Source organism: Rousettus aegyptiacus, unplaced genomic scaffold, assembly GCF_014176215.1.
Source record: "Rousettus aegyptiacus isolate mRouAeg1 unplaced genomic scaffold, mRouAeg1.p scaffold_m13_p_8, whole genome shotgun sequence".
Taxonomy (NCBI): domain Eukaryota; kingdom Metazoa; phylum Chordata; class Mammalia; order Chiroptera; family Pteropodidae; genus Rousettus; species Rousettus aegyptiacus.
The window spans coordinates 32735354-33001093 of NW_023416311.1; the positions used below are offsets into that span (position 1 = coordinate 32735354).

Sequence of the window (265740 nt, forward strand, 5' to 3'; positions counted from 1 at the left end):
TAGGATTAAGTTTCACCAAGAAATTTATTTTCTTTGATGCGGAAGCAGTCTATTTACATTTCGCCATAGGAATACAAAGTAAAACAAATTGAGCTGATTTATCATCTGGGGTATGAGAGGCTCCCCATTCAAGGAGCCACTGACATGGTGATTTCAACAATTTCTACCTCTGGTTTTGGAACACAAAACAAATAATTTCTTATCTCCAGAGATGCTCTCAGTTTACGATCTGCTTTAGACATGCACCTCTGAATTTACATCAATGGCATCCATCAATGAACATATTTTTTCATGCTCTGTATTGATGATGGTTTAGACTTATTCTTGCCATTAATAAATCTAGAATAGGCATAACCAGTATATTGTGTAACCATGAAGACCAGTCCCAGGTCACTTCCTCAGGACTAAAAAGAAATCTGGGATGGCCTTAAGCAGGGGTCTCCAAACTTTTTGGCACCAGGGACCAGTAATGCCTGATGATCTGAAGTGGAGCTGAGGTGGTGATGCTAATGTTGGGGAGCAGCTGCAAATACAGATGAAGCTTCGCTTGTTGCCCACTGCTCACCTCCCGCTGTGTGGCCCGGTTCCTAACAGGCCACGGACTGGTACCTGTCTGCAGCCCAGGGGTTGGGGACCCCTGGCCTAAAGGATTCAGGACCTGTCTTAAGCTGAATGCAACATTGACTTCTTCCTTCTGATTCTCATAGCACATGGACTCAGATTTTGCTCACAATGAGAATTCCTTCATATTCCTAAAGAACCTCGTGGATTTAAGCATTTCACTCTGGTATGAGAGGCACTAGATTCCCAAACCCATCACCAGAGATTTTAATTCAGGAGATCTGATGGGGGTCTCAGAATCTGTTTTGACAAACATCCATCTCCCTAGGCTTCCGTGGCAGGCATTCCTTGGGCCACGCCGTTTTGGTGGGAGGGCCAATGCCTTTCATTCCATTGGGATATGATCCCTAGGGAAGCACAGAGTTGTTGAAGGGAAGGCCCAGGCAAGGAATTCCCTGGCTTGGAAATCCCCTCAGACTTGGTCCATGGTCTCAGATTTGGTCTATGGTCTCATCAGCAAGAGGGGCAGATGGTAGCAATTTTGTTGCAGTGGACCTGTGTTTCCTCAAGGGCTAGGGTAACTAGCAGAGCGGTGTGCTTGTGACAACTTGAAAGGTGGGTGAAGCTTAAATACCTAGGAAAATGAGCTGCTAAAGCTTCAAGTATTTCAATCTTGAGCAGTGCCTATGTCTCAGCTGATTAAATTAGGGTCTCATCAGGGAACCGCAGGTGTCTACTTACACTGTTTGGTGCTGTATTCATTACTGGTGCCCGGCACCAAAGAAATTAAACAGTATTATGAAATATGAAAAAAAGGAAGTGTTTATGGGATCCTAAATACTTAATGAAAACCAAATTCCTGGGTGGAAAAACTAAGTTCCATGCTTGTTCATTTCCTCACAACAGGGTCTGGGTAGCACAGGTGCGTATGAATAAAACATCCACGTGGCGAGCTCCCAGGTTTGAAAGGAAGCGGAATCATCTAAAGCAAGTCCCCTTTCTTCAGTCCTGGCTGCTTAAACTCCAGAAAATAATTTAACCTCACTGTCTCAAGTGCTGTTTGTGAAGTTGGAAGCAGGGGATGGGAGTGACATATTTTGTCCTTTATAAACGTCATGGGTTGATCTATTATTTACTCAAATGTCAGGAAGTGTTCATATGTAAGAACCCTGACAGTACCAGAACGAGACTATAAAAATATTGATTTAGAAACAGATACACCTCCTGTTTTTCCTGAAACACCGTGTTCCTGGTTCTATGCATCTATCTCAGTAGCAGGTGTGGTCATGTAGGAATATTTACTCGGAGCAGAACCAAATAGAAAGCTGGTGGCCTTTCACACAAATCTATTCAAGCCATTACGGTTATTCATCACAGAGGACAAGCGGCTTTCTTAGTGCCATCATCATTTTGTAGTTTTATAGCTTCGAGGGCTTTACAGGTGTCCTCATTTCATATTCATTACCACTTCTCCAGACAACATTTAGCAAACTTTTAACCTTCATTTAAGATCCATGTAAAAATGGAAGAATCCAGCTTTGATTGGACTTGGTTCATTTTTACCCTGGCTAAATCAGGGGAGGGTGGATTTCCAAGATCCTTCTACTAGAGACTGTAACTTAATGTCAAGTATGAATTCCCATCTGATTTAATACTTTGCCCCTCAAAAGGAGAAATGAATCAATAGCTCAGGAAGGTTTACAATTGTTCCAGATAATCGCCAAATTCATCTCACCTTCAGAGACCTATTTTTTGTATCATTTGTTCTTTGAAATTAATCATTATTCTCGACATTGAAAGTATAAGGGTAAAGATCAGGAGCCTTGATTGAGTTGGCTCAGGCCCCTCGAAGAGTCCATATATAATGTTATTTTCTTATAAAACTTTATTCAAAAATCTATTTGGGCAGTAGGATTGATACCATCACAAGCCTGCAAGACAGGCCTGCCTGAAGTTGTATTTCATGTTGCAGCATTAGAAAAAATAGTGTTGGAGGAAAACATCAACATCATGCACTACTCACCGGTCATATAGAAGATGTAAAATACTATTGAAAATCTCTCTTATGGTTTCCCAAGAGTTAAGAAATAAAGACAGCAAAAGGATGGTATGTGGGAGTCAAAGCTTACTCACTTCTTTTACCAAGATTGCCAGTAGGATTCTTTCTGCTCAGAGGGAGGCATTTAACCCGGATAGAGACTAATTTACTGGGATTTAGCCCACTAGGTGAGTGTTGGGCAGGGAGACGCAGGTAGAAATCACCTTGTGTTTTATTGTAAATTAATCCCTCTTTCTTCTTGTTATTTAATTTTCTTTACTCCAGGATGACTTCAGGATTTACACAGCATTTTATTCAGTTCAGCAGCCACTCGGCTTTGATTGTGCAATCAGTACTCTGCCTTCAATTTTCTTCTGTCAGTAAACTACCTTTCTGGAACAACTGCCTGGCAGACAAATTGGGTCACAATATGCTTGTCTGTAAAGCCGACAGCACATCACATCCTCCATGCAATGTTACACAGATCAGCCGTGTCAGAGCCCCAGTATTATCATGTGACTGTTGTTCTTATTTCTTAGCAAGAAATGGCTTTATTTCCCGAGGGTGACTTTACCTCTTGAATAGAAATTTGCCGCATTTTTAAAAAAATGAGGGAAAGTGCAGTGGAGGAAATGTAGATTGCTCATTCACACTGTTGTCTCCTGAAATAGTCGGCAGAATGATTTAATGCCAAGCAATCTAGAAATTTTTTTCACCCCCCCCCCACCCACACACACAGCTGACTGGCTCTCTCAGTGAGCATTTACTAAATAAATAGCATTTTAACAAGTCCAGTGCTGATGGGGAAGCAGACTAGAACCTGTGAGTATCTCTTTATTTTTTGAAAGTGCAGCTGTAAAGACAAGTCTTTGCTCTGCATCCAATCTAAAATAACCCATTAAAATTTTAATCTTTACATAGAGAATAAGTGTCAATTATCATGATTCGTTCTGGGTTCAACCACACAAACTTCCCTCACCAAAGCTGCCCCAGCCAACTGCCTAACCTGGCAGCAGCAGAGATAGTCAGAGCCTTTGATAGATCGTCACTCCCCTGCGGACCAGCTAGCCATTTGGTGGCAAGACTATTATACTGGACCTCTTCCAGCTTGGAGGGGCAAGATTTGTTTTCTTTGGAATAGATATGTTCTTGATATTAATCTGCCTTCCTTGCCCATAATGTTTCCACCTTATTCACTATCATGGTGACTTCACACTCCACACCATCTTGTTTCTGATCAAGAAGCTCATGTCACAGCAAAAAAATGTCAGCAGAGGGCTAGTGCCCATGGAGTCCACTGGTTTTTACCAGACTCCTTCACTGAGAAGTTGCTGCCTTAATAGGACAGAGGCATGGCTTATTGAAGACCCTGTTAGGCTGCCAGTTAGAGACACCTGCAAGCATGGGGTTGTGTCTTACAGGATGCAGTAGATGCTATGAAGGAGAAATCAGTACATGCATGTGTGCCTCTCCTATAGCTGTGGGTCCAAGGGTCAATGTAAGAAGTAGGACTGGCTCCTTTTACTATTATAACTATCAACCCAATTGCAGAATTCTTGCTTCCCATCCTTGCAGTTTTGACCTCTGCTGGTTTGGCGGTTTTGGTTCCTAACAAGACATATATTTTCATTGAATTGGAAACTAAGACTGCCAAATATTCATTTTGTTCTACTAATGCCATTGAACCATAGGCAACTGAAACCAGCAGCAGCAGCAGCAGCAGCAGCAGCAGCAGCAGCAGCAAGAACGATACCCCTCCCCCCACCCCCCAAGAAAAGGAAAGAGGGAAAGGAAGAAAAAGGCTCTGAGAATTCAGGCTCTTCAAGAATACTTGGGTCACCTCTCCAGGTGAAGACTCATTACCAGTTCATTTTTCTTCTGAGGGCAAAGGAAAGAAAATGGGTAGTGGAAGAAGGTTCTAAATATATCTCTGTGATTAATGACAGAAATGAAGACTAGAGCAGCTATGCACATTTACTTTGTGTACATGCATATATGTGCATGTTTTAGTGTGGTGCGGACATTATAGATGTGTGTATAGTAACAGTCTTCTTTCTTCCTTCAGTATTTTATACAAGTTTTGTTGGAGGCTAACTTTGCAATTTAGTCATTAAGGAACAGAATATTCAGATGGCGCTGTGACCAAATTTGAGAAATAATGAAAAAAAATCTTATTTTTTAAATTATTATTTTTTTAATTTAAAGGGAGCTTTGAAATCTTTTTCTCCATTTTTGGTCTAGTTCCATGTAGAGATGGTCCCTGGAGCTACAAGACCAGGAGATAAGAGCAGGCAGGAGGGAGAGGAGAAAGGAGTGGTGGGCAGGGCTGGAGCTAGAGTCCTGGGGAAGGGTCCCCTCCCTCCCAGGTGGGGGGCTGGGCCACGGGCAGGAGCCCGGATTGCATCTGCCCACTTCAGGTGCTCAGCTGCCTCCTTCTTCACACCCTCCCTGCAGGCAGGAGACACGGTGCTGGGATCCCCTGAAGCAGGTTTGCTGTAGTCCCCCTGGCCCTGCAGAGCCACAGGGTAGGCACCTGCCTTCTCCTCCTTCAGAGCCTGGGCGATGAGCTGTGTGGCGCGGCTCAGAGAGGCAGGGGCAAGCCTTCCATCCTCTTCCTCTACCTCCTCCTGTCTCCTCAACTTCCAAGGTTTCTGGTCCAGTCTTTAGGACTCTGCCTATGTGGGTGGGACAGGGCCTCCGCTTTCTTCCTTGGAGAAGGGATGAAGAGGGTAAACTCAGCCTCGGCGAGGGGGGTCTTGGGCAGGACCCCCTCCTGGTGCTTCCACAGTTTCAGAGGAGATCCAGGGCCTTCTGGCAGGGCTGGATGGTGAGGTCCGTGGCACTTCCAGCTCCTGAAGGCCTCTGCTTTCCACAGGGAGAGGCAAGTGAACCAGAGCTCATCAGGCGGTGGCTAGGGTTCATCTGGGGATGGTGCGGGGATCAGAGGGGTGGCACCTTGGAAGGCCGTGTCACCACCCCACCCCTGGAAGAACTCCTTGAGTTGGGGGGCTGTTGTTGAGCACGAGGATGTGCGCAGTGAAACAAACAAGTCCTCAGCCCTCTTTGATCGCTAAGGGCAAACACTTGCCAAGCACCTGGGCGCAGGGGATGCTGGGAACTCCTGAAGACGCTTGCGGTGGGTGCAGGCCAGGTCTCCAGGTAGCTTGCAGAGGTCGCGCCGTACGCATCGATAGATACAACGAATTTTGGGACTTTGCATCTCATCATTTTCAGGTAAGGGTGAGAATATCTTCATTTGTATGAAGTATAGTTGCGTCTCGTTAGAAACATATAGTTGCATTTCTTGTGTGAGAGTTCAAATATGTATAGAAGGGTGTGTATGGCAGCTGAGTAGCCAACAGAGTCGCTGGTAGCCAGTTATTAAGCTATTATCTTTTAGCTCAAAGCCCTTCCTCCTAGACTCCGCTTTGTGGTGCCGGTGTTGAGATTCTTCAAAACATATTTCTGTTTCGTCAGTGTCCCGCTGTTAGATTCTGCTAATAGCGGGCATGAGCAAGAGCCTGTGAGATTGGAAGGGGAAAAGGGATTGATTGCTCCTTCCTGTTTGCTCTCCGAGAACTTCTTGACTTTTTCCTGTTCTGAGTGGGTGTCACCATATTGTCACTTCACCTGGGCGATGGCAGTTTATTCAGATAGCAGCAGCTGAATCCAGTTTGTAGTTTCCCCAGCATTTGCATACCCAGCCTCATTATGCCCCCTCTGAGACATTAGCCCCACCTGGGGTGCCCCTTGCCCACAGCTCTGTTTCAGCTCCATTGAGCTCCAAGCTTTAATACTTTCAACCACTTCTCTCTCGTTCCCCAAACCTAGGTTTGCTACCCCTCCATGCTCTAATCTTAGTGTTGCCTTTCCCTTTTCTGTCACCGAGTTAACAACTTTTTCCACCTGGTTAGAGTCCAATTTTCTCTGGTGTGGGACTTGCTGTGTCAGAAGTCAGAAATAGCTGGAGAAAAACCAATGAATCACTGTAGTAATTCGTAAGAGTTTATTGCACATATACCACAAAGACAGTTCTCAACCCTGGAGCATTCACACCAAACATGGAATGAGTCTCAGGGGTTTATTGTTATAAAGCCCCTTAAATAATGAGAAGGCAGTGACTGTTTACTCCTCACAGTGATTGGTTATAGTATTAGAATCTCTCTTTTTTTAATGATACAGAATTAGTCAGTGGTTACCTTGTATCAATCTTGGGAAACAGGTTTTGCTTATGGTTTCCGGAGGCATAAACAAGAAATGACGCAGGTCAAGTTAGTCTTATAAGACAAACTTAAGCTTTCCTTCTTTGACTAAAGTAATTTTGTCTACTCAGGGAATTTTCAAGGCTGGTCTTCTTTTTTTTTTTTTTTTTTTTTTATATTAATACCTGATATGGCCAAAAACCCAGACAATATATGGTTTTCAAGACACTGGAAGTCAGGTAATGAAAAGCAGTTACACCTGAGAGAAGGGAAAATGGCGATGAGTCCTAGGATTGCCCGTGGCTCACTAGAGAGTTTTCAGGCTGTGGTTCCCGGCGGGGAACCCAGGCAGAAATGAGCTGCAGAAATGGAGCTGGGAGTAAGCCCCCGTGGCTAGAGTTTGCAGAGTAGAGCACTGGAGAGGACAGAATGAAAAGATAAGCCACAGTGTGGGAGAAAATGTTTGCAAGTCACATATCTGGTAAAGGACTTTTATCCAGAACGTATAATGAACACTCAAAGCTCAATAATAAGAAAATAGTCTCATAAAAATGGGCAAAGGCCTTGAACAGACCCTTCACCAAAGAAGATATATAGGTGATATCCAGTAGCATGTAAAAAGATGCTCAACATCAATAGTCAATTCAGAAAATGTAAGTTAGAACCACAGCGAGATACTACAACACAGCTGTTAGAAACACCCCCTGAAAATTTGCAAGAATGATCATATCAAGTGTTGATGAGGATGTACAGAGTGTCAGCACCGGGCTGATAGAGAAGGGAAGGTTTTGGCGGTGAGATGCCCAGTTGGAAGAATGAATGAGAGGCCAACATGAGAAACGGCAGGCACCAACTTTACTGTGCAGAGTGCAGTTCTATTGCAGGGAGTGCGCGTCTGCTCTTCTAGCTGCTCCCTTTCTTGTGCTCCCCTTTTGTTCCCCAGGGAGTCGCATGGGCTCCACACATAGTACAATAGTGATATTCAGCCACGCATGTGTGATACAATAAGCTGAAGTATGTTTACGTATATTAGGCGCAGGCGCCCTACTACACTAATGTAACATCCTAAATCTGGGGTCCTATTCCTAGCCACGAGCCTGGATCACAGCCAGACCTGGCACCCACACAGAGGAACTGTCACTCTCCTACACTGCTGGTGGGAATGTTAAATAGTACAGTTTGGAAAAGTAGTGTGGTAGTTTCTCAAACACATACACACCTGCCATGTGACCCAACCAGTCCACTCCTAGGTGTTTACACAAGAGAAATGAAAGTATATGTCCATACGGAGACTTGCACAGAAAGTTCATAGCAGCTTTATTTGTAATAAACAGAAACTAGAAACAACCCAAATGTCATCCACAGGCTGATAAATAAACAATTTGTAGTATATCTGTACACCGGAATACTATTCCACAATAAAAAGGAATGGATTATTGAAACATGCAAAAAGTAGCTAAATCTTAATTATTCTGAATGAAAGAATCCAGACCAAAAAAAAAAGTATATATTGTATGGTTCTATTTATGTAAAATTCTAGAAAATAAAAACTAATATATAGAAACAGAAAGCAGGTCTGTGGTTGCTTGGGGATGAGGGGCATAAGACAGGGATTGCAGAGGGATTACTTTTGGAAGTGGTGGATATGTTTATTGATTGTGGTGATGATTTCACAAGTATATACCTATGTCAAATTTAAATTGTGCACTATATATAAATTATACATCAATAAAGGTGTTAAGTATTAGAAATAAATTAGAATGTTGTTAGGATGGTGCTAGTTAGACCAAACTGCACAAACACTCCTTTCGGCAGCTAATAAATTGTTTCTCTCCTATTCTACTGCCTTGGACTGCACTCTTACTAGAGAAGCTGCACCCTGGGGCAAGCACCCCTCAACTTGGTCCTCGGCAAATTTTCTGTTACTCCCTACTGTGGCCCATATATTCACAGGGAAGAAGGAACAGCATTCATAGTCATAATCTTTAAATAGAAAAAGAGTTCAGGGGTAACGAGATCACTGCCTGCCCATGGCCCAAGAACGAGGGAGGGCAAGAGCCTATACTGCCAGGGCCCAGAGGTTACTGGCTATTCTATCACCCCAGGAACATATGGGGAGGGAGACTGAAAAAATAGATGGCCCAAATTATTTCTGCACGTATAGCCTAGGGACAGTCAGAAACGGAACAAGCAGCAATGTGAAAGTGCACTTGTGGCTCTCTGGGGACAGAAGGAGCCATGCTACCCCGCCCCGAACTGGTGCAGCGCTGGCGGGACAGAGGGCCGCGTGCTTCCTTCTGTGCCTCCCTCACTTCCGTGTATCAGAGGCTTTATGATCAAGGTCAATTTGAAAAACAACAGTGAAACTAAGACTTTCTGGAGGAATTTTTTTAAAGACCTAAGGGAAATAAGCTATATGGTTCACCAGACCCATTGTCTACGGGAAACGAGGACCATCTTTTCTTGCCTCTTTTTATTACCACGTACTGGGGGATGCTGCGTATATCTGTATGTGTGAAGAGAAACTATATAAAGTGGTTAGAAACATATAGAGAAGAAACTACAAGGAATAAAGTGACAACAGGACTCTCTTTTAAATTAGAGTCTTAGCATTTAAAAAAATTATTTGTCAAAAAATAGCAATATTAAAAAATCATTGTATAAATCATAATTTCTTCACCTTAACAAGTATTTTAATTACTTCGTAGTCTCTTCTAGGAATTTGTCCAAGTGGCTGAATATTTTTACCTAGAAATAGTCATATAATTTTGTACTCATATTTTTTTCACTGAACATGATAATGTCGAATATATCTTTGCTCCTTTTAAAAATATTCTTTGAGGAAATACATTTCCATAGAATAGACTTAGGTATACAACAGCCACTTAGGATATTACAAAGCAGACACTGAAAAGAATTTCACCTTAGCCAAGTGTAGCTAAAAACAAATTCTTTCTTTTTAAAAGTGAGATATAATTGACATATTAATTTCAATGGTACATCATAATGATTTGATATTTGTATATATTGCAAAATGATCACCACAGTAAGTCTAGTTAACATTTGTCACCATTCACAGTTACAAATTCTTTTTTCTTATAATGAGAACTTCTAAGATCTAGTCTCCTAACAACTTTCAAATTTGTAATACAGTATTACTAACTACAGTCACCACACTGTACATTACATCCCCAGGACTTGTTTATAACTGGAAGTTTCTACATTTTGACATGTTTTACTCATTTTGCCCACTCTGCCATCCCCTGCCTCTGGCAACTGCCAATCTGTTTTGTATATCTACGAGCTTGTTTTGTTTTTTTAAGATTCTGCATATAAGTGAGATCATTTGGTATTTGTCTTTCTCTGACTTATTTCATTTAGCATAATGTCCTCAAGGTCCATCCATGTTGTTGCCAGTGGCAAGATTTCATTCCTTTTTATGGCTGAATAATATACCATTGTGTGTGTGTATAAGTATATAATATATATTACATATATATCACATTTTTTAAAACCAGTCATCCATCGATAGACAATTAGGTTGTTTCCATATGTTGGCTGTTGTAAATAATGCTGCAATGTCTCATTAACATGGGGGTTTCATTTTCTTCAGCTACCTACCTGTAAATGGGATTGCTGGAATATATGGTAGTTCTATTTTTAATCTTTTGAAGAACCTCCACGCTATTTTTAATAGTAACTGCACAAATTTTTATTATTACCACCAAGAGCATATAAGGGTTCCCTTTTCTCCACATCCTTGCCAACACTTATTTCTTTTTGATAATAGCCATTCTAACAGGTGTGATGTGATAGCTTATTGTGGTTTTGATTAACATTTCTCTGATGTTTAGTGACGTCGAGCATCAATTCATGTACCTGTTGGCCATCCGTATATACTCTTTGGAAACATGTCCATTCAGATCCTCTGCCCATTTTTAAATCAGATTATTTCTTGCAGTTGAGTTGTATGAGTTCTTTATATATTTTGGATATTAACCTCTTATCATATATGATCTGTAAATATTTTCTCCCATTTAGTAGGTTGCTTTTTCAGTTATTGATCATTTCCTTTGCTGTGCAGAAATGTTTTAGTTTGGTGTAGTCCTGCTTTTTATTTTTGCTTTGATTGCCTTTGCTTTTTGTATCAGATCTTAAAAATTATTGTAAGACTGATGTCAAGGAGGTTACCATCCATGTTTTCTTCTAAGAGTTTTATGATTTCATTTAAGTCTTTAATCTGTGTTGAGTTCATTTTTTTTGTGTATAGTGTAAGGTAGTGGTCCAGTTTTATTCTTTTGCATGTGGCATCCAGTTCTCAACACCATTTATTAAAGAGACTATCCTTTCTCCATTGTATATCCTTGTCTCATTGGTTGTAAATTAATTTGCCTTGTACACACGAGTCTATTTGTTGGCTCTCTATTTCCATCGATCTATGTTTCTTTTCATACCAATACCATACTGTTTTGATTACTATAGCTTTGGAATATAGTTTGAACTCAGGGTGCCTTCTTTGTTCTTTTTCAAGATTGCTTTCTTTGGCTGTTAGGAGTCTTTTTTTTTGTTTCCATACAAATTTTAGGATTGTTCTATTTTTGTGAAAAATGGCTTTGGAATTTTGATTGTGATTGCATTGAATTTCTAGATTGCTTCAGGTAAGGCTTCACATTTGGACAAAATACAGAAGTGTTGGAATTTGGGTGATTAAAGGTAATTCATTTAATATCTCTGATTTTTTTTTAAAGTCAAGACTTGATAATGTCATTATTAGCAGGGATAGCCTTAAAAGAAGCACATGAAAAGAATGTTATGTCACTGCACACCTTCGTGAGATCAGGTTATGGATCTCAAATGATGGCAAAACTATTACTGATATGTAGAATTTTGATTTAAAAAAAAAATGCTTGAGAGTGATATCACCTGGGCTACCTATAATATGTGAGTGCCCATGACTCTGAGGTCACCAGAAACAGATTAACAGGGAAAGCATCACCTGAATTTCACTATTAGGATACATAAATCAAAACAGCATATGAGACAATTTGTATTTAAGTTGGCGATTTTTTCAGTATGACTCCATGAATTCATGAATTAAAATGAGCTGTGGAAGGCATGGAAAAGACATCCTAAAAAATGTGTCTGGGATGGTTTCAAAGAATTGCATAAATGAAACCTGGGAAATGCCTTGGAGTGTTGTGCAGGAAGGCGTCTTAAATATTCACGCAGCACCAGAGGTCAATAATAATAGCATTTCCAGTTTATGTGAGACTGTTAATTTCTATTTACCAAAATAGTATATATTTAATCATAGATTAAAATATCAGAATGTATAGAAACAGCATGACAATAATCTCTTTTTAAGTTTTTTTTTTTCTTCTGACATTTGTTATTATTTTGGCCACTCAGCATCTAAAATCTCCTCCTATGTTAGAATTCCCTACTTTTGTATCTAGGTGATAGAGGTTGAAAATCCCAGATGCTTGCTTTCCTATGCTTCATTGTAGTTAATATGCAGACATATGACCTGGGGGCCACCATTTAGATCCACTTATACTAGATTTTGGCTTAGGAACTAGTTATAAAAAATAAAACAAGCAGCAACAGCATCCCCAAAGCGTGTGTGTGTGTGTGTGTGTGTGTGTGTGTGTGTGTGTGTGTATGTATGTATGGGTATACACACACATATATAAAACTAAATCTAGAAATAATGAAGGTCTCTCTTTGGAAGAGTCAACTACAGTAGTTAAGAAAAAAACACTAAAAAAAGTGGCTCCTCGTGCAGAACTAGCAACAGTGTTGGGGGAGGGAGTGTGTGCACAGTTGTTAAGATCTATTTCCCTGAGAACCACTTAATATTATCTTTTTAAATTTATTTTTAATCAGTTTTTTTTCTTTTTGGTGACATTGATTAATGAAATCCAGTATATTTCAGATGTACAGTTTAACAGTAAGGCATATATACATATACACACACACGTGTGTGTGTGCGTGTGTGTGTATGTGTGTGTATTGCATTGTGTGTTCCTCTCTCATAGTTAGGTTTCTTTCTGTCACCACATATTTGACTCCTTTACAACATCTACCACTCCCCTCCCCTACACTCTGGTAACCACTGGTCTCTTGTCCATGTTGATGAGTCTCTGTTTGTCCTGTTTGTTGCTTTCAGGTTTATATCTCATATGTAAGTGATATGTGACTTTCAACTTTTTCTGCCTGGCTTATTTCACTTAGCATAATCCCGAAGTCCATCCATGTTGTTGCAAATGGCAGTATTTCATCTCTTATGGCTAATATTCCATTGTATATATGTACCACAGCTTCTTTAGCCAATCATCTATCATAGGACACTTCGGTTGCTTCCATGTCCTGGCCACTGAATAATGCTGCTATGAACATTATTGTGCAGATATCTTTTGGGATATGAGTTTTCAAGTCTTTGGGGTAAATACCCAGTAGAGGGATTGCTGGATCAAATGGTAAATCAATTCTCAGTTTTCTGAGGCACCTCCATACTGTTTTACATAGTGACTGCACCAATTTGCAGTCCCACCAGCAGTGTATGAGGGTTCTTTTGTCTTCACATCCTCTCCAACACTTGTTATTACTTGTCCTGTTATTTAACGAATGTGGTTTTGATTTGTATTTCCCTAATAGTGATAATGACCATCTTTTAATGTTCGTTGGCCATTTGTATGTCTTCTTGGGAGAAGTGTCTTTAGGTCCTCTGCCCATTTTTTGATTGGATTGTTTGTTATTGAGATGTACGACATTTTTTTCGTTTTCTTTTTTTGTATATTTTGGATATTAGGCCCTTATCAGAGGCGTTGCTTGCAAATATATTTTCCCAGTAGGATGGTTGTCTCTTTAATATTTTTAATCAACTTATCTGATTTAAAATATGTAGATATTTCTTTATAAATTAGAATCAAACCATATAGTTTTATGCCTGGCCTTTTAATACTGTTTTCCATGCCATTCTTTGATAATATTATTCTAAGTAACTACATCAATGAACTGTTCTGCAATTGAATATTTAGTGTCTAATATTTTGCTGCCATAAAGCTTCAAAGAATATTCTTGTATGTAGATCTTTGACTAGATCTCTGCTTATTGCTTTAGGATAAATTCCTAAATAGATTTCCTATTTTTAATCTTTTAGATTACTAGATAGATAGATTTACTAAGTAGATTACTAAATCAGTGAAATTTGAACCTTTTAAAGTCTCTTCATACAATTGTAAAATTTCTCTCCAGAGGTAGCTGACCCCCTTTTTTAATGGGTTTTGATTATAAAGCATTGACATAGGACTTTTATAAAACTAGAATGTCAGACATGAAAACATTTTTTAAAGTAATTTACCTGTTATGAAAGTATACCATGACCTGGCAATAGAGAGACATTATCATATTTGATCCTCACAGTGGCACTTTGTTTATACTTGTAGCCTCATCAAAAAAAAATGAGGGAAAATGGCCAAATATCTTGCTTAAGGTCACACAGCTCATAAAATGCGGACCCTAGAATCAAGCATTAGATTTTTGATTTCAAAGTTCTGTCATTTGATTTCATTTTGTCATTGCAACTCAAGATTTAAGTCATTTTTTGAAACGAATGCTCGGGAGAAAAGAAGTATGGGTGAGTTGGAAGTAGTAGAGAGGAAGGGAGAAGTATTGGAAAGCATATTGTCTTAGTTAAAAGAATTTACAAATTGACCAAATACAGTGTTAGCAGTATTTATTAAAAGCCAGGGGTGCACCAGGCACAATTCTTGTCCAGTAGGCTAAGAAATATAAATGATGTAAGAATTCACTTATTAGCTTATTCGATTAAACAAAATACATTTCATAGAAATGATTATAAAAATGCATTACAGATAGAAACAGAATACCTTTTTATTACAGATCTTACAGTATCTAAATAATTATAAGAAAAACCAGGCAACTCGTATGTAAATAGAAATTAGCAAACCACAAGTTATGTTAGTCAGCAAAAGTATATTATCATGCTGAAATGAGTTTCAGCATTCAATATAGACATCCCTTTTCAAAACGAACATAGTCCACCTATAACCTTGAAAAGTTGGTGTTTTTCATCCTGTATCAAATCACTATTATACTTTTTGGCGTAAAGATTAGTTTTGGTTTCAAAGTAAGTTTATTTAGTACTTTAGTCCCATGTTTCACAGATTCTTGACCTGGGTGGGTTAGAATCAGTCCAGTTAAGAATTATCTTAGAGGAACAAAACAAAACATGAATGGGCTAGTTTAATCTGCTTTGCCCAATATTCTTGCCAATTCTCAGTTGAGCAGTTAAGATACACAGATAATTTAAACCAGAACATACAAGCAGAAGGGAGAGAAAAAAGACAAAATGCTGGTGTTACTTCTTTGAAGCAAGTGTGCTCATTAGAGCTATTTATTGCCATTTGGAGACTCATTTCTAATTTTTTAAAGGGCCATATCAAGTTTGCTGGCACATGATATATCTCTTAGTTTGAAGGCTGGGGTGTAAAGGAGAGAAATGGAGGGTGGGAAGGACAGAAGAGGCTTGAAGGAGAGTGTGTTTGTTGACACAGTCACAATAACCACTGAACCACAGTCAACCAATAGATAGTCCACCAGGTCTTTCCTGAGACCTCCTGAGATGGGTCTGTTTTCTTCAGGCAGCAGCACTAAAAACTTCCTCAGAGAGTCAAGGTCAACTTTTATTGCACAGGAACCAAAATTATTCCCCCTCCCCTCTTTCCTGAGCTGGAGACCCCCCAAGTGCAAATGCAGCTGGGGATGCCCGTCTGGTTGCTCCTCTGGCCAGCAGGGAGCGCTCCACGACAATGCCTCTGGGAGCACCTTCTTCAAAGGGAAGCGCGAGGTATTACGTTGGCCCAGGCAATCTGGCCAGTCAGTCACCATTCTCAAGCAACTTCTGCAAGTTGTTCTGTATCTTGAAGTAATAAAAGAGAAGCTCTTGTTATTAAATAGAATGGAGTATATTAAGGGCATATTTGCTGTAGCCTGTATAACAAGTGAGATTATTCTCTCTCGAATAAAAAGCTACACATAGGCTAAACTTAGTTCAGACAAACAAATGCTTTCAATTGGAATAGAATTCTGCTTGACAATCCACTTTAAAATGAAGACAGATAGGGCTGGAAATGAAAGAGTGGCACAAAGATGACCATGTCAGTAGAGAGTAAGAAAAATCAGATGCAAGAAAAAGAGCAAAAACACCGGTGACACCAGGTGTGACCCAAATGCATTCAGAGACAATGGGAGATGTCTTCACAGAGTCCATTTGATGCTTTGAACCAAACACCATGTAATAATGTTCAACACTCCTATTCGGTCTTACACAACATTTCCCTGAAGACTGAATTTCACAGGGACAGTGACTGTGCCATATATTTGGATCTCAAGACTGTGGTATAGTCTCGATGTGCTCAGTAAATGTTTGCTGAGTAAATGAACTTTAAAGATCCAGAGAAATGAATTCTCAACAACTAGTACTGTGATGGGAGTGAGGGATCCTATGGAACAACAAAAATATAGCCTTCTTCTGTAAGGAGAGTCTGTGATGTCCTAGAGGCATATGAAGTGTTAGCGAAGAGGAAGGGACCCAACATGTGTATGTGCCAATGTGCCAGGAACTCCATGCATCCTCAACTTAACCATACATCACCACCAAAGAGGCAGGTTTTACAAATGAAACTGAGTGCCAGAGAGGCTACGGAACAAACCGGTTACACAGAGAGTTAGTGGCAGAGGGGTAAGAACAGGGGTCTGACTTCCAAATTTCTGTTTGTTCTACACTGCTCCACCATTAATGCCATATCCAGTACTAAGAAAATGTTTTACTACTTTATCCATGCAAGGCATTGCCTTCATCCCCCACATTCCTACTTCCTGTCTTTTCTACCTATCCCACAGGACCAAAGAGAAACACAGGAGTGGGAAGGTAGAAGAAGAAATGAAACCAAGGACTGATAGCCAAAATATGTAAAGCATAGCTGCAAAGACAAAAAACAAAAACAAACAAACAAAAAAACCTTAGCCCCCAAAAAACCCAAAAAACAAAAAACATCAAAAAACACCAAAAGTAAAATAACGGAGATAAATGAGCAAATTACAGAACAAAATCCAAAGGGCCGATAAATGTATGAAAAGATGTTCAGCTGTGGTAGTATTCAGGAAAATGCAAATAAAAACCATGATGAGATCTGATTTCACACTGTCAGACTGGTAGTAGGGGGCCAAAATGGATTAAGACAGCGTCAACAGAGGATTTTAGGAGACACTTGTAGATTGCACAGGACTTCTCAACTTGGTGGTCAGTCAGTGGCAAGGGAGAAAGAGGAAGGAGTTAAAATTCTTAGATTTTCCACAAGGACTACTGAAAGGGCGTTGGTGCCATGAACAGAAACTGGGAAGTTAGGAGCAGGGCAGATTAGGAGGCTTAGATGTGAGCAGACCCTGCAGCAGAGTCGAAAGGAACTGCGGGTACTGAGTAAAAGGAGCTGAGACTTGGCTCCAGCTTCCCCGCAGCATGCAGCTGCGATCTCACCAGCAGGCTGTGCTGCCAGACTGCCTCTCAGGAGAGGGGCAGAGCCATCAAGAAGAACATGTGCGTGCCTTGGGAACTTTGTATGCTTCGATTCCTTTGAGCCATGTGTTAAATTTTTAACTTTTTAGAACTTCAACATAAGCAGTTGGGCCCCAAGTCCACTTTGAGACAAAGGTTTCCACTGGTGTAGGCTTTCCTAGCTGAGTGGTGGGGCTCTATCTGAAGCCCCCGCACAAGACGTGGCCAGCTGACTGCCTTATGTGGACAAGTGCTCCTGTTTTTCTGCCCTTCATTCCAAAAAGTGGTGTCCTAGCCAGGTCTGGCAGGACAGTGGGAAGAAATGCAAAAGGGGACAGCAGGATTCCCATCTAAAGAATACCACTGTATGCCAGAGTGAGCCAAATAGAAAATTAAAACCACCCCCATTCGCTTCAGCATGGAAGCCAAACATCTGTAAACATTTCACTGCAAAACAAACAAACAAAAAACCTCACCACCTCACCAAAACTTCAGTTCTCAGCGACTAACATTTTAAAGAACAATTCTGGTTACTAACCTACACCTTTTCTAGGTTGATTTTGGATTTAAAAGAGAAAAACTTTCATTATAAATTTTTACTCTTTGTGATAGTAATAAAAAAAAATAGTATTCCTAAGGTTTACATATCACATTATTATCAATTTATTTTCCTATTTCATCTCTTTAAGAGAAATGTGTTACTTTAAAATGATTAATCAGTATTTTATATTGAAAGGACAATAAAGTTCCTTTTAATACAAGTAAGGGCTTTCTATTATAATGATAACTGTAAAATTGTTTTTTAATTCCTAACAGGGTGTGTGACACACACTTTTAATATAGCCAACGTCCCTAAGAAGTTGAAAATACAGTATTACAAAATCAGTGGAAAGCAAACAGCCAAACAGAAGCGTCTTTTTTTTTTCTTTGTATAACATGTTTGGGTATAAATACTGAAGAAGCGCTACAAGTTGCCTATTATGTGCGAAATGAATCAGCTCTGTTTAGCATATAAGCAGAGACTATGAAGTTACTTACCTGTCCCCCTCTGCAAAAAAAAGAGAAAAAGTTTCCAAGTTTGCCCATAGACACCATGATTCAGTAGGAATGATCTGGCATGCCATGGTTTAGAGAAGTTGGGAAAAACCTTTGCTCTCAATACTTTGGTGGTTAAATGCTAGGTAACATTTAGTATAGCAAAACAAACATAGTTTGACTCACTTGTATCTCATGTTTCTTTCCAAGTAAACACAACCTCTCTGTCATGGAACGCTACCAGGCATTTGTGGATTGGAATTGAACACTTAACTCTAAACAGTTCCTTAAGGATTAGGGTGAAAACAAAGTATCAGACGGGAAGGGACAGACATGTTGGAAGGAGTAAAAACGTGTTAATTAGGTTTAACTTTGTCATTTTCAGGCATGTCTACGTGCCTACATTTTTCGCCTACGTTTTTCTCCTGTTCACTCTCCTGAGTTCTAAGAATGCCATGAGGATAAGGACAGGTGTGCCCTAAAGTTGCCCTATAGGAAGAAACTTCTAGAGGTAGAGGTACATTGGTGGCCTTATTAGCAAGGCCTAAGGTTGGATTCTGAGGGGCAGTAAAGCAAAGGGCTTCTAAGCTCAACTCTGGAGGCAGTTACCCCTGTTCAAATTCCAGGCCTGCCAACTTTCTAAATGCGTCTCCTTGAGCAAGTTAGTAGAAACTTGGATTCTCCCTGTCACACAGGAACTACATTCATCTCCCCAGGTTACGGTAGGGAAAGAATGCAAAATTGTATGTATGGCAACAATTGGCCGGGGCGGAGGTGGGGCTGTGCTCTCTGGTTGGGACACTACCTCCTCCTGAGTCCCTCCCTGTGCCCTGTGTCAGTGGTCACTTACCACTGGACCCGATGATTTCTAACCAAGGAGGAAAACGAGAAGGTAGACCAACAAGGAAAATGACATTGAGACCTATTTCTTTGTGGAAAGAAAAAAATAGTCTTTCGCATTTATTGTGCAGTCCCCAGCTGGGTTTGGTCACTTACCCTGCCTGTGGCACACCGAAGGTGTTTTTATGTGTGACCCACAATCTATGGCAGCCGACACATACTACTGACACTGCCCCCAACCCAGGAAAGAAACCAGTCACCTTTTCTAATTTCATTATGTTAGCCGTAAGCTCTCGGCAGAGGACCTCAACATTTAATTGTACTTGGGACCCCAGGCTGGACGGTGCTGTCTGTCTGTAAGAACAAAGAAAAAATTTAGTGTGGGCAAGAATGGCAAAGAAAGAAGTGGAATGAACACATTTGACATTTATTTGAACAGAAAACTAGGTTATAATAGGAGAGAGCGAGCATTTAACTTGTTACGTCAGAAGAACCCTGCAGTCATCCACAACTCCAGACTAGATGTTCGGTGACTAATTCGTAACAGCTCAGCTGGAACTCTCTTAAGCTATTTTTGTTTAAGTGGCTGTGTTGTGCTGTGGCTTCCAAACAAAAATCAGAATATTATTCTCAAGCACTTGGTTTCTTATACTCTTTTATTAAACCCTAATATCTTCTCTATCCCCACTGCAGCATAAATTTACAAGAATTAGTGTTCTTCTCAGTCATATACTTATTTTTTATGGGAGCAGGAACCATTTACACTACAACTTTCAGAATGTTTAGCCATGTCTAATCGAATTTCCATTGAAGTGAGACCTTCGTGGTTCTTCTTTGAGATCTGCCATTTGTATGTACCTTGCCATTGCCTTCTAATCTAACAGGTGCGTTCATTATTTACCATTAGACAATGGCATGGGCTCTTACTCTGTGGTCCACTGGTGGTCCTGTACCAGCTAAAAGTGTAGAGAATTTGGAGATGTATGTATATTTTCCTGGAGAGATGGTCTAAAGCCATCCGATTTTCTCTTTAAGGTTAAATACCCTGGTCTGTGCTGTCTCTATTTCTTGGCTGTAATTCATTTGTAGCAATTAAGTTTTTAGATGGCAGTGACTGGCCTAACTTATTTTACATATGACCCATTTTTGAGATATAGGCGCTCAGTAAATCGAAATATTCAGAAAGCAATCAGATGTTTTTCATTTCTTGGTACTGACAGATTTTTCTTTATCATCGGTCCATACTATCGAAACCTTAGATGCCCCCCCAAAATCTGAATCTTAATCTTTCAGTTTCTAGATAAGGGATCTGAAACCCAGAGTACTGATTTATAAACATGAACTTCTACAGATCTATAGGCTGTTAATGTTTTAACAAAGCTGGCACAAAATACGGATTCAAAAGCATGGCTCTCTGGCAACTAAGCGATCAGATTATGAGTGTGGATTCACCTGGCAGCGTGGCTGGACTACCCTGGAGGAAGTGAGGTACTGGGGAAGCTCGGGTCCTGGAAAAGTGCTTTCATACCCCTGCCCATCACAGGTGTTCCCTGATCACATGTCATATGTGATCTTTGTGATTCTTCCTTTAAGTGATTATTTTTCATATTGTACCTCTTCCTTAGTTGATTAAATAGTAGAATATTTCATTTGCCTTTGTTAGTGGAATTTCCCTCTCTTCATCACCAAGTTAATTAAATTACAGGACATGAGGTTCATTTTCCTAAAGCAACCAAACCCTTAAGAGACAATGAACAGAAGTCTGCAATAATCTAAAGTTACCTTCTAACTATAAGTGTATTAACATTTCGAACAAGATGGAAGAGAGTAAGGGCAAGGTATGACTCTATACCAAACCATTCTTTAGGACTTTTTATTACTGGTTCCAATGTATTTATGGTTCAAAAATAACCTGTATGCCAGCATATTTGTAAACCACACAATAAGACTTTTAGGTACTTATTAGAGCATAAAGAAAGGCCCAGAAAGAGCATAATGGTTCTCGAAGTGTAGCTCCCAGGCTGGCATCATCACCATCACTCTGGAACTTGATAGAAATGCAAATTCTCAGGCCCAATCTCAGATCCACGACATGAGAAACTCTGGGGATGAGCTCTGTCATCTGTTTTAACGAACCCTCTAGATGGTTCTAAACATACTGAAAATAGCGTGACCCAGTTCAAGGCCGTTTCTCAAAATCAAGCCGTCACTGGTAGACTGGGAAGCCTGTAGTCTTTGTAATCACATAGACCTGCATTTGAGTCCTGATTCTATTACAAACTGTAAGACATTAAGCTAATTATTTCTGAGTCTCAGTTACCTCATCTATAAAATGGGAATAATAGTTATAAGGTTATGGTGAAGATACAGTGAGAGAAAACTATTCGTGCATGTATGTATCCTAATAGAGCCTCTAGCACATGGTATATGCTCTGTAGAGAGATAGATATCTTTACTTCTAAAACTTGAGCTAAAAGTATGTTTTCTAACATAGAATAACTTTATTTTTTAGGCACTGTGTCAACATCCTCATGTAAATGGGTTTAAAGGAAAGAGCTCTTTGTCTGAATAGGTTTAATTAGGTCAGGTGTGTACAAAGAACTGTGATGGAAAATCTTCACAGGCACATTCAACTAATTACTAGTCACATGGATCTTTATAGTGGTCAAGAGTTTTGTAAATAAGTGAGATAATGTAAAGAGTTATAGGTGATTAAATGTGCTGAGTTACTTGAAGTGCTTCTTCCCGACGAATGTCTTAACTCATTGCCATTTACTAAGATAAACATTTATATTTCAATAAGTAGACCAAAATCACAACGGACTCTTAGGATGATAGAATGAGATAATATAAAATTAGGTTTGTTTCGTGCCTTATTGCTGGCAACTCTATAGCAACTCAAGAGCGAGCACAGTCAGGTCTTTCATTTCTAGGACCCTCCCACCTCTTCACTTCCCATATATACACTTAACCAGATGCCTCATACAAAATGTATCCTCAATATTTGCTTAGAAGGATGCTAAGCTCAGGTCAAACATTCTACTAATCTGCAGAGCAAGCAAACGATAGCACTGGAGGGAAATGTCTTACTCAGTGTGATGGGTGTCCACAGTGGAGGTTAGTGACCCCAGCCGCTCCTCCAGAGTATTAATTCTATATCTCATGTAGAAGGTCGAGATGATTAGGGCACAGACACTGGAAAGAGAGAAAGGCAAAATCTCAGTGGTTAAAGCCAGAATCCGATGTTCATAAAACAATAACTCAGAACCAACGCACATTAGAGGCAATGTATTTTCCAAAATAACTTGGCCAAAGAGACTTTAAAAAGGGCTTTTTCCAACAGGCTGATGCTTGTCACAAAACTTTAGAGCTGGAAGGGGATTTAAAATCCCTTAGCCTAAGTTCCTTAATTTACAAGGAATTCTAATAGGATCTCTCAAGGCCACACCCCAGGCCAGGGCTCCTTGTTTCACACGGTGCCCTGTCCTTCCCCAGAAGGGCCCAGCAAGTAAGTGCCCAGTCTTGTTCTCCGGTGACTCACAAATCCCCTGCTTTATCCAAAAGGGGCACATCCTTCTTGGTTGTGAAGAACAGCCTAGAACTGGGTCAGGCTATTTTCAAATGAACAACTGGTCACAGTTTGGAAGCTAAGGAGGAAAAAAAGTCACTGCCTAAATTTTCAGTGAAGAGGATGACATTGTAAAGTTGTTTTGGCCTCTATCCAGAGAACATGGGATAGATGAAAAACTAAACAAGGATAAAGATGCTTTATAATCCACAGAACATTTCCCAACCAATAGTATCCACTCAGAACTTAGTCCTCTGCTGGAGTTGGCATAATCATTTTGCTTTTTCTCCTTTCTCACTATTTAAATGAGAAGGGAAGAATGTGAAAATGTGACCTAAGCCTAAGGGGAAAAAATGTTGAAGTAGGAGACAAAAATTGCCAAAAAGCTTTGGGTCACATTAGAGACAACTGAGATTTACAATGGCTCTTGGCAATGTGAAGAGATTATTCCTTTAGAGAATCGAATTATTTCAAGTCACTTATAGTAAATTCATTTACTTACACAATTGCATAGAATATAAGAATATGGTGGAGAGTTGGACATTTCTGAGACTTGTCTTTATTTAAGATCTCAACAGTTTCTGACTGACCTGTTGGGTGGAAAACAAAAAGTGACAGTTTTAAAGCACCAACACACCTCCTTCACCCAGCCATACTGCTATGGGGACAAGGTACTTGAACAAGATAATTATTCCCCATTAATATGAATCATAGAAAATGCTAACTGAAGCCTTCCAGGTATCATTTTAACCATTTACAATTTCTCCCAACGCATTTCATTCAATACATATATATTGAAAGCCTACTCTATGTCAAACATCGTGTTAGAGTGAATGGTGGACTTTATAGATATCATTTTCGTTCTCATACGAGTATAACTGGTAACTTGTTAGAAGAATACTTACTAAATAAGAAATAAATAATTTGAGTTTTAGTAGCAATTTTGACTCATTCTGAAAGTATTCAGAATAATGAAGGGACCTCCATGAAGGCTATGTGCCTTTGTATCACCCATAGTAAAGTGGAGGACTGGGTAGTTTGTTGAATGAATAAATGAATGAATAGGCAAAGACTTACAACAGGAAAGGAGAGGAAGGAACATGGAAGGCAGTCATAAAATGAAACATGAGGGTCCTTTAAAAGTGACAAACAGATGCCTATTCCCAGCCCTCCAATCGTCCATTCCTTACCATGTGTAGGGGGACTCTTGGCTTTTCCTTCAGGCACTCTGTTCACATGGGCATCTACCCTAGTTGGTGTTGCTTCTCCCTTGGAGACATTCAGAACTGTCTGAGATTCTGTCACATGGAAGTCTATCAAGCCAGAACAGAGCTGAGTAAGTTTTCCCCTCAGAGCACTTAAACATGTAGATCAACCACAAAAGGAAATACATCTCTTAACGTGCATACTAGCCAAGATCACAAATGGGTCTTTTCACAAATTGGTTGGGTGGTTGGGATTGAAATCCAATGATCAAGCAATAAGTAATAAATGGTATAAGACAGTCTGTCCTTACCCCACTGACTCATGAGGATGATTCAGCTATAACAATTCATAATATTGAAAAAAGAGGTAAGAAAACATTGTATGTGTCTCTCTTGCAACCAACTCAATATTATGTAGATTTGAGAGACGTTTATTACATGTGTGTAAATGGAAATAGATCTTTACCACATAGGCAATTCTGTTTTCTGGAACTTTCAAACTACCTATTTTCTAGATTCCCTTTCTAATTGTTAACTAGGAAGACAAGGAGTTTTGTTGTTGGTTCTGTTTTTTTTTTTTTTTTTTGTTTTGTTTTGTTTTTAATAAGTGGGATGAAGATGCATTCCAGAGAATTAAATTTTAGTCAAGACAAAAATATTTCCCAGACCTCTAGAGTTCTCAGATTCGGGAGTCTGAGAACCAGAACTGCTGTATCCTTCCATATCTTGCCTTCTTTGCTGAACCACTCCATCCAGATCTGAGAACTCGTCATTGAAATCCTGCAGGGAAATAATGAAGTGAAGAGAGGCCAATTTCCCCTTATTGAACAAGCAGGCCTTTGTCACCCCCAGACTTTTCACTTAGGCCTGACCTATAAAAGGTGGAAAAGAAGGAAAGATTACTCCACACTACTGGGATTTCCCCAACAAATCACTGAGTATCTGGTTACCGAAACTGAGATTTTTCTGGGCAGTTAGAATTCTATCAACAAACAGTGGCCAACTTGCTTGAAACAACAAAGATCTAGGGAAAAAAAAGGGGAACCATGTTGACTGACAAGTTTCCAGGGTAAAGCTAAGGAAGCCTCAATTAGCATGCTGGAATGAGAAAAAGTGACTGAAATATGTGAGAAAAAAGTAGCAAGTTCTAAATGCACGTTTGAATATATAGACACAGAGAAAGGTATCTTTTTATTATAGCTTTAAAAATGGTATTGGAAACAGAAAAGGGAAAAACGGCTTTAACATATTAGACCATGAAAGGAAAGTTTTAGCTTTTTTTTCTTCTCTCAACTAAATCAAAATAGAGTCAGTGATATGACATTTACATTCCAGAAGGATGACAGAGTGAGGAGTAAGAAAAAAACAGGGATGTTGTATCCCACTCATTCCCTCAAAGTGCTTAAGAACTAGAGAGAGAAGAGGTATCATTAAAATGTCCTGGCAAGGTACAATTAGGCTGAGCTCTTCACAATTTAGTTGGCTGTCAAAAGAAGAGACTCATAAGCACATTACCAGTCTTTCACCTTAAACTAGCTGTCTTTTGGTCATTTCAACACTCCTTTCAATTTCACGTAAGAATTTACAAGGGGAGGAAAACTGAAAAAATTCAAGTCTCTTCAATTTAATAATCACCTATTGAATGCCTGTCATGTATCAGGCAGTATGCAAAGCTCCTTACACACACGATTACACTTAATCTTCACAGCCACACTGTGAGTCTGGCATTTTACTAGATGAAGAAACGGAGTCAGCTGTTCAAGAGCTTGTGTGGCGGCACAGCTCAGCTGGGTGGGACCCAGATGTGACACCCGGTTTGCTGGATTCCAAAGCATATGTGTTCAATTCTATTTGGTACTGTTTCCCACTATTTCTAAAAGGCTTTAAAAATGGCTTTTAAAGTTTTTTTTTTTTTTAAGTGTATAATTCAGTCATTTTTAGAATATTCACAATGTTGTACAACCAAAAAGAAACTCTGCCCATTTGCAGTCACTCCCAATTTCTCCCTCCCCTACATGCCTTGACAACCACCAATCTATGTTCGGCCCCTATGGATTTGCCTTTTTGGGACATTTAGTATAAATGGAATCACACAATACTATGGCCTTTTGTGTCTGTCTGCTTTCACTTAGCATAATGTTTTCACCGTTCATCCGTGTTGTACTATGTAACAGTGATTCTTCACTCCTTTTTATCAGATAATATTCCATTGAAAGGCTAGATTATATGTCATTGATCCATTCACCAGTTAATGGACATGAGGGTTGTTCCCACTTTTTGGCTATTATAAATAAAGCAGCTATGAACATTCTTGTATTTTTGTGTGAATGTGTTTTCAAGCCCACTATTTTTTAACAACTCTCAGAAAAAGACTTACAGATGTTGAAACCATGGGCTCATACCATTTTGCCAACGGTATTTCAACATTTAACAATAATCAGTTTGAGAATACTCATTTGAATCATACGGCAAGGACTCTCCTGGGCCAACACGAGATTGTCATGGGTACAAATCTTGTACAAATGTGAGGCGGGGAGCTACTTCCCACCGAGGACTTCATTTTACAGTCAACAAAGTTTAAAGGAATCTAAGAAGCTATGCCTTTCACTTGGGCACTGTAGCTTTCTTTTCTTTTTCTTTTCTTTTTTTAATAATTATTTCTAGGTATCCCTTATCTTTTTCACTAAGCTGTCAAGTCTCTGAAGGCAAGAACTAGTCTTGCTTTTTCCTAGTGTCCTTATGGTAGACTCTAGCATGGTGCCTTGAACACAGAAGGCAGTTATCAATCTGTGGGATGAATCATGCCCTATCCCAGATAGATGGGTGAATCCCTCTAAAATAACATAATAAGCAAATGCAAAAAGGCTTTGTGAGTACATTCAGTAACCATTAGATCACAAGACAGCCCACTATCACGTTTCTTGGCAACACTTCAATTACTTGAAAAAAGTTTATGACCTCCCATGGTCCTCCTCCTCTTCAGGGCAGAAATACCCTGTTTCTTCAACTCTGCTTCAAATATCATGGTCCTAAGTTCCTCCTGCACCCTGGTCATGGTGTAAGAAGTGTAATTGCATGACAGATTCCCTTTTTTTCGCATTTATATATTTATGCAGGCAACTCACCAAAGGCAGAGATGAAGGGCGGTCTGCCCCGAAACTATTTTCAAGAGAAGATGGGTTGGGACTGTTACCAATGCTTGTGTTCTGAAATTATTGAAATAAAGTGAAACATCAGGTTAACTATGAAACTGTATGAAACAGAGAACACAGACAGCAACTGAGGCTCATGATGTCGTACTCACTTCTAAGTGTCCACACACAGATTTTAGTAGTTTGTAAGTTGAATCTCTGGAGAGTAAGGAGACAAATATGTACTGAAAAACAAAACAGTAATTAATAACAGATTCTGCCTGATGAGAAGCGAGAATTGAGAGTTCAAAAATTTATGTCTATATATTTTTCATCTTAAATGATGTAAACCATTCTCTGGTCTATATTCTCATTCTGTTCACTCACACATTCAGTTTTTACTCCATTCCCAAAATAAAGCAAATATAGACCCCACAACAACAAAACTGCCAAACCCAATTTAGGTAATAAAGATATGTAAAGCAAAATGAAGGCTCCAATACCCTGATAATGGTGCCCTAAATAAGCACAGGTAGGAAAAGGCCTGGACATGAAAAAAAAGGCTAGTGATATTTATTTGCTAGGTCCTCTTTAAAGGCTCTCTCCCTTCTTAAAAGGTATTTAACAATTCCTGAGGGTCAGCATTCTCTGCTCTGACCTAGATTTCCATCGAAAATTTCCCAGTAGCTCTAAGAGGCTTGTTCTTTTTCAAGCCACTTCCAGATTCTTTCTTGTACAAATATGGAGATTTTTGGAGTGTATGCTTATAAGTAAGTTATGGGAAAAGAGTACAATCAGAGCTAGACAAGTAATTTGGAGACCAATGACATCAGGGAAAATGATTTTACCATAAACAGTATGTTGAGAAGATATAAAAACTCACTCTTTAACCATCTATCTATTTGAGCGACAGAATCTTTGCAGACTCCCTTTTCCAAAGTCTGTGACCACTCCTCTGACTCACCGACAGAGAACTTGCTATGATTTCCAAGTGTTATATTCCAAAGTAGTTAACATTCCGGGTTCTGGCATTAGACGCATTCAGTTGCAAATCTTGGCTCTGACACTAAGTAGGTGACACTGGAGAATTGCTTACTTAATCCCTTATAGCTTCCATTTTCTTAACAATACTTACTACCTCTTATAGGGTAGTAGTGTGGAATAATGTGAAAACACGAAGTATTTAGCATATGCCTGGTGAGAAGTACTTGGTGTTTATTAGCCATCAGTATTTCTAAAAAAGTTTTCAAAAATAGGTATTAACTTATTTCCCAGCTCATCAAAATAGCCTCTTTTATCTCTCTTTTCCCCTTCTTCCCTCTTCAAGTTATCCAGTATGATTAGAAATGAAATGTGGCTTTTATGCCTTCATAGAAATAGGAGGTAAAATATTAAAAAAATAATTTCAAGTGAGATATGAGTCGCCAAACTATTACAACTCCCTCCCCAAGCTGAAATAACACTGCTCTCAGAGCAAACATTTCTGGCTGCACATATCTGGGGTCGCCTGGCAGTCAAGAGCAGTTTACGAGCTCCTGTATAGAAGACGAACAGTTAAGGCAACCCAGAAGCAGGCGGGGCAGGGTCCCGAAGCTGCGCCTGCATGGCAAGCATGGGCTGTATGTATAGATTTCAGATGGCTTTGGGAAGGTCCCAACTGCGGTTGTGGGGAGGCTAGCCACTCCCACCTCGGGGCCTCCCCGGTATCACCCTGCCTCACTTCAACAAAGTGGTGACAGTGGTGGTTTTAAATAATGTTAAAGAAATCGAACCTATTAGTTTAGCCTGACCCGACAGATGTTGGGGAAAGGGAAGCAGAGAAAGAATTTTACTTTTTTGACCTTGGTCAAGAAAGTATAATTAAGTTAGCAGGAAACATAAATTTAAAATTGGCAACAATTAGAATAAATCATCTTGTGAGGGGAAACAACACTACACAAATGTTTGGGTTAGGTTTTCAAAGTCGGTCTTAGAGCATATTTCCTGATTCCTTGTGGGACATAACATTTACGATTCAGGGTCTTAGTCCTCGGCGAGGGGCCCGTAAGGCGATGGAGACCAGAGCAGGACAAAGCAAGAAGTGCTGGCCATGCCGCGTACTCACCCTGTCTGTGACTGTCGCTATAATCAGGGCATTTGGCACGAGAAGGGCGGTTTTGGTTTTCTTTATGAGGGTTACCGAGAAAGCCGGAATCGAGATCTGAAACAGAATCACTGCGTTAACATGCTGCTTAAGGCTTCACAAAATGGCACTTCAAATCTTCATGTTAAAGGAAAAGTAAAATACAGTTTCGAAGAAATCAAACCGAGCAGCTGGGTCTCCAAGATCCACGAAGCAAAAGGAGTCTTAAAGAACAACATGGGTGCATCACCGAGCTCCTTCAGGGCCTGTTTACAAAGCCAGGGGGTAAACCTGGACCACCACTTCCACTGGCGGGATTGGTGGGGAACAGAACGAATGATTTACATTCATTTTAAAGATACGCCCACGTCTCTGAAGAGGCGCTGTGGTCATCCACTGCAGGCTGATCCCCATATACCCTCTCCCCTGGCTTTAGGCACATGTGGGTGGGAAAACCGCTCAAGAGCACCAGTGTAATAAAACCTTATTGGAAAGAAATCTGGGACGACTTAAATTCCCAGCTGAGTTAATTTACTATCTATATGATCTACTAAACCTTAAGAGCTATGCTTTCCAGGCCTCGGTTTCTTGATTTGTAAAATGGAGATAGTCTTACTGCCAGGGATTTTCTGTGGATTAAAGAGATACTATATGGAAAATGTCTAGTACTCAATAAAAGTGTCATCCCTCATTTGTCTCATATAAAGAGGATGAGTGAAATACAAGAACTCTAAATTCTTTACTTCTTTTCTGGGTCAAATAAAGAAAAATGATGAAGACAATTATAGCACTTACCATTATTAATACCTATTTACCAGATGAGAATGTCATTTAATTATGACAATCTTATAAAGCAGACTAAGAGATAAGGACATCTGTTTACAAAGGTAACATGACTTGCTCAAGGTCATAAGTATAATAAGTTACAAAGATGGAAAGTGAACCAGTCTGATCTAATATGTAGGTTCTTTTTCATACAGTGTACTACAAGATGCCACGAACAATAGTAGATGTTCCTGATACTTTTATATATCACTTCAACCAGGTTTAGTCTCAAAGAAAAATGGATCACATCACTCCCATGATAAAAAGAAAATGACCAGAATCCCTCCATGAGCACACACATTCACTTGAACATGTATTTTGTAAAAATACAGTATATATTCTGAAAAAGATCAACAAGGCCAGTGGAGAAGAGAAGGCCTTATGTTAGTACTGCCAGTTGAAGGAAGAAACATGGGCTTTTAATTTTGAATATCTGCATTCATATTTAGGTTTAGAAAATATAATTATTTTACTGCCCCTCAAAAGTTCCAGAAAGGAAGAAGGAGGGGCTGATTTAAATTAGACATTTTCTAAAAACTATTTTGCCAAAGAACTCTACCCATAAAAATTCTGAAGTGTGGGGGAGATTTTAGAAGTTTTAAGTTCAGATAACTTTGGGAAAAAAAGAATTTAAGATCTACCAAGACCGAGGATATAAAAATGAATCTAATTTTGTTTCTGAGCAGCAACACAAACAGTGAAAAGAGGCTATATATGTGGATTGTTTTTCATAATCTAAGGTATGGAACACCCTTCAGAGGTTTTTAATCAACTGCTTCCTGACTATAAAACGACAACTAGATAACATTTGAGAAATAAAGCAGAAGTCATTTTTCAGTTTGAGCCTAGATGGAATGTGATGCACACATATAATTTTACTAGCATCTGAAAATGCCAAGGGGATGACTAAAAGGTCCTGATTAAATTAAGGCTACACTTTATTAATATTTTTTCAGGGTAGAGTGCTTAGAAAATTCCCCTTCCTAGAGTAAACTGTTCAGCTGCCTTTAGTTCTTACTGGATCTTAGACCAAGGCCTGCTGGCAGTGAGGACATTCTGCCACAGAGCCGAAGCCCCAATCCCCTTGACACCATCCTTAGTGGGGAAGAAATGTACAAGTTGCTACCATGGCTCTTACGTTCCCATCCCTGCTGATTTTCAATCTCTTGTCTCTTAGATACAGCACATACAAAAGCAATCCCAGCGTGTTATGTCTTTAAAAACCAGGGTCACTCCTTTTACCTTTTTTTTTTTTTTTTTTTGTCAGTTCTCTCTTAGGTAGAAGTAGGATTTTGAAACCATGGCTAGAATCACATTAGCTGGTGCTGCACATACTGGCTTTGTGAATTCCCCCATCCCTTAACAAAGACCAACTCTTTGTTCACTAATGTCTTCAAACCCTGCTGCTTTGGTCAGAGGTGTTGACTCTGAATTCCTGAGAATTATCTTTATAATATTGAAATGAAGCTCAATACTTTCCAATCCCCTTTGCCACTCCATGAACAAGTTCTCATAATGCTAGAAATACAGTAGAACACTGCCTAATATTGCTTTGTACCATAGAGATAATACTGTGAATAAAAATGTTTTATATAAACATTATACAGTAAAGGAACAATATAAAAATAGCATGTTTGACCTAAAAATAGAATGCTAGTCTGCTGACTCAATAGCAACAAAATAAAGAATTTCCATTTTATTTGCTAAGAGGTCTTTATAAAATTGCCAGTGGCTTTAGGGAGAATATTTAAATATTTCAAGGAAACACCTACCACTCAAAACAAATAATTTTTAATTAACTACTTCATGAATACAAAAGCTGCTAACTTGTAATCATGAATCAGAATGCTTGAAAACAAACCCAAGAAGGTGTGTCTCTGACTCTTTATTCTGGCATCCTGAATGAACTGCCATGTGACAGCGCAGCTCAAAGGGGAAGAATGTCAATAGGACGAAATTATCTTTTCCCTTCTTAGGCCACAGTCCCAAGTGCTCTTTTAGAAGAACAGTGCTAATTCCTTTAGGCTATTCTTCTAATGGCTCAAGGTGTCTTGGGCCCCTGCTCCCCAAGATCTGTATTTCAGGAGAATGAAAGATGTTAATCAGTGTCCACTGGGGATTGTGGGTATATGGCTCTCCCCCACTTTTCCTGCTGGTGATGATACAAAGTAAGCTCTAAGAAGCAGCTTATCAATAGGCCTGTTTTTCTAGATGTCTGATGGTCACTGGTATGAACACTACAAAAATCAGTTTTCTTTAAAAAATCATTTTAGGTTTAATGTACATCTTTGAAACTATGACACATTTTTCATATGAGAACCTCAAGAGAGTTCTCTGGTGACGTCTGGGTAAAAAGGATTAGAGCAAGGTTGTGGGAGAAATATGTGTATATAAGGAAATTACCGAGAGTGCTATTTAGGGATAAAAGGGAAGTCAGAGTCATCTAGAGGTATTTAGAGTCTGTAATATTTAGAGCTACTGTAAAGGAAATTTGTTATAAGGGTATAATAATGATACAAATATTTATAAATATTACAGTTAAAATAATATGTAATAAAGTTCAGGGTTAGCTTTCTTTTTAAAAAATTAAAAAAAATACCAACCTTAGTATCTTTTCCAAAGACTTTGGAATGAAAACAAATCCAGTTTTCTGATACAAAGAGCTTCCCTTGGTATAATATCTCTTTCTGTAGAGCACAGGTGAAACCTGGAGAAGTATATACAGGTATAAATAACATCATTTAGAATTTACATTCAAAACGAAAATTCTGTACATATGTTGGTGACTGAGGGATGGGCAAAGATAACAAACTCACATACTCAAAAGATCTATCACCTCTTTTTCAGTCGTCTTTAGTGGAATAAAAGTATGGACACAAGCGGTTTTTTTTTTTTTTTTTTTCATTCAGTCTTACAAACTTTAGCATAAAAATCCAAAGAAAAAGGCCAAGTCTGTGATTGCAAATGAGAGTTCAAAAACAGTGTTTCAAAAGTCTCCTCTATTTAGGAAGGCGTGTCACCCTGCTAATGTTAGCACTCCAGCCCAGGCCTCCTTCCTTGGGACTGTCACTAATGACTCCTTTTGAAATAGATGGCCTGACTAAGGAAGAGCATGTGACCCACACCTTCCTGTTTGGAGGTCATGGCTGGAATCCAGCATCTCGCCTTAACCCTGTCTATGGAGAGAGGTTAGGACGGAATCCTGGGCCCCTGAAGAACCACACGGGGCAGAGCACGCACCTAAGTGGCGTGCTGGGCTACAGGTTTAGGTGTGCTCATCGCACACTGCATAGAGCAGGTGTCAACACAGGTCTGTCCACCTAGTCTGTGTTTCCTTTTAGCCTTCTTTTAGTGGCCTTTCTTGCTTCAGTCTTATTATCCTACATCTCAGGACAATTCAAACACCACACTTCAGTAGTGAATCTGGAAGGTGAGAATATCATTCTAGAATCATCTTGGAATCATCTAGAATCACTTGGATTCTACTACATGATATCATGTAGTAGAAAAATCCAGTTTCCCATTCTACCCAGGTAACTTCAAGGTGTTTGGTGAGAGCCGAGTGAAGCTGGCATTATTGTTACATCGTGACTCTTAGAAACCTGTACCCCTCAGTGATTCAGTCCCCAGACCATGCCTCCTTTCTTCCCACAAGACCTATGAGCATCTTTTCAAATATATAGCTTAAAAAGTCAAACAGGTCAGAACTTACTTTGCCTCAGTGGTTCCTCTGTCGGGACGTCAATAAACAACTTGTGAAAGTGCATATTTGCCTTGTACTGCAGTGAGAACAAAACACAAACATCACTGCTCTCAGGTTTTTTGAAACATCACAAATTTTAACTTCAAGTTAAGTTGCAGAACCCATTTTCCCTCCCTTAACACAGTATCTTCAAGAATTCCACCTCTCTGTTCTTATAGTCTTCAACACAGCCCTTCAGTGAAAACCAGCGGAAGGCAGGGCACAAAGGTTTCCTTTCCCAACGAGATCAGTGGCCTGCTGGCTGGATGTACATCTATGATCACGATGCAGCTGGTGGTCAGCCTTTCACTGAGGTGGCTGGACAAGGATGTCCCAAACTGGAAATGAGGTGAAACTCTAAGGAAGCTCACCAGGGAAGGTGCCAGGGCACTAAAGACATATGCTGAGTACTCTCAGAAGAGCACAGTGGTTAAAAACCCTGTAATCAGATAAACCTGAGTTTAAGTTTTGGCTACACCCCTTTGGTATGTGATTGTGGTCTAATCATTTATCCTCTCTGGGACTCAGTTTCTTCTTTTGTGCCAGAAGGCAAAAACGGTACCCGCCTCAGTGGGATGCCATAGGCTTACACGGGACATACAGCTGAAGGACCTACTACCTGGTACTGTCATAACACTATTATTGTTACGAGGGCATTTATTTCCTTAGCTTTCACAGGGAGAGATGGCTGTCAAGACAAGTAGGATTTCTCTCCAGGGTGGCAGAAGGTCTACAGTCTGAAATGCTACAAATCACTTTATCTTCAAGGCATCTATTCTGTAATGTGACAACAACAACAACATACAGACCTCACTTCACAGTTTATAAAATGTTTTCACAAACACCACCCCCACAATAACCTAGGATCTGATGTCCCCACTCCATGGATCAGGGCACTGTGCCTCAGGGACACTGAATGACTTAACTGGCACTACGCAGCTACTAAGAGGTAGAGCTAGGTCCCCCTTCCACAGGAACGCTCTGCCTGATAGGATGCTTTTGATGAAAGTCTTACGTGCAAAACAGGTACCACAAGTAGGCCCTTGATGTTTTATTATCCAAACTAGGTGTGGTCACAATGGCAAAAATGGTCCTAATATTGCCATAAACAAGAGCTTCAGACAGGTCGTGCAGATAACAGATGGTCCCCTCAAGTCAGCGATTTTACAGATAAACATCTCATATAAAGTAGGGTACCTCAGGCTGCTCCCTAAGAGTACACTTTGCATCCAGAGAGTTATCACGATTAAAGCAAAGTGTTCTATTGGGGCTTTGCTGAGATTTTGTTTGTAGTGGCTACAGTGAGCTTTGGTTGTACATTTGATTTTAAAATGGCCCAGGCCATGGACTCTTCAACAATGTCAATGCAATAAGAGGTTTAAAAAGAAGGTAGTGGGACTGACTGAAATTAAAAGCAATGTGACAAGTAAATAAGATACCCGGCTCTTGATTGGATGTCAGATGTTAGAGAGGGGGAAACTAAAAACCTTTATAAAGGACATGTGCTACTGGATAATTGTGAAAATTTGAAAATGGATTTTATATTAGTAATATAGTTTTATATTTACTATTTAGTTAAATTTCTTGGGTGTGCCAACAGTGTTTTGTAACAGTTCTTAGAAGACACATACTCAAGTATTTAGAGAAGTATCAAAAAGCCCCCAAACTGTTGGCCCAATAAGTTTGTCACACTTTATTAGGACACAGAACTGGGCTTTGTTAACTATCTGGGTATAGTTTCGAGCAGAACCAAAATTACTTCTGAAGGAGAATCACGACCCTGTTCCCTGGTTTTCCTCCTGTGAGCAGCTAAGTGGCTTTTTCTTCACTCAGGTGCCTTACTGGACTCCTTCATTTTGATGCAAGGATGTCACGCCTCTCCTGGTCTTGGCTCATTATCAGACGAGCACATGACTTTGGGCTGGTCTCTGCTAGGGGTGCCTCCGGGCACTCGTCAGAGTTAGGGGTCACAGTGTGGAGCTCACTACCACTCATGTGTTGAAAGGTCGGTTGTGAAATATAATATTGATGAAAAATTGACTGAAGGAGTTGCAGCCTGTCCTTTTTTCTAGATTCTCTAAAATCTATGCCTGTGTTAGTCCTGACCAGCAGGAAGCTGCGTACTTAGGTTCTTTCCTCCCGTTGGCTTTAAAGCTTCTGCCACCCTCTGAGACAATATACATCTCATTCCCACCTTACCTGGCTGGAAGACGAAGACTTTTTCCTTTCAGTCTTAGAGTCATTTTTGCTTTCTGTTTTAGAGTCATTCTTATCATTTCCTAAAGAGGCACCATCAAAACTGGATTTTGACCTGAGGAAAGAAAATCCAGGGAGTCTATAGAATAAATTTTTTATGCTACTCATTAATTTTACTGTAATAAATCTTGACTGTGATGCCATCTCACAAGGAAATTTGGCATTCGCTTTTCTCTTCTAGATCTCAATAATCACTCAATCCTCTACAGGCATTTACATAGTGCATGTTGTTGGACTAGGATGATTTCAGCAAGCTATCTCAAACTAAGCAATGGTAACCCACAGAAAAAAAAGTAAATCTAATGAATATAATGATATCATTTCAAAAGTATTTTAATCAGTATGAAGAGCACGGGAGGCAAATTATGAAACAAAATTGCAGCTATAGTTCAAAGAATATATTTATTTCAGAAATCTATTAAATTTAACTAGTGTTAATTCAGTGGGGGCATTGTGTTAAATGCCTTGGGACACACGAGATATATAGTCTTTGTCCTTAAGGAGCCTGTGCACATCAAACAACTTTTTAAGTCCCTATTGCAAGAAATAAATTTTGACAGCTATGTATGGGGACGGATGTTAACTAAAGACTTATTGTGGTGAGCATTTCGTAATGTAGACACATACTGAATAATACGGTACACCTGAAACTAACATAATGTTATATATTAATTATACCTCAATAAAAATAAAAACAAAACTTCTTAGAGAGGCAGTACATGATTTAGCACCAAAAACAATACATATTATAGGTGTTAGGAGGCAGTATAGAGACAATAAATTGAAGAGGAGGAAAGACAGGAGGAGACCAATGGCATAATGCGGGTTTAAGACATGGGTCTAACAGGATGAGAAGGAATTGGGTATGAGGAAAAGAGGTACAAAATAGCCCAGAGTAGGAAAATAGTATGAGTGAAACCAGGACAAAAAGAACACGTTTGGAAGCCGAGTCTTCCTTTGTTTTCTCAAGGGCAATTCCTTTCTGAGGTGATTCTAGTCCTGGTTATCCATTTTATTAGACTTGTGAGTTTGCACATACTTCAACCTGACAGCTCAACACAGTCCTTTCAAAGTGGAATGCATGTAGGAATTTTAGAGGTAGATATACGAACAAGTTAGATGATACAGTTATGTGTAGATGTTTTGTTTATTGGGGAAAATGGCACATGAAATCTACGATTTCACAACATGATTCCAAGTAGGCAGCTCAGTTAAAAAAAATTTGGCTCAAAGCCAATTTAAAAAGAACCAAGTAATTTAGGTAGTATATGGGTGTGACAGTGACAGAAATGACTTAAGTTAGACATTCGGCTCTGGCTTTCTCAGCTGTGAAAAGATGGCCTGTAACATGTCTTAGGCCCCTCTTAGCGCCAACGGTTCGAGTCTGTGATGCTCAAACCACAGGTGAAATATCTCTCAGCAATTCAACGTACATTGATCTGGATTCAGGCACTGGCTACTGAACCTATTCACAGACATAAATATTTTTAGAATTCTAGGGACTACTTTTAAAAAAAATTATGAGTAAACATTTGTGCTCTACCTGAAATAGAGTTATTTTTTCAAATGTGAAATTACCTATTATTTCTATTATCCACTAACTGGAATTTATCAACTCTACTGATTCAAATTAATAAATGTGAATGGAATTGTCAAGGCAATGATCAGACCCTTTGAAGAACTGCAAATGTGACCCGTAGGGCAGCTGTACCCTTGATAACCTCAAGAGGCACAGGCAGAAGGCGCTCGTCTGCAGAGCACTGGCCTTGGTGGTAGTGGGGGGTAGGGGTGCATATTTTCACGGCATCGATTTCTTCGTGTCTTTTCAACTGCATTATTCTCACTTCCCACGAGTGACTATGAGCAGGACCAGAAGCCCAGTGCAAAATGAAAATGTGAGTCCCCTTACTCAAAAATTAAGAATTTCCAGACAGCGAGAACAGAGCATTAAGCATTAAAACAAGTGCTGGGCTCTTTGCAACTATATAGATCATATGCCCTATAAAGTTTAACAAGCATGCCCTGACGATGAGTGTATTATTCTCATCTAAAGCCTGGGGAAGTTGGAGTCAAACCAACAGTGTTTTAAAAGTGCCTGAGGTAGCCAGTCAATGGTGGTGAAAGATATAAGAAACAACATGCTTTGTGCCTCTGCAGAGAGACTCATTTGGTGAGTGACACAGGATGCTATGACAGGAAACGGCTAGAGAAAACATGATTAAAAGTGAGATGTCAAAACAGGCATTCAGAAAAGATGAGATAATTGCAAGCGAGGCATATCTGGGAGAAGAGGGAAGACTTACGCTTGATCTTGCATGAAGTATAGATTTGGAGAGAAGGTGTGGGCTGGGTAGCCGGGAGGGAAGGGAAAGCAGGAGTTATTTGATCATCCTTTAGCAGAGGCCAAAAAGACACAGACAGCAGCTGTTCTGACAGCTCTAACAACGGAGAGGAGAGCAATCGCTCCTCCAGCCCTATACATCAATGGCCACGGTACCCCAATGTGACCCCTGGTTTAACCACCCTCTTTTAAGGGCAAAAAGGCCACTCTTAAGTTCCTACTTCTCCCTTCCATGTGGAAGAAAGCACATAATTGGTGCCATCAAGAGTGATGGGGACCGCAGCTCCGCATCTCAAAGCTGCCTGCCCCCTCCACAGCCCTGCAACCAAACTGTGGCCCCAGCACTGGCCCCAGGAAATGGGCGTCCCCCTGAGACATGCACACCCTGCCCAGGAATCCCAGACAGGGTTCCCTGCTGCTCTTTTTGGTGGCAGCCAGGAGAATGAGGCAGCAGGTGTGCACACCCAGAGGCTGAGCAGGCATTCCAACCTGGGCAGGCCTGGTCAGGAACCAGGCCAGCCTTTCTAGGTGTTTTATAAATCTAAGGCAAAGAGAGAGCCACCTTGGCTTTATCGGTTTGCAAAATCAGTGCTTTACGAAAGAGGAAGACATTTTGCAGAAGACTAAGGCGAAAAGGAGAAAAAGATGCTTCTAGGAAGAGAAGAGCGAGGAAGGCAAGCACCACCATTTGGATTTCAAGGAAAAACACTCCACTTCTTTCTCAGGGGTGTTATTTGCCTATAGCAGATCCTCCCTCTTTTAACAACTACCACAAAACTAGAAACACCAGATCCTCCCAGGAACCCCTTCTCCCCAAGAGGGCGAAATGAACAGAGTGAGTTGAGGACTCACCGCAGGCAGATGATTCTCTTCTGGTCTGGGGACTCAGCCTCACTGGATGGGGTCGGAGACTGGGCTGTTGGCGACCTGCAGGCCTTCCTTTTCTCCTCCACACCATTCTCAGCCTCTGAGCTGGAGAAGAAAGAAAAACGCTTCACCTTCGACATCCACAGGGAGGTGGACAGAAAAACAATGAGTCGCCTGGCTTTCTGGAGAGTGGAATGGTCTTCAATCCCCACAGACAGGCTGAGGTCCACTTGGACAGCTGTGCCTCTTCCAAATCTCCATTCTAACCCCTCTCAGCAGGCTTCAGCAGGTAAATATCCGACTTTGCCGGGACCTGCTGGCTCCCAGGTCTGCTCCCAGTGGGCTCTGTCCTGCCCTACTGAGCCCTGGAGGCTGGGAGGGCCCCCACGCATACTCACTCACGTGCCTTCAGCCAGGTGTGAGCCTTCGTGCTGGGAACCCCCACGCCCTTTGTTTGCACTTCTCTTATGTCACTTATCACCTTTTGTTGTAGTTGCCTAGGTCTCACTTTGGGTTGCTATTATTTTAACCAAGATCCACCTCTCTAAGCGGGTTACCTCTGTCATCTGCACAACCACCTGGCCTAGGTAGGCATTGTTATCCCTAGTTTATAGATGTGGAATCTGAGACTCTCAGATACTAAGTACCTTGGCAAAGTTTGCAGCACTAGCTGCATGACTTGGGATTCAAATTCAGGTCTGTCCATCTGTGAGCCTTTGTGTACACAAGTGTCTTCTCCCTCTCCCTCCTCTCCCCTCTCCCTCCCTCTTTCTCTCCCCCACTCCTTTTCTTGCCATCCCCCCACTCATCCATCACTCCCAACCACCTATCTATCCACTTAGCCCCCTTATTAGCAATTCAGTGAGAAAGCTCCAAGGTGGGGTGGGAATCTTACAGGTTTTTATACTGACCACAGGGTCTACAGGGTCTAGGATAGAGCTGGTATATAATCATGATCAATAAGCTTTTGGAAAACTAGGTCTGACCTTGGTAAAGAGGGAAGAGGGGAAAGTCAGTCAAGAGGGTCTGTACACTGAACCACCACGGATGGAGGTCGACCACTGTGGTGGACACGGGGGTTCCCTCAGCCTCAGGAACAGAGGAAACCACCTCCAATGGGGGAAGAGGGAGAGGAAGGGACAAGGTAAGGGAGAATACAGGTGTTACACATGTATCAGACCTTCCTTGGTCAGCCTGCATAGCAAAGAACTCATAAAACATGCTTCTGAGAATGTGAGAACTCCACAGTGGCCAAGCATAAAGGGAGATCATTGTAAGGCGTAGCATTGCTATGATAGCTTAGCTAATTTCAATTCTAATTTACCACACCTTCGGTACCTTCATCTGCAAATAAATGTGTAGGCAGGAAATATTATTGGTTAGTTTAAGCTTTGTGGTTGCTCACTTACCACTCTGAACAGCACATGAAAATTCCAGCCCACACTAGGAGTCCTATGGTGGTGTCAAGATCAAGACCAAGGATCTCTGACAAGGTATCCGTTAACAATCACTACGATCGCTGATGCTCTCATTTTGTAGTTAGCATTCCTCCTTTCCTAAGATAAATATTTGAAGACAGAGGTCCAACCCTCTACGTCTTCAGTTCTCAAAGTACTTAGAGCACTTCTGTATAATCAAAGGGCTCAGTTCATAACTGAACTGCATTGTGTGACGAAAGGTCCATGAAAAGCCTTGAAATATTAGTAGGAAAGCACTACTTTGGTTCCAAAGAATCAGGTTTAATTTTTGGACTCAAAAAATTATAGAACTGTTAAGCGGCCACTAGCATACCTCCGCTTTCCCCTCCTATCCACCCAAGATACACACAGCACTCCTGTTCTTCAAAAGCACCAAGCAGAAAACCACTCGTGTCCCTCTTTAAGTGTGTGCGAAACTTCACTAATTCAACTCAGCATTCATTCAAATATTTATTGCATTTTAGGCAGGGTCAGATTGAGACTCAGAGGCAGGGCAGTTGTCCTGCACGGCACCTTTGCGTGCTTAGAAAGGGCCACTCCCACGAAGAAGCATTCACCAAGAGGTGGCCCTCTGTGTGGATGTAGCCCCACTGACCCATGGCCTGGCAGGGATAAGGTAAGGTGCCCCTTGCTTTGCGCAGCAATAGCCCTGTGCCAAGATGCAAGGAAGTGAAGTTCGCCTGCATTTCAGCCCTCCTTGCCCCTCGCCGGCCTAGCGCTTTTACGCAGCGCAGGGTGCCGAGTACTTTAGCATGCGTGGCAGTCCCAATTCCAGGCCCCCAGCTTAGCACTGAAAAGATGCAGTGCACGCCTCTGTACCAACCCCCCCGGGCAAGGTCTCAATGACAGAACGCACGGGTCTGTTTAAAATGGCTTCTCTCTGGAGAGCTCCACGCCGCTTTCCCTTCCCCTAGCATCTGGCCTCCAGCACAGCTTCTCTCCCTGACGGCCCTCTCCAGGGGCACGGGCTCCACAGAGCCTCCGGACCCAGGAGTCCCGGCTCTGCTGCTGCTGGCTTTCCAACCCACTGGGCCCCGAATCAATGAACACCTTGTACAGTTACCTGTTCCTCCCAAATGGCTTACTTTTCCAACTATTAGACTAAATTCCTTAAAAGCAAGGAACCTCAGTTTTTTTCCACCTCACTTAGCTCAGCATTATGCTCACAGTGGTCATTTAAATGTGTTGAATGATGTGGGATTAATTCTGTAGTATCTCAAAGAGGAAGTGAAATTCATTTATGGGCCAATTCAACATTAGGTTTTTGTTTACTTAAAGATGCTACAGAAACTCAAGCAAGTTAGTTCCTACCACAGGAGAGATTACTCCACAAGCACCCTTAATTGGGGGTATTGTTAGCCGCAGATTGAAACTATGCAGGATTCCGAGGGCACTGGCCTGTGTTCCCGGAGCAGAGTGTGGGAGGGGAAATGGAAGGTCTCCTCAAGGCCTCTCAGTAACTTTAAAGTTACTGTCAGTGCAACTGACAAGACAGATGAAATAACAGGTCTCATTGAAATCATGAAAATGATTTTTTTTTTAAAGAAGACAAGGCCCTTTCTGGTGCACTGACTAAAAGAGTCAACAACAAAAAGCCAAAACAAAACAAAAAAGCAATCCCCCTCTTTCAATAAATGTTATTGTCCACCCTGAATGCGCCTGATCTCATCTGATCTCGGAAGCTAAGCAGGGTCAGGCCTGGTTAGTACTTGGATGGGAGACCACCTAGGAAAACCGGGTACTGTAAGCGTTTAAAAAAATTTTTTTTTTAAGTTATTGTAAACATCCTGTCAGAGCAGGATGCTCAGAGTTGGGTGAGAGAAATAAGTGAGTGATAGTTGAAAGTATTCACAGCAGCAGCAGAAGATCCTGGGAACACAGGACTGACCTTCACTTGGCCATCGTAGGTTATCTGTTCTCCCTCTCTGACCCAATTTAAGCATCAGTTGTGGGCCCTGAAAGCATTTCAGTAGGAATTTTGGAGCAATGGGCCACACAGTCATGTTTATACCAACCAAATGTGACTTTACCTATTAGGGGGCAGCATTTTTATTACCGGCTATGAAGTGCTGGTTTCAATAAGACACTGCCACACACTGTTATACAACTTAAGAAACGGGTAGGACAGTCCCCATCAACAGTGCAATATTTGTCAATTCCCAGACTCCATTAGTCTGCTAACAGCTTGATTCATGTTTCACAAGCATTCGGAATTAGAATTCTTATATGGGGTCAGAATGATGATTTCAAGTTGCACCTCACGTAAATGAAAACAAATGCCTCACTGTAGTTCAGTCTAGGAACTGTGTTCCTTTCTAATTACAGCGGCAAACCCTATGTTTGAGTCTACCTTTAAGTTAAATTAATTTAAGACATAAATGTCACTAACTCCCTTACGGTAGTATGGGGGAGGGTAGTTGTACACCTACTATATTAAAAAAAAAAAAATACCTGATCACCATTTCCTATAGCCACATCTTGACCAACAGAGGTTTAGAAGTGACTTGAAGATAGGATACGTTTCACCAGAGGCTCTCCATAGCATAAAATCTGGAAATGGGACTGCTGTGATTCAGGCCAGGTCTGTGAAAACAGTTTGCCGAAACCCTGTGCTGAAAGCTGGGCTGTGTGTGCACTCGCCCAGACCTGGGGCCGCACTGACCCTGTGTTGGGGGCGCTGCCTGCGGGGTGGCTCCATGGCTGGCAGGCAAGGGCAGCAGTGGTTGGGAAGCAAAGACGTGGGCTGCAGGGACAGAGGAGAGCCCTGGGGACTGCTGGGCAGCAGCCACAGTACAGACATCACGTTAACCAGAACAAGGAAGCAGAATGGGGTGCGGAAGGTGCAGGAGTTAGTGATGGAGACCAGGACCTCCTCAAGCCCCCATGGCCTCTCCTCCTGCAAAGCTCATTCTCCCACACTAGATTTTAAGTCAGGAAGAACAGCCTTTCATTTATGACTCTAATATATCTTTGTCTAGAAACTTTAAATTTTATTCTTTATCTACCTACACATTTATTTCTGAACAGGTGCTAGAAGCACAAATACACAATTCAAAAGTTGCAAATGGCAAAACAAATCTCCCATCTACCCCTGTTTCATAGGGGCCCCGTTTCTCTCCTGAGGTATCTACTGTTGTTCCCAGTTTCTGTGTGTCCTTTTAGGGAGAATCTGTGTTCATATGAGTGTACTTTGAAAGCATAAATGATAGCACACTAATCTATACTTTGGTCTTTTTTTTAAAACTTACTGTATCTTGGTATTCTTTCTCTATCAGTACACAGTTTCCTCATTTTTAATGACCATGTAGAGTTCCACTGCAATGGATGAATTATAACGTAGCAGTTACCTATTGAGGGGCATTTAGGCAGATTTCAGTCTTATTACAAATACGAGCAACACTGCAACAAATGTCCTTGTATGGTTATTTTGTGTGTGAATATATCCATAGGATATAGTCATAGGATAATTTCCTGGGAATGGAAATGCTGTGTCAAAATGTACATAATTTAAAAGTTTTACAGTTATTGCTAAATTGCCCTCAGTAGAAGGTTTGTGACCCACGCCCAAAATATCTAGCAGCGATTACTCATTCTCAATAACGTGTTAAACTTAAAAAAATTCAAAGTGCCTAGCAGAGTATAAATTCAAAGTGCCTAGTAGAGTATCTGGCACACAGGAAAACAATAATAATTTTAATGATGTCTATTATTAAACTTTTTGATCTTTGCAAATGTGAGGGGTAAAAAAAAAATCCCATGACAGTTTTGATATTTATATCTCTCTCCTTATGAATAAGGTTGAGTGTATTTTCATACATTGAAATTTTTTTTTTTCTTGCTTTTTGAATTAGCTGTCTGTACATTTTGCCAATTTTTCTAGTGGGTTGTTGATTGAAACATTTAGGGAAAACAGTTCTTATCATAACTGCATATCCAATTATTGGCAATATTCTAGAATTGACTTTTTAAAATAACTGATTTTAAACATTTATAAAAGTTGACCAGACATTAGGGGTTAGCGTGAGTTAAAATGTTAATGATGAATTGACTTTTTTTTCCTTGATAGGTTTACTGGTAGATAAAAAACAGAAATGCCAAAAACAGTATTCTTTGGTTTCAGAAAAACCTATAATGAAACACGACAGGCTTCTAGTTCAAGATGGAGCACAACTGTTTGCCTCTCCTTTCTGAGGCCAGTTAGAATGAGTATTTATAAAAGAAGTAATAATTCTGCTACAACAGTGGAGGGAAACCATTAACAGAAGAGTGACTTCCCAAAATTTCTGGAAAATGGAAACTAAAATGTAAAGTACAATATTAACTCATGTAGCAAAGTGGAGGAAGCCGTAGTTGAGAACATGACCATCAAAGGAAGAGTGGTCTCTTTGTCAGAGTCCAGTGAGGTGCTGTAAGAGGAGGATATGAGAAGTTGACGTAAACATCAGATTAAAGATATGTGGGTGAGAAATCTTAAAGTCCCCTGCCTACTCCTGCCCCCAACCCCTATCCTCAGACCCAAATGGCAGGCAGTCAGGCACTTAGTCCATGTGGGGAAAATATCAGAGGGGTTGTCAATTAAAAACTGAACAACTCAGGTGCATAAAATCAGGTATTTAGTACAGAAGGTAGAGCCCTACAGTAAATCCCTTCTCGTCCTTTCATTTTGAATGAGGAAGTGTCCAGACCAAGTGCCAACTCCCTATGCATGTTCCTCAAAGGCCACTCTAGTCCTTAATTTTTTGTTTCCCCACTCCATCCCTCATTCTTCAGTACAAATGACAAGAAAGGACTGACAAACCTTTGAGGAAAATCTGAAGTCTTAAAAGAGTAAGGAAAGAGTGACGAAAAAGAAAGTAAAATTCTTAGGAAACTGACTTCAGAGAACAGAAAACTCAAAACAAGAAAAACAAAACCCCAAAAGCTTCAATTGTTTTTTTAGAGAGAGAAGACAGGACTCATAAAACAGATTGCAATATCATGGAAAAGGAAACCTCCCTGGACTTCTCAGCTCTGAGACCAAACCCTTAACGGCCTATAAAGACCTGCCCTGTCCATCTCTCCTGATCTCTGATCTGTTTCTTGCACTCCATGCTCCCATGATAAAACCCGTGCACTGGCTGTTCCCTCTGTCTGGAATGCTCTACCTCAGGGGTCCCCAACCTCCAGGCTGTGGACCAATACTGTCTGTGGCCTGTTAGGAACTGGGCCACACAGCAGGGGGGTGAGCGGTGCAAAGTTCCATCTGTGTTTGCAGCCGCTCCCCAGCGCTAGCATCACCACCTCAGCTCCACCTCAGATCATCAGGCATTAGATTCTCATAGGAGCATCATTCCGTGGTGCCAAAATGGTTGGGGACTCCTGCTCTACTCTCCACATAGCCATGTGACTCTCTCCCTCTTCTTTTTTTTTGACTCAAATGTTACCTTCTCAATGAGACCTGAGTACTTAACCAAAGGGTTGGAAGATGGCATCAAGGTACAGTAATACGAAAAGAAAAAAATTGAGGAGGAAAATCAATACAGGTTTAAGCCAGGCATTTCTACATCAAACGAATAAGAGTTCTAAACCAAAAAAAAAAAAAAAAAAAAGCTATTATTCAAGGAAAAAAATATGAAAAGGGGAAAGAAGAGCACAGGCTACTAATTTCTTACCCAAAAAGTGGGGAGTCCGAATGATTTAACAAGATTTAGGTTGATGTATTTATTACTCAAAGATAGACATGTGTGGAAACAGTAACTGGAAAGAGTGATGTGCCTGTGTAAAACAGGGAGTGAGGAGAGCGGGAGGCGGGGAGTTAGTGTAAGCTGATGCTTACGTTCCATCAAAACAGGAGGTTGAGAGATAGGGTTAAAATTAGTAAGCAAGGAAAGCGGGATGCATACATTTTTACAGATGATGAAGTAACCACTACAACGAAAATCGGGTACAGTTAAAAACTACTCGGACAATGGGAGAGGTGGAATTGAGTTCATAATAAATTTCAATGCACTATATTATTTTGATAAACATAAAATATTAATATCCTCATAGAGAAGATATAAAATACAGAGTAGATCATAAAAATAGGTGGATTTACTGTCTTGAAATATTCGAGTTCCTACTATGTATAAAAGATAACTCCAGATGTCGTACTCTCAAGGGACTTAGCCTTTATTGGGAATTTTAGTTTATCACATGTATAAAGCATAAAAAAGGCTGTAAGGGATATCTGCCATAAAGGTAGTGCCTTGGAAATCCAGAAATCTCCTTTACTTGTAAAGAGCAGAATCAGGGAAGCTTTGTGGAGGAAATAAGCATGACCCTGTGAGGGTAGGATGGTATGTCCTTTCCAATTTAGCAGACAAGTGTAACTGTCAGAAATACATTTCAGTACCAGAAACCAGAAGTGTGAATGATATTTCCATTTGTCCTATAGAATAAAAACGAAACAGATCCTTTGGATGGAAAAAAAATCAAATGAATAAGAGTTCTAAACCCCACTGCAGTCACCTGTGCCACCTCTTTACCCAAAGAAACACTGCGTGTGTGCAAAGCTTACTGGGAAAGCACTGACATTTGTGCTGGGGACAAATAATGTGGACTTGTGCAGATACCAAGGAAGCGTGAAAAAAAAACAAGGAAAGGCAGAAGTGACAACATGCAGACGCACACATACAAGGAAATCCGGCACTTTTTTTTCCTGGAGCACAGCGAGCAGGAAAAAGCAGAAATTGGGTTGTTGAGAAGTTTGAGTCCTAACGACAGAGGGCTGCTTTTAGGCATCATTTGGTTGGCAGTAGGGACTAACTCAAGATTTTTAAACAGAAGTAATGAAAACAATGGGATATTAAAGTGCCCACCTTTTCCCACACATCCATCATGAGGGGCCTGATGCGATGTGTGCTTCTGGAGGATTACACTCGAATGCCTGTACAAGAATGGTGGGGGGGGGGATGTGGAGGCTGCAGGCAGAATGGGGGGGGGGTCGCGAGTATCAAGGCAGGAAACAGAGACTGCACTGGAGAGAGAATCCAGAGATAGAGGGGGATGTGGAGGCTGCAGGCAGAATGGGGGGGGGGGTCGCGAGTATCAAGGCAGGAAACAGAGACTGCACTGGAGAGAGAATCCAGAGATAGATAACCCAGGAGTGCGGAGGGCAAGCGATGGAGAGGAGTATCCAAGTCAGCCCCAAGGTTATCTGGGGGATGGAGAGAATAATTTGCCACCAGCAGTTACAGGGAACACAGGAGGAAATGTAGTTTGGTGGGAGGGATTTTACGAATCTAATTTTAGATAAGACAGGCACGTTGTCAGCAGGTGGAAAACTGTATCTAAAAAACCAAAAAGCCCAAAAGAACAACAAAAAGAATATCTGACTTTGCAGAGGAAGGGTTCTGCCCGATGGATACTATTTTTGCTGAGGCCTAAATATGTTGCCATAGCAAAGAGGAATACCTAGAGTTCAGCTGCAATGCCAGGGCTGGAGGAATGGCTTAGCATAGGCCACCAACTGGCCCCAGCACCTCCAACCTGGTCTTCCAGAGCTCCCCTCTGTGCTCGTAAAATGGACAGACAAGTCACTGTTCCATGAACAATCATGTGCTTCATTCTCACCTTTATATCTACTCCCAATTCTGTTGCCCTAAGTCACTGCTTTACTTTCAAAGCCTAATGCAACTCACATAACCCTCAAAAGTGTTTAAATGTCAGAATTCTAATGCTGAGAAACCCAACTCAAACTAACTTACGTTTTTGAAAACACACTCCACAAGGGCTTTTGTCACTGCTTTAAGATGAAGTCAACGGTGGAGAACAGCTTTCCCTTCAACCCCGGGAACACACGGCAATGAGCTCCAGGGTCTCCCTCTCCAAGTCTGCTGGAACATCATCAATGCCCGATTCATCCTCCCAAGACACCGCCTCCATTATGTCATGCCACTGCTCAAGGACCAACAATGGTTTTTTACTGAGCATCACAAGCATCTGGAGATGAGCCAAGACCCTCCAAGTCTGGCAGTTTCCTCTACTTTTCAACATGAATTCTCCATTCCAGCCTTGTTGGTCTCCTCACCACAGCCTCACTTACATCATGCTCCACCCTCCCTCTGTGCCTGGCTCGTGGATCTTCTAACCTGGAATATCCTCTCTGCTCCTTCCTAACTACCCACAACACCCACTGTTCCAGCCCAGGACATGTCCAGTTGTATATCCTTTTGATACTGGCTCCCATCTCTTTACTTCCAATGTTTGGATGTAAGAAATTGTGCAATTAACCCTTGTTGACCAGACAACTTTGAGAATATATGCGGCACAGGACAACAATCAGCATTTAAAAAAAGCTTTGGGCTTACATTCTGTCTCAACATGTGAAAGGCAGTAATTAACTCTTCTAGTTTCAAAGAAGGGTAGATTGATGCTGCTGATGTGAGTTCCTTTTTGTTATTTACAGCCTCAGTAGGCAAATAGCATTTGCTATGTTACATTGCTCAGTGTTAACAAAGTTTCTAAAAATATGTGTTTAATATATCTCCTTGAAACCTGAATATAATCTTCTCAGGGGCAGGGACTTTAAATATATTTTTTATATTTCTGTCTCCACTCATTTTTTTTTTTTAACAAGCAATTGCTCAATATCAGAATAAGCCGTTTTTCCTTTATCTAAGATAAATTAGAGGACATCTACTTGATTAAGGCTCTTGGCCTGAAGGATGTGTTTGAAGAAGAACTAGATTTTAAAAGTAGAATAAGAAACTTACCAAAACAGAAAGATAGGAATGCAAAAGAATAAAAAGGGCAGGAAATCCAGGAAAAAATATTTAGAGAAAGTATAATATTAACAAATCTTCAGTTATCATGGCACATATTCAAAATATCAAATACGACTGAAAAGTACCTCAGCTACTTTAGAAATAGCTATAAATTAAAACCTAGATTGTGAAGAGCAATCGGGTCACTGAGAACATATTTTTGGGGAGATACTATAGAAGAGGGAAATGCCACGTGATAAATCGAAACAGCCATATGGCATTAAAGACAACTCTGAATGATGAAGCAAAGCCGTTTGCATAAACTGGACTTGCAACTGGTCAAATTCACCACTGTGCCTATTGCCCACAGCAAGAACCCTAGAATTTAAGAATAATGAAGAAGTTCTTTCACCTAGCTTTGGGTAGCGCCACAACTAAAAATTTCAAATGGGAATCTGTTCTATTTTTAAGCACCTCTGCATGAAAGAGATCCCATACCCATGACAAATAGCCATACATATAGTTTTTGAACCTACTACCCCCTGAACATAGTAAGGAAGAAGGGAAGAACAAACATCTAAGGACTATTCCTGTTCTCCATAGGTTTACAGTTGAAATGAAGAAATTAAACGCATGAAAAACAAAACCCACTGTTATATCAACTCCATGGAAACCCAGAACAACGAAAAAATGTTAATGCCTGCATTTGGATTTTTCAGAATTAAGTGGGGGTCCATCACAGAGAATATCAATTTGGAACCCTATTTAAAAGGAATAGAAGACCAAAAATCGTAAGAAAATGGGAGGATGAGGACTTTAAGCAAAAGTCATAAAAAGTTACAATGTACAAAGAAGGAGGAAAAAAACAACCAATTTGTATATCTGGAATGCCAAAAAGGTGTTTGTAGTATAAGAACCTGAGAGGTTAAAAAAAAAAAAAAGAAAAGATAAAAAGAACCTGAATGGTGAGCAGAATTATAAGGATGGAGAAAGAAGGGTGTAGTTGAGCAGAGGATTCCGAATGTATCACAGAAAAACAGGGCGCTGCCATTGTTTTCTGAGACAAGGTACAGCTTTATGAAAATGATACTCCTGAGAAAAGAACTGTATGTGATCTGAGAGATGGGTACTGGAAGAGAATGTCAGAAGGACCCGATTTGGAGGTGCTCTTTCAGAAAAGAGAAGGAATGAGGACCAGGTACAAGTGAAAAGAGGAAAAGGGAGGAGACAGAGTCACCTTAGAGGCAGATATCACTAGTAAGTTTCATGGGCAGAACATTTCTTTGTATTAATACAAATTCCTCCTGAATTAAATTTCATTCCTTTTGTTACCAAACCTATGATAATAACTTTTATTTGAAGAGAGAGGGAATGTATCATGCCAGAAACGCACGTATTTAGCCTAAAGGGAATATTTTACCTATTAATAGCACAGTAACATTTAAGGCTTACACACACACACACACACACACCACCCCCCATCCCCCCACCCCCAGCCCTTTAGAAGCTGACTTGAGAGAATGTTTGCTTTTATTTTGAAGACCTCCCCCCACCTCCCACCCCCCCACCCCCGCCCCCATCCCTTTCCCCATGGAGACCAGCTGTGTTAATTTGGCCCTCAGCTGTTGGAAGAGGCATTTGAACTTGAAGCATGGGAGATACAGCTGCCTCCTGCCACCCTGGCTGTGATCTGTACTGACTAAAATGCTTTCTTTACTCTTATACCCTTCATTTCCTGGAACTCTGTTTTTCCCATCCATGTAGGGATGGGGGGGAAAAAAGATCAAAAGCCAGAGAGCTAAAAGACCAAGGTATGTGGGCACCACAGCAGAGTTAAAAGTTGCCACAAGAGTCCAAAATCGCACCAGAGAGCTGCAGAAACCTCTCTCCTTTGTCTCCCCACATTCAAACTCGCAGTACTACTTCCTCCGTCTCCTGTGTTCTGATCTCATTGCCTGTGTATAAGGGCGGCTCAAGCTCTTCTCTGGGCTGTGCCACCTGGGAATTTCTCAGAAGTCAGCTTCCAAACTCATGCCACATCTCTTGCAGTGGCCAAAATGGGCATGGGACGTTATGGGTCTCATTAGCACACATGAAACTTCTCTGCTTAAATGCTATTATTAAAACTCAGATTATTTTCTAATGAAAAAATTAATGGGACTCAACCCCTAGAGAATAAAATTACTGTCACTTTTTAAAAACAGAATATCTATATGCTAAATGGTTTTCCTGTAAAAGGCTTTGGTTTAAACAACACACTTCCATACTAGATACACTTATTTAAGAAAAGAACAGTTCATGCTTTCCTAAGGCAAAAAAATAAAAAAGTGTACATTTTTAGTTATTGTAAGTTGTAAGGGTGAAAAGTGTTAATGTAACCTACTAATGTAAGTAAATCTATTAACTGTCTCTTATCTATATTTGTTTCTCCCTGGAAACTATGCCTGTGTTTTGCATATATTGTCAACAATATGGAATTATTCAATATTTAGATCATGACATATCATATGCTAATATACCATATTATTTATATAATACAATCACATAATTATTATAGATATCAAAATATGGAACAATTGTAGAACTAATTACTCCTCACTGCTGTTGAAGAGAAATGTTCATCCAAGTATTTTAAAGACAACTAACTTGCACAGGACAGAAAAATCAGAATATAATTTATACACAATTAGTACCTCTTTCAAGGAAATAAGGAATATGTCTAAATAGATTTTAACAAATCTTACATCCTTACTTCCTGTCCTTAATTTCTCACACAACAAATATGTATTTTCTCTACCTGTGCTGGAAATACATTGCTTTGGAAAACATCTGTTCTTCGCTTCTTCCTTCTTCCTCGCCACTCGTTCCTACTGGATTTTCCAGGTGACATTTACCTTTGCTTTGCTGTTCTCAAAGAGCATTCACACCCACACGATACCGGCCCTCGTGCCAACTTTACAAGGCAAGTATACAAGAAAGGTGTTATCTGTTTTACAAATAAAGAAACTAAGATGAGCATCTGAGTGACGGAACCTCCATTATTCTCTCTTAGACTGTTCCCCACCAAATCCAATCAGACACCAGCACCTATGGATTTTAGCTCCTTCCTGTTCTTTCCCAGTTACTGGCTTAGCCAGGGTCCTCAGGGTCTCCTGCCTGGACCACTACACCTCCCTACCCTACCTCATTTGAGTTGTCTGTGACATCCTCCTTTCATCTCACCCCTCCTTCCATCTATATGGAAAATCGCTTTGCCCTGTGATCTTTGAAAAGCCCAAATATGACATGATATTCACATCATTGTCCCAACCCCACCCCTTAAAGTCCTTTTGGTTCTCCACTGCCTGCAGGATAAAGCTGAAGATGAGTACAAGAGGGCCTCTGCAGTCTGGAACTGTTTACTTGCCTTTCTCGTCCTGAGACCATGAGCCCCTGGAGGGCAGGGTCTGGGTCTTATCACGCCTCTGTATCCTGAGCGGAAGGTGCTCCCTTCATTTCCCTTAAGTATCTCATGTTCCTTAAACCAGCACCAGAGGCCAGTCATTCTGATTTCCAGCCCAGAGCCCTTTTTTGGCCACACCAGGCAGCATAGTATAAATAACAACAGGAAGGATGTACTTCACTTGGAATTCCTGGACTTGCAAAGACTGGCATGGGAAAGACCAGAGAAGTTTTCTACTGGGGGTTGGGTCATGCTCTAGCAAACTTAGACTAAACAATTCAGGGGCAGCTTTGGCAGAGCAGTGGCCTGCCCTTCCAATACTTCCAGAAAAAGACCAGACAGATCCATCCTGTAAAGGCTGTGGGTAAAGAAGAAACATTTCCACTGAGGAAGCTTTACTGTTTCTTTCCACAAAACTGGGTGAAAGGTAGTGGAGTCTGCCTTATTAGGGCCAGCTGAGCTCCTTGTTACTGCTGGGAGGGGCCATCATGCCATTGCTGGGCTTAGAGTGTAAAGGGCGATGCTTAGTGCAGATTCCAAGACACTGGAGGAAACAAGACTGCTTTTCCTCATTTCACACTTCTGAAATGACACAGGTAAGGCTCAAGAAGAATCTGTTCCACGATCTTGCTTCGTTAACAGTAGTCCAACGCGTGGTTTCTGGGAGTGGCATCTTCACAAGGGATGTTTATCATATTTCAGCATCTTAGTACGAGCCTGTCTTTCTCACCTCCCCACCAAGTCCTCTCTCCCACAGCAAGTGTTACAGAGCTGCAGTTAGAGAGCTGCTATCTGTCACACGAAACTAGAATTTAGAAAACACAGGCTTTTTTTTTTTTTTTTTTTTTTTTTTTTTCATTTAAGAAAATTCTGGGTAAAGGAGCTTGGGGCAGTGTATGTATTTTCTATTTGCCCAATGAAGCTAGGTGGTGTTGACAAGAGGAAGAGTGGCGGCGTTTGGAGGTCGGTCACGGATTCCAGCAGGAAAACTCAGACTGGTCTACTTTTCAGGGTTAATACTTAACTTACATCATATCTGACTGGGTAGTTAAAGGGACCCACATATTTTCACGAGTGATCAGAAAAATTTCTAGCCACTTACTATGGAAATTTTATGACATATACAAAGTAGATAGAAGAATGACTCACAGCCAGTTTTGTTACATTTATACCTCTGCCCACTCTTCCCACCTCTTACCTGTTTTGAAGCAGATCCCCACATTATCTTTGCATCTGTAACTATTACAGTATGTAACTCTAGGATCCTTTTCTTTTTTTAGGAAAAAAAAAAGGTAAACATAATAACAATCTCGAACCCAAAAGGAATTAACAAGGATAAAAAAAAATACATGAAATCTAGCCATTCTTTAGGGAAGGTACCAGCATTATGTATTATTGTTGAAGAGCAGCAGGACATGCCACCCCAAAAGATGCCGCTTCAGTATGTTGATTATTTTGAGCTGCGGGCACTTGAAGAACAGCAAAGGCAGGGAGAGGCTTTCTCTGAACTTCTCTTATCTGCTTAAGACAGAAAATCCAAAAGGAACTTAATAGTCATAAATCCCCTCCCTGGGAGTTTCTTCAGCTAGGAAGGATTTGACTCATCACAAGAGAGAAGTCAACCCCACACCCAGACAAACTTCATCACAAACTATCATACTTCTCATCTATTCCATGGGCCCTTCTATGGGTCTTTCCTAAAATCATTTACTCTCTCCTGAGAGACCTATATCCTCCCTCCCTGTTCTCTATCAGGATGGCACTTAATACTAAACGCTAAAGCCACCTGAGGAGTTACTGATTTTTCCCTGGGTATCTCCCACATATACATGAGGTATATACATTAAAAAATTTCTGCTTGTTTTGCTCATGTTAACTTGTCTTTTATTATAGGAGTCTCAGCTAAGAACTCAAAAGGGTAGAGGGAAAATGATTTCCCTCCTCTCCAGTATTTAAGATCAAAGTGGACTAAATAAATCATCTCTAGGCACATTGCTGGTATATTTGAGTATCTAGTGTGGGGTTTGGGAGAGGTCAGGCTCTCCACATTAGTTCACATGGCTGTCGCTGCTTGGCAACAGGAAGCACCCACCTTGATATCTCTCCTTCCTGGGGTCTCCTTTTGTTAGGGAGACTAGCTTCTTTGGTTACCTCTGAACATGGAAAGAAATAGACATGATATTTCCTAATCTCAGCACCTCGGCTGGATTAGGTTTTTTGGGGGGATGTAGAAGAAGAGATTCACAACATGAAGCTAGTTATAATTGTGAGCAGAATGAACCCGACTGGATGAGCTACCATGACTCTAGGTGGGATGAAGGAGCCACACCTGTATCCTGTCTGTGCCTCTCCAATCTCCCGGGCTCACACTCAAGTCTTGACAGAAACCTGAGCGGCAGCAGGCACAGGTGGTGATATGAGCTCAAATGCCCATTTCCTCCGGCCCATCAATAATACTATGTGTCATCGAAGTCTCCGGCTGTGCTGGGACTCGAGATTGTCTGGGCTTTCCCGAAGACATGCTCATTTGCCTTTGAGAATTCACAGAGTGAGGTCAGACTTCCTGAGCACAGAAAAGTGGCAATTCTGTGCCTATCTAAAAGGCAAGCAGTATGTGGGTTTGGAAAAAAAAATCAAGTTCTAGGTGCAAAGATCAGCTTACTCAAAAGACTAAATTCTCAGAATTTGTCAAGCACACATATATGCCACAAATGGTACCTGCCTCTTTATCTTTGCAAGAGGTTCTTGCCAATTCTGAGGGAAAAAAACTATAGAATTCTGTTCATAAAAAAAAAAAAAAGAAAAAAAAAACCAGCTCTTATGTAACAGTAATGCCTACCATCTCCTTGAATGGCTTCAGACACCAAATGGGAAGCTTACCTTAAAACAGCCGGTGAGGAAAGGCTTTTCTAAGCCGGAAGGCCAGCTTCTTTTTAAGGCAGCTATCTGCATGGTATGGTTTGCTTGATAGTGGGAGATAATGGGTACTAGGGCCCCTCTTCTGTGGTGTACCTGAAGTTCCTTATCACTAGCCACCTGCTCCCCCAGCCCCCAACCCAATGTGTTCCATCTATATTTCTTTGAAATAATTTTTGAAAAGGAAAGCCAGGATTGAGGAATGGGTGTGTTGGAACATCTGTCTTTTACCGATCTGAACATAACAACACAAATGAAGTTAGTGGTGACATCTTTCCATCATAGCTGAGAGACAGCCGGTTTTACAGAGAAAGACAGCAAGGGTGCTGTGCAGGGAAGTCATTAACTATGTCCACATGTCCGCTGGGACAGCAGTAGATGGCTGGGTAAAAGGTGTCTCTGGAAACAGGGGAAGACAGCCCTGAAAGACGTGGGAGGGCTCTATAGCCTCAGGTTTTGCGTGGAGGGGCCCTGTTTTCTTTTAACTAATTAACAAGACACTGGCTGACGACACAAATACACAGCTGAAACAACACTTGCAAAACCGGGACTGAGAATACAAATGCAGCTGAGGAACTTTCCTTCATGATGGCTCATTTTACATGTGTTTGAGCCACATGTTGTCTGGTAAGATCAGTCTGTGATCTCCATAAATTAGTGGTTCTCAAAATGGGGGCTAAGGACCTTCTAGGTCAGAACCACCTGGGGGTTGGGAGAGGGGGCTTATAAAAATGCACATTCTTAGTCCTACTTTAGACCCTTTTAAGATTTGATTCTTACACCCACTAAAATCTCAAAACTACTGAGCCAAATGTCAACCAGGCCAAGATTATTAGGCCAAGTGGGAAGCCAATCAATTACTTTCGTTTCTATCACCCGGCAATTTTATAATGGGCAGCTGGGAGAGAGTGGTAAATTTATCAGCATGAACCTGTGCTTCTGGAAAAATAATCCCCTTTAATGATGAATACGTAATGCTACCTTTAGGAAGTTTCTGTACTGATTAAATGCACTGTCCCAGATCAAAATAAACCATGTTTGAGTTTTCTTTGGGAAATACAATTACTGGTGATTTTTATTTTGTTTTTTTGCAATGATCTGTGGTTGTAAAGGTTACTACATTGGACTTCTTATAATCATAGATGTTAATGTGTTTAAAAGTTCTTTTTAAAAAAAAAGAAGGAAAAGATACATTGGATTTTGAGACACCAGTTATGCACAATATCTTAAACGAGAGCAGATTTCAAGTAAATATTTAGGGAGGGATTTTAAGCAGGAGGCTTACAGGAAAATCTAAAAGTTCTATAATGCATAAATTTGACTACAACTTAGAAAATGAATTTTAAGTAAGGTTTTGAATAAGTTTGCTTCATAATTATGACTGATGTAAATACGCAGGTAAAGAAGGTGGTTGAAGAGGAAATTAGGGGTTCATGTGCTAAATTTAAATCCTATAGTTTGAGAATATGAGTTTATCTTCTATCGTTTAGAGTTAGCCTGGATATTCTCATATGTTTATTCTTTCAAAAGAACTTTAGAATCATTCTGTAATATTTTCTTAGAGTCATTGTTTGGTTGCACCAAACTTGTGAATTTAAGGAACACAGCTAATTTTATGATGTTAAGTTGTCCTTTTAAAGAAGACATCTTCATTTAAGTTGTTTCCTTGAGCATGTGTATTGTTTTACTTTAAGTCCTATACAATTTATTTCTGGGTATTTTATATTTTTTGTTGCTTGTCTCTATCTTTTCCAATTAGTTTTCTAAAGTTTGCTATTGTTGGTTAAGAAAAGTAATTGATTTAAAATTTATTTCTAGGAATCAGTCAACTTAGTGAACATTCTTGTTTGTAATTGCTCTTGTGTTATTTCACTTGAGTTCAAAATATAAAATCAATTTTCACTCAGCATCCAGAAAGTCCAACGTCCTGTGGGTTACTGTTGACCGAGCTGCATTTAATGTTCCTTATTGCCTTAATCCACTCACCTACTGATCATGTTTCCTTTTGTGAGAACTCTGACACCTGGATCTTCCAACATACATATGGATGGCATCCAATAACCTGGCAGTAACTCCAGTGACCTTTACTTTCACTTCCCATAAGTCACGGACAATGCCTGGCTTTCATCATTGCTCAGATTGTTCCACATGGAAAGTCCCCATCAATAAAACACCTCTAACCTCTCACTGCCTGCCTCTAAATCTTCTATCTTTCCAATTCCTGCCCTCACCACTCCCGGCATGTGTGCTTTTGGCCTCAGAGACAGACAATAGTCCTTGATATTTCCATGTCCTCCTAGTCTATGGATCCCTTCTGGACTTGTTTCCTGAAGCAGCTCACACCACATATGTGATTGATCACCTTCGGTTTCCAGCTTCGTCAGTCCTTCTGCATTCAGCAGAAACACTAACAGGTCGGCTCAAAATTAGCCTTTTTAACTGCTAAGTCCCTGGATTCTGAGCACCGTTAAAGGAAAAATCAGACCTTATTGTGGATTGGTGCCTTTGCTGTCGGCTAGGCCCTCAGCATTTCTTGGACGTCTTCCTTTCCTATTCCCTTAATTTGTATTCCAAACACTCTCCATGCTCCTATTGGGAACTGGGGCAGACCAGCCCAAAATATGCTAAGGTGGCACACTGATTATTTTGGATTAAAGTTACTTGAGAAACAGCAAGTGTAAGAAGAACACTGAACTTCCTTTCCTTGATTTTCTCCTTTTAATCTGCCTCATGTCAATGTCATTCTTAGACCAGCTGGAAGAACCTCGGAGGGTAGAGGAAAAATTTTCCTTTCCAATATTCCTTGATCTCCTAACCAAACACAACTCCTCCCTCTGGATGAAAGGGGCCACGTCACAGCTTCGCTAAGGACATGGACATCTGAAGTATTCAGACAAGTGCAGCACCATGCCTTCCCCTGACCTGTAATTACCTATATCTGCATCTACTATATTTGTACATTCCTGTAGTTTCAAAAGACAAGGTCTCTCTCTTTTTGATGTTCAAGCTCATTTTCTGATTATTCAGTTATTCCATCCTTGTGTTACATCTTCATCTTTTCCCTTTCATCTGGGCCTTAGTCCTAGTTTATGTACAAGCTCACCAGGCTCTCATCTAAAAACAAAAACCTTCCTTCGACTTCACCTCCTCTTCCTCAACTTCACTCTTCAGCTGAGTCTCTTGAAGCCATAGTCTGTCTGCCCATATTGTCTGATTCTTCATTTCCTTTTAACCCAGTCCAGTCGTCTGGCCTACATTTCCATTGCTCCACTAAAATTTCTCTGACAAAGTTCGCCAGTGATTTCTATATTGCTAAATGCCAAGGGCATTTCAGGAGTTCCCTTAATGCTGCTACTGTTGACTATCTTTTGAGATTCTCCTTGCCTTGTTTGCTTTTTCATGTTTCTATTTCATTTTGTTTGATTTCAGTGTTTATTTTTGCTCTTATTTTCTGCAGTGCTATTTATCCTTCACCTTTGTGACCTCTTCTTTTGACCTTCACCCTAACACAGGATCATTCCTAGTTTCTCTCTTTGGTCCTCTGCTCTTCTCCATTGGAAAATTCCATCCACTCTCATGATTTTAATTATATGATTAACCTACATGCTGACAATTTCCAAATCTGTCTCCCAGCTCTGACCTTCTAGAGTATTTTCTGACACCAGCAACCAATTTTCTAATTCTCTAGACACCATTTAGGTATCCAATAATTCAATTCAATCCTGATACTACCTGGAGTTAGTACAAACCCCACAGGTTCAGGGCTCAGTCCCATAATACTTTCGATGCCAGCTGCAAGTCCTAGGCCAACTGGCTATAAATCAGGGGTTCCCATGACACCCCCCCCCCATCCAGTTTGATAATTTGCTAGAATGGCTCACAGATTTCAGGAAAATGCTTAACTTACGTTTACCAGTTTATCATAAAGAACACAACAAGAAGAGCCAGATGAAAGAGATGTGTAGGGCAAGATATGGAGATTTGCAGAGCTTTCATGCCCCCACTGGGTGCATTATCCTCCCAACACTTTGATGTGTTCAAAGAACTGGAAGCTCATCAAATCTTAAGAGTTTTTATAGTGCTTAATCTCTAGGCTCCCTCCCCTCCCAGGAATTTGAGGGTGGGGCACCAACCTCTAAACACTTGGCCTGAGAGAGCCTTTCTTCTTCTTTTCTTTTTTTAATTAAAATCATTGGGGTGACATTGGTTAATAAAATCAAATAGATTTCAAGTGTACAAAAATACATCATGTGTATGTTGCATTGTGTGTTCATCACCTGAAGTTAAATTTCCTTCTGTCACTAAATATTTGACCCTCTTTACCTCTACCTACTCCCACCCCTTCCCTCTGGTAACCACTAATCCAAGTCCATGTCCATGAGTTTCTGTCTCTTTGCCATGTTTGCCTGTAGCTTTCAGTTTTATATTCTACTTGTGAGTGAAATCATATGATTCTCAACTTTTTCTGTCTGACTTATTTCTCTTAGCATGATTATCTCAAGATCCATCCATGTTGTCACAAATGGCAGTATTTCATCTCTTCTTATGGCTGAGTAATATTCCATTGTATAAATGTACCACATCTTCTCTATCCAATAATCTATCGAAGGGCACTTCTGTTGTTTCCATGTCTTGGCCACTGTGAATAATGCTGCTATGAATATCAGGGTGCATATATCTTTGCAGATAAATGTTTTCAAGTTCTTTCAAATATCCAGAAGAGGGACTGCTGGGTCATATGGTAATTGTATTCTTAGTTTTTTGAGATGCCTCCATACTGTTTTCCATAGTGGCTATACCAATTTATATTCCCATCAGTGTATGAGGGTTCCTTTTTTGCTAGTAGAGCCTTTCTAGTTATTAGATGGGATGCTGCCAGATTCATGAATCATACAACAGAGTCAATTAGATCTTAAACAACAACAACGAAACCTCCCACAAAACAAAACAACAACAGAAAAATACTTCGCATTTCTGGTGACCAAACCCATCCTGAAGCTATCTAGAGGCCTAACCCTAAATCACCTCCTTATCTTAAGTTCAGGTATGATCAAAAGGAGCTATTTGTGAAAAACAAAACACAGTCCTATGACTCATGAAATTCCAATTTTAGGAGCTCCCCGACCAGAAGTGGGGACAAGGACCAAAAATATTTCTTCTTATAGCACAGATTTTCATACTAATCTCGACTTTTATAAAAGGGAATTCATCATTTAATACTCAAATCTCCTTTTCCTCTTATGTTTCATGGCTCAATGACATCACAATCTCTGTAGCCTTCCTAGAGAGAGAAGCAAAGTCATTCTAGCTTCCTCTGTCTATCAATCCAATCTACCACCTGGTTCTCCAATTTTATGCCCTTGACATTTGTCAAACACATTCTCCTCCCATTCCTCCTACAAAAACGATCTCACCTCCATTGTTTCACAGTCAGTTTATCCTTGCTTCTTGTTTTGTCCTCTATCAAATCTATTTTATAACCTTGCTACTGGAGTCATTTCTAAAAAACTCAAACGTTTTCTGTATCGCATCCCTGAGCAAACCTTTCAGTGGATCCCTATGTCTTCTAGGTTAAGTCCAAGTTCCTCATGGCACCAAAGGTCATCCTCTGTAATCTTCCTCCGATCTGCACCTCCTGCCTCCTGTATTGCCATTCAGCATCACACATTTTGTGTTCTAGCGATATTAGTTCTCCATAGTCAGCAGGCTGTTTCATACCACTGTGCCTTCGTTTGGGCTATTCTTTCTGGATAGAATGGGGTCTCTCTCTCCCTGCCCCCTCCCCCCACACTCTCTCTCGGGGGTGGGGCAGGCGGCAGGCGGTACTAACTTCTATTCCTCCTCTGAGATTTAGGTATCATTTCCTCTAAGGAGAGTTTACTCAATCCCCACACTAGGCTAGTTTCTTCTCCACTATTCTCTTATCCTATTTCCTGTTGAGAAAAATACTATGTAGCTCGCTGCCAGTATTAATTTAATTTTACATACACATGCTCTTTGAGGCTGAAGAAAATTTGACTGGTTTTCAACGTGAAAATAAAATATAAAAACTGTTCTTGGAGTTATTTCTAAACAGAACTGTGTCTAATCCTAATGTAACAGAAATGTATTATACATAAATCAAATTCATCAAATGAATTTCTGGCTGACAGCTATTTGAGAATGATGTTAGCCACTCATGTAGGAATGCTATGTTTTCTAGGATTTGACATTTTTAGTGATCAAAATTACTGTATTTTGTAAATGGAAATACCATTAACAACAGAATGCTATTAACAGAATGATGTCATTTGTTTCCAAAGATTATCGATATACTAGAGCGATGAGAAAATAATAATAACGGTGCAATATTTTGTGGCAAACTCTGGGGTTCACGTGAGGACTGTAATCCGCGGGTTATCTCGGGGTAAACGCTGCAGCTGCAAGCACTGCTGGCGAGAATCCTCGAAGCGAATGGGTTAAAATGCCCGTACATATTCTTATTTATCGCAGTAAGTTGAAATTCATATTTAATGTCATTAACATGTTGCTCAAATCACAGTGAAATCTGCTCTAATGTTCCTGAGGGCAGGGTCCATGTCTAATACATCCTAATGTGCTTATAACAGTACAGTGCTTAACAAAGCAGGTCCTCAAAAACTGTGTTAAATTAACAACTGATACAAATAAAAGCACTTTAAAGAATATAAAGTGCTTTGAAAATGCTATAATAAGTATCAAGTTGAAATGGTAAGTTAGTATCCTCTGATCTCATTTCTGAGAAAAAGGGCTTGTTAACCTTAAGTTGTGTTCTGTATTCATGTGCAAAATATGATTATTTTCAGACCTGAACTATATCAGAGAAATTCACAACTCTACTGTTAATGAATCTGGTCCCCATTTGTGTTCTAGTTTTCACATTAAGTTACCTGATTAGACATTTCTACTATGACTGGTCCAGAGGGCACTGTGGCCCTGTCACCTGCAGCCAAACGACAAAGAAGGGTTGTCTGAATGCAGTGAGAATAAACCCGTAAGAGGATAGTTTAGGTATGTCCCAGTGGCAGTCCTGCCTTAACCAGGTATAGGTTTACCTAGGGAAGGAAATACAAGGGAAAAAAAAAAAAAAAAGAGGACAAACCAAGTGAGAAAGCAAGGATTCTATTCATATTCAAAAGCTTTCCTCAGTTTGTTCGGTCTGATAGAATTCTTTACACAAAGGCTACAGAGGAGTGCAGAGAAGTAGGGCAGTTTCTTCAAAGACGGGTCCTCTTCAGGTTGGAACAGATCTAACAAATCAGGTCATTCAGCCCTCTCTCTTTACAGGGGAGGAAACTGAAGACCAGAAAGAATGATTTCCCTGAAGTTTCAAAGCAGCAGTAGTAGAGCCAAAGCAGGAAGTGAAGCAAAGAGAACAAAGCGAGGAGAATTCTAAATGGGGGCTCCGAGTCCTTCCCCATTCCACCCTTGAGGCTAGTCCTCCCACCCCAGCCAGTCCAGTCGGAAGACTCCCTCCCCCCCAGTCTTCATCAAAAACACGAATTTGAACTTTCAAGTGTCCTATCCTTGTTCTTCCCCCACCTGGAATAATTCTTTCCATCCAGCTGAGGACAAATTCTTTTCTTATCCACCAACCTCACTTCAAACATCACCTGCCTCAGCTCACTGCAAGAAAAACAAATTGCCTACATCACCTTTCCCATTAGCGGTTGCTAACTACCGTGGAATTTTCATCACACAGTGTTGGGGTGTGTGCATGTGTATGTCTGTGTGTGTGTGTCCCCCGCTCTCCTCTCCCCAGACTGGGAGCCTCTAAGGGGCATCGAACATATCTTGTCTTCCCAGCATAGAGTAAATGGCAGGGAAATGCTTGTTGAATCACACTGGATTAGAGAAGAATGGAGACATACCATATAAAGTTTGTGGAATGATACAATATTAAAATCAAATCTCAGATAAAACTGCTATACTAATAATCCATTCCGACTGAAAGTCAAGAACAGGGAACAAGAAAATATGCTTGCCTATAAGTATGCTCAGGGACTTACCAGGTACTAGACCAATCAATTCACCCACATTAACTGGCAGGTGACATTTAGAAATGGAAAGCTTCATGCTCATAATTGACAGTTCCCATGGGGAAAGTCTGGAGTAGTGCCTTGCATACAGTGAAAAAAGTCCATCTCGTGTAAAATTATATGGGGAGAGGATCTGAAAAAAATGTAATTTCGATACACATTCCCACATTGTGTAATGAATTAGAAGGTAGCACAAGAACATTGTGATAGCTGAATCTTCACTTTACTGTCTAAACTCGTGGAATTCTTTTCAGAAATTATGTTTTCCGTAATATACTGGGTGTACTCCACAAGAAAAAGACCTCACGTGTTACATCTGCATCCTCAAAGTATTTTTTCAATGCTTTTGATATGCTTAACACCTACCCAGGTGTATCATAAATACTAAAGAAATGATCTTAGGACAGAATAACAAGTAACATTTCACTGTTTTCATAATGAGGGTATAAAGTAATACACCTAAATATAAAAGTATAGAAACCGGTTTATAAGTATTGCCAGAAACTGTCTTTATTATTTTATGGTCATATCTTGTTTTTGATAAAAAATGATCCTATCCATAGAGTGGCTTAAAGATATTTAACTATTCTTATCCACCTTATTCACCAAATTTGACTTCAGGCTCTTTCCAAAATTGAATTTATTCTCAAAGGAAGAGGATTTGCCAACCTTATGACTATTCAAAGAATAGGCTCCAGGCTTTAAAAGTAACTCTGCAGGAAGAATTTAAACAAGATTTTGTGCAACTGCAGCATTTCTGGAAAGGTTCTTGGGTTCCTTCAGTGACTATTTAAGAGAAAACAGTCACATGTTTTTTGAAATAAATCAGTTACATTACTTTATTGAAACACTCCGTACTTGTGCAAAGAAGATTTTTAAAACCTGGCTAGGGTTTTTAGAAATTGGAATCTATGCATGACTGCTGTACAAATCACAGTGTAAAACTGCAAATGAAACAATTAGGTTCCCTAATGTCAGGTCTGAGCACAGATAACTACAGAAGTATCCAAAGAGGCGCATGGGTCTGATAATATACAAAGATACCAGCGCCCAAGTGATAGCTGAAGGTGCTCTTTGCCTTGTTCTCTACTTTAGAAAGCCTTCCAATGTTAGAACTGTAGAATGGAAATGAATAGTTAAGAAAACAGAACTACGTAAGTGAAAAAATCAAGCATGTATGACACTTAATAGAAGCCACCTTGCCTTCTGTTTCTTTCATCTTCCTAAATCGAGTGAGATTGTATATGAATGATTTTAGGAGGCTGATTCAGATTAGACTGCTTGCACTTGAATTTGGGGTCCAACACTTCAACTGCTGTTACGACCTTGGGCAAGTTACTATACCTCTGTTATGCATAAAATGTGATAACAGTACCTACCTCATCAAATGTATAAATGTAAAAGCACTTTGAATAATGTAGGTGCATAGCAATGATATGACCTCATCTCATCTAAACTTTGATATATTTTCTGGAGCCACCTACTCTCTTCTTTGAAGGGAGATCAAATCTTAAGATATTTCTTTCCTCTACTCTATTTTCCTATGGACAAAAGCCTTTTCATCTTCATCTTGGTGACTGCTATGATACTCAGCATGGTGCCCAACATGCAGAACTAGTCAGTACAGGTTGAGAACATGAGGAAATCTCTCTGGTCATTATTAATTGTTAAATATTTTCTTCCTCCTACCTCACATGCTATTTATTATTTCCTCATAAGTTCTGATGAAAGGTCTAATATTTTGTGGCAATCAACGGATCACAGATAAAAAATATTAGACAAAAGAAGTAATAATACCAAATCAGTAAGTAATATGTAAGTAAGCTGAGAGTTTACTTAGTAGTTATGGCATGAGATCCTTTTAGCATAAACTAAAAACCAAGATGCCATGTTGGATTCATGGAAATGCTCAAGAGCTGTCATAATATTTTGTCCTCAGGCTGAACTGATGGAACACAGGCTCACTGAACAGAACACTGGTGCACACTACTGCAAGAGGTTAGGCCTTTTGAATTTTGACTATGTAGTTTAACTACATTTTATGTCAGCCACCCATCTCCACCCAATAGCATGTCCCAGACCCTCACCACTGAGGACTCACATAGCTACAGTTTATGCAGAATTGACAATGTCAGACAGTAGGCGAAGCACATTTCTTATATTAACCATTCTAACTTTAGAGCAAGCCTAGACAGCTAAAATTTATTGGATTTCGTTAACCAATGTCACCATAAAAAAAAATTTAAAAAAAAAAAGCCTATATGAAACAGCTGACTTAAGTATTCCTCTTTATAGTCAATGAACTTGGGAATTAGAGACTAAACAACTTGCTAGGCTCACACTTCCAGGAGACAGGATAGTCAGATTTCAAATCCTAGTTTCCTAGAGCCTGTATTCTTAATTACTTTATTTACTACCGGTAAATCAGAAATTTCCTATGATATCAATCTCTAGACATAGAGCTGATTTGGTTCATTCAATTTCTTTTCAAAACATTTAAACCAGAACACCCTGTTTATTTCTCATCATCATTTCAAATTCCTCCATTGATTGTTTTACTTTAATATAATTTTCATATTTCCTAATATAATTTTTTTCTTCCTACCTCTAAGTTTATATTAAAAAGTGCACTGGGTAATCTGTAAAATTTAGTGACCTATAATTAAAATTTTTAAAAATTATGTTACATACAAATGGAAAGATAAATAATACATACGTAATATATATTATAGCGATTCTCATGCTAAATGGACACTTTCAAAGTCTGGAGTTAAGCAAGCACTGAAAAATTGAGCTATTTGTATTCAATAATTACTTGTCTTTGCTCTTCTTGCTTCTAATTCAAGATCCATTCCCAACTTCAACCCTTATTCTGCTAGTCAGGTACCCACAATATATCATGCACAAAGACAGGATAGCTGGATGATTAATGCTTTCACTGCAGGTAATTACACATGAATCCACATTTTAATGTCAAAGTGTGCCCTAAAATCATCATCGCTTCTTGATAATACCAGAGAACGTCTTTTCAAGGTAAATGTTTATGTAGCCCATATCTGCCCTCTCTTTCTCCATATGTATGGAGTTGAACAAATTTCCAAAATTCTTATGCCCAAGTTATTAAAGTTTAAATGTTAAAAAACTCAAGTTCCATTACAAATATGTTACATGTGATGTAATTCATTATTTGAAATAATGAATCAAGATAACTGTTGTCCAGAAATATATCAGCATTAGTTTTAGATATTTTTTTGAAATTCATTAAAAGTAACCTGGCCATTACTAAGTCAGATCCATGAGAGACTTTAAGAAATAAAAGTGTATCTCATAAAATGTGCGTCAGAAACGTTGGAACTATCTATGTTAGAATTACCTATGTACTGGGAACATAAAATTCAGGATAAAAAAAGGTTAGGAAAGTGGGGAAAAACAAGGATCTCAAAGGGAAGTATGGATCTAAATGATCAATTCTTGGTAAGAAAAGGGGTATTTTTTTTAATTGAATTGTATTTTATAATCAAATATGCACTTTGGTGATGAGTAAATCTGCAGCCTCACTTCTAACACAAAAATGAATAACTAAGCCACAGCTCCCAGGCAAGTAAACACACCTCAAAAATGCTAACTGCTACTGATAGGAAATTTTACTAAGAAATTTTGAGTGGAATTTCTCTGAGATAGTCAAGCTGAATGTCAGCTATAAGCATATTATATGCCATAATTAGGGGGAAAGGGGTCTCAGGCTCCCTAGCTCACCACAGACGGTTGCTGAAAGTGATTTTTTGCTGGGCCTCTGAGAAATTCGATAAGGAAAAATGTGATTGGCATTTGTGATCTATCTAAGAGAAAGTTAACTAATATTCCTTAGACTAGTATGTGAGTTAACAAACGTTAGCAACTCAAATCGGTACTTTGTACATACTAAACGTCTAATAAATGTTAATAGTAATAACAACAGTAGCTAAATTTTATAGGGCTGACCACATACATACAAGGTAAGCAGTGATAGGATGAGATGAGTATGGCCAGTGGTAAAAGAAGGTATTAAATGAAGGAAACTAGAGTTGATTTATAGAAGTATATTAAGAGAAAGGAGAGAGAGAACTACTTGTGCAAAGGAATAGAGGTGAGCAGAACAAAGAACCCTTTATTAAGTACTACATGTGGCACACCTGTTATTTATTCTTCTGTATTATTACTTCTTAAGTATAGGGCTGTTAGTATGACTGGGTAAAAAAAATGTACATACTGGTAGTATTAGGTCGAAATTTGGTTTATATATGCCAGATTATTAAGGGTCTTAAATTCTTGGTAGAGGAACCTGTTTTTTAGAGTAGGTCATGGAGGGCCATCATATATTTTAGAGTAGAGGAGTACAAATAAAGTATTCAAGTTCAGGTTCTAGAGTTAGTTGAATTTGAGGTGTTCTCTTATTAGTTAATGTCTCTGTCTAGTTGCTTAACTTCTCAGAGCTTCAATGTTCTTATTTGTAAAATATAGTTGTGTCTACCTCATTCTGTATGTATGTAAAGTGTTGAGCATACTGCCCATCATATAATAAGTATTCTCAATAAATACCAGCTGTTACTACCTAGGAGGCTGGGTTCTAGGTGGTGAGGCTGATGTGGGTATAGTTACAAACGCAGGGAAATGGGAAGAAGCAAGCCATTCTAACACTCTTAGAAGAAAATGTCTGCTGGGACGCTTGGATTACAACAACTTTGAACTTAAGTGACAGTTAATCTAAGTTATAAAGTTCAAAACGGAGAAGTTAGACTGGATTTCTAAGAATAAAAATTTGGCTACTCAAAATGATTTCAAATTTGGAAACAAACATCACACCAATATATCATGGGACATTGTATCTACCTCCCTCTTAAACTTACTCTTTTTCTGTTACCAAAGGAAGAGTTTAAGAGCTCAGAGGAAGAGAATGTCAAAAATCTCAGACTGAATCAGAGGCGACTTTCATAGCCCTGGAAATTACCACTATTTAGGGGAAAATAAATGAAAAACCAAGAGAAATTTAACAAAGACTGCCAAACAGATAAACATCCTAACAGTGGAGGAGGTTATGGGCCAAACTTTTTATAGTATCTTGTTTGTTTGATGTGACAATGACTACCAATGTCCCTAGAAGTACAGTGATAACATTTGTGACTCCCCTTAACCCCCATCAAAACTGCTCTTGGAGTTCCAGAAGAAAAGATATCATATACATTCTTATATTCCCCACATGATTGAACGAATAGTAGGTATTCCATTATTCGTTGAACTGAAATGAATTTCTAAAACTGGCTGCTCTAAATGAAGAGCTATTTTGGGGCCTTGAGCTTCGGTGCTTATTGTCTACATACAAAATTATTTTCGCGACATCTAAAGCATTTTGAGTTAAGAGAATGTCTAAATTGCTTTAGGAGACTATTTCAATCTTTCTAAACAGTCTCCTTAACGAACATCTAGATGACTAGGAATGTGGAAATTCTGAAACTCAGTAGGTGTTGGGTAGACTTGAACCATTCTACTTTGTATAACTGGAACAAATATTGCCTGTGGGTGAGTTCTGGACTACAAGTCTAAATTCCTGGGTTCCAGTCTAGCTTGTGCCACTTAACACTCCTGGTAACATCTATAAAATGGTGATAAGACTATCCACAATATTTCTTCTTCAGAGAAGTAACATATATGAGAGAATGATTAGATGCAAAGAAAATAAATATTTGAGAGTTCGTCTTTTTTTGAACTTGAATTATTAGAACTTGAATTATAGAGAGGTTTTTACTTGGCAAAGAGAAAACATTTTGTGATGGTTATGCTGATAGTACTTGTTTCTGAATCATCCATTTGTACATAAAGAGTAAAGAATATCAGCTTAAGTTGACAAGGCTGAGAAACAGCCAAGGAAACCAGACACTGCACAAGAATATGACCAAAGCCTTTGAAACAGTAAATCAGAGCAGCTAATGAAACTGCTCTTCCAAAACTTAAGCCCAAATGTCAACAGATACACAGATGAAATATACTTTTATAAACGCATGTCCTTATGTGGAACCAGGCTGTAAGTTTTAAAGATTAGTAAATGCTGAAATATTGAATAATGGAGATTGAATCTTGATTACCATCTTTTTATATTAGTATCAAGCATTTTTGGTATACCCCCCAACAGCTTGGTATCATAAAAAATTTGGCTTATTTAAATATTTATCTTACTATCTTATTCAGATATTTATCTTACTATTACTTAATGTTATAGTGATAGAAAATAAGCAAACACGGAATGATTCTTTTCCATTTTAAATGAATATTCGAGAATAACAATCATGTAAATAATCATGCTTCTGAAATAAAAAAAAAAAAAGTACCGGAAAACATAAATAAGTTTCATTACAGAAAGCTAATCCCTGTGACCAAAATATTTGAGTTTTCAGTTTCTTAAGCCAAAAGAGTGTATACGTCAAACAATGTGCAAATCCTATTATGCACGTTAATCTTTTAAGAAGATAGTCACGACCCAATATTTGAAATGCTTTATTACATTATTCATTGTGCTCCCCGACCCCATTCCTACACCCTTTCTCAAAAAAAGTATCTAAGTTTGTGTTACTACCCAACCAAAGGCAAGGAGTCTTTGAGGGGGAAAGATAAAGCCTATTTCATGTTTTCCCCTACTTTTCCACTCTCTTTAGGGGAAACAGTGTGGGGGATGGGGGAAAGACACCCACCCTCAAGGTCTGAATCAAATGAGGAATACGTATCATTGTGAAACCACTGACCAGATGACATCTACCAGACAATTGCATCTTCCCACACGTCATTGAGAAGGAGGACAACTGAAATAAATGTTAGCACTGTTTCTTGACAGCCTTAGAGATCTGAACGATTTCCCCAGCCCTCCCTTGGGAATTACCCCACTCGTGCTTTCGGCTCCAATAATTCACACCCTCGCCAGACTGCAACCCACAGTACGTTCCTGAAACGCTGCGGTGCCTTTTCTCTATTACAGAAACTGAGGGGGAGGAGAGAAGACCGGTGCTACAGAAAACGTTCAAGCCACCAGACTGTCCGCGTAAAAGTTCCAGAAAACTGCTTCCATCCCAAACCCGGCCCTGGCAGAGAAGTTTGGGCGGCGCGCCTTCTACCGCGGCGGACGGGTCCCTGCTGAGAGTACTCACTGGGCTGAGCCAACTTTGCCCTCTCTCTTCCCCAGCACTTTGGCAGGCTTTGCGTCTTCCACATCTTGCTGTAGTTCGGTCATCGGGGCCGCGTCTGCCGGGCACCTTCAGACCTCCGCGCGCCTGCCGCCGCCTCCCGCCCTGTGCCCCGCGCGTCCTCCTCCCCGCGCTGCCACCGTCCGGGGCGCCCTCCCCCGCGCGCGCCGCGGCTCGGCGCATCCAGGCCCGGGCCGCGCAGCCCGCCGCCAACCTGGACACGTTCGGGGGGCCGCGATTGGTCCGAGACAGCGTGGAAGAGCCGCGAGGGAGGGAAGGGGAGGGTCGAAGCGAAGTGACAGCCTCTTTCCCCAACCCTGGAGGGGGAGGAAGAGAAAAAGGAAACCTGTTGAACTAGTCTTTCTGGGAGAAGCAGCTAATTGGCCGAGCAGGTGAAACATTTGCCTAACAAGGCACCACACACTGTATTTAGCTTCCCAGTAAGAGGGGCGGTTTTTCCTTTCGGGGCTGTAACGAGGGGTTTAAAAGTGACCAGCCGGCTGTAGATACAGGAAGTGGATCCGACTGAGTGAGGCTGCCTCTCACACAGATGCGCTGTGTGGGCTGGCCTGTGCCCCAGCCTAAATTATTCAAACAGGATATGGTCTCACTGAGGAGTGCTTCGTGGGGCCTTAAATCTTAGGTTAGTTGAATAACAAAAGTAATGAGATGGTTGCCTTTAGTGGGTGCCTGATTAACCCTTCCTAGTTCTGTGGGGGAGAAGCATTCAAAACCTCACAGCTGCTTATTTACTATGCACCCAACTGATAAAATGAACGCCTCTTCTTCCCGCCTCTTGGCGAGGTTTTGATTTGATGGTGCTATGTCAAGTTTTGCATATGAAGCATCCATTTGTTCATGTAACAAATATTTGAGAGCTATCATGCCGCAGGAATTGTAAACATGCTTATTATAGCAAATAACTTATGTGTTGGTAGTTTTCTAATTTGCTACAGAGTGGTTGAGAATAAGAATAACTAATACAAGATCTTGTGGTCGGAAGCCTAACTTCAAAACAATTACAAGCGGCAATAGTAGAGCGTGACAGAGCTAGGAAAAATGACCAATTCTGAGGCTGCAAGTCCTTGATTTTTCATTTAAAATTAATTTTAGATTTAAGAATAATTAGACTATGCAACGATTGTGTGTGTGTGTGTGTGTGTGTGTGTGTAAAAGAAAACACCCTTCTAAAAAACCTCAAACATTTTGGAGGTGCAAGTCCTTTCCAAAGTTTTCTTATTTCCTTTCTGTTTACTAGTTTATATCATTAGACTGAGAGACAGTAAAAGCATCTTTTGCTCCATAATTGATTCTTGTGACACTTGAAAAATAGGTAAAAGAAAAAAGTTTATGTAAAATTCCATGAGCATTCTTCCTGTGTTCTGTTTGTTTTAATTTTTTTATTTTTATTTTTTGCCTCCTGGCTACTGACTCCTTCCCTTGTGAGCTGGGTGGGGAGGACTCTGGGTGCCTTGGAGGCCCGGAAGTGGTTCTCCAAACAGCTGGCTCTAACTGGGGACATGAGGCTTGCCCCTCCACGTCTCTTTTCTAGCTCCGCCCCCTACTCTGGGAGTGGCCTGGGGTTCTGGATGAGGTAGCCATCCTCCTAAACTCTGTAGTGACTCTCTCTTTAAATCTCCAAGCTGCCCCCAATACAGAACTCAGACCAGAACTGACTGTTACCCCTAAGTAATTTTTTAATCGCAGTAATATTTATCATTTTAACCATCAGTAAGGATGCAATTCAGTGACATTAAATACATTCACAACATGTATAAACATCACCACTATCTATACCCAAAATCTTTTTATTTTTTAATCATTCCCAACGCAAATTCTGTATCCATTAAACGATAACTCTTCCTTCCCTTCAACCTCCCAGCTCCTGGTAATCTCTATTCTACTTTTTGTCTCTATGAATTTGTCTGTTCTGGGTACCTCAAATAAGTGGAATCAAACAATATTTGTTCTTCTGTTTCTGGTTTATTTCACCAAACATAATGCCTTCAAGGTCCACCCAAGTCGTAGCATGCATCAGTACTTCATTCTTTTTGTACCTGATATTCCATTGTACATACATTTGTTTATCTAGTCATCTGTCTATGAACATTTCTACCTTTTGGCTTTTGTGGACAATGTTGCTGTGAACCTTGATGTGCAACTATCTGATGAGGTGCCTGCTTTCAATTCTTTTGGGCATATACCTGGAATAGAGTTGCTAGCTATATGGTAGCTCTACATATAACTTTTAAGAAACCATGGTCAGACCTCTTTTAATGCATGAAAGAGGGCAAGTATTCCCCAACATGGGCTCACAGTACAGCTCAGTCATCAAGCACTCAATTGTCCTGAAACTTCTTTAGAGTATGGGATGAGGGCTTCCAACAGTGTGGTCTTAAGTGAGAAAGGAGGTAGGGGGTCAGGTGTGTGGGAAAACAGCAGATAGTTCTTTCCTAGAGTGGGCACGAATTAGAAAGGAGCAAATACACTATGTTAAAACTATGTTATTTTACCTAGTGTCATTTGCCTAAGTTTAAAAGACATTGTCAAACAGCTTTCTAATTTGTTTATTCTTGGGGCCTATTATACAATAAAATGAAAAGCAATATTTAAAAAGCAACAGCAGCCAAGTGATAGGGAAAATTTTATCGTAGTGTGACAAAATAGAGACATCAAGTTATGTCTAAAATATATTTTTGATTTTGCTCCAATACAAGACTCTTTACTTTTCTTCCTCCAAGCTTCTGGGAACATAATTTTTCTTGTTTCTAATATCAGAGAGTAGTTCTAGCCAATACTTTTTCCAATTATTAAAGCAGGTTAAGTAGAAAATGCCTAACTCATTACCTTTCAGGAGGTAGGAGCTTCTCTTTAACAGCTTAGAATGTTGATCAAATGTTGCTCTCTTTGTAACATTGATCAGATACATTGTGTATCTGTCCACAGTCTCAGGGACAGAATTCGAATATGAATTTTAAGATTTGAGGGGAGATAAGGTTGTAATGTATGGTCAAGTAGTTACCTAATTTATGACACACGACAGGTCATGTATTTATTAGCCAATATAAGTACAGGTGAAGTATCTTCGCATGCCTGTGATTTCATGCGTATTTTCCAATGACATATTTTAGATGTTGATGCTCCTATCAAGATGGAAACTGCAAGCTCAGCAATAGCTTAACTATGCATAATATTTAATAGATTAAAGTCATAAGTCAGAATTCTAGGAACACTCATCAGACCATTCTTGTTTTCAATTCAAGGTCAATATCCAAAGGAGAAAATGGGGGGGGGGGCTGGAAATGAGAGAATTTAGAAGAGAGCCATATGGTGACACTGAAGAACTTAATTATAAGATTTTTTTTTTTTAAATTGAGTAGCATTACATGAAGGGGATCTGTATTCCGTGATTTCTGTCAAATATGAAGGAAAGTTTCCTGATGAATATAGCCATTAAATATTGGGATGAGATTCTAGAGTGGGCTATGGAATCTCTTCCTATAGAGGCCTTTAAAAATAATATTTAAAAAAATCAAATAGAATAGTTCTACACCATTATTTCCCAAGCCAAGTTATACCACAGATGGGGAAATTTGAAATATGCACTCTATTTTTCTTCCTAAGGATGAGGCAAGAACTAAGCTTCACACCTGTGTTGAGAAGAATAGGCGAGATGGTAAGTAAGGGCGTAGTTATCTAAGGGCAGATGGTAGTTGGGAAACACCAGTATAAATCTGGTTCTGCGAGAAAGCAAAAGCAATAAAAACTTTTTTTTTTAATTTTAAAAAATATTGAAACAAACGATGCCACACAAACAACAAATTAAGATCTACCCCCAAAGTTTAAAGATATATGTCTATTTTCTATATGGTGAATGTTGCAGATCACAACATGTGAAATGGGGAGGCCTCTGAGATCACCTAGTAGTGTGGTTTTCACACCATGTTCTGAGGGAGTCTGGGGCTCTTTGAACTAGCGAGGGGAGGAGCTGGTCTTCTGACTCCACTGCCTTCCTCTTACCGCTACTCCAATATGCAGCCTCTCCTGCTCAGTTAGAACTCTTCCACTTGTATGTATGTCTTTCCTATATTTCTGTTCCATGTTAATTTCTATTTAAGGGTAGAGGAAAGGGTTGCCTGCCACGCACTAAACAAAATTTAGAAATCAAATCTTTGCCATCATTTATCAGAGGAGAACCTGAGCTAAAGAGAGTTCAGTGACTTAGCTAAAATTATAGTGGTCCCATGAGGACACAGACCCAGCTTTTCTGACTTCAAGTGGGGTGCTTGTAGGAGTAGAGGAGAGTGAATAGAGCAAAACAAGGTTCATTAATGGCAGAGACACGTGCCTTATAGGAGAGCGTGTGGGGCGGGGAAAACCCAACGACCCTCAGACATATATAACATTTGTGGAGAAAGAAATGTTTGAACCTAGAGCTATCTCTGGTGTCTGCATTGGCTATTGCCAGATAACCACCTCGAGGCTTGGTGACTTAAAACAGTAATTTTTTTTTTCTTTTATGGTATGATGATGGCTTGAAGGGGCTTAGCCTGATGGTACTCACTTGGGGTTTCCCATGCAGTTGTGGTCAGATGGCACCCAGGGTTGAAATCATCTGAAGACTCAACTGTGCAATCTCATGCTTGGTCCTTCAGCTGGGATGACCAGAACAGCTGGGGACGACCTGAGCATTTTAGTTTCTCCACATGGCTAGTTTGGGCTTCCCTACAGCATGACAATCTCAGTATAGTTGGACTTTTTACTTGGTGGCTGGCTTCTTCCAGCCCATGTGTTCCATGATACCATGGTAGAATCGGTAAGGCTTCCTGTGAGACAGACTTGGACATCAGGCACCTTTACGTGCTGCATTCTATTGGTCAAAGGTGAGCCACAGGGCCAGCTCAGTTTCAAGGCAAGAGAACTACACAGGCTATGAACATAGGAGTGTTGTTCACTGGGGACCATCTTTGAAGACCAGCTACCACAGTGCAGACAATAGACTAGGTCCTGTCACTACAGATGCTTTGTCATTGGACATGTGAGTAAACGGGCATTTCTAACAAGACTGTTCTAATTGTACAAGAGTGAAACAAAACAAACAAAACCCATTCTGTCATGGCTCTTACATTCCAAGGGGAGAGACTGAAAATAAAAAAAGTAAGCACATAAATGACACGGTTTCAACAGATAAGCAATACAAAGATAATAAAACGGAAAGCCATGTGGAGTAAGGGAAGTCTGTTTTACACAGGAAGATGAAGGAAGCCTCTTTGAGAGATGACATCTCAGCTAAGACTTGAATGAGGGAAAGGAAAAAGCCATGTGAAAAGAGCCAGGGGAAAGAGCATGGGCAAAGGCCTGGAGGCAGGGCTGAGCTTGCCATACTTTAGAACAGTAAGCAGGCCCCTGTTTGCCACTGTGCCTGGACTTTAAGGAAGTAAGAGAAAGTAGATTAGAGATGGTCTCAAGAGAGATATTATCCTCACTGTCCATTTATGTATTATCTGTCCTCTCCACAAGAATTGACTCTTCTCAAAAACAAGGGACTTGTTTGTCATGTTGACCACTATATCCATAGTGCCTGGTTCATGTTAGATGCTCAGAAAATATTTGTGGAAGGAAGGAAGGAAGGAAGGAAGGAAGGAAGGAAGGAAGGAAGGAAGGAAGGAAGGAAGGAAGGAAGGATTCACTGGATGCTTATATCCAATCAGTATTTCTCAACCATATTTCCCTGGAACTCTAGTTGACTTGAGATGTTCTAATATTGAATAGGATTGGTCCTTTTTTTTTTTTGCAACGTGTAGCAGGGAAATAGTGAATGAAAAAGAAATATAACTTATATCACCCCTAACCCCAGCTAAAAAAGGAAATCTTAGGCTCATACTACTTAACACTTGTCTGCTAGCTGACTGCAAGTCTGCAAGTGCTTTGAACAGATCAGAAAGGTCCCGTGACTCCCAGATGGTCTAGCTCTGGAGCAGGTCCAAGAATCACTGTTTATAATCCACAGGCAGCAATTTGAAGTTATAGACTCTCTCATGCTTTTGTAGAGAAACAGTCATACAGCTGCTTCCTTTTCTTGTTTTGGGAACTAAGGATCATACCATGAATATGAGGACGGCCTTTCTCTTTCCTCACACCCTGGTTTGGTGCGTTCTGTTTTCCTCTCTGTGAAATGTTTAGACATTGCAGCCCATGCAATGTCATCAGTACATTGTTTTAAAACAGTTTATATTTAATTATTGTTGAAGGAGTTTCTGCATGTTACATTTTTTCTTTATGTCACTATCGCCTACTATTTATTGCTTTTTCTTGTTTTTCCTTCTTTTTTACATACTTTATTTATTCCTTCTTGACAATTCCTATTAGCATTTCAATTATCTTTTTTTTTTCCTTCTAATCTGCTCTCTATGTAGCACTATTTATTGTTTAAAATTATCCAATAAATATACTGGCAAAGAAGCAGCACAGGAGAAAGGAATGCAGATAACGCCTCAGGCAAATAAAGTTTTTCTAGTTCTCTCAAGTTAGCTGCAGAATCTTTTGGCTGCATCATAGACAGACTCCTCATTTGAGGCAAATTGAGCAGCCGGCCCATGCTTCTTTCTGTCCTATCTTCCTTCCTATCAACATTTATTGTGTGTTTGTTTGTTTTGTTGTCATTTGTTTTTTTGATGCCTTTGTATGCCAGGTTATGTTCTAGAAAATAGAACTGTAAAAATAAATAAGCACTTACTTGCTATAAGCGAGTGTTCAGTTCAGTGGGAGAGAGTTCAATAAACGAACACTCATAAAACATACACATACAGAATTTTAGTAAAAAAACTATGACATTTGGATCAAGTAACATCATAATGTCAAATGACAGGAAGGGGCAAAAGATGGCTATATGATGTTTCGTGTTCTTCTGTTTTGGCTCACACACAAGATACCCGCCACCCCCAACCCCCAATTCGCACAACTTGATGAAAAGGCCCTGGAAGTCAGGAGAACTGGGCTGTAGTCCAAGCACTGTGCTTTGTGCTGGAATGTGAATCTATTAATGGAATACATTTAAATAACAACGCTGGCCTCAAGGATAGGACCCTAGAGCTCATGGTTACAGCAATATCACTTTCTGCCTTACATAAACTAACTATAAGAACGAAGGGGGAAAAAACCTTTTTACACATAAATGTACATATATAAAAATTGCAAAGTGGCGATTTTAAATAAATTTCATTTGGAGAGAGTAATTATTGAGCTAAACTCACTTGGAAAGCTAAATACATTTGCCCCCTTTCTGTAGGGCTCTGTCCTTTTTTGCATTAGTTTCTACTTTTAAAAGGATGAAAACAGAATATTTCCCTGTGTGTTAAGATCATGGACTAATTAAAATCAGAATTCAATTTTTCTTTTTGGTAGTAGTCAATTAAAGCAATGAAATTAAAAATTCATCTTTCCTTCATGTCAAGAAATATATAATAAGCTCTTTAATAAGACACATTTTATATTAGAGGAAGATTCAGACATTAGAAATGCTTGGTCTTTGAGAATCCTAAGCCCTCAGATTTTGAGAAAATGTTGTATAAATTGGCAGTAGACTGTACAAAGGAACAGGAGATGAGAGCTGGCAGGAATGTTCTTGGTTCCTAGGTGGTCCTGCAGTATTTGCTTTTCTGTTTTTGTCCAAGGCATTGCCTACAGTATCCTTTCCATAAACAACTCTTGTCTGAGATTGTGGAGTGAGTTGTTCTGGAAATAAAAGAGCCCTGACTCCGGAGGGGTGGGAGGTGAGGAATAGAATAAGGGAATGGTTAAGAGTCAGACTGGCCTGAGAATCCTAGTAGGCATTTTATTACCTCTACTAAGCTTCAATTTCCTTATCTGAAGGGGGGGGGGAATGGGAATAGCAGCAGTATCTATTTTATAGAGTCATTGGGGGGAATTTAAAGGGCTAATGTATGTAAAGGATTAATACAGTATGTCACGTACATAGTAAGCACCCAATTCTTATAAACTGTCGACTATCCTCATCAAATTATTGACCAGAATAATATTATAACGAATTGAGCGTATTGCCCTCCCTTAGTTCATCAGCCCTCATTATTTAATGACAACGCACAGTATGTAGACCATTATGTGTCACATGCTAGAGGGGGTTTACTCTAGCTATAGGAGATGTAACCTCTGTTCCCCTCTGAGTCTTCAGTCCTTCAGGCCAATTGCCTTATGTCAGAAGCTAAGCCTGCATCCTCAGAACTGGTGCTTTGATACTTTTAACTTGCTGGATCCCAGCTAGAATCTTTCATGTGTCACTGAGGTTGTCCCTCTCAGATGTGTTTGTCACTGTGAGTGCCAGTAAAGGCATCACTGAATTAAGAGTTAATCAATATGAACTCTTATGGAATGGAAGCTTATGATAGCTAGGGTGACCGAATGTCCTGGTTTGTTTGAGACACTCCTGATTTAGTCCTGGGTTTTGACATAATTATAATAGTGTCCCATTTCAATCTCAAACGGTATCTCTATTTGGAAAATTTACTGATAACCAATCTATCTCATTGACTAAACTAAAATGTCATATTAACTCACTTGTTTAGACTAGGTATCTAATGAACCAAACTCTTGGATCTGATTGCCTTGCTGCTTAGTAGGTTTACCTTCTGTCACTACTCTACTCCCGACTTTTATTAGATGACCCGGAAGTTATCAGAATGGTGAGGTAAAGACAAATGCATGCAAGAATGTCAAATTGCCACAATTACTTGAAAAACAACTTAAAGCTCATGTTCCAGTAATCTCAAATCAGAGTCGATACCTTCATGACACAATCAAGAGTTTGGGTCTAATTGACACATTGTTGTTACTTATTATAACACGGATAACCACAAGGCACAGAATTTTTACTTAGACCGCATTGAGACACACTTATGTTGACACTGAGGTTGTAAACTGGTTTAATTCTCCAGATGCTTTCTTTAATGGGTCATTTGACTTTTCTACAGTAGAACTCGAAGGCTTCTTTTCTTAATCCCAGGCTCTGATTTCACCAGTGAGTTTATTCCTTAGAGCCTTGGGTGTCTTATGGTTACTAAATTGCCAGTGAGTAAACTTTGTAATGAAAAACTCTAGCACTTACCAAAAAACACAGAAAAAGTCAGGTTAAAGATTCCTTTATTTTTCCACTTTTTCTATTTTGTTACCTGTTCTATTTAAAAGTGTGGATAGTGGTTACCTGTAGGTATGGATTAACAAGGGGGCAGAGGACTGTAAACGGTGTTGGAAATATTCTATATATTGATCTGTGTGGTAGTTACATGGGTGTATGCATATATAAAAATTCATTGAGAGTACACTTAAAATTCATGCATTTTAATGTTTAAATTAAACCTCAACTTAAAAAAGTAAAAAGAAAAGAAACACCTCCAATCTCTTGAGCCAAAGCTGGAAAAATATATAGTGTATGTGCATGCGTGTGTGTGTGTGTGTGTGTGTGTATTTGATATATGTAAATAGATATATATGTATATATATTCTAAGTTAATAAAGTAAGAGAAAGAACAAAACACCTTACATAAAGTTTTCATCTTTTTTCTCTTGGATATCAATATGATATTTGTTTACTCTTTTCTATGGATAAATGTTTCATTATCTTTGTCTAAATTTTGGAGAATAAAACTTAAAATTACGACAAAAGAGTTTTTGAATAGGATTTTTTCTGTGACTTCCGTTCGCATATTTGTTTTAATATGTAACGTTATAAACTTTTTAACTCTTAACTATGTACTTTTTGCATAGCCTATGAAATATCTATCAAAAGCTTCCTAAACCATGTCAGTCATGGTTTATGAATAGTATGTATCTTCACCTTCTGGTTTCCAGTTTATCATGTGACTGTTTAATAAGGTAGTTGACTTGTATCATCAAAAGGATCAAGAGAAACAAACAGCATTTTAATATAACATAGATATATTACATATTAGCACCTTCTAGATATTTTAGAAAATATTCGATACCCTCAAATATCCTATCTTTTGTTTTTCCATCGACCTCCAAAGGGTACTCTACTAATATGTAGCCAGCCACACAATGATCTAAGATTTAGATGAATTCAAGAACTGAGATAATATACAATTAAAAAGAAAGGAAAAAGGAGGATGAGACTAAAATTGAGTGCCTATGTGCCAGGCACTGTGCCTAGCATAGATTTTTTACTCTTTACAACCCTGTGAAGGATTGTCTCATTGCACCAATGAAGAAACTAAGGTTCAGAAAAGGTAAAAAACTCTCCCAAGATCACACGGCTGATAATTCTATTGTGTTGTTTTCCAAAGCTTGCTCTTTTTTGTGTTATCTCTGGTGATGTCACAAGAGGCAAATTCCTAACTGATTAAAAGATAGAAGGTATTTTAGAGATAATCTCATCAATCTCACTTGTTTGGAGGTAAGGAAACTGGGTCCAGGGAGGTTATACTGTGTCCATCTGGGCAATGTACTTCCCAATTGCCATTCCTCCTAGAGGCATCCTTTCCTCCTCTCCCCACCTCATCCTGGTCCCCTGAACCCACTATAGTTACAATTAAAATACTTTAAATGCTATACTGTGTGGTGGGCAAGGGTGTGTAGCATTTGGAGACTGGGTTTAAATTTCTGATCTACCACGTATGAGCTGTGCGACCTTGGGTGAGTTCCTCAACCTCTCTGAGCTTCAGTTTCCACACTGTAAAAAAAGGAAAGACCACTCACTAGTACCTACCTTATAGAGTGGTTGTGATAATTAAATGAATTAAGACTTGGAAGCCCTTTAGAATGGGGTGTGACATGTTTAAGTGTCTCATGGCTATTAGCTCTGAGTTTTTCTGTGCTGCATAATACTTCTCTCTCAGTTTACAGTTACATGTGTACCGGCTTATCTCCCAGTGAGATGGAGATGGCATCTTGCACGTCTTTGTAGTTCTCCCCTCAGTGCCAGGATCAGTGCATTCTAGACACTGAACAAAGGCCACTTGGATGGATTTCATTTTCCTAGTTAATAACTTCCCACATTTTCCAAATTTCTCCAGTTAATCAAACAGAGAATCCAAGCCTTCCAGACCTCTTCCTTCTTCTCTTGAGGATCCTGATTATTGATTTCCAGACTGGCATTTTCCCCTTGGATTTCTCAGTGCTTTTAGGAATCTAAAAGTATAGGGGTATTAGTTATTTAATTCAGGAATTAGTTATTTTTTCGTTGTTCATTTATGGGATTAACATCAAGCATAGACTGACTTGCTATCCTTTGGTATTACATGGTTGACACAAACTGGTCTAAAAACATAACAAGTAGTTCTAATATGTGCCTTCTACCCACAGCTTCCCATCTCCACTGACACTGGGAACTTCAACTCCTTCTGTGAGCCTTCAGGAGGAGATGTCTTTTCTGTATCCCTTTACATTCCCCTCTCTATCAAATGTTAGTATCACAAAAAACCCTAGTGTAAAGCTTAATTTTGGGAGTTATGTTGAAACTGTAGACTCCAGAGATTTCCTGATTTCAGGGAAGGGAGCTATTGTGTTTTGACTTCCACTCAGAAAAATTTAACCTCAGCATTTCAATAGCACCAGACTATTGTTTTCAAAAATATGGTATGTAGAATGTTGTGACAAGCGTTCTAAAAATGTGGACTACAGCTATCAACATTAGCATTCCATCCTTCGGCAACATTGTGAATTTTTTCTAAATGACAAATTTCAGCTCTGGTGTTTCAAATGCTATTAAATGTCTAATTTTGGGGGAAATGATGCTATTATTCCACTGCGAACTTTGTGAATTTTTCTTTTCCAGATAGCCTCTTCCTTATTAGAAGAACTTGGGAAATAAATATATGTGTTTAGACAGTCTCTCTGACCTTTGCAAACATTTGGAGAGTTTAATGTTACTCAAGGTGAATCTTTTAGTGTGTTAAACTATGTCAGGAAATATAAAGCTGCTTTGAAATAAGATGAAACCCCTCATAGGAAAGTTTTGATGTATAAAATTACAACAATAAAAATGTAAATTTATTGAATGCTTACTTTATTTTATATTAAGATGTGTTTACTCTAACCTGTATTACATTTATTTTTCCTGTTGTCTTTCTCCCTAGTGTCTAAACTGTATGAAGTCTGGTCTATTGTCTTTTGTTGAGCCTCTGTTCCTAGTACCTATTCGGTGGTCAATAAATATTTCTTGAACAATAAATGATGACAGTTAGAAAAACACTACATATTACAGGCAACTTAGAAATGTGTTCTAAATGGCATTTTGTATTTCATTATTTGTAACACAGAATGTATTTTCTCATATAAAGACTAATGTGAAAAGAACTTAAATTCCTAGGTTTGCTCATAAAAGTGACTTTATCCTATATTGTAAATTCTGTTGTTTTAGCTACTCCAGAAGCAAACTTTTCTGGGTTAGCTTGGGAATCAAATCATCATTTTGAAACTTATTTATACAGTGAAGGTTCTTATCATACGGTGAACTCCCACTGAATTTAAAGGCAGATTTTCCTTGATGTAGTATTCTACCAGGGTGAATATTAGTCACAGTTACTGAAGGAGATGAGGAACTAGCCCCCATGGGGTAACTATTGTTTTCTCCAGGGCTTTGGGGGAGATTTGACCCTAACTCCTGGCTCTATCAAAATACTTTCTTCCCATTAAATGCCCCACTAAATTATGAGGACTCCAAAGTTTTCTATGTGACATTCTCCTTTTAGCTCCACATTCTGTATCATTACCTATTTTCCACAAGGAAAATAGTGAAGGAAAACTCTGGAGCAGATTTTGAAGCTACCACGGATCCACAGGGGCTTTATCCAAAAGCCATGGGACCAGATGTGTTTTGGAATTTAGAGATATTTTTGGATTTTAGAAAGGTAATATGACACATATGCTGCATGTTATAGACTATCCCCAGCTTGTATTTTAACAGAGTAATATTTCTTCAGCTAAATATGTGACTATTTCCACTGAGAGGTACATAGGTATTGCTTATAGCCTTACATCCCTTCTATTCAGCTTTCGCTAGCTAAGCTGTAAAAGCTGCTTGGTTTTCAGAGCTCTTTTTATCTCAGAGCTGCTGGTAGGGGACTGTGGACCTGTAATACTGAGAAGATTATGTCTCAGGAAGAAAATGATGAAGCTCGTCTTGGTCCCAGAACCCTGGACTGGGTTCTCAAGCAGCAGGGACCGCGGCCGAGACAAGAGAATAACCTTTGAGGAGAAGGCTGAGAATAGGCTTCCAGGTGGTATTTTACCAATACCTCCTCACTCAGCCAAACCTTGAGCTCCTTAGCTGGCAGTTTGTTACTAGTGGGTCTGTTGCTTAGGAGGCCAGGCTTTCTGAGCTGGTTGAAAGAACTGACAAGCTGGAAAAGTCTCTTTCCGCTTGGGGTGGGGTGACAGGAAGGCACAGGGAGGGCCCAGAGCTCCCGTGGGGAAGTTGGCAGAAACCCCACAGAGACAGGAAAAGGGGAGATGCTAAAGAAGATGCTGGAGAGGTGGGCCCACACTGAAACAGGATAGGGCCTGAAGTCTGATTCAGGGACCCGCCTCCTCTCCCCCAGGCTTTTTTTCCTCCCATGGCTGGTTCAGCAGTGACTAAATAGTGACCCTAGGCTAAATATGACCAAATAGCTGTGTTTCGTTAGAATTCTAAAGCCTAACAATGAACCAGAGACGTTCCAATTTATTGTTGGCTCCATGGTCCTTATTATGTTACTTCTATGATTTACACACTTGTGTCACTTGCTGGGATTGGAGTGTCTGACCACGGTGTATAACCTGGGGTCATAAGGGTTGCTTCAGTATTTAATTTTCTGAGCTTAACTAGCAACAGAGACATGGACTACTCAAGACATGTGCTTGGAAACTATATAATAATGTAAAGTATTTTTATTCTACTTGATAATAAACTTTTCAGTTTAAGCACTAGGTAAAGCAGATCTGTATCCAGAAGTTTCCATAAAACATGCCCTCTCATTCTGGACACTGAGGAGCACGTCCTCTCCTGCTGCTTTTGACTATTCATTCTCTGGGGTTGTTCTTTTCCTTCTAGTATTCCAAAATTGATTAATACGTAGTTTGCTAACAGATTTTTTTTTTTTGATTAGTCTAGGTAATTAAAAAAGGTTTAAAAAAATAAAATGAAAGGAGCTTTTGTTAATGCTAGTTGACTTTTAATGAAGAGCTGTTTGTGAATTCTGTGTTGCCTGGCGCTATGTAGGGAGGGAGTTCAGGGAGGCTCACTTCCTGGAATTTGCCCAGAGCTCTCTCTTCTGTCAAGCCAGGCAAACTCTAGAGGGGCCTTTTACCTGCAACAGGACATTTTTCCTAATCATCACGTGATCCGAGTCGAAGATGTTAAATTTAGATTGAGGTAAAGTGATCATATTTTGAAATGTGCTGATTAGGAAAGTGATTAGAAAATGAACTTCACTAATTATAATTAATAAGCAAGAATAGATTGTACTTCATCATAAGTTTTGTGCATTAGGAATTTAATTATGAGACTTAATGTTAACCATTTAGAAAAATCTCTTTTAGTATTTTAAATATATACCAGCCTTGTGTTTCTTTCCTAATTACAAAACACTATTATTCCATGTTTCTGAAGGAAAAGTATCTTTTAACCATAAAACATATATAACTCTAAGTTATAAGAGCTGCAACCACATGCAAAAGAATGGTTCTAAATAGCTCATTTTAGGAAAACTGGTTTGAGGCTTCTGCATTAATGTACTTTGCAGACAGACCTATGGTTATAATTCCAGTGCCTTGATTCCAGTAGTATCTCAAATATTTAAACTAGCCTTAAGCTGTTTCTTAGCTAAGGGTTATTAATTTAGCTGGCTCATTCTCCAAAAGGAAAGAAAACACATATTTGGGGCTTTTATCTCATGGAATTGGTTTCTTGAGATTAGAAAAAACTTCAAAGGTCCTCTCTGGATGTATGTTTGAGTCCCCTCTTATACACCTGACCAGATCACCCAACAGACCCTACGTTGGGGGACAGCAGGAACCATGACTATTTCATTCACTTATGTGTAGCCAGGGTGAAGCCTCCAGAGTAGATATTCGATCAAGGATTGCAGAATGTTGTAACAATCTATCAAGGACTTCACCAGCAATGGCTCCAGGGAACTCATTACCGTTCAAACAGGCCCCTTTCATTGCACAATTCCAGTCCAGAGTTTTTTGTTACAGTGGTGGGATTGTCTATCATTTCTTCCCACTCATTTGTTCCATTTTAGCCCTTCAGGCTGTGCAGAGTTGCTCTATGCATGACAAACCTTTAAATATCTGAGTCGACCCTCATGCCCTAATCTCCCCACCTGGCCTCTGACCTTTGTTCCTGCAGACTAATATCCCTCGTTTTCCCACAACTGACATAGATCTAGTGTTCTCTCATGCTCTCATATGCTCACTTCTGAGCATGCTCCAGATGATCACCTTTGCATAGTACCCAGGATGATTCAGGGAAGCCTAACCCAAATAGGAATGTTAACTTGTGCATTCTAGAGTCTATTTATGCTACTTGTTAGTAAAGTAACTTTACTTTTGGAAAGAATCAATTTTTTCAGCTTTTCAGAAAGAACTTCTATTTTAGTTTTACTAGAACCCTGCCTCGATAGAAGGCAAATTAAATGGGAGATAATTATTTTCTAGGATGTAGGTTTAGCCTGCCAATGGTTCATCTGTTGTGTCTTATTTCCAGGTTGACTTATTTGCATAAGTAGATTAACATAACTTTACACTTTGTGACTATTAAACCTGCAGACTTAGATGGAGGGTTCTTCCTGGATGGTCTCTGCCAGGAACATTTCCTCTCTGGCAGTCAAGCCCACCATTGGACTACCAAGTCTGATTCTGGGAACTCAGGTTGTATATATGGCTGCCTAGTAGTTTAGGCAAAACTTTGAAAGTTTTGAAAGGCTGTTTCTAAATAAGCATTTACTATATATTTTCTCAGAGGGTTAAATGTACAATTTAGCAAAAAGAGATTTGTTGATTTTTATAAACTTTGATATTTACTGAAGGTAGTTTTAAAATCGAAATGTTAACTGTGGAAGATGGGGGCACAGGTATATGCAAACATGTAGGAATTTTATTAGAAATAATCTGTTAGTGAGATAATATCTTACATTAGAGTAATTAGAGAAATAAAATTAGAAAACAATTCTTCAGTTATTTGAACCCTTCGAAATTATAGTCAGTTTCTAAATGGGGAAGTGGAAGTGATGGAGAGCGGAATTGAAGAGAAGGAAGCTGATGGGTGAAAGTAGGGAAGGGAAAAGAAGGAAGTGGGGAGGGAAAGGGTGAGGGGCAGGGAAAGTAGAATATCTCGGAAATTCTAAGTGGCCACAGTGTCCCTGACTGTTTCTTATATGCACTTTATGTCCTGTACTGTAATGACATACTTTGTAACTCACTGGTCAGAGTTAAGGAATTTTTATGTAACAGAACTTTATTGTTTTGGGGAGAAAAAAGACGTCCCTTCCACTCTATTTTTCAAATATATTCTAATTGATTTGTGGTGGTTACTAGTTTCGAAAAGAGCTGAGTCAGCAAACAAATCCTTCTACCATCCCAGGAGATAGATGGTCATTCTTACTAAGCATTTGTAGTAGAGAAAAGGACTAAAGTCTGGTCCTCCTGCTTAGGGTTTATTTCTCATGGTTACCTTTTGACCATCATTTCTGGGCTAATAACAGCCAGGCTAGTAAGTGTTGTTCAGGGGTGTGTCGTGAATTCCATTCTTGGTGATAACCATTTCAGTATCTGTACATCTGTGAAGGTTCTTTCTCAAATGCCAGGGGCAAAAGGTAAATGTCAAAGAAGCTTTGTACTTTATCTATCCTTCCTTTTACCTCTCCTCTAAAGGACATGTTGATCCCAGGAAAGCACCAAGGGTTTACTTTCACTTGGAGGGCTGGAGAGTTGAAGATCATGAGGGTAGCAGTTGATATGACAAGCTAAGAACTCATAGGACCACTTCAAAGAGATCAGGCCTAACTGGCTCTAAGGTTGTTCCTGAACCAGTGCAACTTGCCAGCATCCTGGCTACCACAGACTACTGACATGGGAACCAAACCTCCAAAGGTGTCCCCTTGGCCCTGAAATCCCACTGAACCTATTCCAGAGCCTCTCAGCCCTCTTCATCTTTCCCTTAAGGATCTATTTTCATCCCATGGTGGTTTTCAGATCTTCATTTTCCACCTCTGTGCAGAATAAAGTTAACGTAGTAGGCCTGAGACTATTACTCTTAGAAAGTCTTGTTTGCAAGGTTGACCCTTGGCATTTGGGAACCTGGATTTGGGAGTGTTCCCAGTATTCCCTGATAAAGGTGGCTCATTGGGCCTAGACTATGCAAACGATGTGATTTTTGCTGAACATCTGCTTTCTTTTGGGCAGTTTAAATTTGGGGTATGTGCAAAGCATAAGGTGCCTATGTGAGTGGTTTCCAAGTAAAACCTTGGGTTCAGAGCCCCTCCAGCGCTTCCTTGGCCAGAAACATGGTACACGCATTAGTACATTTTCGTTGTTGGGAAAGAGTATACTTTCTGTGACCCCTCTGGGAACGAGTGAGCATAAGGAAGTCTGTACAGTCATGCGTCACATAATGTTTAGGTCAACAATGGACTTCTTGTACTGTGGTGGTTGCAAAAGATTATAATATAGCTGAAAAATTCCTGTTGCCTAGCGACATTGTAGCTGTTGTAAAGTCCATCAATGCATTATTGATGTATTTGTGATGTTAGGACACAAAACAAGTCTCAATAAATTTAAGAAGATTGAAATCATGTCAACTGTCTTCTCTGATCACAATGGTACAAAACTAGAAATCAACTGCAAGAAAAAAACTGGAAAATACACAAACATATGGAAGCTAAATAACATGCTACTAAACAATGAATGGGTTATTAATGAGAGCAAGGAAGAAATCCAAAGATACCTAGAGACAAATGAAAATGAAAACACAACTCAAAATCTATGGGACACAGTGAAAGCAGTCATAAGAGGGAAATTCATAGGAATGCAGGCCTACTTCAAAAATCAAGAAAAAGCTCAAATAAACAATCTAACCTAATACTTAAAAGAACTAGAAAAAGAATAGCAAACAAAACCCAAAGTGAATAGAAGAAAAAAAGTAATCAAGATCAGAGCTAAAATAAACGAAATAGAGTCTAGAAAAACAATGCAAAAGATTTAATTTTTTGAAAGGATAAACAAAATTGACAAACCCTTAACCAGACTCATTGAAGGAAAAAAAGAGAGGACTTAAATAAATAAAATCAGAAACAAAAGAGGAGAAATGACTACGGACTCCACAAAAATACAAAGGATCATAAAAAAATACTATAAGCATGTATATGCCAACAAATTGGACAATCTGGAAAAAATGGATACATTCTTAGAAACATACAATTTCCCAAAACCGAGTCAAGAAGAAACAGAAAGTCTGAACTGAGTGATTACCACCAATGAAATAGAATCAGTAATCAGAAACCTCCCCCAAAACAAAAGTCCTGGACCAGATGGCTTCATAAGTGAATTTTACCAAACATTCAAAGAAAAATTGACACCTGTTCTTCTCAAACTGTTCCAAAAATTCAGGAAGATGGAAGGCTCCCTAACTCTTTTTATGAGGCCACCATTACCTTGATTCCAAAACCAGACAAAGACATTACAAAAAACAAACAAAAAAATAGGCTGATATCTCTTATGAACATTGATGTAAAAATCCTCAACAAAATATTGGCAAGCAAATTCAGCAATACATTAAAAATATCCTATACCATGATCAAGTTGGATTTATTCCTGGGATGCAAGGTTGGTACAATATCCCCAAATCAATTAATGTTCACCGCATTAACAAATTGAAAGATAAAAACCATATGATCATATCAATGGATGCAGAAAAGTGTTTGGCAAAATCCAGCACACATTTATGATAAAAACTCTCAATAAAGTGGGAATAGAGGAACATACCTCAACATTATAAAGGCCATATATGACAAACCTACAGCTAATATCATATTCAATGGGGAAAGGCTAAAAATGTTCTCCTTAAGAACAGGAACAAGAGAAAGATGCCTATTTTCACCACAACTCTTCAACATTGTATTGGAAGTCTTAGCCATAGCAATTAGACAAAAAAGAGAAATAAAAGGTATCTGAATTGGAAAGGAAGAAGTAAAACTCATGTTATTTGCCAATGACATGATACTACACAGAGAGAACCCTAAAGATTCCAACAAAAAACTGTTAGAACTGATCAATGAATTCAGTTAAGTAGTAAGATACAAAATTAATATTCAGAAGTCAGGGGCATTTTTATACACCCATGATGAACTTTCAGAAAGAGAAATTAAGAAAACAACCCCATTTACAATTGCATCAAAAACAATAAAATATCTGGTAATCAAATTAACAAAGGAAGTAAAAGACCTGTTCCCAGGAAAGTATAAATCATTGAAAAAACAAATTGAAGAAGATACATATAAATGGAAGCATATACCCTGTTCACGAGTAGGAAGAATCAACACCTTAAAAATGCCCATACTGCCCAAAGCAATCTATAGATTCAGTGCAATCCCCATCAAAATACCAATGGCATTTTTTTCAGAGAGCTAGAACAAAGAATCATAAAATTTATGTGGAACCATAAAAGACCTTGAATACCCACAGCAATCTTGAGAAAGAAGAACAAAGTTGGAAGTATCACACTACCTGATATCAAACAATATTACAAGGCTACAGTAATCAAAACAGCATGGTACTGGCATAAAAACAGATACATTGATCAATGGAAGAGAATAGAGAGCCCGGAAATAAATCCACACATAAATGCTCACTTAATATATGACAAAGGAGGCAAGAATATACAATGGGGTAAAGACAGTCTCTTCAATAAATGGTGTTGGGAAAATTAGACAGATATATGCAAAAAGTTGAAACTAGACCACCTTGTTACACTGTATACAAGAATAGACTCAAAATAGGTTAAAAATTTAAATGTAAGACCCAAAACCATAAGACTTCTGGAAGAAAACATAGGCAGTAAACTCTCTGATATTTCTAACAGTAATTTCTTTTCAGATATATCTCCTTGGGCAAGATAAACAAGAGAAAAAATAAACAAATGGGACTACATCAAACTAAAAAGTTTTTGTACAGCAAAAGAAAACCGTCAACAAAACATAAAGACAACCAACTGATTGGGAGAAGATATTCACCTATGATACATCTGATAAGAGGTTAATATCTAAAATATATAAAGAATCCATACAACTCAACAACAAGAACAAAAAATAAACAAACCAATTAAAAAATGGGCAGAAGATCTGAACAGAGATTTCTCCAAAGAGGAAATACAGATGGCCAATAAACATGAAAAGATGCTCAAGGTCACTAATTATCCGAGAAATGCAAGTTAAAACTACAATGAGATGTCACTTCACATCTGTCAGAGTAGCTATCATCAATAAATCAAAAAACAACAGGTATGGCGAGGATGTGGAGAAAGGGGAACCCTCATACACTGTTGGTGGGATTGCAAGTTGGTACAGCCACTATGGAAAACAGTCTGGAGGATTCTCAAAAAATTAAAAATGAATCTACTTTTTGACCCAGCAATTGCACTTCTGGGTATTTATCTAAAGAAAATCAAAACAATAATTCATAAGGATCTATGCACCTCTATGTTCATGGCAGCACAATTTACAATAGCCAAGATATGGAAGCAACCTAAATGCCCATCAACAGATGATTGGATAAAGAAGTTATGGTTCATATATACAATGGAATATTACTCAGCCATTAAAAAAAAAATGAAATCCTACTATTTGCAATGGCATGGATGGACCAAGAGGTCATTATGCTAGTGAAATAAGACAGAAAAAGATAAATACTATATGATTTCACTGATATATGGATCTAAGGCATGAAAAGAGCAAACTAATCGAAAACAGACTCACAGATACAGAGGACAATCTGGTAACTTCCAGATGAGGAGTGCTTTCGGGGCTGGGAGAATGGGATGAAGGGTTAAAGAAGTGCAAATTAGTAGTGGATAGATGATCATGGGGATGGGGAACATGGCATAGGGTAGTTAGTATTAATGTAATGGCTAGATGGAGAGCTAGAGGAGAGAAAGAGCAATTAGGGGATCATTTTATAAACTATATAAATGTGTAACCAATGCACTTTATACTTGAGAGTAATAAAATAAAATTTTTTAAAAAGTGACATTTATTAGATGTGTTCTGTGTGCCAGGTACTATACTAAGCCCTTTTCACAAATTAGCTAATTAGAACTTTACAATGATTTATGAAATAGAAACTATTATTACCCATTTTCCAGATAGGAAATTGAGATTTGGAAATATTAAGTACTTAATTTCCATAGTAGAAAAACAGTTCTCACCATAAGACTCTAAACCCCGTGTTTGTTCTACCTTACTATACTCTAACTCCTCTTACCCTTACTTTTCTTCCATAATGGAATAATCAATTGGGCTAGTAGAGGTAGACCTTCTAAAGTAAGCTGGGTGATTAAAATCTGACATGAGAATAGATTATATTAACAAAAGCATAAACTAAAAAAGAAATAATAAATAAATTGGACCTCATTAAAATTAAGTACAAAAGACACCATCGAGAAAGTGAAAGACAGGATAGGGGAAAAAATGGCATAGATGATAGAGGCTTTGTTCATCCCTCTTGCTACCACATCAGAGTTGTGACAGAAACATGGAGCAAACAGCAAGCAAAGTCACCTGCGATCTAGATGAACAGAAGCCCTACAACTAGGGAGAGAAATAAGAAATCACCCTGCAGTGGTAGAAGGTAGGAGGGGATGAAGATGTGAGGCTGCCCAGTCCCCAGTGGCTGAGTGGGACAGAGGCTGTGTCAGGTGCAGCGGCAGCTGTAGATACCTCTTAAAGGGGCCGTGTCCGCAAGCAGACTCATGGTGATGGATCTGCTCACTCTGAGCACCAGCACTGGGTTGGCTCATGGCGGGCACCAGGGACTTACAGGGGGACACTGAGTTGTCAGAGACAGGGCCAGAGGCGAGGCTCTCTCCTGGGCTGAAGTGCTGGCAGTATCCATTGTTCCTCTGTTGAGCTCTCCAGCTCCCAGTATGCAGACAGTTCAGCTATAGCTGGGACATAATTGAACTGGATAACAGAAGTTGCTCCACCCAGAGGATTCCCTGAAACTCTACCTCCCTCAACTCATTGCTCCACCCTTGTCACATCCAGTAGTGTCCTAGGTAAGTCAGTGGTCCTTGCTGAGCAGCACTAAGACTCATGCCAGGGCGGATGGACTCGTTTTCTGGCATGGCCTCTGGAGGCAACTATAAGCACAGCATCTGTGGATTGTTTGCTGACTCTTAACAGGTGGCTTCTGAGGGACACAGGCTGGAGCTAAACTTGGCCTGCAGCTGAACCCCTCTCGAGACTGTGCCACTGGACACCTACTACACAAAGCCATGCCAATAAGACTGGGAGACTTAGAAGCTTTGCTTAGGACATAGAAACATGCAGAAAGGCAGCCAAAATGGGAAGATAAAGAAGCAGAAACCATATTAGAGAATAGAACAGAGATCCAGGAATAATGGAGTCAAGCAATCTAACAGATGCAGAGTTCAAAACACTGTTTATAAAGATGCTCAATGAACTTAGGGGAAGAGTAAATGAACTCAATGAGAACTTGTAACAAAGACATAAAAAACACAAAAATGGAAATGGAATTATAAAAGGGAACAAGTCAGAAATGAAGAACACAATGTCTGAGATGAATAATATATTAGAAGGAATCAACAGAGTGGATAAAGAAGAGGATTGAACCACTGACATAGAGGATGGAGAAGGCAAGGACACTCAATCAGAACGGCAAGAAAAAGAAGCCAAGACTATAGTAATAATTTAAGGAGCCTATGGGACACAACAATTAAATGTAAAAATATCCATGTCATAGGGGTACCTGAAGGAAAAAAAAGAAGTAGAAGAACTATTTGAAGAAATAATGATAGAAAACTTCCTTAACCTGGTGGAGGAAATAGACAAGGAACCCCAGGAAGCTCAGAGAGTCCCCCAAAAAGATGAACTCAAAGAGGCCCACACCAAGCCAGTATTCCAGGAAATGTTGGAGGGGCTTCTTTAAGAAGAAAAAATAAGTATCAAAAGCATGAATAAAGAATGGTAATAACTACATTCCCATCAACAAGTTGCTCAAATGGAAAAGAATTAAGTGCTCTGACCAAAAGGTAGAATGGCTGAATGGATAAGAAAATAAGACCCCTATGTATGCTGCCCACAAGAGACTCATTTCAGATTAAAAGTCGCACACAGACTAAAAGGAAGGGGATGGAAAAAGATATTGCTTTGATGGACCTAGAAGGTATTATGCTGAATGAAATGTCAGATATCACATGATTTGATCTAAAGAACAAAATAAACAACAACAACAGAAACGGAAACAAACTCATAGATACAGAGAATATTTTGAGGGCTACAAGATGAAAGGGGAGCTGGGGCGATGGTGAAAAAGGGAAAAGGGATTAAGTATAAATGGATAGTTACAAAAAAGACACGGAGATATAGATTGTAGCATAAGGAAAATAGCTAATAATGTTGTAATAAATATGTAAAAAGGAAGAGAGGTACTAGGTTTAGTGGGGTGATCACTTTGTTAGTTATATAGATCTCTAATCACTATGCTGTACAAATACATTATTGCACTATAATTGGAAAAAACTCATTGAATGGTACAATATAAATACAAGCAACTAATTGTATATTATATTTCAATAAAGCTGGAAAAAATTTTCTTAGAATTGATTATAGAATGAAGTAAACAGATTCTGAGTAAGGGGCCAAGGGAATTAGTAATGAACTTTGTAATATCTATTTTGACTGTGTTATGGACTTTAATAGTGCCCATTCCCCCTCCCGCAATTCATATGTTGAAGCCTTAACTTCCAGTGGGACTATTTGGAGACAGGGCCTATAAGGAAGTGATAAAGGTTAAATGAGGTCATAGGGTGGAGACCTGATCCAAAAAAGGACTGTGATCTTATAAGAAGAGAAAAAAAATCAGAGCTTTCCCTCTCTCTACACCCCAGAGAAAAGGCTGTGTAAGGACACAGGGAGAAGGTGGAAATCTGCAAGCCAGAAAGATGCCTCACCAGAAACCACCTTGATCTTAAACTTCCAGTCTCCAGAACTGTGAGAAAATAAACTTAAACTTCTTGTTTCAGGCCAAAAAAATAAAAAAATAAAGAAAAGGAAAAAAGAAAAAGACAATCCACAGAATGGAAGAAAATATTTGCGAATCATGTATCTGATAAAGATCTAGTATCCAGAACATATAATAATTCTTATAACTCAATGATAAAAAGATAAGACATTTAAAAATGTAGAAAGTATATAAATAACCAATAAGATACAATATGATGCTAAACATGATAAGTTATTAGGAAAATGCAAATTAAAACCACAATGAGATACCACTTCATGTCTACTAGAATAACTATACTCAAAGATAGAAAATAACAAGTGTTGGTGAGCGTGTAGAAGATCTGGAACAAACCCTCATGTATTGTTGGCAGAAATGTAAAATGGTGTAACCACTGTGCTGGACTTATCGGGGCAATCAACTTGTAAGTTTATGAACGTCGAATCACTGTTTTGTAAACCTGAAACTAATATAATATTGATTGTTAACTGTAATTAAAAAATTTAAAGAATACCATAAGAATAAAATACGACATGAAAAAATTTCTTCATTTTTTTCCCCTTCTAGAAGGAGCTTGTCATTTTAAACTTTATGTATGTATCCCCTTGTTTGATTTATTTTCTTCTTTTTATTTCCCCACTGTCTGGAAAAATTCCGTTCACAGTAGATCTCTCCGTTTTGTAAGATGTGGAGAAGCGAGGGTCATTGATTTACTCCAGGTCACTGAAGCCTATCAGAACCAGGCCGGGCTTTTTCCATTATACTTTTAATATATGTATTTGGAGATATAATATTTTGAGTCAGATATGAAGAAGGCTCTTCTGTCTGCATTTTTATTCTTATTTTACCGGAGAAGAAACTAGAGTTGGAGAAACAACAAAGACAAAGCACAAACTCTCAAATTCCTGAGTAAAGAACATTGTTTAAGCTGATAAACCAGTAGCACTGTTTGGAAAATGTTTCATTTTGATGTGAGACAGAACTTGACCATTTGAACTTGTATTTTCTAGAGATAATCACATTTTTTTCCCCAGAAAAATGGTAATTTTGAGAAAACTACTTAGGTGGTTCCCCCTGCCCACTTCATTTTCATGCTTCTTTCCGGTCATCATAATATGAGATTCAACCACATAGGAGAGGCGAAATAGCTTGACAGCTATTTGGCTCTGCAGGTTTGGATCTGAAAGTCCTCATGTCTCCACACGTTTTCAAATATATAAAGGAAATATATTTTTAGCTTTATATACTCTTTTCCCCCTGTGTTTAGCTCTGAGTCATTTATGAGTTATAAAAGAATATATTTGTGTAATAAAACAAATAGGAAAAAAAAAACCCTACAGTTTGATGCAGGGTTGTATAGATTATGACTTCTGACTATGTTTCTGTAGTTAACACTTCACCTACCTTGTAACTATAATAACAGCTGGTAATTCTGGAGTGCTTCCACTTGTCAGCCACCATGTGTTATTTATACTTAATCTTCAAAACCGTCCTAAAAGGTAGGTGTGATTTGCCCATCTTACAAATGAGAAGACTGGAGTTTAGAAAGATTAGATAGCTAGACTAAGGCGACACAGTAAGTAAGTGCTGGAGTTGTGATTCAAATACAGGTCAGAGTAACTCCAAGGCTGCTGCCCTACCACCTTTCAGTTTAGGAATATGTAGTAATTTGGTGTCACCCACAGCTGTGGTAGTGGCCAGGTTCCAAGATGGCCCCATATGATCTCACCCTTCTATTGTCCCCTTCCACACTGAGCAACACAGGCTGACCTGTTTAACTAACAGGATATTGCAAAAATGTCAAAATACTGTTGATTAAGTAATGTTTGAGGGAAACATTATTCTGGGTAGAGAAAAACAAGCATGGAGGCGTGAAGACATGAAAGTGTGTGGTGTGTGTGAGGAATTGTTTATTAAATTAAAAATAGATGTTTTATTAAATTATATTCTTATTTCATATTTAGTTTAATTGAATTTTATCATAAGTCTATTTTTAAACTTAATTCTATGTGAAATTAAATGAAAATTAAATTTACACTTAAATTTATGGGAACAGAAATTTCAACCTATAGTGCTCCTCGTAGCCTTTTAGTTGTGTAATTTTTTCCTCCTCTCTTTTCTCTATTGCAAAGATAAAATATATAGGACCACAGTGAGGCAAATATCAGTTCAGATCTCAAAATAAATCACTGTGGAACAGTGAAAAGTTTATGTCCTATGAGTCAGTAGGTCTGAGATGTCATTTGACTTTGCTTTTAGCTGTTCTCCCCAAATTCAGCAGATTCCTGACTTAAGAGCCCTGACTGTTCTGTTGAGCTTCAGCCTTCCTGGGGTGAGGTCAACGTCACCCAGAAAGGGACAGCCTTGCTTGTCAACTCAGGCAAGCTCTTTATTTATCTATCACCCACCACCATTTGTCCATCTAACATTTATCACTGTGTACTTTGTGCCAGTAACTGTGCTGAGTGATAGATTAGAAACAAAAAGCAACAGGGTGAGGAACAAAGGCAAATGTAACAACACATGTAATTTAGTGTGTGCTAAATGCTGCAATGGAAGTAAAAGGTATAGCATGAGCACAAAGGAAGGGAGATTTGTGCCAAGGCAGGATTTCAGAAGGCAGTGATGCTCAGTCTTGTTCTGCAGGACAGCCCAGAATTTACTCTGCCAGAGTGTTGTAGGCAGAGAAGATGGTACAAAGGCTGAAACTAGTGTGCATGGCTGGAGTGTGATCTTTCTGGGGCATGAAGAGGGGAGGAAGTGGAACTCTGAAAGCCAACCAGGTCACAGAGTCCTCCTCAGAGTCCAAAGGACAGCTCTGTGAGATAAATGAACACATGTGTACAACGTCACTGTTCCTGCTCCCAGGTTTCTTTCCCCTTCAGCAGGAGCATGTTTGGAATAAGGCTTGTTCATGACACATTGTTCTGCCCCTACGAATCTATCGGAGGGGAAAATATAGTGGGTTGCTTTTTTTTCCAGTATCATCCTGGCAGCTGTTACTTTTTCGGGTTAGGCAAAGTTTATTTTGTTCCACTAAGTATTTGAAATATACTTTTTAGTTCTAGATCTAAGTATTACAACATGGGGATTGACAGGAAACATGCTGTGGGAAATTATAGTTTGAAGAGTTAGGTTAATAATTTAATCTTTAAAGTGCGTGCACATTGCCTCCCTTCTGTAATAGAAGCCTGGGTGTGTCTGTCACCAACAGAGACTCGAGCTCTTAGAAGCAGGAGCTAGGTCTGCAGCCATTTATTCGCTCCCCAAGAGTCTCTTTACATCATAGTTTCTTCTGTGTGCTCGCTGCTAGAGATAGAGAGGAAAGAATGTATGCCTAGCCTCTAAGAGCTCTGGGTGGTAAGTGAACATACCATTATTCCTCTATGGATCTCTCCCACTGCCTTGTAATAACCACAGCAAGCATTAGAGCATTTGCTGTGTGCCAAGCACTTTATATGTTATCTCATTTAATACTCTCCACTATTCAATAATTATGCCCATTTTACAATTGGGGAAAGTAAAGCACAGAGAGATTGCGTAGCTAATACGTGATGAAACCAGATGACACCAGACAGCCCTCCCTATACACAGAACATCCCTATATACAGATGCTAGAAAGAATTCTCTATTCTTTATTAAACGAAATTACCCATCATACTTGTTATTTCTCAAAAGTACATAGGGCAAATACCCTTGCCTTTTAACAGAGAAATTTAAATGAAACCCACGGAATCACATAATCAGTCAGGGTAGAATTGAGAGTCCCAGGTAGGACTCCTTAACCTTGCTCTTTCAAACAGAGTAGCTTGTCTTCTTCTGAAACCAGTGACCTCCCTGGGGTTGTAAAAGTCACCCTGGGTGAGATGAAGAAACTGAATTAAATGACCCTTGAAGATAGATTTGATTTTTGGAAATAACCCAAATAATTTGAAGTCAAGCCAGGTGAATAAATTGGTCAATAAAGTTGGGTAATGCTATTTCGGTCATGTCTCCGGCTGTGTATTCACCCCCTAAATTAATTTTGTTGGCTTAATTTTACCCTACAGCAACAACAGGAAATTTTTTTCCTTTTCGGTTACTTGCTTTCCTCATCTAAGCAGTGTAGAGACTAACCACCGCAATTCATCTACCACAGTGAAAAGTCACCAAGGTTTACAAGGTCATGTCTGTAAAACAGTCTCATGAGTAAGTGAGTGTAGAAATAGAAGAGGTTATTATTATTATTACTGCTGGGTTATATAGAAACACTCATTTGTTTCTCAAGTACTTATTGGCAGGGCTTCCAAATTTGCCCTCGTGTAGCTCCACATAGTTACACATGGAGGCAACTTATAGAATATCCAGTTCAATTACACTGGCTTGTTTTTTATTAAACACTGAAGGAGGGGGAGAGGGAGGGAGGAGGGAGGGAGGGAGGGAGGGAGGGGGAGAGAGAGAGAGAGAGAGAGAGGCCCATTGAACCTGACTGACTTTTTTTTATCTGTTCCCTTAAATAGTGTTCGAACTCATCTGAAATAGATTTCCATGAGGTTTTAAAATTTTGGTTAAGAAATGAGTCAAAGATTAAAGCGTAGGTTATTGAATTATGTTTTTTTTTAAGAACAATTTTAGGCGTTCTGAAAAATTTAATGATCAACACTGATCAAAAAACATTTTTGTAAAATTTGTTTTTCTATAAATATTTTCAAAGTTGCCAAAAACGAGGGACCGATAATAGGCAGCTGCTTACAAGCCGGCATGTGCTCTGCTTGGGATTTATTCCCCCAACTGGCAGGATCACCTCTGTTCCTTCATCGGCACTACAAAGTTCATAGCCTGTGTCAAGTTCAAAAAGCTCAGATTTGTTGGAGAACACAGGCATAAAAGCAATTAGAATCAGGGGGCAGATCCAGGTTTTGTGGGCCTGAAGCTCATACAACTTTAGGGTCTTCTTTAAGACAAATTATGAAAAATAAATTAGGTGCAAAAGTGAATATTTATGTAGAATGAGAAAATAAATCAAATTATTAATTTGAAAAAGCTGACAATGACAAATTTCATGAATATCTGCAAATCCAGAAAAGTAATATAACACTTTTATGAATTAACAGCCTGATGTACTCTACGATATTTTCTTATAAATTTTAGCTGATACTCATTGATCTCTTTATAGGGCAACAATTTTGTAATATTGTCTATAAAGAGAACAGAAAATAATTTAGTCTTTTCTCTAGAAAACAATTTACTTTTTATTGATAGAATAGACATTTTCTTTTAGATTTAAACCCCAACTCCACTGTACTGTCGTGCTAAGATGTGATTTGCTATGTTAGACGCACAAAGGCAATGACTGTTTTTAGCATTACCTTAATTTTGTGCCCCATAAACACAAGAATTCTGATAAATTGTACGATTAGTATAAAAATGTTGGTGTCTTACAATTATATCAGCTGCATTATTGGGTATATAGTCCTAACAGGACAGAACTTATGTTTTGATTTGCATTAATGCGAATGGAGTGCACCACTTACAATGATCGAGAGAATTTGCCAGAGACTGGCTTTTAGCTCCATACATTTCCAATCTTGTTTCTCTTCCATTGCACACATACTTCTGAAGCATGGCACCTGCAGGATTTGTTTATATCACGACGCCATCTCTGGCCCTGCACTTCTATGCCATTCACCAAGTAGGGTGAATCGGCTTACTGGGTACTGGGAGTATTCCTGGAAGCCAGGATGACCAGCAATAATTCATGTGCACATAGAGATGATGGTAAATCACATAAATATCTTCCACTAATCTCAAACTCATTGTCTCCAAACAACTTCTACTTAGTTAGCTCAGAATGTCAAAAATGTTCTTGGCTACAAGACTGGAGGGAAACTGTGACAGAGGGAAAGCGAGTGGAGAGAGAGAGCAATCATAATTTCAGCTAAAATCTTGTCTAGAAAGTTTATTAAAATGTATGACTCTGTGCACAGCTTACCAGGGACTTTTCCATGGCCTTGGAAGGGGCCTATAAAAGTGAGGGTGGAAGCTTAAGCTTTATTGGCTTTATAATAAATAGACCCATGACGGCAGTGCATTCTGATAAGTGGTTCGGATGAGATGGTATTGACAATTAAGAAAAGACTTCTGGTTCTGAGGAGTGGAAGTAGCAGCCCACTGGGAAGTCTCCCCAGACGTTATCTAGACCTTTCAGGAGGTCCATCTTGAAAGACTAATAGGAATTTTTCAGGTGGTCTAGGGGGACTTCCAGTATGTTCAAAAACCTGGCGACAGCATATGCATATTGAGAGAATGTTGCGTGCTTTGTGTCTGTGGACTGTGGGGAAGTGTCTGGTGGAGTTGGGGAAAGAGACTGCAGGTCTCTCCCCTCCTGGCCACAATACCTGCTGGGAAAAGTCTAACTCTCCTATCAGAGGCCTATTCCTCTGTACTTTGCCTCCGTATTTTTTTGCAGCTACAGCCCATTTCACTACATCCTGGTGCACTTCATTCTTCTGCCCCTCACTGTCCTCTCCAAGGCTCTGCAGAGTTCAAAGGTCCTGCCACCCCAATCTTACCCACTAAGAGTAGATTTACTCCATTCACTGAAGTATTCACTCCAAACTCACGACACTAATATAATTATATATTTCCTTAGGTCAGTCCTGCTGTCTTTGACTGCAACCTCCTCATTCCTGGAGGAGGAAGCCCATTTCTTAGCATTCAACCTCCCTCCTGCTTCCAAATATCACCCTTATTTCTACAACTCTTGTGAACAGGAGCTGAGGCCATTGGACTTAGTGAAATGGGTCATGGTATGACATCTACTGTATTCTTGGTCTTCGGGTATCAAATAATACCCCTGTCCTTTCCCTAATAACAGGAGAGGTAGGTTTGGCTAAGAAAAAGCAAGAAGTCTTGGGTGGGGAGAGTGGAAGAGAGGAAGAGCTAACATTTCTTCTTTCACTCACTGGTGGCAGCTGGAAATTAGAGGAGTAGAAGCAGAGTCACTGGAACCACTAAGTAGAGACATGGGAGTGTGACTGCAGGCTGCCGTGGCCCTGAGGAGGCCATTGTTGCCTATAGCCTGGAGTGGTTCTCAAACCAGAACACAGGATTCTGAGCAGGCCTGGGCTGGTCCCATCCTGGTCCCATACTCCAGCTTAGGGCTGCTTTACCTTTAACTTCTTTAGTTGCTATCTCAAACCTTGTTTGTGTCCCCAAAGCCCATAGCTCCCCATTCTTCGCATGAGTGCCACTGTGCAACTTTCACATTTGCCTACAATTGAAATAGACTGCTACTCTAAAAAAAGAAATATTTTGGGAAAAAGTTCATTAAAAGTAATAGATCTAATGACTAGTTTGCATGATAATTCTCCAAAAGCCAACTAGGTAATTCAATAGAAATTCCTGATTTTTGTTTGCTGAATGACGGTTTATGGAACAATTAATTCACCAGAGCCTTTTCCAATGTACTTATAAAGCTTATAGCAATTCGTGTTTTTCATGACTGCCCAATGTTCTGTATATTTCAGGAAATAATAATTTCTTGCAAATTTTGAGTGTTGAGATACTGTGCTCATTGTACATGTCAAAGATTTTCGAATTTGGATTATTTCAGAGAAGGTCAGGAAAGCACTCAATAGTTCTAACAACCTCAAAAAGAAAAAAAACACAAAAACAAATAGTTCCAACAATGTCTTATAAAATCTCAGTTAGAAGGGAACTTTTTAACCTGAGAAAGGTTGATAAAATCTGAAATGTTAAAAGCATTCCCTTAAAAATCAGCAACAAAACAAGAATGACTGGAATTACTACTTATACTCAACATTGCAATGGAATTCCTTGCTTGTGTAATAAATTAAAAAGATTTAAAAGGAGTAATGATTGGAAAAGTAAAAACAAATATTTTTAAAATTTCAAATAATAGTCTACAAAGGAAATCTCATAGAGTCTACAGATTAATTATTCAAATTAATCAAAAGATTTAGCAAGGATCTTGAATATAAGATCAATTCAGAATTTTAATTACGTTTCTATACAACATTAACAAAAGAAAATGCAATTAAAATATATTTCTAAGAGCAACAAAGTTGTAAAGTACCTAGGAATAAATCTAACAAACGATGTGCAAGATCTTTGTGTAGAATATCCCAAATTTTATCAACGTTATATTAAAGAAGACCTATATAAATGGAGGACATGCCATGTGCATGAATAGGTATATTTAACACCATAAAATGTCAAATTTTCTCAAATTGAGCAATAAATTGAATGCAATTACAAAATCTTTACTTTGTAAGCTGATTCTAAAATTTAAATGGAAGAGCAAAGAGTCAAGAGTAGCCACTCATTTCTGAAGTAGGTACGGAATTATGTCTTATTTGATAACAAAACTTTTATTATAAAGTGATAGTCATAAAGACAGTAATGTATGACAGAGTTGGCATTGCAGATTAATAAGGAAAAGAAAGACTTCAATAAGTAATGTGAAATAATTCATTATCCATTTAAAAATTAAAATGATGCCCTAATTCACACCAGAAGCAAAAATAAATTCCAAAATCTTTATAGGACCCTAGTTTAAAAGGAAAACATACTTTTAGAAAAAGTACATAAGAACAATCTTATGTCCTCAGTGTAGGGAAGAATATCTTAAAACAAGTCACAGAAAGTACAAGTCATTAAGAAAATAACTAATAAATTGAAAAATTAAAAATAAGAACTTGGACATGATAGAGAATGTGAACAGACAAGTCATATGCTGGAATAAATATTTGCAACACATATAACTAAAGATCAGTATCTGGAGTATTTTAAATAAGAAAAATAAGAAAAAGATAGTAACCCCTCTCCCCACTCTCCTGCCCCAAAAGGTCATAAGTCTATCAGCAGGCATTTTACAGAAGAGGAAATGAAAAAGACCAATATATATGTTGAGAAGATGCTCCTCCTGTATTAATAAGGGAAATGCCCATTGAAACCACCTCGAGATTCCAGTTCATACCTCCCAGACTGGGAAAAATTAAAAAGTTGGACTGCACCATTGTTGCTGAGGCAGTGGAATAACTGCTGGTAGTAGCGTAAATGGCAGGGAACTTTGGATCACAATTTGATATAATGAGTAAAGTTAATCATATTCATAATCTATGACCCAGCAGTTCCTCTCCTAGGTACATACCTGAGAGAGATGTATGAGGTGTAGTGCTGCTTGAATGAATAAAAACTGGAAAGAACCCAGAGGGCAGCCAGAATGCCCTTCTGAAGGGAACATCCCACCATGATACTTCCCTAAATCTTCCACTAACTTTCTATCACTAGTAGAATTCTAAACATCTTCAACCTCAGCTTTTCTCTCCAATTCCATTGAGTACCACTCACTCCAGGTTCCTCAAGACACAAGATCTTACCCATCTCAAGGCAACATGCTCCTTCCCAATCATTCCGTAGTTGGCTTTTTTTCATCCTCTAAGTTGACCTAAATATCACTTCCTTAGAGTGTCCTTTTCTTGCCACTACACCCAAATTAGTTTTCCCCATTTTATTCTCTACTCAGCCCTGTATTTGTTTCCTATAGTAACATACATTAATATTTGATTTAGGTATGTACACATGCATTCATAATTTTTTTTGCCTGTCTTCAACATTAAACTAATAACCTTCATGTGGGCAGAGACTAGCTCTAGCTTGTTTCTGCCTGTATTCCCTGTGCCCTCCACATATCTGGCATGTAATAGTTACTCAATCATCTTTGTTGAATTGAATGATTGAATAAAAACATTCCATAAATTGTTTCTGTGCCTATTTGAAGTAGTTTGTTAATCTGAGAGTGTATCTTACTGGCTCTAGTACACAGAAAAGATAATGGGATACCACAGCAGTCACATGTATTTTTAATAATTAGAAGGTAAAGGAAAGTGTTTGCATGGTATTATTTTTGACCTCAAATAATTAATCAACAAGTGCCTGCATGTTTCTACAAATTATTTTCAATGATTTTATACACAACATATTAAACCGATCTTTCAACTAGAATAAAAATCGTCCAATGCCCAAACTGTTAGATGATATACAGTGTTTTTAGGGTGGTTCTAATACATATTTAAAAACACTTATGGATATTAATATAGATATTTGATGTTGAATATATAAATATGCTAGTGAAATAGGTCTGGGCTCTTTTGGAAAGAGGCTTGAATTTAGGTTGATGCAGGTTTTATTCTATTTATTTATGTCTACTTATTTAGTCATGTGTATTATATTTATTGAAATTGCACTTTGTGTAATTAATCAGTTAATTCATTTATGCATTTTAATTTTTATTTTTGTTAGTGCTTGAGCTCCAAGAAGAATTTACATTACAATTTACAAAAAGGTGGATTAAGCAAAGTGATTCGAGAAAAACTTGAAGTTCAGCAAAATATGGGACTAATGCAAGAATTTTACATTTTCAGTCATAGAAATTGTGCTCTTGCTCAAACAACCATAGAGCAAGTTAGGTAAATTTGTTTTAGTGATGGATAGAACAACCTAGGCTAACTTTAAATATATTAAGCAACATTTTGCATAAATTCAGACACTTGGTCTCTAAAACTTTAAACACTTATTTAATTTGTATTCATAACCTGACGTCTGTTACATAACTGCCATTAAAACAAATTCCTTTGTTTTCTATTTAATTTTTAAAAGCTCAAGTTTTGAGTACTTTTCTTGTGTAAATGATATGAAATGATTAAAAAGTAAAACAAATGATCAGTTTTCTGGATATGGTGCTATGTAATAGGTGTAGAGGCCATTCCACTTGAGAAGATTACATGAAAGGTACATTCCAGTTCACATCAAAGTCGGATAAGAAATTTTTTCTGGTAATTGACTTCTCATTGCACTTGATTTCTACCTTTTATAAATTGCTAGAGAATTATTATGAGACAGAATGAATAAGCAGTCAATAAATTAATTTTCACTAAAAATACATAATTATCAGAGTGGTGTTGATGTAGATGTTAACATTCACAGCTAAAAAGGATATGTTCTGAATCTGGTCAAAGCTGTTGTAAATCAGAGGAATAGCTATTTGAACCAGAGGAATAGCTATTTAAATATTTAATTTAGAGAACTGAAAATAAATACAATTATTTTAATACTTTAATAATTACTATTTTAATAAAAATACAGGTAATTTTGACACCGAAGTAAGGTTTTTGGTGCTATTATGGCTTCACTTCCTATGAACCTGAGAGTGAGTCAGGAATTGGGAAACTATATGGCTGGCCAGTTATCCAGTGCTAAAAAGTCCTAAAGAAGGCATTAAAATTATTTTCCCTTAATAATGGTAAAGTTCTATTTGCTCAGCAGATCACACCCCTTGCAATGTGCCCCCTTCCAATCCACTGGCCCAGAGGCCTAGGCTGTGCTTTCTCTTTCCTTTTGGAACATCGCTACCTCAGTGAAGGAGGAAGGAGCTCTTTAAGGAATACCTGTCGGGTGGCAGAAGCCACCGGGGAAACAGACGGAATGCACCCACCTGAGAAACACTGAGCCGGGGCTGTTGGTGGAGCTGTGAGAGGCCTCCGTGTGGATCTTCCTTGGGCTGCCTGGAGTCTCAAACTGGAACACCGTGTCACTAGAAGATAACCTCTTCTTTACCATTGTGCGCTTTTCGCTCGCCAGGTCAAGAAATAAGGTGAAAGGCTCATTCCTGACTCTCCCCAATAATGTGAAAATCTGCGTTTTAGTTTTGCTCAGTTCCCACATTGCAGGAAGCTCTTTCTTCACATGACTCCTAATCTAGCTGAGGCTATTTTTTTGAAGTTAGTTAATGAGTAACATGTAAATATGACAGAGGGTGGTTTTCGTCCTACCCTCATTTGCTCTAAAGGAAATTCAGCTTTTGGTATACTAAAACGAGCACCACACAATTCTGGATTTAGGCAGAAAAGTCTATAGAAAAGTTGAGTTAAAACAATGACGTGCAGAGACCGGTAGTTTCTGAACATTAAAAGCAGAGATACTTTCCCTAATCCCCTGAGCCTAACAACAGGGTGAAGAATGTGGACGTACTTTATGCCTGTGCACATACAGGAAATAACCAGCCCACCTGTGTGTCACGTTTGGCAAGAAACACGGGAGCTGTAAAGCTTGGTCCTTGGGACCTGAAGAGTTTTGGAATTCTCATGGAAATAATACGTACGAAGTCAAGGGAACTGGAATGATATATATTTTGCTGCATCACAGGAGGCTATAACCTGTATCAGAACAACTACAGTTAAGGCAAACAAATGAAAAACACCGGAGGCGAGGGGTTCGGCGCCGTTGCTGTTGCTTGCTGGTTGTGTAACCATGGGTGACCCCAACCCTGCTGACTTTGGTATCTGCCATGTCTACCTCACAGGGTTGGTATTAGGATGTAATCATATAGAAGAACATGCTGTGGAAATTTGCAAATATGCTCTGTATTATTGCTCTTGTTATTTAGAACCTATTTAAAGAGAAAGTTCAGACAATGAATCCCTTCGTGTGTCCTTCTTCGACGACTTCATGTTCACGCACGAGGAAAGCATCGGTGTCCCTCCGCCAATGTTGACAGCAGCAGTGAAAGGTTTGGTCCGAAGTAGCCTTGCTCGCTCTCTCTTCTTGTTCATTTTGTGATTAGTCAGTGACATTGGAGAGTGCCTGGCTTCAGTGACGGACACAGATTCTGATTGTGGAAGAGAGCAAAGTTTCCTGGGAAATCAATCCTTTAGCCTTGGCCTGTTTGGCACTTTGCTCTAACCAGCTGGGACAGGTTTGTGCTGCTCTATGTGCGGTGGACTCTAAGCTCCCTTTAAAATGAGACAAAGTGTGTCTTTTGGTGGGATTTCACTGGTGCCTGATAGGGTGACCAACTTTTTCCAGTTTGTTTGGGATTTTTCTGCTCTTCGCACCGAATGCTCCACATCTTAGGAACCTCTTAATGCTGGGTAAACCGTGACAGGTGGTCGCCCTCGTTCCCATCACTATCTTGCTACAATTATGATGGCGCACTGCACTCGGCTTCCCTCCTTGTCCTTCCTTGATATTGCAATATCTGTATTTTTCTCTTCCTCCTTACTTCTGTTGCAATTATGTTGGAAAGACATTAAATAAATTATAATAAAGTCTTGGATTAAACAAATTCATCACTGTACCTCATATAAAAGAAATAACCTGCAAGGCAGTTTTTGCTTCTTGTAAACAAAAAAGTCTAATCAGCACAGATATTAATAATCAATGAAACTAATATGTCGCTATCTCCTAGGAAGGGTTGGATTTTAACTGGGGGCAATGCTTAACTTAGAACAAAATGTAAAAGAGGAAATTCCAGTGTCAGTTGCCAGTCTCTGGATATACTTTTCAATATAGAGGCTTTCTTAATAGATACTCAATCAAGAATATTTTATTGGCAAGGCTCCATACTAGCTGCAGTGAATGATACATACAAATCTTAAGAAATGGATTCCTGCTCCAATAATGTAGTTAGGAAGACTATATAAACAACCGGAAAGTTAACTGGCAATAAAAGAGGGAGGAAGACAGTAAATCAAGCTAGTATTTCTCGAGTCTCTGTAGACCTAATATCTTTTGAGTCTAGGTAGCAACTCCGCTTGATAATTTCATGATAACATCTCATTTGATTCTTGCCAAAACCACATTTTTACAGTTGATGAAGCTCTGTCTTAAAAAGGCTCAGTGAGCTGGTCATAATTAAGTGGTTATAAGAATGTGGTTGTGCCAGAATTCACTCATTCATTCAATAAATGTTTATTGATAATTTACATTTATTTTTTAATTTTTAAAAACTTTATTTATTTATTTTTTAAAATGATGACATTGGTTAATGAAATCCAGTAAGCTTCAAGTGTACAATTCAATAGTAAGGCATATATATATATATATTGCACTGTGTGTTCACCACTCATAGTTATATTTCTTTCTATTACCACATATTTGACTCCTTTGACCCCACCTACTTGCCCCTCGCCCCTCCCCACACCATCTGGTAACCACTAGTCCATTGTCCATGTCCAAAGTCCACGAGTCTCTGTTTGTTTGTGCTTTGTTGCTTTTAGGTTTATAGCCCATATATAAGTTATATCATGTGGGTTTCAACTTTTTCTATCTGGCTTATTTTGCTTAGCAAGATTATCTCAAGGTCTATCCATGTTGTCACAAATAGCAGTATTTCACATCTTCTTATGGCTGAGTAATATTCCATTGTATATATGTACCACAGCTTCTTTATCTAGTCATCTATTGTAGGACACTTGTTGTTCTCATGTCCTGGCCACTGTGAATAATGCTGCTATGAACATCAGTGTGCAAATATTTTTTTGGATATCAGTTTTGGGGTAAGTACCCCGTAGAGGGATTGCTGGATCCTATTGTAGAGCAATTCTTAGTTTTTTGAGGAACCTCCATACTGTTTTCCATAGTGGCTATACCAGTTTGCAGTCCCACCAGCAGTGTATGAGGGTTCCTTTTTCTCTGTATCCTCTCCAACATTTGTTATTACTTGTCCTGTTGATTATAGCTATTCTAACAGGTGTGAGATAGTATCTCATTGTGGTTTTGATTTGAATTTCTCTAATAGCTGGCAATGTTGAGCATCCTTTCATATGTTTGTTGGCCATTTGTGTCTTCTTGGGAGAAGTGTCTATTCAAGTCCTCTGCTCATTTTTTAACTGGATTTTTTTGATATCGTTATTGAGTTGTATAAGTTCTTTGTATATTTTTAGTATTAGGCCCTTTTCAGAGGTGTTGCTTGCAAATATATTTTTCCATTCGGATGGTTGTCTCTTTACCTTGTTGATGGTTTCTTTTGTTGTGCAGAAGCTTTTTAGTTTAATGAGGTCCCATTCATGTATTTTTGCTTTTTCTTCCTTTGCCTTTGAGGACAAATTTATAAAATTCTCTTTAAGTCCAAGGTCCTTGAGTTTAGTTCCTATGTTTTCTTCTATGCATTTTATTGTTTCAGGTCTTATGTTCAGGTCCTTAATCCATTGTGAGTTAATTTTGGTATGTGGTGATGGACAACAGTCTAGTTTCATTCTTTTGCAGGTGGCCTTCCAGTTTTCCCAGCACCATTTATTGAAGAGACTTTCCTTTCTCCACTGTATGTTTTTGGCTCTTTTGTTGAAAATTGTTTGCCCATATAAACATGGGTTTACTTTTGGACTCTTGATTCTGTTCTATTGGTCTGTGTATGTTTTCCTGCCAATACCATTCTGTTTTGATTATTGTTGCTTTGTAGTATAATCTGAAGTCAGCTGAGTGATGCCTCCAGCCTCGTTCTTTTTTCTCAAGATGGCTTTGGCAATTTGGGGTCTTTTGTGCTTCCATACATGTCTGATGATTTTTTGTTCTATTTCTTTACAAAATGCTGATGGGATTTTGATGAGGATTGCATTAAATCTGTATAATGCTTTAAGTAATAAGGTCATTTTAACTATGTTGATTCTTCTAATCCAAGAACATGGAATATCTTTCCATTTCTTTGTATCTTCTTCAATTTCTTTTAATAGGATCATATGGTTTTAATTATATAGGTCCTTCACATTATTCATTAGATTTATTCCTAAGTATTTTATTCTTTTCGGTGCAATTGTAAAAGGAATTATTTTTTTCCACTTCTATTTCTAACACTTCATTATTAGAGTATAGGAACACTATCGATTTTTGAACATTGACTTTGTATCCAGAAACTTTACTGTATTTGCTTATTGTTTCCACTAGTGTTCTTGTGGAGTCTTTAGGGTTTTCTATATAGAGAATCATGCCATCCACAAACAGTGACAGTTTAACTTCTTCACTTCCTATTTGGGTATCTTTTATATCTTTCTCTTGCCTGATTGCACTTGTTAGGACCTCCAATGATATATTAAATAACAGTGGTGATAGTGGACAGCCTTGTCTTGTTCCTGATCTTAGAGGAAAGGGTTTTAGTTTTTCACTGTTATGTTGGTTGAGGGTTTGTCATATGTGGCCTTTATTATTTTAAAGTACTTTCCTTCTATACCAATTTTGTTAAGTGTTTTGATCACAAATAGATGCTGTATCTTGTCAAAGGCTTTTTGTGCATCTATTGATATGATCATATGATTCTTATTTTTTAATTTATGTGGTGTATCACATTAATCGATTTGCATATATTGAACTATCCCTGTGGCCTTGGGATGAAGCCCACTTGATTGTGGTGTATAATCTTTTTAATATGTTGCTGTATTTGATTTGCTAGTATAATATTTAGGATTTTTACATCTGTGTTCATGAGAGATATTATTCTGTAGTTTTCTTTTTTTGTGTTATCTTTACTAGGTTTTGGTATCAGGGTAATATTGGCCTCCTAAAATGAGTTGGGAAGTATTGCCTTCTCTTCTATTTTTTAGAAGAGTTTGAGGAGAATAGTTATTAAATCTTCTTCTGGTAGAATTCACTGGTGAAGCCATCTGGTCCTGAACTTTGACTTTTGAGTAGGTTTTGGATGATTGTTTTCATTTCCATACTGCTGATGGGTCTATTTAGATTTTCCAGTTCTTCTTGATTTTGTCTAGGAGGATTGTATCTTTCTAAGTACTTGTCTGTTTCTTCTAGGTTATTAAATTGGTGTTATATACTTTTTCACAGTATTCTTGTATGATCCTTTGTATTTCTGTGATGTCAGTTGTAATTTCTTCCCCTCTTTCATCCCTGATTTTATTTGTGTCCTTTCTCTTTTTTCTTTAGTGAGTTTTGCCAGGGGTTTGTCAGTTTTATTAAACTTCTCAAAGAATCAGCTCTTCATTGCATTTATTTTTCTATCTTTTTCTGTTTTCAATTTCATTTAATCCTGCTCTAATTTTGATTATTTCTTTCTTTCTACTGACTTTAGGCTTCATTTGTTCTTCCTTTTCTAGTTTTTCAAGATGAAGCATTAGGTTGTTTATTTGGGCTCATTCTTGTTTTTTGCAATAGGCCTGTAATGATATGAACTTTTCTCTTATTACCACTTTTGCTGTGTCCCAAAAGTTTTTATGTTATACTGTCATTATCATTTGTTTCTATATATCTCTTGATCTCTCTTTTTTATTTCTTCTCTGACCTAGTCATTCTTCAGTAGCATGTTGTTTAATCTCCATGTATTTGTCATTCTTCCCACTTTCTTTTTACAGTTGATCTCTGGTTTCAAATCATTATGATCAGAGAATATGGTTAGTATGATTTCAACCCTATTATATTTTTTGAGGCTATCGCTGTGTCCCAGAATGTGGTCAATCCTTGAGAATGTTCCATGTACTAGAGATAAATATATAAGCAGCTGTTTTGGGATGAAAGGCTATGTAAATGTCAATTATGTACAGTTGGTCTAATGTGTCATATAAGGATTTTATTTCCTTATTGATTTTCTGTTTGGATGATCTGTCCATATCCAACAGTGGGGTATTTAGGTCCCCTACTATGATAGTGTTTTGGTCTGTTTCTTTCTTTAGTTCTGTTTGTAATTGCTCTATATATTTCAGGGCTCTCTAATTGGGAGCATAAATATTAATAAGTGTTATGTCCTCTTGGTGCATGATTTTTTTTATCATTATGAGGCGTCCCTCAGTATCTTTCCTTATCTATTTTATTTTGAAGTCTATTTCGTCCGGTATTAGTACCGCTACTCCCACTTTTCTTCGACTGCCATTTGCTCGAAATATCATTTTCCACGCTTTCACTTTGAGTCTGTATTTGTCTTTGGAGCTGAGATGTGTCTCCTGTAGGCAGCATCTGATTAGGGTTTTTTTTTTTTTTGGATCTAATCTGCAATTCTGTGCCTTTTATAGGTGAGTTCAGTCCATTTACATTTAGAGTGAGAATTGAAATATGAAGTATTCTTATAGCTGTTTTATCTTTTGCTTTCTGGTAGGTCGGTGTTTCCATTGCTTCCTGGTTCTTGTGCGCCTTTTTTTTTGTATTATGGTTGAGTTTTGTGGGTTTTACCTTTGGTCCTTCTTGTTTTATGTTATATACTTCAGTTCTGAATCTTTGGCTTATAGTTACCATTACGAATATGTAAAGGATGGTTATATACATATACAGTCCATTTTCTTCTGCATGTGCCTTATCACCATTCCCCTTTGCGAATTTGGATCTTTGACTCCTCCGCTTTTCAGTCATTATTGTTTCAATTTATCCCTATGTTTGCTGAATGTTCATTGCTATCTTGCTATAGCAAGTCTCTTTTTATTGTTTAAGCTTATAATGCCCTGTTGCTAGTAAGGGTTGCACTCCTCTGCTTCTATTTGCCTGATAGTCACTTTACTCCTAATAATGTTTTTTTTCTTTTTCTTCTGTCGTTTTGTTTTAGGCGAGCTGACCCCTTTCAGTATTTCCTGTGGTACAGGCCTTGTAGTGGAGAATTTCCTCAGTTTTTGTATGTCTGGAAAGGTCTTAATTTCTCCTTCATACTGAAAGGAGAGCTTAGCTGGATACATTATTTTAGGCTGGTAGTTCCTTTCATTTAATAGTTTAAATATTTGATTCCATTCCTTTCTGGCTTGTAAGGTTTGTGCTAAGAAGTCCAAAGATAATTTAATGGGTTTTCCTTTATAAGTTACCATTTTCTTCTCCCTGGCTGCCCTGAGAATTCTGTCTTTGTTGTTGATTTTTGATAATTTTAATACAGTGTATCTTGGTGAAGGCCTTTTTGGGTTGAGATAATTGGGTTTTCTGTTGACTTCTTGAACTTCAAGCTCCGGCTCAGTCCTTAGATTTAGGGAATTCTCATCAACTGTTTGTCTGAAAATGCTTTCTAGTCCCTGCTCCTTTTCCTTGCCTTTGATAATGCCCATTATTTTTATGTTTCTTCTCTTGATGTTTTCAGCTAGTTCTTGTATTTCTCTTTCATTATTTTTTATTCTTCAGTTTTTCTCTTCTTCATTCTGATTTATTTCTAGATTTCTGTTTTTGATATCACCGATCCTTTTCTCCATGTGGTCGACTCTATTTCCCAAGCTTGCTATTTCATTTTTCAACTCTTGCGGTGTGTTTTTTATCTCTAGATGACCTATTGTGCTCTTTTCCAGGGTTTCACTTTCCTTGCTAAAGAACTCATTCTGCTCATCTAGTTGTTTTTTTTTTTCTTCAGTTACCGAAATTATTGATATGATTCGTTTCAGATCTCACTGATTTTTTTCAGAAATACCATCCTGAATTCTCTGTCATTTAAGTTGTATATTTCTATATCTGTAAGCTTATTTTCTGGAGATTTTTCTCTTTATTTTTGAGGTGCCTTGTCACCTTGGTTGTTCATGGTGTTTAATGGACTAGTTCTCTGCCTGGGCATTAATGGAAGTGTATTCTGCTTTTTTCCCAGAAAAATTTGTTATATAAAAATCTCTCTTTAGCCTGTTGTCAAGAAGGCACTTTTCTTTTGGTTTCCCATAGGTGACATCTAAGCCTCTTGGATCCCTGCTTTATATAAAGTCTTAATTATGACTTTTTTTCTTATAGATATTTAATCACACTCGCTCCCGTCTGTCAGTGTTAGCAAAAGTTTCGGTAACATTTGCTCAGATTCACTTGAGGCTCTGCTGTGTTTGTTCTTGGAGGATATGGGGGAGGTGCCCTCTGGGTTAGGGGATGCGGGCTGCAGCTCAGCCTTGGTTTTGCTACCGCAGGTAGTAAAAATAAACTGTTGTTTCTCTGCCTTCCATGCTGCTCTGCCGTCCCCACTTCTCTGCTTTCTGCCCTGATGACTGGGCCCTGCCGCTAGCTGTGTGGAGCACATAGCTCTCCCAGGCAGGACTGTTCAAGGAACTTACTGCACTTTCTCCCTTCCCCCTCCTCCTGCAGGGAGCTCCTGCTGTGAGAGGGAGCTTCTTTGTTTCTCCCAGTCCACCGCCTGACACTTGAGGTTCTGACCTGTGGTAGCTCTTACGCGCAGATCCCATGCTCAGATGTGCTGGTGTGCAAGTTGGGTGTTTTTTGTTGAGTTTTAGATGTTTAGCTTATTGTTATTTCATGGGGAGAGATCTGGGGTCATCTCTTACTCCACCGTTCTTCTGACCTCACCCTGATCATTTATATTTAAAAGGAGGCACCATTATTTGAGGCTGCGATGATTTAGAAAAGCCTAATGGGGTTTGAGTTTAGCCTTGAGTAATGAGACTTTGGAAAGACAGAAAGGGAAGGGAGTAGGACTCATGAGGAAATAAATAAACGTGGGTCAGGTGTGTGCATGAAAGTGGAGAGGTTGTCTTGGTGAAGTAGGAGAATAAGTTTGATCATTTAGATGGAGGCTGAATTATGAAGGACTTTGAATGCCAGTGAGTAGTTCAAGCTTTATCTTGTCAGTAATGGGAATAAAATGATGAAAGATTAGTTTGATGGCCATGTGGATGATACTTTAAGGAAGCAGGAGGAGATGAGTTGGCTCATTACTGCAATCATCTGATGAAATAGTTATTTCATTTAGGCAGCAACTACCAATCCATGGGAAGTAGCTCTGAAGTAGTGGAAACAGTATTGATGCAACTCTTATGTAAGATGTTAACTCCTTATCATAAAAAATTGTGTTAAAGATAAGATTGCGGAACGTCTAGAGCAGGGGTCACAAATTCAGATGACTTCAAGGTACAGAAATTTATGTAAAACCACAAGATGGGGAGAGAAACCAGCAAGGAATGATAGAAAAGTGCAGTGCTCATGCCCTCCTTTGGAGCATTCAAGTTATAAACTATAGACGTTCATGGGAGAAGGAACCTAAGACTGTCAGAGGGCAGGATTTAGCTGTGGCTTGCCCACAGAATTTCACTTCTTGATAGGAATTGCCTAAACTGAACCTTTCAAAATTTGCTAATAGTTATTTTTTGGACTTTATGTTTGAATAGGAATAAGGTTCTGATTTGCACATGATCTTTGAAAGCAAATGTGAATTTTGTCTGATTGCTTTATTTTTAAGATGAATGACAGTTGGCTGCCCTGCAGCAATCTACGTCAGCACAGAGCTGACCCATTTGCCTCCCTCACCATTTAGACATGGCCTCTGCTCAAGGCTCTCCTGGCCTTTACCACAACTTTCATTTTTATATATAAAAATGAAAACAAAGGTGATCAAAGATAAACAACTAGAGTAGGATGTTTGTGTTACTATATCTATAAAAAGAGCATAAACACTGAAAAAAAAAAGAATAGTCTATGATGACAACTAAAATACAACTAAAATAAAGGTAGTGGAGACCATTTATATTCTTCCATGGAAACTGAAGTTAAAAGACAAAATTAGTTTCCAAATTGGAAAGGAAGAAGTAAAACAATCATTATTTGTAGGTGACATGATGTTATATATAGAGAACCCTAAAGATTCCACCAAAAAACTGTTAGAACTGATCAATGAATTCAGTAAAGTAGCAAGATACAAAATTAATATTCAGAAGTCAGGGGTATTTTTATATACTAATGATGAACTTTTAGATAGAGAAATTAAGAAAACAATTCTATTTACAACTGAATCAAAATAATAAAGTATGTAGAAATCAAATTAACTAAGGTAGTAAAAGATCTGTTCTCAGAAAATTACTAATCATTGAAAAAGACATTGAAGAGGATACAAATAAATGGAAACATCTACTGTATTGATGGGTAGGAAGAATCAACATCATTAAAATGTTTAAACTACCCAAAGCAATCTGTAGATTCAATGCAATCTCTATAAAAATACAAATGGCATTTTTCAGAGAGCTAAAACAAATAATCCTAAAATTTTTATGGAACTATAAAAAACCCTGAATAGCCACAACAATCCTGAGAAAGAAGAACAAAATTGGAGGTATCACATTACCTGATATCAAACTATATTACAAGACTACAGTAATCAAAACAGCATGGTACTGGCATAAAAACAGATACATTGATCAATGGAAGAGAATAGAGAGCCCGGAAATAAATCCACACATAAATGCTCACTTAATATATGACAAAGGAGGCAAGAATATACAATGGGGTAAAGATAGTCTCTTCAATAAATGGTGTTGGGAAAATTAGACAGATACATGCAAAAAGTTGAAACTGGACCACCTTGTTACACCGTATACAAGAATAGACTCAAAATGGATTAAAAATTTAAATGTAAGACCCAAAACCATAAGACTTCTGGAAGAAAACATAGGCAGTAATCTCTCTGATATTGCTACTAGTAATTTTGAATATATCTTTTTGGGTGAGGGAAATAAATGAAAAAATAAACACATGGAACTACATCAAACTAAAATGTTTTTGCACAGCAAAAGAAACCATCAACAAAACAACCTACTGAATGTGAGAAAATATTCACTTATGATACATTGGGTGAGGGATTAATATCTAAAATATATAAAGAATTCATACAACTCAACAACAATGAAAAACAAACAATCCAATTAAAAAACGGGCAGAAGACCTGAACAGAGATTTCTCCAAAGAAGAAATACAGATGGCCAATAGACATAAGTAAAGATGCTCAATGTCACTAATCATCAGAGAAATGCAAATTAAAATCACAATGAGATATCACCTCACATCTATCAGAGAGGCTATCATCAATAAATCAAAGAACAAAAGTGTTGGTGGGGATGTGGAGAAAAGGGAACCCTCGTACACTGTTGGTGAGATTGCAAATTGGTATAGCCACTATGGAAAACAGTCTGGAGATGTCTTAAAAAATTACAAATAGAGCTACCTTTTGACCCAGCAATTGCACTTCTGGGTATTTGTCCAAAGAAAACCAGAACAATAATTTGTAAAGATCTATGGATCCCTATGTTCATGGCAGCACAATTTACAATAGCTAAGATATAGAAGCAACCTAAATGCCCATCAACAGATGATTGGATAAAGAAGTTATGGTTCATATATATGATAGAATATTACTCAGCCATAAAAAATGAAATCCTGTCATTTACAATGACATAGATGGACCTAGAGGTGATTATGCTGAGTAAAATGTTAGACAGAGAAAGATAAATACTATATGATTTCAACTGATATTCAGAATCTAAGGAACAAAAAGAACAAATGAATTGAAAACAGACCCAAAATATAGAAGACAATTGAGTGATAGCCAGAGGGGAGTGGCGTTGGGGGCTGGGAGAAAGAGGTGAAGATTTAAAGAAGTACAAATTAGTAGTTGATAGAGGGTCACAGAGATGGGGATCATGACATAGGGAATGCAGTCAGCAGTAAGGCAATGGCTCTGTGTAGAGTCAGAGGGAAGATAATCAAGGGGATCATTTTATAAACTATATAAATGTCTTACTAATGTACTGTATACTTGAAACTAATAAAATAAATAAATAAAAGACAAAACCAAACAAGACAAAAACTGACAACTAACAAGTAAGACCACCATGATTGAAATATCTAATTTTTCTGATGCTCTCCAATAAGTCACAGTGTTATATCTTTATAAATAGAGGTTGTAAAAGAGAGTCTGGCACAGAAAAAAAGAATAACAAATTTGGGCTCCCCTACTTGGTAAGTTCAGTTAACACCTCTAGACATCTTTTGTCTTCTACCAAATGAAGAGATGTTAGGCTAGATTTGGCTTGCTGACATGTTCTGTTTGGCTTTTACTACGTTTTATAAGTAGAAATTTCTTAACGTTTTCTATAAAATATGGTCATCTGACTTTGTCTGAAAAATCAGATCTGGCGAGAATATGGCAATAGTTCGCTGGTACTTATCAGTGCCCCCTTCTGGTGAGGCTGAACCCTGCAGTTTGCCTCAATCTGCAGTCTTCCTCATTGCTCACTGCCTGCTTTGTTTCACTTGTTCTCATTACCTGCATTTGAGTTTAAAACCCATGGTCTAGGTGTAGTCAAAAGTGTTCTCTATCTCAGCCTAATCATTAAAGTTTTACTGTAAGATTTTCTTCTTCAATAAAACAAAGTCCATAGATAGTTCTAAGAATTTAGTCTTGTGCAGTGATGACTACCTTTGGTTATTATATCTGACTATTCTGAAGTTCACAAATCAGGAACTAATATGCCTATTGACGTCAGATAGGAGGTGAGGAATTCATGCCTGTATATTTTCCTTCTATTCCTGGAGGTTTGGGAATTGGATGTTGAGTCATAAGACTGAACTGAAAACAGCAGATAAACAGAGCTTCAAAATTGAGCTTTTCAGAGGCATGGAATACAAATTTCTATTTATAAATAAATTGTATTTCTCTACAATTAGGTAAAATTCTAAACATTTATGTTTTAAGATTTATCTGCTACATTTTGCTGTGTTCAGGCTAGTATTAATAAAGTTAGTTGGTATACTCTCAGCACATATTCCTGCCATTTGGGCAAAGAAACATAGGGTCTGGTGAAGTTACCTGGAGATTCAGACCTCATCACAGAATAGCCATATGTGGAAAACCAGGATTTAAGTGTAATGTGAATGTACCTGGATTCTTGGAGTAGGCCGTGTGATGTTGTGGTTTAGAGTGTGGGCTTGGGGGTCAGGTCGCCTGGATGGGGAGATTAGCTTCATTATTTCCTTGCTATGTTACTTTAGAAGGTACCTAACTTTTCTAAGGCTGTAAAAATGGTAGTGACAATAGTATCCATCTCAAAAGGCCATTGTGAGGACTTGATGATAATGTAAAATTCAAGCATGAAGCCTGCACAGAGTAAGCATTCAGAAAATACTATTGATGAGGAGGAGAAAGATTATGATTTGAGCTAGGTATATTTTCACTAAAGTTGAATCGAATCTTATACTATAATGTAGTTGAAAGATACAATTTCCTTTCTCAATGTGACATCAGCTGTATGTCTGCATGTGGCTTTGGAAAGGCCTAATTCCAGACGGAGAGCAAATCTAACAATTTGGGCCCATGGAATGTTGACATCGAGGTTAATGGCCCAGCCAAGAGTCTGGAATATGCGAGTCTAGCTAAGGAACTAGATCATATCTAAAGTCCTTTCCTCTTGCCTCAAGCTCCTTTATTCTGTGGTTTCTATGATAAAGATAAGAGAGGAGGTTACTTCCCCATTTAAAGTTGTGAGCCTTTCTCTGAGAGGATGCAGGGAGACTGCTATGTTGCCCTTGACAGAAAACCATTATTATCTGCAGCAGTTGGTGACTTTAGAGGGATTAATGCCTCCAGAAAGATTAGAAAGTTGATCTTGCAGTTTCAGTAAACATGCCATTATCAGACTTAGGGCAATCTTTCTTTTTGTGCATTTGGTCTTTGTGATATAAGGGAAAGAGATCTGAAAACTCAAGTTCTAGTTCTAGCCCTTCTACTCACTTGGGCAAGTCTTTTCACTGCTCTCAATTGCATTTATTTAAATTTATAAAATGATTTGAGACAGTTGATTTTAAACATTCGGTTAGTGTAAATTTCTGTCAGTTGATAGAGTTATTTAAACAGAAGTGTGCTGGTAAACTGGTTTATTGGGGGAAGGGGGTGACATTGCGAGCTCTGATTTATAGCATTTGACAATTTCCAGAGTATAAATACTCCCACCATGGCTGATTTTAAGCTACCAGTGTGATGCTACTGCACGAAGCTTTGGGAAGAGATGCTGATAATTAGCTCTTTTGAGCCAGTATGCGCAGACTTGCTCACACCACTATAAATATTTAAACATCCAACTTTAGTCTTTGGTAAAATGTATGAATTTGGCCCCAGAGTTACCAGATTTAAATAATTGTATTTGATTTAAACAGCATTATAATCTGACAAATTGTGTAGTGGTTGTTGTATGATCTGCCTCTGTTTGATTTTATACAAATTGGCGATTATGTCCAGAAAAGTATTTATAAGTATCATGTGATTTTAATGTCCCCATAAGGAAAAATATGTATAACATGAAATTTACCATCTTCATTGTTTTAAAATGCACAGTTTGGTGGCATTCATTACATTTAAAATGTAGTGTCATAAGGTTTTTAAAATATACTTTTTTTTTGTTTCTAAAACAAAATACATAAAATATATAGAAAAAATTACAAAATCATTTGTCAATCTCAGCCCCCAGAGATAATCACAACAAACATTTTAGCGTCATCAAAATTATGTTCTACTCTAAAGGACTGTCAAAAGAGTTTGGTAATCCTGGAAATACATCTAAATGGATTTTTATTATGTTCAAGGGGTCTTACCATTCAAAGTAAGGAACAAACAGACACATCTTTTCAGTTTTCTCTCCTCCTTCCCCAGCTGGAAATTTACAGGCCAGAGTAGTTGATAGAGAAGCAGAAAAGACATGTTTGGAGAATTCCATGAAATAGGTTAGAGGAAGATTTGTTTGGGAGCAAACATAACACTGGGCAAGATATTTTTGTAGAAACTAGTGATGGTAGATGATGAAATTTTAAAACAAATAGGGACCCTAGGAAGCATCTGATAAAGATACTTCACGTTATGGATCTAGCATATGCCCACAGGGGTTAGATGACTGACCCAAAGTCACATAAGTAATAATTGGCAGAGCTTGGTCTGCCTTCCTCTCTTTCTCTTCACTCCTGGCCCAGCAATCTGGCTGCTTTTCACATCGTGCTGCTCTGCAGAAGTCCTTCTGTAACTCACGGGAGAATGAAAACATACCAGGGACTCCCAGTAATAGCCCATCTGTGTTTAATACTGTCTTTATACAGGACAAGAGAGGGGCACAATCACATAATCTACATAGAGCCGTTCATCTTCCACTGGTATTGCATGAAGTAACAAATGTTCTTTTTCTTGGAGGCATTAACTTTTTTAGGCTCTGTCATTAATTATAGTATTTCAAAATTTTCCCAATTCTCTGAAATTCAGGGATTTCCTCCCCATATTTTGCTATTGGATTCCAGGGCGAGTACATGTTTTATTTGAAAACAGTGATTCTGTGTTTGAATTTTTACGATGCCACCTAATAGTTTTAGTTTTCTAATCTGTAAAATGGAAAAAATAGTAGTGTTTACCTACTACATTTGTTGGGAAAGTAAATTAGTTAATACTTGCAAAGGCTTTGAATATTGCCTGGTACGTAATAAGCACTCAGTAAGTTGTTAAATTATTATGACCACCATTTAGAATAAAATCGTAGCGACTTATCTAAAGTAAATTTTTAAAAGTTTTAAACACAGCTTAAGATATTTATATAACATAAAACCCACTGTTTAAAGTGTATGATTTAGTGGTTTTTAGTGTATTTACAGAGTTGTGCAACTGCCGCCATCATTCAATTTTGGAATATTTTCATAGCTACAAAAGGAAATCTTATACACTTGTTCTGAGTTACCCTTCATCCTCCTTCTTTCCCCCTTTTCTGCCCTGGGCAACCACTAATCCACTAATGTGCTTTTTTTTGTCTATATAGACAAGACATTTTATATCTCATCTATATATAGAGAATGTACCTATTCTGGACATTTCATATAAATAGAGTCATACTATATATGACCTTTCGTGACTGGCTTCTTTCAGTTAGCATAATGTTTTCAAGGGTCATCCATGTTGTAGCATGTATAGGTTCTTCATTCCTTTATATGATCAAATAATATTCTATTGTATGGGTATGCCACATTTTATTTATCCATTCTTTAGTTGATGGATATTTGGATTATTTCCATTTTTTTTTTTTTGGATATTGTGAATAAGGCTGCTATGGAAATTTGTGTGCAAGTTTTGTGTGGGCATATATTTTAAATTATCTTGATTTTATACATAGAAACAATGTTGCTATGTTAAACTTTTTGAAGAACTGTCAAATTGTTTTCCAAAGTTACTGCAACATTTTACCTTCCAACCAACAGTGGATGAGGGTTCCGGTTTCTCCATATGCTTACCAATACATTGTTTTATTTATTTTTTCTTATTGATTATAGCCATTTTAGTGGCTAACGAATGGTATTGCATTCTGTTTTAGATTTGCATTTTCTCAATACTAATTCTATTGATCATCTTTTTTGTGCTTATTGACCATTAATATACCACAAATCTATTCTAATCCTTCACCCATTTCCAAATAGGGTTATTTGACTTTTTATTATTGAGTTGTATCCTTTATTTATTTTGGATACAAGTTCCTTATGATATATGCTTTGCAAATATTTTCTTTCATTCTGTAGGTTGTTTCTTCACTTTCTTGATGATGTCTTTTGAAGTGCAAAAATTTTTAATTTTGATAATGTCCAATTCATCATCTTCTTTTTTTATCACATGTGCTCGTGGTATTTTACCTAAAAAATAATTGCCTAACCCAAGGTCATGAAGATTTTCTCCAGTGTTTCAAGAGTTTTATAGTTTTAGCATTTATAAAAATCTAAGGCCTTTGATCCGCGTTGAGTTAATTGTTCTGTGTGTTCGAGGCGGGGATCCAGCTTCATTCTTTTGCTTGTTGTCCTGGCACTTCACTCTTTTGCCAGTTTTTTCTGGCACTATTGTTGAATAGATTATTCTTTTCCTATTGAATTGCCTTGTTTCTTTTGTTGAAAGTGAATTGACAATAAACGTTAGGGTTTATTTCTGGCTAACTAATTATTTTTAACAATATAATTGGAAACGTGTTCACAATTTGGTGAATTTGATCATCGCTGTTACTTTGGAAGACATGTGCTTTTATCTTTTTTATAAATGTCTATATAAGTCCAGGGCCAGGATTTTTAGTATTTTCCCTTTATTCTTTTGATAATCCTGAAATTACATTTTTGAGTGGTAGTTTATTTCACCTGTTTGTAACAATGGTATTAACAAAAAAGACTAATGAGGATGATTCTCTACAAAATCTTCAGGCATTTAGAAGAGCATGAACTATCATCTCTTAAAGACAGGGAAAGAGAAAGATTCATATACTAATGTGTTTCTATGTTACTGTTGATTACATTTCTTCAATTTAACATTCATCGTTCAATTTTTGAAAACAGTGAGGAGCAGTGAGGCTGGGACAAATTCAGAATAGGCAGTTGAAGTGATGCCATCTGTGATAATTTAGTCTTGAGACTTTATCTCATAGGATCTTTTAAGATGTGAATCAGGTCATAAGCATAAAATTTGTGGAAGAAGAAATACACATGGCTAATAAACAAATGAATAATTCTTTACTAGTTAGCAAAAATTCGGGTGGTGACCCAACTGGGTACCAATTTGGCTGAGTTTTTTAAAGGTCAGCACATTAGTGGTGATGACGGTAGGTTTCTTAACCTGTTTGTGCAAAAGGCTGGAAACGATTCCATAAAGGAGTTATCATCTCATTTTGCAGAAGAGAAGCTGAGGCTCAGAGAGTTCAATGAACTCTTCCCATGTCTCACAGCTTGTGAGTGACAAAGCTGAGACTGAAACACAGATATGGATACTTACCAACTCTTCCACAGCCACAGTGAGCATTTAGGCCTGACAGGTCAGAAGTTATTTAGAAATTTTTAGTAAGCCAGGGTTTGAATTCTACATCTGTCCTGTGCACCTATGAAAACTCTGTAAGTTATGTGGGGTTTGGTGATTGGGTTGGGCCATCATGGGGGCTTTGGAGACAGAGGTTGTTTCTCTGAGAAACGGTATTCCAGTGTTTCTTGTTAGATTTTCAGGGGGGAAGAGAAAGAGTGGAAGGGAACTTATTTTTTTGTGTGTGTGTAATATCTCTATGCCTGGTACTTTACATATAGAAACTTGTTTAACCCTCTTAATAATGCTAGGAAAAGAAGTCTATTTTTCACCATTTTGGAGATAAGAAAACCCAACTCAAGAGAACTTGTCTCTTTTCCTGTCCACACTTTCAGCTAAACAGCTGCAGAGCTGGATTCAAAGGCAGCTCTGTGTCTTTCCATTATTATACACAGTCTCCCCAGAAGGAAAACGAAGTTCCTAATTCTTAGTTTCCTTAGCCCATTTACATTTTTTCTGTTTTCTGTTCCCATCACACCTCTCACACAGTGTTTGCCTTCACAGCGTTCATGTATACCTATGGTGATGCCTTCAAATGTCTTTCTGGAGGCCCTCTCTTCATTGCGCCTGGTCTTGGCTAAGTCTAATAACCTTCCAATAGAATTCTCTTTCCTTGGAAGATAAGATTCTTTGAGGGAGAGTTAAGCAATCATAGTTGTAATTCTAAAAGATTTTTTAAAAAATGCCTTTATATATACCTGGTACTCTGCTAGTAGTTTTACAATTTAAACCAGAAACAAAGCAAAAGCCTAACCCATAGTGTCTGTTTACAAGGAAGTCAAAGAAATTTAACCTGAACCCAAACCTATCTTTCTAGATTAAAAGGAACTTAAAACCAAAACTTAAAGAGTTGACATGGCAAGTGTGACAGTGAAAGTGTGTTATAATCCCATTTCCCCTTAACTGGGAAATACAGAATTCTCCTGAACAAATTGAGTCATAGATTGCAACCATGCTTTTCAAACCTTTGCCAGAATTATTCATTGTCTTTCTCTGCTTGAGTTCTTTTTCTTCAGCTTGAATTACATGAAAACCTAAAACTCTGCCTGTTCTTTTATGCAATGAATCTATAAGCAAAATGCACTCGTTTCAAGTTCCAGAGAACAAAAAAACATGTGGGATCACTCTTGTTTGTCATGCCCTTAATGATAGACAGTGAAAATGCCCCCATTGGACAACCAAAGACCTCCTCCATGTGGAGCCCTTCTATCCTTGAGATACAAAAAAGACCTTTTATATAGCAAAGAGGCAGCACTCTACTCTCAACTTTTTTCCTAGGTCTGAGACCTGTCACTTACGATTTCAGGTGTGGATCCGTTTTCACTCCTGTCCCCAGGAGCACATTCTTCCAGGGCAAGAGTTGTGCTTGGAATGTCTGCTGGATGCTCCCCTTTGCTGGCAGGGCCTTCTGTCTTCTCCACATCTTCTAGAGGCCAGCTGATCTTCCAGAAACTCTGGGGAGTACCAGGGAGGAACTTCAAGTTGACTCCTAATCTGGCCACTGATGGCCCTTTTAGCCAAATGGCCTGCTCTTCTGAAGGGTTCTCTTTCAACATCTGCTCGTAGGGATACCTGAAACCCACATCCGTGGGTCAGCAAGTGACCACGGAGGTATTCGATGGTCATTTTGAGTCCCAACATAATATTATCTCCTCACCTCAAGAGCTTCATCTTATCTTGATGTCAGTGTGGGGTCATTTTCAATGACCCCTCATTCATGATGACCTATGTCTCAGTCCAATCTTGATGTCTTTGTTCACTTTATAAGATAGTGAGTATGTGCTTCCCCGATTCTCCCTAAATGGTATTCAGTTTATTCTTATATATATATTTGACTATACATTATTTAAATTAAATATATCCAACACAACAATGTTGATATTCATTATTAAATGGTATTACAAATATTTTATCATCCATGTCTTATCTCTCTATAATCAAAATGTATTTTTTTAAAAAAACATTTTTTATACTATATTCATCATGGTTCTTTCCTCACTATGAAGGCTCAATAAATAGTGATTATAAACCTGTCATACTACAAGGTAAATTCAAGGGGAAATTGATCTTTTTTAATTCTTTCTTCATTTTAGTAGTTTTACCATGTCATTAATGCAAACATTAAAGTTGCACAGTAATTAGAAGAATAATAAAATGCATTAAAGTTTTTTTTTTTTTAACTCTGTATCAAACAAAAATCTAACTGGCTGAACTCAAATGATTAAATATTTTAAAGTATTTAATTAATTTTAATCTAAGACCATTGCAAAACAACTGTTTGTGGGATGATTTACTTGTAGAGGAAATACTAAGATGAAGAGTTACAAATGAGAAGGAAGCCTACAATTTACTTGAATTTAAGACTAGATTATAGAATAAGGGATTTCCATGTGTGAGATTATTAAGAATGCAAATAAATTTTATTTTCTATTTTCTGTTTCCTACTCTTTTAATAAAATGTGGCTCTTTTATCCTGTGTTAGGTTGAAGGCACCGATGCTTTCAATTACATTAATGGCCTCTATGTATCCTTTGCCAGATAACTTTGTAGTCCCTGCACACTCTAATTTGGGCTGGTCTTGTGACTTCCTTTGGCCAGTACAGTGTGGCAGAAGTGATGTGACAATTTTGAGTCTAGGCCTCAAGAAGCCTTGCATGTTTCTGCTCTCTCTCTGGCTTCTCTGTGGTCACCATAATGACATGTCTGAATTAGGGGTTGCTGTACATGAGACCACATGGAGCAGAGCTGTGTCATTCCATCAATCACAGATTACTCAGCTCCCAGGTGACCTGCCACCTGACTGTGGACACATGACTGAGTCTAGCCAAAATCTAATTATTCTGATCAGTAGGCTACCTGCCAACCTGTAGATTTATGAGAAATAATAAACAATTGTTTTAAACCCATATGTTTCAAAATGGTTTGTTATGCAGCAATAACTAATTGCTTCAGATCCTATATTTATATTACTAGTAGAGTAAGGTGCAATTATATTTGAGCTGATGTCAACTGCTTGAGCTAAATGAATGGAACTTTGAGAATATCTTTAGTTTTAGGAAGTGAGCAGGGGGAACATAGGGAGTGCAGTGGAATTTCTGAGCTAGTAGTCTAATATGCATCAAAGACCTAATTGTCATAAATTAAGGAAAAGTAGCTATAGGGTAGTGTAGATGACATCTATTAAAGATCTCAAAATCGTATTTGGTAGGCTTACAGACTGCTGCCGTCATATCCCCACATCCTCTCCCTCCCAGCCTCCCACTCCCCATCTTAGCCTCCCCACACAAAGCTTATAGCAGTACCCAGCACTTACTCTTCTCAGGTCTGTTATGGAAATCCGTCTTCTCACCGCTCTATTGACTGCACTCCAGGGTTTTGCACTGAAGGAGTAGCACATCTTCAGTGTAAGACAAAGCTGGCTTCTGATCCTGCCTCATGCCTAATGTGGTAGGAGCCCTCAGACACAGTAAGGGTCTAGTGTCCGTGTACTCCAGTTTTCTTCTCTGCAAAACGGTGATGAGAAAAGGCCCTCAGCGAAGCTCTGTTGTTTATCTTCACTGCTTAACCTTATAGTTGAAGAAGAAATTAGGAAAAGACAGAAGCTATTGTTTTTAAGAAAGTTAGCCTGAGGTTCTTGTGATCACCGGCTGCGAGGATCTTTTCTGCTGATTTAGAAACTTCGAGTTATGAGTGAAAGCTTTAGTAAATATTAACCCTCCTTTTACTGCCCTTATTATTAACAGCCAGAGAAATGCAAGTTCAGAGATTTTGCATGATATGAACAGATCAAAAGTCACCCATATGATTGGAGATGAAGTCATAAATACAGCTAGCAATGTAATTATCTAATTGGTGCATAATTCTTTTAAACCTACTTCTCACGTCATTTGTGTTACAGAATAGATATGTAACACAGTCAATGCCTAGGTAACTCCTCATAAACCACCTGAAGTGCTACTTCAGACAAGGAAAGGAACTAGAGTCCTCCTATAACCATCTCATCAACCTGAAAACCTGCTATGGGCACCTCATAAACTCAGCTTGTGTCTCGTCTACGATCGTGTTTCCTCCTGAAAACCTCTTGATGATTTCCCATTTCACTAAAAATAAATACTAAGTTTCATCTATGGCCCTGACTGGGTCTTTGCTCATGTTGACAACCTCATTTGGCTGATGCTTCCCTATGTTGGCTCTTTTTCTGGTTTGTGACATAGCAGGCTTATATCTACTCCTCGATCTTTGTACATTACCCCTGGACTGCCAGCTTTTCTTGTTATCATTTACTCTCAGCTCGAAATGCCACTTCCTCAGGGATGCCTTCCCTGACCACTTATCAAAAACAATCCCACCTTGTGCAGAAACTATCATATCGTTTTGCTTTATTTTTAAAAACGGTCGTCACTCTGTCATGATTTTGTTCATTTATTTGTTTTTTTTTTTCCTCCCCGTATGTTTTCCCAGCTAGAATGCAATCCATGAGAGCTTCTCTCTTGCCTGTTTTGCTCAACCCCGTATCTCTTTGGTAGTATGTATCACAGTGCCAGCTGTGTATAGTTGCTCAACAGATAGTTGTAAGATTAATAAAATAAATACATTACTTGTCTTGTTCAACTTTCCAGCCATTTCTGTTCAATGTATATTCAAAAATAATTAAACAGATGTAAGGCTACATACAATGTCCCTCAGCAGATTTTAAACAAATGCATGCTTCAGAAAAATTTTGAAATGAGATTATTATCCACATAGGATTTTTTAATGTGCAAAAAATCTGAGAAAAAGAAAAGATAAAATTGTTAAATAAGATGTCAATACTTTTGCACTGAGGCAGTGGGAATTAGGAAAAAATAAACCGATGATTCTGGTGTATTTTTGAAGTCATATTGCTTTTGGGAAAGGGCAGGGATCAAAACTACAAGTGGTTAAATATGGCTTTCAGGAAGGAACTCGTCGTGTCATTCTTATTCTTTCTTATGCAATCACTCATTGCTGACGAGGCCACTACTGCCAGTGGATTTCCTTCTTCCAAACATTTGCACTCTGAAAAGTAGATGTTAAAGGAAAGAGGAGTGGGAAACACTGTCCTAGAAGTCCCCCAGGACAAGCTTGTCTGTTATAACCAAAATAAACCCAAGGAGAAAACTGCCAGATGGATACTGAGTGACATGTTTATTTTGGTGGGGTATAATCCTTTCTAAAAGTTTCCGTAGATGTGGAGGAGAGAAAAGAGAAATGCATATTGTACCGGGAAGTTCCATCTTTGATAACCTAGCACCACCTAGTGGCTAATGAATCTTGTTTCAGAGATTAGTCATTTTCTTAAATGATGGTTCTCAAACTCTCTTGGTATGTCTTGGAATCACCCAGTGACCTTGTACAAATACTCTGCTCCTATGAATCCTGATTCTATAGGTTTGATGTGAACCTTGGGCATCAGTTTTTAAGAACGTTTCTCAGGTGATTCTGCTTTTGCTGATGGTTTTAAAACTCAGAACTACTGCTTGGAAGTTAGCCTCTTGTTGTTTGTATGATTTCCCCTCCCCTTGCTTTTCCCCTTTGTAAAAAGTATTTATACAGGACATTTTACACTATAAAATCAGAGCGAATTGTGACTAATACTACTGTGAATTTTTCTGAGGATTTCATGGCATTAAAATCAAAACAGAGACAAGGAAGTATTTGTGTATGATGAGCAGAGTAAGGTGGCCCCAAACCAGTGTTGAAAATCATTGCTCTAATCAGTCAGTAGCCAACTAAATATTGCAGATGTCATTTGTAATCTGCCTAACTTTAAAGGTCCTCTTCTATTGCCCATCATCTTCTATCCTATTGACTTTATAATGAAAACTTTTAAACTTTTATTTTGAAGACTTATAAAAGTCATTTTGAGTTTATAAAGTAGTTGCAAACAAACCAACAATTTTCATATATTTTTCATCCAGTTTACCCAAACAATAACACCTTATATAACCACAGTACAGTTATCAAAATCAGAAAACTAACATTGATACAATACTGTTACCTGATACATAGATTTTATTTGAATTTTCCCATTGTTCTACTAATGCTCTTTTATCGATCTGCAATTCAATTCACAATCTCATATTGTATTTAATTGACATGTTTTCTTAGTCTCCAATCTGTGACACCTCTTAGGCTTTCTTTGTTTTTAAATAAACTTGATTTGACTCTTTTCCAGAGTATTGAACACTATTAAAATGTATTAAATATAAAAGTATGAAAATGTCCTTTAATTTGGGTTTCCTCTTGATTAAATTCAGTTATATATTTTTAACGAGAAGTGATGTTTGTGTTCTTCTCAGCACATCGGATCAAGAAACACATGTCAATTTGTCCCATTACTGATGACATTAACTTTGATCACTGGGGGTTATGGACGCTCCTTTGGTTGTTCTTTTAAAATATAATCATACATCAGGTGGCTCTAGAGGAATTTCTGGTTGTCTTGTGGTAAGTTTGTCCTAGAAAGAACACTCTGGCCACAGATAAGTCTAACTGAAGTAATATAGTCTGAAATGAGAACATTTAGTATTTCACAGAGATCCAGGGTTCATGTAAGCGCCTTGGGAGCGCCTGGCATTTCCCCGGAGATCTTTTATATTTTCTTGAGGCTTCTTGAGGAAATGGATCTTCGGATATGACCTCAGACACAGCATCGCAGGTACAGCTGGCACACTGAGTCACACGTGCTTTGCTGCCCTCTGGTTTCGGCTGCGGCTGCACTGGAGGCTGTGCAGGCTTCCACTCACGTTACTTTGACACTGTCTCCCTTCCAGTGCTTCGCATAATGCTCCTTTGGTGCTCCTATGGTGGATGCTGTCAGGCATTTTCTAGGTCATGGCACATGCCCAGCTTGGTAGCACAGGGGAGGTCAACTCCAGTGAGGAAAGGAGGCCTCTGAGTAAACACTCCCGCCTCGCCTACCTCCCTCAGGCATGGCCTCGTTATAAAGGGTTATGATTGCTGGGCTCAGGCTTGTATCTCATGAGCAGAGTGTGTTTGAAGGGAAGAGTGGTGAGAGGGAGAATTTTAACTAGTGTTCTAGATGCTTTTGTGGTTAACACGGAAATTAGAATTGTATGGGAGGCAATGGGGGCAGAGACAGATATCAGCAGTTAATTACAATTGTCCCAATTAGAAATAAATTGGGCCTAAACTAGACAGAATAGTGCTGTAGAAATTGAAAGTTGGAGACTTGATGGGTAAAACCCCAACTATATTGCCCATTTTTCTTACTGAATTGGTATGTCAAATAATGAATGGGCTCTGGGTGCCCGTCCCTCAGTTATCTCTTGCTGTGTAACAAACCTCTCTCAGATTTAGTGGCTTAAATCAATAATTTATATGTTCATAAAGTTGGGATGAATTCACCTAGACCATTCTTTTGCTGCTCATACCTGGGGTCTAGTCAACACGTGTTGTCTTTTTTTTTTTTTTTTTTTTTAATTTCCCTCCCTACTACCACCTCTGACCTATGGATGTTGCTGTCTCCCCTTAAGAACTGGATCTCTGAAGGCGGGACATCTTCTCCTGCATGCTTATGGCACGCACATGGTGCACACATGGCACACACACAGCACGTACACAGCACGTACACGGCACGTACACGGCACGTACACGGGGCCCGTGCATCCAGGGTATGGGCCATGGCTCCGCTGGGCCTTGAACCCGGGACCTTCTGCATGTGAAGCAGATATGCTAACCACTGCTCTATGGAACCACCCTCATTTTGTGTCTTCTGGGAATTTGTTGGTCAGAATTTTAGTCAGGGTTCTCCAGAGACAAAGAGCCAAAAAAAAAAAAAAAAAAAAAAAAAAAGGAAGGACACACACACACACACACACACACACACACACACAGACATTAATTGTAGGAATTGGGTCATGCAGTTATGGAGGCCAAGATGTTCTACAATCTGCTATCTGCGAGCTGGAAAACCAGGAACACTGTGGTGTAATTCAGTCTGAGTATGAAGGCTGAGAACCAGGAGCTTTGATGTTTGAGGGCAGGAAAAGATGGACATTCCAGATCAAAAAGAGAGAGAGAATTTGCCCTTCCTTTGCCTTTTTGTTCCAGTGGTTTGGATGATGCCCATCCACCTGAGCTCAGGTCTTGTCAGTCTACAAAATCAAATGCTAATCTTTTCCAGAGACAGCCTCAAAGATACACCCAGAAATAATGTTTTACCAGCTATCTGGGTGTCTCTTAGGCCAGTCAAGTTGATACATAATATTAACTATCACAGTCAGAGACTTCAGCAGAGACAGCTTGTCTTTCCTTGATCCATGTAATGTCCTCCTCCAGAGTCTAGTTCAAGCTTTTACCAATGGAGGCAGCAGGCCCAGGAGTCTGAGAACAAAGTTGCAAGACCTCTGGAATCCTGAGCTCAGTCACACAATGTCACTTACTCCTTGTTCTCTTGGTCAAAGCAGTCACAAGGCAACTCACATAGGGGAAATAGACTCAATCTCTTGATGGAAGGAGCTAAAATAATTTCTGACCACTTTTAATTTGTAATAGTGTATTTTAGTGAAAAGAACTCTGGATGTCCTCTTTATCTGGATTTGGTTTTAAAACTGGAATTCATATTACTCATGAGCTGTCGACAGATTATTCCTACTCTCTCACTACTACCCTGGTAAATATTACAACACCTCGATTCTTGTTCCTGATAAATATTTTGAGCCCGACTCTTGAAATCTGTGATGGGTTTAGTGAACCTTCTATAGATATATATTTATTAGAAAGATGTAGGAGAAAATTTAGATTCTTAGAATAAATATTTTCCAATTTCATTGGAATCAGTTAATTAATATCTTTTTAAAAAATAGTAAATGTACTTTGAATGAATTTTTCTTTAAATTTGTGGAAGGGATGTGTGTGTGTGTGCGTGTGTGTGAATTTGTTTTTTTTTTTTTTTTAAGGGGGAAGAAAAAGATATTTTTATTTTTGGAATATGGCATCAGTATTTATGAGACCATTTTTTGATAATTGCGTGAATAAACACTTTCATAACAGAATAAAAATAATTTATGTTTTAAATGCAGGTAGTTTTATGAAGCACTAGTAAGAATTTCAGTATCTTAAGTATCGGAATTAGCTGGTAACAAGTTTAGTAAGTTATAAAACTTTCATAAAGTGATAGTTAATGGTAATGGAAATATCAAAAACTTACAAAGAAAGCTTTTGATAACCTGTGTTTGAAAAGGCAGAAAGAGAATGTAAATGTTTTTTTATGTGAGGAATGGATGATGTGCGAAGAGGCGTGGCAAGACCTGGTCCCTAACAGAGGTGCTGCCTTCAGACAACTGGGCTCTGAAGACAGAACTGCACAGGCAGAGAAAGAAAGCTTTTGCCAAAGAGAGCAAAGACAGCTTAAATCAAAACCTTTTCAGAAGGCCGAATTTTATTCTCTTTTGAACCAAGATGCCTGACTCAGTTCTAGGCATTTCTTTTCAAGATTGTTTTTCTGGCTTATCTCACAGCTTTTTTTACTATTCCATTTCTTTCCTCAAACAGCTGCTTCTTAACAATTGACTTAAGGCTATTTCAAAAGGTCATCTTATTCACTGTTTCCTCTTTTGACTAAAGCCTTTATGTTCTAACACTGAAATCTGAGTGTCTCAGACAGACAACAGTCTAGCGGTTACCAGAGGGAAAGTCAGGAGGAGAGGAGGTAGATAAGGGTAAAGAGAGTCAAATACATGGTGACAGAAAATTTGACTTTGGATGGTGAACACCCATGTAATATATGCATGATATATTATTGACTTGTATACTTGAAACCTATATAATTTTATTAACCAATGTCACCCAAGTAAATTGAATAAAAAAGGGAAAAAATGCTTTCCTCAGAATACTTGTTTGTCTAGATGCTCCTGAAACCAAAAAAAAAAAAAAAAAAAAAAAAAAGGCAATTTTATATGGCAATGACAATGAACAAACAGTTGCCACGTGCAAAAACAAAGATGAAAGGTGAATCTCACCAATATAATTTGGAGCAAAAGAAACCTGATACAAAAGAGTATACACTGCATGAGTCCATTACTGCAAGTTTGAAAACAGGTAAAGCTAACCTATAGTTCAACCAGAATAGCAGTTATTTAGGGGGACAGGTTGGGGAGTGGACACGCTTGAGGCTTTTGGGGTGCTGCATATGATCTGGGTACTAGTGACAATGCTGGGCTTGCTTTGTGAAAATTTATTGAGCTGTGCACTTATGATTTGTGTACTTTTCTATTTCTTTGGTTACAGTTCTTTAAAAAGTGGGACAATAAAGAAAAAGTTGTTCTTTTTGACTCAAGGGGAATCTGAGATTGGGTATCTTTCTTGGTTTCTTAAGGAAGGAATCGTTAACTTGGCCACATTCATTTGTTTTTTCAGACCCACTTCATTGCAGTGTTGATTTTGATTTTATTGGGTTTCAGTCTCCATATAAACAACAGTTAGGAGGTCAAATGTTCAATAAATCAGTGGCAGTCAGAAACAGAATGAAAACCAATACAAACAAAGCAAAACACAGCACAATTAGTATTGCAGTGCTAGAGGACTGTATGTTATTGAAAAAAGAATCATCGTCCTCCACTAAGTCAAAAAACCCTAAAAGGAAACTGTAAAACTCACATTGGTATTGTTATTGGAGAGTGGGGTTCCCCTCTCAGCGCATTGTCCAGGATCTTGATGTCTTGAACAAAGAACTGAGCAAGACACTGAAGTATAGCAGAAAAGAATAGCTTTATTAAAAGGGAAAGTAAGGCAGCAGTACTCTTCCAGTCACGCAAGCCAGCGAGCAGGAGAAGAACAGCTCAAAGGTCTCAAGGGCACACAAACAGAGCCTTGGGGTTTTTATTTCTATTTGCTGTGGATGTTACTTTTTTTAGAGGAGTGGGCTTTCTGGCTGACAACTAAGATGGACAGGATTCAGTGACTCATTGTTTGCTTTCTGCACATGTTTGTTCTCAGAATTCAGTCTGTTATAATGATATTAATGAACTTCCTGGCATATGCATCTTATTATAATGATGATATAATGAGGCTCAGGTGAATTGAAGGTCGTTGGGGGTCTTCTTTGCACAGGTGCGAGTGACTGGCTGAAACTAGTACCCAATTATCTGCTTATTTGTTTCCTGTATGAGTTACTTTTAGCCCAAAAATGCCTCCTGGCTTGGTTAATTGTGGGCAGACCTTTCTAGAATGGGATGACCTCAATGTTTTGCTGACAGCCGGAAATCCCCTATCTAATTTCCCTGCCTAACCCTTTTCTAAGAGCCATGAACCCCCTTTTTATTAGTATGGATGCTGAGGGTCGGGAGGTCTCTTTTTCTGTATCTGCTTCCTGCTGAGGAAGGTCATTGTCCCTGCCTACTGGGTTTTCATGAAGCTTTTTCTCTCCCTGCCTTAGGATGGAGTCTTGGGGATCTTGCTGAAATGTCTCCTCTGTCCCTAGACTAGGAAAAAGGTACAAATTTGTTATTTGAATCATATATCTAGTTACGTTTCTATTATTGGTTTGTCTATCAAGTGGGTAAAGGAAAACAGGCTTGGTTAATATATTTGGTAAAAAAAAGAAAACTTGGGTTAAAGGTCCTCTCCCTTCTTGGACTCTAAGGGCCCTGTTTTGGCCTAAAGCCATTCCTGCTTTACAATGGGCCAAGGAGAATAAGGAGAATGCTGAGTTTCGGTGATCCTTATCAGTAGCCAGAGGACCTGAGTCATCAGTTTCAAAGTAATTTTCTAAGTTTGAGAGAGAGGGTCTTTCTCCAAAGAAAGGAGGAAAGACAAGACTTAACTAGGTTTACTAAAAAGATTAAGAATTTTGCCAGTGATGGCTTGAAGCCAATGTTATCTAGACAACTTTCTCTCACTCTCTCTTCTATTTCCTGGAGATGCCTTCTAAGACAATATTATTTGATATTTCTTTCTTGATTCTGTTCAGCAGAAAGCTTTCATGGAAGGGGAAGGGGGAAAAAAAAGAAGTAAACTGGTAAAATTAATGAAATATTTCACATTTGCTGAAATTCATATCTAAATGTTACTTTTATGTTTTGGCAGACTTTTCTTGTTTTCTATAACAGTACTGACTGCTCTTACAGTTGCTGCCTCTTCCAGGAGGTTTGTAGACTGTAATAGAATGTTGTACATAATGTCTGAATCTATTATTTCCTCCTATCAGTAGGAAGAGTTGAAATAATATCAATGATATTATCCTTAAGACTCTATCCCCTGAAAATCTGGGGTGTTACCTTGAAGCTGGAAGTTAAAGAGGGAAAAATAGATTAGCATTTTCAATTGCTGCTGATGAATTAGGTATACAACCATCTTGGGTGGAAGTACAGTTTATCTTTGGGGCTCAGAATTTAAGTTGAACCCAATGCCTTGTCTCATCTTGTTGTAGGCCTGGTCTATGGATTGAGGAATTGAATTCACCTCAACAAACAGTTGTCGCGTGGCCATTACTGTATGAAACATTAGGGATACAGCTAGAATTGTGAGAGAGATAGATATGAACATAAAAAATTATAGCGCAATGTGATAAGTGCCATCGTATATCAACATAGAAATGTCTTCACACGGAGAGAAAAGTAAGCTACTAACTCCTGGTGGCATGGAAGGCCACCGAGGAGGATCAAAAATGAGGAGTGGGAATTTGCTAGGCAGATGAGGTGGGGAGGGATATTACAAATAGTATGGAAAGCGCAGAGAGTAAGCAGGAAATGGTGAGACGTCTGTTACATTACAGGCTGAGGGAGATGGAGGCTGAGGTGAAGTGGGGAACCTAGGATAGAGCCAGGTTTTGTGAGGGCCTGGGAAGGAGTCCGGATTTTACCTAAAGAACAGTAGAAAGATTATAAATAGGGGAATGGCCTGATCCTCCCTGTGTTTTAGGAAGGTAAGTTCAGCCATGATGTGGATAGTAGTTTACAGTGGGGCAAGCAGACAAGGAGGCCAGTTAGGAACTGTTGGAGTAATCGACACTCTGAACTGGTCTAAGGAAGTCAGAATTGATCCTAGGTTTAAATAAATTATTGTGTGCAGATGATGGAATGCTATAAGAGCTTGAAAACAATAATGTCGATCTATTTCAATGATATAGAAAGATGTCCAAAAGATATTGTTGAATAAAAAAGTTTACAAAAACATGAGCAATAATGTTCTGAATCTACCTGCCTGCCTGTCAGTCAGTCAATCAGTCTGTTTTGTCTGTCTGTCTGTCAGTCTGTCTATCTATCTATCTATCTATCTATCTATCTATCTATCTATCCATCCAGCCATCCAGCCATCTATCATCTTTCATTTCCTTATGCATATGTCTACATAGAAGAAACAGAGAAAATATAGTGCACTAAGATGTTAATAATATTTATTTGCTAGTAGGCTTTTGGATATTTTGGGGAAAATCACCTCATATGCCCAGTTAAGGATATAGTATGTGGGAGCTTAGAAAAATGTTCTTTTTGATATTCAGGCCCTTGTTGAAACCTAGTGGATAGTCTGGCATTTCAAGATGCAGAACCAAAAGGAATATAGAGAAAATTCAAAAGATAAACAGAAATAGAAAATAAAATTGTGAGAACAGAATGCAGAAATGTGATTATTGAACTGAAAAGAGAAGACAGAGGAACAATTTTATTTAAAATGTGTTTAAAGTTTATCTCTGGATGCTTTCAAATTGCTTTTTATTGTCATACTCTAAGGACGTCACTTTATGAAGGTGGTGGTGATGGTTTGAATGGCCTCGTAAGGACTCTTGCAGCTGTATGATTCCTTTTATCATCTGGTTCTACTGTTCCAATAGATAGGGGAAACTAACAGACTCATTATCTCATATTATTTTAAGTATTCTTTTATGAGATTTTCACAAAACAAAATTGGCCACAGATGCAAGATTGAATTGATGCTTCTGGAAAATAGAATTTACATGTAATTGCATGATACCAAATTGATTTTACTGATTCAGAATAAAACGTCATAGGAGGGTTGGGGTTTGAAGAGGTAGCCACGGAAAGGAGGAGGAGTTTGGAACTGAAAGAGAAGGAATGGAAAAGAATCAGTAAGATTAATTTGTAGGAAGGTAAATGTATTTATGATGAAAAAGATCAATGGTCATGCTGCCATTTTTTTTATTCTTTATTTTGTTTACAATTTTTGTCTTTAATTTTTTGCCATATTTTTTTAAAATTATTTTTTTACTTTTCAATTAGAGTTGACACTCAATATTATTTTATATTAGTTTCAGGTGTACAGAATAATGGTACAGCATGTTCCTTAGATTCCATATATAAGTGAAATCATATGGTATGTCTTTGTCTGACTTCATTTAGCATACTACCCTCTAGGTCCATCTATGTTGTTGCAAATGGTAAGATTTCATTTTTTTTTAATGACTGAGTAATATTCCATTGTATATATGTATTATTTCTTTATCCTATTGCCTATTAATGGGCACTTATGTTACTTCCATTTACTTCCATATCTTGGCTATTGCAAATAGCACTGCCATGAACATAGGTGTGCATAAATCTTTTCAAATTAGTGTCTTGATTTTCTTCTGATAAATACCCAGAAGTGGAATTTCTGGGTCATAAGGTAGTTCTACTTTTAATTTTTTGAGGAATCTCCAAGCTGTTTTCCATCGTGGCTATACCAATTTGCAATCTCACGAACAGTGTATGAAGGTTCTCTTTTCTTTACACCCTCACCAACACTTGTAATATAGCTTGATATCAGGTATTGTGATAGCTCCAACTTTGTTCTTTCTCAAGATGGCCGTGGCTATTTGGGGTCTTTTATGGTTCCATATGAATTTTAGGATTATTTGTTCTCGTTCTCTGAACAATTCCATTGGCATTTTGATAGGGATTGCATTGAATCTGTAGATAGTAAGGACATTTTAATGATGTTGATTTTTCCTACCCATGAGCACAGTATATGCTTCCATTTATTTGTATCTTCTTCAGTTTCTTTTTCCAATGACTTATACTTTTCTGAGACCAGGTCTTTTACCTCCTTGGTTAATTTGATTCCCAGGTATTTTATTGTTTTCAATGCAATTGTAAATAGGGTTGTTTTTTAAATTTCTCTTTCTGATAGCTCATTATTGGTGTATAAGAATGCAACCAATTTCTGATCACATCCTGCTTTACTGAATTCATTGATTAAGTCTAACAGTTTTTGGGTGGACTCTTGGGTTCTTTCTATATAGTATCATATTATCTATAGAAAAATTTGTGGTCATCTAGTATTTTGGCACCCAAGGTCAGTTCTTGTGTTGGATAAAATGAAACGTAGCCATCAGAATCAAGAGTACTGTTTTCCTTATCTGCCACTGTCTTGCTGAGTGGTCTTTTGAAAGTCTCTCAGCATCTCCATACTTCACTTCCCCCTCACTTTTCCATAAAGATGGTGCGAGGACCTCTGACTAGGATGTACACCACTGTGAGGTTCTGGAAGAAAAGAAGGAGCTGGTATCTACTCTTTAAAGTGGTGTCTTTGTACTTGATTGAGTAGAGGTTTGAGCTCTTCTGGACCTTGATGTCTCTCTAAGTATCTCCTTGTCTGGGAGAATACTCTTAGCCACTTGCCTTCGAAGGACTCAGATAAAGAGAATTATTATTCCAAATTTTGTGAAAAGCATTTTCTGCTGCCATTTTGGTCTTCCCCTCTGAACACAGTATTTGAAAGGCATGTAGAATTCTCCTTTGAGTAAAAAAAAAAAAAATCATGTCATTGTTCTGCTGTATCAGAGATGCTAGCCATTTCCACTGGATGGCCCTTCCTTGACCCTGCAAGGCTCCTGGTTAGCACAGACTGCAGAGAGCTTGGAGGAACACTTAAAGGGATTGATTCAAGGCAGTAGAAACCTCTTATGCCTTATAACCTAACTGACCTTTCTTAGGATTCACTCAAAAGGTGTATCTGGGATCTCTATTTTGTGGCTTTTGAAGTAATATATCTTCATTAGGACTTAGAAGTAAATATATTTTTTTAAAGCTCTAAGAAGGAAGCAATTTGTCTTGAACACAGTGGATTTGATCTTTAGAGAGAGGTGAACAGCTAAATTTTTTCAACAAAAGCTAAGGATGATAAATGAAATGCCTACGGCTCAGAAGGCCTCTTCACGGCAGACAGGGTTATCTTTGGGAGGATTTTAAATCAACACACACACATAGTTACCTGGCTAAGAAGCACTTGCTTGGCTCTGATTGGTAACTTTTTCATAGGAGGTTTCAGAAGAAAAAAACCCCAACATTGTATCTTGTAAACCTAAAAGAGTCAGTATCCAGAATATTAAAGGACTATATCATGCAAATTATAATTCATTAGGGTCTTTGTCAAAATGGTAAGCCTTCCTTATGTGCCAGTAAACGCTAGAGAAAATACATGAAGATTACCCTCTGGAGGTGTGCTGCTAAAAGAGGCATGCACCATTATTTGACTTTCTTCTATATGGGTCTTTTTATTTTTATATTTAGACACTCTTGTATATATCAGCATTGTCATCTAGTGAGAGTGAGTATTGGGGTAAGGTTTCTTAAGATGAAGCTTTAAGAAATAGAGGTTTGGTTGGTGTGGCAATATGGAATTTGAGTCACATTACTATTTTGATTAATTACAAATGTTTATATTTGCCTTATTTTTATTTCAATGGAATTTTGTTGGTCTAGCAACTAGTCATTTGATACCAGTCCTTGTACAAACAAACATAAAAAATCTCCTTTCCCCTAACCAAAAAAACATGATCAGTGTGTAGTACTCATATAGTATGAAAAAACATGATTCACTTTAGAATAGTCTGCTTTATGACCTGATTTAATTAAAATCTTAACAGTGGCCTATGTATGTGCCACGTACTTTTCTATGTGTTTTATGTCATTAATCCTTTAAACAACTCTATGTGACAGGAACTATTATTACCCCATTCTCCAAAAGAGGAAACTAAGGAATGAATAACATAGGTAATTTGCTCAAGATTACCCTGTCAGTATGAGGTAGTGCTGGTATTCAAATCCAGCACTCAGGATCCAGAGCCCACGCTCTTGATCGCATGCTCTACTGCTGCCATCATCACAAAGGAATTGCACAATGGGCCACTTACTGAACATCTACTGCCGAGTGGATTGACAAGAGAGAAGAAGCATGAAGATATACTATAAAGAGCGTAGTGTTAACCACATCCATTTGGGAAGATGGCATACATAGCAGTATGACTTAAAGCTGGATAAGTACATGCTAAATCTAAATTAGTTACACTGCATGGAATGTAATTTAAGAACACTAAAATATAAAAAGAAAAAAAGAATATATAAGAGAATTGAATAAAGATGAGTTATAACTAGCTTTTTTTTTTGTTACAAAAAGATATAGGTTAAATACTTGTATAAAGAAAATGATAGATACTAGTTGTGGAATCTATGGAATGTTTTCTTTTCCCATCTAGGGCAGAGATTCCCTCACTAAATTCATCAGACTTGGTTGGATAGGCCACTTACTGTTTGGTTTGAGACAGAATACCATTGACAAAAAGTTGGCGAACTTTTACCAACTTTGACGTACTAGGTGGTGTGTTCAACCCACAGAGATGTGGATCCTTCGCCCATTGGGGCAGCTGAGTGCAGCCTATGAGATACCTTCATGGATGATGAAAAAAAACATGGAGCTCACCTCTCGAGGCAATGGCTTTATACAAACTCCCCGGAACTTAAATACAACCAATGAAAATGAAGGAATTTCAAATTAATGAAAATTGAGTTTTTACCATCTTAGTAAAATGGGAACTTAAAATGTAAATCAGATTACTGTACCCATAACTTTGACTCAGATAATATTGTCATATGGGATGGTCTTTAAGTCATGCAAATGAAGAATGCTTACCTTTTTTTTTTATTATTATTAAAGAGTGTCATTTATAGGTTTGTGGATTGTCTCTGCAGAGATCTGTGCTTTGGATAGAGTTAGAGCACTGCAGCCCATTGTGGAAAGGCAGATAAGACTAGAAACATAGGTTTTAGGAGAAAAATCAATTGAGGCTCACAAATATAAGAAACCTATTCTAAAATATGAATGTGTCTGAGTTTAAAGTGCTCAAACTTACAAAGGAAGAAATTCAAATGGAACAAAGTCCCTTTTTAAAAAAACACCATTGACAGCAAAGCTGCAGCCTGTTATTAATATTGTTTATCTAGGAGAAGGCCGAGTTTTCTCCATACAAGTGGCAATTTTCTCTGGACTAGGGCAGGGATGTGGATGTGAAAATAAAACTTTTCTTTTCCCCGAGCTTTAAGACTTTTGGGGTTACTTCTTATAGATCTATACAAACTTGAATTTATTTCATTATCAGCTTTACATAAAGAGATTTCATATATCAAGAATCACTTTAGCAGAAAGAGAAAATGAAGGGATTGGGTGGGTGTCAATGTCACCTGACCTGTTTATCTGCAACATCTCTGGTCCTTGACATGACCTGTCGCTCATGAGAGTTCTCCTTTCTGAAGGTGGCCTCTGCCTTTCTCTGCTTGGATAGGTATTGCTTTGGTTTCAATCTCCGTGTTGATGCTCATGCTTGGCAGGTGCCTATCTCTCTGGGTTTCAAATTTTTCTGTCTCTTTTGACCTTTGACTTTAATAAATAAAGATCATCAGACTGTACTCATGTTTGGAACCTACTTATTAATTTTTCTTTATTACACAAGCAATGTATTTTTGTTGTAGAAAAATATAGATTAAAAAAACAAGAATCAAAGGGAAAAACGACAGAATCTAAAACCAACCATAATTTTATAATCCAGAGGCATCACTATTAGCTATTTTGGGTATTTCATTCTAAGAAATGTTATCAAAATAGATATTATCAAATAGAATCATATAGCATAGGTTATTTTAGAATTCACTTTTCCATATATCAAACATATTTCAGTATTATCACTAACCTTTATCAAACCAATATAAAAGGATGAATATTATTTTGTTAATGGATATACATTAATTGGCTTAATATTTCCAACATTATCAGACAATTTACTTCTAATTTCTAATGACTATCCATTTGGGTGTATCACCTGCCCAGTCACAGTTATTTCCTTAGGATAAATTTCTGCAAGTTGGGTTGCCGGGTCAAGGCATTACAGAATTCGAAGTCCCTTGCTATATTTCCAAATTACCCAGCAGAATGTGTGCGGAAATTTCTTCATCCACCAGCAAAATCTGAGAGCCTGGCATTTTGCCTTGACTTTCTTACTTACTCTCCTAAATATGATTTTCTGCTGTGGCTCGCAGATTGTGTCTGGTATTTTCACTGTAGCTTTTTTGCAGTAAGTATTTTCATCTCGTAATTAATTGGCCATGAGGCAATTTCGCCATAAAAAAGATGAAATAACAGTTGACAGTTTTTGTTGTTGTTGCTGTTTGGTTTCATTTCTCCATTGTTTGGTTTCATTTCTCCTGTGGCAGACTTATCTTATTTAAACTAAGTTGTCAGTTTGGTTTCATTTTTCCATTGACGAAGTTCTCACATTATATAAAAAAAGACTTTTTATAATGTGTACAAATCTTAGCCCTCGTAATAGTTTATACAGCGATTACTAGACGTGGTGGTGGAGGTCTTAAAATAGTTAACATTTCTTCCAGATAACAATGATTTGCCATAAGATCTTGTTCCTGGTCTTGAAACATACTGCATTGGGTGGAGAAAGAGAGGCTCAGGGACCTCTCTGAGTGCACAGAGTTGAACCCACATTTCCCATAGAATGAAGACAAATGCTTAAGTACAATCCATAAAATAGCATCAGTTATTTGCATAGTATTGCTATGAATCTACACACATTTCAAATGTATTCAAATATTTTGTATTTTGCAATGAAGTCTTTTTAAATTTTGTTGTCCTTTTTAATATCCCTCTTTCATTTTGTATTTTTACAGCAAAACGGCCTTGTGGTCTATTAGTTATTTAGTGAAAATGCTTGTGGCAAATACTTGTGGCAAAGATGTTACAGTAAAGTACCTTGAACCCTCTCAGGCACACCATGAATCCCCTATAGGACAACAAAATTTAAAAACACTTTATTGCAAAATACAATTAATATGACAAACAAACAACAAACAAACCTCCCAAGAAATGCGTATTAGGTTGAGCTGAGAGATTGTCGGTTACATTCTGATGTAATTGTGGAGGGGCAGGGGCCAGGAATAGTGAAAGGTATGAATTTTTTTTTTTTTAATTAAGGACATTTGTGAGACAATCGAAAATTAGAACCCTTTCTGAATATTTGATAATATTAAAGAAGTATTGTTACTTTTTAGGTAGATAAAGGCATTATGGATATATACATACATATATATGTATACATACACACATAAATATGCACATTTTACACACATGTACACACACATATAACTTTTTTTATTCTGGTAAAATAATATGTTTTGTTTTGTTTTGAATTGTGAGGAGATGGCGGTTTCCCATGGCAGGCTGAAAACAAAGCTGAGGATCAGTGGGTGAAAGCAGGGGATGGGAGAAGAAATTCTGATTGCCAGTTGCTGGGGACCAGTTTTTTAAGCCCCGCAGTTGAGATCTGAATTTGGGGTTTATTTCCAGAGTACACATAGGTGCAATTCCTGGATTTTAAGAGATTGTTTGCTTATCTAGATCATCTCCTGAGTTACTTACTGTGTAATTCTTCTGGGATTCCAGAACATGAATCTTAACCATCCGGATTTCTCTTACAAAATGCAGCATTCATCACTCCCAGGAGCCTATAATACAAATAGGTCAATAGTAAACAAGGACACTACTTCTTAAAAATGTCATTAAAAAATTCTCCTTATGCAATTTTACACCATTTAACCCAAAGATATTGGCAACTGAACATTCTGAAATTTCAAGTCCTATCTCAGGTTGAATGGTTTAAACCACAATACTAATAGATTAATAATAATAATAATAATAATAATAATAGATTAAAAATAAATTTAAAGACTTCAGCTAAAAAGAAATCTGGAAGGGATGTAGATTTATTTAACACTATGCCAAGACGATTTTTATAAACATACCTCAATTTCAAATTTCGAGCATCTTTAATGATATAATGCTGCCACCTGGTGTTTATGCTCTTTTACTACAATAAGATTTGTAGAGTTGACAAGTACTGTCTCAGTGACGGATTAGAACTTCCTAGGCGGTAATTATTTGCAATTTTATCTGAGAATAAATTGAATGTATTTCCTGTAAAATACAAATTTTAATGAATCACAGGGGCCTTGAATTCCTATTATAGTTGAATTCTTTTCATAGCATCACGAATGATACATGAGAGGGGAGGCATCTGTCAATGATCATTGGCACATTATGATAACTCCCCTCACTGTCCCAGTTATTAGAAACAAAGCCACCTTCACAATCATGGCTTGATCTAACAATCAGCATTTTAATGTAGATCATGTTTGGATCCCAGAAGGGGAATTTAGAAATATAAATTTAAACTGAGAACAGTATAGGAGTTTGGAGGAAGCCATAAATCCTGGAGGTGGGTGGGGTGATGTCACTTGAAGAGACAGAGTTTGAGTGCTCCAGGTTTTTAGCTATACTCTAGCAGAAGCAATCTGTGTCACACACTACATAGATAAATTTTGCCTAGCCCACAGAGATTTTCTTAAAAATCTTGTTAGAGTCCAACAGTATAAAAGGATTTCTGAAGTTTCTTTGAAAATCAGAATCTCCAGATGATGGGCTAACATTTCCAATTGTATGATTAGCTGGAACATTGTCCCATTTGCTTCAGGCCACCCCCCTCCCCAAACACCATTTATGTTTGCAATCCCTGTACTATAGCTTCTAGATTTTAGTGAAGAAAAATAAAAAGTAAGCCTTTAGAGTTGGAAGAGATACCTGAGAGCATCTAGTCTAGCACCTTTCTTTTCAAGAAATGAAAGAGAAAGCTAGGCTCACCCAAGGCCACATGCCTGGGGAGAGATACAGCTCTGGGACTTCCTGGAGCTTCCTGTATTTACCTGTGGACAGATTAGATTTTGGGCCCCCTGATGCAAGTTATCCAGCTACAAGCTGCCTTATTTGCCATACTTATACAATGGGTATAAAGTTGCTTTTAACTTTCTCAGAAAAATATTTAATTTAGCTTTTAATATCTGTATTCATGAAACATAGGAGTATGCCGCAGGACATGTGAACAATACAGATTCTATATAAAATAAATTTCTTGGAGATTATGTATGTATTCTGTATTGTCCAATGTGGTATCTGCTACCTGCATTTGGATATTTAGATTTAAGTTTAAATTAAATGCAATTCAGATAGTCTCATTAGTCACATTTCAAGTGCTCAATGGCCACATGTGGTCGGCAGCTACCATATTGGACAGCCCACATATAGAACATTTCCATCATTGTAGAATGTTCTATTCGGCAGCATTGATATGGTTGAAAAAATGCCTCTTTTGTTTGTTTGCAACCTTTTCTATAGACTTATCTTGGTTTTTCATTATGATAAGCAAATAACCAGAATTACTTAATGGGCAAGAGTATGACATTAAAGCCAGGTGAATGTTCAGTGCAAAAGTTAGGTATTGAAATGAGAAATATCCATGTTAAATGAAGGAATAAAGTGCACCAAATGCAAGTGGTGGAGCAGAATGTATTTAGCCATAAAATGAAGAGCAGTTGGATGGACCTGGTGTTTAAGAACTGAGTCTAACATGTCATTTCTCTGAGCTTTCTGCCACTGTTTCATATACAAGGACACCCGTGTATATGCATGGCTGTGGTGGACAGCCAGTGGTAATGCCTGCTCAGTGTCCAGTCTCCCTCCCTTTGGTACCAGCATTGGGGACCTTCCCCTCCCCCACTCCACATAGTCTCCAGGGGAATCTCAATTTAGGAAATTCCACGCTGAGCAGAATGACATAAGATGGAAAAGAGTTGGTTTTGACTCATCCTTTCTGTGATTCTGAAGAGACTGTCCATTATTTGCCCAGCATTACCCTGGTTTTCATCCTTCCTGAGCTCTGGTTACTCATCTTGCCCTTCTATTTGATGTACTACTCCATTTCCTTCCAGAAAGTTTTTTTTTTCCCCTCTAAAGTTAGTCAGAACCCGTTTTTGTTGCATTTGACCAAATAATCCAAACCAATATGATATTACTTTCATGAGAGATGGGAACGAGTATGTAATTTGGAAGAGAAAGGAGGGATATTCTTCCTTCCAGGAGCGAAACAAAAGGAAAAGAGAATCATAATAACAGTGATATTGAGAGGGATGTACAAAATTTGTACTTGGTGAACTGTTGTGAGAGAGGAAAAGGCTTTATCTCAATCCATAGTGTTCATATTTGGTCCCATGTCAGGAGGCAAATAACTGCAGTATACTTTGCACCCTGTAGTCAGTACAGTCTCCCCACCATTGGGGTCATTCTTTCCATTTTTATTGATCTCATTTTAGTTCTGGACCTTATCCTCTCATACCCAGAAAGGTCCTGCAATGGTCTGGTTGTCTTCCTTTCGGTAACTTTACCTGTGCACAATGCCAACTTAACGTTCTCTTGATGTTTGCTTGTGATTTTAAACCACAGCTTCTCCCATGCGCTTTGGGAAGCTCGGTTTTTATAAGGGTGCTTTGGAACATTAAGTAAACTAGGTAGTAGAAATGTACATTACTACCCTTGGGGTTGCAGTAGGTAGATGAAAAGGGTGGAGTCTGGGCCTAGAGTTTTAAACCAAACCTGGATATAGAAAATAGGAAGTTCAGGGTTCGTTAATGGCCAATCCCACTACTTGGCTGAGAATGTTTTATTTATTCTCCCACAGGCCTTCATGGTCTTTTCTTGATTCCTTAAGCTCTCCAAGTTTTATTGTATTTTTGTTGACTGCCGGCGTATTTTCTAATGAGGGCAGAGGTGGTCTACAGCAGCCTTGGCTGCACATTTCCAAGAAGCTTTTCAGTGGCTGCAGCAGATGTTTGTGCATTTATACCAAGTGCAGTTGAAATTTCCATTAAGAAGAGCCAGCTTACCGAGAGAGGAAACTTTCAGATTCATAGCATACCAGGGCTAGAGAAGGATATTGATAGTTTACTCGAAATGCTGCTCAAACTGCAGTTAGTTTTTTAGGGGGTATTGACAAGCATGAGTGCATTCCCAAGGAGTTTTTGTGGGTTAAAAATATTAGATTGTACAGTGGAATCTCATGCTTAATGCCCCTCAAATTTTTAAATAGTAGCACTTCCTCATCATGAGTCTTATCAATCACACACACACACACACACACACACACACACACAATTGGAACAATAAAAACTAAGCAAAAATCCTTCAGGTGGAGAAAGAGCCTCACCATTTTGAGCATTATTTTATAAGCTTAAGCCATACTATTATGCTTTTAATTCTGTATTCCTACTAAATTGTGACTTTCTGTTGCTTTACTAATTTTGAAGACTAAACCAGGCAATGTGTTTTAACTGAATGCTTTATGGATTAGCAGCCGACCTCAAATCAAGGTCATGACCATCAGTAAATATATAAATCAATAAAAATGGGAGAATTATTGTTCAGGGCCACTTTATGATGAGGAAAGTTGCTCATCATTATTTGAGATTTCCAAAATGAGAGGCGAGGCTCCCCCAAATAATCTACGTGGAAATATAATATTATTTTGAGACCCTAGTTTCAATATGTGTGATTCAGCTCTAATTGCTACTTGAGTAAAAGGGGAAATAAAATTGGTAAACAGTATAGGCCAGAAGCCATTAGAGAACCACCCCATAGGACAGTATTGTTCATGTTATCACGTGAAGACGGTGGGCTTTCAAGGCCCAAGTCTTTACCTCTATGGGCTGTATTTCTCAGATGTCAAATCTGCGACTAGCAGACAGCTGATCATAGACTGTAGTTATATTAATTCTTGGTGCTGAGAACATCTAATGGCATTGGACAAGGACAGCTGCAATATAATGTAATGTTCCTGTCCTCCATTTCATGCTGTACCTGATTTTTTTTCTCTCCCTGTAACATTGATTGATTTGGTAACGTAGAATGTTTGCTTTCCAGCTGGCAGATCTAATTGTAAATAAACAGCTGCTAGCTGCATTTAGACAGTGGATGATGTTGGCAGGTACAAGAGCAGGGTGTGCAGGATGATTTAAGGCCTGTGCAGTGGAGTGTGTGGGAGGTTGGGAAAGAGATGCAGGCAGGAGGACCTCAGGTACAAAGTCCTCCATGGCTCAGTATTATCTCGGGGCTACATATTTTTATTTTAATGCAAAATGAAGACCGGTATGTGGATTGGGAGGGCCTGTGATGCCCATTGTTATGGCCTAAATATGAGAAACATATAGGTCCTTTATTATCCAAGAGTCTTTTTTGTTGTTGTTGTTTTTGAACAATAGTATCAGATATTAGACTAAATCTTGAGGACGGTTTTCTTGGAGAGGTAGATTTGAAAATTCTGAATGAAAACAGCAAGAAGATGAATGTGTGGAGGGAGATTCTTTCTGGTCTATGAGAGATGTGAAAACAGTAATGATAGGAATAAGGAGAACACTAGGAGCTCATTACATGTCATCGACCATGTCATTGTCTATCTCCACCCCCACGTCCTCAGATATGGGACATTTAGCACAGGGAACAGGTGTTTACACAGACACTTAATGTTTTAGAATTTGAACAATGCCCCTTGAAAGCCTGTGGAGGAACATGACCATTATCATTGGTGTTAGCCGAGGCTGTGGCATTGCACGTCACCTGAACCAAAGATCTGCTGTGACGTCCTTTCCTTTGCTTTTATGTGAAGACCTCATGTGGCCAGGGCTTGCCCATCACTGTTGAGGTCAAACAATGTTTCATCTTCTTTGAGTGGAGATGTCCTTTCCTGTGGCTCAGAATAGTCTTAAGCATGCCTCATTTTACCTCCCCTTGTAACCAAAATGGGAGCTAAAAATGGATATTGGTGTGGAAGGGAAATTTCTCATGCTTGTCGAAGATGGACCAAGGAGCAACTGGATGGAGCCAGGTCAAGGTGTCCCTCTGACCAGGACAGTGATGCAACATTCTTCCCCATTACAGACTTAAGGATGTAAAATGTGCTGAAAATAAAGAAAATCTTGGCTATGCAACTAGACCAGCTGCAAGAATGAGTGAATGAGTAAACAGGCATGTAGGCGCAAAGTACCTGGTGGCATCAGAAAGGTTTACAGTGTCTCCCTTCAGTGGCTCCCTAGCCCTGTGCTATGAAGACAGGCCCTGGGCAGAGCAGCACCAAAATCATGGATTAATATGGAGATGTGACCTGGGGGTTAGAATGTAATTTAGGAGCACTCCTGTTTTCTTTTGTGATCCTTGGTTTTTGTCATAGACTCTTTTAGAAGTTGTGGCCCTCTTTCCTGCACCTTGCGTCAGAATATCTTAGGTGGTTTATGTTCTCTCTTCCTTCCTCCCTTTATTGCCATTTCTCTTTGTTTGTTTATGAACTTATCGTTACAGACAATGTTTAGGTCTTTACAATGTTTTCTTTAGCTTTTTATTCTTACCTGTCTCCACAGGAGCCTCCTCCTCCTTCATGTCCATTTTCTTGTTCACATCTCCTCTCGGCTATTCCCATAATTGGCATGTTAAAAATTAACTGAAAACTTTCCTTGGACAGGAATGATTTCTTCCCTAAAACATTTTGTGTAGGGGAAGGGGAAGGTGAGGGAGCTCATTAGTTATCTCATTTAATAATCCCCCTTCCCCTCCCCATGCAGCGAATGCTTTTTACCTACATTCAACAGCAGGACAATCCAGCCTAGGAGAGACTTAGAAACTTGCCAATGGCTACAGAGCTAATAATGGAATACCTGGGTTGATTTCAATCTGTTGGGCTTCGAAGGCCACATTCACTCCACTACTGATGAGGGAGTGGTTCGGACACTTTCTAGAGGCAGAATATCTTGCCACCATCCAGTCTTCTCAGAGTCCAGAGAAGCAGTATACGTAAGCGTGGAGAAGGAGGACAAGCTTAAATTGTAAACTGTGTGTCATGTTTTAGTTTATAAAAGGCCTGGCCTCAATTTATTCTCCTTTGGAAATATCTCGATGATCTGTAATGATGAGGATTTTAATCCATAATCTGAATTTACTTAACGGGATAATTAAATATTTAAAGTCAGTTCATTTAGAGGCTAGAAGGGATTATAGATAGTATGCTCATAGATTTCGTCCCTTTATTAGTATGCACAGCAGCGCATTCTTAATTTTGGTTATAGCTGTTTTTCTGTTCTCATATCTTTGCATTTGCCATGGCAATTAGGACTGGAGGGAGTTTATGGTGTCCTTGGAACTGAGAGAGAAGAGAAATTATGACACTAAATAATACAAAATGGGCCTAGTCCTCATTGCAGTAGAAAACACTCAGAAAAGTTAATTAAACTCAGGAACCAGGCTGCAAGATAATTAAGTTTAGGCCTAATTTTACACTGCAGGCGTTCTATATTGTTTTTCCAAGGGTCCAAAGGAACAGGAGATAGAAAATCTCCAGGTTGTGGGCTTGATTCATAAAGGATCATTATCTGTAGTTAAATAGCCAGATAAAATGGTAATGCGTAGGCGGCAAATTGTAGTTTGTAAGGTAAAAGTGATATTTACGCTGTATATATAATACATTTATAATTTCCTTTTATTATCAGTAGAAGTGAGAGTTGTCAGTATATTTGGTATAGGAAATGATAAATGTGTAAACTCCAAATCCAAGACATAAGACATAAAATAATGGTTGATAATCAACTCCTTATTGTATTATGTGAGCTTGGGTATATTTTAAAACCCAAGGCTAGAGGCAGTCTTGATCACTACCTTAATACCTTTTGCGTGGCAGAATTAAAAAAAAAAAAAAACAGTCTTAGGTCAGGAGCAAAGCGATCATCGCTCCTTGGTCTGTCCCCATTAGAGGAGGGGATGTTTGCATTCAGACGAGAATTGCTTTTTACAAAGTCCTGCTGGCTTTTACTCAGTACCCTGCGGCCTTTAAGAGCATTGACAATTGATTAAATTTTCAATCATCTGGTGTTTATCTTCGAGTTCTTATGCCCGATGTGAACTTAGCACCTCTTTAGAACAAAGCAGAGAAATTATTTAAAAATTGACCTGGACACAGAGCTATGGAACAGAATCGAGAACCCAGAAATAAACCCACATATATATGAGCAAATAATTTTTAACAACAGAGCGAAAAACATACAATGGAGGAAAGAAAGCCTCTTCAATAAATGGTGCTGGGAAAATTGGAAAGCCACAGGCAAAAGAATGAAACTAGGCTGCTATTTGTCACCATATACAAAAATTAACTCGAAATGGATCAAAGACCTAAATATAAGACCTGAAACAATAAAATTCATAGAAGAAAACATAGGTACTAAACTTATGGTCGTTGGTCTTACAGAGGATTTTATAAATTTAACCTCAAAGGCAAGAGAAGTAACAGAAAAAAAGAAATGGGACTGTATCAAACTAAAAGGCTTTTGCACAGTGAAAGAAACTATCAACAAAACAAAGACGCAATCAACCAAATGGGAGAAGATATTTGTGAACAACACCTTAAATAAGGGAATAATATTGAAAAAAAAAAAAAGAAGAAGAAGTCATACAACTCAACAATAAAATCCCAAACCATCCAATTTAAAAACAGTCAGACCTGAACAGACCCTTCTCCCAAGAAGATATGCAAATGGCCAACAGATATATGAAGAGATGCTCGACTTCACTAGCTATTAGGAAAATGCAAACCAAAACCACAGTGAGATACCACCTCACACATGTTAGAATGGCTATTATCAATATGACAAGTAAAAATAAGTGTCGTTGGAGAGATTATGGGGAGAAAGGAACACTCATATATACTGCTGGTGGGATTGTAAATTGGTACAGCCACTATGGAAAACAGTATAAAGGTTCCTCAAAAAATTAAGAATAGAATTACCATATGACTCAGCAACCCCTTTTCTGTTTCTACCCCCCAAATTTGAAAACATCTATTTGTAAAGATTTATGTGCCCCTATTTTCATTACAGCACTAGTCACAGTGGTCAAAGATGTGGAAACAACCAGAGTCCTTTGACAGATGATTAGATACAGAAGATGTGGGACAAATATAATGGAATATTACTCAGCCATAAAAATGAAATACTGCCATTTGTGACAACATGGGTGGATCTCGAAAACCTCATACTAAGCAAAATAAATCAGATGGAATAATTTGAAAACCATATGATTTTACTCATATATGGGATATAAAACTGAAGGCAACAAATAAACAAGACAAACAAAAACTCATAGACACAGACTACAGTATAGTGGTTACCAGAGGGAAAGGGGCAGGGGAGGTAGAAAATGGTAGAGGGGGTCAAATACAGGGTGATGGAAAGATTTGACTTTGGGTGGTAAACACACAATGCAATATAGAGATGATGTATTATAGAATTTTACACTTGAAAACTATATAATTTTGTTAACCAATGTCACCTCAATATATTTAATTAAAAATTATTTAATTTAATTTTATTTATTATTTTTTTAAAACACTGACAGCACCTGGTATTCCAAGGTGGTCTCCCATCCAAGTACTAACCAGGCTCAACCTTACTTAGCTTCTGAGAACAGATGAGATTGGCCACGTTCAGGGTGGCATGGCCATAGACTAATTTAAAAAATTGGCCTAGGGTTTGCCCTGTTCCCTTCATCTTTTTCTCTCTTTGAAACAAAACAAAACAAAACAAAACAAAACAAAACAAAACCAAACCACATTATTCTCTAGGATAGAAGGAAAATAAACCAAAACATATCTGTTGGCTTTCAAATGAATTGAATCAATTTTATTTATTTGCTCTTTGTGGGAAGTTCTGAGTTAAGACAACCTGCCTTTATTCAAATTTGAATAGTGGCTATTCTTAACACTCAATACTATGCTATTTCCCCTGCTGGCTGACCTCCTAAAGGACTCTTCAGGCTTCTTTCTTTCATTGTGTATAGCTTTATTGACATTTTTGCTGACGATCTGGAATTTCCAAATGCATTGGCAGATAAGGAAGTCACCAGGGCGAAAAGGGGTGCAAATGTAACATGATGTCAAATGTTGTCTCATAATTTTGGTCTAAAAGCTCGAGGCTGAGGACAATTGGCACTGACTGGTCTCATGTTCCACAGAGAGTGACAGGGAACCCAGACCATCACCCCTTTCAATACTGAGGAAGTGGCTTTGACTGCTGTTCAGCCGGGCTCTGAAAGTGAAGATCAGAGTTCACTGAGGAGGGAATCTATTTGCATTATTTGCATCATGAGCTACCCTATCCATCCATACTGCTGATTTGGATAATGAAAGCAAAGATAGAAATGGTTGAATTTCCCCACTCAATTCTGGGAAAGATATTTAATATGTCCTGTAATTTTTAATAACAGACATGGCCAGTACATTTATTTATACATTTGTATCTAAAAAAAATCACAGTAGTAATTTCTGTCTGCCTGCACAAGACAGTAATATATTTTCATTGTCTTGCCCCAAGAGTGCATAAATTTTCCTGCTCTCTGTTACACCGTTGATAGAAAGGATTTTTAAATCACGTGGAAATGTGAAGGCTTTGCTTTCACCTATTACGGAGATGATGTTTTATTTAGGGTTAATGGGAGCTGTTTTCCTCTTTTTTACTGAGTTTATGACCTTCAGGGGATGGGTGATTAAACACAAGAAAGCTCAAGAACCTTCCCAGGTAGTCACTTCTGTGGACATTCCACTATTTGGAACCACTCAGACTAAAACCAAACTTCTCTGGCTTAAAACTCTCTCTTATAATTACAAATTATTGTATCTTTTGTAAAGAGAATTTTATTATTAGTGGTGGGCTTGGAAAAGGGGAATCAAATAGAGTTTCTCCTGTTTCCTTATTAGAGAGAGGCATTGCCCTCAGCCCCTCATGCAGCAAAGTGATTCAAACACTGTATACACAGTAAAGTATTCCCTCATTATTGATTTGTAGCTGCCTCTGTCTTATTTTATGTTCTCTGTAATGCCTGAAAATGTTTGTTATTGTGTTAGTGGTGCTGGGTGCTAAAGGAAGAGAGGTGTCAGTTCCTGGGCTCTTGGCAGTAACCATCAGTAAGGTGGTTATAGCATGCTAATTACATGGCCACAGCAGAGAAGTGGGCTTCCTTATGGCCTGGCTTAGGGATGGGTGGCAAACAACTGTTGTCTTAAGCACATTAAAAATCAAACTTTTGGAAGTGAGGGAGAGGTGGGGGGGCTAAACCCTGTTTTGACTTGTAGTATAAACCATTTGACTTGGCATTACAGAAAAAGGTGACCCCCAAACACTAGGGGACTAGTGATCATCCAAGTAACTTGGGTCACATAATGTGTTTGGAATTTGGAAAAAACTTAGATATTTCCTTGGTTCATAGTCTATATGTAGAGATAAATGAAAGCCCAGAGAATTAAAGTTATGGCAGAGTCAAGCTAGGATCTACATCTCCAGGTTGCTTTTCTAGTGCACTTCTGGTGACTCCATTTGATTATCATTTGTAAAGTCTCTTCAAATAATATCACTGGGGGAAAAAATCACCTCTGTACTGACTGTTAGGAATAGTGAATAATCATAACTTTGTCTCCTAACAAAGTGTTGCTATTATCAACTTTAGTTGTGACAGGTGGCATAGCATCTGGCCTGAGTCTCCTGAGATAAAATTCTAGCCCCATCTCTAGTGCTGGAAGGTCTTTGGCTCTTTTTTAGTCCTCCTGGGCCTCGTGTCCTCATCTGTAAAATGTATGAGTAAAATAAAATAATATGTAAAACAATAGAGTGTCTAGCACAAGGCAAGTGACTATTAAATGATAGCCAATATCGTTGTTCTGTAGTTTTATTTTATTTTATGTCTTTTCCCTCTACCTGCCAGCTATCCACATTTGCCTTCTCCTGTCCCAGAAGTTATTTTTTTCCCATCTCCTTCTAGTAATTATATATATATATATATATATATATATATATAATCAAAAGTGAATATATACATATATATATATTTCCCCCTTTTCTTATCCAGCTAGTAGTATACTATACACAGTGAAATGTCTTTGCTTTTTTTTTTACTTAATAATATGTCTTTGAGTTTATGTACGTATACGTAAAGAGGTTCTTATTCACTTTAAAACCTGTATTATACTACTTAGAATGGATATACCATACCTTATTTACCTGACACCTGTTAATAGACATTTAGGTTAATACGCATGTTTTGCTATTATTAACTGTGCTGCAACAAATGACTTTAGATATATGTTATTTGCATATGTTTATAGGATGAATTTCTTGAAGTGGCATGGCTAGGCTGAAGGGTATGTGCATTTAAATTTTGGTAGATATTGCCAAATGGCCCTCAAGGGTTATATCCATTAACAATCTTAATAGCAATGAATTAAAGTGATTTTCCCCCTGTCAAGATGTGCATGTGCATTATCAACTTTAGGGTATTTGCCAATTTGATAAGTAAAAAGTAGTAACCCTAGGTAGTTTTGATTTATATTTCTCTTATCATAACTGAGATTGGACACTTAAAAATGTTTAATAAATATTTTAATCACTTTTTCTGACAACTATTTTTTATATCCTTTGCTAATTTTTTAACTGAGTTGCTTTTATTCCATATTAACTTGCATTTATTTTTAAAACATTTCAATATGTAATTTTAAAAATGAAAACCTGTACATATAAAATTCAAGAGTTATAGAGGGGAATAAAAACATAAATAAAACTCTTTTTCTCATCACCGGCCTGATTAAGTCTCTTTCACAGATGACTATTCCTGAGTTTCTTTTTATAGCCTTAGATAAATTTTATATGTGTATTCAAGCATATATGTGTGTGTTCTTTACAAAGATGGGATAAACTTATATATGCTCTTTAACATTATTTGGACACCTTTCCTAGTTTGTATCATAGGGCCACTTCATTTTTTAATGATTGAATATATCCCAGTGGTCTCTTAAATAAGTATATTCACCTCAGAGGGTCTCTGAATCGATTGGGACATGGGAAGAAAATATTAGCTCTTCTACATCTATTTATTTTTATCTCATTTAAAATTAAAAATTTTTGTATGTATTTTAAAACATATGTTCTATCTTAGTTAAGCGTATATATATATAATTGGAAAAGTAATATAATTTATATTTTCATATTGGGAGTGTGTTTAATTTCCTTTTTTTTTTTATTGAAGGGATGCTAAAATTTTGGGAGATAATGACCATATTTCATTTAACCAGGCTTTCATGAATAGATATTTTAGTTTTTTCCTGTAGCGATTTTAAAATATGTCCACAAATTCTTTGACATTAATTTTTTCAAAAGGTGGTGCCTAATTTCTGTCCTCTTGAGTGTAGACTAGACTTAGTGATTCGCTTCTAAAGACTATAATGTGGAAATGGCAATGTTTGACTTCTTTTTTTTTTAACCTTTTTAAAAAAATTTATTTTAAATTATAGTGGACATACAATATATTAGTTTCAGGTGCATACATTGTAATTCAACATTTATGTACCTTACAAAGTATAATCACCACAATAAGACTAGTAACCGTCTGTCACCATACATAGAGAAAGAAATATCTTGAATGAGGAATATTCATGTTTCTTTTTATGTCTAGAGTATTCTAGATGTCATGGTTTTGGGGAAATGCAGACAGGAAGACCAATAATATTCATAACCATTTTATGTTAAAAGATGGTTAATGTACCTGAAAGCACTTAAGGAATATTGATATACCTGGGCCCTACCGTCAGCATTTGACTTCTGAGATTAAGTCATGCAAGACATTGTGACTTTGCTCTTGACTTCGTGGATTACTTTCTATGGAAGATGCCAGCTGCCATGTTGCATGGTCACTTAATAAGCCCTCAGGGGGTAATCCTCTCACTAAAAGCCAGAACCAATATGCCTACTGTGTGAGGGAGCCGTCTTGAATGTGGCTCCTTCACCTCCAGTGAAGCCTTCAGGCGTTTGCAGCTCCATATATCTTGACTGCAGCCTCATGAAAAGAATCCGAGCCAAATCATCCTGTTAAAGTCTCCCTAAATTTCTGACTCACAGAAACAATAAATAATGTGAGATAATTAATGTCTACTGTGATTTGAAGCAGCTGAATTTTCAGGAATTTTGTTATGATTTCGTGTATGATGTAAGATAGTGGTCCAATTTTATTCTTTTGCATGTGATTATCCAGTTTTTCCAACACCAGTATTTGAAGAGACTGTCCTTCCCCATTGTATATTCTTGTCTCCTTTGTCATAAATTAATTGACCATATATGTGTGGGTTTATTTCTGGGCTCTCTGTTTTATTCTATTGATCTATGTGTCTTCTTTTATGCCAATACCATACTGTTTTGATTACTATAGATTTGTAATACAGATAGAAATTAGGAAGTGTGATGTCCCCAACTTTATTCTTCTTTCTCAAGATTGCTTTGCAATTCCATACAAATTTTAGTATTGTTTTTTTCTATTTCTGTGAAAAATGCCTTTAAAATTTTGTAGGGATTGCATTGAATTTGTTGATTGCTTTGGGTAGCATGGGCATATTAATGTTTAATTCTTCCAATTCATAAGCATGTAATAATTTTTTCTTTGTGTCTTCTTCCATTTCTTTCATTAATGTCTTATTGTTTTCAGTGTACAGATCTTTCACCTTCTTGGTTCAATTTATTTCTAGGTATTATATCCTTTTTTTTCAATGAGATAATGGAATTATTCATATCCATTTTTATTCAATATACATCTTCAGAATAGGTGGTAACTTATTTAAAGGCTAGCTCATTTTCTTCAGGCTGTGGGTAGAAGGCTCTTCCCAGAGTAGCAGTAATTGTTGATCTGAAACCTTTAAAGTAGGAGAATTTGACCTCAAAATATCTAAGAAAATTAGAAAACCTGAAATCCTATAAATTTATTATGAATGATAGGACGTCTAATAAAAATAGAAAAACACCATTTGTTCTTTGTTCTATTATTTTGTTCTTTGACTTTAGGTAACTGTATTAACCTTAGGAAATCTTTTTGATACTTTTGCAATCTATGGTATATAATAAACCATTTATATCTTCCCCTGTTTCAGAACCCCAAAGCCTATACTTTGAAATTTTGAGGAGGCAATTTCTGCAATAACATTTTTTTTTTCTGAACTAGTTATACTGAAAGCTGACTTTTCTTTGTCCTCAGAAGTATTGCTACTAAACTTTATGCATTAAATTTAATACTACAAGACAAAATATCTATTTTTTTCTGTTTTCTGCAACCATGAGAATATTACTGGTGGAATTACTTTGTGAGTCAAGCCTTAGGCTCTGAATGTCACTGTGTTTCTTCAACTTGAGGATTTTTCATTTCAATTAGACTGAAGCACAGATATAACACAGGCGGAAGAACTTATTCAAAAGTAAAAAATATAACTACAGCCGTTTTCTTCAAGGTGAAAAACTGACTTTGCTTATCTTTTCTGTTGACAGTTGCTTTATACGAGAAGTTGGGAAGGCTCCTCATTTTTCTTTCTTTTTTCTTTCTTTTTAAAATTTAGTTTAAATTAAAATATGTCCTATGCAGTCTACAGGGCATTTAATTCTCTGTGTACTATTGTGGCATCCACCATGTCATGACGCTTCGATATGCCAAAGCCTTGAGCTTTCTTTTGCTATTTGTCTGCAACTGTACTGTGTCATGTAGGAAATAGAAATTCATTTTATTTCTCCTACATTTGAATCTCTGTTTTATAGAATAGGAAAATTTATCCCAGGGAAGAATTCTTCACAAAGAATGGTGATATTCATGGCTTGAAAGAGCTTTGAATCCCTTTTATGAATGATGGTGTATATGTGGAAATAGTAATTTTAATTCTCTGCAATTCATCATCAGGTGTTCTGGCCTTGAAATTAAGAACTTTGACAAGCTTAGCAAGTTTAGTTAGTAAGTAAGTTTAGTAAGAAGGTTAGGATGTGAGGACAGTGGTGAAGATAGATTAAACAGTGGTTTTACACTTTTAAGTGATAAGACAAGAATGTTAATTGAGCCTTGGTATTGCTAGAGAAATTTGGACTGTTATCAGGCAAGATTTTTTTTCTTTTCTTTTCTGTGGCTGTAATCTGCTATACAAATCCATTATACACATTTTCTAAAAGGAAACTCATTATACATATTTTTAAAAGGGGCCTTTACCAAGTTCAGTCTTGACTCATGATAAACAATCATTTCAATTGATAATAGAAAGAGAACTGTGGTTTTCACGCATCTTAGCGGAGATATTTAAGTGGATCGAAGCAATCAAAAGAAATTAATAGGAACATGTTGATAGGAGAGATACACCTGGTGCTCAGGGTGCCTCAACGTTCTTTAACATGAATATTGAAAAACTGTATTTAAAATTTGTCTAAAATATTTCCATACATTAAAAATCAGAGATTTGGTATGTGGACTAAATATAATATTTGACTTTATTTAGAACTGTCTTTCAATCATGACTGTGAAATTACTCACAACTAGGGAATATGCTCAACACATGTAGAAGACACTTACCTGGATTATCCAAAAACTGCTTGAAAGTTCTTTTTTTCTGGATTGGGTGTGGGAGTATTCTTTTTTTAGTATGAATTTTCACTCTCTACCTTCTTTATTATTTTTATTTTAAATTCAAATTAGTTTATATTAATTTTCTTTTTCTTAAAAAATTCTAAATAAATATCTCTAGCCCCTGCTGAACATAATGAAAAGCTTTAGCTGCCCAGCACAAGTCACTGGATGGTAATGCTATATGATCATTGTATAAAATTGAAGTTCTAACATTTAAAAAAGTACAATATTGTTACTATTATTGTTACAGTCAACATTTATTCAAATTTGCCTGTATGCTTTTTCCATTTCCTTGCTCGCTTTACTGACTTCTCATTTTTACTTCTAAGTTTCTTCTTGCTGATAGTAGTACTTGCCAAAGTCTGTAGGTAATAAAGTTTTTGAGTTCTTTTAAATCCGAAGTGTTATTTTTTGCCCTCACTTTAAAATGACAATTTGTCATAGTTATTTTCTTGTACAGCTTTGAAAATTTACTCCATTGACTTCTGTTACTGATCTTTTCTCTGATGTTGCAATTACAGGATGTCTACTGTCAATCTGTAATTCTTTGGAAAATAATGCCTTTTCTCTTTGGAAGCTTTTAGGAATTTCACTTTACTTTTGATTTTTTTTTTTTTGGTTTGTTTTACTAACAATATACCAAGGCATGGATTTTTAAAATAAATGTATCCTGCCTGGGGCTCAGCGGGCTTTTCAACATGAGGTTTCATGTTTTTCTTCAGCTTTATATAATTCTCTGCAATTATCTCTTTATGTTATGCTTTCAGAAATTGCCTCAATTCTATCTCCTACTTTAGCAATTTTCTTTTTGACTGTGTCCAATACACTATATAGTCTATTTATTGAATGTTTAAATTTCAGTGATTACAATGTTCATTCCCAGGTTTCTCTTGCTTCACGATTCTTGCTTTTATTTTAGGATCATTAATTCCACTTTTATATCTTTAAGGTTCTTGAACACTTACTTTAAAAGTTCTTTTTAGCACATCACAAACTATTATCTTTATTTTACTGCAATAAATAAAAAAATATATATATTTTTGCCTGAAATAAATCTTTTTCATTTGTTAAACAAAATAAAAACTTATTGAAACAACACATCAAAAAGTGGATTGCTTCAGAAGATCTTTGGTCAAATTTTTGTTTAAGGGTTGAAGCCTTCCAACCCTTCCCATACGTTTTCCTGTGGGAAGCAAGTAGATGTAACAATTTGTTAACAGGTGTTTCTTTTGCTGGTGCTAATCATGCTAAGATTTATATACACCTTTGCCAGAAATAAAATTACAAAATATTTATTGCAACAAAGGAAATGTAGTGAAATCAGAATTTTCATTGAGAAATATTTCTCTTATTACCAAATATTTTACAAAATATTTCATTTTAATACTATAGGACAGAGCGCGCCATCCTCGCTGAAAATGCTTCGCATGAGGACACAGATATCACTGAATTGTCACTACCCTGGGATGGATTACAAAACGAGTTAGAACACTGCCTCCAATTTGGAATTACCTCGTTGTTGTGGGGAAAACTTTTTTAGTTTATTCTCTTTAAATGTAGGTTGGCTAATAGGGATCCACTTTGACTTCATTATCTGAAGCAAAATACATTTCACAGGGGGCTAAACTAGTTGATAGTATCTGATTTTCGCTTACATCTTATATGATGATAGAGAATAAAGAATGACTGAAATACTTTTGGGTTAGTCTATGGTTTCCTCATGTTCTGAAACTTCGGCTTCATTTTTTTATTACTTATTTTTATTTTTGTTATTGTTTACTTAAAAATAATCAAAAGTAGCGCTAGCTCAATGGCTAGAGCCATCTTGGATTTTACTAATTTCCTAAAACCCCTCCACCCCAGCCCCTAAGGAATGGATCTTCTGTTGGTTGTTCAGTGTGGGATCTTGCTTTGTGCAGCTGGGGTGAACATGGACTTTGTGCTCTATTCGGGGTAGGCCTGGGTTCTGTGCTCTGTAGGAAGTTTTCCTTCTTCCCCAGCCACAACTGGGGACTATCTGACCACTCATCTATTCAATACATTGGTGGGCAGAGGTGTTTTCGGTCATGTAGCTCCAATCTGAGCTGGGCTCGAGACACCTGTCTTGTATGGGATACATTTGATAGCAACCTCATGAGACCATTGAGGCCTTAGTATCCCAAACCCAGATCCAAAATTCCTTTGAGCCATGAGGCTTAAGTATCTATTGATTATTGAGTTCCTCTTTATTTCTAACCCGTTAGATTTTATTTTTTTTTTTGTCTTCAACTACAAATACATATGTTTACATATCTATGTCTATATCCATTGTATGTAATCTGCCATTTCAAGGGCTAGCTGCTGTGAGGACGAGATTTTAACATGCTCTCAATAAGCCGTCTTGGTCTGGATACTTTCTTTTAATGTCAGCGAAATGAGTTCCATTTTCCTGTAGTGCAGTTTACTTGTTAGCTTTTTAAAAGGCTTTTCTCTATCTAGGAGAACTTCTTAGGAGGCATAGAATTTAACATTTTGATAATAAAATCCATTTTTCTCTAGAGACAGTCTGGGACCACATGTTCTTTTAGTGTTGAAATTTTACTTGGCCATAACTGCTGACATCTGGTAACTACCAGCGGGCTGTTTTTAGGTTTGGTTTGAGAAATTGTAGTGGCCCCAAGCTTTCTGAATGTGCGTGTGTTCATTACAAAATACTCAGTGGAAAGAGGTGAACACTAGGACAGACTATTTATATTTTTCATTAGAGAGAACTAATTCATTGGGAGTGGGACCGATTTACATTTTACCCATTATGTAAAGAATTTCTTGTAGGAACATGAATGAGTTAATTGGCACCATATTTTAGATGTCTACCAGGCATGTTTAAGGGCCCTTTATAGATTGGATCCCTAGCGGCTGCCCCGTGACCCATCTTTTAAATCTGGCTCGACTTTCTTCTCTGGTTTTAAGTCATTTTGCTATGAAGCCGACAGTTTAATGAAAGGAAAATATCATCAGTAACTTTTGCCAAAATAGATGTAAAGAGTCTTTGAACTGCTGGACTGTCCTTGTAGTTCTTTTTTTTTTTTTTTTTTCTTTCTGGGTAGCAGTTGGTGTAATGCAGTCTTTTCATTCTATTAATAATATGTTATGCATGGTCACATCCCTGGTTAATTAGACTTACAGTTTTCAATTAGCAGCATTTTTTGATGATACATTATTATCCTTATTAGAGAGGTCGTAGTCTATGTTATAACAAAGACTGAAGACTCTATTGTCAGCATAATCTTGAAAGAACCATTTAACTTTATGAAATGTATCTGGCGAAGGAACTTCATACTTTATTTGATGTATAATTTGACCCCTATAAAGAACCAAATGATTCTCTTTCCCTCCTCCTCTTAGGATAAAATACCCAGCACTTGAGATAGTATGACTATTTCCCTCGGTTAAAATGAATAACATTGTCAGAAAATGAAATCTGAATTTTTAAAAATTGAGTAGATGTGTGGTCAGATATTCTTAATCAGCAATTTATCATGTCTTTGAGTGAAATTTATAGTTCTATGTGAAACTGATTAACTCCATTAGATTTTAATTATTGTTCCAAAATCAATATTCCTACTAGCTTCAGGCAATTCCATTCACTCATCTGAATAAGGAGGTGGATTTGGGGGTGGATATAATCTTTTAGTTGACATTAAAACATCCTATTTAGTTTAGATAGTTGTAGATCATTGTTTTGTTTTGTTTTTTCATTTTCGTTTTTTTTTGTTTTTCCTTCTGTTCAAATACAAAGACTTTAAAACCTCCAGGGATCAGAGGAGATTCAGGACAGGTTTTTATCTAACCTGCCTAGCAGCTATTGAATGATTGATTTTGCCTCCTTTGTCTTCCCAACTTGGAGGCTGGCTGTGGTGTGTGTGATCTGATGCTCTTAGCATTTGCCCGTGGCCTCTGTGGTATGGTGGGGAGGGTGGAGTTAGTTTTGCTTCGTTCATACTTTTTTTTTTTTAAATTAAAATTATTGGGTGACATTGGTTAATAAAAGCAAATGGGTTTCAAGGTGTGTTCACCACCCAAAGTTAAATTTCCTTCTGCCACCAAATATTTGACTCCCCCTGCCCATCTCCTTCTTTCCTCCCCGCCCCCCTCCTCTCTGGTAAGCACCCATCCATTGTCCAGTTTCCATGAGTCTCTGTTTGTTTGTCATATTTGTTTGTTACTTTTAGTTTTATATCCCACATATGGATGGAATCATATGGTTCTCAACTTTTCCTCTCTGACTTATTTTGCTTTGCATGATAATCTCAAGATCCATCCATGTTATAAATGGCAGTATTTCAACTTTTCTTAAGGCTGAATAATGTTCCATTGTATATATGTGTACCACATCTTCTTTATTCAGTCTATCAAAGGGCACTTCAGTTGTTTCCATGTTTTGACCACTGTGAACAATGCCGCTATGAACTTTGGGGTGCATAAATCTTTGAAGATAAATGTTTTCAAGTTTTTTAAGTAAATACCCAGAGGGATTTCTGGGTCACATGGTAGTTCTATTCTTAGTTTTTTGAGGAAACTCCATACTGTTTTCCATAGTGGCCGTACCAATTTACATTCCCACCAGCAGTGTATGAGGGTTCCTTTTCCTCCACAACCTCTGCAACACTTGTTCTCATATGTTCACTTCATTCTTACTTTTAAATGACACAGTCAGGTTTAGAGAGAGTGATCAGCTGCATCATTGTTCTCTCAAGTTATGTTTCCCTAAATGTAACCTTCATTCTGACTTCTATCACCTCTTGTGTCTGACTTCCATTATTTTGCCTGTGTTTGAACTTCATATAAATTGAATCATAACGTGCATTCTTTCCTATTTGGCTTTTTTCCACCAGTATTATGTCTCTGGGGTTCATCTTGTTGTGAATAGTCAGAGCAGCAGTAGTAGCTCATTCTTTTTCATTGTTATATGGCAGAGGTTGGCAAAATTTTTCTGTAAAAGTCTAAATAGTAAATATTTTCAGCTTTGTAGACCACCTGGTCTATGTTGCAACTACTGAACTCTGCTATTGCCATGCAAATGAAGCCATAGATAATACTGTAAATGGGCATAGCTGGATTTAACCTACAGGCTGTAGTTTGCTGACCCCTGCTGTGCAGTAGTTTATTGAAAGACTGAACCACACATATTTATTCATTGTACTGCCAATAGATGTTTGGGTTATTTTTGGTTTGGGAAAATTATGCATAAAGCTGCTGTGAACATTCTTATATGTGTCTTTTGTGCATGGTTTTATGCTTTTATGTTGTCGAATTGTCGGATTATAGGGACGCATATGTTCGGCTTTGGCAGATATCAATAAAATGTTTTCTGAAGCAGTTGTAGCTTATACTCCTACTTCTCCAAATGATTTAATTTTTTTACTAACACTTGGTATGCCCTTAAAAAACTTTGACCATTCTAGTGATTATGTAGTGGCATATCATTTTCCTTATGATGAATAATGCTGAACATCCTTTCATATACTTCCTAAGCAGTTTTTCTTTTCTTTTTCATTTTCAAAAATACCTGCTCAAGATATTTTGGTACAGTTTTTAAAAATTGGGTGGCCTGTGCTTTTCTTATTGAATTGTAATATTTCTTCATATATTCTGGAAATGAGTTCTTTGTTGGAAACCTATTGGAAATATTTTTTCTCATTCAGCAGCTTGTGTTTTTTACTCTTATAATGGTATCTTTTGATTTACAGAGTATCTTAATTTAATTTCTTAAGTGAAGTACAATTTATCAATGTTTTTATTCAGGGTTAGCTCTTTCTGTGTCCTATATAAGAAATGTGTTCTAACACTAAGACCACAAATACATTCGTCTGCGTTAACTTCTAGCTTTATTATTTCCCTTTCACATTCAGTTCTATGGAACTGATTATTTTTTATATATGATATAAAGTAGTGAATCAGTAGTAGTTTTTTTTTCTTATGATATTCAATGCAGTGGCACTTTTGTGACCATATATCTGTGCATCAATTTCTGGACTCAGTTCTATTGATCTGTTTGTTGTCTATCGTTGTCTTGATAATGTACTATTTCAATTATTATAAATTTATGTTAGTCTTCATATCTCTCAGTATAGGTCCTCCAATATTGTTCTTCTTCTCTAAAAATGTCTTTGCTACTCTTGGCCCTTTGTTTTTCATATACATTTTAGGACATCTTATTAAATTCCCACAAAATGTCTTTCTGGAATTTTGATTATGATCGATTGCATCTTTAGATTAATTTGGGGACAAATGACATCTTTACAACATTCAGATTCTAATTTATGAACATGATGCTGTTCATAATATCCTCTTATCTTTTTAAACATCTATAATCTCTATAGGAATATTTCCAATTTTGTTTCTCATATTGGTAATTTTGTGCCTTCGGATATTGTTTGTGTTCCATTCTTTCCCTTCTCCTTCTGAGATTCCAATTATATATATGTTAGAGCATTTAATCATGTGTCACTCAGTCTCATTCTTTTCTGTATTTTCTTTTTCTTTTCATAATTCAATCTGGATATATCTAAGGACCTGTCTTTGAGTTTATCCATGATCTTTATGCTCTCTTTAATCTGCTATTAAATTGCTCTATAGAATCATTAAATTCAATAATGAATCAGTCAGTCAGTCAGTCAGTTGTCTTCAGTGAGACACTGCATATGCTAGGTTACTTACTGCTTTCAGTTCGGCTATATTGTGCGGTGAGTCAGAAAATGGTATGAGGGAAAAATGTGGAGGCTAATTGTCAAGATAAATAAACTTTTTGTTTTCTCTCTGGGATTTGGTCCTTCAGGTTCTGGCTAATTTATTTGACCTTATTGACTCTGTTTTAGGTATTTTGTCTGTTTTGTATTGTATCCATCTTTTATAGTTGTTTTCAGTTGGAGGGTTAATCTGATACAAATTACTTTGACACATACACCACATGGTTTTAAAACATTGACATATACACCACATGGTTTTAAAACAAAAGTTTTGGTTTCAGTTTTTTATTATTGGATTTGGCAAATGCAATTGGGAGAATATAATCTAAATCCAATATACCACATTTAAAAAATCTTTTCTTCTTTTATCCTCTTCTTTTGTAGAGAGCTACTATAGGAAGATTTTTCAGGCGAATGAAATGTTTTTCAGGTTTTAGCATTCATGACTGAGATGTTTGTTTTATAATTGTTCGGCTTTTTTCTTCTTACTGTCTACTCATTCTATGATTTTAAGCCCATGCTTGGAAGAGATAAAAATTACTATCATGCAGTGTTTATAGCCACATTGTAATTTATGATTTCATTTGCTCCTCACAATAATATCTTATGAAGTAGGTGGTATTAGTTTGCTCAACAGTTGAGCAAACTCAGATTCAGATAGGTTAAGTGTTTTACTGCAAATCACATTGTCAGTAGGTAAAAGATTAAGGGCTGAAATGTCAGCCTTCCATAGCATGCTTTCCCTGTTCTGTTCTTACTCTATTAATGACCATGCAATAGGCTAAAAAACAAAGCTGCAAATATAATTAAAACAGTGTTTACTCTCAAAGAGTTCCAAGTTTAGTGCATTATATTGCATTGCTTTCCAGGAAGTAATATTGTTATTTTTCAAAAATACCAAAGCTAAAATATCCTCAAGCTTTAAGAGAATCTGAAAAATAAAGTTATGAGTTGAATAGAAAAGGATATTAATCACATTTGGAAAGTTTGGAGAAGGCAGAGCCAGGCTTTGCTCTACTTACATTTTTAGAGAATAACGATTTTTAGTTTGGCTTCAGGGGAAATAGGACTAGTAATGTACATTTCACATGAGAATCCTCTTCTGCACAACTCTTAGCAATTTAAGGAAACCTATATCATCCTGACATTTTTCAAATGTTTTAATACTTGTGTGTCTTTCCCTGTTAATTTATGCGCTTTGGGGAAAATTGTATTTAACTGAGAATGAGAGTCTCAGTGCTTTCATTAGGTGAGATGAACCCCATAAAAGTATATAGACAGGGTTAGAAACAGACCCTGCCATTGATCACAACAGACTTGCTCATGTGTGTCTGCAGAGTGGCATGAGGCTTGTCTAAGTTTCTTCGGGGAGAAACTGTCCCCCTGGGTGTTTGGAAGCATGCTTTCAGTTGTCGCAATGACCATTTAGTTCCCCGGGGACCTCAAAGTGGAGGGACTTACGTGCCATGGTAAAGAGTTTTGTATTTTCTTCTGCTAGCAAGGCTAATTGGAGGCTGAAATTAGTTTGGGAGATTAAGTAGGTAGTGATTACAGGTGACTTTCAGAGGTGGAAGTTGGAGACCATGCACCAGGTGAAAGGTGTTTACAATAACTGACACAAGCAGAAACCAGTTGAATTAGAATATGGGAATGGAGAGCATCTTCGAATCTACCTCACAGCATTTGTGACTGGGGTAAAAAGGGGTGGGTTTACTCTTTTGGGGGCATGGAAGAAGGGAGGAGTGAGGTGCTGACACAGAGGAGAAACTTAGCTACCAGCAGGGACAGTGCAGGGGGAAGAGGTCTTCACTTGAATCGACCCTGTCTACTGCTCATTCGGCTCTTGTTTCTGCTGTCCACTGAAACATTCTGTTCTTTAATCAATGCCTAAAATGGACCCAAATATTATTCAAATGTCTTCTTTCCCTAGGCTAAAGTAAATCAAATGTTAATCCTCAATGAAATAGTGAAATGAATTAGGGTCTTCTCTGTAGGCAGAAGTATAACAGAGCTGCTCAGAAGATGAAGGAATGATTTGAAATGTCTTCTGAATTAACTGGAGTTCAGATATACATACGACTTCTGTGCGAATTCTGACAATTCAGTGAACAGCACACGAGATGGAATAATTTACAAACCTTATTTCTTCTCTCAGGAATTTAGATAGATTAGTGAATATTTTCTCGATAGACTGTCCTCTAAATAGTGGTTTCCTTTAGAGTAGGAGACCTGCCTTAATCATTTTGTATTCCCTGGTATCTATCCTTATACCTTGCTCATAGTGGGTACTCACTAAATATTTATTAATTGAGTTAATGGGTTTGGTAAAATATCCAGAAGTAATAGTCTTCATTGTGGAATATAGTATATGTTATTTATGAACTGATGTTTCTAATTTGGCAACACAAATATCTTTTAATTACATAAAGTGAGCTCTTATTTTAATCTGGATTTTGAAATTTTGTTTTAACAGGATGTTTCAGTAGGGCATAGCTTCTAGCATGTATTCAGTATTTGTGGCAGAGGAAGCCTCGATATTCTGACAAAGGCTAAGGTTCACAGTATTTGAGTTTTAAAATCTTTCTTAGAGATGTATAATGTACAGAGACGACTTGCTTGTATTCCAGCAGAGTGTGGGTGGAACTGGGACCATAGCCATGTACAACAGAAGCTCTCCATTTGCTTGTTCGTTGGTTTCTCACTGTGAAGCTCTTCATTGGCTTAGTGCTAATGCATGTAGATGTACCCATGTGTATGGTAAGACACGTTCGTGTTTGGCACTATTTGTACAATTGCACAGGTGATCAATATGGCTTAATAGTTTTGGGAATTCTTTAATTCTAGTTTATTGTTACTAGCTTACAATATTCCCCACAATTCCTAACTACATTTTCAGTGTCCACAGTAGAAATCCTTAACACAAACTGAGTTTTGGTGCATTATAAAAAGTATCACTATGGTTTTGTGTCAATTTTCCTTCCTTGTGTTTAGAGGGTAGGGTCTGGGGCAGGTAGTGCCAGAGATGTGAACAACTTGGATGCAGGATGCAGTGATGGGCTGTAGGGGTGGAGATTCATGTTCTATTCTGGCCTTAGTGTCATTGAGAGGACAATTCACTTTGATGACACCTCCGAATGATTTTTGTCCTAATGAGGTGGATTTGCTTTTGGAATTTCAATTTTCAACAGTGATACTAAGACCATAGCTAAGATTCATCTTCGGGTCTGCACGAGTTTAGGGCATTGCTTATTCAGGTCCTGGGTAATGTAGTTCTCAGAGCATGGACTTGAGAGTTAAATCTTGACTCCACTAATGAGGAGCTTGTGATACTGGGCAAATTAAATGACCTCGTTAAGCCTTGGTTTCCGTACCTGAAAACATGGCGTCAATAACAGTAGCTGCCAGAAGATTAAATGATAGAGTAAATGCTTGGGCAGCACTTCATTTAGTACTTGGCAGTTGATAATTGCTCAATAAATGCTAGTTATTATTATTTCTAGTAAATATCCTGGCTCTATGTCACTTATCCCCAGTGGCAGAGATGTCAGTTACTTTCACAGATATCATTTTGAAGAGACAAATTACATAGGATTTGCTCAACCATAGAAATGCTGTATAAGACTTGACTGATCTCCCTTTCAGCCAAAAACTAGCACCAAGCATGTGACAGAGGGACACATGGGATGTGCAATGCTGTATTTTTCAATTAGAAGCGAGCCCATTCTAAAGTGAGCAGCCAAGATAACCTGTGTGTTGATGAAGTGACATTGATTCAGCACAGATACGTGAACAGCTACTAAATGTAATCAGATCTTATGCAAATCAAACTTCGGGTGCGGCATTTTAATGACGACTTTCTTAGCAGTAACACTTATTTCGGGATCCTGCTTGTTCTCATTTAATGAGCCCAAGGTTGTTTGCATTCCTCAAAAGGGGAAACTGTCAATAGGAACTCTGAGTCATGTCTCATACAACATCTACATCTGTTTCTTCGATTTGATTGAATATGTATATATTTAAGGATCCAGAGAGATTTTGAGTTTCAAATAAATGAGTTAAATGCCCCTCCTTAAAAATTTTACTGGGATCACAGATCAAAAATCACTTGTAGAGAGAGCTTTAAAAGAGGTCAAGATATTAGTGCTGGTTTCTATGCAGAACTTAGAATTTCATTTGGGAAATTCTTTTATAATCTAAAGGAAAAATGTGGCTGTATAGTTAAAATCAAAAGTCTTTTGATTTTGCTTTGGACATTTGGTGATGTAATAATTTTTTAATGATTCTTAGGGAACTTTAAAACATTTAAGTTCTGATCTCTTAGTTTTATTTAGTCGCCAGAAAATGAAATATAGATGTAAGTTTCTATGTTTGAAGCAGGAAGTTTGAGAAGTTTTCATACCATGTCCCTTTCCCATTTGATAAAAATGGAAATTTGTTTGAGTTGAACTTTATATCAAGGAAATCAGGTACTGATTGCCCAGAGAACCTCCTTGTGCAAACCCATTTTTCCCCAGTTTGGAAAATCTGTATTATTTTTGGTCACTTGAAATAAAACCATTTATTTTGATCCAGAATTCTGAAATCTAAAGATTTATGCTATGAGCACCCTTTATGATATTCTCTTTAATAAACTTACAAACTACTTTGGAAAATGTGAATTTTTCAGTAGGAGTAGATAAGTATTCTAATTCAGAAGACATATGCCCACTCCAGAAATAATGCATTTAATAAGAGAAAAATGAGTGACACTTCCCATTTCTTGTCTGAGATTAGACAAGGGTTAGTGTGAAAAATTGTTTTTGAAGAATATTTTCATGGGAAGCAGAACAACTTAGTTTCTGAATATTCAAGGTGATGTGGTGCACAGGAAAAAAATTCTACCCTTTCAGAGGAAATGTGTGTGAGGTCATTCTCTTAACCTTGGTGAACTCCAGCATACCAGGGGCAATGTAATAATTAAAAACTCATTTCACAGCAGCTGATTAAGCTTTGATTCACAATTACACTGTCTTTCAAAAGTCTCCTCTATCTGAGCATTTTGAAAATATGATGGCTTCATTATTTGTTATATTTCCAAAGTTAGAGCTTCAAAGGAGCTGCAAAAACTTTCTCAATCATCTAGAAAGTCATGAATAAAACATGTACACCCAGAATTTTAAATTAAAGTAATTAGAACACATTAGAATCTTAAAAAAAAAAAAGATTTAACATCCATGTCAATGTGGAGAAAGATGCCCTTCATTAAATTACATCTTCCTGTTCAACATTTTAAACTGTCATTTTTAATGTAATATTTTTAAAAAATGACTGTGATTAAGATAATTTTAAGAAAAGTAAATGTTAGAAAATTCAGACTACAACATTTTCAGAGTATCATTCCAATAAAAACTTTTTTCTATAAAGTGTTTGGAATTAACAAAGCAATATCCAAATTAGCAAGTGTAAGCAGGAAGCTGATACTTAACCAAAGACTCAATGGCTATGATATGAGCAGCAGATAAGAGCTGCAAACTATGTCAGACACTCCCTCTCTCCCTCTCCCTCCTTCCTCTTTCTCTCTCTTTTCTTTCTTCCTCTTTCATTTTTTTCAATTACAGTTGATATTCAATATTATATTAGTTTCAGGTGTATTGCACAGTGGTTAGACATTTATGTAACTACGAGAAACTAGCACGTCTTAGACTGTGAAGAAAAAACATCCAAGAATAGTGTTGAAATAGTATAACTCCACAAGAGGCAACTCTCCAGATGAAAGTGGAAAGTAGAATTTGAAATCTGAGAGTGCTCATTCAAGAGACCTCTAAATTTAGGGAAAATGCTAACAAAGCAAGAAAGATCAAGATGGGTCCAATGGAAGAAAATGGGGATAGATGAACAGGAAAATGGTGTGACTTAAGTATAATGAAGTCTTATTTCTATTAATCAAACATCTTCTGTGTACACAGACTATTAACATAGTCACTATATTAAATCTTTCTTGCCCAAGCTCTGTCTCTTAGATCATTTTTCCATGAACACCTCTGTCATTATAATGGAAGTCAAGGGAAACACAGAATTAATTTTATCCCATAGTATAATTTTACCTGTTAGCATAAAAACAAACTGCCAATGATGCTGGCCCAGAGACAGCCCTTTGAGCGTCACTGGGCTAGAGCAATGGGTTTTAACCCTAGTTGTCCATTAGATTCACCTGTAACTTAACCACTTGGCTATTCTGATTTAATTGGTCTGGGGTAAGGTCAGGTCATCAGCAGTTTTAAACTCTCCACAGGTGGTTCTAATGAGCAGACAGGATTGAAAACCACTGAGCCTGAGCAATCACATTATGGTCAGGCCCAGTGAATTGTGGGAAACCTACTTACTAGACTCAAAGTTCCAAGTGATGTCAACCCGGCCTGCCTCTGGCTATCTTGGATGCTTCTTGGAGATAGTCTGTTTCTGTGGAGCAGATGGTCTTGGGTGGCCAGTTTATGACAAATGGTTGTTGTTTGCACTTGTCTGGGTGTACAGAATTGTCAACATTGGGTCTATTGGTATGTCTGGAGTAAGAGTTTCCAGAGAGATTAGGTCTTCTGTGTGATGGGTCTGAAGGGATTGGGTGGCCTTGTGAATCAGGGGTTTGGGTAAAATGTCGTCTTTCTTCAGCATCTTACAACTCTTTAAAGACCTGTATTTTGTCCTGTTTCTCCTGTGAGGAGTGAGAGTAGAAGTATGTAGTTGGTACCCACTTTCCCAATAAAGTCCTCCAAGCTTGGTGGTTAGACCTCTGAGAAAGCCAACTAAAGCTTAGGGGGATAGGGTTTCTTAGTCAGGAGCTGGGAGTAGGGCTAGATGTGGGGAGATTTTCCTCAGCCCAATCTCAGTCTGGGCTTTCTTCCCTTCCTCTGAGCAGCTCAGTCTGACTCCGTTCTGCCCATGCGTGGCTGTGTGTGTGTTGAGGGGAGGCTTCCTAGCCTTTGAGTATGAGAAATGGACTGAAGATGTTCATGAAACAGCACAAGTTCTGTAAGAAGAATGACCGACCATCCCAATTTGTTTAGGACTGTCTCAGTTTTAATACTGTAGGTCTTGCATCTTATGGTCTGAGTTCTCCTCCCAAACAAATCAGGCTGTTGGTCACCCCATATGTAAGCCTAAATCTGAGTCTCCACCCTGTGCTGAGTGCTTCTTCATCTATAAAATGGGAATGGTAACATGGGTTGCTGTGAAGATTAAATGACAACATGAGGAGAGCTCACAGTTCCTGGGCACAGTTACTACTTAATAAATGGTGTTCTCTGGTTCTGTCTTACAGGCAGCATGTCAACACTGTACATACAATACAATAAGATATTTTGAGAGAGAAAGACTACATTCACATAACTTTTATTATAGTATGTTGTTATACTTATTCTATTTTATTATTGTTGTTGTTAATCTCTTACTGTGCTTAATTTATGACTTAAACTTTATCATGGGTATGTAGGTATAGGAAAAATCAAAATACATGTAGGGTTTATTACTATCCCAAGTTTCAGGCATCCACTGGGGGTCTTGGAAAGCATCACCCTTGGACAAAGTGTTCTACCGTGTTCTGTTTCCTTCATTCCTGTACCTCGATTGTGTGCCTAGCCTTAACTAAGCACATAAATTGACATGAAGATTGCTCCCATAGTTAATGTATCAGACTGTCTTTATTTTGATCACAAATGTATAAATCACCAGGTGCTTCTTAAAGTTCATCTTGGAGAACAATATAATAGTCTATGAGCAATTTAGAGTGATTTACTTTAAAGCCCGATCTAAGAGAATAATAGCTTTTTTGGGGAGGGGGAATGAAATGAGTTATTTACTTTTTTTTTTTATAACTAATCAGGTAATTAATTTTGTACAGCTTAAAAGCTGACTTCTTGCCAATAAACTTTTTTTTAAAAAAGAAAAATTTCAACCAGAATATAAAATTTACTTTATTTAAAATTAAATGAGGGAAATCTACTTTTCAACATAATTTTTGGAATTAGAGAAAGTTTTTAGAGCTTTTTAAAACATGTAAAACATAAAGCTTTAAGAAAACATCTAACAGTTCTGATTCTGATATTAGGAAAGTAAACGCATGTGCAAAGTGCTTCCAATCAATTATTGGTAAATTTCATGAGGTCAGTGAAACTATATGACCCTGTTTCTGCCCTCAAAGAGTTTTCTATAAAGTTGTGTTGACTTATATGCATAAAAATTAAATATCGGGCAGCCTCCAGAAACTGTTCAACAACTGGAAAATAAGTAAATGTATTAAGGATGCTTGTTAGTGTGTTTTTTAATTATTGAATTCAAGTGACACTTTAGATCTAACATATACCAGTCACAAGTCATCAAGCTTCACTAACTTAACATTAACTTAACAAGGTAACACTAACTTAACATTAAGACTAGTAGAGAAGGAAGTCCTTCTTACAAGTATAAGGAATGTTGGATATTTTTGTTGAAAGAACTTGGATGCATTTCGATTAGGAAAGTATTTCACTGCAAGCAGAATTAAACTACACTGCAGTCACATGAACATAGAAATATTTTATTTTATTTTTGTTTTCATATGGGTTATTTTAATTTTTTAAAATACATTATCAGAGATCCAGACCGAGGCAAGCCAAGGCTGATGCAGCTGCTCCATTATATAGACAATATCATCAAGCACTCAGGCATCTTTATTGCCATGTTTCCTTATTCTTCCCAGTTGGAAAATGGCCTCTGCACCTCCAGTCATCGTATTTGAATGCAAGAAAGTAGGAAGGGGATGTCCAAAGGCCAAGAGCTGAAGGGACATGTTAGTCTGCCTCTTAAAAAACTTTCTCCACAAGTGAAAAGACCCTGAAGTGAGACATGGAAGGTGCTTGGACTAGTGCAGTAGCAGTAGAGATGATGACAAGTGGATGAATGTGAGACATATTTTGGAGGAAGAGCTGACATTTTTGCTATTAGATTTGAATGTAGGTATAAGAGAGAGAAAAACCTCAAGAAAGGGCTGCTGATTGAATTGTAATGTTTAGGGGTTTGCTGGTAAATGTTTAACCAAATGGCACTTGGGGGAAAAAGTGTGTGTGTGTATAAGAAAATATAAATTTACCTATGTAAAGTACACAATTTACAAATAGTGAAATGTATAGAATGCTTTAAAAAAATAAAAAGCTTTCTCCAAACTCCTACCTAGTAGCGTCTGCTCACATATCACTGGATAGAGCCAGGTCAAGAGACCACTGGTAGGTGCAGGAGCATAAGAAGGTGTTCTAACTTGCCAACTTCAAAGTGGAGATAGTAGAGGAAGAAGGGAGCTGTGAGTGGCTTTTATGAAGTTAGCACTAAATGTCTGCCCTAGTGATGTTTCAATCTCAGTAAGTTTGGGAAACCATACTTATTTGCCTGAGACAGACCTCGTTTATTCCTAATATTCTGGTGTCCCATCTAATTTAGAATTTACACTTTTTTTTTTTAATTTAAGAGTGCAATATTATTATTGTTAGTTAACTTAAAATAAGCTGAGAAGTGTTAAGTAAACCTCCATTTTGGGATTCCAGATTCTTCCATGGTCTTGTGTGTGACCTGTGAGCAGCGACTGGGTAATTTAACTAATATCTCCCTTTCGAGACCAGCATACAGGGTGCTCAGTGATAAAAATGAAGTGTCCTTGGTTATTTCGGCAAATTTTCAGCAAACCTGTCAGTCAGCAATGACCTCAATAGAATGGAAGTACATGCATAATAAAAATTAAATACTAAAAATGTTCTTAAGAAATTTGATAATGAGTGAGTAATATTTACCATCCACCATGGGCACTAGAATATACCACTAACCACATGAAAACCAGAAGATAGGGAAATTCAAATTAGAATAACAGTGAGATTCCCTTACCTATAAGAATGGCCAAAATTCAGAACACTGACAATGCCAAATGCTGGAGCAGATGTGGAGCAACAGGAACTCTCATTCATTGCTGGGAGGAATGCAAAATGGTTCAGCCACTTTGGTAGGCAGTTTGGCAGTTTATTATAAAACCAAACATTCTCTTGCTATGTTATCTAGCAGTCGCACTTCTTGGTATTTACCCAAAGGAGTTGCAAACTTATGTCCACACAAAAACCTGCCCATGGATGTTTATAGCAGCTTTATTTATAATTGTCCTAAATTGGAAGCCAAGATATCTTTTAGTAGGTGAGTGGATAAATAAACTGTGGTACATCCAGACAATAGAATATTATTCAGCACTAAAAAGAAATGAGCTTTCAAACCATGAAAGAACAGGAGGAAGTTTAAATGCATATTACTAAGTAAAAGAAGTCTATCTGAAAAGGCTATGTACTGTATGATTCTAACCATAAAACATTCTAGAAAAGGAAAAACTGTGAAGACTGAAAAGATCAGTATTTGCCAGGGATCAGGTGGAGGGAGTGGCGAATAGATGGAATAAAGAGGATTTTTAGGGTGGCAAAACTATTTATGATACCATAATAGTGGATATACATTTTTCATACTCATGGAATGTACAACGCCAAGAGTAAACAATATAAACAGTGGACTTTGAGTGGTAATGATGTGGCAATGTAGGTTCATCGATTTTAACATATGTAGAACTCTGGTCGGGAATGTTGTCAATTCGATAGCTGTGGGGAGAGGGAGCATGTGGGAAATCTTTGTACCTTCTGCTCACTTTCACTTTGAACCTCAAACTGTTCTAAAAATTAAAGTCTATTAAAAAAGAGAACCTGAAGACAATGATATGCTGAAGGATCATCAGCAACTACTTCAAAAGTTAGTAGTTCTGAAGACTACTAAGGCAGCAATTTAGCATGTGTATCTACAGAAGGTGCATTTACTCTGTGAAATATGACTTTTCTTTAGAGCAAATGAGTCATTTTTTAAATCAACACTGCTCATTTTCAATTCCAAGTTTTCTTGGGCACATACGAAGGTAAAGCATAGCTATGGCAGTGTTGGCTCTATTAGTGGAACTTTGTAAACAGTTAATTATGCCAGTATTTCGTGTCATCAGATGCTGCAAATAAAAATCAGTAATTCCAATAGTGATTCAAAAATTATTTTCACTGTATGGGATTAAAATGAAATTACTGAAACTTCATTTTGTTGACAGTGAAACAGTTGACCTCATTGGGAAAGATACTGTAACATTCAGTCACAAAGTTAAACATTGACGAGAAAAAATTGTTTTTGCTTTGATAATCTGCATGTAAATGTTAGTGGTATACAGAGTTAAAGTAAAATATTCTTACCAAATTAAGAAATTGATGAAGCAGGAATGTACATGGAATTGGTTGTGGTAAACATATAATTCATAATAGTATCCAAAGAAGATGTACATTTCTGTGTATATATATATAGCACAAATGTGTAATTATGTGCACCAATAGGCATGTGGATCCTTGTTCATAGCAGTACTATTTGTAATAACCAAAGACTGGAAACTACCCAAATGCCCATCAATGGTAGAATGGATTAGTAAGTTTCAGTATATTCACCCAACAGAGTTCTGTACAGCAGTGAGAATGAACAAATGCCAACAACATGTAGCAATGCAAGGAAACTTAAAAGCATAATGCTGACATCCAAGAGCACATACGGTTTATTCCACTTATAGAAAGTTTAAAATCATGTAAAGCTAGTCTAAGATGTTAGGATAGTTGCTACATTGGTCACAGGTGTGGGAGAGGGAAGGAAGGCATGTAATTATCAGAAGTATATGGAGTAGCTTCTGAGGTGCTGGTACTATTTTATTTCTAGATTCAGGTGCTGGTTACAAATGTGTTTAGTTTATGAAACTTCATTGAGCTGTACTTAATGATATGTGCACTTATATGCTCTTATACTATATTTCAGCAAAAGTTTACTTTAAAAGCAATAGTGTTTACAAAACAGAGCCTGCAAACAAATATCACTAAGGCTAGGACCTTAACTAGCAGGCATAGAATCAACCTACAGTTTTAAAAATGTACCCTTATCAAGATTAAAACAATGTTTCTGATGGAGAAGCATGCTTTAAATTGTTTGGCAATAGTATTATTTTTTTAATTGCAGAGAAAACCAAACCAATTTTGAATTTCCAGAATAATTTCTTAAACAAAATAATGAACTTAATAAAGCTGTAGTCATCAAAGATAAGAAAAATAACAAAATTTTTGTAACAAAGCTGATGTACACAAAATAAAACTAAATGAAATATCGGACTGTCAATAAGCCCTTTCTCTTTTTATTGCCCACTATCAATCAGAATGCAGAAATGTTTGAGCCTTTGAACATTTACTTTTAAATCAACCTAAGTGTCTCACAATGACATTAAGTATTTTATAAATAAGTACTCTAAATCTTGTTGCATATTATTTGAAATCAGTTAAAAGTCTTTAAGCAAAGAGCTTAACACCAAAACTTCAGCTCGCAAATCCCAGTAACTGAAAACAACATTTACAAACAGGAAGACATTGAACATTATCTCTAAAAAGCAAGAGAGTGACTAAATAATTTAATGTTGGTAGTTTCAAATTTGAATTTTGAAATTTTGTAGTAAAGATTGGCAATATCTCAATTTCTTACAAGAATCTTTTGATGGAGCTCCATTTTTATATTTATGTACTAGACTGGAATGAAATTGAGAAGGCCTAAAGTTTTGCTTCACTTAAAAGAATCAGAAATAAAAAAATAAATAGTTTGTACTTTGTATGAAGGTAATAGTACCTATGAAAATATTGGGGCTAAGATATTTATGAATGCATTTTGGTAGGAAAAAATTAGCATTAGATTATCTTCCATTTAACAGATTTTGCTCTTAGTTTACCAGGTAGCTCAGCCCTTTCAAAAAGACTATAGTCTCCACCCTGAATGAGCTGGATCCCATCTGATCCCAGAAGCTAAGCAGGATTGAGCCTGGTTAGTACTTGGATGGGAAACCACCTAGGAATACTGGGTGCTGTAGGCTTAAAGAAAATGTCTATATTATGGTCTATATAGAAGAGTCGTTTGAAAGTGTTGGCAGTTTAAATATATTAGCCACAAATGCAAATTTAACAAAGATTTACAGGTAATTTTATGAAAAATAAAAAACAAGCTAACTTAGAAAAAATTCTTTAGAAAAAGCAAGATGATATTATACAGATATAACTGAGGAATTAAACAAAGTTAGTATATACTAACTGCTTTAACATATATCGATTATGTAATATTAAATTTTTTAGACATAATTTTATTTTTGAGAATAATTTTTTATAGCAATGGTTTATAGCATCATTAACCTAATAAAGCCAATGTTTTGGCCCATAGCTATTCCAAAAATTATGTATTTTTAGTACACTCTTTACTATCAACAGTGTGCTAGTCTTGACAGTGTGTTACATTGTCAACCTACTTAAGCTTTTTCCTAAAATAAGCTTAGTGTTTACAATATGATTTTTTCATCTCGTAATATCTTATCTACTCGTAGTGATTATGGTTAATATGTTAAGATTATATTCCATTCCATTATATGATAGCTTCTTTAAATAAGACCGAATTGTTTTTCGGATACAGGAGGAATAAGAATTTCTATATTCTATTATTTTGACAATTATGTTAAAGCCCCTGACGCATAATTCAAACAACTGTGCCATCTCTGCATCAGGTTTTATTGTTTACTTTATCTCTTGATGATGGATCATGTTTTCTTTTTTCCCTTGAGTGTACAAAAACACTGAGACTGAGAGGCTAGAGTAAATGTTTATTTTCTGGAAAGAGCACACCTATTGTTGTTTTAGTTACAGTTGGTGCCCTCCAGGCTTCAGAGTCCCCAAGTAATTGAATATGGCTGCTTCCTCCTCAGTGTGAGGCCTGGAGACCCGTAAGTTTTTTTTCAATTCTCCCGCCCTCAGTCTTCAACAGGACAAAGTGTGCCTGTGACTCAGTACTGACTTTTTCTCAGCATTTCGCCCCTCACCCAGTGATAGACCAATTGTGTTACAGACATGCAGGATCCCAAGTTCTGGAAGGTTTCTCTTGTCCACCCGTCGCACCTTTGGACTTCGGCAAGCCGTGTCTGTCTGTGCCACCGAGATCTCGATTCTCCTGCGTTAGCTCCAGTCTTCTCATGACCCCTGGGTTTAAGCCTGTGAAAGAGTTGATGAGCAGATGTAGGGTCTCTGCGTCTGGGGCTCCAGGGACCCAAATTGTTACATTAACCCATACTTGGCTTTCAGGAAGTTGTTAAATTTTCAGCTTTTTTTTTTTTTTTTTTTTTTTTCCTTACTTGCATCTAGGGCAGATTTCTCCTCCTCTTGCTGCCATGCCAAGGTGAAATAATCAGTAGTTCTCCTCTCTTCTTGCAGGAGTCTGCCGCTCTCTGGATTTTTGTTCACTAGTTTACGTGACCTGACTGCTCTGATGGGCCTGAAAAATTATTTTTAGTGTATTAGTTATCTTATTCCCATTGTTGGGGTGAGAGTAACATTCACGTGTGACTTTCTGCATTAGGTGTTGGTGAACTTTGATCTGTGGGTCAAATCCCCCCATCACCTATTTCCGTAAGTAGAATAGTTCCCCCTTATCCGTGGTTTCACCTTCAGCTCTTTCAGTTATCTGTGGTCAGCCGTGGTCCGAAACTATTAAATTTCCTCAACCATTGACATTTTCTGCTCTTGACATCCAACCATTGACATTGTCATGGCTCAGTGATCCAGGATCACCCAAAGCAGATGATTCTCCTTTATCGTAGCCTAAGACTACGGCATTTACCTAACTTCATCTCATCATGAAGACATTTTATTATCTCATATCATTACAAGAAGAAGAAGGGTGATTATAGTAGAAAAAGATATTGAGAGAGAGAGAGAGAGAGAGACCACATTCACATAACTTTCTATTACAGTATATTGTTATAATTGTTCTATTTCATTATTAGTTATTGTAGTTAATCTCTTACTATGCCTAATTTATAAATTAAACTTAACCATAGTTATGTATATATCAGAAAAAATGTATATAAAGGGTATGTGTAGGGATTGGTACTATCCACATTTTCAGGTATTACTGAGGAGCTTGCAATGTATCCCCCTTTGATTAAGGAGGGGACTACTGTATAGTTTTATTGGAACACAGCCATGCATTTTTTGTTTATGTGTTTTCTGTGACTACAAATTGAATAGTTGTGACAGAGACCTTATGGCCTGTAAAGCAAAAATTATTTACTATCTAGCCTTTTACAGAATAAACTGGCCAACCCCCGTTCCACATCTTAAACAGAAGCAGAAGTCCCCTTGATACTATTATATTTTGTTGTATCTTGGAATGAAATTCCATACTTTGAATAAGATTACATCTCTTAGAAGTGAGAATGACTATTCTCTGTATTCTACATTCCCTTTTCCTCACCTTTAAAAAATTTTTTTTAGCAGTGCACATGTTTTATGATTGATTAACCAGACTCTCAGATCTGGATATTTGTTTGGCAAATGTTAGGTCTTGTTTTAAAAAATGATGTGTTTGCTTACGAAAATGGTACTGTGGACTGAACTTTGAGTTGTTTTTCTAATGATATTGTTTGGTTTGCAGTAATCCATTTCTCCTTATCTTCCTAGAGACCAAGGCCTCCCTTATAAGGCCTTTGGTAGAGGTTACTGGGTTATTGGCATAGGTTTGAATAAGGAAAAATAAATATAATTTACATGCATAATTTACATGACCATGTTACCTCTGTGACTTCTTTAACTGTGTCAACCAGGTCTATCAATAAATGTGAATTTATAATGACTATAGGCATCATTGCTAGGGAGATGAGAAATGTAATAACCAATATTTTCTTAAGTTTTAGTTTTTATAATTACAAGCTCATTTGGAAATAAATCTATAGGAAAAGTCCAAAAGTAAGTTATCTTGACCATATTTTAACACCCAGTTTAGTTTTCATTTAGTCCTGTTTTAAAAATATAATTAATTGAATTTTGTCAATGCTTTTTCTGCATCTATTGAGATGATCATATGCCTTTTAGTTCCTCATTTTGCTAATGTGGTGTATCCTTTTGATTTGCGGATGTTGAATCACCTCTGCATCCCTGGAATAAATCGCACTTGATCATGGGATGTGATGCTTTTAATGTATGGTTGAATTTGGTTTGCTAATGTTTTGTTGAAGGTTTTACATGTATTTTCATCAGGGTTATTGGCCTATAATTCATTTTCTTGTGGTGTCCTTGTCCAATTTTGGTATCAGGGTAATGCTGGCCTCATCAAATGAGTTTGGAAATGTTCCCTCCTCTTCTATGTTTTTTTGGAAGAGTTTGAGAAAGATTGGTATTAATTTTGATTTAAATGTTTGGTTGAATTCACTAGTGAAGGCTTTGGACCCTGGATTTTTGTTCATTGAGAGGTTTTGATCACTGATTTAATCTCCGAACTAGTATTCGGTCTGTTCAGATGTTCTAGTTTTTCATGATTCGTTCTTGATAGGTTGTACATTCTTAAGAATTTATCCATTTCTTCTAGGTTGTTTAATTTGTTGGCATATAATTGTTCATATTAGACTCTTATGCACCTTTGTATTTCCGAAATTGAGTCTTCTCTCTTTTTTTCTTGGTAAGTCTAGCTAATGGTTTGTCAATTTTGTTTGTTTTTGAAACACCAGTTTTTGGCTTTGTTGCTCTTTTCTATCATCTTTTTAGTCTCTATTTCATGTATCTGATCTGATCTTTATGTGCTTTGTTCTACTAACTTTGGGCTCCATTTGTTCTTTTTTCTAGTTCCTTGAGGTGCAAATTAGATTGTTTATTTGAGGCATTTATCATTATGCACTTTCTACAATTATTCTTAAATTCAGTGAATATTTGGATATAGAGGCTGTGTAAAAAGGTGGATATGTCTAGTGGTTTGTATGTGGGGTGCCCTGGGTAGGGAAAATTCCTAGGAGCTGAACTGCTGTTTGGCTCTCCTGAGGTCAAAGCAACTCTGTTCATGTCTCAGCATTAGACATGAGAGCTTAACATTTATTGCCAGCATCCCCCTGTGCAGAGGGCTCATGGCTGGCCCTATGGGAGATCAGATATTTATTCCGTGTCCTTGATGACAAAGAAACTGTGATCTTGTTCTGTGGAATGCTCTTTCCCCCTTTCAAGTGTGTGTTCATATTTTCCAGCAATTGGTTTTACATTCAACCTCGAAACTTGCTGTTCAATTCTCAGTGAAGTTCTGCTGCCAGTAGCTTGTATGAGATGAGGCAGAATGCTGATTTAGCTCATAGGATGCATCGAGCCACATTGCCATGGTAACCAGCAGACAAACCTGAGAGAAGCAAGGCTGCAGAGGAACTGTGGCCATCAACAAACAGCAAATCAAAGGGAAGTGTCTCAGGAGAGATTTCACATTATCACACATTTGTCCTTGCAGCCAAACCAGAGTGCAAGGGAAATGGCACCATTGGCACTGGCATCTTTAGGTCACAGAATCATGGAAACTTAGCCGTGCTCCTTTGGGAATTCCCTAGAGCTTCCTGCTGCCTTAAGGTATATTGAAACAGAATCTTAGATTGACCTTTTCCTTAGAGTTATCACCAAGTCCTTAGTAGTGATAACTGTAATGCTCTGTAGCTTAAGGTATTTTATGGGTAGCAAAGCAATTTAAAAGTCTCACATCTGGAGCCTGATAGGTAATAACATCTGAGATGGTTCTTTAATATCTTGAAAAGATTGCCTCTGTGTAGTCATTATTTCTTTTTTATTTTTATTTTTTGCTTCTTCTTTAATATAAGCAGACTTATTTCAGTAATCCTTAATGTGAGTGGAGTGCAATGTTTACATGTGCATATGCCAATATATACAAATCATGTATAGTAAAATAGAGTTCCTAGAGTAACAACTGGTAACATTTATGTTTGCTCACAAAGTAAGTGCTCAAGGTCACAAAGCTATTGTTAAAAATTTATAATTTTCTGGGGAAATAGTTACAGAAATCCTTTTTCTACTTTTAAATATGCTGAGATCAAAGCTGTTCAATTCTTGAGACAGGAAGAGAGCTGACAAAATGAAGACACAGCATCACATGAATAAAATTCAAGTTACCTTTGTTAAGCAACTTCGACCTTCTTTTTGCTATTAGCCTAATCTGCAAAGGTGTCTGAATTATTGTTATTATTTTTTGTATCATATCTGTACTGCATTAATTCATATTTATGAATGGCATATGCTAGACTGGCCTGAATCACCTTTGTTTTATTAAAAGTGCATTTAAGATCAACTACCACTAACTGCATTGTTAAATATTGATTTAGCTATTTGAATTAATGCTATTTTCAGTTCTTTTCCTACTTAATGTACACCAGTACCCCCATGATCCAGTCAGACAGAAGATCAATATGTGGGCACTCAACTCATATTGAAACTGAGTTGACTGCTTTCTGTGCTCGCTTGTTTTCCTGTGGAAGCCAAAGTGTTCAGGATAATGGTCCATTGGCTTATCAACCAGCCTCCTGCAAAACTTCTGAATGCTTTTATCTCCTGCAGAATGTTTCTGACCTACTTAGTGGGCTGTGTTTCTCAAGGCTCTAAATGATAGGTTTCCCTTGTTGAAGAAAAACAGTATCAAGAAGCAAAAAACCAAACCTGCAACATTATAACAGCAAGGTTAGCACTACTGTGGATTCATAACATTTCAGAACCTGAAACAAGCCTTGAAACACTTCACTCAGCACTCTCATTTTATTGATGATGAAAGGACGAGTTTAAATCACTTTTCAAACTGCTGGGGTCTGAACTAGGATCCTAGACTTCCAAATATTCTCTTTTCATTGTACTTATTGACCTCTAGTACACGTGATTTGTCTTTTAGCAAACTGAGGCAAAGTAAAGGAATTTTGCGACCATATTCATTAAAAATGTCATTGCATCAGGCCAAAGAGAGCTTGGTATTAAAATGAAATAGTTTATTTTGACAGAGACCAAATAGAGACACTGTCTCTAAAGAGTTGCCATACTGCTATTGCCTATTTCAGAAATTTTCAGGTTTGCTCTCTTATCACTAGATAGTATCAACTGGGTTCACTTATTCTGATTTAACATTGATGAGGTTCAGGGCAGGCCACCCCAAAGTATGCCATTTTGGCATATTGATTATTTTGAATTAAAGTTACTTGAGAGAAACAGTGGGTAACAGAAAGTTCTGACCCTCATTTGTTCCCATGAAAGCTAGAAATAAATCTCCCATGGGAAGTTATCCTACTTATACCAGGAAGATAGAAGGCATCTTTATTACCAGAGATAGGGAATTCAAGGCTAAAGAAGTTGTATAAATAAACTTTGTTACTTCTTCATTTATTTGCTACTCTAAGCTCAGATGCCTTTAGTTTCACAAATAAATGTTTCTTTGTCTAAAAAAGGTATGTAAATAGCCAGCCTTGGTCACTTCTTATGTCCTGTACCTATAGGACATCCATATGTATGAAATTAAATTTGTTTTTCTCCTGCTAACTCATTTCATGTCGATTTAATTCTTAGACCAGCCAGAAGAAAGTAGTAAATTTTTTCTTCCTCAACAATATAAAGATAGAAAAAAACCACTATGATATTGAGAACATAATCTACCCTCCATTTAAGCCTCCATTTAAATCTAGAGGTGTCAGGGGCTATGTTTGCCATCAGATACAAAAACCTACATAAGCATGCAGCAAACAGTCAAGGAAACAGAGCCAAGAGATGCAAGGAGAGAGACCAAGGCCTGGCCACATGAAGCATCTGGATCCAGCCATGCCTGAAGCTAGATATCTCTGAAAATTCAGGTAATATAAATCAAGAAATTTTCTTATTTACTTAAATCTTTTTTTTTTTTCTAAACCACAACCAAGAATCTCAGCTTCCTGGCCAATACATAAAATGAGTGGGTATCTGAGAAATACTTGGACCTCGATGTTGTACTGTCAAGCTTCTAAGTCATAAGAGAGTTTCACAGAAGTTTTTTACAGCATTTCTACATGTGTTATAAAAGGCCAAGGGATGGGTCTCCAGTATAAGCATTGTAAATTGGCATTTTATTTTCAAAGCCCTTATGTAATGTCAATGCTTTCTAGTGTTTAAGAACCTCTTAATGATTGCAGGGTATTTCTTTCATGTAAAAGACATAGTTAAAATTTTTTTTCCCCCAGAACTTTAACTTTACAGAAAGCTGTTCTGTTCCCAAACCGAAATTGATTCCGCATTAAGAAAAGAAAGCACAGAGATTGAAATTATGGACTTCTAGTACTGAAAGAGTAACCTTGGAGATGGGTCCAAGACTCTCAATTTGAGACTCAGAGGCTTTAGGTGATGTGGCCTTCGCTATCCAGGTCATTTAGCTGTGAAGCTGACACTAATACCCACACCTCCAACCGTGCACATTTCCCTGCTCTGACTTTCTCAGTCTGATGGACTTGCTAGCTTTCCTTCTCTTACTTGACAGCATGCTGGGAGATACTTTCTATTACTGGGCTGTCTGGGATCAGAAACTTCTAATGTTTAGACGACAGTAGAACTAAGTAATTTAGTTTATGCCCACATTCTCTGAGTGCAAGCACTCCAGTCTCGAAAGAGCTTAGGAATGTAATTAGAAAATAGAAGTTTAAACCAGGCAAGAAGATTAAATTAACCAGAACAAACACAATACACAGAATAAAATCTTTTGTCTCAGCACCTGGTTACACGATGAAGCCCAAGGATCAATGACAAAAACCACATGACTTTTTGGTGCCATCTCTACCAGCTAAAGGTCACATTGGTTGCAGCAAATTTGAACATTCCGTTTCTTTGGGGTGGTTATTATTCACATCACATAGACCTCCTTGCAAACACTCTGCTGTTATATGCAATTAAATGAATTCAGTCATTGACAATAAAGGAAGTTTGATATATAAAAAATGATATTCATGATTTTTGCCTCTTTTTATATTGGCTATAGTGTACATAGAGCAAAAGTCTGTAAGAATTAAAGCATCAAAATTATAAAATGCCTGGATGTGAAGTTTATAAAGCCGAAACTACTTTTTTCTTAAACAAAGGCAGATGCTCTGTGTAGATGGATATCTCTTTTCTGTGTTCTAGGCATTTACTTTCATTTTTGAAACCCTTTTAAGTGCTACATGAGGCACCTGGCCCTGGAGTGAAAAGAGATTAAAAACACCTTGGGGAATCTTAATTCCCTCTAAATCACTTTTTCCCCCTTAAAAAAGAGAGAGAGAGAGAGAGTTGGTCCCGAATGAAATATGGAACCTTATCTACCTTATGAATAATCTCCACTCTTTTCTCCTCCGCTACTGCCCCAGAGTTCCTGGGCTTGCTGATAGATAGGTGGTTATTAAAAATTCTCATCGTGCCCATGTGCCTTGCGCCCTCTCCTTTGTCATTCGGCAGTTGGGTATCAAAGCTGTAGCATCTATGTTCTTTGAAGGCTAAGCAGGTTGGACATGCAATTTAGATGAAAAACAATTACTCTGTGTTAGCTTGCTTTTGGCAAGAGTGTATTAAGTCTCATCTCACTGATGGGAAACAAAAGCCGCACTTCATCTTCATGAATTTCAAATGAGAGAGAGAGAGAAAAAGAAGGAAACTGCATTTTCTGGCAGGAGCTTTTCTGCATAACCTTTCTCTGACAAGTTGCTTCCTTTCTTGATAGAATACCCTCAGCCTTAGCTTGGATAATAATGCATTTCTCTCCCCTGCACAGATGGAATAAATGGCCATGTGGTTCTACTGGTCGGGAGGCTTTGAAACAAAAAGAGGACTAAATAGGGCATACTGGGGCATATTTGAACTTATGAAAGGAAGAGAATCAATGGACATGTTGCAGTGATTCTTTTGTTATAAATGTGTTCATTTTTGAGAAAACAGGTAGACAAAGGGCATACCCGTGAATCAACTGTGTTTTAAGTTAGATTGGGCCTTAAAAAGCACCACGTCAGCTTTAGGGCTCAGTTTAAGATTCTTAGTTTAGAGAGGTACGCTGAGCATCCACTTCTGAATAATGTGTCGCACAGTGCTTGTGATGTCAGAATGGGCTCTTGGCCCTGGTCATTGAACGAGGGCCTACTGACGCAAGTGGTCTGCTGTTGAGCGAGTACCAAACCTGCTCTTAAGAGGCCCCTGCTCGCCACACGACTCCCTGTTAAAAAACACCAAACGAAGATCAAAGGCAGTATAAAAGGGAGTAAAAGTCACTCAGCAAATATCGTGTGTGTTTGTAGGTGCGTGTATTAGGGAGAAGCAGAGCTGGCTTCATGAGAAAGCGACCTGCGGAGTCACCCAGGGCCCCGTGCTTACAAGGGTCCCCCCTTGGTTTAATGCTCTGCTGTTGCTCTTGAAATTCTTAATCATTTTTGAACAAGAAGCCCTACATTTTTACTTTGCACTGGACCCCACATGTTTTATAGCTGATCCTGAGGAGGAGAAAGACTTTATGATGGAGGACGGAGGATGAGGGGTATTTCTAGATGGTGCTGTGGCTGTCTGCTGTCAGACTTTTCCAGGCACAACACTGGGGACAACTTTTTCAGTATAACCAATGGAACGAACTGCTCGTGAAGGGCAGGTTCAGCGAATGGTCCTCTTGTGGGCTCTGAGTGAAAGATATCTTGCTCCAGGTGAGTTATGTGTCTCTTCACATATTCGCCTCAGCATGTCACATTCTTAGTTTCAAAACCTGTGCTGTATCTGAGGTTAATATTACCTAAGTGATTTCAAAATAAGATGTGGTTTGTTGACTCATGGCTAACGTGAAGGACAAAAATTATTTTTCCTTTTCTGAAAAGCAAGGTCTAGATTTTAATTTAGGCCAGTGGATCCCAACCTTTTTGCTATCACGGACTGGTGCTGACTCTGAGTCTAAATGTTTCCTTTGATATTATGAGAATCTAATGCCTGATGATCTGAGGTGGAGCTGAGGCAGTGATGCTAGTGCTGGGAGCGGCTGCAAATACAGATGAAGCTTCGCTGGCTTGTCCGCTTCTCACCTCCTGCTCTGTGGCCCAGTTCCTAACAGGCCGCAGACTGGTACTGGTCCACGGTCTGAGGGGCGAAGACCCCTGGTTTAGGCTATGAATAGATTTTTATTTCTGTATGGAACTTATGGATTAAAGTTTAATTGCAGTTTTTCCTTATAGCCTGTGGTCAAATTCTAGTTCCTAAACTGACTAATCTTGGAGGTTTTATAAAATCCTACTGAATTCTTCCAATTTAAAAATATCATCTAGGTGAAAAAGTGACTAGGGACTTGATGAGCTATATCTTTGGATATTTTTGAGAAGCAATAGAGCAGAGAGCAAAGGCTTTGCAGGGAGAGAGAACTGGGTCTGAATTCTGGCTCTGCCACTTAAGAGCTGCGTGCTTTTTGGGAAGTCATTTCATTGCATTAACTCAGTTTCTTCAACAGTAAAATGGGGATAGCCTTTCAGGGATTGTGTCATTATTAAGTGAAATAATAAATGTGAAATAATTAGAACAGTTCATGGCATGTGGTGTGTATATCTATCTATCTATCTATCTATCTATCTATCTATCGTCTATCATCTATGTATCTACAGTTAGTTATAGTTATACATATTATATATATATTTATTTAGAGTAACTGGCTATAATTCTCTCTTCTTAATCTTCACACTTTTATATAGATTAAACTCACCATTCAAAACCCACGTTCAAATGAGATTTCCTAAATGCATTTAGGAAAGAAAATAAAACAGTAGGGAAATTATAAACCAACTTTACTTCATTTTAAAGGACATTCTTCATAAAATATTTATAACTTTCTTATATAAAGTGTGTAGCTTCCAAAAGACTTAGAGTTAAGTCTATACAGGATATAGATCTAAATTTTCCTGACTCTGAGTCTAAATGTTTCCTTTGATATTATATAGCCTCCCAAATGCTGGCATAGAGTATGAACTCCTAGACCAAATTGTAAAGAAGATGTCATTATTTTAAAAGGTAACAAGAAAGTGCTCAAGCTAATCTAAAACCCATGACAGCGTAATAATAGAAAAATAGTTCCCATTTATTGAGCATTTTGTTCACTTCTAAATAGTAAGGCTATCGGTTGTAACTCAACTGCCATCTGTCTCCCTTGGACTAAGCCCTGCTTCATGGTTAATAGCATAGCTGTGAAATTGAAACCTCAGAGTTTCATCCTGTGAGTGAGATTCTCTGGGGTGTTTGGTGGGGTTTTACAAATACAGGATGTTTATAAATTCCTTATGCAGTTTTAAAGTTTGATAACTTGTACATCGTAGAAGCAAACTGTAAACATCTCATGTAAACCGATTTGAAAAGTTTTTAACACTATCCAATTCAAATATGTAGACTTCAGCACAACCACCATCTTTAGTGATGCACTGTTCATTTTGATTTTCCAAGCCATTAAAAACATTCTCCACTTGGTGCTGAGTGATTTCATGAACTGCCTCTATGAGCACAATCCTTATTCAAAGTGTGTGGTTTTGATGAGGAGGCAGATTTTTTATATAGGTCCCATAAAAAAAAGTCTGAAAGGACCAAGTATAATAGAAGAAGGTAACCAGGTAATTCATCCAGTTTTGCTGATGCATTATCTTAAAAAGACATATATTTTCTTAACCATTTGATTTAAATCACTCAGGAAGACAGTGCAATGAAAAATGATGAAATTTTTATAATTTAGGAGAAAATTTCATATAACATCTCAAAGTAACATGACATAAACCATGTATATATTTTACACAAAAGGATCAATAACTCACACTTTCCCGGGAGCAGATATTAAATAAAATGAACATTATTATTAGAAACTTTCCATTCCATTATTAAAATTTCAAATGTATATAATATCGTCTTTTATATAGCTATATACCCCATCTCTTCAAACATATACACATCTTTTACATTACTGTATAGATCAACTAAATGTACTTTCATGCCTTCCAAGGTATATACATTTTTAAAATGAATAAGTCATTTAAATGAGTCAAGTGATTGGTATGCTGACTATATATTTTTCTTTTTTCTTTTTTTATTATGGTGATGTTGGTTAATGAAATCCAATAAGTTTCAAGTGTACAATTCAACAGTAAGTCATTTATTTTGCATTATATGTTCACTGCCCATAGTTAGAGTGCTGACTATATGAAAAGGGGAACTTCTATCACTTTTAGAAAATATATCACCTATCTTCATATGCTTCTCTTTCTCTTTCTGGAAAGCCCTGCTTAAACCAGGAGAAAAGAATTCAAATTAAATGAAATTTTTCTGGAACAGTTTTAATTTTAATATGGTAGTCAGTTATAGTGGTAAGGGTGAGTTATTAGGATAACACTTAGTTGTCTGTTCCATAATTCTTTCAAGTTAATTTTTTTTACTGACTTTATTATTTTGCCAGGAATTTTAGATTAGCTGTAATATAATTATTTATAATTTTAAAAATTGATATAATCAACATATAACATTTTATTAGTTTCAGGTATACGACATAATGAATCAATATTTGTATATATTGCAGAATGATCCACAGTAAGTCTAGTCAATATCCTCGTCACACCTTTTTTGTGGCTTTGAAAAATAAAGACTTAAGCTATATTGAGTAATTTGCATGAATGAAGATGGCCATTGTTGATGAACATTTGGGTGGAATATGATTTAGAGGAAAGAGGTCAGCTTCACAGACAGAAAGATCTAGGTATCGGGTCTGCCACCATTCTTTAACATCATGTGGCTCTGGGGCAAGAGTATGAAATTTGTTGCCTTAGTGTCATAATCCGAAAAAGCTGCTGTTAATATTAGAAGCAATACATGAAGCACCCAGTACCTTAGATGGTATGACCCAATAAATAGTAGGTGGCAATACTAATTATAGTAGATTTGTGCCCAACCGTCTTGCCTTTTGCACACAGTTTACATAAAGCCAGAGTACCCAGAAGCTTATGAATTGCACTTTAATTCCTTTCAATGAAATGGATTTTGAAAATATACAGTTACATAAATCAATAACTCACAGAATAAAGTTGTGTTCAACTGTACGTAGTTCCTGGGTTTGCCTATAACAGAAAATCATAGATTTTTTTTTTTCAGCTTTGGAATATAGCATGACGCTAAAGTTAGTAGGTATCTTTACCAAACAATGTGGATATTGAATTGCTTTTTTAAAGGAAGACTATTGTTCACTTAGATTTCTTATGTTATATATACTTAAAATGAGGTCATGCTTTATTAACCTTTTAAGCTAAACAAAGTCTTTTTTTGTAGAACTTGCAACACTGCTTTCTCAAATGCTATGCTTTCTTTTTGGTAGAGAATTTGGAGAATTTCTCTGTATGTAGAAGTTAGAACACAATATGGCATTCTTTTTTCTTAAAAGCAGTTCAGAGATCTATCTCTATTTTAGATTATCTCAAATTTCTACTTAAGAACTATGAGTCATAATAGAGATCAGACTTTTCTACATGCATCAGATTGTTGGCTATAATTAAACAAAATGCCAGAAGTTTACCAGTTGAACATATATGACAGTGGATCAGTGATCAAAAAATTGTTGTCAAATGAAACAATACCAGGAAGTGACATCTGCATTTGCTCAGAGCCTCATACGGTTCTGGCATGTATCTGCTTTTCTATAAATCTTCAGCTTCAAAGAGGCTGAAAATTGTTTTTGTATTGATTTTTCCTGGTTGATTTTGTTGAATAAAACTAATGTGCATTTGTTGAGAATGAACTTAGAAAGGGGCATTGAAAACATGTGGCATTTGTCTAATTTCCAGGCTAATACCTCTGAAAAGAAAATTGATTCAGAGTGTGATGTGGAACATATGCTAGGGTAAGTCCTGGAGACTGAATTCATCTTGGGCATGAAATGTTGGAACCTCTTATTTACTGGAAATCTAGAAACACTGTCTGGTTCTTTCAATAAAAATCAGGTCTGGGCTAGTGTTAGCATTGAGCCCCGGGGTAGCTAGAATGAAGCTGACATGAGGTGAAATTTCACTATTTTTCCTAAAAGCTACATGGGAAACTTAAGTGTTCCACCTTCAACATTTTGACACAATGCAATTATTTTGCTTTTAACAGACAGCATTTGTTTGTTTGAAAAGGTTATTGCTGAAAGTACCATCTTCAGATAAATGTACTTGGATTTGTATTTCAGATGTATTTCACAGCTACACTTTTATAAATAGGCTGGAAAATAGCTGGATACTGATTTATGGTTGACAGCTAGTTTTAGTGGTATTCAGGATTTCTGCAAGGATACTTTGACTTGTTCCCCTGAGTCTTCACAGCTCATGAAAACTCCAAACAGCATTAGAAAAAAGAGGAAAAAAACCCACTTTAATACAATATATTTAAACCTCAGTGGATTATCTTGTTCCAGATTTTCAAAACTAGTTTCAGTTTGGAACTATTTTTTTTTTCAGTTGTTTAACAATTATTGCAATTGTTTCAGTGTGTCCAGTGAATAATAAAAGGCCCACTAGATACTTAATTTAGACATGAAAATGCCCAGGTGGAGGCGCTTTATCAGTGACTAAATGTTGTGTGTCTGTTTTTCTTCCCGGTTAAGAACATGGATTCTGGAGTCTAACTGCTTGTTTTCCGAATGGGCTCTGTAGGAAATGTTGCATGAGTTAACTATACTCCTTTTGTTTCAGCTTCCTTGTCTGTATAAATATGGATGCTGTTAGTACCTATGTCATGTGGAGTTGTGAGGATTAAATGAGTTAATACATTTAAAGAATTTAGAAATGCTTGGCTTATAGGGGATCTGTGAAAAATATTAACATCTATTACATATGTATATTTATGAATATGGTATATGTATGTACATATGTATATGCACACATATGTGTGTGTATACATGTATGTGTAAACAATATGTAGTAGAAATAGATGTTGATAAGCCTAAAATATATGCAGTGTTCCTTCTTATATCTTATCCCTGTTCCCAACATTGGTTATACGAAAGTTGCAGTACAATATACGTTGAATATCTTATAAAATCTTAAACTAGATTCTTTGTTAAAGGAAATATTTGTAGCTGAATGCTTTAAAATTTTTGATTACCCCTTCTTTCTCATTTTATCCTCAAATATTTTCAAATATTTTCTAAGCATAGAGACTATTTAAGTAGCTGGAACTATCTACTCAGAATCTTCCAGATGTGTTTATCTGATTGATGATATGTGGACGTTTCATTGGGCGATTCCATATGGATATCAGCGTGAGCAGACAACACACTAAAGGATGAACACAACATCTTTGTTCTCTGCTTATTTAGAAGGTGTTTTTTTTCCCTACCTGATAACTTTTGCCTTTTTAGTGTTCTTTAGAGACTTCAATAAATAATTCTTTTTCACCATTCCTCCCCAGGCTGAGCGGTTTGCCGCCACTTCTCTAAGGTTCTTGTTTTTCTGTTTGTCAGCACCTGTCTTGGGGCAGGGTTACAGACACGACGTGGGCGAAGGGCAAAGAGAAAATCGGTACAGGAATGTCCAGGAGCCCTTTTCTCACAAAGATGAAAAATGTCCTGGACGTTTCCCCTCAAAAGCTTAAGATCGACTCTTTTTGTTTGAGATGCCGTGTTCCAATCTGATTTCCTGAGTGCTCAGCACTGAGCAGCATCTCCTCTGCCTGTTTCACCTTTTTCATTGTAAAGATGCAGTTACCTTTTCTTGAATATTGCAGTGGGCTGGCTGACCTCGTAATTCTCTCATATTTAATTCCATCATTATCTCTGCTTGAAGTTACCTCTCACGCAGACCCGGGCCAGAGAATGCCTGTGAAGGATGGAGACGGTCCCCTCTTACAGGAAAGGCTCATGTCATCTGAGAGTTGAGTCTTAAGTGCACCACAAATGTTATTTTCTCATGTTCGGGGGTATCCGTCAGGTGTGCTAGTTTAGATTTAGTTGTGGTATTACACACTGCAATCGCACAGTTGTTGTGCTCTTCGGAAATGCTGAGACAGGCACAGCCTGAGTGGCTAGGAAAGTTCATTGCTCAATGAGTCTACAGGTTCAACAGTCCTGAACCTTTTCTCTTCGGGGCCACGCCTTCGTCCCTGTCCAGTAACTGCCAAAGCCAGTCCGTAGTTTGCAATATGTTCTCTCTGACATACTACTTCCAAATCGCTGATAAATTTACAATTCCTTATTGTTGGGGATTAAGCAGTGAGGACAAGTGTCAGTTTTCCTAATGATGTTTGAAAGGCTAACTCTCTGAACTCCATTCCTGGAAGGCATAATGCTGGTAAAACAAAGATAATATTAAACTACTACTACTATTACTACCAGGACCACTACCACCACCACCACCACCACCACCACCACCACCACCACCACCACCAGCAGCAGCTACCACTGTTGAAGGGCTGCTTTGTACCAGTGTGTTATGTGTCAGATTGCTTTTGAGCTATACAACAGGCCTGCAAGGCAGGTGTTATTGCTCCCGCTTTACCGTAGGTGGGCTAAAGCTCAGGGGGCAGAAGATTCTTGCTCAATATGGCATGCTACTAAACAGAGGTAAAAATCTCCTGGTGACTAATTCCACCTTTATTTCTGCAGAGAAATGAGCTGCCAAGCTGCTCTAGTACATTTTGAATGTCTAGTACATTTTGTTTCTGTTGAAATTTCCCATTAGTAGAGATGCCAAAGGAAGTATGAGATAGTGTGAGACTTTCTGCCTCTCAGCTGGCTTGGGTCATCTGCGAGTGTGCATTCCAGGGGGAGGACGTGAGGGGGGTGCATTGTCAGGCAAAGCCAAGGGGCTCCTTGCCTCTCCATGGTCTGCTTCTCAGAGGGCCTGGCTTACTTTTTTGTTTCTAAACTTGTAAAATATGCATAACATAATAGCTATCATTTTAACTATTCATAAGTGTATAATTCTGCCGCATTAAATATTTTACAATATTGTGTAAGCACCCAGTACCCTAAAGTTTTTCATCATCTTTTCCCATTAAATAATAACTACAGCTTTCCCCTTCCTTAGCCCTTGGTAACTTCTATTGTAATTTATGACTCTCTGAATTTTCCTATTTAAGTTAGTTATCTCATATGAGTGGAATCAAACTATATTCATCCTTTTGTATCTGGCTTATTTCACTAAGCATAATGTTTTCAAGGTTCATCCATCTTCTAGGATATATCAAAACTTCTTTCCTTTTTATGGCTGAATATTTCACCTTACATATGTATTATATTTTGTTTATCTAGTCATCTGTTGATGGACTCTGGGTGATATTTTGGGAGGGCAGTCATTGGCTGATTTACTTTCCCAATTCCTCAGGAAACCTCATGCCACACATGTAGCACACCCAGGGTTTTGTTTTGCAGAGCATGTAATGGTTCATAATGTTTAGTCAGTTCGGGCTGCTATAGCAAAGTATCACGAACTGAGTGGTTTATAAACAACAGAAATTTATTTCTCACAGTTCTGGAGGCCAGAAGTCTGCGATTAAGGTGCCAGTAAGGTCTGGTTCTGGTGAGGGCCCTCTTTTGGTTTCAGACTGCCAACTTCCCATTTTTACCCTCACGCAGTGGAGAGCAGAGAGAGAGGAAGCAAGCTTTCTTGTGTCTCCTTCTTATGGGGGTTCCACCTTCATGACCTAATCATGTTCCAAAGACTCACCTCCTGGTACCATCACATCGAAGGTCAGAATTTCGACATATGGAATTTGAGGAGGCACAAACATTCAGTATGTAAAAATGGGAGTTCTGATACCTTTAGTATGGAGCACATAGAGTGAAGATTGGCAGTTTCAAATCAGTTTCTACCAAGTAGAATCTCACCACCGGCCCACATGCATGTGCCCACTTATGCCCCTTCACGCCCCAAACACCATCCCTGCCATATGCGCATACACTCTTCGGCCCCTCCCAGATCCCTCCCCAAACAGTTCAGTAACCATGGAAATATGCACCTAAATGAATTACAGAGAAGACGCAGGTGGAAGAGTATGTGGAGGGCAAGACGGCTGTTCTTTTGAGCGGGCAGACATGCCTTTGAGATGAGATAGAATATGAACCAGATCGTAGAGGGTGGGTATGGCTTGTGTAGGCATAAAGGAATGGGGGATTAGGAGTGTATCAGGACTCTGAGACTTGAGCAAAGTCTCAGAGTCCAGAATGGGGGCAACGAGAGTGTGGGGGGATTCCTGGGGGGAAGGTTCGTGTTAAACAAGAAAAACGGGGAGGCGTGACAGGAAGGGAGGGCCAGATGGTAACAAGCTTTTAATTCTAGGCCGAGGAAGTTGAACTTTATCCTGCAAACAGTGGGGAGCTTTGGGACAGATAAATGGCACAATCAAACTGAAAAATCTATAAATCAATAAACTGCCTTTGTTAAGTTTATTATCCTGTGCGCACGGGGCGGTATTGGGTTGGGCACTGGAGATAAATAGATGGGAGTATCACCCAGGATGGAACCTGATGAACACTGAAGTATGAGGGATAAAGGAGGGAAGCTAGAAAAGAAAGCAGAAAATAAAGATCTAAAAGGAAGAAGAGTCCGGAGTATGATTTCAAAAGCTAACATTGGGGAGTTTTCAGGACGGCTTGGTTGTCAGAATTAACAGTTGCACTAAGATCCTAATGGGGAAGGGTGAGATTTCTGTGACTGGTTTTGACTAGTGGACGGGTGTGGATAGCTTTGGCGGGCAGAGCCCCAGCGGACCAGGGTAGAGGGAGTATGCCCTGGGTTGAAGAGTAGAAGGGAGTCGAGGATGTGACCACGATAGGGAGGGAAAAGAGGTAAGTACAGCGGTGCCTGGAACGGACCATGTGCATGACAGAATAGACCATGATCGTCGTTATCGTTGTTTTTATTAAAATAATAGAAAGCCAAAGCATGTTTTACATCAGTGAGAAAGAACTAGAAGAGAGGGACAGTTTAATTAAATATCCAGAAAAATAATCAGTGAAACAAGCTGGTTTATAAATGGTAGTTCAGAAGATAGATCTGGCAATGGAACGCAGGCTGGACCGAAGTTCGGAAGTGGCCCCAGCGGCGAGGAGGCCATTCGGAGAGTTGTGGCAGGCAGCAGGGAGATATCAGAGAACTGCAGCCTGAACAGAAATCAGATAACGAGGTAACGATAGTTATCAGCGAGGCTTCAGGAAAAGAAAGAACAGGACTTGGTAATGGGTTAAAGACTGAGAAATAAATAGTATGCGACAAGTCCCCAAGTTTGGCTTGGGTGATCTGGTGCATTTAACGCACTGGGGCCATTTCTGTCACACAGTCCAGGCTCATTATGACACCCTCGTGCAAGGCCTCTGACAGTGACCCTGAAGAAACACGCCAGACTTTCAGTTTTTCTCTGAACTGTGTCCTTTTGTATTAGGATCAGTATTATGTGATCTTCCAAAACTAATTGCTCTGATCACTGTGCATGTCCTCTGTCATCTTTCTTCCTGTGAGTGTGTAGCCATTGAAAATAGGCTGTCATTAGGGGAAGAAAAAGATACAAAGGCCACATCCACAGGGGCTAAACAACCTGTCAGGATAAGAGCTGGGAGCCACTGCACAATGTACCTGTTCACATAATCATTTTGTTGTCAAAGCTGCTTTTTTTGTTTTCTTCCCTTTGCTTGTGCTTCAAAATTATTTTTGGAGCCTTTTAGTGACCTTGAACATGAAATGAAATGGTGATGCCACTTCTCAAGGGAAATGTGTTTAAGATGTGCTGGTTCATGAAAGAGAATCATCAGTGAGAGTTCCCCAAGGGTTTAACCTTCATCTGCTTTTCAAAGAGAAAAGCTGCTTCTTTCTACTCACACGGAGAGCTCTCCCAGCTTCTCTCCCTCTCCTCTTCCACTGCTTTCCCGTATAATAGATTTTTTATTTTTGGAGCCTTGTAGTGTGGACACATCATCTGTAGTTCAATAGCGTGGTGACTTTCTCTCTCTCTCTCTTTTTTTTTTTTTTACTTCTCTTTCTGAATTTTCCTGCCATCTCACTAATTTCTATTATTGTATTGCAAGAAAGAGCAAAAGCATTGAAATTGTGTGTACAAAATGCAAATTCAGCTGTTGCTTCTGAGTTTGGAGCATCTTTGGAAAACCTTAGTTTCTATAGCAGAATGTGAGCATTGGATGTATTTTGATGGCAAAAGGGAAAAAGAATCATGTGATTATGTTTTCTGATGACAGAGCCACGCAAATTTCCCTTAGTCCTTCCTTGCTCCCCAGCCACCCATGACTGGGGAGCCACTTTTTTGTTGGTTATGATTGCAATCTTATTTTATGGATATTTGAAACTCTCCCTGAATAGTCATTCAAGCTATCACGAAAGGGAATGAAAGAGGACTTTTGGTGTGACTGGATAAAGACAAAACAAATGGGAAACTGGCGATGTGGGAGAAGAAGAGGGGCAGAGGAAGAAAGAAGCCAAATGCCTGGGGGTCCAGAGCTGGGATAACAACATGGAACCCTGATAGGGCTGATACAGAAGCCACAGTCGGGGAGGGGCTTGGTTGCATTCCCAGGAGGTAAGCAGAGTTGAAAAAGACCAGTTTTAGTTGGTGGTCAGTCTTCATGTGAATAGAAACTTTGCCTAACTTGTTCTAGGTCATCTAATTTGCAACCTGCCCAGAAGTAATTTAGGGGCCTGACTTGGGCTTCTAAGTTGAGCTCACCTATTCTTTGGGTGCCCAGTGAAGATGCTTCCCAGTAGTGTCCTGGGAACAACTGTTGGAGCCCAGGTGAACCCTGGACCCCTTGTGCCAGGTAGAAAGACACTTCAGTGCCTATAGATAGAAGGTGAACTTATCTGTCCACGCCTATGGGAGCAGGTAGCACTGTCACATAAGAAATGCACATAAAAGTGTGGGACTTTACCAAGCTGGGCCTACTCCTACAATGTCTTTTTTCCTTTCATTTTGGGTGAATTTTACCCAGCACCAGGGGGCTATTTTTTCTGACAGAATTGCTTTTCCTTCCTTCCTGTTTCCACCTTTGCTTATTGTTCCCTACACACATGTGTGCACACGTGCGCCCGCGTGTGCGTGCGTGCGTGCACACACACACACACTCCTGATAAATTTTAAAGGGTGGAATCATATTCTTATTTGCTAAAGGTAAGAACCCAAACTATTTATCTCATGTAAAAAACATGTTTTTGGTGAACTGGTGTATATAATATTCTCTCTTTTAGGTACTTATTTAATTTAATATTTTCTCACTATGGAAGTAGTCACATGGAAAAAGCTGGGTACACCAGATAAAAGCCCTTACTTGGAACTTTAGAATATAATAACTTGAGTATATTTGATTTAATGAAGTAATTATTCTTGCTTCCATATATCAACACAAAGATGCTTCATCTTAAAATTGATGTAAAATTATTCTCTATTAGTGTATCTAATCTTAGTCTCAAACCTGTTAGACTTGGATATTTGAAGAACTGTGGGCAGACAATAAAGCAGCTCTTATTTTTTAAAATTAATTAATTTATTTAAAAGCAGCTCTTATTGAGAGGCTAGAATTCAATAATTTTGAAAGATATAAAAGAAGTTTGAAAAATATGAAGCTAGTGTTTCGTGTTGACTTTAAGTGAAAATTGTATTTACTTTTCTATTATTATGATCTTTTGAGTGGGGGACATTAGAAAAGAATAATTTTTAAAAACAGAGTTGATTCTTCAGCAAATTTCTCCTTCAAAATTCTAAGCAGACAATTTCTTTCCAAAGCATTAAGTACTAATTTCTTTTAGAATACGTCCTTTTCCAACATCAAGCTCCAAATGATGCAGCAAAAAGTATTTTTTCAAGAATGCAGTTTTAGAGAGAAGCTGAGAAAGTATGCTCACTCTCTCTCAATATATACTGTATATCACAAGAATAACCAGGATAAAAAAATAACACAAAATACCCAAAGAACACGAACTATAAGAACACTAGCAAATGTGTTAATTTCTTTTATGTTGCAGTCATGATAGTAATGGAGCTGCTGTGATTGACAGTTATTGTGTGATATCACTAAAATTCATTATCTGTGGGCTGCTTCCTACACTGCAGATAGATTACCACGAGCTGGTCCTGGATAGGCAGGCATGTGGGGAAAATGTAGCCGCAATTTAGAAGGGACACAGCCTGGGATGAAAGCCCAGCTGGAAGTAAGGATGTTCCTTTGCTGAAGAGCCATTTGGTCAAAAGAATTTAGCAGTCACGTTATCAGAGTCCTGGAGGGTTCAGTTATTGGCCTCAACATTTCTTATGCTGTAGTAAATTATATGAGAGGGACAATGTAACAATCAAACCCCCTATTAAGGTAGGTTGGAATGCCACCATTTTGTAGTAAGGCAATTCAAGACCAAGTATTTAGGGCAGAAGGGCCGTGAGGGGGTGAGAGCTTTGAGGAGACAGGGACAATGTGTAAGGGGCACGTAGGAATTATGGGAATAGCTGCAGGCCTTGTAGTTCTAGGATCTTTCTTTGGGGGCGCTGAAGTTTTATTCTAAGTTTCCAATCAATTTGACATCTAAGATCTTAGCATTAAAGGTATTGCATATGCTACACAATTCTAAAAATATGTTGTTAGTCACATCTACATTACAGCTTTGGGCTTAGAGTCAGATGATATAATTTACGGATCAGACTCTCCAGACTAGGGCAAATCATCTAGCCTCTGTATGCTGTAGTTAGGCTGTCTGTGAAGGGCAATGTTGCTCCTGCCTTCTCGTAGGGAGGCTGTGGTCATCAAAAGAGATGCTGTACTTGAGAGGGCTTTGTAACAATAATAGTAGTAAATAAAAGGGAGAATTCTCTCCTCCCATTTTCTTTTACCATTTTGTTTCTGTTCTTTCATCCTTGTTTTAATGATTTTGATGATTGGTATCATTTGTTGAAGATGTGTCATTGATCCAAGTCATCTTAATCCTTTTTTGGAAGTATATATAATACATTTTAAAATGAACTATTTTTTTTTTTTTATCTACCTCTTAGAAGTTGTAAAGTCTTTAATTTTAGTTCCTAGAAATGTTTGGGAAAAAATGTTTCTTTAATTGTGACTTAATAACTATTAAATTTGATTTACATATTAATATCTTACATTTGTCCTAAACTTTAGAAGTGTTTAGAATCTATATATGCTATCATGGGAAAAAGAAAATGATGATATTACTCATGTGGTTTGCTGAGGAATGAGGAACACGTATATTTTACTATTACTTCCTTTTCTTTGTGATGGATGGAGCACTAAGAATTTGATCTGGGGCATGTTAAGGAAAATTATAATTTCAAAGCTCTGGTGGTTCTTCCCCAGATAAGGATGGAAACCCAGAATAGATGTATGAGTTATTTAGAAAAACATGACAATGGCTTTTTTAGGTTATAAAACTCAAGTCTCCTGACAACTACCATTTTGGGCCTCAATGGAAGGAAAGGTTGATGGAAAAGGGCTAAAGTACTCTGTCAAATTTTAGTGTTCTATTGAGGTATGTGTTCCCAACACCTGTGGGTATCCCTGGAACTAAGGTATGTGGGGGTCTTGGAACTAAGACAAGAGAGATGCAAAAAAACAAACAAACAAACAAACAAACAAAAAAACCCCATCTGTGAAGGTAGCAAGGAGGGGACCAGGAACACGGCGACTAAATAAGATTTACAGACGAAAGCCTCAAGGGAGAAATTCCCATGCATGATGAAAGGCAAGTAAACTTTAGGAATATTACGATGTTGTTTTGTGCTGTGTTGCAATTTCTCCTCTGATGTATCCAAATCCCTGGGAGTAATCTGTTAAATCCTACAACCTTCTGTTGGTGGTGCTTTAAGGAGCAAGGAAAGGGGAAGTGTTAATTACACCTGGAAGGGTACAAGGTTTCCTGTGGTTTAGGGGCTAGGGCTTGCATGTTAACTTAGATATTACTGAAAAATATAAACCTGGAAGAGTGAATTGAACTAGGAGACACCCAGATTATACTAATGATAGGGAAAATTTGTGAAATACTGAGAAATGGGCACAAAAATTACTAGGTGATACAGAGGTCGGATGTTCACAGTAAAGCATGTGGTCCCTGTTCAGTGAGACGCAAATAAGTTTGTCATGTAGATGGCTTGTAATTGATTCCCCTTCCCCCAACATGATTCCAAATAGTACATTTTATTGCCCTTAGATATGAACCATTTTTGCATTTTGACATTCCCCATTATGAGTCCTTCAAATACTCATTTGAATTGTTTTTAACAACTTACTGATTCCCTCATTAATTAATGAGTTAAATAAAATCTTGATATGTATCCATTCTGTATTTGTAGGAGAATCATGAACTTACCTTTTTAAAACTATCTTTTAACACAGTTTTCCACGGTGTTGATGAAATCACACTGATCCCTCAAATAATTAAGTTCTTTATCCCTCTTTTTAGTACCACATTCCTCTGCCCTATGGGATAAGTTGAATGATTTTTACCTCTTACCCTCACTCATTAGTAGAGTTCCCTGACTGTATCCTCACTCTCAGACAGAAAGTCCAAAGGAATTATTAGCCACTTAAAGCCCCACTCTGAGAGATGGCAAGATCAGAAAAAAACAATTAGTGTAACAAAATCTGGGGCTAAACACAAAAACATAGTATCTCTGATTTCAATTCTATTACTCTATTTTAGGAAGTTATTGCATGTGGGCAATGGTGTAGACTGAATTATTAAAATTATAAATGAATTATACTATATAACAATTATTATGATCATAACTGATATAAATTTTAATCAGTAATAAAATCAAGCAGTTAAAAGATTAGAGGTTTCAGGAAGATAGCATGAAATTGACAGGTTTGTGAACTGTGGAGATTAACTCTTGGATTGAGTTTCCTATCAGTGATATTAAGTCTTTCCCTACTTCTTATTTTTAGTTTATGTTATATTATCCAGAGACAAAGGAATATGGAACAAATAATTTCCTTCTAGAGGGAGGTGAGAAGTCAGACCTTATGATGGGTCTTGCTCAGGAATGTTAATTTATTATTAAGATGAATGGACTCTTGTCTTAGCATGGCTAGCATAATAATGCTGCTTGTCTTTGACTAGTGAATTGTAAAGAAATCGATTCATAAAATGCTCTTCAGAAAATACTGGATTTCCCAATTGGTATGTTTAACTTTCAAATGTAATTACAGACTTTTCTAGTATGACCTTTATTAATCCTTACCTATTCTACAGCCTTTTAATTTTCATCCAGGCCTTCAGTTTTACCTTTTAAAAGTTTAACTCATCTTTAAAATATGTCTATTCTATGATTACTACCTCTGCTAATATAAACTCTGGCTTGTTATTTTATCACCAAAATAATATATCTAAGCGATACAAATTATTGTAGACAAAGTAGAAAATATAGATAAAAAAGAATTAATTCTTCCTCATAACTATTTCTCAGAAATAAGGACTATTAATGCCTCTAATATGTCATTTCAGATCTTTTTCTGTGGATAAATGTGGATATATTTTATGCACATATACATACTTAAAAATATATGACTTTTCTTTTTAAAAATCTTTTTTCACTACAAGGATTAAATGAAATCCTCCTTGGTCATAATACATGTTCTAGAATATATATTCTTAACTGTGAGCTTGGGAGTCAGACTGGTTCAAATCCCAGTTTGTGTTGTGTGAATTCGAGAAATAACTTAACCTTACCAAGGCTCAGTTATTTCATCTATTAAATGAGTTTAATATTCACTACTTCATAGATAGGTTGTGATGATTACATACAATAGAACGTGTAAAGTATCTGACATGTAAAAGCATTATATAAACATTAACTAATATAATTTCCCTGTCATCGAATATGACTATTTTGACTAGGTTTACAGGTTGAATTAAAAACTGAAATTGGGATTGAGGTAATGGGGACAGGGGAGAAACTTTTTGTTTTCCTTTTATTGTCTATAGAGATAATCAATGTGTTTGATAATCTAATGCTATCACAAAAAATATGTGAGTAAGTTTTTCTGATGCCATTATCCTTGGTGAGCTTGTTCTGATCCATTTATGTGCAGGGTTCAGAGTTACACTCTAAGTGTTTATAGCTGAAGGTGAGCTACAGTGTTCATTATTGGATCAGACTCTAGTTCTAGCATTCAAGAGAAAAGTGAACTTCTGTTGTTGGCAGCTGTGTAAATTTAATTTAGGTGAAATGGGGCCATTAATGATTAACAAAAGAACTCTATGCTTGAGTTCATCTTAACAGCTAAGGTCCTACTGGGTTTCTGGAGATGCAACAGTCATGGCAAATTAAATCACATCTAATTCCAAGCCATATTTATGACAAACTGGTCATATAATTGATTCTAAATCTCATGCCATTTCTCTTTTTCAATAGCAAGATGTTCAAGCAAGACAGGTAGCACATTTCTGGAATTTGATTAATTTTTGGTCATAAAACCAGTTCAGTCCTTTGATTATGATGTCAGAATGACTATCAATCCTTTTAAAATAAAGATTATTTTATGCTGATGTTTCATTTTCTTTTTTGGGTACACATTTATGATAAGCTTACAGTGCTTTAAAAGTTGGAATTTTTGTAAAAGTACAAGGAATTTTATTTTCTGTCTTAATTTGAATTGGCCAACTTAGTATGTTTTGATGAAAGACAGACAACTCCTCTTTTTATTAAAATAATTAAAAAATTTTAAATTACAGCTGACAAACAATATTATATTAGTTTCAGATGAACAACATAGTGATTAGATATTTATATAACTTACAAGTGATCACCCTGGTAAGTCTAGTACCCGTCTGACACCATCCATAATTATCACAGTGTTATCAACCGTATTCCTTAGGCTATGCTTTACATCCCCATGACCATTTCATAACTACCAATTTGAACTTCTTAATTCTTTTTTCCTTTTTACCCATCCCCTAAGCCCCTTCCCTTCTGGGAACCATCAAAATGATCTCTATATCTATGAGTTGGTTTCTGTTTTGTTCGTTCATTTATTTTGTTTTTTTAGATTCCATATATAAGTGAAATCATATGGTATTTGTCCTTCTCTGATTTATTTCACTTAGAATAATACCCTCTAGGCTATCCATGTTGTTTCAGATGGCAAGATTTCATGGCTGAGTAATATTCTGTTGTGCATGTGTACTAATTATTCTTTATTTTTTCATCCATTGATAGACACTTAGGTTGCTTCCATGTCTTGGCTATTGTAAATAATGCTACAATGAACATATGGGTGCATATGTCTTTTTAAATTCATGTTTTGGGTTTCTTTTGCTAAAAACCCAAAAGAAGAGTTATTGGATCCTTCTTTGTCTCTTGTTATAGCTTTTGTTTTAAAGTCTATTTTGTTTGGTATAAGTATTGCTACCCCAGATTTGTTTTGTTTTATTTCCATTTTCATGAAATATTTTTTTCCATTCTTTTACTTTCTGTTTGTGTGTCTTTAGATCTGAGGAGAGTCTCTTGTAGGCAGCTTTATGTAAGGGTCATTTTTTCTTATTCATTTATACATCCTATGTCTTTTGATTGGAGCACTAAGTCCATTTACATTTAAAGTAATTGTTTATAGATGTGTAGGTATTGCCATTTTGTTATTCATATTTTTTAAAATCATTTTTTTATTCTCCTTAAAGAAATCTTTTTAACATTTCTTGTAATATTATTTTGGTGGTGATGAACTCCTTTAGTTTTTTTTTCCTGTTTAGGCAGCTCTTTATCTGTCCTATGTTTCTTAATGATAGCTTTGTTAGGTAGGGTAATCTTGGTTGCAGATCCTTGCCTTTTATCACAGAATATTTTGTGCCAATCCCTTCTGGCCTGTAAAGTTCATGCTGAGAAATCAGCTAACAGTCTTATGGGCTCCCTTATAGATAACTAACTGCTTTTCTCTTGCTGCTTTTAAGATCCCCTCTTTATCTTTAACCTTTGGCATTTTAATAATGATGTGTTTTGGTTTGGGCCTCTTTAGGTTCATCTTGTTTGGGACTCTCTGTGCTTTTAAGGCTTGTATGTCTATTTCCATGCCAGGTTAGTGAAGTTTTCTGTCATTATTTCTTCAGATAGGTTTTCATTTCTTTGTTTTCTCTCTTCTCCTTCTGGTATCCCTGTGATGTGATTATTGTTTCACTTGATGTCACCCCTTTAACTGTCGTCATTGTTTTGGATTTCTTTTTCATGTTGCTGTTCCATTTGGGTGTTTTCTGCTACCTTATTTTCCAAATCACTGATATGATCATCTGCTTTATGTAATGTACTATTGATTCCCTTTAATGTATTTTTCATTTTAGTCATTGTATTCTTCATTTCTGACTGGTTCTTTTTTATGTTTTCTATCTCCATTTTTTATGTTTCCTATCTCTTTGCTGAAGTTCCCACTGAGATCATTGAGCACCCTTATAACCATTGTTTTGAACTCTGTGTCTGGTAGATTGCTTTTCTCCATTTTGTTTAGTTACTTTTTTCTGGACCTTTGTTCTGATCTTTCATTTGGGACGTATTTCTTTGTTTCCTTACTTTGGCTACCTCTCTGTGCTTGTTTCTATATATTAAGTAGAGCCATTATGTCTCCAGGTCTTGGTAGAGTGGCCTTATGTGTAGTAGGTGTCCTGTGGGGCCCAATGGCGAAGTCTCCCTGGTCACGTGAGCTGCGTGCTCCTAGTGGGTCTCTTGTGGTTGTGTGTGCCCTTCTGTTGTAGTCGAGTGTTGATTGCTGTTGGCACATCAGTGGGAGGGATTGACTCTCAGGCTGATTGGTTGTATGAGGACTGGCTGGAGTACAGTGGAGGAGCTATTGTGCAGGGGCTGACTAATGGAGCAGGATTCATGTTGTTGGGGCTCTGGTGTCTGCTGAATCTGTGCTTTGGGTGTGTCATTTGTGGAGGTAATTGGGTGGTATTCTGGTGTGGTCCAAAGCCATCCACCAGGAATGTTGGTTCTGGGGCCTCTTAAGAAGGGCTCTCTTGCATGCCAAGATCAGCCGCTGCCTGTGGCCTGCCAAGGGCCACTTTACATGAGTGATCTACAGATAGTTGCCCTTTGTGCTGGGCTTGAAGGTGCCTGGGGGGAGACTAAGCTTTGAACTGAGGCTGGCTGGTTTGGGGGCTGTTTAGCAACAGGTATGGGGCACACTGAGGCCAGATGCTGCTTGTTTTGGGTTTGTGAACCTTTGAGAGATTTTTGGAAAGTCGCAGCATGACCCGAGACAGATTTGTATGGCAAAGCTACTGGAAGTGGCTTGGGTGGGTCTGCAAGTTGGGTGAGGTGGGGTCTCGGGGGATCACCAGGGCAGGTCAATTAGTATTAGCTAGATTCATGGAGACTCAGATATGTCACCTGCCAACACATGCAGCCTGGGTTATGGGAGGGCTCAACAAAGGAAGGATGGCTTCTGCTAGCACTTCTGTAGGAGAAAGCTGTCCCTTTAGCTCTCACCCTGAAGCCAGATAATTCAGTTCCTTTCTGTATGTCCCTCATACCTTTTGAGCTGCTGACCCAGTTCCAGAGCTTAGAGTGAGTGAGTTTGCCAGTGCAGGCCCTTGAAGAGGAATGCCTGGGACTCCAGTCACCCTCCATCTCGCTCAGCCACAATTTCTGCTGGTATTTACAGCCAGAGGTTGTGGGGACTTCTCTTTCCAGCACTGGGTACCTTGTTGTGGGGTTGGGACTCCTCACTCCTCAGGGGAGGCCTCTGAAGCCAAGATAGCCCTCCTAATTTTTAATTGCCACATGTCGGTGTGGGACCAACCTGTTTTGCGTCTCTCTCTCTCCACCCAGTCTTGAGGTAGCTACTTCTGTATGTCCTTAGTTGTAGGCTTTCTGTACAGCTAGGCTGCAAGTGATTCTCAATGATGGGTATTCTGTAGTTTAGTGGTTATGGGAGGAGGTGAGCACAGCATATACCTCCTTCACCATCTTGACTGGAAGCCTCTTTATATTTTTAATGGTAACTGCTCTTTTAAATATAAAATATTTGACCATGCCCTCCAACACCTCACCATTTTTAAAAGAGTAAAGATACTGCAAATTAAAAAAAAATTATTTTAAAATAATGACATTATCCTGAACAGTATAAAATTTAAGGGTTGGAAGAAAAATGCAAATTGGAAAGATGAAGCTCAGAGGGCTAAATAAGTGTTCGAGTTCATGTGTTTGGTCAGTGGTAGAGCTCACCTTGAATCATGCTCAGGTTTATGTCTTTTGTATAGCACTACATAGCTTTTTCTATAAATGTTCCATGAGGTGAAAATATAGTCAGAAAATTTTCATATGCATTGAAAAATAAAACATATTATTCTTTTAGTTCTGTTTGAATAAACATATTTGCTACAATCAACATTAATTGAAAATGCTTTTCTTTATATTTTATGCAAATTAAGAATGATTCCGGGGATAATTTGGTTGGGTTGTATCTCTTGAGGGGTCTAGTAGACTTGAGCTAGTGCTTTATTTTCATTGTAATTGAGCAACGTGAGGCTCTGGTTGTTTCCTTCCTCATTTACTCAGGGCAGAATCTGAATATTTGAGGGTTTGATGGAGAGCTTTGGCCGTGTGAGCTGGACACCCGCAGTCTCCTATCTGCGCTGTGGTTTCTCTTTTTCCTTGTTCCACTTCCTTGCTCAAGCTTCACAGCCCACTCCATTCTCCTCTCAGCTTAGTGTCCTTTCTATTGTTTTCCATAGTTTTTTATTCATTATAAAGGACTTCCTTTGTTGATTTTGAATTGAGGTAACATTATGCATAAAATGTAATGAAGTAAAATTATAGTTTATTAAAATTTGCCCACTTAAACCTTTTTATAGACCCTATCAATGATTTCAATTCCATTGTCCTTGTCTGGAAAATGGAAAGCTCAGGTCATCGTGACTTCCAATGTATTGAGATGCTCTTTCCTCCAACCCCCCAACCTTACTGAGGAATAATTGACAAACATAATTGTACACATTTAAAGTGTAGAGTGTGATGATTTAATATACTTATACATTGTGGAATGATTACCAAGATCAAGATAATTAACACACTGAGATGCTCTCTTATAGTAAAAAATCAAATGGCTTTTTTTTCAAGAGTAGCAGTATAAGAATTTTCTAATGCTTATGAAGTTATTCAAAAGCTTAGCTATTTAACATTTACTCTGTCGTGTTATAAATTACTAATATTAATTTCATATAAAATCTTCATTCAATACTTTTTTAATGTTCATTGTATATACATATATATATATATTTCTCTTTTAGAGTAAAAAAAAACCTTAGTATGGTGTCACCTTATATGTTTTTTAAAACAAATTATCTGGTGTGAAATACCATAATAACCAAAAAGCAGAATATAGAACTTGAAAAATGCTATTTTATAGATTTGGAATAGACTATAAGCATACTAGTTGTAGGACCTTAAAATTTTACTTTAAAACATTTTAAGGTTAAGTTTGAAGGTAAGCTTTTTTACTTTAGCGTTGCTCTACTTGTGATGATCTCTTCTTCAGATGATAAATTTAATTTTAATTTAATTTATCGATGTCATTATATTATTGTTTCTAAAATACATTACAATGTGCACTGCAATTTTACTTGCCCAGAGAGCTTCTTTTCTTCTGAGATTTATTCATGCATATTTGCATTAATTTAATCAAAAACTACATGTGAATGATGCTGTGATGTCAGAGGAACTTGTATTTATGTTTATATTTAAACTTGGCCTTTTACAAGTTCTCATCACCAAACAAGTTACCTGATCTACCTGAGTCTCAGTGTCTTCATTTGTAAAAATGGAGTACATACAATTAAAGTGAAGATTTCACAGAAAGGTCATAATAAAGAATAAAGGTTTTTTTTTTTTGGCAAATGTTTACTTGGGAATTGTACTAATTTATTAATTGTGAACGTTATTTGTTCTCTTTTCTAGAGGCAACACCCTCTCGCCTGCCAAACCCACCTTATTTTCCTCATTTATGTTTTCATCGCTCGGACTCTTTGCATTTTGAATTCTTGTCGAAATATCTTACTAACAATTCTATTGTGTGGGAATTGAAAAAAATTATTTTCATAATGATAAGGATAATCTTTCCTTTGAAATGTGGTTCCCTTCTGCACCCCATAGAAGATCTTGTAGATGTAATTTTAATTAGCTTTTGTTTTACATATATCTAGTTTCCTTTCCTCTTATCTCATCTTTACTTAAAGAGTACTGATATCATTTTTTCCTTTTAATATAGAAAAAATTTACAAAATCCATGTTCACTATAGAAAAATTAAGTATACAGAAAATTTATATAAGCCGAAAGAAGGAGAACAGGATGTATATTTTATACCACCTAGTGAACACAATTACATTTTTGACATACTATCTTTGGTGGATTATCAATAAATATGTATATATACCAAATGTAAAATATAAAATGAATCAAACAGAACTCTTTTACTTGTGTTTTTATACAGCTTTTAATGTTATGAAATATACCTTCAATATCTTATGCCTGAAGCACATTTCATTGTGTTGAGTAGAATATAATTTACTCCATCAATCCCTTGCTTTCAGATACCTAATTTGTTCAGCCTTTATTTATTCTCAGTTTTTATTTTAAGCAATTCTAAAACATCTGTATAGCTGAATTTTGCCATAACCAATCTCAATTTTTGAATCCTTCATAAACTTCCACCACTTCTATAAAATTATTCATTTTAAATTTGTTGATGTTTTCAAGTGGTTCGTGACCAAAGGCATGAAAGTAAGAGAACCGCCAGATGCACTTGGGAATCATTCCTTTTTCCAGGGAGCAATGTCATGATGTCCTTGAGAATGAGGCTGAGGCTTTTGTATTTGGTTCTTGAAGTGATGGGAAGAAGGGAGATGTGGTTTGGCTATGTTTGAAAAAAGACAGTGGTGTGTAGAACAGGCTAGAGCAAGGAGGCAAGTCGACATATTCCAGGAGTAAGTCTGAAGGACTGACCTGTGGCGTTGATGAAGTGAATGTCTGAGAGGGACGGCTTTACAACCTGAGGACCTGGTGAATGATAGGGTCATTAAAGTAGGTCAGAACGAAGGGCTGGAATGGGAAGGAAGGTGACCATCTTGAGGAAATATGCCAGAAGGGAAATCGGAGGGAGAGGGGAAAGAGCCCAAAAAGTGATAAGATGGGAGAAAACAAGGAAAGGTGGGCAGGTCATCAACATTCATCGAAGGAAAGTGAAAGATGAAGCTTGAGGTGGACGATGAATTTGTCCAGTAGGAGATGTATTGGCAAACTTTAGGAGATTAAAAAGGGGTCCGAAAGGAATGGGTGTAGACAGTAGAGCACAGCTCTTTGGAGAAACGTGTTTGATAATTGTGTGTATGTATATTTTAATAAGGTTTTACTTTTAAAGGATAAAAATAGTGAAGAATATTGAGGAAAAAGCAGGGCTCACTTATTCATTCAGTAAATGTTTTTTTTTTGTTTGTTTTGTTTTTTGTTTGTTTGTTTGTTTGTTTGTTTGTTTTTAGCCCACTGTGTGCCATACATGGCACCAGGCAAGGAGATAAAATAGTCAGACATAGTCTCTGCCTCATGAGACCTGGAATAGGGAAGACAGATAATTATCAGATAATCCCGCTTGTTTAAATACAACTCTGGACAAGTGCTATGGAGTAAAAGTCCAGGTGGCCATGAGATAGGGTGAAAGATAACTGACCTAGCCTGGGGGTAGTGTCAGTTGCACCAGGTGAAGAAATGAACTGAGAGCTCTAGGAAAAAAGAGTGTGTGTCGGGGGGGGGGGGGGGATGGGGTGGGGGGGAATGGAGGAGTGTGGGGTGCTGCAGAGAGAGGTCTAAAGGAGCAGCATAGCAATGTGGAAAAACTCTGAACTGGGGGAATGGCGGGAGGTGAGGGCGTGGCTGGGCATGCACAGCCTGTTGCAGGAGCCAGAAAGTCTTGGAAAGGGTAGGTCCGTCTGCCTCTTTTGTATTCTAGGAGGAAAAAGGCAGATTACAGGTGTAAATAGCAGGGAGCAGCCTGCGCCTGCAGAAGGAAAATTGAAGATTTCAAGAGTTGTCTTGCTTTATGCCAGGTTAATAATACAAGCCAGTGATTATTAACTCTAAAGGCTGTTTTATTTTACTGAAATATATGTCTCCCGGGGACTAATATTCAGACCTGCAGTTTTCCGTAGGTATGCCTTGTTTTAGACAGCAAATGTATTTCTGGAGAATTGTGGCTAATTCACATTTTTGTAAATTGACTAATTTTAAACACAGCAGGGAATATGCTTTTTAAAAGAAACCTGTGGTGCATTTTTTAATAAACTACAGACTCTTTTTGGAAAACAATGTGTCTCTCCTTTAGGGAAGGAGGGCACACTATGCTGAGAAACATGTACACACATACATACTTATGATTCCACAATAGATGAATGAGTTCTTTTGTAAACAAGAGCAGCTTTCCTTCAAATTCTTTGGTCTGTAAGTATTCTAGCAGTAAGGTCTTATCTCTGTCATCTTTCTTTTTTTAGAAAGTTCACTGATATAAACAATCTTTGGTTTCATTTTAAGCAGAGATCACAACTTCTTGAGAATTCTAAGGAGATGCTTTCAGAAGAATGGTGCAGGCATCTGTAGTTTTTAAGATATGCACTTTTCTTTCTTCATATTCTTCTTGAGTAGCTGCTCAGAAAACAAATGATGCCTTTGTGGAAAGAGCCAGCACTGATCTTGATTGCTTATTCTCAGGGAGTTGATGTAATAGTGTGACCGCAATGTGATTCTGATGCTGTGGGATTGTGTTGTCGGGGCTTCCAGGGTGACACTTTGCAGACATTATCTTGGAGATTGATTGTAATGTTTCTTTCTTCTTTTAGTGTTGGCTTCTAGGTCTATTGATATGGAATTTATCTAGAGAAGAGGAGCTTTTTCCAATTGCTCATCTTCCTCTGAGAATCATAGATTTCTAAGAGAGTTCTTATGTCTACTCTTGTGGTTTGGTATGACAGATGTTTATGTTTGATGCAGAATAAAACACAAAATATACTTAACCTTTGTTCAGCCTGCATTATAAATGTATTCTACATGCTTTCAGCCACAGTGAATTATATTAATAACCTGTTATTGTAAAAATGTCAAGAGTATTTTTTTGTCTCTTGGAATGATTATTTATCTGCTAAAAGATAGTGTTTATTTTAACACTCTTGACAAGAAGAAAAAAGTACCTTTTAGTGAAATGTTACTTTTCAAGCAGTTTTTTTTTCTTTTTTGAGATTAGTCTAAAAAACAGCTGTAGAGATGACACAGGGAAATGTCTAAATAGTACATTGCATCTGAAATCACCCTGTTCCCCATTTGATTATAAGAAAACATAAAGACTTTATTTACAGCTATACTAACACATTGATTTCACATTCTGTAAGCAGGTTTGTCATTTAAAAGGAACATGTGAGATGCTCCACACAGAAATGGAAAGAAAAAGACCTTAATTTCTTCACCATTTAAGTTCATCTGAGTACATTCTCCTTGGGCACAATGTAGTTAAAATGCCAGTTTAGAGATTCTGGGATATTTTAATTGATTCTTGACCTGGGCATGGATGGTATGAAAAATTAATGTGAGAGGTTGCATTTATATCTGAGTTTAGCATGCTGGCCAACTTCTGTGATCCCCTGCTTGTCGATGTTCACTGGTACCGTGGGCAAGATTCACAGTACTGGTCATTCATACAATGTTCCAGGTTTAAGTCATGATTTCTTATAGATAGTTGAATATTATATAGTTGCTTATTTTTATTTTATTTATCATTTACTTTTATGTTTTACTTAAAACAATTTTTTATGGTGACATTGGTTAACTAAATCAAGTAAGTTTCAGATGTACAATTTAGCAGTACAGTTTGCATTGTGTGTTTATTTTTAATATTAAAAAAATCACATCATTTATTCTGCCCTCAGGAAGCTAGGATCTGAGTCTGCTTTCTAATTTAGTCCCATTCCTTCCAAGCTTTTCCTGTTTATTGTTGCCAGATTCCTGTTTCTAAATAGCATTCCATTGACTCTTTTTTCAAGAACTCACAGTTGCTTTCCATTGCCTATGACAGTGGAATATATTTCAAATTAACTTGCAGAGCTTTTGTGACCTCATTTTGTCTTGATAATCCAACACAATCTCTGCTTATTAAAAATAAACCCTCTTGACCAGTTGGAAAGTCTCACTAGTACACTGGTTTCCTTCTGCCCATGTACCTTACGTGCATTTCCAATTTCTTACCTTTGCTCGTTCTGTCCTTTTGCTTTTCCCACAGTGCTGAATGGTTCCTCTTTCTATCCAGCTTCTCACCAGTAGAGACACACCTCCCTCTGGGGGTGCATGAATGACTTTCCTCATGACGAGATCAAAGTGTTGGTTCCTTAGCTATCTTATGTTATATAGCTGTTGAATTTTATCAGAGCACATTAATATCTTGTCAACCAGATAAATTATCCTTAAATCCAAGTAGAAAAAGGAAAGGAAAACCAAAGGTAGGAGCTTAAATAAAACTGGAAAAAAGACAAGTGGAAGCTTTTTGAAAATAATTCCTCAGGGAAAAAGGAGGTGGAAGCCAGACACATACCTCTTCTGGAACATCAGGACTGACTGAGGTCAGTGATTCTTGTGGCAAAGCATTCCTAGAACATTACCACAGAGAGGTACAAGACATCTGTGAATATTTATGTTGGTCTTTAGTCATTCACCTTCCCATGATTCTTCCCTTCATCTCCCAACATCTGAGCCCCAATACTATGTCTTGCATTTAGGGAGAATCATGTACAGATGAAGTGTACACACACACACACACACACACGCACGCACGCACGCACACACACGGATTCCCCTGGAAACCAGGGAATCTAAAGGAGGAACTAGGGGTTGTTCAGTGAGCACGGTATCAGAATGAAAGGCAGTAGGCCATTTGAGGAATACTTCCCTCAGTCCAGAAAGAAGTCTGGTGGACTATTACTATCCCACAAAAAAAAAAAGCAATAATATTAATGTGAAGAGATGAACTGAAACATGTGCTCCCTCCCCTATAAGAACCAGAGAAAGAGCAGTTTGGCTTGTAGAATGATTGATGATGAAGCTTAGGCTAGGGGTCAAGGGAAATACATAATAAGGCCATAAAGTATTACTTTGAAAAGAATGCATTACAACTTATGTTAACAGGAATAATAGGAATTTCCAATGGAAACAGGTGGGCTTGTGGTTTTAAGATTTTTTTTTTTTTTTGTAGTATTGAAACGTTTTTAGATTTTAGATCCTCTGGGAGAAAGAGCTGCAGCTTCTCCCCTAGGTGGAAACTAAGCTAGATAGTCCTTACTTTTTGTAGAGTTTTACAGACTCAGCAAAAGCCATTGACATTCAAAGCCTGAAGTTGTAGAGCTGTGAACAGGAGACGGGAGAGAAAGTCACTGACACAGAGAGGAGTGGAGGATTCTGGTAGGAGGAGGAGTGGGGTGGATAGGTCAAAGGTTGCGAAAAGTGAAGAAGCAAGAGGAGAGATAGAGAATGAGGATGGTGCTCATGGAACACCATTGAGTGATTTGGAGAATATCTGGGTTGGATGGCAAAGCCCAGCCCTGGATGTCTGCCCTGGTTGGTAGAAAGAGGGGCAGAGTAGCAGACCAGAGGCAAATGCCTGACTTCTCTCTACCTGTACTGTAACCCCCCAATTGCCACTGGACTTGGTATGGCTTTGGAACAATCGCTGAAAGCCTTTCCTTTAGGAACCATTTAAGCATTCATCTAAGTCTAGACCATGTTTACTTAGAAAAATTTGTTAAGATTGTAACTAAACAGATAGAAGGACCTTTTCGGCCTCAACAGCCAGCCAGAAGCTCCAATTCAAACTAGCTTAAATAAAAAGGGAATGAGTTGACTTAATTGGTAAAAATATTCATTGGCTTTAGTTGTGACTGCAGGGGGCCCCAATCTCTCACCAGGACCCAGGATCTTGCCTCCTTTGGTTCTTCTCCCCTCTATGTTGTCTAATAAGGGGCACCTCAGAGGTCCAAGTTCACATTAACCTTATTTCAAGTCCAGCGGAAAAAATGTACCACTTCCTGACAGCTGCACAGCAGGATCTGGAGTTCTGGCCGTGAGGCCATCCCTGGTCACTGTGCACATCCCTAAACCATCACAGAAAGGGAGCGTTGAAGCTCAGATTAGACTTGCTTCACTGGGAACAAATGGGCTGAGTGTGCAGAAGCGTGGTTTCCCAAGGGAATGTCAGCTACTTGAAGAATGAGTGGATACAGGGCAGGAGGAAATAGCAATACCCATTGTACTCCTTTCTAGAGACGTGGATGGTTAGCACTTTTGTCCTAACTGCGGAGCATCTGCCACAAGGCTCATCTAGCTGCAGAATGGACAGAGCTGGAGAGTCAGTAAAAGTCCAACTTCCAGCTTCTCCCTCCCCACAGATTTCTGGGGACAAACCTTGTGGAACAGGAAAGAAGTGGATGGCGAAGGCTGTACCATAACCTTAGTTATTAGTTGTGCAACTACTTTGTGCCAGGAACTATACTAGCATTTTATATTATCTAATTTAATTCTTCAAATAACCTTACGTTTTAGAAACTGTTATAATACTCAGGGGGAAGAAAACTAAAAAAGAGACTAAAAAGATCTAAGATGACGAAGCTAGGAAATGGTTTTATTTTTCTAGAATGCGCTGTTTACTAATCTATATTTATTCGTGCTCTGTCTGTGCCCTTCACTAGAAGTGAAGTTTTCTGAGCACCAGGACTTTGACTGTCCTCCTCACCGTTGAGTTCTCAGTGCTCAGAAAAGTGTCCGCAAAATAGAATGCGCTTAATAAATACTCCTTAAATACTTGGCAACATAATGACTTTCGTGGTATCCATAAACCTCAGAAAATATGTGAAAACCAGATATATTAGATATTTATAACTTTTATTGGTCATGTTACCAGTTTCAAGTCATTCTTGAGCTTTACATTCTCCTTGATATCTATCCCAATTCTACTCACCAACCTGCATCTCTCTCATCCTGTAGTGCAGGCTCCTTGTTCCAGCCAAGCCAACTTGCTAGTTTGCTCTCTGACATGCACTCACGTCTCTACCTGTCCATGACTCACCTGGAAACTTCTCTTACTCTCAATTATCTGACTGTGCCCTGATAAAGAAGCACAACTGATAAATCACTTCATATTGAAATAAGATCCTAATTCCATAAAAAAAAAAAAAATCCCCGAGGCACTAAAGCTAGGCCAGGCTTGGAAAAGCTCAAGCAAACTTTCTCTATGCTGGTAATAGCACAACTTTGAAGCATTTCCAGACGGTCTTTGTAGAGTTTTGGTGGGGCGGATAATTGCTATCACATATCGAAAGAACTGAAATGAAGGCGAGGGATTAGGTATTTGTGTGACTCCAAAGTGCAGAACTAAAACAGGGAGGGAAACTACTGGGAAGCAGATTTTAAATCAATATATAAAATAACTTGCAATAATTAGAACCTCGTAAACGTTGTGGGCTGTGCGTAGGGTGAGTTTATCAGCACTGGAGGCATTCGAGCATGTTATGGAGGGGAATCAAGCATCCAATGAGGAACTGAACTGATTTATCACATATTCATAAACTGTAAGTTTACAGCTCCTCACTATAGGCCACTCTTGGGTTGTGGAGACTTTGGAAAGGGCTGAAATGGGTTATGCTATGCATAAATGTGACATTAACTTTATATAATATTAAAATTGAGAAGCTATGGTTAAAAATAAGTGTGCGTATGAGAGCATGAGAGAGGAAGAATGAGAAAGGGAGCATGGGAGGGGGAGTGGAGAGTGAGGGAGAGAGAAAAAAGAGAGAGAAAAGGAGGGAGAGAGGAATGCAGTCTGCATATAAAGAACAGAACAGTCGTTTTCGCATTCCGCTTTTGTTATTTATTCAAAAGGATGTACACTCTTTGTATCTATTTTGGCACCATTATCACAGCTATTGTGGGAAGATACAATTTTCCCTAAAATATGGGAAGTGAAGCCTGATTTCCAGGCTTTTTCTTTTGCAATCAATAACATCTGGGAGAGTGACATGATTTGTGACATGAACAGTATGGAGCCCGTGTCGGCTGTGTAGGCCAGATTCTAGCTTGTATTGTACCTTGTAATGTTTAATACTTAGCTCCAGAGCACTTTATAATCATTACCCGATCTTCACGGTGTCCCTGACAGGTAAGCAGTGCCATTCCCAATTTAAAGATGAAACAATGCAAGTGATTTAAGATTCTAGGAGTGAACTTCAGGGCTACAAACAGAAGCTTAAATGCCTTGGCTGTCAGTTTTATGCTTAAGTTCCTTGATTAACACTTTTTAACCAGTGATTCTTGAGCTGGCGTTGGTCCACAGATGTGCTTTTTGCCAGCCTGGGCGTGTCTGGCATTGCATTGAAATTGCTGATACTGTCCTGGCAGCTGGAGCTCTCCTAAATATCTTTGAAGGTTACCAGGGCTGCCATCTCTTTCTTGTCCAAATGTCAACTGCTCGTTCAGAATGTTAATTCTGTGGTTTCTAGTTCATGATTCTTGTCCTTAGGATTTTAGTCTAAGCCTGAGTAAGTTCGTGGGTGCTATGTTTGTATGGATGTATGTGTGTATATCTGTTTGTTTAGTATGTGTGTGTGTATGTGTATGTGTGTGTCGTGTATGTATATGTGTGTTATATGTATGTGTGTGAATCTCTTGTGTATGTGCACACCTATGTCTATGTGTGTATGTGGGTATATTTGTGCATGATCGTGCATACGTGTATACTTGTGTATGTGTGTATGTGTATTATCTTATTATCCTTGCTTTACCTCTACTGTGCTTCATTGCTTACTACTTTCAAAGACAGACTGAACTTTTTTCATTGTGTCATTCTGCTAGCAACCTTCGGAATACTAATAAGAGAAGATTATTTTTCCTGGGAAAAATATTGCTGTGCATCCTGACATTTTTGGCAAGTCGTTTTCTACTCATAATGGGAAGTTTTGATAAAGTGAATCATCTCTTGTGCAGAGTTGTTTTCCTTTGTATTTCTCTTTGCCTACCATTCTCTTAGTTTTCTATTAAATTATTATTTTTTCCGTATTACTTTACAAGTTGTAATTGCCTTGTTATCAGAAAGAGAGAGGTAGGCTCATTTTATCCTTTTATCACCTTGGTGAATGAATCGTAGCACTCCACATTACCATAGCTTTGTTCTGCTCTGTTTTTAATGATAATTGCCCTTGTCATTTCTTGTAACATAAACTATAGAAATCTCCTGGTTAAAGAAGAGAAAGATTAACAAGTCAGAATATATTTTCAAAATGAGTTGATAAGAAATTTTATGTTTCATTTAAAAGCATTAATTAAATGACAAGGAGCTCATGAAGAGAAATAAATAAAAGATGGACAAATGACATTATTATAGCAAGTTCAGGAAAGGTGAACACAAACTTGTGGTTAATTGAGACAGAACACTGTCGGTGTGAGTCTGGTCACTCATGCTACCACCCCCACATTTATAATCCTTTCAAATGTTTTTTCGTTATTTTTTTTTTCGCATGAGTTCTTCCTATATTATTCTTCTCTAAATGCAAAACTTTCTACTTTTGTATTTCTTGATGAAAGAACACATTTGTGTGTTTATATTCAGAATTGTTACTTTGAGTATAATGATGGCTGGACTTGTACAAGCCAAGAGCTTCACACTGCCCCCTTCTGTCAAGTAAGGGTATTGCCTGTCAAACCAATCACATCGAAGAAGGTAAAACCTGAAGGAGATCTTGTGAAGCATGCAACAGTTATGTACCTGTGTGTTGGAGTTACTCTGTGAAATGGATGAGGAGATCAAGGAGCAGTAGAGCTAAGAGTTTCTTGCTCAAGATAATTAGAGTAAATTTGGAAGGAAGTCTTGTACTTTGGAAATAGTCTTACTTTATCCCTTTTTGATTTAAATGTCTAACTAAGCCATCACTCTTGCCAGATCCTGAGCTAGTCCAGTAACAGGACCTTACTTTTGAGAAGAGGTAGGGACCCTCATTCTATAGTCCTTTGGACATTTTGACCAAGGTCAGAACAATTTATACCTGCCCAGTTCAATCAAAATCAGGCATAGTTGAAAACCAACCAAACAAACCCCCCAAACCCAACTCTATTTTTCTATAAAGGTAAGAGAAAGCACCCTAGCATGTACAAGAGCATAGAATTGAGTACATTCGTAATTTTCTGAACCATATTCCACTCTGTCTAGTTGTAGATGAGGTTTGGAAATTCAAGTTCTAGCCTTAAAATAGATCTATGTTTTAACTACTCCACATTCTAAATCCTATTCAGGGTCTCTTGCCAGGACCAGCAGAAGCTGTTTCCTACTAAGTAAATTCTCTTTAGCGTAATTGTTCTCTTCTGTATTTCTCTGTACCCACCACTCTCTCGGTTTTATATTAAATTATTATTGTCTTTGTATTACTCAACAAGTTGCAATTTCTTTATTCATAATCGCTTTTTACCAGAAACTGCTTCCTGTTTTTCTGTCAAGAGGTGGGTAAATAGATCGGCTGCTTCTAGGTCAGAAAGATGTTCATGTTGGCTCGTAAAGATTCTTCTCTTGAACCCCAGTTGGTCCTCCTGAGTAAAGCCCCCTTGCATTCAAAACTGTATTTATTCTGTTCTAAATGTCAGTGCTATTATGGTGAGTAACACTCACTCTTCCATCTCTAACACCTAGCATGGAGTCTAATGCATATTGGGTCTCGATTAATATTTGTTGAATAAATGAATTGAAGATCCGTTTTCTATTTTGAAGGTATTTGGAGTCAAATGGAAATGCTTACAATTTAGAGCTCTGAGCCCCTGGAATTTCTGTCCTCACAGTTGACCTTTCCCTTAAACGTGCCTCAAGCTTATTCACTAGATGTTTCAGCCTTGTTTGACTTTTTGATGATGCCCAGCAGTTCTAGTTAACATCTGGAGATAGTTCACGGTAGGGGCCATGTGGACCAAGTCAATGCCAACTTTCCCTGTATCCTGACTGTAATAAATTACTTCCTTGCAGTAACCAGAGACAGACTCACTGCAGGCTGTGCCTGGTTACACGTTTCTGTTTCTGGTTTGAAGGATCCCTTCAATTCTCTACTCATTTACAAAGCAAAGACGATTATTGTCCTGAGCCCATTGGTTGGACAAGACATTGCACTTCACTCTCCCAGCTTTCCTTTCTCACCCAGATCTTCTCTACATTTTTTTTTTTTTTAGGTCCCTGGGGGGAAGGATGATCCAAAATCACATTCCTATCATTTTACATTTTCAAAACTCCTGTTTTTTTCACTCATGAGTATTCTCTCACAGTCGGTGTTTGAAATTATAATTAGATCTTCTGATTCCTAAACTAGTGTCATTTCTATGTTATAATACTTTTGAAGATTGAGTGACTTTTGGAAATATGTGATCGACAGTGATACTTACTAAGGTATTTAATTCTTAATCATCGTGACATGTAATTGTATTCTAAGTCAAGTTTCTCTCTTTTCCTTGATGGCTTAAAAACTTTGTAAGAATTATCTCTATATCTTTTTGCCATTTCATCTTTGACCACTTCTTCCAGACTTTTGCAGTCTGCCTTTTATATCTCTCACTTTAATTCAAACCATAATTGTCCTAGAATTTGATAAGCCCATTGGTTTCATTGAGTGCTCTCTTCCTGGATCTTTCTGTAGTACTGGAGACTGGTGCTCAATTTTTCATTTTCTTCACATTAAAGACATGGCACTCTCCAGATGACGATACTGTTATGTTGCAGGTAATTCTTTTTTTTTTTTTAAACCTTTTAATTCTGAAAATTTTCAAACACATATAGAAGTAGAAAACATAATATAGTGACACCCCCCACCCCATTTCAATAATGGTCAAAAATTTGCTATTCTGATTTTATCTATTTCTCCATACTTTATTTTTCAGAGAATTAAAGCAAATCTCAGACTGCATATCATCTGAACTATAAATAACTCAGTATGTATCCTAACACATAAAATAACTTCAATGGCATTAGCACATCTAAGCATCAATGATAATTCTTTACAATCATTCAGGAGTCAGTCTGAGTTTAATTCTCCTGTTCATGCCATCTATTTCAGAATATGAATCAGTGGTCTGTTAGAATTTTTCTCAAACTGGATCAGCTGATTGAATCCTTGTGTGTCTTCAGTATGTCTTTCTCTCCTCCAAACTAGTAATTAGATCTAGAGCTGTGCTGTCCAATAGAAATATAATAGAAGCTACATATGTGACTTAAGTATTCTAGATATTACTAAATTCTCCTCCACAGGGATTGTGCTTTTTTGCATTCCCTCCAGCAATTTGTGAGAGTGCTCATTTCCTCAGAGCCTTGCAAACAGCACTCTGACCTGCCAGGCATTTTTTTTTTTTTTTTTTTTGTCAGTCTGATTCGTGAGAAACAGTATCTGAGTATAGTTTTCACTTACACTTCTCTTACCAAGAACCAGGTTAAGCACCTTGTCATATGTTTAAGGGCTATTTCCATTTCTTCTTCTGTAGCTTGTTCATATCTTTTGCCCATTTTCTACTGGATTGTTGATCCTTTTATTTTCAGTCTTTACAAGTTCTTTATATATAAGGAGAATTAGATCTTTGAGTTTGATATAAATATAAATTACAAATATTTTTCCACAGGTTTTTCCTTTTTAGCCATTTCATCTGGCTTTTCCTTCTTCTCTATCTGTGGCACTGCTCCATGGTTTTCCCATCATGCCTCTTAGGATTGTTCTTTCCATCCTGTTCCTCATGAGCTCATCCATATCAAGAACTCAGCACACACATCCAAACTGTGTGCTCTTTGAAGGGGCCATCGTGTTGTATTAATTTTTGTATTTTCAGTACCTGATACAGTGGCTGACTCATGTGAGATGTTTGACATGTCGATTGTTTGAACCTCTATTTTGTGATGCTCAGGACTTAGACTTCTAATCTCTATTTGTACATCTTTGTTCATGTTGTTCTGACTACCTGGAATTTCTCTCTTTTTCTTCCTCCTCCTCCTCCTCCTCCTCCTCTTCCTCCTCCTCCTCCTCCTCCTCCTCCTCCTCCTCCTCCTCCTCCTCTTCTTCTTCTTCTTCTTCTTCTTCTTCTTCTTCTTCTTCTTCTTCTTTCTTCTTCTTCTTTTTTTAAATCCGAACTGATTGAAATTTTACCTATTTTTACAGGCTTGTTTGTGCCATGTTTATGAATGCTTTTCTTTACTTTCTGAAAGAAATTTTCATTTTAAATATCTCTTCTGGTACTTTCCATGTGACCCTTTCTTCTTTTGCAGATCCTCGTACACCAGCTGCAATGAAAAGAATTAATTGTTTAATTAAACTAAATATGAATGATGTGTTTCATAGCCATCTTATATATTTCAGTCTTATCTTTCCTATCTAAGCTCTTATCATAAGATTGAAGGTACATTAAATCAGACTCAAAGACTGGCACTATTTCAAGTACTCAACTAATATCTTATTAAATAAAAATTAACTTGGTTTAAAAATAAACTATAATAATTTTAGTCTTAGTTGCAGGACTGATAGGTATTATGTTAGAGATGAGAATCCATATGGTGTATCTAGAGGAGGAATACTTATTAGCCCAAGTTCAGCCATAATTAGCAGATAAATAATTTAACCTAGAAAAGTTAGTCACCTGGGTCTGTTTGCTTTAACAGCCTAAAGCTGTTTCTTTTCTTTTTTCTTTTTTCCTTTCTTTGGGGGAATGGAAGTGGAACTCATTTCAAAATACTGAGTTCCTCATACTACTCAGTTTATAAAACATTATTATCATTGAACTGTGCAAAGCTCCTTTCTTGTCTTAATTACCCATTTAATTACTCTTCATCTCAGACCCCATTCCTGCCTACTCTGTCTGCACTTATTTGAATGTGCTTGAGATATGTCTTCAGATATGTGTGTATCCTTATAAAATATATCGTGTTTTTTGATGTGACTTTGAGTTTGGCCATGTGATTGTTTTAACAGAGTGAGGAAGAGGTGACAATGTACCAGGCCTCAAGCGGCCTCAAGCGGCATTATATATTTTCATTTGCTTCCTTGTGCTGGTACTGTCACTAAGAGAAGAATCCTGCTGTTCTCAGGAGGAGATGAATCTGTTGGTCATGAAATTCTTACCTTCTGAAGATATTTTGTTTGCTGCTATGATATTTGACATCAGTAAAGAAAATATGACCTGTAAGCATTATAACATGTGATTCTGTAGAAATACCATCTATAAATCATTTAGCAAATCTGCTAAAAGTGCCAATTCTTTGGCCAATCCAGAGATTCATAATCAGAAATTCTATCAGAAATATGAATTTTAAAAGGTTTAGCCAGTGATTCAAAATGCAGGTGGTTCTTGGATCACATTTTGAGAAATACTGGCCTTGTCGTCTATTGTATAATGTATAATGTATAGTATAATGATAAATATATAGGTATGTAAAATTTATCATCTATCCATCACCAATATATTATCTTGCTCATATAGCTCAAACATATTAACTTTTAATCATTCAGTTAATAATAGAAAGCAGGAACATATAGATTCGTGGAGACTTAAATGAACTTTAAACTGACACTTTATAAAAGATGGCTTACTTAAAGATGTCAGTTAAGCAATGATCTCAATAACTACTTCTGCAGATTAAGTTTATCTGCTTCAGATTTTTCTCTGCCATGGAGGAATCTCTTCTTCAGGCACCTTAATCATCAACTTTTAAGTCACTGAACAAAGTTTACCTTTTCTGATAAGCCCATTCAAATAGACATTGCTGGCCTATGTGTAGGTAAAATAGAAAGGTGACTAAATAATATGACTCCACAGGTGCTTAAGGCCCATTTGCCCTGAACTATTATCTCATCTGCTGAGTCATAGAACCCAGAATTTCCATTAGCCTACACCATTGCAGGTTTTTGATCAAATGTATTTGTTATTTGAGGAGGGCTGACGTCTTTCCTTTAATGGTCATTGATACCTTTGGTTGAAATAGTTTCTCAGATTTCTGGCCAGTCACCTAATTAGGACTTAGATAATGGGTAGTTTTGATTACAAGATAGAGAACAAGAAATAATCAAGAATATGGATCATTTTATAGGACGGACCTAGGAGTGTGTGTATCTGAACAAACTGGGCAAACGCAGAACTGGTAGGAAAGGGGACTAAATAGTCCTTTAGACATACTTCTACTTTGTATTTTCTTCCTTAGCAAAAGAAGACTGTTTATCATGGTGGTCTTTTTCTTATTTTTTGTAATGAATGTTTATATTTGGCTGAATAGTACTTTATACAGTTTTTAAATGTTGAATGCTTTTGAGATAAGAAATAGTCTTCAGGTGCCAATTATTATTTTAATGCTAACATTAAGTAAGGGACCAATAATTTGCAGGGAAACATGCCTCATTTGCATGTTGATTAAAAAGTATCTGTGAAGGTTGGGACAGGAGTTGAATAAACAAGCTCTGTGCATGGATTATATATATTTTTTCCTGGTTAGAATTGAAAAATATTCTTTGCCTAGGAAGGATTTGCAGTGGCTGGAGGGCACAATTGATCATTTATAAAGATCTTCTCAGTGAATTTCAAATAGCCTTCCTAGCTGTGTTTCTATACGTGCTAGTGTATACCCAGGTGTGCATAAAGTGGGTAGGTTCTTGAACTTGTTTTTCTCTCCAGTGCTGCAAAAACAAAACTAAACAAAGCAAAACCTTTCACCAGACCTGTCTTTTAATGTTGCATGCTGTTCACTTTTCTTAGAACTAAATTCTTTGTACCTGTGCCAGGGGTTATTATTGTCAATCTCTTTCAATCTTGGATACACTGTAATTTGTAAGATTTGGATTTTTTTTTCCACTTTGCCCTTGGGCACTGGAATTATAATCACATAGTATCTAATGTGAACTGTCCAAGTCAACCCTAAAGATTTTTTCATGTGGCTGGAAAGTAACCTTGGTTATTATTCTTTTTTTTGATCACATATCAAATGCTTTTTTCCTTGTCACTTGTGATTTTCATCCTTTTGTTGTCATATTATTAGTGCTATGTAAAATTTTATTTAGAACCATATTTTGCTCTCAGCTGTCACAAATGTAATTAGAATTTCGATGTGGAAGCTGATTTGATTTTTGAATCTTGCTTTTTATCCGCACTGCCAATTTATTAAAAAAGAAGTCTTAGTAGAGTCTTCAGTTAGGCCCCGGGAGCCCCAGGTTGCTTAATAAATATGATTTGATAGTGAACAGAGTGACATTTTTCATCAAGCCATCGATGCTTTTGCCAAATGCTAATCTTTATGTGTATACAATGTGGCTTATTCGAAGCACTAGACATCCTCTATGAGCCATCTCCCATCCAGGTGTCAGTGTCAACTGCTGTTGAAAGAGGGCCGCAAGTTGGTCCCTTGATATTATTTTCAAAATATAACAAAAGAACATATAGTCAAACCTATTGAAGATCTCATTTCGATGGAGAAATAGGAGATCAAATATGTTAGCTATCTGAAAGGGGCTAACTTTAACATTATTTTTATCTCATTGTTGTCTGTATGATGGGGAGGAAAGAGGAATAGAATGGGTATGCTTTAGTTCTTATTTGATTAGATGTTATTCGAAAGGCATTTGAACATTAAGAATTACATATAGCAATAATGGATGGGATATTATTTGAGAGTATAACATTAACACAAATAATTTAAGTTATGGAGTATTTGCTACATTTTTAGTAATTAGAAACTGTTTTACTGTCCTTGATCCTAGTTCAGGGGTGCACAAACTACAGCCTGTGGGCCAAATACTGTCCATGGCCTGTTTTGAAAATAAGTTTTATTGGAACACAGTCACATCCATTCATTCTCGTGTTGTCTGTGGTAGCTTTTATGCTACTATGGTGGAATTGAGTATAATCTTCAAAAACTAAAATATTTTCTATTTGACCCTTTACAGAAAAGTTTGCCAACCCATGCTTTCGTTGAATCAAGTACACGGGTGGTGTAGCGTATCTGGGGTATTTGCCTATTTTGATAATTACATTTGAGAAAGCTGATAAAAAGATGTTTACCAATTGTTATACATTTCGTGTCTTTGAACACACAATTTTTTTCTAGAATGAATCAATTTTCATCCAAAGTTTTATCACAGTGTTTGAATCTGTGAAGAAGTAGCCATTATTATTATGTGTTGTGTGTTAATATATTTGTCTTCAACAGACTGCAGAGGAGCAATCACATGTGCACATTCTGTGGTGTGTGTGTGTGTGTGTGTGTGTGTGTGTGTGTGAGAGAGAGAGAGAGAGAGAGAGAGAGAGAGAGAGAGAGAGAGAGAGAGAGAGAAGATAAAAGGATATAAGGTTTTTTGTTTGTTCGTTTGAGTTTCTATACATTTCTATTGAGTTACTTTCATTGGCTGTTTTACTCTTCAATCAGTTTCTTACTAGATTAAAATCTGCTTTGTACACCCGGCTGTAGCCTTGTCTTTAGACAGCATTTGGAGAATTCAGACAGTTGGCATTTGCTTAATACTTAACTTTTGGTGAGTTTGTTCTTATTTATTTGTTTTGTCCAAGTAATAGATGCCCAGGAATACAGAAGAGCTCATGATGAGAAGCAAAACTCTCCTGACCTATCCTGCACACACCCAGGCTCATTTTCACCAGCATCTCTTTTCACCATAAAAAAAAAAAATCTCTCATTTATCTGAATAAAATTTATCAACCACTGTTTCTTGATTTAATGAACTTGGACAATTTCTACTTTCTCCCTACTGTGAAAGATGAGGGTTTGGCTCACTCACCCTCCATGTTCATCTCCTTTTCCTAAACTTTGAAAGTTATATCATTATTTCTAATTTTATTATTTGTCCTCTCCATAACATTAGAAAATATATCAATAATTCTATTTCTGGTTTCCTTTACTGTAGTTAACTGACTTGATTTTGCTTCAACATGAAATATTAGTGGGTCTACCATTTCTTCTTCCTCTTCTTTGTTTTTCTTTTCCTATCTTCCTTCGATTTAATCTTTGTTTTTATATTGTCAAGGTTGATAACAATTACATTCTGTTTTGCAACTAAAACCATACTTTCCGTGCTTTCTGCCTAGGTTTGTTGCCTTTGAGACCAAAAATAATCCTTCTATTACGATAAGTATGTAATAATTTTTACCGCCAAGACATATAATTCCATTTCTCTTCTTCTGGATTCTATTGCATTCTTCCATGTCACTCATCAGGGTAAAACGAAATCCTTTCTTTTGTACCTCTGTTGTTTTTCTTTTATAAAATTTCTGTTAATCAGATACCAGCTAATTTGAATTGATTTTACATGCCTCATCCTTTTGCTCATATTATCAATTTGTTTGTCATTTCTGCTCTATATTCTGAAAGGTCTCTCAACTTTATTTTTTTATCTATTTTATTACAGTTAACGATTTTGGCAATTGGTCTTGTTCTTTTATTAGCTCTTTCTAGAGAATTCCATGATGAGTTCTCCACTTCGGCCTCCGTTCTTCTGAATATGATTCGAGTGATGGCTTCCTCTGCTTTCATGTATACATAGTACCATCCTATTCCTACTCTGTTACCCAGAAATTTGCAAAAATAACAGCCATTGGTGTCCCGTGTGATCTCAGTGCTTTTATGAATTTACTTCCTTGTAACTTCCTTTTTTAACTGCCATTTAAATGAGTTTCAAAGAAGAGGGAAAGGCATATGAAGAGTGTATCATCTTGAACTTTATTCCTTTAAATCTATACCTCACTGTGATTTCAGTTTACAATAAATAACCAACATGTTTATCTAGTATATTTCATTTTTTTCTAAGCAAGCCAACAGATTTTCCTTCAGTTTTTGGTTATAATTCAGGTTCATATAAATGCAATAAATGCACATTTTTATTTTTACTTTCTATAATTTCTCTTTCTTCAAACCAATTTTATTCTGAAATTTTCTACATATTTATATATTCTTCAAACTCATAGTTTTAAATTTTAAGATCACACATAATGTTTAACATGGCATTATATTTAAATTTATTTCCCATCAAAAATAAACCATAGGGTTCACATGCATTCAGTTAATTACATGGTTTCTTATAAACACAATAGGCTCAAGCTCATGTTTTCTTCTTCTTTTCTTCATTGTGATTTTCTTTTCAAATGAATTTCTCTTCTGGCATGTTTTTGTACTTACATGTAATTTAGCAATTCTTTTCCTCAGAGAGATTTAAGCACAAAAACATTTTTTTTCTACTTTTTATCTTGTGTGGATATAGATTGCTACAATTTTTTTCTTATTGGATGCCCCCCGAAAATAAATTTTTTAAAAAATGAAAATTGCTATGGACTGAATTGTGTCCTCCTAAAGTTCATACATTGAAGCCCTAACCCTCAATGTGACTTATTAAGGTTAAATGAGGTCATAAGGTTGGGGTTCTGATATGTTATGATTAGTACACTTACAAGAAGAGGCACCAGAGAGCTCGCTCTTTCTGCCATATGAGGACACAGTGAGTAGGTGGTCAAATGCAAACCAGGAAGACAGTCTTCACTAGACATCAAAATGCCCAGCACCTTGATTCTGTACTTCCCAGCATGCAGAAATGTGAAATAAATTTCTGTTGTTTAAACCACCCAAGCTGTGGTATTTTGTTATGGCCACCCAAACTGATCAGTACAGATACCTACAAAAGTTTTTCATTGTTTTCCACTTTTTTTTCTATACCCTTCTATTGCATAGATGCTGACTGAACTCATATAATTGGTTTATTGAATGGGATGAATTGGTTCAATCAGGAATGGCTCTTAATTTTTCTTAACATACTGTTTTGGAGTGAGTTTCATTGGCTATCTCTTTCTAGACTCTGTCTTGGAAGGGTCTATAGCTTTCTGGTCTTTTTCAGCTATAAAATAGTCTAATTTTAAAGTGGTCATTAAACATCAATCTAGTTCAATCTCAAACTTCACATTTTTATCCAATTAAAAGTTTCTGACTACCTCTCCTGGTAAGGATACAGCTATAGCTATAGCTACAGGACCCAGAGGGAGATTTGGTCTCTTTCTTTGCTTTTGTTGCTCTCCAACTCTCTTCTATTTGCTCTGTTCTTGGGACCCCCAGGGTCAGTGATGTGGGAAGGGTACATTTAGAGAAAAGAGGACAAAGCCTGATGCTGCTGTAATCTGGCAATGGATGCCCACTGTTATGACAAGTGTTTAAACAGTGGCTCCCTCTCCCTTCTTCCACCCACTGCTCTTTCCTCATATGGGTTAATGCACATTGTGACCCTTCCTCATATATCCCTGATCCCAACAGTGTACCCTTAGATTCCTCTTGCTGGAGAGCACTTTCCTACAGTCAGCCGCCTTAGATGAGGGCCTTCCAGGCATTTCATACCTCTCTACTCTCCAAGGTGTCTCTTGGCCACAAGGTGTCTCTTGAAACTTCAAACATATTTCCACTGAAGTTAGAGCAAATGCTATGCTCCCTTCTTGCTCTGTAATTATTGTTTTTGTCATTGTCATTTGCCTTAGAAGGCCTCCTGTTTTTATGCTCCTATAGGCATGAGGCTTCCAATAGTCTCTGCCTACAGAATTTTATTAATATCTAGGGATTCATGGTAATTTCTCCCAAGAATTTTCCTGTACTCTACTTCAGTAGTGGCATAGGGCTTCTCATGTACTCAACAAGGAGCCATCTGCTAGTGAGAAGCCATTTTCCTTCTTATAGCTACTCCTAGTATCTCTGATTGATTTTCTTGGGAGCCTTTCTTACTTGGCTTTGAGGTGGGACACCTATGGGAGGCAGAGCAAGGCATAATTTATACTTCTGTAAATTCCCTTTAAATAAACTTCTTAATGAATCTCTAGTCTTCTTTTATGCGGGCTGAAGATAGGAGATAGTCACTGGTAGGTGAGTTTTGCCACCTTTAATTAGTCTTATGAGAATTCTCTTAACATCTCTCCTTAGAAGGAGGAGTTTCTCATTATCTATTGTCCTCAGTTTGGTGCTTCAGCTGAAATGCCACGATTGCAGAAAAAGTCTTATCTAACATCTCATTACTCTGCTTTAATGCTTAATATTTGTTCTCACCAATGCTAGTCCTTCTTTCCCAGTGATACAGGAGTATTGAATTGAATGGAAGGAAAAAGGGAGCCTACATTCTATGGAAAGTCTAACTCAGAGTGAGTTCATTCATTTATGTGAAGAGAAAATGAACATTTCCCTACTGTCCTTGGTGCCCTCCTCTGAACAAGGCTCTTTTTGTTGAACAAACTGTTTATATGTGTTTCTTCCCTGCCAGAAAGTGACCATGTTTTGCTCACACCAGTGTCCCAAACACATAACAGAGTAAATAAATTGTAATTAGAACTCTGAAAATGCTGATTGAATGGTGGACTGTGAGCTGACTGGTTCATCGTGAACAGGAGATAGATATGAAATAGCCACTTGAATCACATTTCCTAAAGATCTGAATTAAAGTTATGAAAAGAACATAGCTATATTGAAATCAAGTACATATTGTAAAGTGGAAAGTCATGTCTATATGGGCAGAAAGGGGTTGAAGGGAATAATCAGTCTTTTCCTACTTCCAGTTAGCTTCTTCACATATTCTAAATTTAGAATAATTCTAAAGTCACTTGAACAATTATGCTAGTCCTGAAAGAAGCAGTTTATAAACTAGCAAAGAATGAGGGTCAGAAGAATATCTTTACTTACCTGTGAAAATACTTTGGAGAATCACTTGACATCTTATTAAAGGCACACATCCATCTGTATTCTATGCTTAAATGATCTGAAATCATGTTCTTTAGGTGGGAATGTGTGGCAAAATATTATTTTCCATGGTAACACATTTTTGTAGCATGAATATAGGATTGACTTTACAGTAGGTTCAAGAAGAAGTACATGTTGACTCTCAGGAAATAAGCAGTTATCTAAATTTGATTATTTGGAGCAGGTACAAATCCAACAGAGAAAGTTGCCTTCTATATAGGACATTGGTATATTCAGTTTGCTCCATCTTAAAAAGTCTATGTGTGGAAAAAAATAAGTTCAAACAGTCTGATGGAAGAAAGGATTAGAGAAAGAACAAGTGACAAGACTGAGAGAGCCTCTGTTAGCAGTGCTCGAAGGAAAGGGACTGGACAGGAGAGCCTTTGATTAAGAATGGTCAAGAAAACTGACATTGGGCAATTCCACCTCTATCCTCATGGTATTGAAAGTACAGCAGCATAACAATCTGCTGTTTATGTAAATAAAGCAAACGTCAGTTGAGGAAAGACGTGTACTCAGCATGCTCTTAAAACATCTGTGCTAGTAAAACACTTGAAAATAATCATGCACTAACAGGAGAAAAACAGCTGTGCATGAATCGATAGGCTCCACCACACTCATGCCTAGAATATATGTACAATGAAATCTTTAGAAATGGGCCCCTGGAGGATTTGGATCAGTGGACAGACTATTGATTGTGTGTAATTTTACTGTGAGCTGTTCTTATTTAGCTGTATGGAATGTACTGTGCCTGGAATCGAAGGGAAAGCTTCTACTGATGGGCATGTTACTTAAAGCTTTCTACACCAACCCTTTCATAGCAATATATAAGCAAAAATTAACCTCAAGGGAAGTTTTCTGAAGCACCAAGAGGTGATGTGTCTGCAGCTAAGTAGTCATGGAGATGAGGTTGCTGCCCAGTGCTTCCCTCTTCTGCCTTTGCGCTAAATTATATCCCAAAGTTCGATCCTGTTCTTTCTTTCTTTCTTTTGTCAATTCCCTCCAATATGATCAGATTTTCTTATTTGCAGAGGCAGAGTGGTTACCTGGGCTCCAAGAATGGCCCATGAGGGCTTAACATTACCTCTGTTTTCTCATCCTGTCCTGGGAAAGTTGTTGGAGTGAAGCAAATGGAACTTTTTTTCCTTGGGAATAGAAAATATGATGTAAAGAAAGAGTAAACTCCATCTGTTCTTTTCTTGCCATATCTTTTAAAACTTTGTTTCTGGGAATGCTCACTACTAAAATTAATTTATTTCTAGACTCATAACCAATTGCTTACATACTATAATTGCAGTTAACACTTCAAAAAGTCATTTGAAGTTAAAAAATATGTGGGTCAGCTCTTGTCCTCCAGATGTTGATGATTACTGGGAAAGTCTGGAAAATGCCTTTTAGCTTCTCTCTCTTGATGTCAAATAGTGAAAAGCACTGATTGCTAGGGTTCTTTTTAAGGTGCAAAGTGCTGTGGTACAGTATTCCATCTAGATGCTATTTTTCTTGGGTTGAAAGAGCATTCCAAAATTTATCAGTCTTTGCTGGATTCAATCAGTCAGCCACTCAGAGTTGCTCAAGGCAGAACTGTGCTTTTCACCACTGACATGTGGAAAAGCAATCAGACACTGAATTATATGGCTGGCTTTCTTTGTCTTCATCTGTTTAAAGTACTCACCGAGCCCCAGTGAAATAATAGTGCTGTGTGGAAAAGCCCTTGGAAAACCTCATTCATCATGAAGTTGGTAGGGAAACCTGAACAGATAGCTGGAGGGCTGACTTCACAAAAGGCAAGAACAGACAATGTTTTGATGTTTTCAGGGATTGTGCTGTGAACATGATTTTGCCTCTCCTGCCCCCACTCCGCCTTCCAGACTCTAAACATTTAGATCCTTAGACTTTAGTCAAAAGCAGACAGAGTGAACTACTTGTAGAAGGTCAGTGTTGCAACTGTTAAAATAATAGCATTTCCAGATCTTGATTATCTCCTTTGAGAGCCCCAAATATATCATACAAAAGCAGTTTAGGCATCTCTCTGTATCAAGGACATTGCCACCAGCAAGGCCAGCTAAGATCTAAGTTGAGGTGGAAGGGGCAGACCTGCCAGACCATTTCCAGGCTGAAGCACATGCTGGCTTAGAGCTGACCTCCCTGATGGGGATTAGATGCTCTGTAGGTTGTTAGTGGTTTAAACTTATGGTTTGTCTCTCTCTGGGTGCAGCATGGTTCTCACTTAAACTCAAGTCTCTTCATTCATTGTTTGGGCTTAGGACATGTAAGGAAATGTTAATATTTGCTGAAGCCAAATATAATTAATGCTGTAATTTGGTTTCAGAGAGGTAATGCATTATAATACCAAGATGTCCCATTTTTAGATTATTTGTAGTTTGGATAATCCATACAGTGGATCCTCTACAGTGTAGATAATTTGGAATAATTTTAAAGTGTGTTAGAAATCAACTGTCAGTTCACTCATTTGGGGAGAGAAAGGGAAGTCATTCACATGGATTTCTCAAGGAGATATGACTAAATACCTTCTGCTTAGAGAAAAGATAGTTTCGAAAGAGTCTGGAGATAAAGTATGTGGCAATCCAGTAGGCTCCCTGATTTGGCTTTGCAGGCCACTTGATACTGGATAGGAAATGAGATGTGTATGTGTGTGTGTTCATGGATGGATGCATGTGTGCACACGCCCATGCACATTATGGTGGGGGTGGGGAGCACTTTTATGAAGTTCACATTTCTGTACAGTGGTGAATTTTATTTCAGCTTGGAGCCTAAGCAAAAAAGTAGGCTACTTGTCAAAGAATGATTAGTATAAAAGACTTTCTATGTTAATACCCTGCCAGAAATTTAAAGATCAAATAATTAAGGTATAAATTAGATAAAGCACAGAATGCTCAGGTTACTGAAGCCTTTCTAGAGAAAGTAAGTAGTATATGAGTGCCAGGCATTTTGCAGAGTACGTTGGAGAGAAACAAATCTCCTGAGGAATCCTGTTGGAATACCAGCATCTTATGAAGAATTTCAGTAGTTATTGGGTTTGGAGAGGGACACTTTATTTTGCAAAAAGTTATAGCTATAATATATGAGGACAACATGAAGCCAAGGTAGTAAGGGACAACATGCTTTTTTGTATACATGGTTAACAGCAACACTGGGACGATTCAAGAAGAAAAGTACTACAAACTGATCCAAAATAAAGGCTCAACTATAAGCTACTGCAAAGCATGAAGGGACCAGAAGTTGTTACTTGAATATGATGAGAAAAGCTTTGTTTGCTGTGTGTTGTTGTGTAAGTTAATTGTATATGTAGATAGTTCTCATTCTACACTGTTGAGTTCAATTCTTTTCAACAATTTCTTTTGTTTTCTTCACATAGTTCATGGTCGAAGAAGTATTATAGCTATTATAGATATTTCTTTGTAACCTGACTTCCATTAAAATTTGGGTCCCAGGGCTGCAAAACCAGCTAAGCCTCACTATTCAGAAGGGGTTAGCTTTCTTTAATAAGTATGTTTGCCCCAGGGTGCGTTGTGGCATAAACTCACCCACCATATGCTCACTCACTAGGCCTTTGAACTTTCTCTTACTTAACTCTACCTTCCTTGCGTTTCTCATCTCAATACTAAAAAATTATCAGATAACCAAATACAGATGATTTAAACAAATACAGTCCTAGAAAGATCTTTCTTAAAATGAAACAAGACAAAAGAAAACAAACCCCAAACCAAAAGTAATCTGTAGCACAAATAACACTCCAAACAATCTAGGTACTCTCAGCATGGTGTGGTAGAAAGGACATTGGATTGAAAATTACTCTAGCCCTCACTCTGCTCTATTAGGTAGTTGACCCTTCCTTGGTGATTGCTTTAATCTTTTTGTTATTGGTTTCCTCATCTGTCAAATAAGGGGGTTGAATAATTACTGCTCCTTTCTATCTAGTTGTAAGATTATAGGAACTTGACATGAATCTGTTAAAGAATTTCATATGTGTATATGTTTTACCTATAGTTTCATATGTATATATTTCATCTATATCATATACTGTAATTTGGTTTCTTTAAGGTAATGCATTATAAAACCAAGAATGCAGCACTTTTAGATTATTTGCAGTTCAGATAACCTACTTATATGAAATTATATACTTCTCAGTCAGGCTGCTTTAGGCAGAAAGGAATTTAATAAAAGAATATTGAGTAGGTCTCAGAATCAGTATGAGGGCTTAAAAATCAGTTTGGGGCCCTGCAGCTGCTCTCGCCATTTCCCCCGCCCCTCAAATGCCCATGATGGTGTCACAGAATAGGCCCCATAAGGAAACTGCTGAAGAAAACCGATGCCGTCACCTCTGAGTCAGACTCGCATTTGTCCCACTGCCACCGTTGCCTTGCTCTCTCATCCTTTCCACCAGTGGGAATTCCACCTAGTTCCTACATCTGTTCACACTGTCTTCTGATTTAGAGGCTGGGACATCCATCTGGAATTCGGTCCTGACTCCCATCGGAACTTATAATGTGGAGAATTCCCCAAATGTAATCATGTCTCCTAAAAAATGGCAAGTGTTTGCTACATCATCTTTATGCAGTTTAGTAGGTAAATACTCTGTTCTATGTTGGAGAATTTCTCTGTCGAAGTGCTTGCATTCAGCCTACTCCAGGTTAAACTCTCTTGGGGTTCTGTGTGTGTCTTTCTTGTTAACATCGTCTTCCCGTTCCCAGGTGAGTTAAGACTTTTCTCTTTGCTCACCTTCAGTTTCTACCAAAACAATCTTTTCTCTCTCTCTTTTCCTTTTTCTCCCTCTCTCCCTGCCTTTTTTCTTGTCATCTTCATTATTTTTTGGAATAAACAAGTCAGAAAGTTATTTCTCTTTGGCTGTCAATTAACTTGTAACATTTAAGCCTTAATTAAAAAAAATTTTTTTTTTAAATAAGTTATTTGCATAACATTATATTCAGGCATCCGTAGTGCTTTAGGAAATTTTTTTTTTTTTTGATTTTTTAAAATTACGGAGTCAACTTGGGTGAGATTTGGAGGTGAAAACAAAATGCTCAGACAAAGGAATATTGAAAAAAACTTGCCCAGATGTACATGGGGTAGGGTTGGAATGTGAGATTGACATGGGGACCAGGAAGTATGTTTGGGTAGCCCTTTGAGGGGAAGCTCTTTGAAAAAGAGGATGACGATTTAATTCTATTCCATAAGATTCTGAGAATATTGCTGTATTGCCCAGTAATTAGTTGGAAAGACAACACTCCACTGTGATGTTGAGTCCTTTAATGCATGATCCATGAGAAGCTATTGTTACACTATGTGTGAAAATTTACAGTGCTTATACACAAAAAATTCGGCTCTTCAGCTCAAATTGGAAAATGCTCTGAAGATGCAATAAAACAAAACATAAGCTACCCCACTATATGCCTGAAGGACATAATAAGTGAAAATGACTGCTAATAGTATATTGTCAGTGATATAATGTTGCTGCCCTTTGGATGTCAGAACTGGACCTTTTCCGAATTTATTATAATACTCACAGGGAGAAATACATGTTCATTACTAGTGCTTAGAGCATCTGATAAGGTAACCTCTAGTTCTGCTTAAATGGGAATCGACAAAGCAGATACATGTTATTCTGGTTCTTGAGAATTAGTCCCCTGGGATAGCTCTTCTGATTCAGCATTCCTGAATTATGTGCCATCCTCAGAATAAGACTTGAACATCAAATGATATTCAATGGTTGAATCTGTATAAATAAATCTAAGCCACATGAATTTGACACAAATTGCTTCATTCAATGAATTGAATGATTGCAAGGGACTGCCGTGGTCTGTATACTGCTCTATGTATTGACTTCATTGATCTAAATCCTCTGTTTGTATTAGGCGGTAAAAGTTAGTGGTCATCAGAGATCCAGATTACATTTTGAATGGATAATACTGGTTGGATTACAGACCTCAAGAGAATATGAAGGCTAAAGCAGGAAAGAGTTCCTTTCTTTAAATCGATGGGTTAAGGTCCCGTGTAAGGTCCTGTGTTTTAGTGTTCTGGGGAAAGGGGATTATTTTGTAGGGAATATTTTATGTGTACAACAGCTAGACTCTGTTATGAAAGTTGTTTTTCATCTTCATCAGACAAGGTATCATGGAAACTTGATAAAAATGAACTATATTATTTTATTTCTTTGTATTATATTTCCTTCATCTACAATAATTTCTGTGTGATACTGGCAGAATAACTCTGAAGTAGATACAGTGTTGCTCAAATTTATTCAAGTTGGTGATAGCAACCCAGCTGTATTCAGGAGCTGAATTTAACATCATTTAGATGGAGGTGAGTCTCAGAACAGTCCCACCTTTGTTGAGCTCCAGGTACTTGTGCAACTCAATTTTTCATTATGTAAATTCTGGAAGAATATCACAGTTGCTACTGACAAAAGTTATCAGGTAGATTGGGAGGAGAAGAAGCAGAAAGAAGGTAATAATGAGCATTGTTTTATGCAAATACATAACAAATAAAGAGACTAATGATGAAAAGGCAAGTGGCAGTGGCTAAGTGGAATTACTGAGGGTTCAGATGCAATATCACAAGAAATCTCACATACCATAAACGTGGGGAAGTTCTGACCTTTAGCATTTATGTGGAAAAGGAAGTGGAGGTATGATATGGAGAGGTTGGCTGGTTCTTCCTGGTGGTGGCTTTTTGTGCAATGGAGGATTCACATTCTGGCTTGATCTGCTTTTGCTCCACTGCCGTTACAACCAACTCTTTTTTTGTGGAGTATTTCGTTTTGTTAGGTATCTTGCTAAAGCATTCGTGTATATTATCTCATTTACCAGTTCCAAAGATTTCTTCAGAATGTAGTGGCATGTTAAAAGTTTCATGGCCTGAGTGCCAGGACACCGACCTCCTACTTTAAGATTGCGATCAGCCATCAACTGGGGTAACTCACGAAACTTTCAAACTGCTTTCTTGTTAAGAATAAATGAAATCACTCCAGTACAGTGGTTAACTCTACGTCAGGCAGATAGCACACTGTCATGTCAAATTTCTTTTTTTCTCTTTCTAGTTAGACTAGTTTCTGTATTGATGATAATTAAATTTTAAAATTTCTTTCAGCTGAAATATTTAATATAAATTTTGCCCTTATTCTCAATTATATAGTTTTGGAGTTTGTCAACAGAAGTCGTGTTTGATTTTTTGCTATATCCTTGTTATTTGTTATTTATAGTGTCTAATGTCACACCTTGATCATAGTGAGCACTCAGGATTTTTTGTTGATTTAATGCTGGGAATACGGAGACACAAACAACCTAATTGGAAATAAATCTTTTCAAATTGGAAAACGTTCAATGAAGCAAACTAGCATAGGCAACAATAACATTATGGATGGAACATTTCGAAGCCATGACTTCTTGGGGAACAAATGGGTCTAGGAAATATAGCCAAAGGGAGCCCTGCCAGGTATGTTCTCAAGTCTGATGAAAAGTTTTTTTCTAGAGTACAAAAGATCATTTTTTTTTTCTGCTCAAAATATCAAGATCTCAGTGAGAGTCTATGGGCAGTACTCTAAAAGAATTCAACTTATCTAGAGCCAATGAATGCTCAAATTGTGCATCACTCTTCTAAGGTCGACTGAAACACAGATGGGCCAAAATGAGCTAGCTCTTCTTTTCACTCCCTAAAGTAACACTTTCTTAGAAATAATGTTTTCAAATAATTCATGGCATAGTTTTTTCTATTATCACCTTTTATATTTGGGTTCTATAGGCACATAAATTTTCCAAAGAATAAAATGAAACCTGAATGAACGGAATTGTAAAGGAAACAGATTTTTGTTTCTTTTTGTCTTAATACTTTTTATCCTTTTGAGAGGAGGTCTTAATTCTCTGTTCCATTCCAGTGGGTGTTGCTGGTAATTGAAAGCAAAGCTACGGGTGGATGATTTGGAATACCATGGACCACTTCATCAGAATTGTTAGTTATTAAAATTGTCTTCCATAGTTAGTTCTACTATTTTTACTAGTGGGTAAGAAAATTATAGAAACAACAAAAGGACCTAATACACTGGAGCTAGATCCCTTAAGTCTGAATCTGGTCTCTGTATTGACTTGTGCAAATTACTTCACTTCTGTTTCCTCATCAATAAAATGGGGACAATAATAGAAACTATTTTGTAAGGATCAAATAATATATGTAAAGCACTTGGAAGAGTTGTTAATAGTTGACATAATATTACTGGTACTATTCCTGTAAGCTGGTGGTGAATTTGGCTTTTAGATTTCTAGTCTTGTAATTTTTTTTCCCCTTCGTAATAATATCAGGATATGGGTCCAAAAATTGGAGCATTTATAAGTGTATGTGCATGTGGATGCATGTATGATATTTTTTCTTTTAGATGAGCAAGAAGGTTTTATTTCAGAAAGTTAGTCATTACCTTTGAAACATCCTTCAATAATCCAATTTGAAAAAGAGCCAAACAATAAAGAACCGTATTCTTCATTGAATGGGAAAATGTGCAGTGGGCATGTGCAATAAATGAACACATTATGGAGTGAGCATAGCAAATTAAATATGTGTAAGTGGACTAGAAAATTCATCCAAAAGGATAATGACTTGGGAGTTCTAGAACTTTATAAAAGAGGTATTGTATGTCATTCAATACAGTGTGGTAGCATTTTTCATGCTAAAGTCTTCTTATATCTGTATATACTCATGTTTAAAATCTGAGCATTCCAGAAGTTTTCAGAGCCACACTGGAACACTGGACAGAATAAAAGGATGAAATCAAATTCTCAAATTTGATTTCTAGGAACAAGATCATGAGGGAAGTAACATGTAGAAAAAGATGATCTGCCTCTAAATAAATCGGTAGAATTTAGATGGATTTGGAGCATAAAAATATTCCTCATAGAAATACGGTTTTTTAAAATTGGTCTCACTGAAATAAATCAAGCTTAATTTTTCTATATAAAAATTGATAATATGTTATAATGTTTCAGCTCAAGATTTGGTAATTTATTTTGTTCTCACTTATAAAATGACACATGCTTTATTCATGAAGACCTGGCGTTCGTTGATAACTCCATCAGTTACTAATAGTAGGACTGTGGGAAAGTAGATTGACATTGCCGAACCCCAGTTTTGGTATCTGTTAAATGAGAACAGGAATGCCAGCTGCACGGAGGACAGTGTTGAAAGGGATCAATGCCTGGGAAGTAGTAAGCATTCAACAAATTTTAGCCATCATTATTATTGTAGGTCTGATTACGCCTCCCCAGCAGTCTCAGTTCTCTCATTTCTACCTATTTTACATTTCAAAACCTACAAAAATAAATCAAACTCATTGAAGAATAGGAAGCTAAGGATTTCAACAAATAATCTTAATTTCTGATTATCCATATTACCAAGAGGAACTAAGAGTGTGAAAAAAGGAACGAGTAAATACCTTTTTGAGCTTTGCATACCCCCATCCTTCCATATAGTCTTGAACATTTTTGATAATGATAATCGCCTGAAAGGTACACAAATAGCAATGATGGATGAGCACTCCTCGGCACTTAGAAAGATGGATGGTTAGCAACAGATGTTTTTATCTTACCTATATTCATATTTCACATCAGTTTCTTGAGAGCTTGTTTGGAGATTCTAGCTGGGAAGTACGGCTACTCGTATACCCTTGACCGAAGAATGGTTCTCTCTTCTGCAGGGGAAGGTCGTCCTCTTTGACCCAGAGCACAGCTTCGGGAGGGACACACATGGAACAGTGAGGGAGGAAGGGGACACTCGCCTAGCCAGCCAGATCAGCCGAATCAACTCTGGAGATCGATGGGGTGACCGATGTCATAGCCAGATCGCCCTCACATCATTTCATCAGTTTCTTGATTTTTTAAAAAAAAGAACATTTTAATTTGCTACAGGTGTGTCATGAAAACCATTATTAGAGTAAAGAGAAAATGCATTTGGAAGCAGTTGTACAAAGGTTTGATTTTTATTTCTAAGGGAAAATGTGTGCATGCAGTAAAAGTAATAAAGGAACTCTGAATTTCCCTTGAGGTATACTAGGCTGAATAAAATCTGCTACATTATCCTTCAATCAGCCACTTAAAAATTTTAATCGTATAGACTCTTAATCACAAGCAAAGTAACCTTTGCTTTCCTTTGTGAAGGGGAGTGGAGGAGGGCTACCATTCTTTTATTGCATCTTCAGAAGAATCCTCTCTTATTTTGACATTTCTGTGCAGCTCCTGTGCTCCTCCAGGCTCTAAGCATTGGCTTTCAGGCTCGTTATGCTGTATTGCCTCAGAAAAAAGCAAGCAATAATGAACAGTCCTTAAGCAAGCAGGAACTTGGTGACTGTAAAATGCCTCCAAGCTCACCCTACTCCAAATCCCCGTAGTGTGTGTGGGCAGGGCCCAGATCACTTGCTGTTTAACAGCCCCCGACTCAGCAAAGCAAATGCCATGCAGCTCCCTCTCTGTGGCTCATTCCTCCTACTCTTACTTTTGAGTGTCAGAGTGACACGGCATATGCCAATTTGGAAATGCACTGTAAATTGGTATGAGATATAGATCTGATTTTCTTTTTACGCATTTGGTGGCAATCAAGGGAGCTATAGAGTATGATAACGTTAGAAAATGATAATTTCATGACTTAAATTTTGACTTTCCACATATCTCATGAAGGAATTTATACTTTCTTGAGATTCAGAAGGTTTTCTGGTGTAGGATGAATTGGGAACTGAGAAGATGATAAGAATCAATGAAGCCACACTTCTACAGTCCAAAGGAAGCAGGGGGCAAAGTAAATTACCCAAATAATCCCAGCAAAGCATCTCTTGAAACAGTTCGGTTTAGCACCAGTACTGCTGTTCTATGCCATTAGTCTCTCCCTACAGCTCTGCAGGGTGAAGTTTGATATTGAGGTATGGTGCCTTTTTAGTATTTCTGTCAATATCTCTTACGGAATCACTAGCTGCCAGCCACATTGTAACAGGGTCGTGTTTTTTGTACTGAGTCCTTCAAAGACAAAGGGAAATGGAAAGAGTATAGCACTGGAAACATTTTCTGGCAGTTTTTGCTTATTTTTTTTTTTAAAACAGCTTTATCGAGGTATAATAGACAAACAATAAGCCACTCATGTTATGGAACACAATTTGATATTTTGACATATGAATGTACCTGTGAAACCACCACTACAGTCAAGATAGCAGACTCCTCACTTTCAAATTTTCTTTGTGTCCTTCGTGATCCTACTCTCATTCACTGGCAATACCTGATATGCTTTTCATCGGAATATATAATTTCCAAAACTTTTATATAAATGGAACCATGCAGTGTGTACTCTTTTTTGTTTGTTTGGCTTCTTTCATGCAGTATATCTATTTTGAGATTCATCCATGTTATTCATAGCATCAGTCATTCATAACTTTTTATTGCTGAGTAGTATTCCATTGCATGTATATATCATAGCAGTGAGTATTCTGTTGATGGACATTTGGATTTTTCCCATTTTTTGCAATTGCAAATAAAGTTGCTATGAACATTTATATACATGCCTTTGTGTGGACGTACGTTTTCATTTCTCTTCAGTAAATACTTAAGAGTGGAATGCTAGACCATATGGTAAGGTATATGATTAATTTTTTATTGAGATGCAATTCGTATGCCACCAATTCATTCTTAGAAACTGTTTAATTCAGTTCATAGTATATTCACAAGGTGATGCAGCCATCACCATTACCTAATTCCAGAACATTTTTATCACTCTGCCAAAAAACTCTACACTCATTACCAATCACTCACCATTTTTCCTTCCTTCTAGCCACTGGCAGCTGCTAATCTAATTTCTGTCTCTATAGCTTTGTCTATTCTGCACAATTTATATAAATAGAACCACATAATATGTGTTCTTTTATATCTGATTTCTTTCACTTAGCATAATTAAAAAAAATATTCATCTACGCTGTAGCATATATCAGTATCTCATTGCTTTTGTGGCTGAATTATAGTCCATTGTAAGGATATATACTATGTTTTGTTTATACATTTATCAGTTCATGGACATTGGGGTTGTTTCTACATCTTAGCTGTTTTGAATAATGCAGCTATGACCATTCTTATACAAGTTTTTTTTGTGAATATATATTTTCAGTTGTCAGGAGTATACAACTAGGAGTGAAATTACTGAGTCTAATGGTAACTCTATGTTTAACCTTTCAAGGAATTGTCAAACTGTTTTCTAAAGTGGCTGTTCTATTTTATATCTTGACCAACATGGTGGTTCCAATTTTTTAAATCTTTACCAAGACTTCTTATTACCTGTTCCCTTGATTATAGCCATCCTAATGGGTGTGAAATGGTATTTCATTGTGGTTTTGATTTGTATTTCCCTAATGAGTTGAAATGTTGAGCATTTGTACATTTTCTTTGGAGAAATGCCTATTCAAATTCATTGCCTATTTTTAACTTGGTTGCCTTTTCATTTTTTAATTGGAAGAATTCTTTGTATGTTCTGGATATTAGAACCTTATTGGTCATATAACTTTTTCCATTCTGTGGTTTGTCTTTTCACTTTCTCGATAGTGTTCTTTGAAGCATGGAAGTTTCTCTTTTGGAAGTGGTACAGTTTATCTTATTTTTTTCGTTGCTTGGTTGTGCTTTAAGTATCATAGCTAATGTATAACTTTTTTAGAAACTGCCAAACTGTCTTCTAAAGTGGTCATACCATTTTACACTCCTGTCATCAGGATATGACAATTTTAGTTTCTCCACATTCTTGGACACAGTGTGTGAGAGTTTCAGTTTATCCATATTCTTGCCAACACTTGGTGTGGTGGTTATTCTTTAATCTTTGATGTTCTAATGGGTGTATAGTGGTATCTCATTTTGCTTTTAATTTACTTTTTACTGATTATTAATGGTATACAGCATCTTTCCAGGTACTATTTTTTTTGACAATTATTTGTTATCTTTAGTGAAGTATCTGTTGAAATATTTTGCCCATTATTCGTGATAGGATGTAGTAAAAGTAATTCTAAGAGGAAATATAGTGCTAAATGTTTATATTAAGAATAATGAAAGATCTTAGATATAATCTAAATTTATACTTAAAAGGACTATATAAAAAGAACAGACTAAGCCTAAAGTTAATAGAGGAAGGGAAATAACAAAAATTAGGCCAGAAGTAAATGAAATGGAGGAAAGAAGGCAATAGAAAAGATCGACAAAACTGTTGGTTTTTTGAAAAGCAGGCAAAATTGACAGATCTTTAGCTAGACTAAGAAAAAAAGAGTGAAGACTCAAAATAAATGCAAACAGAAATGAAAGAGGAGACATTACAACTGATACCATAGAAATACAAAGGATCATAAGAAAATACTATAAACAATTATATGCCAATAGATTGGATGACTCAGGAGAAATTCATATGTTTCTAGAAGCATACAACCTACTGAAATTGAATAATTAAGGAATAGAAAATTGGAACAGATCAATTTCTAGTAAGGCAATTGAATCAGTTATCAAAAACCTCCCAACAAAGAGAGGTCAAGGACCAGATGGCTTTACTGGTGAATTCTATCAAACATTTAAAGAAGAATTAATATTAGTTCTTCTTAAACTCTTTCAAAAAATTGAAGAGAAGGAAGCATTACCAAACTCATTTTATAAGCCCTGATACCAAAGCAAGACAAGGACACTATAAGAAAAGAAAATTACAGGTCAATGTCCTTGATGGATATAGATGCAAAAATTCTCAACAAAATATTAGCAAACTGAATTCAATAGCACATTAAAAGAATTATACACTATGATCTAATGGGGTTTATCTTTAGGATGCAAAGATAATTCAATATCTGCAAATCAATAAATGTGACATACCACATTAACAAAATAAAGAATAAAATCCCACGATCATCTCAATAGATGCAAAAAGGCATTTGACCAAATTCAATATTTTTTTCATGATAAAAACTCTCAACAAATTTGATATAAGGGGAACCTAACAACATAACAAAGGCCATGTATGAGAAGCCCACAGCTAACATCATACTCAATGGTGAAAGCTGAAAGCTACTCCTCAAAGATCAGAAATAGGACAAGGATGCCTACTCTCACCACTTGTATTCAACATTGTACTGAAAGTTATAGACAAAGCAATTAGGCAAGAAAAAAACCCTTCCAAATTATAAAGGAGAAGTAAAATTGGTCTGTTTGCAGATGACATAATTTATATATAGAAAACCCTAAAGATTTTACCCCAAACTGGTTATAACCAATAAATAAATTCCGTAGTTTCAGTATGCAAAATCAATATAAAATAATCAGTTGTGTTTCCATTCACAAACAATGAGGTATCAGAAAGAGAAATTAAGAAACAATTCCATTCATAATAGCATGAAAAACAATAAAATACTCAAGAATAAATTTAACCAAGGAGATGAAAGACTCATACACTGAAAACTATGACACTGATGAATGAAACCGAAGATGACACAAAAAAAATGGAATGATATTCCATGCTCATGGACTGGAAAAATTAATATTGTTAACATGTCCATACTGTCCAAAGCAATTTATAGATTCAATACAATCTCTAACAAAATTTCCTAAAGTTAGTGTGGACCACAAAAGACACTGAATAACCAAAGCAGTCTTGAGAAAGAAGAACAAAGCTGGAGACATGACACTTTCTGATTTCAAACTGTATTACAGATCCATAGTAATCAACACAGTATGGTATTGGCATAAAAACAGACACATAGGTCAACCAAAAAAATAGAGAACTGAGACATAAACCCATGCATCGGTAGTCAATTATTTTACAACAAAGGAAACACAATATATGTTGAGGAAAAGGGCCTTTTCAATAAATGGTTCTGGGAAAATTGGATATTCACCTACAAAAGAATGAAGCTGGACCCCTATCTTACGCCATATGCAAACATTAGACCTGAAAGTGTAAAACTCCTAGAAGAAAATAGGGCAGGGAAGTTTTGTGACATTGGTCTTGTCAATGATTTTTTTTGATTTAATCAAAAACATAGGTGACAACAACAAAAATAAACAAGTAGGACCACATCAAACTAAAAAGCTCTTGCACATCAAAGGAAACCATCAACCAAATGAAAAGGCAACATACAGAATGAAAGAAAGTATTCATAAATCACATATCTGATAAGGATTAATAACCAAAATATGTAAGGAACTCAGATAACTCAATAGCAAAAAATGAAACGAAACCAAACAACAACAACAACAACAACAACAACAACAAAAAACCCATTAAAATTGTGCAAAGGATCTGAATAGACTTTTTTTTTGTTCCAATGAAGACATATAAATGGTAACAGGTATATGAAAAGGTGTTCAACATCACCAATCATCAGGGAAATGCAAATCGAAACCATAATGAGATATCACCTTATACCTGTTAGAATGGCTATTTTAAAAAAGGTAGGAGATAGCAAATGCTTGTGAGGATATGGAGAAAAGGAAACTCTTTTCCACCGGGAATGTACACTGGTACAACCACTATGGAAAATAGTATGAAGGTTCCTTAAGAAATGAAAAATGGAGCTGCAGAAATGTCAAAATTATCCAAAGGAAACAAAACCATTAATTTGAAGACATATTGGTATTCCCATGTTCATTGAAGGGTGAATGGATAAAGAAAATGGGAATAATGTAAATTATATATATGTACACACACACACACACACAACTTATACTTTAAAGTGAAGGCAATCCTAACATTTGTGACACATGAATGAATCTGGAGGGTATTATGCTAAGTGAAATAAGACAGACAGAGGAAGACAAATATTTCATGGTATCATTTATATGTGGGAGCTAAAAAAAAAAATCAAACTCACAGTAACAGTAGAAAAGTGTTTCCTGCTGGACCTGGTAGGTGGGGGAAATAGGGAGAGGTTAGTAGAAGGGTACAGACTTTTAGCTATAAGATGAATAAAGTCCGGAGATCTAATAGATAACATAGTAACTATAGTCGATGATACCTAATTGTGTAATTGAAATTTGTTAAGAGAGTAGAACTTCAATGTACACACACACACACACACACACACACACACACACACACACACACAGGTAAATATGTGAGTTGATGGGTGGGGATGTAAATTTTTTGGGGGAGAACCCTTTCACAATGTACATGTATATCAGATCATCACATTGTACACTTCAAATGTATTAAAATTTTATGTCAATTATACTCAATAAAACTGAAAAAAGTTAATTAAGAACAAAATAAAAAGAACTTGTCAAAGGATCTTTTTTACACAAAGGCCTTATGCAGTGTCAGAATCCTACTCAACAGCAGTCTCCGCAGCTGCTACCTCTCTGTTGGTGGTGGCTTCTGAGATGAAATCTTTTTGCCATTCCGCACTGGTTGTAGGGTCTATAGTTTTATTAAATATGCAACCACTTTTATTTGTGGGAGCTAATGGAATTGTGGACTTGTTTGCTCAACAGTCATTTAGTAGTCGCTTCCTATGTTTCAGGCTCATGTAAACAATTGGGGATAGAAAAATGGATAGGATGCATTCCTTACCTCCAACAGTCCCATAGACCCCAGGGGGATATGCACAATTTCTGTGGGGATTGGTTTGTCAAATGTATTCACGATTAGGTTAAGATAAGCATTGCAGAGATGGTGAAATATTCTACTCTTGTAAATATTGACATGGGTAATAAGAAGTGCTGGCTACTAAGCACATCAAACCAGTTTCCATGATCTCTTAAAGAAAATGACTTCCTTTACAATAAATTTGAACTCTATACTAGTTAAGTGTATTGAGTAAATCCAAAGGTGGTCAATCCACTATTTGCTATTCTGCTACTTTTTCTTTCCCCCCACCCCCCACTCAGCTTTTCTGCCTCTTACAAAACAGCAGTAGGTATACACTTCAGAATCTATCTCCTCCTTGCCTGTTTCCTGTGTATGTAAAACAGGGTAAGTAATTGTACCTATTTCACAAGGCTGCTGTGAGGACTGAGTGGGATAATGCATAATAAAGTTCTTAGTAAAGTGCCTGGCTTAATAAATGTTAGTTTTTTAAACATTGTTATCATTATCATTGTTGTTTACTTGTAACATTTGGTTAGATTTTCCTCCATTTGCATTTGACTTTGGCTCACTCTGTGCTAGTAGAACCTCTCACATCATGTAACACACTGAGGCTGAAATATGTGACTCACGGCCATCATTAGACTTGTGAACAGGCACATTGAAAATGGATGTTATCCTGAATCTGGGCAAGAATTTATTGGGAAAATAACCCCCAAAGGCTGAATTCAGCAATTAATTTTATCAGCTATGAAAAATGCTAGAATTATTTGGTCCTCAGTATCAACAAAAGTAAAGCATTTGTTGATGAATTGAGAGAGAGCATCGACCACTTTGCCAAGAGAGGCCCAGCTGTGTGTTGACAGGAGCCTTGGCAAGGAGTGCGTGTAGTGGTTTGGATGGCGTGCTATTCGTTAATAGCATTTCTACAGCTGGCAGCCAGTCCTATCATAAGCTTTGCTGATAGGCAGTAATCTAATCTGGTGTTCTACTTATTCTGTTTTTATCTTCTCAACATATCTCCTGCTTCCTTTTGGTTCAGCATTTTGGCATTTGTAATTAGTTCATAGCAATCCATCTTGCTGACTTTTGGGGCCCTGGTATAATTAAGATTGTGAATCTTCACAGTGAGTTTGACTTTTGTATATTTGTCTATCTGATCATTATCTCAGTCCACAAGTGTTTAACAGCCCCCACCCCAGTGGTCCATTCATAATATTAGCCTCTTGAATGTATGTCAGGGTAACTGACATTTTAGTTGGTTTCCCAGTATATATGACAGGATTCACAAATTTTAAGGGCTTATTGGAAGGGGTGGTATATACCAGACTTTCTAGTTTTTTTCTTGGCATCTAGTCCTTGTCTAAGTCCTGAGAAAGAGAAAATATTCTGAACAAATTTCCAGAGAGAGAGAGAAAGAGACAGGGAGAGAGAGGGAGAGAGAGGAGAGGAGAGGAGAGGAGACTGATTGACCATAAGGAATTGGCTCATTCAACCATCAGGGCTGACAAGTGCCAAGTTCTGCAGTCAGCAAGTTGGAAACTTAGGAGGACCACTAGTGGTATAAGTTCCATCCAAGTCTGAAGGCCTGAGGAACAGGAGAGCTGGTGGTATAAATTCCAATCTGAGGGCAGGAGAAGGCTGATATCCCAGCTCAAGCATCTAGCAGGAGGAGTTTCTTCTTATTCAGCTTTTTGTTCTATTCAGATCTTTAATTGATTGGATGAGGCCCACCCACATTAGGGATGGCAGCCTGCTTTATTCAGTCTACCAATTCAAGTGTTAATCTCATCCCAAAATGCTTTCATGGACACATTCAAATAATGTTCGACCAAATGTCTGGGCACCCTGTGGCCCAGTCAAGTTGACACGTAAAATTAATCATCACAAAGGGGCAGATTGACTGTAGAGATTGTTAGCATGGTTTCCTACATATTCAGTTTGAGGTGTGTATAATCCATAAGTTTGGTGAGTTTAAATAACATGTTCGATATATGAGTTAGGAGATCAGAAGGGAGGTCTGAGCTGGAGACAGAAATCTGGGAGTGTGGCAGAGATGGATAGTTTGCCTACCTAATGCCGATCTTACTTTCTACCTTAAAAATACAATTCTTATTTGTTTTTATTGTAAAAACTGTATTTTCTAGCTTTCCTTGCACATAGGATGGTCCCACGATGCAGTTCTGGCCAATAAAATGTATGTAACAATTGTTATGAAGTAATTGGGAGAAAACTATTTAAAAAGGTAACAAGCTCATTGACCTTTTGTTATTTGCCTTTTCCTTACTTCCTGATTGAAACTACTGATGCAACTAACTTCTGATAATAATGTGAAAGGTACATGTTAAAGAGGGCTGAACAGAATGATAACAGGACGCCTGGAATACTGTATCAACCAGGGACTATCCATTTCCAGATGTCATATTTTCTGAGAAGTGCCAAACTCACTGTCATTCAGGTTTCTGTTCCTTGCAGCTGACTGCAATCCCTAACTGATACAGCGCAGAGATAGCATATTAGCCAGGGTGTTTTTGGCTCTGAGTAAGATCAAATCTGACCTAAACAGATTTGCATTTAATAATACATTTAATAATAACATTGAAATTTTGTGTAACTGGAGGTCCAGAGAAAGCACAGATTCCAGGATTAGTCATTTCAGGGCTCAACAAGCTATCAGGGACTGATGTATTTTCCCTATTTCTACATTATCATCTGTGTTGGCTTCATCCCCTTGACTTTCTATTAATGGAAAGCGGGAGGGAAAACAACTTTCCACCAAAAAGTCCACCTAAATTCTTACCTTCACTTTACTGGAGACAATTAAGGTTCATGCTCTTCCTGAATGAATCATTGGCATGAGAGGCATTTGCTGATTGGCTTGGCCCTGGGTTCTGAACTTATTATCAGCAAGGGAGAAGAGATTACCCTCATTGGCTTGGTCAATTCAGGAACTATTCCTGAAATAGGAATCAAACTCTATTGCCACCATATAATGGGGAAAGTTTGGGGTGGATGTTGAGGGCTTAACCAAGTGTTAAACATCGTCTTCTTCTTTAACTGCTCAACATTCAAACTCATCTCCTTTTCAAATAACTACACACCCTTTAAAATGCTCACACCAGCATGAAATACATTCACTCTTCTCCAAAATGGGACAGCTCAAAGTCTCCATTGTTTTAATTTCAGGTCTGTAGTTGAGTTGCTGTTCTTGCCATCACATCTAGAGGTGACTTCTCATTGTGTTAAGGCTAAACCACTATTATTATCTACCTTCAACATATTTAGTTTAAAGTAGCGGAGAAAGACCAAATAAGCACAATAAAAATTCTATTTGGAGAAAGGCAGTAGCACACATGGTTCACTGGGATATAGGATAAGCCACAGTCTTCTGGCTGGAAATAGTGAGAGCTTTCTGACCTAGTAGTGTAGTGACTTCTTGTGTTACACATAGCAGCACCTAATTCTTCTTTCTGGAATGAACTCACTTGTCAGTCCTTCTCTGTCACCCCATTGTGGCTGAAAAAGAGATTCTATAGAAAATAACCTTACAGGGTGATCTGATCATAAATTCCTGACTGGGCAGGTAAGGCGAGTAGCCACACCCCAAGCATATAACTTCTTTACAAAAAGGCTTGTCTGTGCTGTGAGCAAGCCCTGTCTATTGTTTCTGTGCATCTAGGTTAACACACCCTCGAAACACCCCCTTTCACACCCTTCCTTCTAATATGTGACCACCCTCAAGAGAATACATAAGCTTAACTATCCTGTAACATTATCTTTGCCTTGCTTTCTCCTACCTTCATGTTCTCTCTTTAATCTCAAATGTATTTTTTTTTAAATAAATTGCAGACTGTTATTCTCTGGAGCATTTGAGATCTTGTTTCCTGGTACATGTCATCAGTTTGGCTCAAATAAACTTTTAAAAATTCTCTACAGGTGTGGATGTTTCTTATGCCTATACCAAGTCTCACCTGTCGGGAAGATCACTCTTACCAATTGCATTTCATATGAGACAGACATTGGGAATGATGACCTTTCTGCATCATTCTAAACTTTAATAGCTCGCTTCCTATAAGTATCTAAGGGATTTAAGATTTAAGTCATAGCTCTTTATGGTCAGGTTCAGTCCATATGTATATATAATTTTCAGTGTGCTGTACCATACCTGGAGATTTTAGCAATGTCATGGTTTTTGAGTTTGAGACTTTGCTTTCCTAGCAACAAGTCTCTGTTTCCTAGAATCTTAGTTTAATGGCCTTTATCTACATTTGGCCTGTCCCAGGAAGAGATTTAAAGCAATAGTCTTGGGTCGGTGGACATCAATATAGTGTATCTTTTTTAGACAGAAAATATTTAATAGGAGTTGCTCAAGTCTCAAGTTTTATTTTGGGGGGTGGGTAGGGGGTGGGGTGGGGGGAGTGCCTCAGTCTATATCATTGCAAAGCATCTACCTCCCATTAATATTTGTTAATGTAGATAATTTAATTTTTCTAACTAACAAAATCCTTCATTTTGGATTATAGAAAGAGACCTTCTTAATGAAACTATTTTTTCTTCCCTCCGTGCTTACACAGGGCTACACAGCTTGTTGGTCTCTTTCTTATAAGACTTCATTGAGAGCCTCAAGAGTGTTAAAAATCCTCTAAACATGTTTTTTACCAAGTCTCTAATTGATAGAGCCTTCAGAGACATGTAGACTGAGTTTCAACATAAAATAGGCTATTTTTTAACTGACATCTTCACTATAAGACTGCCAGAAAGACATAGTAGAGGAAATAATAGGGTCTTCTCTGTTCTATATGCTTCATCTTCTCTTAAACCAGTATGTACTCTGTAGTGCCTCATTTCCTGGTATCAAAATCTGTATTTAGAATGCTCTCAGTTGAAAATAACAGAAATTTTGCAGTGAGGGTACAAGCCACAATTCAATCAGGGCTGAGTATGAGCCTCAGGCACTAGTGATTCAGGGTTATAGGTGGCAGCCAAAATAGTCCAGTTGAAGATAACCCTGGGAGATTATAATCCTTGAGCTGTTAGAGGCCATTATGTGAAGCCAGAGAAAGAAACCAACTCAGTGGAAGACAGAGCCAAGAGCTGGAGGGCAATCAAGTTCGGAATGACATCATTGGCCCTCTAAATCAAATCCTGTATGGAGCCAGCATTATTTCTGGCTTTCTCAATGAAGCGAATCAATACTTTTTAAGCTTGTTTGAACTGGGGTCTGTGTCCAATTGAACAGTTTAAGCTTCTGGATTGATCTTAATGATTGGACTGTGAAAATTCACTTAAACTCATCAAATTAAATAATTTTAGAGATGAAAGAGACATTTAAGATTATTGAATCCAATTGCATTATTCCTTACTTTGTCTGAGTTCCACATAGGTCTTTTTGTTTGTTGTTTTACTTAACTTTCACGAAGGAGGTTCCTTCACATGTTAGTGATCTCTTGTTTTCCATGAATTCTTAATCTTGAGAGACAAATAGCCCCACAGGTGTGTTTGGGTATGCTGCACTGTAGCATGATAGGTTGGCCAGCTGTTTTTGCTGAGGACACTAAAATGTATTTTTCTGAAGATCTTTTCTCCAACAGGATTGTTGTAGCCGCCAGCACCTGAAAGACACACAGACCACCAAAACTCAATGAGTTATAGGAAACACACTCTTTATTCAGACAGCTGAGTCTGCCAGGGGTATGCACACCCCAAATTAAGCAGCCCCAAAATGTAGAGGTACAGGGTTTTTAAGCCCCAAATCCTATTCTTCATTCTGTCTAAACACAAAGGTCTATTTTTCTTTTATTCATTACCTGTTGACCCATAGGTCGGATGTGCAAACGGGGGTACAGAATCAGAAAGCTTATTGTTAGAATGTCGTGTTCCTATGGGTGATAGCCTACGTTCCCATGGACATAGCCGAGCAGTAATTTTCCAGCCAGCACAGGACTAACCTTTTTCAGATAAGAATCTTTCCATATCCAATCTTCTCATTAGGGTCTTTATTCTCTTCTGTTGAACAACATTTTAAAAATTGAGATATTAAATTTTTGGTCAAGTGTTACACATATCTCAGAGAGGTCTGAAGTGACTGAAGGGTTATATATAAATTATTATTTTTTAATATAAAATTCTCTTGAATACGTCTTTTAAAAATTTTTTAATAAAGATTTTGAATTAGGGCCTTTAGAGATTTGAAAAGAAAAATACCCTCTGATAATAAACTCACACAATGAAGATAATAGCCATTGCATCAATTAAGCACTAGTGAAATCAGAAAAATGCTTCTCATGTCATATAAAAATAGCAAACTTATAAGAATCTTATTATTCTAGTTTTTATGTAAATATAAAAAAAAATAAAAATAGTGTGAACCCAAGGCAAAAATGTTGACCATACTTTAAAGGGAATTATGTTAGTCTGTGTGTAAGTGTCTTTGAATAATTGCTATTAGGCAGGAGGTTACTATTTTCTGGTAGGGGCTTGTTTTCTTTGCAGTTCTTAACATAGCCCTGAACTGATTTATTGTGTTAGATCAGTTGTTTAATATGTGTGTGTGTGTGTATATATATATATATATATATATATATATATATATATATATGCCTGAGTCTAGCTCAGTACAGCATCGAAAATACAATTTTTACCTCTTTTTCTTTTTGTATACTCTCTTATTGGATGAAAAATCAGAATGTTGGAGCCATTAGCTATACTCTTCAAGGAAGAAAGGTCTAGACCAGTAAACAGAGAATTACGTCTATTGTATATTTTTATTGACATTTTAATGTCCCTTTAGTACTATCAGCTATTATTTCCTTGGTGTATCATGTAGGGTCAGGAGGCAGTAAATTTTCCATCTGTTTCATCATTAGGTTCGCTGTTTATTTCTTTGTGAACTGCTGTTTTGACTCGGGGAAAGTAAGAGCTTGTGCAAGAAGGCAGTTGCCTTTACTTAGCATAGAAACGTTTATGATACTTCAGGTTAGTTGTGGATTTCTTTGAATTTCAATGACTTGAAAAGCCTTGATATTTTAAACCAACTGCTTGCAGGTTCAATGGAACAGTAAATAAGCAGTCTAGAGATATATAAAAGAATTATTCTTTATTGATTAATACATTTCATTATTACATATATTATCCAGGATTCCAAATTGATTACTACATGTTCCAGAAATTAATATGTGAGTGTTTGGATTGACAACTTTATATACAAGTTGGGGTCTGGAATATGTAAGTAAATTTAAGTCCATTGTTAGATGGTAGCAGCATTGGAAAGCACTATGCAAAATGTTCATATGGTAAAACAGAAGTCTAGAAGATCTAATAAGCTACTTGTCTAAACTACTATGAGTCCACATGTAACATCACTGCTCACTTTGAAAGCCTTTCTGCATTTCAGACCTCCAACTTAAAAATTGCCGATGACCTTTATGTGCTTCTTCGATCTGAAATTGTCTAAGAGTAATACTTAATTAAAAAATGCTTAAAATATTAATTGGAAATTTTACATTAGGCTATTAAGTTCAATTCTAGGCATGGAATAAATGCTTGTTGAAAGAAAGAGTATTATGAAATCAATCAAACAAGCAGAACCATTCAACCCTTGGGGTGCCTCAGAAACTAAGCTATGGTTCTTGTTCTGCTCCATTTTCTGGCCGTGGGCAATGATAATGAAAGACAGCTGGTCGGGCAGAAGGCAGCTGGTAAAAAATAAAGGAGAAAAACAACACAGTCTTACTCTTCTTATGGTCGTGCTCTCTTCTCTCTCTCTCCCTCACTCTCTCTCTCATATACACATAGCAGTACATTTCTCCTTTGCCCGAAATCAGATCACCTAAAATGAAGGAGCTAGGTCCTTTTTCCACCCCCAGTATCTTTCGGGGTACTCTGAAATTCATTTTAACCTATTTGATAATGTTGATCATAATAAGAAAGAAAATAGCAATTACCCCTAGTTCAATAGTTTTTCCCATGTTGATAGAGTTTCTACATCAAAAATACTGGGAGTTTGGGTAAAAATGCAGACTTTTTATAGCACATCTCTTAATTTCTGAATCAAAACTCCTAGGGTGGCTCTTAGATATCTGCATTTTAAACAAGCTTCCAAAGTGATTGTGATGTACCCTTGAGCCTGAAAATCACTGCTATATGTGTGACGATACTTTCCAATATTTATTAATTTTTGTCATGTGCACGATATCATTTATGGCCCTATCGCCAAGAAATTTATAATCCAGTAGAGACACACTAAAGAATAGGCAAAAAATTAGTAATCTGTTAGAGGTGGGAGGAGGGTATAATGTAATGGAGAAGCTGAGCCTTTCAGCAATTCATTCATTCACTCATTCATTCATTCTACGAGTTATGTACCAGAAACTGTTGGCTGTCTCAGTGAATATCTGGTGTCTACTTAGTCATTCTCCTCCTTCAAATATAGATTCTGCCTATTTTATCTATGTCTAATATGTTCACAAAGGATTCACTTCTATATTTAATTTCATTTATCTTTCTTGTTTGTCTTATTCTACATAGCAGAATTGAATATTCTTAAATAATGCATCAAACACATATGACAATACAAGAGGCATTTCTAACGCAGAAAAAGGCAAGAGACCCTAATATTAACATAGTAAAAGTAAAAGGATAAGTAATCAATCTGTCAATGTGTGTAAGGTAAGAATAGTATACTAGATGTTATAACTGAGGGGTTCTGAAAATGGGGTCTGCAGAACCTTAGGGGCATTCAGGTCTATGAACTTTGAAACAAAGTACAAATTTGTTTGCATGGGTACATTTTGGGAGATCTATGGCTTTTATTAGAGTCTCCAGTAAACTTTAGGACCATAATCTGGATGCCGTAAACCTAACGGTATAATAGCCAGGCAAGTAGAATAAATGTTTGTAATAGTGCTCAAGGTGGGAGGCTCCAGATGGGGGTTCTGACGATCAGAGACTGCACGCCTCATCAAAGGGAGCGAGACTCAAGACCATTGTTGCTCTGTAAGAATTCAGGCCTGATGGCCAGGTATTCTGATTTTTCAGGTGAAGCCAAATATATAATTTTTGTGTGTGAAATTCCTTACATATTTTTATTGGGTATAGTATTCTGGGTCAATAGTTATTTTATTTCAACGCTTCCAAAAATGTTGAGCCACTTTTTTCTGGCCTCCATTGTCTCTGGTTAGAAATACTCTGGAATTCAAATTGTTGATCCCTTATAGGTAATGCAGTGTTTCTCTTTGGCAGCTTTCAAGATATTTTTCTATTTTTTTTAGTTTTTAGATCTTTGATTATGAAATGTGAAGGCATGTATTTCTCTGAGTTTACCCTGTTTAGATTTGTTCATTTTTTTTCCCTCTAGATTTATGTGTTTTGTCAGATTTGGGACTATGTCAGCCATTAATTTTTCAAGTATTTTTTTTCAGCCCTACCCTTTTTCTTGTTTCCACCTGGGACTTCAGTGGCACATATGATCGATCTTTTGTTATTGCTCCATATATTCCTGACATTCCGTACTTTATATTTTTAATCAATTTTTCTCTTTGTTCAGACTGGATATTTTCTGTTGATCTATCTCTATATTTATTGATTTCCCCACTTTTGTTATCTCCATGCTGCTACTGAGCTTATCCGGGGAGCTGGTCAATCTTAGTTACTGTAATTTTAATTCTAGAAGTTTTATTTGATTCTTTTCTATATCTTCTGTTTCTTTGCTGAGACTTTCATTTTTTTTCCACGTTTTTCAAGAGCGTTCATAATTTCTTATGAGAATATTTTTCTCGGGTCATTTTAACATTTGGATCATCTCAGTGTTGGCATCTGTTAATGATCTTTTCTCATTTGAATTAAGAGTTTATTGGTTCTTAGTATGACACATAATTTTGGATTGTATTCTGAGCTTCTTAAGTATTATGCTGTGAGACTCCACTATTTAAATCTTCTGTTTTACCAGGCAATAGACCTGTTTAAGTTCAGAGAATGTGACGCAGTCCACTTTGGTAGGCTGTAATTCGAATGTCAATTTAATTTTCAAGATTTTGCAGTATTAGTCTTGTCTATCCCGGTCGTGTACTACTAGGCCAGTTCGAAACCTGAGTGGCATTCCACACCATGGTTCAGTTTTCAGAGCTTTTGCTGTATTGTAAAACTAGTCAGTTTTACACAAGGGCTTCTTGGGGATGTGCTTGTGATATATGCTGAGACATAAAGAATCCCTTTTCCCAGCTCCCTACTCTTCTTACTCTAATCTCCTAATCTCCCCAATCCAGTAGGGTGAGGGTGGAGTGCTTCCTCTTTACTGATGTTCTCTTAGTGCAGGGCGGGGATTGTGGACAGGGCTCCTTCCACAGTCTTTGTAGAGTCTGATGGGGATGGAGGAAGGATGCTGCCTCTGTTTATATCCGTGTAGAGCAAAATGGGCTATTAGATGGGGTGGAGAGGGCTTGGCCTCTTCTGCAGCTGTTGCAGAGTGACACTGGTGAATAGGATTCAGCCTCTTAATACCCACAGCACCTGGAGCAGATGGAGGGGGAGGAACACTGCAGCCTCTGCTTGGTCGATGCCAGTGCTGTGTTTGATGTGGCTGTTTCATAGTTGCCACAATGCCTAGTGAGAAGGGAGAGATACGGGTTCTTTTGCGTTGTTTGCCTGGAATAGGGGAGACATAGTCAAAAGCGTTCTGTCCCGAGGGCTGCCTTCCTTTTTTCCTGTGCCTTGGCTGGCAAGAGTGTTTTTTTTTTTTTTTTTTTTTTTCTTCCTAATCTCCATCTCTTTGTGTTTCAGGGCTATAGGCTGCTCTTCTCTTGGTCAAGACATATAGGAGACAAACCAAATCAAACCAAACCAGGGAACTCACTACCACATTGTTCATTGAGCCTGCAGGTCCTTAGCCAGTTAGCATTTTTCCTCTACCTTTCATACTCTTCTGATAGTTGCTCTGTATATTTTGTCTACGGTGTTTAGCTGGAATTACTGATGAATACTGTGCCATGTGCTTACTCCATTTTGTCTAGAAGACTTGGTTCATTTCTGGAGGCAATGTATGTATCAAACTTTTAAAAAGAGTGAGTAGGATGTGAGATTCTAACCTAACCATTTTCAGATTCTTGATGAAATTTTAATTAATCACGATAAGTAGAAAAGACCTATAATCTCAAACACTTTGAAATAACTTCATTGTAAATATGATGTTATAGGTGCTGTTGATTTATAGATATAATTTAAATAATCTCTACTGAGTTTGCTTCTCAGGTTTTTAATGCAATATTTTAGATACACAAATATAGTATTGAAAGAGTAACTTTTTTTTTTTTTTTAAGGAATTACCTCTTCCCTCTCTGAGAGACTGATGACTATCTGTTGTGCTTTACCCTTACTATGCAAGAGGTGGGCAGGAGACCCAAGCTTGGTCAGTTGCATCCTCTCTCCTAGAATTCAAATAATAAGCAGGGGAACGAAAATAACGTTTGAATTCATGTAATTTGGCAGTTACTGTTAAAAGTTAAAAGTCCTATAGTTACTTTTTGTTTTGGCTTATATTTCCCTGCAAAAGTAGAGCCTAGAACAAGGTCTTATAGGCAGGAAGTGTCTTCTGGGAAGTGATTCTGAGCGAGTTGTAGAAGACAGGAAGGAAGGAGAACCCAGTCAGAGCTGCGTCATCAAGCTGATCGCTGCTCTAGGCAGTGATGTAATCTTGCTGGGGATCATATGCAGAACCACATACAAAGCAGCTCAAAATTATCCAGCTGGGGGATGGAAGAGGGTAATATATTTCCAGCGGCTCATATCCCATTGGTTGCCACATGAGTTGCTATCTCCTACACGTCTCTGTATTTCTGTGCATGTGCCAGAATGGCTGAGTGGGCTTCCACAAGCATCCTGTGTGGCAGAGAAACCCTCGTAAAGAAAGGGCTGTCACATTATATCTGTGTCGTAGCAATGACTGCAATAACAAATTGGCCCAAGAGGACGTGAGGTGGGGCCAAACAGTCTCCAGTAGACACTTTCATCAGTTTCTCTTTTCAAATCTCCACATATACCTTGGTGTCTTACCTCTCCTAAATCCAGTGAGCAATTTCCAAATCAATTTATAATAAATTCCTTCTCTTTTTTTGAATATATTAGCCAGAATAAATTTCTATAGCTTGCAGCCACAGAACCCTAACTGACACTTCTATTAATCTGTTCTCTTTCACTGGGAGACAGTTTCATCTGTGGGAAAAGTCTATCTCTTTAGTTGAATCTTGGCATGTCTATCAAAGTGCTTCAGCTATGCTTCAAGGACCATATGGGTGTTGTTAAAAATAGAATCTTCTGGCCCCAGATGCTGAAGTTTCCCAGTTAGCTTCTGATCCTTCACAGTTAAGCCTAACTTATTTACATAGTATTTAATGACATGCAGTGCTTCAGTTTGAATAGATGTAAACAGGTAGCAAATTGAAAATACAAGTTAAAGAGATACAGGTGGATGTTATCACATAAATAGTATTTGGTTTTCTGAAATTAGGATTATGACTCTCCTGAACAATCTCAGATCCCACTGTATTATAATGTGACAGTTGTATATTGCTGTGATTTCTCTACTGATGTTCACTGTTGCCTCCTTGTCATTTTTAATAACGAAGTGACTGGACAGATTAAATTGAAATGATTTATTTTCTGTGAATGCCATAGTCAAAGCACACTGTCATAGTAACAGGTTAAAGCTCTCCCAGTAGGAGATTATTATGCACAATAGCGTGGTATAGCAAGCAACCTCCTTATACCCCTTGTATCAATGAAACAGTATATGCAGTTTTTTAAAGCTAAGAGTTGACACAGAGAGCTTTTGTGATTACTAGCATCGAAAGTTTTAAATGCTAATTATACTGAAGTGCAACATATTTTTAAAATGCCCAGATCGTTAGTGTGCTTGAAATTTCACAGAGTAAACACAACAGCCCCCAGACCAAGACACAGACCATTATCGACACTGCAGAAACTGCTTCACATCTCTGTCGGGTCTCAATTCCACTCCTTGACTTCTACCACTATAGATGTGATTTTCCTGATTTATTAAATTTTTGTATATTTGATTTAAATTTGTTATTTACATTTAGTGAAATAAATCTCAAATGATAAAGTTTAATGAATTTTGAGAAATTGCATACACCTCCATAACTGTCAAAATATTAAAAATTCCCATCACTCCTGATTTCCTTGCACCCTTTTCCACTCAATTCCATGTTTCCTGAAAGCAACTACTTTTCTGATATCTTTTGCTATAGATTAGCTTTGCATGTTCTTTAAATTCATGTAAATGGAATCATATAGTACAAACTCAGATAAGGCTTCTCTTTGCTCACCATAAAGCTTTTGAGATTTATCTATGTCGTATAATTAATTTGGTTTTTCTATTGATAATAAAAAAACTGCAATTCATTTATTCAGTCTTTTGTTGTGGGACATTGGAGTAGTTTCCAGTTTTTGCATATAGCGAATATGCTTCTATGAATATTCTTAGACAAGCCTTCTTTTTATAGAACTAGATTTTTCCTTCTCGGATTTTATTTCTCTTGAATCACAGATAGGTAGGTATATGTTTAACAGTATAAGAAATTTCCAAAGCATTTTCCAAAGTGGTACATAATTTTATACTCTCACTAGCAATGTACAATCGTTTTCATTACTTCAAATTCTAGTCAATATTTGGTGTTGTCAGTCTTTTAAAATTTTGCCATACCTGTCAGTATGTTGCACTATCTCACTGTGGATCCTTAGTACTGTTGCATGTACATAAGCATAGTTTTACTTCTTTTTCAATATGTCTAGCTTTCATTTAGGTTTCTTGCTTTAATTATTGGCTATGACCTCCAGTGTAATGCTACATAGACTTGTTAAAAGTCAACATTCTGGCCATATTCACAGTATTAAGGTGGAAAGAATTCACTATTTCACAATTAAGTATGATGTTATCTGTAGCTGATTTTAAGACATAGGTGCCCTTTATCAGATTATGGTGGGTCCCTTCTGTTACTAGTTTGATAAAAGGCTTTTGTTTTTATCATGAATGGTTGCTGAATTTTGCCAAAATTGTTTCTGTATATGTTGAGGTGCTCATGTGATTTCCCTTGTATTTAGTTAATATGCTGAATGACATTGATTTATACAAATGATAAGTTGGTCTTATGTCTCTGGGACAACTCCCACTTGACCATGTTATACTATTCTTTTCATGTATTTCCAGATGTTATTTACTAATATTTTGCTGAGAATTTTTAAGTCTATGTTCATGAGAGATATTGGTCTGTAGTTATTTTTCTTGTAATATCTTTGTTAGGTTTGGTGTCAGGGTTATATGAGCCTCACACAAAAGTTGAGAAGTATTATGTCCTATATAAAGTATG

At 37.7% G+C, this 265740-nt stretch overlaps 1 protein-coding gene and 1 pseudogene across 11 annotated transcripts; one reads left to right on the forward strand and one right to left on the reverse strand.

Annotated features, from left to right (window-relative positions):
- Nucleotides 1-14522: 14522 nt before the first annotated feature.
- Nucleotides 14523-128363, reverse strand: GRAMD2B (GRAM domain containing 2B). Of its 11 annotated transcripts, none has more exons than XM_016121927.2 (15): nt 128049-128360; nt 126034-126189; nt 39298-39417; nt 36048-36159; nt 33819-33885; nt 32710-32813; nt 29264-29359; nt 27333-27404; nt 27154-27234; nt 24697-24808; nt 24014-24136; nt 23326-23413; nt 22346-22450; nt 19516-19609; nt 14523-15745 (listed from the first exon to the last, which is right to left on the reverse strand). In XM_016121927.2, exons 2-15 carry the CDS (start codon nt 126156-126158, stop codon nt 15704-15706), a joined length of 1341 nt encoding a protein of 446 aa, XP_015977413.2. In that variant the 5' UTR covers nt 126159-126189; nt 128049-128360; the 3' UTR covers nt 14523-15703. The 11 variants fall into 11 exon arrangements, 10 of the variants coding, with proteins under 10 accessions (XP_015977413.2, XP_015977410.1, XP_015977414.1 ...); XM_016121929.2 differs by lacking the exons at nt 126034-126189; nt 128049-128360 and adding exons at nt 38408-38450; nt 71104-71167 and having other exon boundaries at nt 15497-15745; XM_016121923.2 differs by lacking the exons at nt 14523-15745; nt 126034-126189 and adding exons at nt 71354-71456; nt 106886-106984 and having other exon boundaries at nt 18299-19609; nt 128049-128363.
- LOC118607476 lies at nt 42426-42540 on the forward strand (annotated as a pseudogene).
- Nucleotides 128364-265740: the final 137377 nt, after the last annotated feature.

Coding starts and splice junctions, on each gene's coding strand:
- GRAMD2B (XM_016121920.2), bottom strand. CDS start 107,115: ATGTGGGAACTGAGCAAAACTAAAACGCAGATTTTCACATTATTGGGG. Junction 39,418..106,885: donor CCCGGCTCAGTGTTTCTCAG/GTGGGTGCATTC, acceptor TTTCTTCTCCAG/CTCAGAGGCTGAGAATGGTG. Junction 33,886..36,047: donor AGTCTTCGTCTTCCAGCCAG/GTAAGGTGGGAA, acceptor TTCTCACTGCAG/TACAAGGCAAATATGCACTT.